Source organism: Ranitomeya imitator, chromosome 7, assembly GCF_032444005.1.
Source record: "Ranitomeya imitator isolate aRanImi1 chromosome 7, aRanImi1.pri, whole genome shotgun sequence".
Classification (NCBI taxonomy): domain Eukaryota; kingdom Metazoa; phylum Chordata; class Amphibia; order Anura; family Dendrobatidae; genus Ranitomeya; species Ranitomeya imitator.
Genome location: NC_091288.1, coordinates 179722543 through 180003334, shown reverse-complemented (window position 1 = coordinate 180003334; position 280792 = coordinate 179722543). Strand labels below are relative to the sequence as shown.

Genomic DNA, 280792 nt, shown 5'->3' with positions numbered 1-280792 from the left:
ACTAGTTTCACATTTGCGTTTAAAAACGCAGCGTTTAAAACGCAAATGCAGGTGGTGAAAAAAACGCATGTAAACGCGTGCAAACGCTGCGTTTTTTAGACGCATGCGTTTTTGCATGTGGTAAAAAAAAACGCGGCGTTTTGACGCGTTTACATGTGTTTTTTCCTGCGTTTGCATTTTTGAAATGCAAGATGAGAAGTGTGTGACAGCTGCCAATCATCAAAATCAACTAGAAAACCCACTATAAAAAGAAATAGCTAGGGTTAGGGTAAGGGTTAGGATCCCTAGGGTTAGGGTTAGGGTTAGGGGTAGGGTTAGGGTTAGGGTACCTTTATCACCTTTATGGTGGGGGGTGGCTTATCAGTGTGTTTTCTTGTTTTTTTTCAATGAAAACGCATGCGTTTTTAACGCAACCAAACGCATGTGCTTAAAAACGCATGCGTTTACATAGACAGCAATACGTTATTTTTGCGGCAAAAAAAACGCCTCTAGACATTACTACATGTTGCATTTCCGCAACAAAACGCAAGCATAGAAAAGACGCATGCGTCATCAAACGCGGCAAAACGCATGCAAAAAAAGCATGCGTTTTTAATGTTAAGTATAGGAAAAAAAACGCATGCGTTTTTAATGTTAAGCATAGGAAAAAAAACGCATGCGTTTTTAATGTTAAGCATAGGGAAAAAACGCATGCTTTTTTAATGTTAAGTATAGGAAAAAAAACACATGTGTTTTTTTGCGCTAAAACGCAGCGGCAAAAAACGCAAATGTGAAACCAGCCTAATCTATTTTATCAGACATTTTGGCTTTTCGGTAGCATACATGTACAGTTAGTTTAAGGCTGTTTTTAATTACTGGTGGATACAAATTATCCTCTAAATGTGTAAACCTTCGACCCAGGATAAAGTAGGTTAAGAGTCAAAGTCAAAAGAAAAGTCGCCTTGTCGTGGCAGGTGGGCATACACGATTTAGCAAATTTGTGTGCTGCTGAGTATCTTAATTCTATACATATATTCCATATGGCAGCCAAGGAGTTTACATTTCAGATATTCAATGTTTGCACATACAAAGTGCTGCTGTATTCTTTGACATGTATATAATGCAATCACAGCAGCCTGTGCCCCAGCTCACACTTGCTTCATTCCGTTAGATGACGGTGCTGGTTACTTTTTGTTCCTTGCTAGTCTATGTGTATGTCACCAATATAAAAGTAATGGATAACCCCTTTAATTAGTACATTTCCCAATGTTAGAAAAGATTGGGAGACAAATGTATCAAATATCACATTAGGGTAGAATTTTTGCGCATATTGCGACTTTTTCATGTTAAAAATGGCTGCAATTAATGCAGTTATGTTCCACGCAATTTTTAAGACTGGTCTAGATTATACTGCATGTCTTTTATCAACTTTTATATAGAAATGCGATCAGAAATATGTCCTACTTTATTCCAAGAGGTTAAGAAATCACATTTTTCTCACCATTTTTAAGTTTTGACTGTTCCTATTATATTTAACATTTGATCTTCTGAAATCTGACATTAGATCATTTAATATCAAACACTGGATCCCAATATTTGACATTGATTCTTCTGATATTTGCTTTTAGAACCCATAAGATTTTCCACCAAGGACATCTGTAAGGAGTTTGTATGTTCTCCCCGTGGTTGAATGGGTTTCCTCTCTGGGTTCTCCAGTTTCCTCCCACATTCCAAAGACATACTGATAGGGAAATTTACATTGTGAGCCCCAATGGGGACAGAGCCGATAATGTCTGTAAAGAGCTGTGGAACTAATGGCTCTATATAAGTGAGTAAAATAAATATTTCACATTACTTCCCCTAATATTTGATAATGAAAATGAAAGTAGAAAAGAGAAATGCTGCTGTGAATAAGTAGCATTAATGTTTATTTTGTACTGTATAACTTGCATATAAATAAATATATATCTACTATATAATTGTCTATCGGTCACTTCCATCTGTCTGTCTGTCTGTCTGTCACGGATATTCATTGGTCGCGGCCTCTATCTGTCATGGAAATCCCGCGTCACTGATTTGTCTCGCCAGCTGCCTGTCATGGCTGCCGCAACCAATCGGCGACGGGCACAGTCCGATTAGTCCCTCCCTACTCCCCTGCAGTCAGTGCCCGGCGCCAGTTCCATACTCCCCTCCAGTCACCGCTCACACAGGGTTAATGCCGGCGGTAGCGGACCGCGTTATGCCGCGGGTTACGCACTTCGTTAACGCTGCTATTAACCCTGTGTGTCCCCAACTTTTTACTATTGATGCTGCCTATGCAGCATCAATAGTAACAAGATGTCATGTTAAAAATAATTAAAAAAAAAAAAAAAACCTGCTATTCTCACCCTCAGTCGTCCACCGATGCGCGCGCGGCTGCCGCCATCTTCTGTTCCGCGAGATAAATTGCGAAATTACCCAGAAAACTTAGCGGTCTCTCGAGACCGGTAAGTCATCTGGGTAATTTCGCAATGCATCCTGGGAACGGAAGATGGCGGCAGCCGCGCGCACATTGCCAGAGCTTCGCTGGATTCCGGCGGGTGAGTACATAACTATTTTTTATTTTAATTATTTTATTTTAACAGGGATATGGTGCCCACATTGCTGTATACTACGTGGGCTGTGTTATATACTATGTGGGCTGTATTATGTACTGCGTGGGCTGTGCTATATACTACGTAGGCTGTGCTATATATTACGCGGCCAGTGTTATATACTGCATGCCCTGTGTTATATACTATGTCGCCTGTGTTATATACTGCGTGGCTGCTATATACTGCCTGGGCTGTGTTATATAGTACGTGGGCTGTGTTATATACTGTGTGGCCACTGTTATATATTGCGTGGCCTGTATTAACGCATCGGGCATTCTACAGTATGTATGTATGTATGTATGTATGTATATAGCAGCCACATAGTATTTTTCTGCTATATACTACGTGGCCTGTGCTATATACTATGTGGCTGCTATATACATACATACATATTCTAGAATACCCAATGCGTTAGAATCGGGCCACCATCCAGTATAATATATATATATATATATATATATATATATATACACACACACACACACATACACACATATACATATACACTAGCTGAAGAGCCCGGTGTTGCCCGGGCATAGTAACTAACTGTGGTTAGTTATAACAAATTATTATGATTATCGTCCATCCCATAGTCCCGTGCCCATATACCCATCATAAATATCCTCCATCCAATAGTCCCGTGCCCGTATACCCATCACACATCCTCCATCCCATAGTCCCCTGCTCATATACCCATCATAAATATCCTCCATCCCATAGTCATGTGTCCATATACCCATCACACATCCTCCATCCCATAGTTCCGTGCCCATATACCCATTATGACATAATCTTCGCCATGGCAACCTTGATATCATCAATGATACACTCATATTATATGGAGAAAAAAGTTTTGATGTTATTCATATTCTCTGAAAAAAGGCGAAGAAGGCAAAAATTCTGCCGGGGTATGTAAACTTTTCAGCACAACTGTGTATATATATATATATGTATATATATATATATATATATATATATATATATATATATATATATATATATACACATATATATATATATACACACACATACATATATACACACAGTTGTGCTGAAAAGTGTACATACCCCGGCAGAAATTTTGCCTTCTTCGCCTTTTTTCAGAGAATATGAATGATAACACCACAACGTTTTCTCCACCCATGGTTAGTATTTGGTTGAAGCCATTTATTGTAAAACTACTGTTCCCTCAGTCTGAACTCTCTTCAGGGACCCCCACATCATGAAACTTGGCTTGCTTATCAGACCATAGACCTGCGTCTGCCGCAGGCTTGACCCAATGTGACTTCCTGACAGGAAATTGTCTCTGTCCCGTCACATTATCCCCTCCCACTCTGGGCTAGTCCCAATCATTAACCCCAACTCTCCTTACTGTCTGTCAAACTACAATGGCGTCACTAATAACACATGTTACAATACACATTACGACAACACATGTCTTCAAGGGGGGACGTGGGCAACGCATCCATCTTCTTACTCACTCAGCAGCTCAAAAAAATGCAGGAAAAACAAAACATGCGTATGCATGAGATTTTAGTAATCTCATTCACTTCGCTGGTACTGTAAAACTCAGCAATTTGTGGCAGAAAAATTCAACAACAAATGATGGTATAACTCCACACGTGAAAATACCTGAAAATGGAGATTGACACTCTGTTTCATATCTTCTGTCATGATTATGACTGTGGAGACCATCAAGTCTGAACAATGTTCTGCGTGATAGATCAGAACGAGACCAATTCAAAGGACCAAAAAGAGGACAAAATTATTCTCCAAGTGTTCAAGCTGGGCCACCGAGCCACAGCCCAAGCAGATAGATTGTGGTCTTGGTGGTGGCAACGTCTTATCACTACCAGTAACAGCACTGTGCCATCTGTATTGTGATGTATTCCATTCTGTGCAGAGCTCAGCTATGGGCATCTCCATGCCAAGGTGGCTCAACGTAGTCTACGCTTTCAGGATACAACTGATGAATGGCTTTCTAAACGCTGCACATAATAACCTGATAACTCACTGATAGATCTAAAAAAGTTCTTCATCCTGGAATAACTTATCTTAAATAAACAAGTATTTCCTACCACTGTGTAAGTTTTTTATTTTAAGTTCTTGTGATGTTTCAGTTCATGATTTAAAGGGAATCTGTAATGTTTGGACCTAATCATCATGATGTAGGGATGAAGACCCTGATTACAACGAGGTATCACTTATTGGTCTGCTAGCTGTAGTTTTGATAAAAATCACAGTTTTTTTCTGCGGTAGATCTACCAGGTTTCTGAATGCTGAGCGCCGGTTCCAGACCCGTGCAGATGGAACTGAGAAGATAAGTAGTATGGAAGAAAGATTATATATCGTATGGACTCTGCCATGGCTGTAGGAGACCAGAGACTCATAGTAGCACTTCAAGAGTATGAGTTGAGCGAATATGTTTGGAATCGGTCACCGAATCTGAATTCGATATATTTGTGCCATATTGGTACCTTAAATTGTGCCGAATTTATGTTTAACGATCTATTCCGAATGTATTCGTTCATTTCTACTCCCATTGACTCCAATGACGTTCGGCGAATATTGAAAAAAAAACAATATTCGCCGCCGAACGTAATCGGAACCAAATTTTGGAAAATTCACTCAACTCTTTTCAAGACCAAACCACTGCCCTACCTCCCGGCTTTCTGTTTGGGCAAATATCAGACAGTGACCTTGTCGCACCAAGAGTCGTAACTGCTCTCTGATGATGCAAAGAATCTACTTTGCCTCTGCAGGATCGGGGAGCACTGAAGTTATCCAGACCGCTGAGCAGAGCAGCTTCAGAGAATCACTGGATCTATAGCAAAGAGCTTGCAAAGCGCCGCTCTTTACCTAGGAAACTGACCACTTCTAATAGATAGCCGCCGTGACCAGTAACCTATGAACACTACATCATAGCATTAAAGATCCCCCTCTTCTTGAGTTGCCTATTTTTATAAGCAGTTTGCAATTTTATGCATTTATGATGATGAGAAAACCCTTTACGCTACCTGTGGACAGATTCATGAAGGCACGTTGGCACGTAACACTATTGCCCCAATTCATCAACACGTGGTAGAGTTTACTGACTCATTTAGAGGTGTGGCATGGCGTACGTCTCTATGTGCGCCTCACCACAAATCTTTCTCGGAGACAGTGTTCCGTGTTCCGGAGGTTTGCAAGTTACTGAGTGAACTGGCTTCTCTTTCTTACTTACTCCTTTAATCATCAATATCTAGTGTTCTTATAGTTGCAGAAAAACATCCATACCACTCATATAAGTGCCCTAGACAAATGTCTGCACTGCCTACTCATCCGATCAACTCTGTATTCTTGTAGTAATACACCAGTAAACTAAAAAATGAAATACTCATTACTGATTTTAAATTTAGTCTTTCTTAAAGGGGTAGGACATTTATGATTTAGGACTTATCCATAGCAGTTAATGAGTGGAGATGTTTCCTCTATTTACTTCTATGGGGATAAGTTGCATAAGATTAATAGGCGGTGATTTCCATAAAAATGAAAGAAAAGAGGGGCACATCCACACCCACCTCTCTTTTTATTGTGCTGACAATCCCACCAGAGAGAGATTTACTACCATAAATGTCTAAGATGGAAATGTCCCTTAAAACGGAAGTAGGAACATCGGGTGTCAAGAAATCTTGGAGCATGTCATGAGTTCTTCAGGTTTAAGAATAAGAAGTGGAGAAAATACAACTTTTCCTTCTTTAGAGTTGAGTTGATAGGTTTTGGCCTTGGATGACTGTTCATTTTTATAACCACGCACAGTGTAGGACAAATTAAGTGCAACACAAAGGGATAAGAGAAGGGGAACCAAACACTTGAGAAGGGGGGAGTGGAGACCTCTAGACAGATCTAACATCATCTTGTCTGTCCTACCATCCCTATATAGGTTCCACACCTATCACCGAGCAGGATACCTAATCCTTGTGTGACCCTGGCGATAAGCCCTGCATCGAGAAGGACAGGATGAGCGCTAGTCAATCCCACTAACACAAAAGACAGCAAGGATAAATGAAACAAGGGAGACACTTAGCTTGAGTAAGGGAAAAGAAAGCGGTCACTAGGGAGCGCTGTGAGGGTCACAGTTAGAATTGAAAGCAAAAGGTCCACCGCAGCTCCAGCCGTTAACCTTCTAGGAGGATACAAAATGCAGTAAATAATAATAACGGTCCTAGGAGCGCTGGATATGAGACCAAAAACAAGTATTTTAGTGTTGAACCACAACGCGTTTCAACGGTTAAACCGTCTTCATCAGGTGGAAGTTCCACCTGATGAAGACGGTTTAACCGTTGAAACGCGTTGTGGTTCAGCACTAAAATACTTGTTTTTGGTCTCATTTCCAGCGCTCCTAGGACCGTTATTACTATTTACTGCACTTAGCTTGAGTAGACTCAGAGAGAAACGCCAACGCCCTCCAAACTCCAAGAGGACACTAGCAGACTGCTACAGCTCCAAGCCTCAGAGAAGTGCAAATAAGAAATAACTACCCAGGTCCAGGTGTGGCCATTAGCACCGGGGCAGGTGGCCATTAGTCTGCAAAGCAAACAACTAAGACCTTCTGCAGACAGATGCAGTACAACGGTCTGCACCCCTGACACATCTGTGACACCATCATGGAGAGCAGATGAGTTTTTATGTTATGTTGAATATAGTTTGACATCAACTTACATAGTAGCAGTCAAAGTAAGAGGCTCTCAGCCCTATTCAAAGCTTTGGCTTAGTCATGAGGATGAAAAATCTCCACCACCTTCTGTAATTGCCGTGGTGTATGAAAGGATTGATGGAGGAGAATACATGGGAATATTTTTGACGGTTTGAGTTGAATTGCAAAATAATTGTGACTAGAACGCCTTCACATTAGGTTTTGATGTCTAAGCACAAGGAGAGGTTGAGGAAACGCATGCGAACCAAGTCATCATTATACGGGAGAGTCTTCATTTCTTGGAAAGCTATCTTCTCTAGAGAGCTGTGATTCATTGGAGGATGGAGAATTAGCGCCAGTGGAAATTTATATAGTTATCCGAACTATGAGCCCTGGAAAATGTCTCCACTATTACAGTATGTTGTAACTTATTATTGGGTTAAGCACATTGTGCCGGGATAGGAGGTCTATTAGATGGAAGTACTAAAACAAGTCATGTGTATATTATTGGAGGTTAATTGTTGAATTCAAAGTTATTTACTGGGCTTCAAGAGTTTTGGAGCATAAACTTCCTTTTATGAGGTCACGTACCAGGAATGCAGCATTTATATAGGAGCATACGGAGCTGAGTTACAAAATCGGTCACTTGTAAGTAATGCAAACTGGTCTTAATTCTAGGTAGTAGCACATAACTGGCTTGTTCATGGCTCTAAACACCTTTTCCACACAAAAAATTTAATTTTGCAACTATGAAAACACTACAATTTCCATGTGGTTTTTTTTTTGGCTCGCTTGGTGAGGTGGATCCTCCAAACCCAAGATCCAGGTGTGCACATGGGCCACGGGTGTCGGTACAGCAGGCAGGTGAGAAACGCTTGAAAAAAGTAATAAAAGGACTAGATACCATAGACAGGGAAGCTGGTAGCAGAGGTACTGAAGGTTGCAGGCAGACAGGACTCAAGAACATTAAAAGTCTTAATACCCAGACACAGGTGTATGCCTTGGTGGACCTTATGTACTATAGGCCCATGCAGACGATCACATGGGAGCACACCAGGCCACCTGCAAAGCCCAATGTGGAGCACAGAGTTGAGCGGATCAGGGTGAGGTGAGCAAAACCCGGATCTAGGACAGGTGTACATTAGTTGTCTAGAGGAAGTCAATTGCAATTCCTGTGAAATACTGTTGAAAATACAGATTATGGGATTATGCCATAAAATCAATACAGTAATGACTTTTAGTCCTGTATCAATAGGTAGAAAACTGTAGGCGCTTGTCCAATTACTGATCAATATGTCTAGTGCTCGTGTTTTGTGTAGACTCATGTTCTCCAACCAACGACCAATTATAAGTATTTAACAAGACATAATTTGAATCATACAGTATAAGCCTCAATGGAAAATATCTACCAGCACACATTACTAACCATATGCTGGTAATAATAATACTCGTGTCTTCTTACATAGCAGTGTCATGGCTTGATTTGGGGATTCGATCCGTTAACCTGTTGCTCCATGGTCTTCTCCTCTGTCTGCTGAGCTTACCTTTTCTTCCCTGTTCAAATACTGATGGTTATAATTGTCTTTGCTTCCCCTTCTTGGTTTGCTCCTCTCCAGGCGTTTTCGATTTTCTCGTTTTGGTTTGCCGTATCACATTCTGGATTGGGTTTTATATATTAACCCTTTACTGCACTTCCTTGCTGGCTATACCTCTGGGTGTATTTGGGTTTAGGAGTTCCAGCCCTTCAACTAAGGTTTACGATGCAGTTTAATTCCTGCAGTGAGTCAGTTAGTTTTACTTCCTAGTTCCTCTTCCTTTCACCTTTTTAGGTTTTCTGGGAGGTTATAAAATATTCTGTTTACTTTTGGCTATCCTTAGCTTTCTCTCTCTATTATATGAGAGTGTTTTAATTTTCTCACCCTGGGTTTTCGTAGCTTCTTGAGCATTTTCCTTTCCTCTTATTGGCAGTGTGTTACGGCCTCCCCTCTGGTTCCGCAGGAGGTATGAGAAATCCTTCAATGGTCTTTTAGAGAGCCAAGTCCGAGGTGGTGTATTTTAGTTGTGGGGCTAGGGTCTTTCTTGTCTGTACAGGGACCAGTTGGGTGTGGATGTGGTGCTAGTGCAGTGCCCCAGAGATATGGTTGTTGCAGTATGACACTCTGCCACTAAGGGGAGTGATGGTACGTCTGATGGCACTGAAGGAATTCTCCTGACCAGGTATCACCAGAACACATTACACTTCACACTCCAGCCACTAGGGGGAGAAAAAGGCTTTATTAATTGGGCCACTCCTCACGCTGGTAAAACTAGGGGCTGGGGAGGAAGTTAGTCAGAAGCTGACTGGGTTGGATTCAGGCAACATCCCGTGGCAGGGGGTGTTGCAGGGAGAAGGCACAGGGGGGTCCCTGTCAAGCGTGGGAACCTGGCAGGTGCCTAGGGAACCGCGCCTGCACTACCTTACGGCGGTATCCTAAGAAAGAGATAAGAAAGGAAGGATATTGTGGAACAGTGTAAACGAGATCAAGCAAAAAGGAGTACCAGTAGGAATCGTGCCGTGAGACCGAGGCAACATCCTACTGAGGCGCGTAGCTGGTGGCCGGAACACCGCGGGAGTAACTGACTTCAGGCCTTACTTCAAACTCCGCAGGACAGTTAATTATAGGTTGACTGTCTACCTTAAATTTCCTAAGAAGACATAGGGAGCAACAGTGGGAGAGGGGCGTCTCTAGGGTCCCGGAAGACCTCCCGGCCTTCCCGTCATACGGGTGCGTCCTAGCCAAAACATACTGGGGGACGAGAAACTAGTAACATCTGGAACTAAAGAGAGATAGAGCTGTAGAGAACGAACGAACGAACGAGAACAGCAGTTGTGAGGACTATTCCGAATGCTCAGCAGGATAGGACTACAACACACAGGCGCAAGTGGTGGGCAACGATTTCCATCTGCGAGGGAAACTCTGGAAGTGCCCATCAGACCGGCCTGACTCTGATAGCCCTGTTAATCGTGCTCTGGATTGAGGATCCTGAAGTCTTCAGTAAAGAGGTAAAGAGACTGTAACCTTGTGTCCTCGTTATTGCCTGCACCTCACACCATCACCACCTATACGACTGGGAAGCCCTGGGGACATACTTCACCTGTGGGAAGGTATACCATCCAGCTGCCATTCCATCACCCCAGCGGACCCCACAGCAGCGTCGGTCACCCTGACCGAACACCACAGGTGGCGTCACGAACCCCTGACAAACTGTACCACCTTTATTGGACGCCCCTTAGCAGGGTCGCGGACCGGGTCTAGCCACCGTGACAGCCTCAGAACCGAACCAGAGAGGCCCGGTACCGAAACGCGTGGCCCTGTGTCTGGGGGCGATCCACTTCCCTGTAGTAGGTGTTCCCTTTTCTCCTTATCCATGAGTGAGTGTGTGTTACGGTCATAACACAGAGAAGGTTTTGGGTCGTTTTATACTCAAAGTGTGAATGCTACCTTGGCACTCTCTCTGGCTATGCCTCGAAGCTCTGCCTCACCATAGAATCCCTAAGATTACCAAATTTACTTGCATTACAATACAACATCCACAAAGGCAAAACTGTAGACATATACTAAACCATGAGCAGTTTACACTGAAATATTTATGTCCCAATGTTTGGAAATTCATTAATTTCTTTTTCAAAGTTTACATGATCTATTATAAATTTTTGTTTAATTCAGTGTGATTTCTCCACCATAGTTCATCACTCTCAAGCTACATAAGATTTCGGACGTGTGGTATAGACCCCAATATTCTGCTGTGGTTGTTAATAGAGGACATCTGCAATTGGTCCTGCCCAGTGTATGAGCAACTATGGCCATATACCACATTGCAGTTGTAAATCCACATTCTTCTTAGGTGGTGCTCAAATTTAGCAGATACATATATAGGTAATCCAATAAAAGGGGATAAAGAGGCACTCACCACTGATAGTTTTGAACATTCCCACGGTTCTTCATGAGGCACATAGAAGCGCAGAATGGCGCAAAGTAACTGTCACCGTTCCCTATCACCTGCTGCTGTTTATTCGTTTGATGCAACAGGAAAAAAAAATAACTTATTGAGACTTGGATGGGTGAGTGCCACTGCCTCTATCCTTTTTAATGGATATCATAATGTGGTTTCTCCTTATCACTTGATAAAGATCCTAATCAAGGTGTAGCATTCCCGCTCACTAGTTACAAGGTCATTGCTGCTTTAGGAAATTGGAATTCTGAGTTTATTGCGAACCTCAAGTAAGTATTACTACTTTGCTGTATTTCTTTGAGTAATAATATAGGCAGATGTACCTCTGATTTATCACAACGAGCTTACGCAACACACTGCCCCTGTGCATCTTCACGACTTTGTTTCCATAGATACCCTTGTAAATGACAAAGTCGTCATATTGATTTATTCTCAGTTCTCTTTTCTTTACTAATAAGGATACTCTTAGCTCTTTGGACAGCAGCTGTCTTAAATGAACTTAAAACAACAAAGAGCTTAAAATCTCTGAAAAATAAGATTGCACAAGGAGATATTAGCATTTGAAAGAAGATTCTGCTTTTCGGCAGGTCACAGTAAACGTAACACTTCTCAAACTTCTCATCGTTATAACGTATTTAGATTGAAAAATTATCATGAATGAGAATACTTAAGATGGCTTGTTTCAAGATAATATTTTGGTAATATTTTCCAATCATCCAATGAACGACAAAACACTCATTCGTCAGGTAAAATGATAGTTTGTGAAGCACAAAAGATTACAGCTCTCGGCAGCACTTCATCCTGTGTAAACAGGGCTTGAGCTGTTGAGAACAAGGCAAGCCTATGTACACTGACCTATCTGTTACATCGTTGACCACGATCTGCCTCTGTAAATCATTTAGTGCCACTGGTCAGTCTGTGTAAATGGACCTTTAGAGGAGACTTTCAGATACTATAGGGAACTACAACAGATATAAAAGACAGCTGTACCAGTCAGTATAGAGTAGTATAGAACAGTTCATGTGCATGGATGGTTCTAATTAATTTCTATACAGTCAAGACCATCACCATATTATAGAAGATATAGCAGAGCTCGTAAAGCTTCACCCACCCACACCAGTTTTTTGTGTACATTGTCTATTGAAAGTGAGCTGCTAATCAGTGCTGGGGGCGTGTCTAGACTAAAAGGCACAGGGCAGCTAGTCCTGTAGTAATAATCTCCTGCTGATAAAACACTCATTGAATTGAAACAACAGCATAAAGACTAATTAGTGACACAACCCTGTAATCAGGGTACTAGCCCTTACCTCATGCTGCCCTTAGACTACATGGTAAAAACCTGCCGGCAGATACAATTTAAAGCACTGTTACAAGGTTTCATTATGTGTGGACCACTTTTTTCAGCACTATATGGTGGTTTTTTTTTCACTATGTAGCACTACTAACCATTAGCTGTACAGTATATCATATTTGTAGCATATTTTTGGAGGTAGTAGCCAATGGTATTGCTATTTAGGCAATTGTGACGGTATGGCCCTGTTGTTGGACATCATAATGTACAGTGTGGGAATTCCTACACTGTATTACAGTACACATCATCCTAATAAGGTCTATTGAATGGAGCATGCTACTGTTTTTTTCTTGCAGAATCATCTGGAATTCATGGCCATCTACCTGCCTTGTTCCATAGGTACTTCACTTGTGGCAAGGAGACAATTGGTCACCCTTAGGCTCAAGGTTACTGTTAAATTTGTAGTGCTGGCATCCCTGCACACTTCCTCCCTCACCACCATGGCCCCCGTCCTGCACTTCCTGCTGCTGCCCAGGGTCTGCGTATGGCTCGCAGATCCCTGGGCTCCATGCTTAGGATGCGCAAGCACGTGCTCCCTCCTTCTTAAAGGGACAACGCCCGATCCTAAAGTGTTTATAGCCAATGCCTGGGAGACACTTACTATTTAAGTCACCTCCTCCTGATGGGAGGTGTCTGAGCATTGTGTTTAGTAAGTTAGTCTGCATGCTTGCTAGTTCTCAGGTCACCTGTCTGTGTGTACCCGCTAGTACCTGCTCATTCCTGCTTGTGCATTCCAGCGTACCTTGCCTGTACCTGCCATGCCAGTCTGTATACCAGCCATACCTACCCGTACCTGCCGTTTCAGTCTGTATACCAGCCGTACTTGCCTACACCTGTCTGGTCTTCCAGTCTTCCTCCCGTACATGCCAAGTACATCCATTCTTGGCTGCTCCATCTTCCTGCCCCTATGGGGGTCAGCTGTCGTGTGTCCGAGGTCTGCTCTGGAGCAGCACCTGGCGTCCATCCAGCCAAGTCTAATCTTACCATCAGGGGCTCTAGCGAAGAGTCAGGTGCTTGCTTAGTCACGTCCCTCCAGGTTCTTCTCAGGCCACAACACAGTGGTTCCACTACCACGGAGGTTACATAATTCTGCACTCTATGTTACATCTTTGTTATGTCCCCGGTATTATACAATCTCCTTATTCTTTCAGCAGTCTGCTACCAAAGTGGAAGGGAAATGCCAAGATATTGTGGTCAATTGGTATCTAATTGTAATTGCTGCTGACGTGCAGCAGCTAGAGTGAATATGGCCATATTCATATTGGTATGCCTATGGAAAAACACAGTTCATAGACAGAAAACTGGGTGTGACGCTTGGAAGTTAAACATTACTCTGGTTTGTTACCATGGAATTATCTGGAGACATCTGGAGGTTGCCTCATTTTGCAGCAGTAGGAATTTCAAGGTCAATGAGAAGAGACATCACCCATCCCTTAGCGAAAACAAGAAATGGCCAATATGACTGCTCATGGGAATTGTACCCTTCTCTTACAGTCAACCTCCAGATGTTCTTTTGACTTTCCTTGGACATTTCGCAGGAAGGAATGTCATTCCGTAATTCTAGGAGGTATCAGGTTGATATCTGTCTTTATTATGGAGTTAGTAATGTACAACAAAATGGCATTTAATCATGTAAACCCCCCAGAACAAGTAAATCAAAGTAAAGGTTCAGTGACCCACAGGTGAAGTGAGACCACCAGAGGCAAAGTTATAGGACTCCAGTCACACCCGGACAATGGTGCCTTAGGAGATCCACAAGGTTCCTCTGTTGACCAAGACTCCGGTTATATAGATAGGACATGGTAGATGTCAGCCATGTTACAGATTTTGCATCAGGTCAAGGGGGGATTCAAGAGTAACCATTTTTGATTTTTACATCAACCAGTAGTACACATTAAAATAAGAAACTGTGTAATATATCTTATCAGATCAGACAAATTTGCTTGTTTCTTCTCCTGGACTGATATCTCATTCTTAGAGCTCGTGCAGATGACCGTATAAATCGGACGAATGCTGTCCATGGTTTTGATGGATAACACTCGTGCTCACATTATTTTATGGGGCTGTGAATATGACCGATTCTTTCATCGATCCAAGTGGTCTGAGAAAAAAAAATTTCTCTATACACGATTTGACTCTGAGAATCGTTTTGCACTCGCCCATTTGTGATCATGACTCGAGTCCATGAAGAAAATTGGTCTGCAGGATGACATCCAGTTGTGGTCCGGTTTTCATGGACTGACATAATAGAGAAGCAGGAGAAACTTTTTTTTCCCTCTCGCCACCTCTGAGAAAATCCAACCATACTTTGATCAAACTCTGATCAGAGTGTGATTAGCATAATAGGAGATGACAGTTGGGGCTCACAAAGTTCTATAGAGAACTGTGTTGTGATTAGGCAATTCAGTACCACAATGGACATAGAGGTCAGAGCACATACAGTGATCTGACAATAACCCAAAAACATAGAACTAGCTCTGAGACGTGGGAACTCTGTTGACCGCAATCCCTGATCCTCTCCAACAACACTAGAGGCAGCCGTGGATTGCGCCTAACGCTCCCTATGCAACTCGGCACAGCCTGAGAAACTAGCTAGCCTGAAGGTAGAAAATAAGCCTACCTTGCCTCAGAGAAATACCCCAAAGGAAAAGGCAGCCCCCCACATATAATGACTGTGAGTTAAGATGAAAAGACAAACGTAGAGATGAAATAGATTTAGCAAAGTGAGGCCAGACTTTCTGAACAGAGCGAGGATAGGAAAGGTAACTTTGCGGTCAACACAAAACCCTAAAAAACCACGCAAAGGGGCAAAAAGACAATCCGTACCGAACTAACGGCACGGAGGTACACCCTCTGCGTCCCAGAGCTTCCAGCAAACAAATAGATAAACTGGACAGAAAAAAACAGCAAACAAAATAGCAAAGGAAAACTTAGCTATGCAGAGCAGCAGGCCACAGGAACGATCCAGGAGGAAACAAGTCCAACACTAGAACATTGACAGGAAGCCAGGATCAAAGCACTAGGTGGAGTTAAGTAGAGCAGCACCTAACGACCTCACCACATCACCTGAGGGAGGAAACTCAGAAGCCGCAGTACCACTTTCCTCCACCAACGGAAGCTCACAGAGAGAATCAGCCGAAGTACCACTTGTGACCACAGGAGGGAGCTCTGCCACAGAATTCACAACAGTACCTCCCCCTTGAGGAGGGGTCACCGAACCCTCACCAGAGCCCCCAGGCCGACCAGGATGAGCCACATGAAAGGCACGAACAAGATCGGGAGCATGGACATCAGAGGCAAAGACCGAGGAATTATCTTCCTGAGCATAACCCTTCCACTTAACCAGATACTGGAGTTTCCGTCTTGAAACACGAGAATCCAAAATCTTCTCCACAATATACTCCAACTCCCCCTCCACCAAAACTGGGGCAGGAGGGTCAACAGATGGAACCATAGGTGCCACGTATCTCCGCAAGAATGACCTATGGAATACGTTATGTATGGAAAAAGAATCTGGAAGGGTCAGACGAAAAGACACAGGATTAAGAACCTCAAAAATCCTATACGGACCAATGAAACGAGGTTTAAACTTAGGAGAGGAAACCTTCATAGGAATATGACGAGAAGATAACCAAACCAGATCCCCAACACGAAGTCGGGGACCCACACAGCGTCTGCGATTAGCGAAACGTTGAGCCTTCTCCTGGGACAAGGTCAAATTGTCCACTACATGAGTCCAAATCTGCTGCAACCTGTCCACCACAGTATCCACACCAGGACAGTCCGAAGACTCAACCTGTCCTGAAGAGAAACGAGGATGTAACCCAGAGTTGCATAAAAATGGTGAAACCAAGGTAGCAGAGCTGGCCCGATTATTAAGGGCGAACTCAGCCAAAGGCAAAAAGGACACCCAATCATCCTGATCAGCAGAAACAAAGCATCTCAGATATGTTTCCAAGGTCTGATTGGTTCGTTCGGTCTGGCCATTAGTCTGAGGATGGAAAGCCGAGGAAAAAGACAAGTCAATGCCCATCCTACCACAAAAGGCTCGCCAAAACCTCGAAACAAACTGGGAACCTCTGTCAGAAACAATATTCTCTGGAATGCCATGCAAACGAACCACATGCTGGAAGAACAATGGCACCAAATCAGAGGAGGAAGGCAATTTAGACAAGGGTACCAAATGGACCATCTTAGAAAAGCGATCACAGACCACCCAAATGACTGACATCTTTGGAGAAACGGGAAGGTCTGAAATAAAATCCATAGAGATATGTGTCCAAGGCCTCTTCGGGACCGGCAAGGGCAAAAGCAACCCACTGGCACGAGAACAGCAGGGCTTAGCCCGAGCACAAATCCCACAGGACTGCACAAAAGTACGCACATCCCGCGACAGAGATGGCCACCAAAAGGATCTAGCCACTAACTCTCTGGTACCAAAGATTCCAGGATGACCAGCCAACACCGAACAATGAACCTCAGAGATAACTTTATTCGTCCACCTATCAGGGACAAACAGTTTCTCCGCTGGACAACGATCAGGTTTATTAGCCTGAAATTTTTGCAGCACCCGCCGCAAATCAGGGGAGATGGCAGACACAATTACTCCTTCCTTGAGGATACCTGCCGGCTCAGATAAACCCGGAGAGTCGGGCACAAAACTCCTAGACAGAGCATCCGCCTTCATATTTTTAGAGCCCGGAAGGTACGAAATCACAAAGTCAAAACGGGCAAAAAACAGCGACCAACGAGCCTGTCTAGGATTCAACCGCTTGGCAGACTCGAGATAAGTCAAGTTCTTATGATCAGTCAATACCACCACGCGATGCTTAGCTCCTTCAAGCCAATGACGCCACTCCTCGAATGCCCACTTCATGGCCAGCAACTCTCGGTTGCCCACATCATAATTTCGCTCAGCAGGCGAAAACTTCCTGGAAAAGAAGGCGCATGGTTTCATCACTGAGCAATCAGAACCTCTCTGCGACAAAACAGCCCCTGCTCCAATCTCAGAAGCATCAACCTCGACCTGGAACGGAAGCGAAACATCTGGTTGACACAACACAGGGGCAGAAGAAAAACGACGCTTCAATTCTTGAAAAGCTTCCACAGCAGCAGAAGACCAATTGACCACATCAGCACCCTTCTTGGTCAAATCGGTCAATGGTTTAGCAATACTAGAAAAATTGCAGATGAAGCGACGATAAAAATTAGCAAAGCCCAGGAACTTTTGCAGACTTTTCAGAGATGTCGGCTGAGTCCAATCATGGATGGCTTGGACCTTAACAGGATCCATCTCGATAGTAGAAGGGGAAAAGATGAACCCCAAAAATGAAACCTTCTGCACACCAAAGAGACACTTTGATCCCTTCACAAACAAAGAATTAGCACGCAGGACCTGAAAAACCGTTCTGACCTGCTTCCCATGAGACTCCCAATCATCCGAGAAGATCAAAATGTCATCCAAGTACACAATCAGGAATTTATCCAGGTACTCTCGGAAGATGTCTGCCTGTGTGGCCTATTTAAAAAAAAAAAAAAAAAGGTTCCTCGCATCATGTTCTCATACACTTTATGCAGTATTAGCCCTCTGTGTCTGTACTGCTACATACTTAGGCAGATAACTGGTTCATGCAGCTTTACATGAACACCTGAGCCTTACACTATGGCTGGTCCGAATAACTAAAGCAATTGTTATCATCCACCTCTCGTGTCTCCCCTTTTCCTCATAGTTTGTAAGCTTGCGAGCAGGGCCCTCACTCCTCCTGGTATCTGTATTGAACTATATTTCTGTTATGCTGTAATGTCTATTGTCTGTACAATTCCCGTCTATAATTTGTAAAGCGCTGCGGAATATGTTGGCGCTATATAAATAAAAATTATTATTATTATTATTATTATTATTATTAAGATGTCATGCATAAAGGACTGAAACACTGATGGAGCATTGGCAAGTCCGAATGGCATTACTAGATACTCAAAATGACCCTCGGGCATATTAAATGCAGTTTTCCATTCATCGCCTCGCTTAATTCGCACAAGATTATACGCACCACGAAGATCTATCTTGGTGAACCAACTAGCCCCCTTAATCCGAGCAAACAAATCAGATAACAATGGCAAGGGGTACTGAAATTTAACCGTGATCTTATTTAGAAGGCGGTAATCTATACAAGGTCTCAGCGAACCATCCTTCTTGGCTACAAAAAAGAACCCTGCTCCTAATGGTGACGATGACGGGCGAATATGCCCCTTCTCCAGGGACTCCTTCACATAACTGCGCATAGCGGCGTGCTCAGGCACAGATAAATTAAACAGTCGGCCTTTTGGGAATTTACTACCAGGAATCAAATCGATAGCACAATCACAATCCCTCTGCGGAGGCAGGGTATCGGACTTGGGCTCATCAAATACATCCCGGTAATCAGACAAGAACTCTGGAACCTCAGAAGGGGTGGATGACGAAATTGACAGAAATGGAACATCACCATGTACCCCCTGACAAACCCAGCTGGACACTGACATGGATTTCCAGTCTAATACTGGATTATGGACTTGTAGCCATGGCAACCCCAACACGACCACATCATGCAGATTATGCAACACCAGAAAGCGAATAACCTCCTGATGTGCAGGAGCCATGCACATGGTCAGCTGGGTCCAGTACTGAGGCTTATTCTTGGCCAAAGGCGTAGCATCAATTCCTCTCAATGGAATAGGACACTGCAAGGGCTCCAAGAAAAACCCACAACGCTTAGCATACTCTAAGTCCATCAAATTCAAGGCAGCGCATGAATCCACAAATGCCATGACAGAATACGATGACAAAGAGCAGATCAAGGTAACGGACAGAAGAAATTTTGACTGTACCGTACCAATGGTGGCAGACCTAGCGAACCGCTTAGTGCGCTTAGGACAATCAGAGATAGCATGAGTGGAATCACCACAGTAGAAACACAGCCCATTCAGACGTCTGTGTTCTTGCCGTTCAACTCTGGTCAAAGTCCTATCGCACTGCATAGGCTCAGGTGATACCGCCAAATGGTGCACAGATTTACGCTCACGCAAGCGTCGACCGATCTGAATGGCCAAAGACATAGACTCATTCAGACCAGCAGGCATAGGAAATCCCACCATGACATCCTTAAGGGCTTCAGAGAGACCCTTTCTGAAAATTGCTGCGAGCGCACCTTCATTCCATTGCGTGAGTACGGACCACATTCTAAATTTCTGACAATTTACCTCTATCTCATCCTGACCCTGACAAAGAGCCAGCAAATTTTTTTCTGCCTGATCCACTGAATTAGGTTCATCGTACAGCAATCCAAGCGCCAGGAAAAACGCATCGATATTACTTAATACAGGATCTCCTGACGCAAGAGAAAATGCCCAGTCCTTGTTGAACTGGGTCACCAGAGGAGCGAGGTTTCAAAGCCAGAAATAGTTTACAATTATTTTTGAAACTCAGAAATTTAGTTCTATCTCCAAAAAACAAATCTGGAATAGGAATTCTCGGTTCTAACATAGAATTCTGAACCACAAAGTCTTGAATATTTTGTACTCTTGCCGTGAGCTGATCCACACATGAAGACAGACCTTTAATGTCCATTGCTACACCTGTGTCCTGAACCACCCAAATGTCTAGGGGAAAAAAAAGGCAAAACACAGTGCAGAGAAAAAAAAATGGTCTCAGAACTTCTTTTTTCCCTCTATTGAGAATCATTAGTACTTTGGGCTTCCTGTACTGTTGTGATTAGGCAATTCAGTACCACAATGGACATAGAGGTCAGAGCACATACAGTGATCTGACAATAACCCAAAAACATAGAACTAGCTCTGAGACGTGGGAACTCTGTTGACCGCAATCCCTGTTCCTCTCCAACACCACTAGAGGCAGCCGTGGATTGCGCCTAACGCTCCCTATGCAACTCGGCACAGCCTGAGAAACTAGCTAGCCTGAAGATTGAAAATAAGCCTACCTTGCCTCAGAGAAATACCCCAAAGGAAAAGGCAGCCCCCCACATATAATGACTGTGAGTTAAGATGAAAAGACAAACGTAGAGATGAAATAGATTTAGCAAAGTGAGGCCAGACTTTCTGAACAGAGCGAGGATAGGAAAGGTAACTTTGCGGTCAACACAAAACCCTAAAAAACCACGCAAAGGGGCAAAAAGACCCTCTGTACCGAACTAACGGCACGGAGGTACACCCTCTGCGTCCCAGAGCTTCCAGCAAACAAATAGATAAACTGGACAGAAAAAAACAGCAAACAAAATAGCAAAGGAAAACTTAGCTATGCAGAGCAGCAGGCCACAGGAACGATCCAGGAGGAAACAAGTCCAACAGTAGAACATTGACAGGAAGCCAGGATCAAAGCACTAGGTGGAGTTAAGTAGAGCAGCACCTAACGACCTCACCACATCACCTGAGGGAGGAAACTCAGAAGCCGCAGTACCACTTTCCTCCACCAACGGAAGCTCACAGAGAGAATCAGCCGAAGTACCACTTGTGACCACAGGAGGGAGCTCTGCCACAGAATTCACAACAGAACTGTAACTGTAATTTCAGGAGACCTTGCAGCAGAATGTCTGTGTTGGCCTCTGGCTCCTACCTCCACTAGTCGCCATCGGTAGAAATTAGTCTTCACTGTGTAAGGTGGCATGGGGTGGTAGCTATGGGTGAGGTACTAGTTTTTCACGCCCCAGCATGCTACCTGAAGATGGGGGTCCTAGCTGGGTGTCTGGCCTTTCTTCAGGGGGATGCTATGCCCTTGCAGGCCGCATGATGCTGTTGACTTAGGGTAGCAAGGACCAATTGTTGAGGAGGTCAATGAAAGAAACCACCAGTCAATAGTAAACCATTTTTTACTGAACAGTGATTTGGCAGAAATTATGTACAATAGATAGCGGGTGCATAACTTCACGAATGTTTCTTTTAGAACATGGAACATCTTCACACATTTTCTGCTTTTCTTCTCTAGGGTCACTTGTTTCTGCCTCAACCGGCATCTCTACCTTCACTACCACCCATTGCAGCACTTTGGGAGTCTCTCCTGTCCCCAATAACGGTACCACCATCCAGTCAGTTAGAGACCAATACTTCAACATCCTACTTTCCCTTAGGTGAATTAGTTTGCCACTATGACTGATACTTAACTTCTTTGCTCACTGATGCCTTGGATCTACCGCTTGGGGCACTCTTTGTCTCACGTTCCCTGTTCTGTCCTGGCCTGTTTCCTCTCTGTCTGGCTAACTTGGGGCCGTACTGCTAGGCGACCTTGCCCAGGACCCGTCTCTTAAATCTACCCTTCTATCGCTTTTCCTTTCTGAGCTCAGGATCACGCTATTCACTGCCTTGGTCTCTACTCACTTTGAGGACACCCAACTCATGTGGCTCTGCTGAGTATTCAGACCAAAGGTCTATTCTAGCTGTAAGATATGCCCTGTCTGATTCCCTACCAGGAAGTCCTCTCTGAACTTGCTACATAGCCCTTCCCTCTCTGGGTTAGTCCCAACTTTTAGCTTTATCTATACCTACTCACTACCTGTTTCTGGGCAGAACACAACTCTATCAATAACAGTGTAAAACGTTATAATGCATCGCACCACAGCACATATCAAAAAGATGAACGTGGGCACAACTTTCATCTTCTTACAGCTGAATACAAATGTTATAGATTTTATCCATCGATTCAAAGTAAAAGATCAATCCAGGAAGGAGCATGAAGCATTATTTTTTAAAAAAAAAATAAGATATACCGTAGTTACTTATTTTCATAAGCACTATTGATTTATTAAATAAAAATTAAACCCGACGGTTACTCTTTCAGGATAGAAATGTGTTTCAAGAGGTTGCCTACTACTAGGATAATGCCTTCTAAATTACTATATTTCTTCATGTAAAATAAAAAAACAGCCTGCACTCCCCTCTGGTGTTGGGGCTGTTCCACTGATATCAGCTCCGAGTCTTCCAGGGCCCGTGCAACATTTTTGTGTCAGGTGAACCCTTCAGCCAATCAGCAGTCATTAACTGTCATTTTCACTCTCACCTCCTTCGGACGGATCCAATACCTGGAAGATGTGAGAGTTGCTGTTTACTTGCTTTTTCTATCTGCTATCATTTTCCTGCTGTGATAGCTTTTATCTTGCATAGTGTACAGCTTGTTTGGAGCTCGGCCACCTGAGCCTGTCTGAGTGTGCACAGTAATTACATTCCGGGCTCACAAGTTAATATTTGAGATACCATCCACCTCTCTACAGCTCAATGATTTCTATACAGCAGTTTGTTGCTCATCTCTTCATTCCTCTCATCTCCTGACTTAGCTGCTGTTATAAATCCTGCAAAATTACCAGCCTTCAGAATTTTCCAGAGAACTTCACCTAATCACTGCTCTCACTTTCCCAGTTATTTGCCTGTTCAAAGACTCTTGTTATCTCTATATGCAAACTTCAGAACAAACAATGTCAGATCATTAATGTGTCACAGAAGTATAAGCCAAGCAGAAGGAAGAAGCAACTGAACCAGAACAGTTATTCAAGAAAGAGTGACCTGCCCTCTTCCTTCCTCCCAGCAACAAGTAAGTGGAAGAAACTGAAGAGCTGTGTGCCTCTCAAGACACAACATGAGAATATCCTTTTAATATAATGCGTAGATGATAGGTTCTCCAGAGCAGGGGTGTCAAACTGCATTCCTCGAGGGCTGCAAACAGGTCATGTTTTCAGGATTTCCTTGTACTGCACAGGTGATAATTTAATCACCAACTCATTATTTGTGTAGGTGATTAAATTATCACCTGTGCAGTACAAGGAAATCCTGAAAACATGACCTGTTTGCAGCCCTCGAAGAATGCAGTTTGACACTCCTGCTCCAGAGGATCTACTTTTAGCCACACTTAAAGGGAATTTATCACAGGTTTTCGCTAGGATGTGTGCTGTAGTTACTATACTTACTAGGATGTGTGCTGTAGTTTCAATACTATCAGCAGCAGATTATCACTGCAGGACTAAATGCCCATGTGCCTCCTGGTCCTGCCACACCTCTAGCACTGATTAGCAGCTTACTGTCAATAAACAATGTACATAGAAAGCTGCTAATCAGTGGTGTGGGCTGGGTTAGCTTTTGAGCTATGCTAAATCTACAGCAGAGAAAACTGATTGTATCACACAACTACTGCATCCAGTAAAGTAAGTGATATATTGCTGCAATCATGGTCGTTTAACCTACATTATGCTGTTCTCAGCTGAGATAGGGAAACCCTAGTGACAGATTCCCTTTAACTCCATTTAATTGATGGTGCTCTCAAAATTTATTATCTCCGTATTGGTTTTCTAAACTTTTTAAATTATTTTTTACTATTTACATATTTCCAAATTTACTATGTAACCTGGTGCTAGTCCATTGTAGTTATAGATCATATACAGAGTATGGACTTTTCGCAGAACAGCTTTTTACAGTAACTTATCTTAGAATTGTGGACATGAATTAATTAACTCTTTATGTAAATGTCCAATGTCTTATTCCGCATATGGTTAAACAGCCGTGGTGACTAGGAATACATTTTCTTTGAATGTTGTTCATTATAGATTGTGATTAATGCATTTCTCTTGGGTTTATTCTCTGCTACTCTTTTAGTACAGTTAGTCACACTTTGAGAGCTATTCAACATATTCCATCATTGTGAGTGGATTCTTCCGGGTTACAAATTGTTGTGAGTTTCATGTAAACATCGTTTTTTTGGCACAGATCTTTATAGCTTCATTTCTGGCATTAGATTATATTTTTCATCGGAAAAGAACTTTCAAGAAGAATTTTATGGATTTCAAAACTGGAGGATTGCTGCATATATTATACTAGATGGTGGCCCGATTCTAACGCATCGGATATTCTAGAATATGCATATTTAATTTTTCAGAAAAGCATGCACGGTTTACAAGTCTCCTCACTCTGACATGCCAGGCTTGGCATGTCACTCTCCACAAGGAGAAACGTTATACCTTAGACCTCAAAAACTTAAAAGTTAATGTGCGGGACCCGGTCAGAGGCCTGGGATGATGGAGTACAGAGATGTAAAAGTCTTGCGCGTCAAACCGCGGCGGGATTTGGCACCGAGGATGTGCAGACGTGGGCCAGAGACGACACTGAAAACACTGTGACAAGCCTCACCAGAAAGTGTGTGCCAGCAGAGTTCTGGCCGCCATCAGACAAGACCTAGATGATGCCTGTTGAAATCCAAAGACCCGACTATGCCGGTCAAGACTCGAAGACCCTATCTGCAGCGGTCAAGGCCCAGAGCTCAAACTGCACCTTGTCAAGATCAGAATCTTCGCCCTATGGCTGTTAAGATCCAGAGCCCAGATGAAGCCTGTCGAGAGCCAGCTTCCAACCCTCTCTTACCCAGGCCTAGGAGACACCCACTGTCGGTCAAGCATGGAAGATTCGCAAGGAGACATCAACCAGAGGAGGATGCCTGGGGTTACAAAAGGACAACACAAATGAGCTGGGCAGTCACTTCCAGTCATAACATACGGTACAGGGTTCGACCTGGGTTAGGACTACAGGTGGGGGCCGGTTGATAGACAGGAAGCCCAACGTTCCTTCATAGACTTTGTCAGAAGGACTTGTGGCCTAGTGGGAAAATCTGGTTACCCTTGCTAGGGCCATTTTCTCATGAAGAGCTATCATAGTAGCTCCCAGGAAAGGGCATACCACCCTTGTAGGATGGACAAAAGTATAGTTCTTGAGAAACTTTTCCATTATTCTAATTGTATTCTCAAATTCATTGTACGTTTATTGTCATATAGTTTACTGCTGTATACACTGTTCCATATTATCTGTTCCCTAACCACTGTGAATTCCCGCTATGTCGGAAAGAAAAAAAATTGTTCCTTGACTGTTCACACCTCATGCCTCCTGTGCATTGCATTCAGTCTCAGATTGACCCAATTAACGGAGAACCCTCAACCATCTCTTACAGGTAGACACCAAGTTTATCAGCTCATTCCCTACACACCAGTTAGTCAAATGAAGAACCTAAGAACTCTGATATATGAATATATGGCTCTACACAATCCCAACATCTAGATCTTGGAGTCTAGGCTAAGATATTAAACAAGCTCCAGACGGTGGAATAGATTCAATTTGTAACAATCTATGAGTTTTTATTCCTCTATGTTCCCCCCCGAACCACCAATAATCCATACTTGTCACTTGTTTTCCAACGACCTTCACTTTTTGTCTCATAGTTTTTAATTTGTACACAAAAAAGAAGAGCATGTGATGACTTATTGGCATCTGGTTGGGATGTAACAAGCTATCGCTTTCAGATCCTAATGCCTAAGGGGTCCAATAGCCTCTCTGTTTCACATGAATACATAAATATGATGTGGGGGCCTTTTTATAAATTTTATATTTGGACATAGACATTTCGAGTAATGCCTCTGCTTATGGAAGCATAAGGATCCCAATTGTTTAAAAAAAAAATCAAACACAATGCGTATAAAGCATAGGCAATATTATCACTATTATCATATATTATCTCTGTAAGCCTATATTGTACATTTAGTCATTATAAGATGGATTATCTAGCATTTTCTCTCTTGATTAATAATGTCCTAAGAAGCATTCCAAGAACTGAGCTGGATTCCAAGAGTTGGGCCTTACCATCAGGACAACATATGATCCTGGTTACTATGCTATAGATCATGAATGATAGATCATGTGACTGTGGAGAAATTAAGGAGGGTTATTTTGAAGGAATCTTTAATCATCATTATTTCTAACCCTAATTTTTTATTCATTAACCATTAGAATACATTGGCTGAATTAGTGAGTTGGTTTCCCTGAGTCAAACAAAATAATTGGCATATTGATTTGACCACTACGTTCTTTACACCAAAAAGCATGTTTTTGACACTGGGGAATATATATACCATGAGGCAAGTGAATTGACAAAAATATGTTTAATTTCAATACAGGATTAAAACTTATTTTTAAAACTTTTTAATGGCATCCTAGGATCTAAATCAATTAACTACAAAGAGCACCTCTTGGTCTGGAGGATATAGCTCATCCATGTATTACACTGCTTTCAGTGTAATGCTTTATTTCCCCTGAGGAGGCAGTGTAGGGAAATGAAACACCTTTTGTCATGTTCTAATGCAGCTTACATCTGATCGCCAGAGGTCCCATCAACCGGATATCAGTGATCAGCATTTTTTTAAGGGATCCCTTCAAACAAAAACAAAAATTAAAGACCTTCAAAATGTTCTTCATTATACAGTATGTTTGAGAGTTTAAGAGATATAAATTATCTTTTTCTGTAGTCCATATGAGAAAAATCTAAGACTGTTCTGTAGCTCAACGTGTTCTGACAGTGGCTACCAAATTTTCTGTACCTCCCTATGCCTTTAAGTTTATGTAAAGGCAAATGGAGCTATGGTAAATTAATAGCTGGTGGTAACTGCGGCCAAAACATAATTTTTGGGACCAGTCTTTTTGGCACAAGACTGATGACATTTTACAAGGCATATACAGTACACCCAAAGTTTCATAACTTTTAATTAAACTTCTACTAAAGGTACCTTCACACTGAGCGACGCTGCAGCGATCCAGACAACGATCCGGATCGCTGCAGTGTCGCTGTTTGGTCGCTGGAGAGCTGTCACACAGTCAGCTCTCCAGCGACCAACGATGCCGGTAACCAGGGTAAACATCGGGTTACTAAGCGCAGGGCCGCGCTTAGTAACCCGATGTTTACCCTGGTTACCAGCGTAAAAGTAAAAAAAAAAACACTTCATACTTACCTTCTGCTGTCTGTCCCTCGGCACTCTGCTTCTCCGCCCTGTGTAAGCACAGCGGCCGGAAAGCAGAGCGGTGACGTCACCACTCTGCTTTCCGGCCGCTGTGCTTACACAGGGCAGAGAAGCAGAGCGCCGAGGGACAGACAGCGGAAGGTAAGTATGAAGTGTTTGTTTGTTTTTTTTTACATTTACGCTGGTAACCAGGGTAAACATCGGGTTACTAAGCGCGGCCCTGCGCTTAGTAACCCGATGTTTACCCTGGTTACCACTGAAGACATCGCTGAATCGGCGTCACACACGCCGATTCAGCGATTTCTACAGGAGGTCCAGCGACGAAAGAAAGTGCTGGCCTTCTAGCTCCGACCAACGACATCACAGCAGGATCCTGATCGCTGCTGTGTGTCAAACTGAACGATATCGGTAGCCAGGACACTGCAACGTCACGGATCGCTAGCGATATCGTTCAGTGTGAAGGTACCTTAAATTTATTTAGCCCAAATTAGATTTATCAATGTCGAATTATTTCGAAAACTTTTCAAGATGGGTGGTGACCATGGCGCCCATTATGAAGTCGGCCATTTTGGATCCAACTTTATTTTTTCCAATGGAAAGAGGGTCATATGAGACCTCAGTCTTATTGAGAATTTCACAAGAAAAACAATGGTGTGCTTGGTTTTCACATAACTTTATTCTTTCATGAGTTATTTACAGGTTTATGACCACTTATAAAATGTGTTCAAAGTGCTGCCCATTGTGTTGGATTGTCAATGCAACCCTCTTCTTCCACTCTTGACACACTGATAGCAACACCGCAGAAGAAATGCCAGCACAGGCTTCCAGTATCCATTGTTTCAAATAGTGCACGTCGTATCTTCACAGCTCGTATCTTCACAGCATAGACAATTGCCTTCAGATGACCCCAAAGATAAAAGTCTAAGGGAGTCAGATCGGGATACCTTGGTGGCCATTCAACTGGCCCATGATGACCATCATGATGATGTGTTGCCCTCTTTATGCACTGAAGATGGGATGTTCGCTGAGTTTTTCCAGGAGGATGGTGCACCACCACACTATGGGTGTCAAGTCCGAGCATTTCTACATAAACAGTTTCTTGAAAAGTGTTTCTTCTGCAGTGTTGCTATCAGCGTTTCAAGAGTGGGAGAAGAGGGTTGCATTGACAATCCAACACAATGGGCAGCACTATGAACACATTTTATAAGTGGTCATAAACTTGTAAATAACTCATGAAAGAATAAAGCTACATTAAAACCAAGCACACCATTGTTTTTCTTGTGAAATTCTCAATAAGTTTGATGTGTCACATGACCCTCTTCCCATTTGAAAAAATAAAATTAGATCCAAAATGGCTGACTTCAAAATGGCCACCATGGTCACCACCCATCTTGAAAAGTTTTCCCCCTGGCATAAACTAATGTGCCACAAACAGGAAGATGATATCACCAACCATTCCCATTTTATTTAGGTGAATCCATATAAATGGCCCACCCTGTACTTTTTCTGCTAACTAAAAAAAAATATATATACAATTGTGCTAAAGAATTTACATAACCCGGCAAAATTTTTGCTATTCTTGGCCTTTAAGAGAATATGAATGATAACAAAGCTTTTTCTCCACTCATGGTTAGTGGTTGGGTGAAGCCATTTATTGTCAAACTACTGTGTTTTCTCTTTTTAAATCATAATGACAACCCAAAACATCCAAATGACCCTGATCAAAAGTTCACATACCCCATTTCTTAATACCATGTATTGCCCCCTCTAACATGAATGACAGCTTGAAGTCTTTTGTGGTAGTTGTGGATGAGGTTCTTTATTTTCTCAGATTGTAAAGCTGCCCATTCTTCTTGGCAAAAAAACCTCCATTTCCTGTAAATTCCTGGGCTGTCTAACATGAACTGTGTGCTTGAGATCTCACCGGAGTGGCTCAATGATATTGAGGTCGGGAGACTGAGACGTCTACTCCAGAACCTGTTGTGAATTCTGTTCTTGGGCTCCCTCTTGTGGTTTCAAGTGGTATGGCTGCTCCTTGGAGTTAGCTGTATTCAGCTGCCTCCACTTTTCGTCTCCTCTCTCGCCTATTTAAGCCTGGCTGTTCCTACAGCTAGTGCCACTTGTAAATGGTTCCTGGTTGGATTCACATCTCTTTGGAGTTCCCCGTTATCCTGACAAGTTCAGCAAAGTTAAGTTTTTGCTTACTTTTTCTGCCCATAGTTTGTGGACTTATCCATTCTGTGCTTTCTTTGTTTGTCCAGCATTATCAGTTTGAATTATTTTCTGTCTTGCTGGAAGCTCTGGGAAGCAGAGTGACCCTCCACACCTTTAGTCAGGTGTGGAGATTTTTTGTTTACTCTGCGTGGATTTTTGTAGTGTTTTATACTGACCGCACAGTGTTCCATCCTGTCCTATCTATCAAGCTAGACTGGCCTCCTGTGCTCATCCTGGTTTCATTCTGTGTATGTCTTTTTCCTCTCCACTCACAGTCATTATTTGTGGGGGGCTAATCTATCCTTTGGGGATTTTCTCTGAGGCAAGATAGTTTTCCTGCTTCTGTCTTCAGGGGTAGTTAGCTCTTAGGCTGTGACGAGATGCCTAGGGAGAGTTAGGAGCATTCCACGACTGCTTCTAGTGTTGTGTTGAGCTTAGGGTCTGCGGTCAGTACAGTTACCACTTCCCTCAGAGCTCGTTCCATGTTGCTACTAGACCACCGCATCATAACAAGAACCTCCACTTTGTTTTGCTGTATCCAAAGACAGGTCGACTTGGCCTTGTGTTTTGGATCATTGTCATGTTGAAACGTCCAAGTACATCCCATGCGCAGCACTTCATTGTTCCCTCTACCGACAAGCTGTTTGTAGATGGAAATTTAATTCTCCAGCAGGACTTGGCACCCGTCCACACTGCCAAAAGTACCAATACCTGGTTTACAAACAACAGTATCACTGTGCTTGATTGGCCAGCAAACTTGCCTTACCTTATCCCCATAGAGAATCTATGGGTTATTGTCAAGAGAAAGATGAGACACCAGACCCAACAATGCAGATGAGCTGAAGGCTGCTATCAAAGCAACCTGGGCTTCCATAACACCTCAGCAGTGCCACAGGCTTATTGCTTCCATGCCATACCGTACTGATGCAACAAAAAACATGGTGCTATAGTCGAAAAAGTAATAATTCAACAAATTTATTAAATAATGAGGCTGCACTGGACATCACATCATGCAGACATTTACAGGGTTAAGCTGGCTTGATATATTTGGGTCACTGACTTCCATAGTTTAACCTATGCCTTATTGCTTCACTACACATATGGCTATATTAAGGGTATGAGCACCAATTATTTTGATACTGGCATATATGCAATGGATTATTCTGGTTAGAATAGGTCATGTTAATGTTATAACATTGGGCTATGGTTGTTACACTTAATCTGCACTAGAGCACCTAATACGTATTTAAATATGCTGTACAGCTTCCCCTGACCCTGTTTACAATATGTGGTATGATTATGTCCTCTACACCTGAGCCTTTGCTGTTTATGTGACGAATATTGTCCACACTTTTCTTTGTGATGTATTTTATGCCTCATTATTTAATACATTTGTTGAATTATTACTTTTTGGACTATAGCTCCATGTTTTTTGTAGGATCGAGTACACAGGGAGCGTCCAATTATATTTTGTTCTGGTCTTTTAGTTTGGTATTGGGCCAGTCTATATGGATTCATAGCATGTTTCAGTGGATTTTGATTCCACGCCACATTGATGCAAAAGGAGCCCCAACCAAGTATTGAGTGCATTTACTGAACATACATTTCAGTAGGCCAATATTTCGGATTTTAAAAACATTTTTCAAGCTGGTGTTATAAAGTATTCTAATTTACTGAGATAATGACTCTTGTTTTTTCATTGGCTGTAAGCCATAATCATCAACATTAACAGAAATAAACACTTGAAATGGATCACTCTGTGTTAGGACTGGCGGAACGCACCCAGAAAGATGATATAGATGCGTTCGCAGTCCGAGGTCCACCGTGCAGGTGAAAACCCGCTGCTAGTAAATTGCAGACTATATGGCGGTACACTAAAGTAAACACATGTGGGTTCAACCTCACCCAGCGTGAAGGAAGCAATCCTGTTGCGTCACAGGACCGCACCTAAAGCGCGAGCAAGCAGTCAGCGTACTTAACCCCAACTGGGATTGAAGTCCGATTAGACCCTTGCTGGCACTACACCGCAACTGGGTGTGTAAGGAAACTAATAAGAAATATATAAATGCACAGGAGTGCGAGCAATGCCGCACTGACGGACGCCACCAACCACACAGGCTTGTGTATGGAAAGCGCTAGGCAAGCGCACGGCGCCGTACAGGCGAACACAGCAAGAGGACGCTGTAATGTGTGTATCGTGCAGATGGTTAGTCGGGCGCTAGATAGCTACCAACATCCGCGAGCAGACAACAACTCTAGGGAGGGATATTTAGGAGCTTTCATCCATCGACATACATCCATCTACACACACACATATATAATTATGAGACAATACTAGCGCATGGCCGTGCGGTCATGCGCAGTTTATATAGTTGCAGCACAGGAAGTGGCTACAGAACTTTTGCCCTTCCAAGACCTGCCAAGAGGACCAATAGGATGTGCCGCAGAGCCTGAGCACCTGACCCTCGATCTCCAACGGGAGATCTTGCCCTGGGCATGCTCAGTATGTGCAGACAAGGACTTCGTCCCAGAGAAGTCCGCTTGCTGCTGACCAGTACTGGCTTTAATGGCAGAAGCTGGAGAAGCAGCAGTAACTCTTAGAACAGAGTGAGATTAAGCAAGACGCTGGGACCGACGTCCTTGCTGAGCAGACTCCACTGCGGCTGGAACAGAATGGGAGACCGCAGTGGAGATGGCTCGAGATTCCCCCTGTGCAGAAATGGGAACTCGACCTCTAACACTCTGTTTGTAATATATGTGTTTCACTGTTTGTATCGAAGAACTGAAATAAATCAACTTTTTGATGATATTCTAATTTTGTGAGAAGCACCTGTAAAATATTTCACGTTTTGACTTATGAGTAGTGTTGAGCATTCCGATACCGCAAGTATTGGGTATCAGCCGATACTTGCGGTATCGGAATTCCGATACCGAGATCCGATACTTTTGTGGTATCGGGTATTGGTATCGGATCCATAGGGAGGTGTAAAATAAAGAATTAAAATAAAAAATATTGATATATTCACATCTCCGGCGGCCCCTGGACATCACGCTGGTAACCGGCTGGCTTCTTTGTTTAAAATGAGCGCGTTTAGGACCTGCGAATGACGTCGCGGCTTCTGATTGGTCGCGTGCCGCTCATGTGACCGCCACACGACCAATCAGAAGCCGCGACGTCATTCTCATTCACTAAACTCCTAATTCTAGGAATTTAGGACCTGCGAATGACGTCGCGGCTTCTGATTGGTCGCGTGGCGGTCACATGGGCGGCACGCGACCAATCAGAAGCCGCGACGTCATTCACAGGTCCTAAACGCGCTCATTTTAAACAAAGAAGCCGGCCGGTTACCAGCGTGATGTCCAGGGGCCGCCGGAGAGGTGAATATATCAATATTTTTTATTTTAATTCTTTATTTTACACCTCACTATGGATCCCAGGGCCTGAAGGAGAGTTTCCTCTCCTTCAGACCCTGGGAACCATCAGGATACATTCCGATACTTGATGTCCCATTGACTTGTATTGGTATCGGATATCGGTATCGGCGATATCCGATATTTTTCGGGTATCGGTCGATACTATCCGATACTTTCAAGTATCGGACGGTATCGCTCAACACTACTTATGAGTTCAGAGCAGCTCCTGCTGTTTTTATGTACCTCAGTTCCTATGTTTTCATGCATCGTTGAACCACTTGGACTTGTTTTCGAAGGTATGACTTTTTAGCCGCAATTATACCATGAAGACCATTTGGGGCCAGACTTCTCCAAACAGTAGATGGGTGTAGCTTAGTACCACTGGTTGCTGCCAGTTCTTAACTGATAATACTGCTAGACATCTTACAATTGTTAAGGGAAGTTCAAGTATGATGTGTCTTTCATCTGCTGCACTAGGATTCCTTGGCAGACAACTGCTTTTCTGGTCCTCACTGTAGCCAATTTCTTGGTGCTTCTTCAAAAGAACATCTTAAAATCCCCATCTGCGTTGAAATTGTTGCCTAGAAGAGACCTTTCTTATGCAATATAACTATCTTTTGTCTTGTTGTTGTGCTCATTCTTAAGTATAGGACAAATGCAACGAAGCGATCTTCTACAATCCCACCTTTGTAGCAGAGTTTGGATGTTCCTCACCCAGTTTGAAGCCTCCTACACTGTTTCTGCTTCTGTTAATAACCATTTCTGTTTCAGTAAATGACTTTTGGACTGAGATAGGTAGATAGATAGACAGATCAACATCTCTTCTCTCACCTTTCCTTGCCCTGGATCCAGGAAGCAATTTATCTGGGCTATAAAGGCATGACATTATGCTCATGGTATCTTCCTGGGGGATATTAAATCACTGTCTCTACTGTTGCTATGGAAAATATTTGGTCTATTTACAAGTATTTTCTCCAATGAATTCTTGGTGCCAAAAAGGAGTTTGATTGTGAAATAATATGGAACGGTTGTCTGAAATCCTAAACAATGTAACTGCTCCTGCACTTATAGCTGAACATTTAGTAAATGGAGATTGAGACTGTATCCAAACTAACATCTTAAATAGATTAAGCTCTACTCTTGGATAACATCTTGAGTTAGAGTTGATATGTATCGTGTGAAGATGATGAGGTGTGATCCAATAGTGACAAGGCAGTCTCACTACGTGACCTCCAGACCACTCTTTGGGTCATCTTTACACACCACTCATACCGATGGCTTAGGCCGGCGTCACACACAGCGTAAAACAATACGGTCCGTATATTACGGCCGTAATACGCTGAAAAGTCCCCAAAAAAATGGTCCGTTGCTCCTCCGTAGGCAGGCTGTGTCAGCGTTTTTTGCGCATGGCATCCTCCGTATGTAATCCGTATGGCATCCGTACTGCGTGGTTTTCTCGCAGGCTTGCAAAACCAACATACCGCTATAGAAGTGATCCATGTGTCCCAAAAAGAAAAGAATATATATATATATATATATATATAGTCAGTAGACACATATATGTATATATATTAATACTTATTCCAGCGCTATACAGCTTGAAAGCCGGTAATTCAATTACCGGCTTTTTCTTTCTCCTTCATAAAACCCGACATGATTTGAGACATGGTTTACATACAGTAAACCATGTCTTCTCTCCATTTTTTTTGCAGATTCCACACTACTAATGTCAGTAGTGTGTATCTGCAAAATTTGGCCGTTCTAGCTCTTAAAATAAAGGGTTAACTGGCGGAAAAAATTGGCGTGGGCTCCCGCGCAATTTTCTCCGCCAGAGTAGTAAAGCCAGTGACTGAGGGCAGATATTAATAGCCTGGAGAGGGTCCACGGTTATTGGCCCCCCCCTGGCTAAAAATATCTGCCCCCAGCCACCCCAGAACAGGCACATCTGGAAGATGCGCCTATTCTGGCACTTGGCCACTCTCTTCCCATTCCCGTGTAGCGGTGGGATATGGGGTAATGAAGGGTTAATGCCACCTTGCTATTGTAAGGTGACATTAAGCCTAATTAATAATGGAGAGGCGTCAATTATGACACCTATCCATTATTAATCCAATTGTAGTGAAGGGTTAAATAAAACACAAACACATTCTTTAAAATTATTTTAATGAAATAAAAACAATGGTTGTTGTAGTATTTTATTCAACGCCCAATCCAGTCACTGAAGACCCTCGTTCTGTGAGTAAAGAAACATAATAAACCAACAATATACTTACCCTCCGCAGATCTGTAACGTCCAACGATGTAAATCCTTCTGAAGGGGTTAAAACATTTTGCAGCAAGGAGCTGTGCTAATGCAGGCTGCTCCTCGCTGCAAAACCCCAGGGAATGAGGCTAAAAATAGATCAATGATCTATATTTAGCATCATTTGCGGTGAGGCGCCCTCTGCTGGCTGTTCATAGATCGTGGGAAATTACCTAGAAAGCTCCCTGGCTCCCTGGCTTTCTAGGTAATTTCCCACGATCTATGAACAGCCAGCAGAGGGCGCCTCACCGCAAATGATGCTAAATATAGATCATTGATCTATTTTTAGCCTCATTCCCTGGGGTTTTGCAGCGAGGAGCAGCCTGCATTAGCACAGCTCCTTGCTGCAAAATGTTTTAACCCCTTCAGAAGGATTTACATCGTTGGACGTTACAGATCTGCGGAGGGTAAGTATATTGTTGGTTTATTATGTTTCTTTACTCACAGAACGAGGGTCTTCAGTGACTGGATTGGGCGTTGAATAAAATACTACAACAACCATTGTTTTTATTTCATTAAAATAATTTTAAAGAATGTGTTTGTGTTTTATTTAACCCTTCACTACAATTGGATTAATAATGGATAGGTGTCATAATTGACGCCTCTCCATTATTAATTAGGCTTAATGTCACCTTACAATAGCAAGGTGGCATTAACCCTTCATTACCCCATATCCCACCGCTACACGGGAATGGGAAGAGAGTGGCCAAGTGCCAGAATAGGCGCATCTTCCAGATGTGCCTGTTCTGGGGTGGCTGGGGGCAGATATTTTTAGCCAGGGGGGGGCCAATAACCGTGGACCCTCTCCAGGCTATTAATATCTGCCCTCAGTCACTGGCTTTACTACTCTGGCGGAGAAAATTGCGCGGGAGCCCACGCCAATTTTTTCCGCCAGTTAACCCTTTATTTTAAGAGCTAGAACGGCCAAATTTTGCAGATACACACTACTGACATTAGTAGTGTGGAATCTGCAAAAAAAAATGGAGAGAAGACATGGTTTACTGTATGTAAACCATGTCTCAAATCATGTCGGGTTTTATGAAGGAGAAGGAAAAAGCCGGTAATTGAATTACCGGCTTTCAAGCTGTATAGCGCTGGAATAAATATTAATATATATACATATATGTGTCTCACTGACATATATATATATATATATATATATATATATATATATATACCTATTCTATGTGTACACATTTATTATATCTATTGGACTGTAAGCTGTCAGTGTGATTTTACTGTACACCGCACTGAATTACCGGCTTTTCTCTCTAACAGCGCTGCGTATTTCTCGCAAGTCACACTGCTTGTCCGTGTGTAATCCGTATTTTTCACGCTTCCATAGACTTTCATTGGCGTATTTCTTGCGCAGTACGGTGACAAACGCAGCATGCTGCGATTTTGTACGGCCGTAGAAAGCCGTATAATACTGATCAGTAAAATACGGCAAATAGGAGCAGGGGCATAGAGAATAATTGTGCCGTATTTTTTGCGAGTTTTACGGACGTAGATTCTGCGCTCTTACGTCCGTAAAACTCGCATGTGTGACGGCGGCCTTATAGCTAGGCAGCCTTTCTCTTAAGCTACGCTCACACAGCGGTATTTTGGTTTGTCCCAAATTGGGGGTTCTGTCCCGCCTCGTCGGGGCTTTCGTTCCGGCTTCTGATACTCACCTCTCTCCGACATCTCCATCACTCCATAGCTCCTCCTTCTCAGGGGCGGAGCCACGTCTTTCTGCTCTGTGCATAAATTAAATTATAATACTCGCCCCTCTCCCCAGGACACAACCTCACATCTCTATGTTCACAGGCTACACCTCTGTCTATGAGCCACAGCCCTCAATGATGTAGATAGGAGAATTCGGTAATCTTGAGCCCAGAAGCCGATTATACATAGATATACTGCATATTGCATATAACAATGTATTTCTTTGTTCCATGTATACTAGAGGTGAAGAAAAAGTCAACTTTTTTGTTCCTATAAAACTACTAAAAATAATAAGTAATTACAAAAATTTAATTTTTGTCTCTGAGTCTCCCCAGAATTTAAACCCTCAACATTACAGGCAGGAGCTAAAGCAACTGAGCCACAGATTCCAGCCAAGGAATAAAGAGAATTTTGTGTACTTTATCTGTATTGCAATCTTTAATTCCACAAGCAGATTTTACTGATAAAAACACACTGCTGTGTAAAATGTATGCATTTTTATTTTAGAGACTTTTGCATCCTATAAAATGACTAAAAATAATGAAAAACATTTTTTAATGCGTTTTTCTAAATACTAAACATTACAAACCAGCAAATAGCAGACACATTTGGTGTCCCTGTAATCGTAACAACCTGCAAAACACATCGATGAGATTATTTACAGGGATCGGTAAAAAGCATGATTGATATTTTGCTCTATTAAACCCATAAAAAAAAGAAATGTAATAAAAAGGTAACACTAAGGTCGTGTTCACATGTAGAGTAATTGCTGCGATCTTGCTAATGATTTTTTCTGCAGGTGTCCTCACACAACGCAATAACAATCTTCTCTGATTATTTAGTGTTTTCTGCGTTTCTTTTATGCATTTTCCTCCTTAATTTAGACCTTTGTTTTTGATGCAGATGTGCAGCAAACTTAACAATTTTTTAGTAGTACAGGAAAGCTTTGATTCTGCGCTTAAAAACGTAATAGCGTCTTTTACTTTATGTTTTTTTTTTTTTTTCAGAAATCGCTTATAGAAAAAAAAAAATGCACCAAAAGCCACACAGTTCAGTACCATCTTCAGATGCATAGAGGGCAGAGGTTTAATGGAATAACATCCACTTTGCATAGAAATTTACACCATCTTCACATGTAGCGTAAATGCTGTGTATTTTCTGCTGCTTTTTTTGCACAGAAATTCTGCAGTGTTTACCTGTCCAAGCAAAGTGGATGTGACTTCATGAAAATTGAGCCCTCCGTGCATTTTTTTTTTAATGGTGCTTTTCTTTTTATCTCCTATGTGGAGCCTAAAAAAAACTGCAGGTAAAAAAACTGCAGTTACTTTTTTTAAGTGCAAAAATAAAAGCTTTTCTGTACTATAAAAACCACATTAAAAACACAGCTTCACATCTGCACCAAAAACGCATCAAATAAGGGAGGAAATGACCTTAAAAAATGCAGCAATAATCAGAGAAGATTGTCATTGGGTAGTTTGGTGCAGAGCCTGCAGAAAAAAAACAAAAACAGTATTTTTGCAACGTGTGAATATGGCCTCAGACACAAAAAAAGCCGGAAGTCATATAGTGAAGCTACATAAAGATGAGAAAGTTATGGCGTCTACAACGCTCAATGAATGAACAAAAAAAATATATCCATACAGTAAGTCCCAATTAGAGATGGATGTGAGGCACAGATGACATCGCGCAGGCCTTGGCTAATCAAAAGCCGCTCTGAGGATGCCGGTAGGTAAGAGATTCACGGCCTCCCATCAAGCTGCCTTGTAGCACTGACCTGCACACCGCACCAGAGACCTGTTAAAGGGAACCTGTCATCCCCAAAATCGATGGTGAGCTAAGCCAACCGGCATCAGGGGCTTATCTAAACCATTCTGGAATGCTGTAGATAAGCCCCCGATGTATCCTGAAAGATGAGAAAAAGGTTAGATTATACTCACCTGGGTGGGCGGTCCGGTCCGATCCAATGGGCGTCGCGATCCGGTCCGGGGCCTCCCATCTTCATAGGATGACGTCCTCTTGTCTTCATGCTGCAGCTCCGGCACAGGCATACTTTGTCCTGTTGAGGGCAGAGCAAAGTACTGCAGTGTGCAGGCATCGGGCCTCTGACCTTTCCCGGCGCCAGCACACTGCAGTACTTTGCTCTGCCATCAACAGGGCAGACAGTACGCCTGCGCCGGAGCCGCAGCGTGAAGACAAGAGGATGTCATCGTAAGAAGATGTGAGGCACTGGACTGGATTGCGACACCCATCGGACCAGACCGCAGCGGGACCGCCCCTGGGTGAGTATAATCTAACCTCTTTCTTATTTTTCAGGATACATCGGGGGCTTATCTACAGCATTCCAGAATGCTGTAGATAAGCCCCTGATGCCAGTGGGCTTAGCTCACCTTCGATTTTGGGGGTGACAGGTTCCCTTTAATCGATCTGCTCGTCTCAAGTTCCAACTATCCTGGATTGTCAATAATAACATTTCTCCATGTTGTTATTGTTTAGCATCATTGTATAGATATTGTCCATGATGGTGGTAATTCTTACACAGTCGATACATAGATATCTAAGATTCAGTCAAGTACCTGAAAATCCTAGGAGAGAACTTCATGCCTTCTCTGAGGAAGCTGAAGCTTGGATGCCATTGGACATTCCATCAGGAGATTGGTCCCAAGGATTAAGCAAAGTCCACCAAGGCTTGGTTTCATATGAAGTCTTGGAAGCGTCTGGAGAGGCCATCAAAGTTGCTTGACTTAACTGGCTTTGAGATGTTCCACCAACAATGATGATTTTTTATGCTCCATAAAAGATAGACTTGCTCTTTGATGAGCTGATTGCCGCCATATTTACATGGGCTAATGATAGGGAACACAAATTACTACTAAATCTTGTTCGGCCAATTACTGTCTCATGTAAAAGGGCTTCTAGTCTTTCATGAATCCATGCTGATACTGTGTTAGTAGGGCTGTAATTCTTCATCAACACTGTCATAGTTGACAAGACAAAAAAGGTTAAGTGAGAACATTCTTATCTCCACATATCGGAAGGTGGTGCAGATGATCTAAGAAAGACTATAGAGGTTTTGAGCCATTGTCCAACCATCTGCTTTTAACGCTCATCACTTTATGTCACTGCTAAAAATATGTCTAATAAGAGTCATCTGAATCAGCAGAGCTGACCAAATCCTCAGTAACCAGTACAGATAGAAATAATCATCAAATCCATGTCTATCCCTTTGCTGAGGAAATGATATTTTGTGACGCACATAACTTCTCCATTTTACCATGGTATTTTTCAAAGAATTATTTCTTCTTATTAAAATATTCCTATGGTCTAATGTTATGTAATTAAGGAGAATATTGCCACTTTTGATATCCTATCCTATTATTGGAAACATAGTATAGCATGAGACTATATATCATAACAGTGGGACCTTTTATGGGGATTCTGTAACTGGATATGCTAGTTCAAGAGTACTACATAACTCATCACATGGGCAATAAACCTATAGATTATTTGTCATCTCAAATAAGATGTTCACGGACAGACTTTGTACATCACGTGGCTCCTAAATAGGTTTCTTGCTCTTGGGCCCAGGGTTGCATTCACAGAGTAGTGAGTCACCCGGTACCGGGTCCAGTACTTAAGGGGATGTGTCACATCGTCAACCCAGTCGGTGGCCCTGGGTGCCCATGTAGAGGGGATATTGATTACAGTTTGTGACGCCACCTGTGGTATTCGGTCAGTAGGGACTGACGCTGCTTAAAGGGGTCCTCTGGGGTGATGTTAAGGCAGTTGAGATGGTATAACTTCCACAGGTGAAGTATGTCCCCAGGGCTCCCGGTGTATAGATGAGGATGGTAAGTGGTGCAATGAAGAGCAAAGACACAGGTTTGCAGTCTTTTACCTGGTTTACTGAAGACTTCAAGCAGCCATAGTCCAGGGCACCAGATCACAGGTACAGGCAGGGTCCGGCTGGCATGGAAGCGAATTCAGAGTCCCCTTTAACAGGTGTAGTTAAAATTCTTCCTCATAGTGTGGCGGTGTTGTGGTCCCTTACTGCCTATGGCTTCTGATAAGGTCCTCACCGTTCTTCTCTCTGTCCTCCATAAAGGTGGGACACAAACCCATATGACAGGTGACTAAAGCCTTTTTACAGGGTCTCTATCATGACCCGGGCTCTATGTGTCACTGTGTCTCCTGGGTAAAGGGCAGACAGGTGATATATAATCCAGCCGTCCTGCCGGTCTCTGCTGTAAGTCTTAGAGTCCCTCAACCTCGGTCTTCCGGCAATCTCCGCTCTCCAGGGAGATAGCTCACTTGTAGCTGTCCTCCCCAGATATCTCTCTCCTGTGCTTCGCTCTCCTGCATGCTCACTAAATAACATTCTTCCTTTCGTATTCTTTCTCCAGGAGCTGTGGCAACTCTGGCTACACGGCTCCTCCAGTCCTTCTGACATTCAATATCTGACTGCTCTCTTCTCTGTCCTCTGACAGACTGCTTGACTTACTTTCTCTCCAGACCAGAATGTATTTATAGGGGAGTTCACCCTAAACTAGGTTTAGAGCTCTCCCTTCAGGCCTGTAGTGTGAACATGTTGTGTATATGCATATACATATTAGTCCTTAACAATGACCTATATAGCTAGAGGTCACACTCCGTACATAACGTTTGAAACACAGATCCAATTAAGGAACAGGGAGCGTAAATATAAAATCATTAAAGTTTATTTAAGCATATAAAAATCACAACATACAAAACAAGTGTATTCTGGATGCCTCAAGCCAACTAGAAGACCAGCCTAGGATGACACACTATATATACAATGGACCTAAAGTATTTAGCAGTCTTCCTCTGGAAAGGAAAAACCGGACAGCCAAATATATTATGGATTTAATCCTATACATAAATAAATGCTAGTCCTATACACCTAATTCCACAATTGCAGGAAGTGCACCTAATTGGACTTCTTCATAAAGTGCAAACATATATTAATATTAATGCCCATATGTGCATACTTGCATAAATACCTGGACAGTGTGTCAGCCTGGCTGTGCCTCACCCCACATGGTAGTTACCTGATAAAAGATATCCTTCTTCGCTTCCAAGCATGACATCACTCCCCCCATGAGGAAAGCAATGCCACTGACGACCAGGACCCTGGGGCATCACAGTAGCTTCTAGCCGGGCTTGTTGCATAAGATGAAGGAAAACCACATACAAGCCATCTCAGACCAGGAGGAACAACGACAATGATACAATCGAAAGAAAAACCATAGTCAAGGGATAGTTGGGTTCAAGACCAGGAGGTAAGGCAGTAACGCAAGGCAGAGAGAGCAATCTGGCAGTCAAAGAGTCAAGTCCAGAAACACATCTCTGAATTACAGAGCAAAATAAAGAGGACAAAACTGGGTCAATGACAGAGGTCAATCCATTATAGTCGCTATAATATAGGTATAGAAATAACATACGAAAAAAAGAAAATGAAAAATCATGGGGTTACACTTATTGGCAGGGTGGTGTACATGCTGCCCAGCGGAGGAGTGGAGCGCACACTCTTTTCAGGGGCAGTAAGAGCATTGTTTGCTAGGCCAGGATAGGAGTCACTGCCAGAAAAAGAATGGCAGCTATTAGAAGCACTGAAGAACAGAGCATAAATAAGAGACGGGTGTTATTAGGATTTCGCAATAAGCACTTAAGGGGTTTCCAATGAAAAAAGTTCATTTTAATCAATAGATCTTGGAATAACAATAATTTCCACAATCAGATGTTGAAAAGAAATGTTCCTGTGCTGAGATAATCTTATAAATGTGCCCCTGCTGTGTACTGTGTATTTGCTGTGTCTCACCATGCAGGAACATGGTCTGATCATACCACAGCTCGTGGGCAAGGAGGAGAAAAAAAGTATACGGATATTACAGCAGGGGATCACAAATTATACTTTCTCTGAGGTAAAACATTGTTTAAAAACAGGCAGCGAAATGTTTTACCTCACAGAAAGAATCAGCTGTGATCCCCTGCTGTCCTCTCTGTATATTCTCTTTTGCGTAAGCGTCCTCTCCAGGCACCGATGAATCCTGCCAGCCTGCACTGTGCACCCTGTAAGATTTCCAAAGCGACTGCAGACTTAAGCCCCACATTGAGAAGAGATCCTAAATACAGATTCGGCACTGACCACATTTCTTCCTTGACATTTTTTTTAACTTCACATTTCAGCTTAATAAAATAAATTTGAAAACCTGACTCACACTGATCAATAGTGGGCTATATTTGGCATCACGTCTATAATACTAGACCTCAGGATAACACCAGGATTCACCAGCAGTGAATGACGACACAAGTCCCATGGGTTTCTAATGACTCATCTCTTTTGAAGTAGATAAAAGTTAAAACCAATATATATAGCAATGTGGCGCTTGTAAAGCACGAGTGCAGTCTGCAAACTAATTATCAGAAGCAAAAAGAATATTTCTTTGGAACTTTTGAGAATACACATGGAAATAAATGTCCTTTTATGACTTTAAAGAGCAGAAGTAGCTGAAGAAAAAAAATCTGCGTGCTATAAAGAAAATCCTCGACCTTTTATCAAAAAAATGTTTACAGTCAAGATATGGTGGATTAATTTCTCAAACTTGCAGTTATATTTCCTTTGCATAGACATAGCCTTAATGGGAATGTGTCATCAGAAAATGACTGATTGTTTAAATCAAGGTTTATGATATTTGTATTTTTTTTTATATTTTTTGCAGTGGTGATGCTAGTGCCCCATGCTGGCCAGTGAACTAGCCAGGGCAGTGCTAGGTGACAGTGAAGGATGATGTTCCTGACGGCGGTGGAGGGAAGAACCCACTTAGGACATTAGGGGAGTGCAGGGACAGACTTAGGCTTGAGTTCAGGTGGTGACCATCCCTCATTTCCTATCGGTGGAGCCTTCTTCTCCCCTATACCATCCCGTTGTGTGTGTCGTGCCATCCATTGACCGACCCTGTCGGGTTGTTATATATTCCGTGACAAACACTTCTGCATACAATTGATAACCCTGCAATCACCATTATAATAGGTGATCATCACAGCTCTCCTCCTCTCCCTGCCTACACATCGACTTTTACACAAATTAAACCATGAGCAGTAAATATTTCTAAAAGAATCGATAGGGTCAAAGACAGTCAAGGGCAGTTTATGTCCATGTGCCTGCTGAGTAAAGCAGGTATGCATCTAATATTAGGCCTAGCGGCCAATATAGATATAGATGGATAGATAGATAGATAGATAGATAGATAGAGATAAAAAAAAGGAAAACAGCACAAAAATTAAAGAAAAACGGGCTTTAATGCCTGAACGGCGTGGCAACGTTTCGGATATGGTATCCTTTCTCAAGCTTGAGAAAGGATACCATATCCGAAACGTTGCCACGCCGTTCAGGCATTAAAGCCCGTTTTTCTTTAATTTTTGTGCGGTTTCCTATTTTTATCTCTATTATTGGAAGCCATTTGAACATTGGTTGGGAAAGCGCTGCACGACAACTGCGGTAATACGTGATGCTGTTCCAATTAATTTTATAATAACACATTCTAAAAGAGGACCTTTCACCCAATTTTTCATGTTGAACTGGACATATGATATAATAGTGGCAGCAGAGCAAAATAAAATGTTATTGTTATTTTTACCTTTCTTCACTCCGTTATGAAGATATTAGCGATCAAAGTATTTGGGAACTGATGAGTTAACATTTACTAAAGGTACCGTCACATTTAGCGACGCTGCACCGATCTAGACAACGATGCCGATCGCTGCAGCTTGGCTGTGTGGTCGCTGGAGAGCTGTCACACAGACAGCTCTCCAGCGACCAACTATGCCGAAGTCCCCGGTAACCAGGGTAAACATCGAGTTACTGAGCGCAGGGCCGCGCTTAGTAACCCGATGTTTACCCTGGTTACCAGTGTAAATGTAAAAAAAAAAGTACATACTTACATTCCGGTGTCTGTCGCGTCCCCCGGCGTTCTGCTTCCCTGCACTGACTGAGCGCCGGCCGTAAAGCAGAGCGGTGACGTCACCGCTGTGCTCTGCTTTACGGCCAGCCGGCGCTGACAGTGCAGGGAAGCAGAACGCCGAGGGACGCGACAGACACCGGAATGTAAGTATGTACTGGTTTTTTTTTTACATTTACACTGGTAACCAGGGTAAACATCGGGTTACTAAGCGCGGCCCTGTGCTTAGTAACCCGATGTTTACCCTGGTTACCAGTGAAGACATGTGTCTGACGCCGATTCAGCGATGTCTGCGGGAGATCCAGCGACGAAATAAAGTTCTGGCCTTTCTGCTCCGACCAACGATGTCACAGCAGGATCCAGATCGCTGCTGCATGTCAAACACAACGATAACGCTATCCAGGACGCTGCAACGTCACGGATCGCTAGCGATATCGTTGTTAAATTGTTCAGTGTGAAGGTACCTTAAGTCCAAGCAGGTGTTATCAGATAGTAACTGTTATACACACGTAGTAGTAAACATGGGGGCACAGGAAGGGGGGTTAAAGGATCTACCTATGAAAAACTGCACAGGGTATCCAGTAACGAAGGTTCTAGTGGCTCCAGCGCCACCTGGAGAAACCCTGAAGGCAAAACTAGAGAAAACAACTCAGACCAGGCTTCCTGAAAGGCCGCCAAGTGTATCACACACCCCCTAAGGAATCAAGGGAGAGTTCAGCATAAGAAAGAAACCCCCTCTGTACACTCACCTGACTGTCCCAGATACTCAGAAGTAGGACTAGCACTTCAAGCAGAATCCACTAAAGACCATCACCAGCAGAGAAGACCAGAAAGGGGTAGGCTTAAATAGTAGCACCTGCAGTGTGATAGGGCAGGCAAGATAACAAATGAAAAACACCTGCTATCTAAAAGGAATGGACAAAAGGAAAAGGCAATCAGCACCTATACAGTAACAGAAACTGCTGTGGCTCAGCAGACAGAGATGCCGACAGAAGAGCAAAGGACCTCCGGATCGAATCCTGAGACATGACTGTAACTCATACAATGAGAAGAAGTAAATGGTCCCAGGGAAAATTTTCTGATAACACCCACTTAAAGTTAACTCAATACACTAATCACAGTCTGGCAGCATTACATGAGCATTTTATAGTAATAGTGTTAGGTGTCAAGTTCCAACCGCTGCACAAGGGGAATCTCAAACCATGTCCACTGCAGTCTCCCAATCTCCAGCCACAGTGGAACCTGCTCAGCAGAGACGTCGATCCCAGCATCTGGCTCAAGCTGACACTGTGCTCTTGGGTACTGCTACCTTTCCAGGCTCTGCCTTTGTAGCCAGCACTGTTCAGCAGCAAGCAGGCATTTCAGTGACTAAGTCCTGCTTTTTCCCACACTGAGCATGCCCATGGGACGACCTCCCATTGGAGGTCGGGGGTCACATGCTCAGGTCCTGTTGCAGCTCCTATTGGACCATCAGGAAGGTCCCGGAGCGCTACTGCTATAAAAGGTTCGCATGGCCGCTCAGCCATGCGCTAGTGTAAACTTATGTGTGTGTGGATGAATGCCTGTCGATGGATGAAAGCTCCAAATCATTCCCATCCCTAGTGTTTTTGCCTGCTCGCGAATGGTAGAGCTACCTAGCGCCCAACAGTGCTATCCCACGAGTGGCGCCGTGCGCAGATAGTGCGCTTTCCTGGCCCTAGTTAGGGTGGTTAGTGGCGTCAGCCAGAGCGGCGCTGCACGCACTCCTATGCAGTAAATATTTACTTAAGTTGTTTCTATGGCACCGCAGTAGCGGTGTTGAGCTCAAGAGATCTAGAAGGACTCTTACCCTGAGTCTTGGGGCAGAGTTCTATGTCGCCTTACTTGCGCTCTCTGTGCGGTATCGCGGCCCTGTGACACAACAGGGTTCACTTCCTTCATACCGGGTAACGCTAACCCGTGTGTGTACTCTCATTATACCGCCATATAGTCCGTCCTTACCAAGCAGCAGGTGTCTTAGCTGCACGGTGGACCCCGGACTGCGAACGCACCTTATATCATCTCTAATTATTATTTGGTGCGATCCACCAGTCCTAACAAATAGTATGGCTATATAACATGGCAGTATTAACCTAGAACTGTACAGTATATTGTGTGATAGCTTGACTCACACTTCTTGCAGAGGTACACACAGGAACGCTTCTTGTGGTAAATCACCTGCTGGTTTATTAGAGCACAGCATAAACCACAGCAGGGTTAAACCAAGTAAACATGGCCTTTCTGGCCTATTGGCAAAACGATAAAGTCCAAAATAGGAACACTCAAAAGTCCTCAGCTCCTCCTGGAGCCACATCTGGAGACTTTCCTCTCCAAACACACAATGCAGAGAGAAAAAACAGTCGCTGAACATTTAACTTCCCAGCCACACCCTTGAGGTGGAGCTATCTCTCACCTACTCACCAAAAAAACCCATTCCCTTATAATGGCTGGTTAACCCCTTCAACACATTGCATGCTGGTGAGAAACTTATAGGTTTCAGATCACGGAAGAAAGCAGTCTTCGTGACACATATCTCCCCTCACATACAGTGCCAGTGACCATATCACAATGGATATAATATAAGTTCAATTTTACGATATTAAATAAATCTTGTGGCATCATTGTGTAGGTCAGTGTTCCCCAAGTCTAGTCCTCAAGAGCCACCAACAGGTCATGCTTTCAGGATTTCCTTAGTATTGCACAGGTCATTGAATGCTTGCCTGTCCAGGTGATGCAATTATCACCTGTGCAATACTAAGGAAATCCTGAAAACATGACCTGTTGGTGGCTCTTGAGGACCGGACTTGGGGAACACTGGTGTAGGTACTAAGTTATCTCGTAGGTGTATAAGTTATAACGTATCAAGATGCTAACTTGTCAAGTTATGAATACTCGCTAAGTCTTATTTCGCTAAAGGAGTAATTGTTTATACAGATCTTTGCAGGAATGGGATGTATCTAAGCATCGAAACAGTGGTAAGTAGAAGATCAGGTTCTAACTTCTGAAAGAAATTTAACAAACTTCTGAAAGAAGAAGATATCCAGACCGATGTCTTTGCTCCCCTTGACTCTCTCTTGCATGGTCCCCAATGCAGACAAAGCGCAGATGGCAGGTTTATGCTTTCTTTCTTTGTTTTTTTTTAGGCATGATGTAAAGTATTGCATCAGTTCTGGAATGAACATATCAGGTGGCAATCTGCTTCCACTCACACAATTTTATGTAATGTCCGCAGAATATCTCAGTGTGGAGCATAAGGGAATTACTTCTGAAATTGCAGCTGTGAGAAGTTAAACAAACATATTGTCAGGGATCCGAAAGAGAAAAAAAAAATTAGACTAGGGTCGAAGAATTCTTGCCAAACTTCAAAGTTCATTATATAATAACATGATCTCATTAGATCGTCAAGTGGTCTTCTGCTAGAGGTCATCTATCACCCGTAAAAAGCAAGGAAGCTTAGTAATGTGATTGTCTACAGTCGTCAGCTGCATGACGGAGACTTATTACTTTATCCCAGCTATATCATGCCAATCTTCTTGTCTCTAGTGTGCCCTTTGCCAACTGTATTCACAGTAAACAAACCCATCTGCTCATCATGCCCTCCAGCTTATCCATAACGTATGGTAGATGTTAGCCCAGTGTCGCCGGAGCTTCATTTTGTACCAGCTTGAAGCAGCTGCTCGTAAACTTCTGACTTTTTTGGCAGTAGACCGCACAAACACTTCGAAGACATATTGACCATTCTGGTCGTTTACGGCAATTTCTTGAGTATTGAAGATCTCAGTTGGTTAATTAAGAAAATACTAAACCTGAATCATTCTCATTCTCCATTCATATATCGCCTCCAGGTTCCATTGCACTTTACATAGCATAAAGCGGAGGTGGGAAAAATAAAGAAAAGATACTCTTGTCTCCATTTATTTTATGATTTATAAGTCTAGACTCAGTAGAAGTTAACAGAAAGGAATTGCCTGCTTTTGGCAATCTATTTTTTTTTTTTTAAAGAGAGTCATTACGGGATAAGTAGATACTTGATACAATGGGTGTTGCATCATGAATGTCGGCATTAAAACAATAGCCAAAACTAATCATCCAACTTACGTTTGATTACCAGATCAAAAATACCAAATGACAAAAGATGCAATGGTGTTGTGATTCTTACACTTAAATCTTCAACAGGCTCACAACACAAATCCTTGGTGTTTTATTGGGCATCGGTCAGTAGGATCAACCCTCCTAAGCCATCTGTATGAGCATACAGATCACAGAAAGTTGAATAAGATGATACCTTGATATCCGTGATCCGATGCCTTATTCTAGAGAAACTCCCCTATTCTGCTGGTTTTCTTTAATGCACAGAAAAAAATAAACAATTATACTCACTTCCTATGAGCTCCTATGGTCCACTTCTGACGCCGGCAGCTGAATTCAGGGTGCAAGGGACAGGAGCGTATGACGTCACTGCCTGAAGCAATTCATTCCACTTTCTCTTGTCCTACAATCTGTGGCTAGTATATGGTGGCACTTACTTGCAACTCCCTGTTAATGCATTAACTGTGGAAATCTTCCATTTGTCTATTTCCTTGCATATTTTCTCATAAACAGTTTAGAGGATGATGTTCAGGTCTACCGCACTAACCATTAGACCCGACAACAGATTAGGGAATCAAGACAATCGTCTTCAGCTGTTTCCGGCACCATTCTATTTTGGGGACATGCCGAAAATGTCTGATCCCTTGATTAAGTCATACCACAATAATGGGATGCTATATTAAAAAAGTATCATATTTTTATTTATTGAAAGGGGTTTTCTTAGTGTGACCCCTTCAACTTCAACAAGACTGTAGGTCTATATCTCTTTGTGTTTTTATGGCTTATGAGACAACATTTCTGTCCTGTAATGAAATACTTTCCATTACGAACTTACGAACATCATTTTTGTTGGAAACTTCTCTGAAGCCTCCAGAAGCGGGGTGAAATTCTAAAATTTTTGAAAAGTCAAGTACTGTCATAGTGTAAGAGGGTGAACTGTAGTCCCACTGAGAGGGCACTAGGACCCTGTGGTTTTTGCCTATTGCAGAAGAGAACAGACCGTGCAAAACTCCCAGAGACAATGTGTGCTGCTGGGTGGGGTCTAGTGTCTCGGGTGTAAAGTGAAACTTGGAAGTGAGAGCTGAGAGAGAAAAAGGCGGGAAGCAAAGGCAGAAGCTGCTGTGATATCTTAAAGAGAGACTGTGTGGATTTACTGCAAGTGTTTTTGGAGGAAAAGAAGCTTTTGAGAGACTTTTTGTTGCTAACGTTCCCCTGGAGAAGAATTAACCTTTTGTTTAACTCTGTGAGAGACTTGTGTGGCTAACGTTTCCTGGAGAGGAGTTAACCCTTTATTTAACAAAAGACTGAGACTTTACTAAGAACCCAGTACGTATTTGGAAGTCTGTGGATTCCCTGTGCATTGAGTGGAGAACCAAGTCTGGACAGACGGCTGATACAGAGACGGACGGATTGTCGTGGAAGCATTCCTAGGAGCTACAGAAGCAGAGACTACATCGTGAGACCACTAACTAAGTCCCCGGCGTTTGGGCTCGGCATCGGCCGACAAGACAAGACAAGAGGAGTTTGCTGTAACTTATTGGCGCTGAAAATATGAACTGGCTGCAGCCTGTGCGGATTCCTGCCTGAGAGGAAATCTATCTCAGGATACGGTACCATAGTTATAGATACCCGGGTATCTCTGCTCAGAGTGTTAAATTGTTACTTTAGAGGTGTATCTTATATTAGAGTTGTGTAAGTTATACTCAATGTGCCATTCCAGGGGCTTCCTTAATAACACTACATTCAATTTACACTTGTTCCTGTTTTTAGTTGCCTGTTAGGTAAATTTCGTACTAGTCTGTTGTAGTACACAGTTCTCAGGAGACCTTTGAGTGGCACAGTGATTTCAGCTGCTGCTGAATTGGTGTATCTTTGGGGTGCATCTGTCTTAATATTCTCCATATTACCTTGATTATTTTGCCTTTGAGTAAATACCGTTGGAGATTTCTGCCTTGGTCTTGGTTTGTGACTCACTGGATCTTATTCGGACCTCTGGTCATTACATTTTTGGCGTAGTCGGCAGGATCCAGTGTTTGTCATGGACGAGGGCGAGGGTGGAAATGACCCCGCTGTGTCCGCATCCTCCTCAGGGGTTGGGGTTCCCTTGGCAGCCGCTGCGACTCCGGGAGGGTATGTGCCTGTAGGGGCTTTACTTCAGCACATGCCGAAATACGATGGGCGCAATATGGCGTTGCAAGATTGGGCTGAGAGAATCCGGAGTATTCTGCGCATGTGTAATTTGACCCCCGCGTTACGCGCTGAGCTGGCATTAAATGCACTGGAGGGTGATATTAGGCGTATGGTGATGGTGCGCCCAGAATCAGAGAGGGATACATTAGAAAAGATTTTGGAACTGTTAGAGGGGAGTTTGGGGGGCCGAGCGCGTGTGGCTCAGCTTCGGTCCCTATTCTTTAATCGTCCCCAGAGAGAGTGTGAGTCCCTGATGCAGTACTCTAATATTTTGCAAGAGATGTTGAATGAGATGCAGCGACTAGACCCGGGGGCCATGGGGGCATTCCGGGAGGTAGACCGCTTGCTCCGGGACCAATTCATCACCGGTGTAGCCAATAGACTTCTCCGGGACAAACTGTTGGAAATGGCCCGGGTTGCACCAGAGTTATCTTTCTGGCAGATTTACCGAGCTGCAGTGGAAAGGGAAGAGAAATCGGCCTATGTTCCCGAGGGGTCAGTGAACAGTGCCCAGCTGGAGGAAGGTGGTTCATCAGGGTCGGGGGGAGAGGGGCTGGTAAGCGTGGTACAAGCTCTGCGTGCTGAGGTGAAGGAGTTGAAGCTGAAATTGTCTCAACTGACAGTTGATCCCGCCTCTATCCCCTCGCGGGAACCTCCTGCCTCACCCCCTGGAACGGTGACCCCGCAAATGGCCAGGTCGTCCTATCAGAATGAGTCAAGCCCTCGACCACGAGGAACAATCACCTGCTGGAAGTGTGGCCGCCAGGGACACATCTCGCGTTACTGCTGGGCGCTTACAGCCCCAGAAACCCCGTCGCCGGCTTTAAACTTCCGGCCGCTGCCATGAGAGGGCAAGCAGCAGCGGCCCCACCCACACAAAGCCCTCGACGGAATGAACAAGATTTGTTTGCATGTAGTCCAGTGATAGAAGCAGAGTTTGAAGGGCGGAAGATGAGGTGCTTGGTTGACACGGGATCCGAATGTACTATAATGCCTCTAGAAGTATATGAGAGATACTTCAGTCGACTAGTGATTCCAGAGGATGGCCGAGTGATACGACTGACCGCCGCAAATAATGGTCAATTGTCAGTAAAAGGGATCGTGTGGATGCAACTAAAAATGTTTGGTCAAGAGCTGGGGCAGAAAGGGGTAGTACTGGTGGATCACCCCCCTAGAAGAGGGATGGAAGTGACGCTCGGAATGAACGTGCTGCGAGATTTGAATCACCAGATGTATGCCAGTGAAGGACCCCGATACTGGGCCCGTGCGACAAGACACCGACCCACACAGAGAATTCTACACCGTCTAGTGCTGAGTTGCGACTTGCTGAAAAGTGCGGTCCCAGGTGGCCGGGTGGGCCGGGTCCGAGTGACTTCGAGGGCCCCGATCCTGCTGGGACCCAGACAAGAGGAACTCTTAATGCTGCCTGTGGGAGCTGCACAGAGATTGAATGGGCTTAAAGTGCTACTTGAGCCCGCCCGAGAGGGTTCCTCATTTGCCAAGGTACATGTGGCCCGTTCTTTGGCGATTGTGAAGAATGGACGAGTACCGGTCCGATGCATCAATGTTTTAGATGAAGCTGTTGCAATTCCCGCTGGGACCATACTGGCTGAACTGTTCGTACCGGCAGAGAAGGTGCCGGAAAATGCAGGGTTCGAATTGCGACCAGACCAACAGTCATCCTGGACATTCGCGGTCGAGGTAGGCCGGACTGAACCTCCTACGGAGGAATGGAATGTTCATGTGATCATGGAGCAGATGGGAGTGGATCGGGAGAAGCTGACCCCCGTGCAGTTGGAGCAGTTGGAGAGAGTTTTGTGGGAACATCAAGAGACCTTTTCCCGACATGGAGAGGACTTCGGGTGTACCCAGACGATTGAGCATGAGATTCCAACGGGGGATACTCCACCCATTAGAGAAAGATATCGCCAAATTCCTCCGGCGCTCTATCAAGAGGTGAAGAGCATGGTGGCCAGTATGCTGGACAACCAAGTGATCCGAGAGAGCCGGAGTCCCTGGGCGGCCCCTGTAGTCTTGGTCCGCAAGAAGGATGGGACACTCCGATTTTGTGTGGACTATCGGAAATTGAATGCCCACACCGTACGGGACGCCTATCCTTTACCCCGTATTGAAGAATCCCTGTCGGCCCTGGGTCGGGCCAAGTATTTCTCAACGTTGGATTTGGCAAGCGGGTACTGGCAGGTCCCAATGGCTGAAAAAGATCGGGCCAAGACGGCGTTTGTATTGCCAATGGGGCTCTTTGAGTTCAACCGGATGGCCTTTGGCCTCGCTACCGCCCCGGGAACCTTCCAACGCCTGATGGAACATTGCTTGGGTGATCTAAATTTTGAATCAGTCCTGATATATTTGGACGACATTGTGGTGTTCGGAACCTCATTTGAAGATCATCTGGAGAAGCTGCGTCAAGTTCTCCGGCGGCTCAAGAGCTACGGCCTGAAAATAAAGCCAAAAAAATGTCAGCTGTTACGAAACCAGATTGAATATTTGGGGCATCTGGTGACCCCGGACGGGGTACTACCTTTAGCCAGTAAGATTAAGGCGGTACAAGAGTGGCCACCTCCTTGTGACCTGCGAGAAGTGCGGGCCTTCCTGGGCCTAGCAGGATACTATCGGCGGTTTGTGCCTAAATTCTCACAAGTGGTGAGACCCTTGAATGAACTTTTGAGAGGGACAGCGCTGGGTCCTCGAAATCGCCCCATTCCATGGGGGCCCCTACAGAAAAAGGCATTTGATGGAGTGAAAACCGCCCTAACGAGTGCCCCATTGCTGGCCTACGCCCGGTTTGACACCCCTTTTTTGTTGTATACCGATGGTAGTCTTCATGGGTTGGGGGCAGTACTAGCACAGGTGCAGGACGGCCGAGAACGAGTGATTTCTTATGGCAGCAGATCTTTAAGAGACTCCGAGCGAAATCCGGCTAACTACAGCTCATTCCGTCTGGAATTGCTGGCCCTGGTGTGGGCAATGACAGAACGCTTCGCCGAGTATCTAACAGGAGCTGAGGTGCTAGTCATGACAGATAACAACCCGCTAGCTCACTTAGAGAATGCAAAACTGGGGGCGTTGGAGCAGCGGTGGGTCGCCAGACTGGCCAAGTTCAATTACCGCATTAAATTTCGCTCTGGTCGAGAGAACGGCAATGCAGATGCATTGTCAAGAGTGCCCCTTGGGTCATCCGGGGAAGATGTTGATGAACAACTTGAGGATACTGAAACTCCAGCTTTGGGGCAAATACCTATCTTCCAAAGTGTGGTACACTCAAGTGGGGTGGCCACCGGGATGCCCTGTGTCCTGGGTAAAACACCCTCAGATTGGACAAGAGTCCAGGATGAGTGTCCGTACGTTGCACTTGTGCGCCGTTGGGTACAAAACAAGGCCTGGCCCAGTGCAGAGGACAAGGCTCAGTTGTCCATGGAAGGAATGAAACTCCTTCGACAATGGGATAAATTGTGTGTGGAACAAGGTCTTTTGTATCGTAAGGTGTACCTGCCATCGGAGCTGCAGCATCGGTACCAACTGATAATTCCTGTGGGGATGGGGCCGGTGGTCGCTCGTGAGGCGCATGAGAAGGGGGCCCATTTTGGAAGTGAAAAGACACTTCAGTGGTTGCAGCGAGTCCTCTACTGCCCTGAGTTGGGAGGGATGGTGGCCGACGCGTGTCGGCAGTGCCGAATTTGTGGGCTCAACAAAAGCCCTGAGCAGCGGGCTCCCACACAGTCTATTAAGACTTCAGCTCCACTGGAACTACTCATGATTGACTACGTGTTGATAGGGTACTCTACATCAGGGTACTCCTACTGCCTGGTGATGACAGATCACTTTACCAAGTATGCTGTAGCGGTACCGACAAGAGATCAGACGGCCAAGTCGGCGGCTGAGGCAGTGTGCCGACATTTCTTCCAAGTGTTCGGGTGTCCGCAGAGAATACATTCAGATCAAGGGGCCTGCTTTCAGGGAACGCTGATGAAAGAGTTGCACCAGCTCTATGGTATCGAGCAGTCGAGAACAACGCCTTACCACCCTCAGGGTAACGGGGCGTGTGAGCGTTTTAATCGGACCCTGTTGCAAATGTTGAGGTCCTTAGAGAGTCAGCAACAGACATGCTGGCCTGAGTATCTCCCCGAATTGATGTGGGCTTACAATAACAGGGTGCACAGTACTACTGGTTACTCACCACACATGTTGATGTTTGGTAGACCTGGCCGAGACATTGAGGATTTGAGCATGCCAGATCCCTCCTCCGCCCCCCTTCGGACTGCATCCGAGTGGGTACGAGAGCATCGGCGGCGGTTGAGGGTGGTGCATCAGGTGGTGGGTGACCGCCTTCGCCAGGTGGTCCATAAGGACACGCGACCTGTACAAACAGAGCTGTTCTCTCCGGGAGACAGAGTGTTGGTGAGGACAAAACGACGGTCAGGAAAGCTGAGTGACCGATGGGAGGCGATACCGTATCTGATAAAAAAACAGGTGAACCCTGAGATTCCAGTGTACGAGGTCGAACCGGTGGGGACAGGGGGGCCAACCCGTAATTTGCATCGTAACATGTTACAGCGGTGCTGGTTTGAAGATTCGGCGCCTACCCCCCTTGAGCCAGAGGCCATGTTTCAAGGGGCGGAAGCTCTGAATGATCTTGAGTTTGATGGTGTGCTTACTCCTGCGCCTGCTTATTTGCCCCCTGTGACCGATCTGGCCTCGGGTGATGAGAATGTTGGGGATATGGAGGATGTTGTTGAGGAGAGTGCATCAGGTCAACTGCTTGGTCCTGACGCTGTATCACAGGACATCGAGCCGCAGGAGGAGACAACTCCACTTACGCCCACTGACACGACCATGGAAGAGACTCTAGCTCCCTCTAAGGTCGCACCTGTTGATGTAGGACTCAGGAGAACTACACGATCTACGGCAGGAATACCGCCTCAGCGATATGCTCAAGATGAATTTGAGTGGGAAGGTATGTCGAGGACGCCAACCTCTAGTGGGGTGGCATGTAAGAGGGTGAACTGTAGTCCCACTGAGAGGGCACTAGGACCCTGTGGTTTTTGCCTATTGCAGAAGAGAACAGACCGTGCAAAACTCCCAGAGACAATGTGTGCTGCTGGGTGGGGTCTAGTGTCTCGGGTGTAAAGTGAAACTTGGAAGTGAGAGCTGAGAGAGAAAAAGGCGGGAAGCAAAGGCAGAAGCTGCTGTGATATCTTAAAGAGAGACTGTGTGGATTTACTGCAAGTGTTTTTGGAGGAAAAGAAGCTTTTGAGAGACTTTTTGTTGCTAACGTTCCCCTGGAGAAGAATTAACCTTTTGTTTAACTCTGTGAGAGACTTGTGTGGCTAACGTTTCCTGGAGAGGAGTTAACCCTTTATTTAACAAAAGACTGAGACTTTACTAAGAACCCAGTACGTATTTGGAAGTCTGTGGATTCCCTGTGCATTGAGTGGAGAACCAAGTCTGGACAGACGGCTGATACAGAGACGGACGGATTGTCGTGGAAGCATTCCTAGGAGCTACAGAAGCAGAGACTACATCGTGAGACCACTAACTAAGTCCCCGGCGTTTGGGCTCGGCATCGGCCGACAAGACAAGACAAGAGGAGTTTGCTGTAACTTATTGGCGCTGAAAATATGAACTGGCTGCAGCCTGTGCGGATTCCTGCCTGAGAGGAAATCTATCTCAGGATACGGTACCATAGTTATAGATACCCGGGTATCTCTGCTCAGAGTGTTAAATTGTTACTTTAGAGGTGTATCTTATATTAGAGTTGTGTAAGTTATACTCAATGTGCCATTCCAGGGGCTTCCTTAATAACACTACATTCAATTTACACTTGTTCCTGTTTTTAGTTGCCTGTTAGGTAAATTTCGTACTAGTCTGTTGTAGTACACAGTTCTCAGGAGACCTTTGAGTGGCACAGTGATTTCAGCTGCTGCTGAATTGGTGTATCTTTGGGGTGCATCTGTCTTAATATTCTCCATATTACCTTGATTATTTTGCCTTTGAGTAAATACCGTTGGAGATTTCTGCCTTGGTCTTGGTTTGTGACTCACTGGATCTTATTCGGACCTCTGGTCATTACAATAGTGATGAACAAAGCAAATTATCTAATGCAAGTCAAGCTTTTCAACTATTAACTTTCAAGAGGTTTCTAGGATTAATTGCATTTAGCTGAAACCTACAGATGGAGAAAGGCAAGTTCTTAGTCATGGACTCAGGGTGATGTTCATACCTCTCCATAATCCAAAATGAGGCAATGGAATTTATTCACGTCAGTTACCAATTCCCCCGCTACTGAATCATCAGCATGTGTGTTAGGACATGATAAAGAGCAGATACATGTTGCTGGTTTTGTATTAATGACAGAGCACGTCCATTCTCTGTCCCTTAAGACAAGCGAGTAATGAAGGACTCTCAGCCGAGATGAAATATAAAGTGTGGGGAGAAGGCTGTGGACCTGTAATCTTCCTATTTTCCACACCTGACCTGATCTGATGCATCTTCTCCAGGATGCCTACAAGTTACACTTAAGCTACTGTGTCATTTTTCTCTAACAATGCTTTGCCGATAGCAGCTGAATGGGCCAGCTGCATCTATTCTTCCACACAATGACATTTCTTCTTCGCTCTTTTTTTCACTTTGAAATGTCAACACCAAAAATACAGTATCAATGATGCTCCTGCCGTGTCCTCTTTTTCCAGTTCATTAACCCCTTCAAAGTTTACGCTTGAACCAGTTTTCCTGGATCTTTACTTTTTGATGTTAATACCTTTTAAATACCCTTAGTTAAAGGAGTTGTTCGGCCTTGGGTTACGAACCTCTATGTGACTGCAGACTTGTGAATCCTCGCACTGCACGCCGTGAGGATTCTCCAGTGCCGGGAGTGGGCGGTCAAGTGGCCGCACGTGTGCGCTATACAAGCTTCCACCCATATTCCGACTAAACCGTCTACGGGTTCACTCAATACACATACAGTACATTGAGCGATGTCGAGCCCATCTAGTCGGCACGTGACCTCATGTATGCAAATCATATACTTGTGGTCACATGCCTGCCGCTCCGGGTGCGGGCAACAGAGGATCCTCACAGCGCGCACAGACTGACTTCAGACTTGTAGATTAAGGCTGGACAACCCCTTAATAAGAAAGTTAATGTACTTGATCAGTGATCGGCTGGTCTTTGATACTCTGACTGAAGCAGAGTTAAGCATGATGAACCTCCTGGGTCTTTGGATCAATGGGTGTCCCAGTTATTCCCTATCCTATGGAAAAGGGAAAAAGTCCAAACCTGAGATTACCCCTTCAAGGGACTGTTCAGTTTGGACAATACCTACTTAATACAAGTTGCAGCTTCTTTTTCGTACAAATAAATGTAGAAAAATGTATTATTAATTTATATGAAAAATAACAGATGTGTGTGTTTCATTGGTGGAGTTGATTTGGCTAATCTTAAAAATGTGTCAGGTTTATTATTGGCATGCACCAATCTTTAGGTGTACATCTAAAATAAACCAGCTAAGGACAGGTGCAGAGGATCGTATTATCCAACAAAAGATTGGATCGTACTCAGATCCATGTTATGCTAGGAGGACGCGCACATGTCCAATGTTTTCCTCAGAGTCTGTCCAAGGAAAAACTCGCAGCATGGCCAAGTTGGGTCCGATTCGGATTGCACTCAGCCATGCAAATCAATGAGTCCATGGACATGTCTCCACCGGACATGTCTCCCATTGAGCATGTTTGGGATGCTCTGGTTCAGCCTATACAACAGCGTGTTCAAATTCCTGCCAATATCCAGCAACTTCACACAGCCATTGAAGAAGAGTGACCAATATTGGAGAGAAAAAGGCCTTTTGTGTCCATTGGAAAAGTCTCGTATCTATGAGTTCAGCTCATTTAAAATGGGAGCAGAAAAAAAAAATCATTGCCTTTATATTTCTGTTCAGTGTATTTTAATAACTGCTGATGTATAAAAACGGATGCCAAACAGACTGCATATGGTTCACAATACAGATGAAAAATGAACAGTTTTTTCAGTATGAAAATAGGATGGGTTTTTTTAGATGCTAATGTCAGCTCAGCCAAGTGCTAGTGCAGATAACAGTGTTTTCGGTCCAAGTGTGATCCAGCAAAAAATCGGATCACACTCAAACCAATGTTATTCTATGGGGTTGTGCACATGTCCGACTTTTTTGTTGGACTAAGTCTGTCTAAGGAAACATATTGCAGCATGCACGATTTTCATCCATAAATCAGAACGCACTTGCCTATTCAAGTCAATGAGTCCGTGAAAAAAAAATTGAACTGCATTTCGATGAAGTGCCGTCCGATTTCTATGCACTGACAGAATGGTGAATATGGAGACTTTTTTACCATCTTTTCCGAGAGAATCGGATCACACTATGATCACACTCTGATCAAATTCTGACCAAAGTGTGATTAGCATAATCAGACCGATGTTCTCAGATGAATATATACACAGTCGTGTGACTCTAACCTAACAGTGTTCCCCTACTCCAGGGTCACTTTACTTATGTCCCTCTGCCCTGACATATGTAGTGGACCCAAGTCATATGCCCAACAGAGTTAATGGCATTCTAAATGCACATGGCTGAACTGGCCGCAATATACTCTACTCTTCTCTAGTTACCACTGCATATGTGGCTGTCATCATCATATTCAACAGCCTGATCTTCCCCATCCTCTCCCCTCCGGTAGGCGCTGTTCATAAAGAAGTCATGCTCTTTACGAGAGTAAAGAGTGTACCCCTACCTGTTTGGTTTCTATGGCCAATTACGATACTCCAATTTGCATTACTCTGTATATATATAAATAAATATATATATATATATATATATACACATATTTATATATATATATACGGATAGTGCCTATTAAATTAGTAAACAGCCTTGTCAAATGACATTTATCAAATCAGCAGAATCTCATTGCATGCTTTATTTCCTAGCTTCATAAGCTTTCTCCTGAGTCACCAGACTAATGCATTCTTAATAGGAAAGTCTCAGAGAGCGTGGCAATCGCATTTGTCACTTATATTCAAGCAGTTACAATATGTCTGTTCTGATGATGTTCTTCAGCTTTATAATTCGTCACATCTTTTGCAGCAAGAAACAAAGCTAAAGATAATTGTTCCATATTAAGTAATAATAGCACCAAGAGGAAACATATCTGTCCATTCTAATACAAGACTGGGGTATAGAGGAATGGACTGTAATTTTCTCCATTAGAAAATTTTGCCTTGGATAACAGGGCGACAGTGGGTATTACGACCACTGGCTTAACAACCGTAGACTGTGCTTACTCAGATTCTTAGGGTCCTTATCACCAAAGGGCATCCAAGACCTTGTTTCCTCAAACCCTTTCCAGCCAAAGCAACTAGAAATCAATGTTCAAAAAACTTAAGGTTATGTTCATCTGTGGTCATTTTTTAGTTGCCCGTCAAGCCCTTGCCACATCTCCAGATGGCCTTCGTTCACGATGACATCCCTGGGTCTCACACACTGGGCTGGGTCTTCCAACTTTGATGAAGACTTGGGAAGGTTCTCCACAAATGCTCGAAAGGTCTTGGCGTCACGATGCCGGATTGTGCACCGTGACCTGCGGAGAACTGCCTCGTTGACCATGAAAGCAGGAAGTCCCAGCTCAGTGTGAAAGGCGATCTAAGGGGGTGTCGAGGACTGGACGGGTGACGGTGAGGAGCAAAGGGGCTGGAGAGACGAGTGATAAGGTGAGTATAAGGTTTTTTTTTTTCAAATTATTTACAATTATTATGTTCTAGAGTTTGGAAAAACCACAAAGAAGAACAAGTTACATTAAATTTGTAGAGAATAGCTTCATTGCAGATCAAGCTTCCCCAGGAAATAACGTGAGAACAGGTGGATTCAAATTTTGTCTTATCCGCTCATCACTAGTTAATATGGTTATTATAATTAAAGGGAACCTGCCACCATGAAAATGTAGTTTAATCTGCAGGCAGCATGTGATAAAGTAGGGGGAGCTGAGCAGATTGTTATAAAATTTTATGAGATGTTGTATAATTTTATGAGAAAAGATTCAGTACCTGTGTTTTCGTCATGTAAACCTCGGCTCTTTCTGGGATTTTCAGCAAATGGGCGGTCCTATCAGTGACTGACAGCTTTCCTTGTACTATTGTACTTATAGAGATAGCTTTCAGTCACTGATAGGACCGCCCACTGGACCAAAAATTCCAGAAAGACCAGAGATTTAAATGACTAAAACACAGGTGGTACTGAATATTTTATCATAAAACAATATATGAATCTACTCAACACTCCCAGCTCTATAAATTTTTTTATAAAATATATATACTTGTATCTATTATAATTACCCTATTGGTGTCTCTTTTCTCCTTGTATATTTTATGTCTAACATGGTGCCTGCAGATTAGACTTCATTTTCATGGTGACAGGTTCCTTTTAAGCAGGAAAACCCCTCTAGGAGTACAACCTACAGATACATTTTGGCCACCAAAGTATAAATTACTTTTATATGTCTACTGTAGTTCCCTACTGAATAAGATTGATTTGTTACAGGTCTGTTAAAAATTCCAGTCTAGCAAACTCCTTCATTCCATATACTGACAGCTCAATTTACAAATTTACACAGTTATGGTCCCAGGTATGAAGAATTCCTGTTCCCTGAATCTTCCTGGTATTTGGATTCCTACAAACCCTAACAAGAAAAGCATCTGAGATCACAATTCTCAATAGGACGACTTTTTACCAATATGTTTAACTGGAGCCAGATGAGGGGAGTCTAGGATGGTGTCTGTCATGCACCCATTCAGGTGGTGGTAAAAAAATATTCTCTGACGTAGTTCACACCATCACTGCGGGGAGCTATTTACCAGCCCTTATGGAGATGAATTGTAAATACATTTTGGGTCTGTCTGATGTATTTATCCCGGTCACTCGCCTTAAAGCTACCATACTCAGTAACACAGCACATTTTTGTATTTCTGAAATACATTTTCGGTCTATAAGATTAACTGTATGACAACAAAAAGAAACAGGAGCTCCTTTATTAAATCTTGTACTACCTTTAGCCAGAAGCTGGGTGTATTTCCACTTTAATATAGGGCATATAGAGCCAAGACGCAAGCCTACCAAACAACATCCACTACTGCAGCTACTAACAGATTACAATGCCTTCCAACTTACTCTTTGAAATTATAAATTAATTTGATATTTCGGAAATTACATATAATGTTCCACTTCTGTTCTATTAGAGGAGTTGTCCTGGCAAATAACAATGATGAACTGTCCTAAGGATAGATCAATCGTCAATAGCAAATCAGTGGGGGACCAACGACCGGCACCGGCTATTATTGGCTTTGGTAAATATTGAACATTGTGTAGAGGCCGCTTCAGAGAACTGCAGATCAGTGCCTATTCGTTTAAAGAAGAGCTGATCTGCAGCACTCAACAGTGACTGCTACACATTATATAGTGCTGTTTACATGCGGCTGCTACATGAGCTAAAAACAGTTAATTGCAACCGGACCCCGCTGATCTGACTTTGATGACCTATGCTGAAGTAGGTCATCAGTATTATAAGCCTTGGCACCCCCTATTCAGTGTGCCTCTAGTGATGATGAAAAATTCGATTCATTTTTCAAAATAACTTGCCTGAGTGATCTTGACATACAAGCGTGGACCAAATGTAGCTCGCTCTGTCTACTTCAGTAGAATGCAATGTGGGTGCAAAGTACTCAAAATAAAATCCTAGGAAAACCAACTCAGGTGCAGACGGACACTGCCCAGGAGGTGCGCTAGCTGCTCAGCAGAAGGGTGAGAGCCCCATATAAAAGAATCAGATGAGAAAAAATAGAGTGTAAGGTTGCAGGCCAGTATTTGTGCATCTAGTGTCCTGCATGTGGTAAGACAGGGTGAGCTTGCACAGCAGTGTTGCAAAGAAAGGCAACTGTGGAGCATTCCTGTAAGCAGCTAAGGAGATCCACTAAGTAGAGCTACCTACCTGTAAAAAGGGAAGAGCTGCATGAGCACACAGCTTGGGGAGTGGGAAAGAGAGGGCAGCCTGAATGGGGAGCTGCAAGAGAGCACAGCTTGGGGAGTGGGAAAGAGAGGGCAGCCTGAATCGGGAGCTGCAAGAGAGCACAGCTTGGGGAGTGGGAAAGAGGGTGCGGCCTGAATGGGGAGCTGCAAGAGAGCACAGCTTGGGGAATGGAAAAGAGGGTGCAGCCCGAACGGGGAGCTGCAAGAGAGCACAGCTAGGGGAGTGGGAAAGAGGGTGCGGCCCGAATGGGGAGCTGTAAGAGAGCACAGCTTGGACAGTGGGAAAGAGGTTGTGGCCTGAATGGGGGAGCTGCAAGAGAGCACAGCTTGGGGAGTGGGAAAGAGGGTGCGGCCTGAACGGGGGAGCTGCAAGAGAGCACAGCTTGGGGAGTGGGAAAGAGGGTGCAGCCTGAATGGGGGAGCTGCAAAAGAGCACAGCTTGGGGAGTGGGAAAGAGGGTGCAGCCTGAACGGGGGAGCTGCAAGAGAGCACAGCTTGGGGAGTGGGAAAGAGGGTGTGGCTCAAATGGGGAGCTGCAAGAGAGCACAGCTTGGGGAGTAGGAAAGAGGGTGCAGCCTGAATGGGGAGCTGCAAGAGAGCACAGCTTGGGGAGTGGGAAAGAGGGTGCAGCCCAAATGGGGAGCTGCAAGAGAGCACAGCTTGGGGAGTGGGAAAGAGGGTGCGGCCCGAATGGGGAGCTGCAAGAGAGCACAGCTTGGGGAATGGAAAAGAGGGTGCAGCCCGAACGGGGAGCTGCAAGAGAGCACAGCTTGGACAGTGGGAAAGAGGTTGTGGCCTGAATAGGGAGCTGCAAGAGAGCACAGCTTGGGGAGTGGGAAAGAGGGTGCGGCCTGAACGGGGGAGCTGCAAGAGAGCACAGCTTGGGGAGTGGGAAAGAGGGTGCAGCCTGAACAGGGGAGCTGCAAAAGAGCTCAGCTTGGGGAATGGGAAAGAGGTTGCGGCCTGAACAGGGGAGCTGCAAAAGAGCACAGCTTGGGGAGTGGGAAAGAGGGTGCAGCCCGAATGGGGAGCTGCAAGAGAGCACAGCTTGGGGAGTAGGAAAGAGGGTGCAGCCTGAATGGGGAGCTGCAAGAGAGCACAGCTTGGGGAGTGGGAAAGAGGGTGCAGCCCAAATGGGGAGCTGCAAGAGAGCACAGCTTGGGGAGTGGGAAAGAGGGTGCAGCCTGAATGAGGGAGCTGCAAGAGAGCACAGCTTGGGGAATGGGAAAAAGTGTGCCGCAAGAACTGGGGGACTGAAAGAGACCCGCTTCACCTGCGCCTTTTTTTGATTAGGTCACACATGTTTGGCTCATGGTATTGTATCTGTATGGCTACACATGGGGCTCCTTGTAATTTCACTTGCATTTAGCCTTATTTGGTGATGCAAGTCAGGATCATTGCTTCTGTGTATTGCCGGGTAAGGGACATACCTTTATTAGGGGCAGTTTATATGGCTGCATCAGTGGCAGCACGTACTGTTTAAACTGTGCTATGCTATACTCTGGTAAGATTGTTCTTTATTCTGTTATCTTTAATAGAAATTTATGGGCTTGCTTTATTGTATTGTTTGTGCATATACGGTGGAGTCCATATAGGTATCTCCCTATTGGGTATTGGCCTACGTTCTTCGGCGCAGGTGTAAGTCTTATTATGGGCTGTGTTCATAAGGGACAAGTATGTTGCCTTTTTAATTGTTTTTAATTGTGTGTTTTCTTTATTACTTGTTTCATGTGTACTGTAGTATATTAATAAAATTGTGTTTATTTTTGCTGAATCCATGGTGTGGTGATCCCCATTTGTATGACCTTCACTTTTTTCTCTTGTGGTTTTTGGTTATGCATATGCTGTAGGTCAGGGTGATCCCACTTTGCAGACCGTGGTGCCCCTCTCAACATATACGTTCAGAGATTTTTTTTACTATTGATGCCACATAGGCAGCATCAATAGTAAAAAGTTGGGGACACACAGGGTTAATAGCAGCGGTTACGGAGTGCGTTACCCGTGGCATTACGCGGTCCGTTACCGCCGGCATTAACCCTGTGTGAGCGGTGACTGGAGGGGAGCATGCGAGCGCTGGCCACTGACTGCGGGGAGTAAGGAGTGGCCATTTTCTTCCGGACTTTGCTCGTCGCTGATTGGTCGTGGCTGTTTTGGAACGACCAATCAGCGACTTGGATTTCCACCACAGACAGAGGCCGCGACCAATGAATATCCGTGACAGACAGACAGAAGGACAGACAGACAGAAAGATGGAAGTGACCCTTAGACAATTATATAGTAGATTACTAAGTCAAGGCTGTGAGGTCCCTATGAAAAGAATTATACAAATGTACAAGTGCCACCATTACCGGCCTACACAATAGATGGAAATGTTCACTTGCTGATTGCTACATTCATTTTAGTGTTACCTTTTTTACCATCTTAGAAGCGTTACCCAGGAGTCTGCAAATCTTTTCTATTAACTTAAATAAGTTCATCATCAGATGCGGAGTCAGTAATGATTGAGATAAAGTTTAATTAATGTGGAGCATCCAAGTAATTTCCCTCCGAGAAAGGTTTCTGAGGAATTCTAAATGAATATTTGTGCGGTAAACACCTGCACGAGGATCCATCTACGCGGATTACCTGCATCGCTTTTTAATTAGATGCCGGCGGCGGCACCTGTGTAGTCTTAATGTTCAGTTTTGTTATTCATCTGGGGGGTGGAGAGGAATATTCATCTGGGGGGGGAGGGAAACATTTATTTGCTCATTGAAATGCTTTCGACTGAAATTCACATAGTTCAGATGTATTTCTCACTCCAAACAATGACATAATAACAAGTTACTTGGTCCCCGCATGCATTAGGCAGAATTTTAGCTCTAGACTTTGCTTTGGTTAACCATTTAATGGCCTATATCTGTTTTTCTTACATCATTTGTTGTTCTCTTGGTATAGATTACAAAAAACGACAATCTTGGGGGGGGGGAGGGAAATCAAGAAAAATAATCAAAGATAGGACAGTAGACACACCCAACAATTACATGTTGTTGGTGCCCCCTGGTGGCTGCTTAAGGACTAGAATTAATGTCTACCCATAGTATTGTGATTATTTTTTGAGGATAAAGAAAATGTGAGAGTTCCAAATATCATTTGCTATAACAACAAGTAGTGTAACGGTAAGAAATTTACTCCGCCTGCAACATTTTCAGATAGTATTAGCGGTGTTCAAGCCTTCATACTTTAAAAAGGGTAATGTTAGCCAAATTGTTGCAGACGGTGGATTCAATTTCTTAACATTTTATTTGTGGTCGACTGTTACCATCTCCTTTGTTCGGACTTTCAGATGTTGTTTGGACTTGTACAGACCATATCCTTCCACTGGCATCAGTTATCTGAGGAGTGCTGCATCAATCCTTTATTGATAATAAGGCTAAGTTTGCACTTCCGATCTGACTATTCATTTGTGACAATGTCCAAAATGGAACCGACAAACCATTGATTATTATGGCGTTCATCAGGGTTCCTTTATGTGCCCGTTTTTAGAATAATAGAAAAAGTTCTGAATTCTGTTCTTTCTTGTCCATTCTAAAAAGGGACACGTAACGGAATCCAAACACACCCCATAATAATGAAAGGGTCTTTAGATTCCATTTTGGTCATTAATCTTGTTTCTTAAAATCTAACAGACAGATGGAATATCTGAACATAAGTGTGAAAGTAGCCTAACAGCAGGGATGCCAACTTGATTTTTTTTTCCTGGTCAACTTATCAAAAAAAATCACAGACAGCAAACATTTTTTATGGACATAAAACTAAGCACCCTATATTATTTATTTTAATTTTATTTCCATAGGATATTTGATTATTATGTTTTTATCTTGGGTTTTGTCTGTACAGTACCCATTGTGAACATGTGCTTACACGCTGCTCGCACACCAACTCATCCCAGTTCATCCTATTAGGTTTTTTTGTTTCATTTTTTTGCCCTCTGTGCATATAAAGGTGCAGCCTGCCTTTTCTTTGAGCTGGACATTACATTCATGTGGTTCCTCGTGGCTGTGTGTCTACTAGCCGGGTTTCAGTCCTTCTCAGCCCTTATCCACATGCACGTCACTAGACAAATGGTAAGGTTTTAATATTAGAGGTTAGGACCATCCTGAATAGGGTCACCTTGACGTGGTGGGATGGCTTTCACATGTATGATCAAAATTATGTTAACTAAGCACTAGCGATAAGCGAGTATACTCGTTGATCGGGTTTTCCTGAGCACGCTCGGGTGGTCTCCGAGTATTTGTTAGTGCTCGGAGATTTAGTTTTCCTCGCCTCAGCTGTATGATTTACAGCTACTAGCCAGCCTGAGTACATGTGGGGATTCCCTAACAAACAGGCATTCCTCACATGAATTCAGCCTGTCTAGCAGCCATAAATAGCGCAGCTGAGGCTACAAAAACAAAATCTCCGAGCACTAACAAATACTCGGAGACCACCCGAACGTGCTCGGGAAAACCCGAGCAACGAGTACACTCGTTCATCACTACCAAGCGCCCTATATTATTTTCATACACTATTGCTGTTTATTATTTATTTACTGCAGGATATTTCACTGAGTCTGTATGCTGATGGGTTGGCAGGGTTGCCCGCTACTAGTGTGAGAAGCCTGTAGCTGTACATCGTGATGGGGCGTTAGCTTCTGTTGCTGCTGTGGAAATCAGTGGGATGTACACTGTGACATAGCGCTAGCGTCTATTGCTACTATGGAGACCAGTGGGCTGTATTGGATGATGTAGTGACAGCAGGTCCCGCCCCACTACGATCTGATTGGTTTAGGGGTGGTTAAATACTCTATGATGCCTCACTACGGACAAACCCCCAGGAGGAAGCTGTCGCGAAACGCGTGTCGGGGTCTGGCAAGGATTAGGGTGTACCTCCGTGCCGTTAGTTCGGTACGGAGGGTCTTTTTGCCCCCTTTGCGTGGTTTTTGTAGGGTTTTGTGTTGACCGCAAAGTTACCTTTCCTATCCTCGCTCTGTTCAGAAAGTCGGGCCTCACTTTGCTAAATCTATTTCATCTCTACGTTTGTCTTTTCATCTTAACTCACAGTCATTATATGTGGGGGCTGCCTTTTCCTTTGGGGTATTTCTTTGAGGCAAGGTAGGCTTATTTTCTATCTTCAGGCTAGATAGTTTCTCAGGCTGTGCCGAGTTGCATAGGGAGCGTTAGGCGCAATCCACGGCTGCCTCTAGTGTGGTTGGAGAGGATTAGGGATTGCGGTCAGCAGAGTTCCCACGTCTCAGAGCTCGTTCTATGTTTTTGGGTTATTGTCAGATCACTGTATGTGCTCTGACCTCTATGTCCATTGTGGTACTGAATTACCTTATCATAACAGTACTGGAGGCCAAAAGTACTAATGATTCTCAATAGAGGGAAAAAAGAAGTTCTGAGACCATTTTTTTTTCTCTGCACTGTGTTTTGCCTTTTTTTTCCCCTAGACATTTGGGTGGTTCAGGACACAGGTGTAGCGATGGACATTAAAGGTCTGTCTTCATGTGTGGATCAGCTCACGGCAAGAGTACAAAATATTCAAGACTTTGTGGTTCAGAATTCTATGTTAGAACCGAGAATTCCTATTCCTGATTTGTTTTTTGGAGATAGAACTAAATTTCTGAGTTTCAAAAATAATTGTAAACTATTTCTGGCTTTGAAACCTCGCTCCTCTGGTGACCCAGTTCAACAAGTTAGGATCATTATTTCTTTTTTGCGTGGCGACCCTCAGGACTGGGCATTTTCTCTTGCGTCAGGAGATCCTGCATTAAGTAATATTGATGCGTTTTTCCTGGCTCTCGGATTGCTGTACGATGAACCTAATTCAGTGGATCAGGCAGAGAAAAATTTGCTGGCTCTGTGTCAGGGTCAGGATGAGATAGAGGTATATTGTCAGAAATTTAGAAAGTGGTCCGTACTCACTCAATGGAATGAAGGTGCGCTCGCAGCTATTTTCAGAAAGGGTCTCTCTGAAGCCCTTAAGGATGTCATGGTGGGATTTCCTATGCCTGCTGGTCTGAATGAGTCTATGTCGTTGGCCATTCAGATCAGTCGACGCTTGCGTGAGCGTAAATCTGTGCACCATTTGGCAGTATTACCTGAGCTTAAACCTGAGCCTATGCAGTGCGATAGGACTTTGACCAGAGTTGAACGGCAAGAACACAGACGTCTGAATGGGCTGTGTTTCTACTGTGGTGATTCCACTCATGCTATCTCTGATTGTCCTAAGCGCAATAAGCGGTTCGCTAGGTCTGCCACCATTGGTACGGTACAGTCAAAATTTCTTCTGTCCGTTACCTTGATCTGCTCTTTGTCATCGTATTCTGTCATGGCATTTGTGGATTCAGGGGCTGCCCTGAATTTGATGGACTTGGAGTATGCTAGACGTTGTGGGTTTTTCTTGGAGCCCTTGCAGTGTCCTATTCCATTGAGAGGAATTGATGCTACGCCTTTGGCCAAGAATAAGCCTCAGTACTGGACCCAGCTGACCATGTGCATGGCTCCTGCACATCAGGAGGTTATTCGCTTTCTGGTGTTGCATAATCTGCATGATGTGGTCGTGTTGGGGTTGCCATGGCTACAAGTCCATAATCCAGTATTAGATTGGAAATCCATGTCTGTGTCCAGCTGGGGTTGTCAGGGGGTACATGGTGATGTCCCATTTCTGACTATTTCGTCATCCACCCCTTCTGAGGTTCCAGAGTTCTTGTCTGATTACCAGGATGTATTTGATGAGCCCAAGTCCGATACCCTACCTCCGCATAGGGATTGTGATTGTGCTATCGATTTGATTCCTGGTAGTAAATTCCCAAAAGGTCGACTGTTTAATTTATCTGTGCCTGAGCACGCCGCTATGCGGAGTTATGTGAAGGAGTCCTTGGAGAAGGGGCATATTCGCCCGTCATCGTCGCCATTAGGAGCAGGGTTCTTTTTTGTAGCCAAGAAGGATGGTTCGCTGAGACCTTGTATAGATTACCGCCTTCTAAATAAGATCACGGTTAAATTTCAGTACCCCTTGCCGTTGTTATCTGATTTGTTTGCTCGGATTAAGGGGGCTAGTTGGTTCACCAAGATAGATCTTCGTGGTGCGTATAATCTTGTGCGTATTAAGCGAGGCGATGAATGGAAAACTGCATTTAATACGCCTGAGGGCCATTTTGAGTATCTTGTAATGCCATTCGGACTTGCCAATGCTCCATCAGTGTTTCAGTCCTTTATGCATGACATCTTCCGAGAGTACCTGGATAAATTCCTGATTGTGTACTTGGATGACATTTTGATCTTCTCGGGTGATTGGGAGTCTCATGTGAAGCAGGTCAGAACGGTGTTTCAGGTCCTGCGTGCTAATTCTTTGTTTGTGAAGGGATCAAAGTGTCTCTTTGGTGTTCAGAAGGTTTCATTTTTGGGGTTCATCTTTTCCCCTTCTACTATCGAGATGGACCCTGTTAAGGTCCAAGCCATCCATGATTGGACTCAGCCGACATCTCTGAAAAGTCTGCAAAAGTTCCTGGGCTTTGCTAATTTTTATCGTCACTTCATCTGCAATTTTTCTAGTATTGATAAACCATTGACCGATTTGACCAAGAAGGGTGCTGATGTGGTCAATTGGTCTTCTGCTGCTGTGGAAGCTTTTCAAGAGTTGAAGCGTCGTTTTTCTTCTGCCCCTGTGTTGTGTCAACCAGATGTTTCGCTTCCATTCCAGGTCGAGGTTGATGCTTCTGAGATTGGAGCAGGGGCTGTTTTGTCGCAGAGAAGTTCTGATTGCTCGGTGATGAAACCATGCGCCTTCTTTTCCAGGAAGTTTTCACCTGCTGAGCGAAATTATGATGTGGACAATCGAGAGTTGCTGGCCATGAAGTGGGCATTCGAGGAGTGGCGTCATTGGCTTGAAGGAGCTAAGCATCGCGTGGTGGTCTTGACTGATCATAAGAACTTGACTTATCTCGAGTCTGCCAAGCGGTTGAATCCTAGACAGGCTCTTTGGTCGCTGTTTTTTGCCCGTTTTGACTTTGTGATTTCGTACCTTCCGGGCTCTAAAAATGTGAAGGCGGATGCTCTGTCTAGGAGTTTTGTGCCCAACTCTCCGGGTTTATCTGAGCCGGCGGGTATCCTCAAAGAGGGAGTAATTGTGTCTGCCATCTCCCCTGATTTGCGGAGGGTGCTGCAAAAATTTCAGGCTAATAAACCTGATCGTTGCCCAGCGGAGAAACTGTTTGTCCCTGATAGGTGGACGAATAAAGTTATCTCTGAGGTTCATTGTTCGGTGTTGGCTGGTCATCCTGGAATCTTTGGTACCAGAGAGTTAGTGGCTAGATCCTTTTGGTGGCCATCTCTGTCGCGGGATGTGCGTACTTTTGTGCAGTCCTGTGGGATTTGTGCTCGGGCTAAGCCCTGCTGTTCTCGTGCCAGTGGGTTGCTTTTGCCCTTGCCAGTCCCGAAGAGGCCTTGGACACATATCTCTATGGATTTTATTTCAGATCTTCCCGTCTCTCAAAAGATGTCAGTCATTTGGGTGGTCTGTGATCGCTTCTCTAAGATGGTCCATTTGGTACCCTTGTCTAAATTACCTTCCTCCTCTGATTTGGTGCCATTGTTCTTCCAGCATGTGGTTCATTTACATGGCATTCCAGAGAATATCGTTTCTGACAGAGGTTCCAGTTTGTTTCGAGGTTTTGGCGAGCCTTTTGTGGTAGGATGGGCATTGACTTGTCTTTTTCCTCGGCTTTCCATCCTCAGACTAATGGCCAGACCGAACGAACCAATCAGACCTTGGAAACATATCTGAGATGCTTTGTTTCTGCTGATCAGGATGACTGGGTGTCCTTTTTGCCTTTGGCTGAGTTCGCCCTTAATAATCGGGCCAGCTCGGCTACCTTGGTTTCGCCGTTTTTCTGCAACTCTGGGTTCCATCGTTTCTCTTCAGGGCAGGTTGAGTCTTCGGACTGTCCTGGTGTGGATAGTGTGGTGGACAGGTTGCAGCAGATTTGGACTCATGTAGTGGACAATTTGACCTTGTCCCAGGAGAAGGCTCAACGTTTCGCTAATCGCAGACGCTGTGTGGGTCCCCGACTTCGTGTTGGGGATTTGGTTTGGTTATCTTCTCGTCATATTCCTATGAAGGTTTCCTCTCCTAAGTTTAAACCTCGTTTCATTGGTCCGTATAGGATTTCTGAGGTTCTTAATCCTGTGTCTTTTCGTCTGACCCTTCCAGATTCTTTTTCCATACATAACGTATTCCATAGGTCATTGTTGCGGAGATACATGGCACCTATGGTTCCATCTGTTGATCCTCCTGCCCCGGTTTTGGTGGAGGGGGAGTTGGAGTATATTGTGGAGAAGATTTTGGATTCTCGTGTTTCAAGACGGAAACTCCAGTATCTGGTTAAGTGGAAGGGTTATGCTCAGGAAGATAATTCCTGGGTCTTTGCCTCTGATGTCCATGCTCCCGATCTTGTTCGTGCCTTTCATATGGCTCATCCTGGTCGTCCTGGGGGCTCTGGTGAGGGTTCGGTGACCCCTCCTCAAGGGGGGGGGGGTACTGTTGTGAATTCTGTGGCAGAGCTCCCTCCTGTGGTCACAAGTGGTACTTCGGCTGATTCTCTCTGTGAGCTTCCGTTGGTGGAGGAAAGTGGTACTGCGGCTTCTGAGTTTCCTTCCTCAGGTGATGTGGTGAAGTCGTTAGGTGCTGCTCTATTTAACTCCACCTAGTGCTTTGATCCTGGCCTCCAGTCAATGTTCTAGTATTGGACCTGTTTCCTCCTGGATCGTTCCTGTGGCCTGCTGCTCTGCATAGCTAAGTTCCGCTTTGCTATTTTGTTTGCTGTTTTTTTCTGTCCAGCTTGTCTATTTGTTTTTTCCTGCTTGCTGGAAGCTCTGGTACGCAGAGGGTGTACCTCCGTGCCGTTAGTTCGGTACGGAGGGTCTTTTTGCCCCCTTTGCGTGGTTTTTGTAGGGTTTTGTGTTGACCGCAAAGTTACCTTTCCTATCCTCGCTCTGTTCAGAAAGTCGGGCCTCACTTTGCTAAATCTATTTCATCTCTACGTTTGTCTTTTCATCTTAATTCACAGTCATTATATGTGGGGGCTGCCTTTTCCTTTGGGGTATTTCTCTGAGGCAAGGTAGGCTTATTTTCTATCTTCAGGCTAGATAGTTTCTCAGGCTGTGCCGAGTTGCATAGGGAGCGTTAGGCGCAATCCACGGCTGCCTCTAGTGTGGTTGGAGAGGATTAGGGATTGCGGTCAGCAGAGTTCCCACGTCTCAGAGCTCGTTCTATGTTTTTGGGTTATTGTCAGGTCACTGTATGTGCTCTGACCTCTATGTCCATTGTGGTACTGAATTACCTTATCATAACACGATCCATGTTATCAGCAACATTGGAGTGCACGAGTCTTGCTGAGTTGATACATTTGTTAATGAAATCTGCATATTTTCGTGCGGGTTTGAGCTGCACAGATACAGTTGTGGTCTTATGATTCACTTTGTGAGGGCATTTGTGTTAGAATGACTTTCAATGTACCGGATCTGCATATTGTGATGCATACAGTGCGCATCATCTAGTGAGCATTTTATTGTCCTTCAGATCAAGTGCATAAGACTGTCTATATCAAAATATCAGCATTTTTCAGATTAAGATGCAGCTTTTTTGCACATTTTATGGATTACTCTTGTGGTACCAGTATGTTTTTGATAACAATTAATAAATATAAAGACTAAAAATTAAATATTGTGCAAACAATCTAAGATAGTTGATCTGATATAAGAATTGAGATATCTTCTCAGCATGCTCTATTTGTAAACACTAACAACTAAAATGTTTTGCAACTTTTCTATTTGGAGTGTTAGTTAGCGCTTACCTGCTACTATTGTGATTTTTTTGCGCTCACCTGCCATTATTGTGATTTTTTGCGGTTCAGGGGCACTATTTTAAATTATATGTGTAATGTTTGTATTAATAAAGTTATAACTTTTTAAACAAAAATGAAACAACACTTCTTTGATCCAGCGCGGTTTAATAATTGCATAGTTGGTCAGTATGTTTATATGTTAGGATATTTGCTTAGTATCTTTTTATTCAAATGCAAATGAAGCATTAAGTGGCGTAATAGAGCATTTTGTTTCCTCAGGCTGCCGTCACACTAGCAGTATTTGGTCAGTATTTGACATCAGTATCTGTAAGCCAAAACCAGGAGTGGAACAATTAGCGGAAAAGTATAATAGAAACATATGCACCACTTCTGTATTTATCACCCACTCCTGGTTTTGGCTTACAAATACTGATGTAAAATACTGACCAAATACTGCTAGTGTGACGGCAGCCTGAGGTTGTTTCCCCACCAAGCACTAGCCTCTTTGACTTGATTGATAGCTCACTGTCTGTGTACCATCAGGCGCTGGGCATTGATAATCATGTTGGCATATGCAACAGATTGGGACTTATTATAAGTGAAAGGAGGACTTTATACTAACCAGACAGCAGATGGCGATAGTATGTCAAGTAATATACTTGCTGTAATGTGGGGAGGGAAGCTCTCAGTGGTTGGTTGTTTTCTTACTTTCGGTTTTGCTTTTCTTCATGAATGTGTTGTCTTCAGTGCACGGACTGTGTGACACTGAATTGTATCTCATGTTTATCCAGTATGAAGTAAATACTGTTTACTCAAGATATCTTGCTGATTGAAGCTTTCCTAAGTACAGCGGTGACTGCAAGAAGACGCACTCTGCAACAGGTTATGGGCCCAGGCACCCCAGATAACCCCAGATAACCCCAGGCACTCCAGGCACCCCAGACACTACAGGTCTGCACTACAAGCTCAGGCAGAAGGATCCTGGTTTATAGCCCAGATAACGGAGCACACAGATAAGCTCTGTAAACAGAAGGAACTAAATCCAGATACAGAGTGACAGAGGAATTCAGCATCCCAGGAGCTGGATATAATTGCAGAGAATTCACAGGACATACAGGAGAATATCTTCAGTACAACTCTCTAAACAAGTAAGACTATATAAAGATGATGAGTAGCACAGAACTGAAATTTACAGTAGCTAAACTGAATAGTGAAAATTATCAGTTATGGAAATTCAAAGTAGAGATGTTGTTATCTAAGGATGATCTATGGGAAGTAATTGTTACAGCAAGACCAGATCAAGATAATCAGACATGGGATAAGAAGGATATACAAGCGAGAGCCACCATTAGCTTATTAGTGGATGATGCTCAATTAATACATATAAGAAATGAAGAAACAGCTAAGGGAATGTGAGAAGCATTAAGAAAACTGTATGAAAGACCTAGCTTGAATCACAAGTTATTTTTATTAAGAAAGCTGTACAGTATGAGATTGAGTGCAAATGACGATATGCAGAAGCACATATTCTCAATGATGGAAGTGATATCACAGCTAAGATCTATTGGTGAAGATATTAAAGAAAGTCATGTAGCAGCTATATTGTTGTGCAGTTTACCAGATTCGTATACAGCCTTGATAAATGCCCTTGAGACGAGACCAGAAACTGACATTACATTAGATTTTGTGAAAACAAGACTAATAGATGAATATCAGAGAAGAAAAGAACAAAGAAATGATTCTTCTACTGAAAAGGACAGTGAAAACGCTCTTAAAGCTACAGAATTCCAAAAACCCTATAATAAAGAGACAAGAGAATGCTTCAGATGTAAGAAAAAAGGTCATTTAAAGAAAGACTGTACCATATGGAAAGCAGAACAACAAAAATTACAACATAATAAGCATACAGAGAAAGTAAAAAACACAATTTCCGATTCATGTGAGAATAATTGGAATGGCACATTTAAAGTAACAGACAAGAAATCATCACTTGGTTGGTTTATTGATTCAGGAGCAACGAGTCATATGACAAGTGACAAGAATTTCTTTACTGATCTTGATTTAGATAAAAAAGAAGCCATTTATCTCGCAGATGGAAGCAAAATAACCGCAGAAGGTATCGGACAAGGTATGCTAAATTGTTCAAACAAGTTCGGGCAAGATTCAAAGATACTTGTACAAGATGTGTTGTATGTTCCAAAATTGGAAGGCGGATTATTATCTGTGAAACGTTTAACAGCAAAAGGACTTAGGGTACCGTCACACTATACGATTTACCTACGATCACGACCAGCGATATGACCTGGCCGTGATCGTAGGTAAATCGTAGTGTGGTCGCTGGGGAGCTGTCACACAGACAGCTCTCCAGCGACCAACGATGCCGAGGTCCCTGGGTAACCAGGGTAAACATCGGGTAACTAAGCGCAGGACCGCGCTTAGTTACCCGATGTTTACCCTGGTTACAAGCGTTAAACTAAAAAAAAACAAACAGCACATACTTACATTCTGGTGTCCGTCAGGTCCCTTGCAGTCTGGTTCCCGCACTCAGCTCAGTGACTGCCGGCCGTAAAGTGAAAGTGAAAGCACAGCCGCTGTGCTCTGCTTTCACTTTACGGCCGGTAGTCACAGTGCGGGAAGCAGAGACTGCAAGGGACCTGACGGACACCAGATGTAAGTATGTGCTGTTTGTTTTTTTTTAGTTTAACGCTTGTAACCAGGGTAAACATCGGGTAACTAAGCGCGGCCCTGCGCTTAGTTACCCGATGTTTACCCTGGTTACAAGCGAACGCATCGCTGGATCGCATCGCTAGATCGCTAGATCGGTGTCACACACACCGATCTAGCGATGACAGCGGGAGATCCAGCGATGAAAGAAAGTTCTAAACGATCTGCTACGACGTACGATTCTCAGCAGGATCCCTGATCGCTGCTGCGTGTCAGACACAGCGATATCGTAACGATATCGCTGGAACGTCACGAATCGTACCGTCGTAGCGATCGAAATGTTATAGTGTGACGGTAGTCTTACAGTGAAATTCAAAGACAATGAGTGTGCAATTATTGCAAGAAACAAGGTGATAACCAAAGTCAAGGCAGATGAACAATTATATAATTTTGACACACCAAAGGAACAGATGAAGGTATGTACACATGATCACAAAAACTGTATTCACATGTGGCATAGACGTCTAGGACATAGACACCCTGACAGTATAAGAGAACTACAGAGAAAAGAATTGACAAAAGATTTAAAGATATCAGATTGCTCAATTACCATAAGATGTGATTGTTGTATAAAATCCAAAGCCACAAGGATATCTATTCCAAAAGAAAGTGAGATGAAAAGCGAAAGACCACTTGATTTGGTGCATACTGACGTATGTGGACCCATGAAAGTGACTACATCAGGAGGCAATAGATACATGTTGACTTTTATAGACGATTACTCAAGATACACAGTCACATACTTAATTAAAAACAAAAGTGAAGTTTTTGATAAACTTGTAGACTATGTAACAAGATCAAGTAACAAATTTCAAAGGAAGCCAATTGTCATCAGAAGTGATAATGGAGGTGAATTTACAGGCCACAGAATAGAAGACTACTTAAGACAAAATGGGATAGAACACCAAAAAACGGTTCCATACACACCTGAACAAAATGGAGTAGCAGAAAGGAAAAACAGAACTCTAACAGAGATGATAAGATGTATGCTGACTGATTCCAAACTACCAGAGAAATATTGGGGTGAGGCAGCAATGACAGCTACTTATCTACAGAACCGACTTTTTTCCAGAAAACTGACGAAAACTCCATATGAACTGTGGCAAGGTATGAAACCAAGTGTCAATCATTTGAAAGTTTTTGGATGTAAAGTTTTCATATTCATTCCAACAGAAAAACGTTCCAAACTTCAAAACAGATCCATGGAAGGAATATTTGTTGGATATAGTGAAAATTGCAAAGGATACAGAATCCTAGATCCCAAAACAGACAGAGTTACGGTGAGTAACAGTGTGACATTCATTGAAAATTTGAATGAAGACATTATGATTTCAGTTGAAACAAAAAATGAGAAAACCAATAATGACACAACTGAAGAAATATCTGATGAGAAAGAAGTAGAAGTTAATGAAGAACAAAATACTGAAAGTGAAGAATCACAACTACAAACAGACACAGAACCAAGACGTTCAATGAGAGAGAACAAAGGAAAACCACCAAAACGTCTCTCATACAAGACAAGCACAAGAAAAATCTATGAGCCTACTTCTTGGGAAGAAATATCTAAACTTCCAGTGGAAGAAGCTAATAAATGGATAGAAGCAACAGAAACAGAAATTAAATCCATGCAAGATTCAAATACATGGACACTAACAGATTTACCAGAAGGAAGAAAAACCATAGGATGTAAATGGATTTTAAAAGTTAAATACCAAACAGATGGCACAGCTGAAAGATACCGAGCAAGACTCGTAGCTAAAGGGTATTCTCAAAAATATGGAGAAGACTATGATGAAACATTTGCTCCAGTTGTCAAACACACTACAATAAGAACTTTACTTACAGTTGCAGCAATGAAACAGATGCAACTGAGACATCTGGATGTAAAGACAGCTTTTCTGAATGGAGATTTAACAGAAGACATTTATATGGAACAACCTCCAGGATTCAAAGATGAAAGAAATCCAAACAAAGTTTGTAAACTACAGAAAAGCATATATGGTTTAAAGCAAGCAGCTAAAGCGTGGAATGACAAAATCACGGAAGTACTTACAAATGAAAAATTTCAAAGAAGCAAAGCTGATCCATGCTTATACACAAAAAGGCTGATTAATAGATGGATTTATATACTCATATATGTAGACGATATTTTGATTTGTTTTGAACAAGAAAGGGATAATGAAAACATTCTAAAAATCCTGAAGCAACATTTCGAAATCAAAGACTTGGGAAATGTAAAACAATACCTAGGAATACAAGTAGATAGAGAAGAAGATGGAAGTTTCCTACTGAATCAAAATCACATGATTCAAGACATAACAGAAAAATTTGGATTAAAGGATGCAAAAACAGTAAAGTCTCCAATGGAAACTAATTATCTCAAAGAGATGAACAGTGAACAAAATATGCTACCAAATAATGAAGAATATAGGAAATAGGAATACTACTGTATCTAGCAACCGTTACAAGACCAGACATCGCAGCAGCAGTAGGAATCCTGAGTAGAAAGGTATCAAAACCAAATAAAGCTGATTGGAATGCCGTGAAGAGAGTAATACGTTATTTGAAAGGAACTAGCAATGTTAAGCTGAAATTACCCACAAGCGATGATTGCATTTTAACAGGATATGTTGATGCAGATTGGGCTGGAGATCCAACTGACAGAAGATCTACCAGTGGACATATTTTTTTCCTCTCAGGTGGACCAATAAGTTGGACAAGTAAGAAACAGTCAATTGTGACACTATCTTCAACAGAAGCAGAATATGTTGCAGCAGCACATGCGAGTCAAGAAGTACTGTGGTTAAGACAATTGTTGACAGAATTAGGACAACCACAGTTGGCACCAACAAAACTAAAAGAGGACAATCAAGGATGTCTTGTTCTTGCTCAGATGGAAAGAGTCTATCCAAGAACCAAGCATATTGATGTGAAATATCATTTCTTGAGAGATCATCAGGAACAAGGAGTCTTGAAGTTAGAGTACTGTCCTACTGAAGAAATGACAGAAGACATTTTCACGAAGGCGTTGAATGCTGATAAACATCAGAGACTAATAAAAAAGTTGGGTTTGATTGAATAAGTCCTTACTGTTGAGAAAGGGTGTTGGCATATGCAACAGATTGGGACTTATTATAAGTGAAAGGAGGACTTTATACTAACCAGACAGCAGATGGCGATAGTGTGTAAAGTAATATACTCGCTGTAATGTGGGGAGGGAAGCTCTCAGTGGTTGGTTGTTTTCTTACTTTCGGTTTTGCTTTTCTTCATGAATGTGTTGTCTTCAGTGCACGGACTGTGTGACACTGAATTGTATCTCATGTTTATCCAGTATGAAGTAAATACTGTTTACTCAAGATATCTTGCTGATTGAAGCTTTCCTAAGTACAGCGATGACTGCAAGAAGACGCACTCTGCAACAAATCAACCTGAAGAGGATGGTGCTAGGCAGGGAAACAACCCAGGGAGGAGGGACTTGTTAAGTGCTCTGTTACAGCTGGAGCACTTCAAACCTCATTTGCATGTTAGTTAACGCCCTAATTTCTCAAAATGCAGCTACAGATAGAAGATATAAAGGTGTCGATGGATATACATTTCAAAAACCTACATGCCCATATATGCGGTTTGGGAGAATAGGGTGATTTGATTAACAGACACCCTTTAATAATTTAAAGTGATTTATGCCTACAGCTCAGAATACTGACTTGAAAATGCTAGCTGCTCTCACTGCAGAAGTGAAAGTGTTAGTGTATATGAGTGATTTTCCACATGCACTCGTCCGGAGACAGTGCTAGTTTAATGACCCATAGCTCCTACACCCATCTGTGATAGTTTTGTGTGAAGGACTTTTAATATTTGCTCTGAAAGGTCGATTTCACACAGTCAGCATTCATGGTCCAAATATGGACCTCGATATCTGCCAGTCTCCCGACCGGAACTCAACAGCCTTATATATGTTTCTGAAGCTTTTGAGTTTAGGTCTGGAGATCTGCAATCTAAACATCCCAATCTAAGTACAGACGCAATGCCTTTACTTGTGTAACACCCTAGGTGACCGGTTGTTAAAGTGATATTGCCTTCCTTTCGAGGAGGGTAATATCATGCTTGGAGGCACCCACACACAACACATTCCAAATCCGAGCCAGAAGGGGGAGCTCAGGACCCGGATTCAGGGGAGCTTCCCCTGCTTGATGTGTTCTGGTCTGAAAGAGGAGTTAGCCAGTTGGTGAGAGACAGTGGACAGAGGAGGAAGTATGGAACTGAGCGCAGTCAGGGGAGCGGTGCAGCCAGGATTTGAGCTGCAGCTCCAGGAAGGAAGGAGAACCCGAGAGGTTGAATGTGGTGGAGCTATTGAGGGAAGGAGCAGAGGAGAGAACTGTGACCGGGCAACCCGAGGTTGTGTCGCTCTCCAGGACGCAAGAGAGAACCGGAGGGCTAAGAATTGTATGTGATTTGCCCACACCACACCTGAAGACGCAGCAGCACCTGAAGGGCCTGGGTCATGATAGAGACCTTGTAAAATGGCTCAAGCTGCCCGCCATACAGGTACCTGTCCCAAGACAGGGGAAAAGAGGGGTACCTTGCCAGCAAGCTTCGGCAGCAGGGACCTCGCACACCAGCGTTAGTAGGAAAGGCTCATGAATCTCAACTGGAAAATGGATTCATCCATTGCCTCCAGGCAGGCCCACCGTGACAACTGTACCTGGTACCCTGGACTGAGGCTGACTGCTACCATCAGTAAACCAGGTAAAGACTGCAAACCTGTGTCCTGGTTATTTCTATACCATCCACCACACCATCTGTGCCATACACCTTGGGAGCCCTGGGGACTCCGCTTCACCTGTGGGAAGCGTCACCATCTTGCTGCATAACATCACCCCAGAGGACCCCTTTAAGCAGCGTCGGTCCCTACTGAACAAAAACCAGAGGTGACGTCAAGAATAGATTTTATTACCAAATTCCCTTTAACGACCTTTCCCCTTTAATTGGGCGCCCAGGGCCACGGACCGGGTCGCAGCCACCGTGACATTCCCTTGAAGTGTGACCGGACCCGGTACCGAGTACCCCATGGCCCTGGCGGGTGACTCACTTGGACCATGAAACTGACATTACAGTCTGAGAACAGACCACAATTGTCAGACGTGTGAATCTGGGGTAACAGAACACAACCATTGTCCCTCATATTCAGCTTCATCAGGTTGAGGGTAGATTAACGAGTAGTCTCATGAGGACAGACCCTTTTTAATTAAAATCATTCCAAATGGGTACAGTTTCTCTAATCTCAAATGATCAGCTGTGATCACCAGGGAAGATGTATTTCACCTGGCCCACCCATTCTATCACTATTGACAGCGGTATTTCAGGAGTCAACCAGTTGGGACATGGTAGCTACAGTATGTGAATGCTGACACCTGGCAAAGATATCATGAGCACAGAACATGTTAAATCATTTACATTAAAGCCCACAGGGGCAGGAAAGGGTAACATGGCTTCTTTCTAAAAATTTTGAGGACATTAAGCCCCATCATGAATCCTGCCTCCTCCTCTTTGGAATACCCCACCCATCTAGGAAACAGCCTTGGACCACCTCCGAACACTCGTTTTTGGATCTTTGCATGTAGCTACAGGTTAAGAGTGGTACTATAGCTTAGATCAATTCACTTTCAGGCTACGTTCCCACCATGAGCTTTTTGTGAGTTTTTTTCACTGCGTATTTTTGCTGCGTCAAAAACAAAGCCTCTTACAGTTCAAGCAAAGTGGATAGGATTTATAGAAATCTCATGACCACTGTGCTTCTTTTTACTCAGCGTAAAATGACCTTAGGTGCGTGTTTCAAATTGCCAACAGGTCGATGTCTCTTGCCGGTACGTTGAGTTTTATGTGCAGATTTTTCCCCCACAGACATACATATGATTTTAATATGTTTCTGCAGCAGAAATGCATAAAAAATGTATGTAATCGGCACATGACTGTATGAGTAAAGTTTTGTCAAAGGCAATTCCCAGGAAGTATAAAAAACAAACCAGCTTTGTTTAAGACATGACACACCAAAAAGAGACAAAAACACAGCCTCAAAAACACGATAAAAACGCATGTAAAAAAAAAAAATCGAGCTAAAAAACCCAATGAAAAAAATGTGAACCAATTTACATAGCATGTGCAGAAAATTTACCTCACCAAAAAATTTACCTCAACCCAAACTAGTACCCAAAGAAAGGTGTTTCTAGAAGAAAGCAGCCATGTTTTTCAAATTGTAGACCAAGCCTTTAATTAACATCTTTCTTCCTTTTTCTCAATAGATGATTATAATGAGCATTATCTTTCAGTCACAAATCTGTAGCATCGTGAGCCGAGCGGGATATTCTCACAGACAAATGTTGCTGGGGAAACACCAGGAAATGAATGTCAGGTTCCTTCCACATAAAGAGGCATGTGATAAGGATATTCGTTAACTAGCAAAGCTAATGAATATCAGTGTCATGTAACGAGCCGTAATGATGGAGGCGCACAATCCGGACTGTTACACACACAGAGCACTGCCATGCCTGAGCAAATAGAAAGACGGCCTATACAAACACAAAACAGACAAATGAGAGGCAGCAGAGTTTCCATAGCTACTACGGTCTGAAATGATGGCCGATAACATTAATAAATGTCTCGAGTCACTGTCTGAAAAGAGAGTGTGAGGCTGCGATGCAAAGCTCCAGACAAATAAACTGAAATTCTACTACTAGATGCCACAGTACGGAATTCATGGTAGGGATGAACATGCATAGCACCATTATGCTCCACCCGTAGGTGCACACAATGTCTTGCTCAGGTTGATTCCTCATGGAATCCACTTGCAAAACCACCGCCAAAAAAAATGAACATAGTTCACAGCAATGTCAAAACGTCATTGTGCTGTTCCATGTTATGTCACTTACATTAACCACTGCAGGGTTCGGGAATCTTGAAGCGGTTAAAAGAAGTAACCTGTTCATTCATCGGGCAGCTTCGCTTGGAAGTCGACTGCTCCATACACTTAAAAGTAGAGAGCAAAGATGATGGCAGAAATAAGGATGAGAAGAAGCAGACAAAAACTGCCAAGAGTGTGCAAAGCAGTCATCACAGCAAAAGGTGGCTACTTTGAAGAACCTAGAATATAAGACATATTTTCAGTTGTTTTGCACTTTTTTGTTAAGTATATAACTCCACATGTGTTAATTCATAGTTTTGATGCCTTCAGTGTGAATTTACAATTTTCATAGTCATGAAAATACAGAAAAATCTTTAAATGAGAAGGTGTGCCCAAACTTTTGGTCTGGACTGTATATCAACTTACACCAAGCTCAATTTTTGTTTTTTTCTTTGTATTTTTGCATTCTGCGCAAGCTGGGGTGTGGCCTCCCTCTCCTGAGCTGGAAATTTCATTTAAAAGCTTCCCCAGACTGGTGTCCATAGATTCGGACCCGGTCCTTTTGTCTGCCCTTATTCACACACTGAGGTCAAATCTGACACATGGTAAGGATTTAATATTAGACAGTGTAGGACAATCAGAGTCACCTTGTCAATGGTGGGATAGCTTTTATGCTATTTTTGATTAAAAAAAACCCACAGTATTACTAAGATCTATGTGTTAATTAAATGCACTTTTGCTTTTTACTTTAGTTACAGCAGGGTTTTTGCTCATTTTTTATTTCTTGTAGGTTTTATGTGCTTTATGGCCAATGTGAACATGCGTTTATGTGCTGCATGTATACCAACTTAAACCAAGCTCAATTTTTGTATTTTTTTCTGCTTCTATTGTTTGCCTGATGTCCTGCATACTCGCCTTTTTCTTGCTGATCCATGTGTCATCCATTAAGACTCACTCTGCTGTGATATTGACTGTGCTGCTCGCCCAGAACTACAGCTTAGGCTACGTTCACATTTGCGGCTTTGGACGCAGCGTCGTGGACGCAACGCACGACGCACGAAAGACGCAAGTAGAACGCATGCATTTTTGACGCATGCGTTCAACCCTTTTTTAATATATAGGGTCTTTTCAGTGTCTCTATTTTTAAAGTAAAGAACGCATGCGTCCTACAATGCACAACAACGCAAGTACTTGCGTCTTCTGCGTTGCCAATACACTTCAATGGAGGTTTTGAAGTTTCGACGACGCAAATACAACGCAAGTGCGATGCAAGCGTTTTTAAAAATTTTGGACGCAGAAAAAATGCAACATGTTGCGTTTGCAACGCACTGCCAGGTGCGTCGAAAGGATGCATGCGTCGCAAGACGCACCGAAACGCATGAAAACGAACGCACATGCGTCCCCAGTGTTAAAGATAGGGAAGCATGACGCGTGCGTTGTTTTGCGGCGACGCCGCTGCGTCCAAAGCCGCAAATGTGAACGTAGCCTAAGAAAAAACACTTCAACAGCTGAACCCATAACATAACTATTTCCTCTAACCATAACTAGCTCCCACTTACAACATTACCAGCATTTTGTAAGGAAATGGATACATCAACCCCCCCAAAAAAAATGTGTTCGAGTGTAAAACCTTCTGAAAAGCAACATTAATCAGATCTACAATCTGGGATTCTTGCTGTTTGTGAGGTGACGATGATCAATGGTGATTTTTTTTCAATTGAAGGAGCAAGGACAAATTTGAGATTCAGACACACGCTCCATAACTTGCTTGTGTTATGAAGAATAAGTGGATGGCTCTTGAATCTAGAATCTGTTTTAAAAATGGGGCGATGTCATGGTGCATGAATTTAATATCTCAACAAATCCTGAAGCTATCTTAACCCTTTAGAGGAAAACATCTAAAAAAAATGGTGGGTTCTTCAAAGAGATGACAATTTTCACATTTTTCTAATGAGTTGGGAAAATTCTTAAACCTGTCACCAGAAAAAGACGCTATTAACCTACAGCTATGGGGTTAATCTGCAGTTTGATAGCGTTATTATGCTGCCTGGCACCTGCATGTACCACTGCGGGGAGAAAATAAACTTTATTCTCCTCGGCATCGTTCCCATTTCAGTAACAGGGGTGGTGCCATTGCTGATTCAGTCACCGCTCTGAGAATATAGAGCAGCGCTGCAACCGTGCCCCAGCACTGCAATACAGTTACTTTTCTTCCTGCAGCGTTAGGCAACGGCTGGCATAATGGCGCTATTAAGCTGCAGATTAATGCCATATCTTAATAATAATAATCCACAAAATGAAGAAAAATGAAGTGGCACTCACCCGATATTGCTGTGTGGAAAATGTCCTTTATTCAGAGTATACACTCACAGACATCTGGTGGAGAGGCGGCTTGGTAGGAAGGAAGGTGCAAGGGGAGGCAAGAGGACGAAGGCCGTTTCGCGCCTGCGCGCTTCAACGAGTCCAGTTATATAGTCAGCCACAATGTTAAAAATAATGTATAACAAGCAGTATAACAGTATAGTAAATATATAGTCCCGAAATAGGTAATTAGCCTCAATGATGTGGTGCATGGAATAGGATGTTGGCCGGTTCAGAATTAAGGGCAAATAACCCGAAATGTGTTTACAGATAGAGCAGTGTTCCCCAACTCCGGTCCTCAAGACCCACCAACAGGTCACAATGTCAGGATTTCCTTAGTATTGCACAGGTGACAATTGCATCACCTGCACAGGCAATAATTCCATCACCTGTGAAATACTAAGGAAATCCTGAAAACATGACCTGTTGGTGGCTCTTGAGGACCGGAGTTGGGGAACACTGAGATAGAGGATCCAGTTTGGCTTTTATCCTAAGTCATGTGGCAAGGCTCGTTAAGGGATCAATATTGACTTTTAGGATTGCTACTTCCAATAGGTGGCGCTAGAGTTCTTCTTCCTCTCTGAAGAGACAATTTGCATATTTACAGAGGCCACAATAACTAGAAAACCCCAGAGCCATTACTTATTATCGGATTGCATGACAATTATTAATGTGATTTGCCCTGATGAAGAGGTATGTATACCTCGACGTGTGTTGACAAATAAAACCACATCCGTACCGCATCTGTGTAATGCTGCGGCAGTGCAGTATAGCGCAAGCTCCACCAGGGGATGCTGGTGAGGGAATAAAGGTTGCACAAACAGCGTAACATCACTGAGCAGCAGCACAAGCGCCACCTGGTGGCGAAAGAGTGGTCAGACGGGCTGAGTCAGAAACAGTCAGGACAAGAAGTACCAGAGGTCACAGCAATACACATGGTCAAATACAAGCCAGAAGTCAGAGCCAGATGGGAGCAGAGATAACAGAGACGAAAGACAGTCAATCAGGTCATTAGACAAGCCGGATTGTCGGGGTCGTCACGACAATACCCTTCATCCACCAGTCATTCCAAATCAGATTAGGAGCATGTTGGTACCGGATAAGAATGAGTCAGACACAATGCTGGTTCAAACTCATAGCATGCTCGTGTGTCCACACGTAGTGGGAACGTCACAGCAACAACTGACTTTATTTCCTAAAACACAATATTACATGATCTATTGGGGGAAGGTGTGCAGAGGGCGGGGTTAGGCGGGGGTTAAGCAATGTATCTAGTATTCAGTCCTTCTGGTTGGCTCTGACGTCATCTGATGAATCTTCCTTTGTCCACATCTTGTCCACATCGCTTTAAGTATCATTTCCAGAGAAATGATACTTGTCCTTCTGGAATGTGAAACTTGTTTCTTCAGCCTGAAAGTGGGGCAAAGGTGAATACTGGCAGCCATCTTAAATACAGTTAAATTTGCATTAACAAGCGAAGGGGAAAAACTTATTGTTTCACAGCATAAGAATATATAAAAGTACAAAAGTGTATAAAGACGTATATTTTTACCTTGACAATCCCCCCTAAACACTAAGTTTTTCCCTAAAAAGAAAGATCCTTCGAGACTGTCCATGTGATGGGGAAAGGGGAGGTGGATTTCTTCATCCAGACACCTCAGAAGCTCTCCCCTTGTGAGAGGCCTCCAGGCAGCTGAACCCTTCACTAGCTTCACATGGAGTTCTCCCGCTGTCCCTAAACTAAATCTCTTTGCATCATCTGAGAGTAAGGGGTTTTGTCTAACATCTTAAGGGGGCGTACTTAGAGATTTCCCCTGGATCAGTACCATCGTACTCTGGTGAGTCTACTTCTTGGTTGAGGAAGGTGCCAGTCGGAGTTGCCTCACTGATAACCTTTTTTATACAGGGGAATAACACAACAGAGGATTATCGATCCAACTACAAGAAGGGCAATCAGTACCAGACAAGCTTGTTGGAGGAATCCTTTGAGCCCACCCAACCAACCGGAAAAGAAAGATGTGTCTACTCCAGCATTTTAATTCTGCTGCTAACCCATTTATCTTTTTAAGGGCTATCATGGTCTTTCCATTTACCCCAGAGTTCTGAGGGATATAGGTACAACATTCCTCTCCCACCATCCCACAGACTCCTCCTTTCTCTGCTAAAATCATATCGAGGGCTAGTCGGTTTTGGAGGGTCATTCTAGTGTTAGGGCCCAATTCCTCAACTATACCTTGGAAAGCATCACAGATAAAATTGACAAACCTTTGTTCACTGTAATATATGTAATTGATCCCATCAACATTTTTATTAATCTGCACCTGTGGGATTAAAGAAACAAAGCTAGCACAGATCTGGTTCTGGGCTTTAAATTGGTCAGGCACCCCCCTTGGCACTCCAATGCCATCGACATATACCAATGGATCTTCTTCATAACTCATGTGGAGCTGATCGAGACTTCTCTTCTTTCTGGTATATTCATCAGGTGTCTCCGGATCCCAAGGTAAAATCTTGAACTGCACAGCTAGTTTAACAAGGGTGCATTGACCTGTACAGGCATTAGGCAACCTAGGATGGAGCTTACCATCTCCACATAACCAATAAATGTCGTACAGTATGATTAGCTAGCAAATCAGTATCTAGAGAACTGTTCCCTTTGCAGAAACCTGTCTCGAAGACCCCTACTGGTGTACCTGTAGTGTCATGGGAATTATAGCAGGTATAATTATCAGCTAACACAGTTATCCCTCCTGGGACCTTTAGTTTAGGTGCTTCATGAATTAGTGGGACATAATCTCAGCAATTAGTGGGCTTTAGACCCTTCAACAGATTCATAACACAGGCAGTAGTATTGTCATCAGGAAAAAACAATGCATGTGTGTATAGATGTGTATTCGCTGCAGCACAAGCAATACATCCTACAGAGATATTCTGGACTCGTACATTGTATCTTACCCATTCTAACCATAAATTTGTCCTTGGGGCTGTTTGTGTTTCTATGGAGAAGACTTCTTTGCCAACTAAGACCTGGAATGGGGATTACTTCGTTAACTATATTTTGCAAACGTTCACCTGGGCCTGTTTTAGCTGTACTGGTAACGGGGGCCTTGGTTGGTCTGAAGCTAATATCCTGGAGCTGTATATGGCCTAAATTCCCATAGTATCCACTATTAAACACATTATGAAAATATCTTCCCAGCACAATTGTTATCTCTGGTAACACATATATAATACTGGATAATTCCCTCTACCACCCGCTGAGTCTCGGGGCACTTGACTACATCGCAGAAATCAAATCTCCAGATATTTACCGGGGCCGTTAGGTTTTACCCAGAGAATAGTGACACCGGAATTCTTATTTACAATAGGGACCGAGGAGGTAGGGGCGAGGATGGCCCCCAGCCTCTGGACCAAAAACAACAGCAACATTTTCCTTCGATCATCACTATGAGTAAGCGCTGGTCCGGTCTCTTTTACAGTATGAAGCGTGGATTCAGGTGCTCTTTCCTTCAAGTTTTACTGACATAGCTTTTCACGACCATAAGACCACCAGGCTTCAAATTGTGACAAATATCGGTTTCTGTTGAATCTGGAAGGGAAAAAGAAACTAAAACATGGGTGTTAGCAACATTTTTACTAAGCTTAATAACATATTGAACAGCACAGTCAGTTTCTTCTGACAACTACTAAGACTGAAAATTTGCAACTGAGAACCTAGCACCAAACAATATCTCATATGGGGACAGGCCATGTTTTGCAATAGGGGTAGTACGAATGTGTAAGAGCCCTGGCCATGGAGCCATAGTCTCCTGCATCACTTTGGTCAATTGTCCCTTCAGTGTACCGTTCAGCCTCTTAACTTTCCCACTGGATTGTGGAGAGTATGGAGGGCTACAGTGGATCCAAGCATTGTCAGAACCTCCTGATACACATGAGAAGAAAAGGCCGGGCCTTGGCCACTTTCAGCAACTTCTGGAACACCATATCTGCATATAACTTCCATCACCAGTTTCTTTGCTGTGGTCTTTGCAGTCACGTTGGTAACGGGAAATGCTTCTGGCCAACTGGAGAACATGTCGACAACCACCAGACAATATTCATACCTTCCAGACTTCGGCAACGTGATGTGGTCCACCTGGAGCCTTTGGAAAGGATAGTCGGGCTTAGCAAGATACTTTGGGGGTACACGTTGAAGTTGACCGGGATTGCAGATCTGACAGATACCTCAATGTGTGGGCCCATGCGCCCACGTGGCAATAGCAGGGTACATCCGCTTAGGGAGACACACAAGTTGGTCCTTTTTCCAGCGACCATGTCCATACGTGCTCCATCAGCTTTCCACTGCTTCACTTCTTCCTTTGGAGACATTCTCTGCATCGTCATTAAGCGGTCTTGCGGGGTCCGGCAGAAAACCTCAGTCTGGCATAGATCATCAGGTTCCTGTAGAGTCAATGTTTCTTGTAACTGTTTACGCTGAGGGCGTGTGGTCACCATAGCTGGCATGGTCAGTTCAACGGGTAGAAGAGCAGCGGCTTTTGCTTGCATATCCGCAGAGGCGTTACCAACAGTCTGTTTACTGTTCCTAGGACCGTGCTCCTTAACTTTGATAATGGCCACTTGAGTAGGTAATTCGATTGAGTCCATGAGGGTTTTAACAGCTTCAACATTCTTCACTGAGTCCCGGCAGTAGTAACAAATCCTCGATTGGCCCATGGGGCTCCGAAATCATGAGCAATACCAAATGCATACTGTGAGTCCGTGTATATCAGCTCGCCTGTCTTTGGCTTGTGCTGACAGGGAGGGAGGGAGTGCAGCTCCGTGCACTACAGTGTCTTCCGTAGTAACAGCGTATCCTGTGTGGAGTCTGCCAAAATCATCACCATATCTTGAACAGTCTTTCAGGGCCTTGTAGAGAGGTAACATTATGCGGGATGCGTCCGGTATCCACTAACAACAATAAGTACATAATCCAAGGAAACGCTGGAGTTCAGTCTCATCTTTTGGGAATGGAAGGGAGCTGACGGCTATTTCTCTTCTTTCTTCTGTGAGGTGTCTGGCACCCTGAAGGAGACAGTGACCCAAAAATATCACTTGACCAAGGCAGAACCGAAGTTTCAAGGCCGAAACCCGACAGTTCAGATCTGCCAGATACTTGTGAAAACTAACAGTGGCAACAATGGCTTCCTGCTCTGTCTGTGCACACAACAAAAAAAAAAAAAATTACCCACATACTGAAGTAACGTGACATAGGCATATTCTAACTGACAGGGTTAGAGACACTATCCCCCCTATTTTTTTTTTTTTTTTTATAACACATCTCATTATGGTCATCTACATAGGAGTTATATAACGTAAGGACCATCTGACCATCATCTTGGCTCACCAACTCTCTAGGTCTGCTCAGGTGCACTTATACGTCCATCATATTATCTTTGTCTGTAAAATGGGAAAGGTTTGTTCTCAGGGTCAGCCAATTATTTTAGCGTAGCTAGCTAGTCAGAGGGCTTCCAGGGATAATACTCCTGTATCTGTCTTACACTACCTGGTGTGGTTGGTTCTCTGGTGGTGGGGGTGACTAGATGACCGGTTGGGGGTGACACGACATGCTGGTCTACAGCTCCTTCCCAAAAGGATTACTGTCAGCCTACTCCCAAAATTAATGTCCCCACAATCCTGTGTCAGCTTTTTATTTCACTACATGTGATCTTATCTGGACAGGAATCAGTGTAATTCACTTAGATTGGGTTGCAGCACAGATTATACAAGTATTTCTCCAGTCTGGGTTTGTCTGACCGCAATATTTACAAATCCATCTGTCCTGTCTTGGTCTGAGAATTAACATGGCGAGAGAGATTTCCAGACACAGGGTTAAAATGAATATTGGAGCGTAAGACTGGATTTGTGTAAGGGAGGGGGAGCTGGAGCTGAAGTCTTCTGCTTCTTGGGCCACTGATAAGGAAGCGAGCTGCGAGTTGTGTCCTTGAAGCTGCGAGGGGAGGGGGACTAGAGAGCGAGTGAGGATCGCTGCAGCTGCTGATACAGACTGGGTTAAACTCTTCTGGACTCAGCGCGTACTGAACCAAGGACAGAATATACACAACTCCATATTCTTCAGCGCAGCTAGCCCCCCTTTCTCTGGCCCGCAGCACAAAGAGGAAAAATCACAAACAATTCACGCACGGGTTCACCCCTCCCATTGGGTGTCTCGGAAAACCACACAGAGTGACGAAATACAGCAGTTCTCAGACTCAATTAATTTCTACAAAACCTTCACACAATTCCTATGCCAGAACACCTCAGAAAAACTAATAATTGAGGTATTTTATAACCAAACATGGGCTCTGCATCTTCTGAGCCTCCCTCTCCATCAACCTCTTTCCATCCCTCGTTCTTTAAGCCTCGCGCAACTCGCAGATGAGCTTGCACTTGTTCTAACAATCCTTTATCTTTCAACATGCCCTTTTTGTTCTCTATGAGATTGTACCATGTAGACGGCTGCAATCTCCCTGATGAGAGCAGTCCTACATGCTTGTACAATCTCTCAACATTCTTGACTGCCTTCTTCCCCTCCCGTGACTCTACTATTGTCTTGACTTCCACAGCATCCTCATCTAACCTGTGGGGCACGGACTTCTTCTGCCATAAGAGACGCAACATGACTCACAGAATACTACGCCCTTCTGCAGTAGGCCGCTGACAGCGACAGCAACACTTGTGTCCTTAGCACGGAGCCTCACGTTCGACGTGCTATGAATAAAGAGCCTCGCGCTCAATATTTTTCCCTAACCTGAACACCAGTGATTACAGTCTGCCCTGTCACGATATTCTAAACATTGGGAGGCGGTCTCCTAGTGAGACCCCTCCACTGTGTTTCTGGTGGTCCCCCTCTTGGGACGTCTTAATTACCGATGTATGTGCAAGTGTGTGCAAGTGTTTCTGGTGGTCCCCCTCTTGGGACGTCTTAATTACCGATATGTGCAAGTGTGTGCAAGTGTTTCTGGTGGTCCCCCTCTTGGGACGTCTTAATTACCAATGTATGTGCGTGCAATATCACAGAGGCCACGTCTCCTATCCCTTCTCAAAGCCCGCCCCAATCCACAAACTTCTCAATCTTTCACTCTATCACTACTAGGCAACAGTCACGGGTAGGGTGGTTGAATGGAGTACAATGACCGGTGGAGGAGGTGTGGTGTACACGAGGACGTGCAGAGTGCGACGTCTCTCAGTTGCTGGTTCGAAGCGTGGCACGGGATCGCGCTCGGTCTCACCACTCGACCGGTCACTCCCCGGACCCAAGGAGACCACAGACTAACCAATAACGGCTGAAACACTAGCAAGTGTGACACATACATAGTATGCATTCTCCACTTACCATGCTTAGAGGGTGATCAGTCCTCGAGATCAGCCACTACGGGTGTCGCCCACGGACGTCCAGGCATGGGTCCAGGGGGTCTCGGATCGCGGGCCACGCCCCACGTTGGTTGCGCCAAATTGTCGGGGTCGTCACGACAATACCCTTCATCCACCAGTCATTCCAAATCAGATTAGGAGCATGTTGGTACCGGATAAGAATGAGTCAGACACAATGCTGGTTCAAACTCATAGCATGCTCGTGTGTCCACACGTAGTGGGAACGTCACAGCAACAACTGACTTTATTTCCTAAAACACAATATTACATGATCTATTGGGGGAAGGTGTGCAGAGGGCAGGGTTAGGCGGGGGTTAAGCAATGTATCTAGTATTCAGTCCTTCTGGTTGGCTCTGACGTCATCTGATGAATCTTCCTTTGTCCACATCTTGTCCACATCGCTTTAAGTATCATTTCCAGAGAAATGATACTTGTCCTTCTGGAATGTGAAACTTGTTTCTTCAGCCTGAAAGTGGGGCAAAGGTGAATACTGGCAGCCATCTTAAATACAGTTAAATTTGCATTAGCAAGCGAAGGGGAAAAACTTATTGTTTCACAGCATAAGAATATATAAAAGTACAAAAGTGTATAAAGACGTATATTTTTACCTTGACAGGATCACATATCAAGAGATCCAAAAACGGGGAGGGAACACTAAGACAAGCTGGGAGGCAGGAATGGGGAGTCACGGGAACAGAGTAAACGGGCAGAGGACAAGACACGGTATCAAGGGGTCAGCTGCTCTGGTCTGCGAGCATGAACTATCACTGACATTGGTCTGCAGGCCACAGCAGACTGAAATAGCCACACCGAACCCAAAACAAGGCAGAGAAGGTTAACCCCCGCAGGACCAGACCGGGGAGAGAATAACATGAACCAAACCCCGACCTGGATCATGACAATCTGGTTTCCTATCGCATACTGGACCCTCGGCAGCACGGGTTTTATATCCAACTTCATTTCCAAGTGTGCTTACTGTCTGTTTGGTGGATCTGCAGCAGCCGTCTTTGTTAGAAGGTAACAAAGGGGTTGTGACTTTCACAACCGCCCAGGTGAGCGAATCCCGTCACTTTTTGTGGTTTTCTAAAAACTGATACATCCTCTATAAAGATAATGTAAGGCTACTTTCACACTAGCATCGTTTGGCCTCCGTCGCAATGCGTCGTTTTGGAGAAAAAACGCATCCTGCAAAGTTGCCCGCAGGATGCGTTTTTTCTCCATAGACTTTCATTAGCGACGCATTGCGACGTATGGCCACACGTCGCATCCATCGTGCGACGGATGCGTCGTGTTTTTGCAGTCCGTCGGGACAAAAAAACGTTCCATGCAACGTTATTTTGTCCGTCGGTTCAGCTTTTTCCGACCGCGCATGCGCGGCCGGAACTCCGCCCCCTCCTCCCCGGACCTTACAATGGGGCAGCGGATGCGTTGAAAAACAGCATCCGCTGCCCCCGTTGTGATTTTATTTCACAGTATGCATCGGTACGTCGCCCCGACGCACTGCGATGGGCCCGTACCGACGCTAGTGTGAAAGTAGCCTAAGACAGAGAAAGGGGGAGGGAGAGAAAATGTACATTAGAAATGTCACTGGTCAATACAAGTCTACGTCAGCCAGATACAGCGTTAAGTTTTCCTTCGCCGTGGTCAAAGTTATAGTTTGCTGGACTAACACTGTCTAAAATTAAACTGGCCATGGCAGAGTATCTTGTTAATGTCTTCCTTGCCCCCCACAACAGTAGGCACATCATCCCTTCAGTTTAATTGGCATCAGCCCAGACCTGTTGAATTTGCAACAGGTTCAGTTATCTGCCTTCCTGTATAAAACCAGATCACGATCGCCCCCAACAAATGAGGTAAAAAGGGAGGGTTTCCTTTACGCTTCATCAAGAGTTGTTTTTTTTTTCTTTGCAATTTTAATAGTTTCATTAATCATATTGAAATCTCTGTGCAAATAATTCTAAACCCATTCATATCAATACAATGACTCACCCGGTAACAACTGAAATACATTGCATTCATTTATAAATTGTGTCCCGAATAGATGTGACCCAGCCTCCACCACTTCCATATGCCTATGCAATGAATCAGATGAGTACAGGAGGTGAAAGAAAGGAGAAATGTTAACCCTTCCACGGAAATGTATATGAATATGTTCACATTTTTTTCTTAAAAAGAGCAAATTTTGGAGAAAATAAAAAAGTATGTAGTCCTCTAGATCTAAATCACTAGCTACCATGAAAAGGTGATAAACGGGATGGCCATTTTACCCTATAGCTATTTTATATGTTTGTGCTGATTCCGATTGTTTATTTCTTTTTTTAATATTATTTATTATGCTTATTTACATAACGGCATTAATTTCACAGCACTTTACAGACTCCATAATCACGGTCCTCACTGGGTCTCACACAATACATATCAGTATGTGTAAGGTGGCTATACATGGGGAATAATAGTCACTTTTCAGTTCCAGGGTATAATGTTGCTTTAATTCCTCCCAAACCATAGAAAGTATAATTAACCCCTCCACTATTTCAGATAATTAGGAAAACAGGCATTATCCCGATCCACGTCACTGCCTCAGGTCACCAGTGAAGTATACATTAACCCATCCACTACCCTAGACCAGGAAAGTTGTTGTTAACATATCTAATTCCGTAGGCCACCAGGTAGACAAACTTTGACCTTACATAGTTACATAGTTATTAAGGTTGAAGGAAGACTATATGTCCATCTAGTTCAACCCATAGCCTAACCTAACATGTTGATCCAGAGGAAGGCAAAAAAACCCCATGTGCAAAGAGTAAGCTCCACATTGGGGAAAAAAATTCCTTCCCGACTCCACATACGGCAATCAGACTAGTTCCCTGGATCAACGCCCTATCAAGGAATCTAGTGTATATACCCTGTAACATTATACTTTTCCAGAAAGGTATCCAGTCCCCTCTTAAATTTAAGTAATGAATCACTCATTACAACATCATACGGCAGAGAGTTCCATAGTCTCACTGCTCTTACAGTAAAGAATCCGCGTCTGTTATTATGCTTAAACCTTTTTTCCTCCAACCGCAGAGGATGCCCCCTTGTCCCTGTTTCAGGTCTATGATTAAAAAGATCATCAGAAAGGTCTTTGTACTGTCCCCTCATATATTTATACATTAAAATAAGATCACCCCTTAGTCTTCGTTTTTCCAAACTAAATAGCCCCAAGTGTAATAACCTATCTTGGTATTGCAGACCCCCCAGTCCTCTAATAACCTTGGTCGCTCTTCTCTGCACCCGCTCCAGTTCAGCTATGTCTTTCTTAAACACCGGAGACCAGAACTGTGCACAGTATTCTAAGTGTGGTCGAACTAGTGACTTGTATAGAGGTAAAATTATGTTCTCCTCATGAGCATCTATGCCTCTTTTAATGCATCCCATTATTTTATTTGCCTTTGTAGCAGCTGCCTGACACTGGCCACTGAATTTAAGTTTGTCATCCACCCATACACCCAGGTCTTTTTCATTGACGGTTTCGCCCAGAGTTTTAGAATTAAGCACATAATTATACATCTTATTACTTCTACCCAAGTGCATGACCTTACATTTATCCCCATTAAAGCTCATTTGCCATTTATCAGCCCAAGCTTCTAGTTTACATAAATCATCCTGTAATATAAAATTGTCCTCCTCTGTATTGATTACCCTGCAGAGTTTAGTGTCATCTGCAAATATTGAAATTCTACTCTGAATGCCCCCTACAAGGTCATTAATAAATATGTTAAAAAGAAGAGGGCCCAATACTGACCCCTGTGGTACCCCACTGCTAACCGCTACCCAGTCCGAGTGTGCTCCATTAATAACCACCCTTTGTTTCCTATCCCTGAGCCAGCTCTCAACCCACTTGCACATATTTTCCCCTATCCCCATTATTCTCATTTTATGTATCAACCTTTTGTGTGGCACCGTATCAAAAGCTTTTGAAAAGTCCATATACACTACATCCACTGGGTTCCCTTGGTCCAATCTGGAACTTACCTCTTCATAGAAACTGATCAAATTAGTCTGACATGAACGGTCCCTAGTAAACCCGTGCTGATACTGGGTCATGAGGTTATTCCTCTTCAGATACTCCAGTATAGCATCCCTTAGAATGCCCTCCAGTATTTTACCCACAGTAGAGGTTAAGCTTACTGGCCTATAATTTCCGAGTTCAGTTTTTGTCCCCTTTTTGAATATTGGCACCACATTTGCTATACGCCAGTCCTGTGGCACAGACCCTGTTATTATGGAGTCTTTAAAGATTAAAAATAATGGTCTATCAATGACTGTACTTAATTCCTGCAGTACTCGAGGGTGTATCCCATCCGGGCCCGGAGATTTGTCAATTTTAGTGATTTTTAGACGCCGCCGCACTTCCTGCTGGGTTAAGCAGGTGACATTTAATTGGGAATTTTTATCACTAGACATTTTGTCTGCCATGGGATTTTCTTGTGTAAATACTGATGAAAAAAAGTCATTTAGCATATTGGCTTTTTCCTCATCCTCATCCACCATCTCACCCAGACTATTTTTAAGGGGGCCAACACTATCATTTTTTAGTTTCTTACTATTTATGTAGTTAAAGAATATTTTAGGATTATTTTTACTCTCTCTGGCAATGAGTCTCTCTGTCTCAATCTTTGCTGCCTTGATTTGCTTTTTACAGAATTTATTTAATTTTCTGTATTTATTTAATGCCTCCTCACTACCTACTTTCTTTAATTCTCTAAATGCTTTCTTTTTGTCACTTATTGCGCCCCTTACAGCTCTATTTAGCCATATTGGTTTCCTCCTATTTCTAGTATGTTTATTCCCATACGGTATATACTGTGCACAGGTCCTATCCAGGATGCTAATAAACGTCTCCCATTTTCTTTGTGTATTTTTGTGTCTCAGGATATCGTCCCAGTTAATTGCACCAAGATCCTCTCTCATCCGTTGGAAATTTGCCCTCCTGAAGTTTAGTGTCCTTGTAACCCCTCTACTACACATCTTTTTAAAGGATACTTGAAAACTTATTATTTTGTGATCGCTATTTCCCAAGTGACCCCCAACCCTTATATTTGATATGCGGTCTGGCCTGTTGGTTAATATTAGGTCTAGCAGTGCCCCCCTTCTTGTTGGGTCCTGAACCAGTTGTGAAAGGTAATTGTCTCTCATAATTGTCAAAAACTGATTACCTTTGCGGGAACTGCAGGTTTCTATTCCCCAATCTATTTCAGGGTAGTTGAAGTCCCCCATAATAATGACTTCTCCTTGAGTCGCAGCTTCATCTATTTGCTTTACGAGGATATTCTCCATTGCTTCCATTATTTTTGGAGATTTATAACAAACCCCTATCAGTAATTTATTATTTTTTCCCCCTCCCCTTATCTCCACCCACAGGGATTCTACATTTTCATTAAATTCACCTATATTATCGCGCAGGATGGGTTTTAAGGATGATTTTACATATAGACACACCCCTCCCCCTCGCTTATCTGTACGGTCATTTCTGAACAGGCTGTAGCCCTGCAAGTTAACAGCCCAGTCATGGCTCTCATCCAGCCACGTTTCAGATATCCCCACCATGTCATAATTATGCTCCAACAACATTAGTTCTAATTCGTCCATTTTGTTGGCGAGGCTTCTGGCATTAGTATACATGCACTTTATGTTCCTCTCTGTACTTCTATTTCTTAAATTATTAACTGTTCTGACCCCAACCCCCATGCCACCGCCACCCCCAACTTCCTTATTTGTGCCCAGGTCTCTGTCTGCACTATCTTCCCCTCCTATAAAATGAATACCCTCCCCCCCAATTCCTAGTTTAAACACTCCTCCAACCTTCTAGCCATTCTCTTCCCCAGCACAGCTGCACCCTCCCCATTGAGGTGCAGCCCGTCCCTAGCGTAGAGCCTGTAGCCAACTGAGAAGTCGGCCCAGTTCTGCAGGAACCCAAACCCCTCTTTCCTACACCAATTCTTGAGCCACTTATTAACCTCCCTAATCTCCCGTTGCCTCTCTGGCGTGGCACGTGGTACCGGCAGTATTTCGGAAAATACCACGTTGGAGGTCCTTGCTTTCAGCTTGCAGCCTAATTCCCTGAAATCATCTTTAAGGACCTTCCACCTACCTCTAACTTTGTCATTAGTGCCAATGTGCACCATGACCGCTGGGTCCTCACCAGCCCCTCCCAATAATCTGTCCACCCGATCAGCGATGTGTCGGACTCGAGCGCCAGGTAGGCAGCACACCGTTCGACGATCCCTGTCTTTGTGACAGATTGCCCTATCTGTTCCCCTAATAATTGAGTCCCCCACTACCAGCACCTGTCTGGCCTGCCCTGCTCTCCTATTTTCCTCCTTACTGGAGCAGTCACTCCTCCGGCTTTCAGAGGACATGCCTGGCTGCAGCAGTGCTACCCCTGTACTGGCACCCCCCTCATCTGCCAACTTAGCAAACTTATTGGGGTGTTCCAGATCAGGACTAGCCTCCCTGGCACTCTTCCCTCTACCCCGCTTCCTAACTGTCACCCAGCTTGCTACTTCATTGTTCTGCAGCTCCATCCCACCATCACCCCCCTCATCTGTCCCATTGAGCGTCTGCTCCGTGAGCAGAAGACTCCTCTCCATATTGTCTATGGATCTCAGTGTTGCCAGCTGCACATTTAGAGTCAGAATCTGGGTTTCCAAATGCACAACGTGCTCACATCTCGCACAGCAGTATGCACCCTCGATCGGCTGCTCAAGGACTGCATACATGTGGCAAGATGTGCACTGGATGGCATTAACAATCGTGGAGCACATTTCCTAATGGGGATTGCACCAGACAGAACAGTTCAATTAAAAAAAAAAAAAAAAAATAAATACAAAGTATTAATAAGAAACAGACAGCAATTCAGTAATTCCTCCCTTGGAAACTCCCTGACTCCAAAGTCACTGAATCACAAGTCACACTTACCGCCGTCCACACTTACGCTCAGGACACACTCAGCTCGCTCACACTCGCTCTGCTGAAGATTTATAGATTTTTTTTTTTTTCTAGTTCCCCTCAACAGCAATCAACCTTGCTGTTCAAATGCACTTCCAAAAAGGACTTGAGCCCCAAACAGCTGCCCCTTATAAACCCTTAACTATGAGCCCCCACCCTAAGTTAACCCTTATGAATATACCTACCCCCAATTCAGCAACTCACACCAATTCACACAGGTATTTGTTAAAGGCTTTCCAAATACCTCTTCACTGAATCACAAGTCACACTTACCGCCGTCCACACTTACGCTCAGGACACACTCAGCTCGCTCACACTCGCTCTGCTGAAGATTTATAGATTTTTTTTTTTTTTCTAGTTCCCCTCAACAGCAATCAACCTTGCTGTTCAAATGCACTTCCAAAAAGGACTTGAGCCCCAAACAGCTGCCCCTTATAAACCCTTAACTATGAGCCCCCACCCTAAGTTAACCCTTATGAATATACCTACCCCCAATTCAGCAACTCACACCAATTCACACAGGTATTTGTTAAAGGCTTTCCAAATACCTCTTCACTGAATCACAAGTCACACTTACCGCCGTCCACACTTACGCTCAGGACACACTCAGCTCGCTCACACTCGCTCTGCTGAAGATTTATAGATTTTTTTTTTTTTTCTAGTTCCCCTCAACAGCAATCAACCTTGCTGTTCAAATGCACTTCCAAAAAGGACTTGAGCCCCAAACAGCTGCCCCTTATAAACCCTTAACTATGAGCCCCCACCCTAAGTTAACCCTTATGAATATACCTACCCCCAATTCAGCAACTCACACCAATTCACACAGGTATTTGTTAAAGGCTTTCCAAATACCTCTTCACTGAATCACAAGTCACACTTACCGCCGTCCACACTTACGCTCAGGACACACTCAGCTCGCTCACACTCGCTCTGCTGAAGATTTATAGATTTTTTTTTTTTTCTAGTTCCCCTCAACAGCAATCAACCTTGCTGTTCAAATGCACTTCCAAAAAGGACTTGAGCCCCAAACAGCTGCCCCTTATAAACCCTTAACTATGAGCCCCCACCCTAAGTTAACCCTTATGAATATACCTACCCCCAATTCAGCAACTCACACCAATTCACACAGGTATTTGTTAAAGGCTTTCCAAATACCTCTTCACTGAATCACAAGTCACACTTACCGCCGTCCACACTTACGCTCAGGACACACTCAGCTCGCTCACACTCGCTCTGCTGAAGATTTATAGATTTTTTTTTTTTTTTTTCTAGTTCCCCTCAACAGCAATCAACCTTGCTGTTCAAATGCACTTCCAAAAAGTGCTTCTACTACCTTCTACTACCATAGACTACCAGGGACTGGGCATCATAATTATGCTTAAATATATAGCGCCATCATATTCCACAGCCATTTACAGATATTATCGTTGTGCCCACAATCTAAATTCCCTATCAGTTTGGCTTTGGCGTGTAGGATGAAACCATAGAACCTGGAGGAAACCCACAAAAACATGGGGAGAACATACAAAATCCTTGCAGATGTTGTCCTTGGTGGGATTTGTACCCAAAACCCCAGTAGTGCAAATTAACAGCGCCAACCACTGAGCCACCGCGCTGCCCAAAAATAATAAGTAACTCTTCCATACCACCAGAAAAAAACAGAATTAACAAATCCAACAACTTAGACACCAAGGAAACATCATGCATTCTAATTAGCCACACCACTATGGAAGCAAATCATACTCTTTCACTACTCTAGACCTCCAGGGAAAAAATGCAACAACCAATGCACCTCCATGAAACACCAGTGAAGTTTGCATCCTCTTCACTACCATAGAAAGAAGAAAGCAGTAACACCTTAGACCAGACCTGGGCAAAGTGTGGCCCACAAGCCACTTCTGGTCATATGGCTATTCCTGTCTGGCCTGTGGGCCGAGTCACCCAAAAGACTAAAACAGTTGCCCATGGGCCGCACCATGCCCTCCACGCCTGCCGTCCATCAGCTACCACTTGCTGACATTGCTCTCCCCATCATTGGGATGCTGACAGCAGTGAATACCTTGGTGGAAGACAGCGCCGTCAGCTCCATCTTCCACCAATTAGCGTGTGCGCCATTTCATTGCTTCAGCTGTGCGCTGAGGAGAGTCAGTGCATCGGAGAGAGCAGAGGCAGAACAACGGGGGAATGGGAGCAAAGTGAGTATTTGTTGTTAGTTTTTATTTCATGTGTATGGGATATTTGTATGTATATAGGAGGCTATGTGGGGGCTCATGCTTTCATATAGGGGGCAGTTTGGCTCATGTTGCATGTAAGAAGCTTTTTGGGGTCTCATGCTGTATATAGGGGGCTTATGCTGTATGTAAGAGGCTAAATGGGGCTCACGCTGTAAATAGTGAGGCTATGTGGGGGCTCACGCTGTATATAGGGAGGCAAAGGGGGCTCACTCTGTACATATGAGGCTATTTGGGGGCTTATACTGTATATAGGAGGCTATATGGGGCTCATGCTGTATATAGGAGGCTATGTGCGTCTCTTACTGTATATAGGAGGCTATGTGGGGGCACATACTGTGTATAAGAGGCTATGTGGGGGTGCTTACGGGATATAGGAGGCTCATATGGTATATGGGGGTGACGATGTAGAAGGGAAGACCGGGCTGCGAGAGCTGCCGAGGCGCTGGGTCCGGAACTGCTGAGGCCGAACCTCCTGTTCCTGGGGGGAACGAGATTGCAGCTGAAGCGAACCAGTAACCAGGGTGAAGGGGGCGTGGCCAGTCAGTGTGAGGTAAAATGGGTTGCGTGGCAACGGAAGCGGTCTTCCCGCCAGAACTCTGATGAGGTACAGACCGCAAAGGAAGGGAGGAGAGCGACAGGCCGCGGCGTGAAGAGAAAGGGCTGTATAGTGAAGGACTCACTGAAACCGGCGGGAGCACAGTGGAGCGTGCGTGCGACCGACAGAGCATCGCAGCTCTGACATCCAGAGAGGCAAACGTCGCGCAGAGCATTGCAGCCCAGCCCTTCAGGTGACGGTGGATGCTCAAAGAGACACACGCCGAGAGGCATCCTACAGAGAGCTCTATTCTTTTACTCCGCAGACATAAGGACTAGGGGCTCAGCGTGCAAAACCGGAGACCGCCCGCTGCCGCCAGAAGTAGGACTGTGTGCTGGGCGAGGACACCAGCAGGCATCACACCGACAGCCGCCAGCATCCTGCTGCCCATGGGACCTTCAGCGTGTGACAGGCTGCGGAGCCACGATAAGTGAACTGTTAACCAGAGACTTGAGTTTAGTTTTGTACCCTTTTACCCCGCTATCCCCCTGCGCGGAGTTCCCTACTGTTGATTAATTAAATATAGTTAACCCCTGCTCTGCAGCATCTGTGTTACTGCATCCCAGTGCCTGCTTATTACAACAGCACACAGTGCTTACTTCTGTTCAATATTAAGTAACAACTAATATTAATATAAAATAACTATAATTAACATGTCAATATTAATATCGAACAGAATTCATTTCAGCCTGTAAAGGTTGAAAAGATTCTGATCACCCCCATATGAAGACTTGTGAGTGTGCATTTTATGTGATTTTCGTGTTATATGTTTTATCCTCTTGAAAGTTGCAGTTTTACTGTAACAGGGATAGACAGGGTTAACTATAGAGCCAGCCAAGGGTTTGGGGAAAAGTTAAAAGGGGTTTTCAAACTAGTTGATTTTATTCAATAGATCTTGGAATAATAATAATTTCCACAATTGGATGTGTTTAAATAAAATGTTCCTGTGCTGAGATAATCTTATAAATGTGCCCCTGCTGTGTACTGTGTAATGGCTGTGTCTGACCGTACAGGAACATGGACTGATCATACCACAGCTCCTGGGCAGGGGAGGAAGCAAAAGAGTATACAGACATTACAGCGGGGGATCACAGCTGACTCTTTTTGCGAGATAAAGCATTTCACTGCCTGTTTCTAAAAAACATTTTACCTCATAGAAAGAATCAGCTGTGATCCCCTGCTGTAATGTCTGTATAGTTCTTCCCTTTCTCCCTTGCCCAGGAGCTGTGGTATGATCAGACCATGTTCCTGTACGGTCAGGCACAGCCATTACACAGTACACAGCAGGGGCACATGTATAAGATTATCTCAGCACAGGAACATTTTTTTTTTTAAAAACCCAATTGTGGAAATTATTATTATTCCAAGATTTATTAATTAAAATGAACTTTGCTCTTGGGACAGGCCCTGTAAGTAGGTAATGGGAGTTAGTTCCTGATTTTTCGGGAGTTTGAGTTCAGCTAGAGGAAAAGGAGGACTACTCTCAGCATTGGAGCCGATATGGGTGTGTGTAAAAGGAAGAGCAGATTCAAGAGAAAGGTAATAAGATTCTGCAGTATCCAGCAACGGAGATTGCAATTTTCTCATCTCAGCAGGCAAGATGAGCACTTGAGAATTGAGACTTTTAGGGACATTTTTAGCCAGACCTGGAGAACAGCGTTAAAGAAGACGGGGGTCAGCCAGACTGAGGAACATTAATTAGTAAGGTGGTTGCAGATGGAAGCTCCCTTAGGCCAGTCTCACACATCCAGATAATTCCGGTACCGGAAAAATCGGTACCGGAATTATCCATGTCCGTGTGCCGGTGCGTTTCTGTGGCACATCAGTGTGGCACACGTGCGCCGCCCGTGTGCCCACTGGGTACCACACGCACCGTGCCGGAGACAGCGCTAAAGTTTAGCTCTGTCCCCTGCATTTGGTGCTGAAGCCCCATTCATATCTTCCCTGCAGCAGCGTTTGCTGTAGAGAAGATATGAATAATTGTGTGTAAAATCAAGATCCAGGTGCCCACCCCCCTCCCACCCCCTGTGCGCAATCCCCCTTTCCCACCCCCTGTGCGCACCCCCCCCTCCCGCTGTGATGAATATACTCACCCAGCTCCCTCGCTGGCTGGCGCTGCTTCCTGTCCTGGCCGCACCTTCTACTGTATGAGCAGTCACGTGGGGCCGCCGATTACAGTCATGAATGTGCGGCTCCACCTCCCATAGGGGTGGAGCCAAATATTCATTACTGTAAATGAGCGGCACCACCTGACCGCTCATACAGTAGAAGGTGCGGCCAGGACGCTGCGAGGGAGGGAGCCGGGTGAGTATTTTAATCACAGCGGGGGAGAGGCGGGGGGCGCACAGGGGGTGGGGACCTGGATCTTGATTTTACACACAATTATTCATATCTTCTCTACAGCAAACGCTGCTGCAGGGAAGATATGAATCACGGCTTCAGCACCAGTGGGGGGGACAGCGCTTAATGTAGCGCTGTCTCCTGCACGGCACACGGACTGCACACGGACAACGTCCGTGTGCGGTACGTGTTTTACACGGACCCATTGACTTTAATGGGTCCGTGTAATCCTTGCGCTCCCACGAACACTGACATGTCTCTGTGTTTGGCACACAGAGACACGGTCCGCAAAAAATCAATGACATCTGCACAGATGCATTGCTTTTAATGTGTCTACGTGTGTCAGTGGCTCCGGTACGTGAGGAAACTGTCACCTCACGTACCGGAGCCACTGACGTGTGAAACCGGCCTTACATTGCTCATAGGAAGTGCAGCTAGAGTATAGTGGGCACAGAGAAACACATATCGATCGGGGTGGCCCTGTAGTGGAGGTCCTCAACCTGTAAAAAGTTTAAAAAAAAATGATTTAATAAATATTTAAAAAATATATGGAAGTTCAAATCACTCCCCCTTTGCCCCATTCAAAATAAAACAATACAAAAAAAATAAAATAAAAAGTACACATAAGAAACGCCCAATCTACCAAAATATAAACTAAATTGATAGGCAAACGGTGCAATGAGAAAAAAATCTAAACGCCAGAATTGCATTTTTGTGGTTGTTTCAACATTTCAATAAAATGCAGTAACAGGCTATTAAAACATCATATCTACCCCAACATGGTATTAACAAAAACATCAGCTTGGCACAGAAAAAAATAAGCCCTTGCCCAGCCCCAGATCCCAAAAATTGAAGAAGTTACGGGGTTATGGCGCCATTTTTTTTTTATAAACTTTGGATTTTTCTTTCACCACTTAAATAAAAAAAGAACCTAGACATGTTTGGTACCTGCTAACTCCTAATGACCTGAAGAATCATAATAGCAGGTCAAGTTTAGCATTTAGTGAACATGGTAAAAAAAACAATTGTGGAATTGCACTTTTTATTTTGCAATTTCACAGCACTTGGATTTTTTTTCTCGTTTTCCAGTACACTATATGGTAAAAATAAATGATGTCATTAAAAAGTACAACTTGTCCCGCGGCCATTTTGACAGAAAAATAAAGGTATATCTCTGGCAAGAAGGGGAGCAGAAAACAAAAACGCCCCCCAAAAAACGGAAAATCACATGAAGGGGTTATTTTGGAAAAGATAAAAAAAACTAAAAAAATAATTACTCTGCAAATAATAAAATGTTTAGTATATGAAGTACAAATAATTTTTTGCAATCGTGTTTTTGCATGGATCTCTCACCGTAGGACGATATTGTTCGTGATTCCAGCACAATACTATTGCTATGGGTCGGGTCTGCGCTCGCACACTCATCCTTGCAGTACACACTATATCCATGTTCCCATTGATGATGGATTTAATATTGTTTGACAGGTATCTATATTTAGCGGTGGCTCAAAAGTGATTCTCCTCCGGGGCTCAGTTGCTTAGCAGCCATCTCTTGGCTGGAATGATTAGTCTGGTAGCAGGTGGCTATTAGTGTTTTCCTGCACAGATTACCTTATGGTCTGTAACAAGCAAGTGTAAGTGTGTTTCGCCTTGTTAGACTATTGTTTGATGTCGGAGCACAACAGCATTACCTTCTCAATCCAGCTGGGAAGTTCTGCAGTGCAATATAAACTGGATAATATCTCCGACATTTATTTTCAACTTGGAAATGCTTTGCAAATACATAAAAGGTTTTCCATCTTTAGGGATAATTTTTATTTTTTAACTTAAATGCATGTATTTGGTCCAAAAATTATTTTTGCAATTGGGTTTCATTAAACATTTTGCATTGTTTGGCTTTTATACGCTCTTTGTTTTATGGCACATTCAACTTTGAATTGGTCTGTGGTCATAAATCAGCCAAAAGGTGCTCAGAAAAAGAGTTAGTACCTCCTTGGCAAACCTCCATAGCGGGCTGACTAACAGATTATCAGTTATCTCATTCTGCAGTCAGTAATACTGTGACGTTAGAAGGCAAACGATATAAAAATTTTAATGAAACCCAATTATATGCTTTTAAGTGAGAAAATCAAGGCCTCTGGAGTGAAGTTGTTCGAAGTGAATTGAATTTGTCTAGAATTTTGGAAACAATTTGTATTCTCCTTAATCCAAATTTGCAGCAATTTGCTTCATGTAAAGGTTCAAGGAAAAGGGTTAAAAAATAACATTAATAATATTCTCTTGGCCATTTACCTGTCCCACCACTTCTGCCCGCCTGTTCTTTCCTCCTGTCATGCGATATCTGCTTTGGTCTTCCCCCTCTGGTCTGGGGCTTCTAGTACAGAGTAAAGGTACCGTCACACTAAGCGACGCAGCAGCGATACCGACAACGATGTCGATCGCTGCAGCGTCGCTGTTTGGTCGCTGGAGAGCTGTCACACAGACAGCTCTCCAGCGACCAACGATGCCGAAGTCCCCGGGTAACCAGGGTAAACATCGGGTTACTAAGCGCAAACATCATATATATATACAGCACCCCAGGGTCCTGGTCGTAGCAGTAATGTCATTTTTCCACCAGGGGGAGTGATGTTACGTCTGCTGGCAATAAAGGAGATCACCTTACCAGGTATCACAAACCACACAACACACTTCACACTCCAGTCCACCAGGGGGAGCTATGCTCCTATCTAGTAGGGCACTCCTCACAATTAGGTAAAACTGGTGGCTTGGATAGGAAGTTAGGCAGAAGCTGACTGGGCATCGACCTAGAGAGAAGCGGACTGGGCTTCACCCAGGCAGCACCTGTCAGGCAGACAATGGAAAGTAGGAACATCAAACAACTGCAGACAGAGAGGTCCCTGACGGGTGGGATCCTGTCAGAGGCGTAAATAGAGGGTTACGGAGCTGTGCCTGCCCCGACGTGTGGCTGCATCCTAAGAAATGACACGAAGAGAATTGCGTTGCTGAGAGTGAGAAACAAAGTCATAGCACAAGGAGAGGAATCCAGAGGGAGTTCTGCCCCGCAATAGGCTGCCTCCCTCTGAGGGGCAGAAGCCGGTAGCCAGAACACCGAGGAAGTAAGGAACTTTATGCTTTACTTCAGAGACTGGCAGGACAGTTAATTCCACGTTAACTGCCCGACCATACACGCAGGAGGCACGGTGGCAACTTGTGGGGGCTGGGGCGTCACTAGGGTCCCTGTAAAAATCCTCAGGCCATCAGTCATACGGGTTTGTCCTACCCATGCCATCTGGGGGACAGAGAGAGAGAAAGAGACAGAACATCTAGAACACCGACATCAGTTGTGAAGACCTCACCGAGAAGCTCAGCAGGGAGGTACTACAACACTCAGGCGCTAGAGGAAGGCTACTGATTTCCACCTGGATAAGGGGACTCTGGATTTGCCTTCAGACCGGCCGGACTCTGCCTGCCCTGTGATCTGGTACTCTGGACTGTGGACGCTGAAGCCTTCAGTAAAGGTAAAGAAACTGCAACCTTGTGTCCTCGTTATTCACTGCGCCTTACAGCATCCATCATTCACCATCTACATACTGGGAAGCCCTGGGGACATACTTCACCTGTGGGAAGGTATACCATCCAGCTGCCATAACATCACACCAGCGGACCCCTAAGTAGCGTCGGTCACCCTGACCGAATACCACAGGTGGCGTCACGAACACTATCCCTTTAAAGACCTTTCCCTCATTTTCAACGGACGTCCCCTAGGGCCATGGACCGGGTCAGCCACCGTGACATCCCCATTGAGAACAGAAGGGCCCGAATCCGAGTACCCCACTGCCCTACTGGGGGGGCGATCCAACTATATACTAGATGGTGGCCCGATTCTAACGCATCCGGTATTCTAGAATATGTATGAACGTATGTATGTATGTATATAGCAGCCACATAGTATATAATAATAATAATCTTTATTTTTATATAGCGCTAACATATTCCGCAGCGCTTTACAGTTTTGCACACATCATCAGTATGTATATAGCACAGGCCACGTAGTATATAGGAGCCATGTAGTATATAGCAGACAAATACGATGTGGCTGCTACATACAAACATACATACATATTGTAGAATATCCGATGTGTTAATACAGGCCACGCAATATATAACACAGCCCAAACAGTATATAGCAGCCACGCAGTATATAACACAGGTGACGTAGTATATAACACAGGCCACGCAGTATATAACACTGGCCATGTAATATATAGCACAGCACACGCTATATATAACACTGGCCAGGTAGTATATAGCAGCCACGCGGTATATTACACAGCCCACGTAGTATATAGCAGTGTGCGCACCATATCCCTGTTAAAAAAAAATAATTAATATAAAAAAGTTACATACTCACCTGCCGGGATCCAATCCAGCGAAGCTGTGGCACAGGCGATGAGCGCGCAGCTGCCGCCATCTTCCGTTCCCAGGATGCATTGCGAAATTACCCAAATGACTTAGCGGTCTCGCGAGACCGCTAAGTCTTCTGGGTAATTTCGCAATGCATCTCTGGGAACGGAAGATGGCGGAGGCCGTGCGCGGCTCGGCGGACTACTGAGGGTGAGTATAGCAGGTTTTTTGTTTTTTTATTATTTTTAGGGTATGTGCACACGCTGCGGATTTTGCTGCGGATCCGCAGCGTTTCCGCAGCTGCGGATCCGCAGCGGTTTCCCATGAGTTTACAGTACCATGTTAACCTATGGGAAAGGAAATCCGCAGTGCACATGCTGCGGAAAAAAATGTGCGGAAACGCAGCGGTTTACATTCCGCAGCATGTCAATTCTTTGTGCGGACACCACTGCGGTTTTACACCTGCTCCAATAGAAAACTGCAGGTGTAAAGCCGCAGCCGAATCCACAGTAGAAACCACGATAAATCCGCACGAAAAACCGCAGCGGTTTTGCACTGCGGTTTTTCCAAATCCGCTGCGGAAAAATCCACAGTCCTCCAGAATACGTGTGCACATACCCTGTACATTACATCATTTTACTCTTGTAAAAAGTTGGGGACACACAGGGTTAATAGCAGTGGTTACGGAGTGCGTTACCTGCGGCATAACGCGGTCCGTTACCGCTGGCATTAACATGCATGCGGGCGCCGGGCACTGACTGCAGGGGAGTGGGGAGGGACTAATCGGACTGTGCCCATCGCTGATTGGTCGCGGAAGCCATGACAGGCAGCTGGCGAGACCAATCAGCGATGCGGGATTTCCGTTACGGAAGTTGCAGACAGAAAGACGGAAGTACCCCTTAGATCAGGGGCGTCAAACTGCATTCTTCGAGGGCTGCAAACAGGTCATGTTTTCAGGATTTCCTTGTACTGCACAGGTGATAATTTAATCACCAACTCATTATTTGTCTAGGTGATTAAATTATCACCTGTGCAGTACAAGGAAATCCTGAAAACATGACCTGTTTGCAGCCCTCGAGGAATGCAGTTTGACACCCCTGCCTTAGATAATTATATATATAGCTATATAGATATATATTATTTAAATTATTTTCTGAAAAAATAGCATGGGATCCCATAAAATTTTATTAACCAGCAGAGGGAAAGCAGACAGCTGGGGGCAGATATTTATAGCCAGGTTAGGGAGTAATACACATGGAGTTTCCCAGGCTATTAATATCAGATCACAGCTGTATACTTAGCCTTTACTGGTTATTAAAATGGGGACCCCCCAAAAAAAATCCCCCTATAAGTAATAACCAGCAAAGGCTAGGCAGACAGCTGTGAGCTGATATTAATAGCATAGGATGGGGTCATGGATATTGGCCCCCTCCCAGAATAAAAACATCAGCTCTCAGACTGCCCCAGAAATGATGCATCCATAAGATTTGGTGCTTAACCATACTCTTCCCACTTGCCCTAGTGCGTTGCCAAGTGGGGTGATAGTTGGCGGGGTTGATATCACCTTTGTATTGTCAGGTGACATCAAGCACCAATGTTAGTAATGGAGATGTGTCTTTAAGATGCCCCCATTACTAACCCCATAGTCAAATAAAAAAAAATAACAACACCCAGAATAAAGTCTTGTATTTGAAATAATGACATAGACTCCTTTATTGAATCTAAATTTACCAAAAACACTTATACTAACCTAAATGCCCAATCCACTGAAGCCAATGTCCACTGTAAAAGAATTAAAATAATAAACAACCATATTTCTTACTCGTCCGATGAGAAAATAATCCAACTGTCCCGTGACGCATCTAGCTCTGCTACATCTAGATGGCAGGATGAATTGTTCAATGATGCGATTATACAGCTTCCCATCCAGCAGAGAAAAGTTCTATCGGCTCTCGCGCTGACGTAATTGAGGTGAAAGGAGTTCATTGGCTCTGAGATCCTGAGTGCTAGAACTAGTCTAGAGTGACCCAGGTGGGCATTCGTCATGTTCTGTGGATCTCGGACATGTACACGATGCACTGCTAGGGCGTATAGTATCCCCATAACTCCTTATGGAATCATATTTCTAGAATGTTCTTTGGCAGCTGCAGCATGACTCTTTATAGCAAGCAGCCTTTGTCCTGCTTTGAGCTGACTCAAGGTGCGAGAGCTGTCACTCACAGCCTTTGGAGCTTGGACTTCCTTCTGAACTAGCTGCACATTGAAGAGGGCCTAGGTGTCCTGTTACAGCTGCACACTGAAGGAGGATTTATAATCCCATTCCTCAAAGGAAACAAATTATTGACATGAAGTTATATCTCCATATTATTCACATACATTTATTTATTTATTTTTTTATTTCATGCATTGTGCCCCTCATCAGTTCTTAAAGTCTTCTGTGGGGCATTTGAACACTTTAATACATAATTTTTATTGCTTATTGCCCCTGTAACTCGGGTTGCTATGTTAGCTACGGTTCTAAGGAAAATTCAACCTCCTGGCTGCATAGCACAGCGGAATAGGTCTCCTAGGACACAGCAGCTCCTGTTCCCTTCCTATACCCACCTATCACATGATCACTGGGTCCAGAGGAGGAAGCACTGTCAGTGCTTCCTAATCTATACACACTGCACTTATTTTGTGTTGTGTGAACATTGATAGAAAAAGGCAGAAATGGTAATAAACCTTATTTGCCTTCTCTGTGGTGAGTCTGGCTGTGTCTGACAGCTGGACTTGTTGTGTTAGGCAATTCAGTAACACAATGTACATAGCGATCAGAGCACATACAGTAATCTGACAATAACCCAAAATAATAGAACGAGCTCTGAGACATGGAAACTCTGTAGACCGCAATTCCTGATCCTCTCCAAACACAACTAGAGGCAGCTGTGGATTGCGCCTAACGCTCCCTATGCAACTCGGCACAGCCTGAGAAACTAACTAGCCTGAAGATAGAAAAATAAGCCTACCTTGCCTCAGAGAAATACCCCAAAGGAAAAGGCAGCCCCCCACATATAATGACTGTGAGTAAGATGAAAAGACAAACGTAGGGATGAAATAGATTCAGCAAAGTGAGGCCCGATATTCTAGACAGAACGAGGATAGGAAAGATAACTTTGCGGTCTACACAAAACCCTAAAGAAAACCACGCAAAGGGGGCAAAAAGACCCTCCGTACCGAACTAACGGCACGGAGGTACACCCTTTGCGTCCCAGAGCTTCCAGCAAAACAAATAGACAAGCTGGACAGAAAAAATAGCAACAAATAGCAAAGAAGCACTTAGCTATGCAGAGCAGCAGGCCACAGGAATGATCCAGAGAAACACAAGTCCAACACTGGAAAATTGACAGGAAGCATGGATCAAAGCATCAGGTGGAGTTAAGTAGAGAAGCAGCTAACGACCTCACCAGATCACCTGAGGGAGGAAACTCAGAAGCTGCAGTACCACTTTCCTCCACAAACGGAAGCTCCCAGAGAGAATCAGCCGAAGTGCCACTTGTGACCACAGGAGTGAACTCTGCCACAGAATTCACAACAGTACCCCCCCCCCTTGAGGAGGGGTCACCGAACCCTCACCAGAGCCCCCAGGCCGACCAGGATGAGCCACATGAAAGGCACGAACAAGATCGGGAGCATGGACATCAGAGGCAAAAACCCAGGAATTATCTTCCTGAGCATAACCCTTCCATTTAACCAGATACTGGAGTTTCCGTCTTGAAACACGAGAATCCAAAATCTTCTCCACAATATACTCCAATTCCCCCTCCACCAAAACCGGGGCAGGAGGCTCAACAGATGGGACCATAGGTGCCACGTATCTCCGCAACAATGACCTATGGAATACGTTATGTATGGAAAAAGAATCTGGAAGGGTCAGACGAAAAGACACAGGATTAAGAACCTCAGAAATCCTATACGGACCAATAAAACAAGGTTTAAACTTAGGAGAGGAAACCTTCATAGGAATATGACGAGAAGATAACCAAACCAGATCCCCAACACGAAGTCGGGGACCCACACGGCGTCTGCGATTAGCGAAAAGTTGAGCCTTCTCCTGGGACAAGGTCAAATTGTCCACTACCTGAGTCCAAATCTGCTGCAACCTGTCCACCACAGTATCCACACCAGGACAGTCTGAAGACTCAACCTGTCCTGAAGAGAAACAAGGATGGAACCCAGAATTGCAGAAAAACGGCGAAACCAAGGTAGCCGAGCTGGCCCGATTATTAAGGGCGAACTCAGCCAAAGGCAAAAAGGACACCCAGTCATCCTAATCAGCAGAAACAAAGCATCTCAGATATGTTTCAAAGGTCTGATTGGTTTGTTCGGTCTGGCCATTAGTCTGAGGATGGAAAGCCGAGGAAAAAGACAAGTCAATGCCCATCCTACCACAAAAGGCTCGCCAAAACCTCAAAACAAACTGGGAACCTCTGTCAGAAACAATATTCTCTGGAATGCCATGCAAACGAACCACATGCTGGAAGAACAAAGGCACCAAATCAGAGGAGGAAGGCAATTTAGACAAGGGTACCAGATGGACCATCTTAGAAAAGCGATCACAGACCACCCAAATGACTGACATCTTTTGAGAAACGGGAAGGTCAGAAATAAAATCCATAGAGATATGTGTCCAAGGCCTCTTCGGGACCGGCAAGGGCAAAAGCAACCCACTGGCACGAGAACAGCAGGGCTTAGCCCGAGCACAAATCCCACAGGACTGCACAAAAGTACGCACATCCCGCGACAGAGAGGGCCACCAAAAGGATCTAGTCACTAACTCTCTGGTACCAAAGATTCCAGGATGACCAGCCAACACCGAACAATGAAGTTCAGAGATAACTCTATTCGTCCACCTATCAGGGACAAACAGTTTCTCCGCTGGTCAATGATCAGGTTTATTAGCCTGAAATTTTTGCAGCACCCGCCGCAAATCAGGGGGGATGGCAGACACAATTACTCCTTCCTTGAGGATACCCGCCGGCTCAGATAAACCCGGAGAGTCGGGCACAAAACTCCTAGACAGAGCATCCGCCTTCACATTTTTAGAGCCCGGAAGGTACGAAATCACAAAGTCAAAACGGGCAAAAAACAACGACCAACGAGCTTGTCTAGGATTCAAGCGCTTGGCAGACTCGAGATAAGTCAAGTTCTTATGATCAGTCAATACCACCACGCGATGCTTAGCTCCTTCAAGCCAATGACGCCACTCCTCGAATGCCCACTTCATGGCCAGCAACTCTCGGTTGCCCACATCATAATTTCGCTCAGCAGGCGAAAACTTCCTGGAAAAGAAAGCGCATGGTTTCATCACTGAGCAACCAGAACCTCTCTGTGACAAAACAGCCCCTGCTCCAATCTCAGAAGCATCAACCTCGACCTGGAATGGAAGAGAAACATCTGGTTGACACAACACAGGGGCAGAAGAAAAATGACGCTTCAACTCTTGAAAAGCTTCCACAGCAGCAGAAGACCAATTGACCAAATCAGCACCCTTCTTGGTCAAATCGGTCAATGGTTTGGCAACACTAGAAAAATTGCAGATGAAGCAACGATAAAAATTAGCAAAGCCCAGGAACTTTTGCAGACTTTTCAGAGATGTCGGCTGAGTCCAATCATGGATGGCTTGGACCTTAACCGGATCCATCTCGATAGTAGAAGGGGAAAAGATGAACCCCAAAAATGAAACCTTCTGCACACCAAAGAGACACTTTGATCCCTTCACAAACAAAGAATTAGCACGCAGGACCTGAAAAACCGTTCTGACCTGCTTCACATGAGACTCCCAATCATCCGAGAAGATCAAAATGTCATCCAAGTACACAATCAGGAATTTATCCAGGTACTCACGGAAGATGTCCTGCATAAAGGATTGAAACACTGATGGAGCATTGGCAAGTCCGAACAGCATCACTAGATACTCAAAATGACCCTCGGGCGTATTAAATGCAGTTTTCCATTCATCGCCTTGCCTGATTCTCACCAGATTATACGCACCACGAAGATCTATCTTAGTGAACCAACTAGCCCCCTTAATCCGAGCAAACAAATCAGATAAATTTCAGTACCCCTTGCCATTGTTAACAGTGATCTTATTAAGAAGGCGGTAATCTATACACGGTCTCAGCGAACCATCCTTCTTGGCTACAAAAAAGAACCCTGCTCCTAATGGCGACGATGACGGGCGAATATGCCCCTTCTCCAGGGATTCCTTCACATAACTGCGCATAGCGGTGTGCTCAGGCACGGATAAACAGTCGACCTTTTGGGAATTTACTACCAGGAATCAAATTGATAGCACAATCACAATCCCTATGCGGAGGCAGGGCATCGGACTTGGGCTCATCAAATACATCCCGGTAATCAGACAAGAACTCTGGAACCTCAGAAGGGGTGGATGACGAAATTGACAGAAATGGAACATCACCATGTACCCCCTGACAACCCCAGCTGGACACCAACATGGAATTCCAATCCAATACTGGATTATGGGCTTGTAGCCATGGCAACCCCAACACGACCACATCATGCAGATTATGCAACACCAGAAAGCGAATAACCTCCTGATGTGCAGGAGCCATGCACATGGTCAGCTGGGTCCAGTATTGAGGCTTATTCTTGGCCAAAGGTGTAGCATCAATTCCTCTCAATGGAATAGGACACTGCAAGACCTCCAATAAAAACCCACAACGTTTAGCATAATCCAAGTCCATCAAATTCAGGGCAGCGCCTGAATCCACAAACGCCATGACAGAATACGACGACAAGGAGCATATCAAGGTAACGGACAGAAGAAATTTTGACTGTACAGTACCAATGGCGGCAGACCTAGCGAACCGCTTAGTGCGCTTAGGACAATCAGAGATAGCATGAGTGGAATCACTACAGTAGAAACACAGCCCATTCAGACGTCTGTGTTCTTGCCGTTCAACTCTGGTCATAGTCCTATCGCACTGCACAGGCTCAGGTTTAATCTCAGGTAATACCGCCAAATGGTACACAGATTTACGCTCACGCAAGCGTCGACCGATCTGAATGGCCAAAGACATAGACTCACTCAAACCAGCGGGCATAGGAAATCCCACCATGACATCCTTAATGGCTTCAGAGAGACCCTTTCTGAAAATGGCTGCAAGCGCAGATTCATTCCATTGAGTGAGCACGGACCATTTTCTAAATTTCTGGCAATATAGCTCTATCTCATCCTGAGCCTGACAAAGAGCCAGCAAATTTTTTTCTGCCTGATCTACTGAATTAGGCTCATCGTACAGCAATCCAAGCGCCAGGAAAAACGCATCGATATCACTCAATGCAGGATCTCCTGACGCAAGAGAAAATGCCCAGTCCTGAGGGTCGCCACGCAAAAAAGAAATGACGATCCTAACCTGTTGCGCTGGGTCACCAGAGGAGCGAGGTTTCAAAGCCAGAAACAGTTTACAATTATTCTTGAAACTCAGAAATTTAGTTCTATCTCCAAAAAACAAATCTGGAATAGGAATTCTCGGTTCTAACAAAGAATTCTGAACCACAACATTTTTAATATCTTGAACTCTTGCCGTGAGCTGATCTACACATGAAGACAGACCTTTAATGTCCATTGTAACACCTGTGTCCTGAACCACCCAAATGTCTAGGGTAAAAAAAAAGGCAAATCACAGTGCAAAGGAAAAAAAATTGTCTCAGAACTTCTCTTTTCCCTCTATTGAGAATCATTAGTACTTTTGGCTTCCTATACTGTTGTGTTAGGCAATTCAGTAACACAATGTACATAGCGATCAGAGCACATACAGTAATCTGACAATAACCCAAAATAATAGAACGAGCTCTGAGACATGGAAACTCTGTAGACCGCAATTCCTGATCCTCTCCAAACACAACTAGAGGCAGCTGTGGATTGCGCCTAACGCTCCCTATGCAACTCGGCACAGCCTGAGAAACTAACTAGCCTGAAGATAGAAAAATAAGCCTACCTTGCCTCAGAGAAATACCCCAAAGGAAAAGGCAGTCCCCCACATATAATGACTGTGCGTAAGATGAAAAGACAAACGTAGGGATGAAATAGATTCAGCAAAGTGAGGCCCGATATTCTAGACAGAACGAGGATAGGAAAGATAACTTTGCGGTCTACACAAAACCCTAAAGAAAACCACGCAAAGGGGGCAAAAAGACCCTCCGTACCGAACTAACGGCACGGAGGTACACCCTTTGCGTCCCAGAGCTTCCAGCAAAACAAATAGACAAGCTGGACAGAAAAAATAGCAACAAATAGCAAAGAAGCACTTAGCTATGCAGAGCAGCAGGCCACAGGAATGATCCAGAGAAACACAAGTCCAACACTGGAACATTGACAGGAAGCATGGATCAAAGCATCAGGTGGAGTTAAGTAGAGAAGCAGCTAACGACCTCACCAGATCACCTGAGGGAGGAAACTCAGAAGCTGCAGTACCACTTTCCTCCACAAACGGAAGCTCCCAGAGAGAATCAGCCGAAGTACCACTTGTGACCACAGGAGTGAACTCTGCCACAGAATTCACAACATGGACCCCTGACTCCACAACGGCACGTTGTAAGTAATTTCCTCTTCATTTACGTTTTAAACCATCAGTGCAGAGTAAAGTGTGGACCTCTCTATGGACAGTCCGTAACTGGTTAATAAATGACAATGTACTGCTGAGCATGACAGAGTTTCTGAGAATAATAGAGGAAATGTACTATGTAGAATGTGCCAGAAAAGCTTTTGAATAGTAACTTGGAACCGTGGCTTGGATAAGAGGAGATATTAAAATGCCGTAAATGATTAAAATGTAATATTTTGTATGTCAATTTGTTGGAATGTATAAGAAACAATAGGAACATAAGAAAAATAATTAATGAATGGTGCCAAGCAGAGATAAGCAAATCGATTTGATGTAAATCTAAATCATGTTGAATTTTTAGGAATTTACTGAACCAGGAGAATTTTATAAATTTGCAATTCGCTTATATCTTATGGAAGATTGCATCGACCAGAGAAGGATCACATGTGATTGTGCAAGCAGTTAAGTGTTCCTCCTAATGCCTTATCACATGGTATAGCACAGCCAATCAGGAGGGACTATAATCTACTATATAAAGCTGAATGTGTGTGTGTGTGTGTGTGTGTGTGTGTATGTGTGTATGTCCGGGATTGGCATCTGCACCGTCGCAGCTACAGCCACAAAATTTTGCACAGTCACACGTCTGGACCCCGAGAGCGTCATAGGCTACGTTGTGAGGTGAAATTTTAACCCCGCGCGTTCCAATTCACCAAACAATTTTGCCCCTATCTACATAATGGGGAAAAAGTGAAAGGAAAAGTGTTGGAAGCGTCGCAGCTACAGCTACAAAATTTTGCACAGTCACACGTCTGGACCCCGAGAGCGTCATAGGCTATATTGTGAGGTGAAATTTTAACCCCGCGCTTTCCAATTCACCAAACAATTTTGCCCCTATCTACATAAAGGGAAAAAATGAAAGGAAAAGTGTAGGAGGCAAATTGACAGCGGCCAGATGTGAACAAGGGGGACTTAAAGAATGAGAGCGATGGCGCCAAAGAGTATATACCGTACAGTTGCTAAGGTGGGGCCTCGACATGGGATACTCACCACACATGGGGATATGGACACACACAAAATGCGCCACACACTACCACGTGCTTGAACACATATTACCCTCAGCACACATTTCACCACAAATACACCAACCTCGCCACATAAAAGTCAAAACACAAAAGTCGCCACTCAAAACTCGCCACGCGCAGAACTCGCCACATGCAAAAACTAGGCTCTTGCAAAACTCGCCACACGTGCAAAATTCTCCTCATGAAAAACTCGCCACACGCAAAACTTGCACACGCGGAAAAATTGCCACATGCACAAAAGTTGCAACACATGCAAAAGTTGCCTCACACAAAACTTGCACATACTCAAAAGGCACCACACATAATACTCGCAATGCGCAAAACTCGCCATGCGCAAAACTTGCTGCACACAACTTGCTACACTAACCTGTCACATGTAACTCGACATACAAAAAGTTGCTACACGCATGTTGCTACACAAAACTCATCTCACAAAAGTCGCTACATGCATGTCGCCACACGAAACTCAACACACACAACTTGACAAACGAAACTCGCCCTAAAACACACACAAGTCTGGTATTATCCTTCAAAAATAAAAATCTGATTAATAAGCAGACAAACTACAACAATTGCACCATATAGGAAATACGGCAGCTGTCAGTCACATGACCTGTCTATTATGTGTATGTGTGAGCTAATATATACTGCCAGGGGGAGGGCTTCCTGTTGGCTGGGGATTTATCAGGCTGCCAATTTAGCTTACAAATACTGAGGTAAAAATACTGAGCAAATAACGTGTGAACGAGGTCTAATACAGGAGGAGATGACACACAGGTATATACTATATACAGGGGAGATGACACACATATATATACTATATAGAGGAGAGATGACACACAGGTATATACTATATAGAGGAGATGACATACAGGTACATATATATACAGGAGGAGATGACATACAGGTATATACTATATACAGGAGGAGATGACACACAGGTATATACTATATATAGGGGAGATGACATGCAGGTATATACTATATGCAGGAGGAGATGACACTCAGATATATACTATATACAGGGGAGATGACACACAGGTATATACTATATACAGGAGGAGATGACATACAGGTATATACTATATATAGAAGGAGATGACATTCAGGTATATGCTATATATAGAAGATGACATGCAGGTATATACTATATGCAGGAGGAGATGACACACAGATATATACTATATACAGGAGAGATGACACACAGGTATATACTATATAGAGGAGGAGATGACATATAGGTACATATATATACAGGAGGAGATGACATACAGGTATATACTATATACAGGAGGAGATGACATACAGGTATATGCTATATATAGAAGATGACATGCAGGTATATACTATATGCAGGAGGAGATGACACTCAGATATATACTATATACAGGGGAGATGACACACAGGTATATACTATATACAGGAGGAGATGACATACAGGTATATACTATATATAGAAGGAGATGACATTCAGGTATATACTATATACAGGAGATGACATACAGATGTATACTATATATAAGGGAGATGACAAACATGTATATACTGAGGTGATGAGGTGAAAATGAGAGGTGTGAGGTGAAAATGAAAAGGTGTGAGTGCAAAATGAGAGAAGTGAGGAAAAATAGTGGAGTGATCAGAAAATGACAGATGTGAGGTTGAAATGTCAAGTGTTAGGGGGGAATGAGAGGAGTGAGGGAGAAAATGAGAGGTGTGAGGGAGAAAATGAGAGATGTGAGGGGGAAAATGAAAGATGTGATTGGGAAAATGAGAGGCGTGATGGGAAAATAAGAGAAGTGAGGTGCTATAACTAATCACAGATATTTACTATGCCCAGGCAATGCCGGGCTCTTCAGCTAGTAGCCTGTATAAAAGCAGAGGCAAGGAATGCAGCATCCGATTTGTGACGCATCTGGATAGTGCGAGGAGGTCACAGCTAACAGCTTAGCCATAGAGATTAGGAGAGAAAGTCATAAAAGACTGAACAAACCTGACCAATCATGTGTGGAAAAAAGAGCGAAACTTAGTGTGTGAGGAAAAGACAATAGTGTCATGCCCATTTTTCAGGGCAATTGGAGGCTTTGGAGTATTTTCGATTCACAGCAAGTTGTTTCGTCACATAGCAATTCTCCTGGGAAAAGTAGGGAAATTTCAATTTCAGAAGATTCTCTAATTTCTAGTTCCAAACACAATATGTGGAGTTTGCCAAGCATTTTTCAAAACTGTAACAAAATCCCTGATGTCTGCTGTAGTAAAATTTTAGGCCATAATGGCAAATGTGAAAAAAAAAAATGTTGCTGTTTTTATCAATCCAGATATAGCTGAAAGCAAAAATAAGTAAATTGTCTTATTTCCAGAAAATCAATAGGAATTTTTATGCGTAATTGAAATTTAATAATTATAACAAAAAACTTTGTGGAATTAACAAAGAGATTGAAACAATTTCTAATGAAACATTGCCACCTTGTGGAAGCAAATGGAAATGCTTCATATACAACCATTATCAGGGAAATGCAATGTAGCCATGTAGTAATGGACAATTACAATCATATACAGTGGGTACGGAAAGAATTCAGACCCCTTTAAATTTTTCACTCTTTGTTTCATTACAGACATTTGGAAGAGTTCATTTTTTTCTCATTAATGTACACTCTGCACCTCATCTTGCCTGAAAAAAACAGAAATGTAGTAATTTTTGCAAATTTAAAAAAAACAACCCTGAAATATCACATGGTCATAAGTATTGAGACCCTTTGCTCAGTATTGAGTAGAAGCACCTTTTGAGTTAGTACAGCCATGAGTCTTTTTGGGAATGATGCAACAAGTTTTTCACACCTGGATTTCGGAATCTTCTGCCATTCTTTCTTGCAGATCCTCTCCAGTTCCATCAGGTTGGATGGTGAACGTTGGTGGACAGCCATTTTCAGGTCTCTCCAGAGATGCTCAGTTGGGTTTAGGTCAGGGCTCTGGCTGGGCCAGTCAAGAATGGTCACAGAGTTGTTCTGAAGCCACTTCTTTGTTATTTTAGCTGTGTGCTTAGAGTCATTGTCTTGTTGGAAGGTGAACATTCGGCCAACTCTGAGGTCCAGAGCACTCTGGAAGAGGTTTTCATCCAGGATATCTCTGTACTTGGCCACATTCATGTTTCCTTCAATGCCAACCAGTCGTCCAGTCTCTGCAGCCGAAAAACACCCCCATAGCACGATGCTGCCACCACCATGTTTCACTATAGGGATTGTATTGGGCAGATGATGAGCAGTGCCTGGCTTTCTCCACACATACCACTTAGAATTCTCAACAAAAGGTCTATCTTCATCTTATCAGACCAGAGAATCTTATTTCTTATATTCTGGGAGTCCTTCATGTGTTTTTTAGCAAACTCTATGCGGACTTTCATATGTCTTGCACTGAGGAGAGGCTTCAGTTGGGCCACTCTGCCATAAAGGCCCGACTGCTGCAGTGATAATTGACTTTGTGGAACTTTCTCCCATCTCCCTACTGCATCTCTGGAGCTCAGCCACAGTGATCTTGGGGTTCTTCTTTACCTCTCTCACCAAGACTCTTCTCCCATGATTGCTCAGTTTTGCTGGACAGCCAGGTCTAGGAAGACTTCTGGTGGTCCCAAACTCCTTCCATTTAAGGATTATGGAGGCCACTGTGCTCTTAGGAACCTTGAGTACTGCAGAAATTCTGTTGTTACCATGGCCAGATCTGTGCCTTGTCACAATTCTGTCTCTGAGCTCCTTGGCCAGTTCCTTTGACCACATGATTCTCATTTGGTCTGACATGCACTGTGAGCTGTGAGGTCTTATATAGACAGGTGTGTGCCTTTCCAAATCAAGTCCTATCAGTTTAATTAAACACAGTTGGATTCCAATGAAAAAGTAGAACCATCTCAAGGAGGATGACAAGGAAATGGACATCATGTGACTTAAATATGAGTGTCTGAGCAAAGGATCTGAATACTTATGACCATGTGATATTTCAGTGTTTCTTTTTTATTAAATTTGCAAAAAATTCTACATTTCTGTTTATTTTCAGTCAAGATGGGGTGCAGAGTGTACATTAATGAGAAAAAAATGAACTTTTTTGAATTTACCACATGGCTGCCATGAAACAAAGAGTGAAAAATGTAAAGGGGTCTGAATACTTTCCGTACCAGTTTTGTGGTAAAGTAATTTCCCTGATCAATTTCTCTCATGCATATACGCTTTATATGGAGCGCCCCCAGACACAGGGCCACAAGTCACTCGGTACCGGTCCCTTCTCCTTCTGTTCTGCGGTTTTCACGGTGGCTGGACCCGGTCGTGACCCTGCTAAGGGGCGTCCAATGAAAATGGTAGTACAGTCTGTCAGTAGTTCGTGACGCCACCTGTGGTGTTCGGTCAGGGCGACCGACGCTGCTGTGGGGTCCGTTGGGGTGATGGAATGGCAGCTGGATGGTATACCTTCCCACAGGTGAAGTATGTCCCCAGGGCTTCCCAGTAAGGTGGATGGTGATGGTGTGAGGTGCAGGCAATAACGAGGACACAGGGTTGCAGTCTCTTTACCTTTTACTGAAGGCTTCAGTACACTCAGTCCAGAGCACGTTCAACCGGGCTATCAGAGACCGGCCGGTCCGATGGGCACATCCGGAGTTTCCCTCGCAGATGGAAATCGTTGCCTACCAATAGCACCTGTGTGTTGTAGTCCTACCCTGCTGAGCATTCGGAATAGTCTTCACAACTGCTGTTCTCTTTCGTTCGTTCTCTACAGCTCTCTCTCTTTCTCGTTCTTTGGTTCCAGATGTTGCTAGTTTCTAACGTCCCCCAGATAAAGTATGGCTAGGACGCCACCCGTTTGATGGGAAGGCTTGGAGGTCTTCCGGGACCCTAGAGACGCCCCTCTCCCAATGTTGCCCCCTATGTCTTCGTAGGTGTACAAGGTAGACAGCCAACCTATAATCAACTGTCCAGCGGAATTTGAAGTAAGGCCTGAAGTCAGTTACTCCTACGGTGATCCGGCCACCGACTACGCGCCTCAGTAAGATGTTGCCTTCCTCTCTCGGCACGACTCTTACTGGCTCTCCTTTGTGCTGATCTCATTTACACTGTTCCACAATATTCTTCCCCTCTTGTCTCTTCCTTAGGATACCACCGTAAGGTGTGCAGGCGCGGTTCCGTTACGTTCTGTTCTGTCGCTAGGCACCTGCCAGGTTCCCACGCCTGACAGGGACCCCCCTGTGTCTTCTCCCCGCAACACCCCCTGCCACGGGATGTTGCCTGGTTCCAACCCAGTCAGCTTCTGACTAACTTCCTCCCTAGCCCCTAGTTTTACCAGTGTGAGGAGTGGCCCAATAAATAAAGCCTTTTGCTCCCCCTAGTGGCCGGAGTATGAAGTGTAATGTGTTCTGGTGATACCTGGTCAGGAGAACTCTTTAGTGCCATCAGACGTACCGCTACTCGCCTTGGGGCAATACTGCAACGACCAGGTCTCTGGGGCGCTGCATATATATCTACCCCTCGGCTCTGGTCTGCTACAGTGTTTTCCTTCTGCGCTTTTTCCCATCAAAAGAGGTACTCACCAAGGGTGTCCCCTATCTCAGCTACTATTCCTCCTCGCAATTGAGGCACTACTTATACATCTCCACCTCAACGCAAACATTCAAGGCATAGAAATCGTGTAGATTCCCCCCAAACTTTTATGTTTTGTAGTGCAGCGGTAGCACCCTCTGCAGTGATGAGGCAGTGACCCAGCAACATTCAAAGCAAAACGTGTTTTAATGTCCAACTCACAGCAATACACAGCACACGATATCCTCCAGATCGCAGCCGGGAAACATATCCTCCAGAATGCAGCCAATAAACACGCCAGCCCACCTCCGAGACCGGTTGCTGTGGGCGACTGCACTGCCATGTACACCGTGGGTGCCAGGCCTTTCAGCTCCGCTTGCCTGTGTTGCCTCACACAGGTGGAGCTCTGCAGAGCCTTCTGCACTGCATACTTGCAAAACTAGACTGACACTGACACACCCAACCCTCTGCTTCAGGGGGATTTTTACAGCAACCTGTGGCTTTCAGCCACATGGAAAACCTGGCCAGGAAGGAAACAGACTACCCCACTACCATCCTGTAGCTCGTTTAAAAAATAAAAGCCCAGCAGGTTTTCTTAACTTTGCCCTGGACAAATAGCTTGTCCAAGGCTGATACTCACTTTTCCATCACAGCTATGCCTGTGACTGCAATGCACTCCCATGGCCTCAATACGCCTCCGTACGCATCCTGGGGGGAACACACAGGGACCCTCACATGTGACACCGGCCACTGCCTCACAGTTTGCAGACGATATTTTTTTTTCCTAATTGCCCCAAAGACCTCCCTGCCTGCACTGCTCTAATCCCAACAGAATTTTGAACAAATCTCTGGCCTACAGATTAACCACACAAAATCGTATGCTATGAATGTCACTACGGATTCACAACTAAAACAAGACATCGCCTTTCAGTGGGCCAATAACCACTTAGACTACCTAAGCGTGAAATTAACAGCTAATATAGAAGTCCTCTATTCAGCTAATTACACTGAAATTCTTCGCAAACTATGCGCGCTACTCCAAACATGGGGGAAGCTGCAACTCTCTTGTTTGGGCCGTATACATGCACTAAACATGACTCTACTCCCCCTTCCCAAACTTCTACTTTTCAGCCTCATCTCTTCTGCAGCCTAACCCTGGTCATGCTGAATGACTTTCCTTCCAGCCATATGTAAACTAACAATATGCTACGCATATGTTCATTATAGATATTTTCTGTTCCACTTATTAACATACTTATTATACTGAACATCAAAATGAACATACAGCTCTGGCAAAAATTAAGAGACCACTGCAAAATCTTCAGTTTGTCAGATTTTTCTCTTTATAGGAATATTTTTGAGTAAAATGTAAATTGTTAATTTATTCTATAAACTTCTGACAACAGGTCTCCGAAGTTCCAAGCAATACATTTTGTATTTTTATTCTGAAAATGAGAAATGGTCAAAATGTAAAATAACCCCTGTGCTTTCAGACCTCAAATAATGCAAAGAAAACAAGTTCATAATCATTTAGAAACAACAATACTAATGTTTTAACTAAGGAAGAGTTCAGAAATCAATATTTTGTGGAATAACCATGATTTTTAGTTACAGCTTTCATGCGTCTTGGCATGCTTTCCACCAGTCTTTCACACTGCAGTTCTTCTTTGTTTGATGGCTTGTGAATGTCCATCATCCTCTTCATTACATTCCAGAGGTTTTCAATGGGGTTCAGGTCTGGAGATTGGGCTGCCCATGACAGGGTTTTGGTGTGGTGGTCTCTTAATTTTTGCCAGAGCTGTTTAATACATTACTACACACAATATATTAAAAACCTTGAAGAAAAGTAAGACATGATTCTATTTTCACACTTTATGAATCTTCATCCCACACAAATAGACCTTGAAATACTTGACACTCAATCATTGCAAACAAATGTATAGATCACAGACCTTTCACAAAATGTCACCCATTGTATTTTCAAAGACAAAAACATAAACAATCCAACACTTCGCTTTATCATCAAATTCTGTATTCCCGATATAACACATTCGTTTCCGTCAGCAAAATCATTAGTCACATTCCAGCACTGTTCGACAGGCACAGCAAATTAATAGTGATGAGCGAACGTGCTGGGATAAGGTGTTATCCGAGCATGCTTGTGTGCTAACCGAGTGTCTTCGGCGTGTTTGAAAAATATGTTTGCGGCCCTACGCCTGCATGTCCCGCGGCTGTTCGACAGTTGCCACACATGCACGGATTGCCTAACAAACAGGAATCCCTGCATGTGTTGCAGACGTCAAACAGCTGAGAGATATGCAGATGCGGGGACTCAAAGATATTTTTCGAGCACGCCACAGACACTCAGTTAGCACCCGAGCATGCCTGGATAACGCCTTATCTGTGCACGTTTGCTCATCACTACACACTTTTTGCTGAACTGCCCAATATTCGTATACATCACCTATTTTTATTCTTGTTATTCCCGCTTTCTGTCACTTCATACAGGGGATGACATACAATGACTTGGTCTCAGACACACTAATTATTGTGAAGTTCTTGAAAAGAAATGTGTTGGCATTAGTGATGAGCGAACGTGCTCGGATAACGTCTTTTCCGAGCATGCTCTGGTGTTATCCAAGCGTCTGGGAGTGCTCGTATATTATGTTTGAGTCCCTGTGGCTGTTAGACAGCCTGAACATTTGGGGATTGCCTGTTTGTTAGGCAATCCCCATATGTGAAGAGGCTAACAGGTGCAAATCATGCAGCTGTGGGGACTAGAACATAATATACGAGCACTACAAGACGCTTGGATAACACCAGAGGGTGCTTGGATAAGACGTTATCTGAGCACTTTCGCTCATCACTAGTTGGCACCTAACTTAGGACAGGTGGGACAATGTGTGCAACATATGCCTTAAGAAACAAAGGTCTTACTTGGTTTTTCCCCTTGCCCTTCGTCTTTCCCTGTCGTAGTTTTTTCACATCATATTTTGCTTCGCTATAACACAAATTCTTGACATCCATTATTACAATTCCTTCCTCCTCAGGCTTCAATGCTCCTAAAAGCCTTTATCAACCTTGTTCTCTCTCATGTTCCAGTTCCAACTTCTCCACTGAGCTGCTACCTAAGTCCATTTTTCTCAATTTACTTTTCATGTTCTTGCTTCAACGTCCACCACCGTATAGAATTGGGAAACCAGTTGGCAGCAATTCTGCTCTTTTGGACAAGTTACCCATCAACTTGAGAGCCCACAAGCCTTCAGTAGTCCTTACTCTATCCTTGGAAGTAATAGGGCTCTCATTTGTTGTTGTCTTGCTCTCCCGATTCCTCATTACTCACAGTACTACTGTAAAGAGGTGCGAGAATGCAGCAGCACAGAGAACGCAGACTCAGTGGTACAGTAAAATAAGTTTTTAGATATTAACTATATAAAAGTTTAGCAGGAAAAGGTGCAAAATCAATAGGATGACAATTTGTAAATTGGTGACAATGAGAAACAATGCAACAGTTCTTGCTGTCTCGCTTGACCTAATGGGTACCGTCTGTCCTTCACTCTGTCCCTGCTACCATCACCACTGCCCCGTAAAATAATAAACTTGGCGCTTCTGCTCTTAGAAGGACAACACCGATCGGTTAGTCATCTACTAGTTATCCCTAACTTTCTCTAACACAGATAACCACTCTCAGAATTCACAATCTCTGAACTTTGACATTATTTACTGAACAATAATACAAAGGATAGATAATTTAGTGACAAAAAATGTGTAATTGGTGGAGAAAGGTTCAACTACAGTAGGTCTTTTTTCATATAACTGTAACTGTGGTACACCAACGCATTAACTGTCAGAGTCCAGGCTGAATCCGTAAGGGCGTTCTCATGGCCTCTTTACCTTCCAATAGTGGTTCCCACTTCAGGAGCCACACTACACACTCCAGCTAGGCTGCAAGTCTTGCACTCTAGGCTGCAGATAGTTCCTTCTGTTACAGACCTATTCCCGTTGTCCTCAATTATTAAGAGACAGTTCATGTCCCTTTCTTCTCACTCGATCGAGATTCCGTCCCTTTAACCAAGCTTCCCGCTCACACTCAAATGACAGCTGTGATGGGAAATAAAAAGTTCACCTCCGGTCACTGGCGTCGGCTGTTGGGACTACTACTCCCATCAGCCTACGCCTGTTGCCGCTAATAACAGTGAGATTAGGCAGCTGCTGATGAGAGTGTAAACCTATAAAAGTGTCACCGTGGCCCAGCAGGACTCACCCCTTAGGCCTAAAACATAACACCAAAAAAAAAAAAAAAAAAGGATCTAGAGATGAAAATTATCCCAAAAGAATCATCAGACCATGCTATGAGATGACATATGCCGTATATACTCGAGTATAAGACGAGATTTTCAGCCCATTTTTTGGGCTGAAAGTGCCCCTCTCGGCTTATACTCGAGTCGTTGTCCCAAAGGGTCGGCGGGCGAGGGGGAGCGGCAGCTTTCACATACTCACCTGCTCCTGGCGCGGTCCCTGCATCCGATGGTCTCCAGGTGCCGGCAGCTTTTCTTGTGTTCAGCGGTCACGTGGTACCGCTCATTAAAGTAATGAATATGGATGCATATTCATTACTTTAATGTGCAGTACGTGACCGCTGAACACAGGAAGAGCTGCCGACTCCCAGAGACCATCTGACAGTGAGAAGCTGCCAGGGACCGCGCCGGGAGCAGGTGAGTATAACGGCAGAGGGTAAGCATTGCGCGATATTCACCTGACCCTGTTCCACCGCCGGGCACCGCTCCGTCTTCCGCATCCTCTGCCTGTGACTGTTCAGGTCAGAGGGCGCGGTGATGTAGTTATTGCGCGCCACCCTCTGACTGAACAGTCAGAGAGCCGGAAGACAGAGCAGCGCGCAGTGGTGGAACGGGGAAGGTGTACTCCACGTGCTGCGGCGGACTTGGCAGCTATGGGTAAGAAAAACTAATCTGCACACAATACTCTATGTGGATACCATGGGATGATATTGGTAATATAATACACCATTACATGTCACTCTGACTGTATTAGTATACTCATGGTTATCCTTGATACGGATATGAGGGTATAGCTTGTACTTGAAGCACGTGCACTTTATCAGTTTCTGATCTTGTCTTATCCTGCTGTCCTGTCTGTCTGCATGTGGTTGCTGCACTTGAGTCCTCTATTCAAAGGAGCTTATGTCCTGATATTATTGTGTTGTATTTTTTCAGTGCCATATTTGTAAAGTCTCAATAAATTATTTGGATTTTACTCTTTGGTGGATTGTTTTCACTCCAATTTTCTCCTTGTTAAAAATACTGCTGGGAGTGGTTCCATTGCTAATGCCTGTGGTGGCTGGGTTATTTAGGCCTGCGGACACCGGTATATACATCAATACTGTCTTAAAGGTTTTGTTTTCTTGCACTGGAGATGCCTGATGGAAGTGGCAGCAATGCCAGTGCTGAGGAGCCTATGGACTTTACTTTGCAAATGGCTTGCAAGAGCTGGGAAGAAGTGATCCCAATCTGCGCATGCAGCTTAGTTTACAGTACCGAGGGGCTGCTGCTGCATAACGCCTGGAGGTGAGAGCTTTCAAGATTCAGATGGCTCAAATTGAGAGGGGTATCAGTCCTCTGCTAACCCCCTCCCAGGACATAAATCCGAGGAGACCACGTCTGGAAAACTTCCCTGTGATGGAGAAGGATACGGACTTAGACACTTTCCTTCGGGGGTTTGAAAAAACCTGCAGGCAATACCATCTACCCCGTGAGCAGTGGGCGCAGTATCTAACCCCAGGGTTGAGAGGCAAAGCCCTGGAAGTTTTGCTGGTCTCCGACCAGAGCTAGATGGGAACTATGAGGCCATAAAAGAGGCCCTGATCAGAAGATACAACTTAACACCAGAAGTGTATCGGAGAAAGTTCCGGAACCTACAACATAGATCAACTGACAGCTATGCAGATCTTGTGAGCACCTTGAGGACCACGTTCCACAAATGGACCAGGGGACTTTCTGTTAACAGTTTTGAGGACTTAATGGATCTTGTGGTCAAGGATCAATTCCTTCACATGTGCCCCATGGAAGTACGACAATTTCTGTGTGATCGGGAGCCACAAACTGCAGATCAGGTTGCAAAGATTGCGGACTGCTATGTGGCTAACAGGATGCCTGAGGTGCGGAAGCCATCGGGATTCAGCTGGAGGGGAGGTAAGCCAAACGACGACCCTTCTCCCTCTGCCATCCGATCACCAGTGCTGTCCAAACCCACCTCCTATTGGGTCCCGGGGAATAGACATTCTCTAGGCGATGCACACCGGTGCTTCTCCTGCAACAGAGTGGGACATGTTAGCGCTGTCTGCCCTGATAGGGAGAAACGCCCAACCACAACCGCAAAGCCATCTGTGTCCCCACCATCTGTCCTCTTGGTGGCCGGTTCTGATGTGAGGGCTAATGAGAACTGTCAATCTATCACTGTTGGCAATGAAGTCACCATTGGTCTCAGGGACACTGGGGCAGAGGCGAGCCTGGTGTGTCTAGCCATGATAACCCCTGCCGATATCATACCAGAAAAGACTATGTCTATAACCGGGATTGGAGTGGTCAGCCCTGCCGTGCCCATGGCCCGTGTGTACCTGGACTGGGGAGCAGGGAAGGGACTGAGGGAAGTGGGAGTATGAGAGGCTATCCCCACCAATGTGTTGTTAGGCACGGACCTGGGGAGGATGGTGTCCCACTATATTTCTCCCCTGCAAGTAAATGATACAGAGAAGGTGGAAGCAAGTGACCAGCCTGAGGTCCCATGCGAGGAGGGAAAATGTTCCAATGCACAGGACTGTATATATGTGGCAGCTGTGACCCGGAGTTAGGCTCTGGCTCAGAATCAGGCCCAGAGATTAGAAGAGGAGTCTCAGACAGAACTGCCAGAACAGGAGGCCCATACTGTGGTCCTGGAGCCTCCATACATGGCAGACCCACCAAGGTCCCTGGTAACAGACACTGAAGACTCAGATTCAGACCAGGGCCTGGCAGTCACACTAGGCCAGGGCCTGCAGACTGACAGTCAGAGCTTCCAGGAGGCTCTGCGGACAGATGTCAGTCTGGAGGAGCTCAGAGGTCTTGCAGGCCGACCCCCTGCTGCTTCTGACAAAGAGAGAATATACTGGGACCAGGGCAGACTGTATAAAGAGACTATCCCCATGGATACTACAGAACATTGGGACTGTGAAAGGCGGCTAGTCGTTCCTTATCCATATAGGGAACAATTATTGAGAATTACTCATGAAATTCCTCTGGCCGGACACCTTGGAATACAAAACTAAAGTTTAACTTCTATTGGCCCAAGATGGGGACAGATATTGCCAATTACTGCCAATCATGTGTAGTTTGTCAGACAGTTGGAAAGTCCAGGAATATAAAGAAAGCTCCATTGATACCCCTGCCTGTGATCGATGAACCTTTTCAGTGAGTGGCTGTGGATATCATAGGGCCACTTGCAATCCCTAGCAGCTCTGGCAAAAAGTACATCCTCACAGTGGTGGACTGTGCTACACGATACCCGGAAGCTGTGGCACAGTCCTCCATCCGAGCAGACAAAGTGGCGGATGCTTTACTGACTGTATTCTCTTGTGTGGGTTTCACCAAGGAGATGTTGACCAATCAGGGAACCCAGTTCATGTCAAGTCTGATGGAAAGCCTCTGCGAGAAAATACAAGTTCAGCATTTTGTGGCCAGCGCCTATCAACCCCAAACCAACGGACTCTGCAAGCGTTTTAATGGAACATTAAAACAAATGCTGAAAATGCTGGTGAAGACTGAAGTGAGAGACTGGTTGTGGTAACTCCCCCATCTGTTTGCCTACAGAGAGGTACCCCAGGCATCTACAGGATTCTCCCCCTTTGAACTGGTTTATGGGAGGATGGTCAGGGGGCCACTTGATTTGATTAAGGACTGTTGGCAGGATGACCCCAAAACCATGGGAGTCTCAGTGGTTGAATATGTACTGCGGCTCAGAGAGAGAATGCAAAATCTGAGCAACTTGGCCCATGAGAATGTGACCCAGGCCCAAATCAACCAGAAGGTCTGGTACGACCGTAATGGCAGACTGAGGGCACACGAGGAGGGGCAGAAGGTTTGGGTGTTGGTCCCTATGTTACAGAATAAATTACAGGCCGCATGGGAGGGACCATATACTGTGCACAAGCGGCTAAATTATGTTAATTATGTGGTGACCCTAGATGAGCATGCAAAGCGTCAGAAAGTATTTCATGTGAATATGCTGAAGGCTCATCATGACAGGGAGACCTGACTACATGTGAGGTCTACACCATGCCGAGGATAGACGACCTGTTAGAGCAGCTAGCTAAGGCATCTTACCTCATCATCACCACCTCACCATCATGGACCTAAGTAGGGGATATTGGCAGATACCCCTGACCAGAGAAGCTCAGGAGAGATCTGCCTTTATAATGCCATTCGGGCTGTTTGAGTTTCTGGTGATGCCATTTGGTATGAAGAATGCCCCTGCCACCTTCCAGAGGTTGGTCAATCACTTATTGGAAGGATGTGATCGTTTTGCCATCGCTTATCTCGATAACATAGCCATTTTTAGTCATTCTTGGGAGGAACACGTCTTACATCTTTCTCAGGTGTTGCAAAGGCATAAAACTGCAGGTCTTACTGTTAAGCCAGGGAAGTGTCAGGTAGCCAAGTGGGAAGTACAATACCTAGGACACCGGGTGGGGGGAGAACTGCTAAAATCTGAGCCAAGGAAGGTAGAAGCCATTACAGCCTGGTACACCCCACGAACCAAGAAGCAGGTACTGTCCTTCCTGGGTACGGCTGGCTACTATAGGAGGTTTGTACCAAACTGCAGTGCTCTGGCCAAACCGTTAACTGATTTGACCAGGAGGAAACTTCCCAAAATTGTCTCCTGGAGTCCTCAGTGTGAGGAATCATTTTCTGCCCTAAAGTCGGCATTGGTTAGTTCACCCGTCTTTTAGGCCCCAGATGTCACTTGCAGGTTTGTAGTGCAGACAGATGCCAGCACCTATGGGCTAGGTCTCATACACATCCTGTAAAAATTATGACGGAGGGCAGGGCTGGCGTCACCACCTGACGCACCCGGGCAAGTACCGGGGCCCTGGACCAATGGGAGAGTCCACTCGCTATCAGCAGGGCCATAACTACCACAGTCGCCTGGCGATTGGGGGGCCTGCCGACGGCAGCAAATACTTCAGATGGCTGTGTGTCCTCATCATCCATTGGTGCCAAGTTCTCAATCTGCGCATGTGCCGCCTTCGGTGGCCATTTTCCCAGAGTCCACCGCATTGGAAAGCATGAAAAGTGGGCTTTAAGAAAATGTTGATGGAGCCCCAGCACAGCCGAACACCCCTTTCTACCAGCCGGGGACCCACAGCATCACTAAACTCCTGCCGCCGCCAGAAGCATCCTGCAGCAGCATCCCTGGGACCTTACTCCACCATAGCCGGTAAGCTACATTTGGATTATAAGATGCAACCCCCTTTGGGGACAAAAAAACTGCATTTTATAATCTGGAAAATACGGTAAATTTGGTATCGTCATCCTAGTATTGGCTGAATAAAGATGACATGACAGTTATATCTATTGGTAAGCTGCATTAACTCCTTCACGACCTTGGATGTATCCATATGTCCAGGTCGCTAGGTACTTACCGACCTTGGACGTATGGATACATCCAGGCGATTTTGCGCCCACAGGGGCTGTGCACCTGCCGCCAGGTACCAGTGGTGATTGGCACCGCTCCCAACACTTTAACCCCCTAAATGCTGTGATCGCAGAATTTAGCAAGCAGGCAGAGGAAAGAAAGCCCCTCTGCCCTTGGATCGGCGCCCCCACGCCATGGTCACCTGATGTCAACATTCGAATCACCAGGCACTAGCAAGATAGTTAGATCATGCTTAGTGCATGATCTAACTAACTTGTGTCTGCAGGGCTGACAGGCTATAAAGCATTGCAATACGCCTGTTGTTGCCAAAAAAAAGCCCTTTTTTCGTGTGTGATAGCAGCCAAACATAAAAACTGATATAAATCTGGTATCACTGTAATAGCACCGACCTGAAGAATAAAGTCATCTAATCACTCATACTGCACGAAGAACTGCATAAAAAATAAATAAAACCAATTCACCTGCTGTTGATTGTTCTTTCTGCCTCACAAAGATTGCAGTTATCACAGTTATCCTGCACTCTGTGCTGAGCGCTTGCACCGTGATTTCCATGTAAACTGTGAAGTATGTGATTCAGACGGAACACCTGTCGGAAGATTCCCTATAGTGAGTGTAGTGCAGTGGGGTTGATGAAGTGCGACAGATAGGCAGTGACCACAGGAAAGTTCAAAACAAAGTGTCTTTAATGTCCAATGTAACTCACAACTGGAAAACAGCCGGGGGCGTCAAGACAGTCCGTATCCGAGACTGTTACCGTGGGCGACTGCGCCGTCATGTCACGCTGAGGAGTGCCAGGCATTTTAGCTTTGCTTCACACAAGCCAAATCTTGCAGAACCCCCTGCTCTACAGTTTGCAAACCAAGACTGACACACCCAACCCTTTGCTGCAGGGTTTTTAAATGGAATCTGTGGCCTATGGGCCAGTTATAAAACAGGGCCTGGAGGGAGCGAACTGCCCCACTACCATCCTGTAGTTTGCTTCAAAAATAAAAGCCCATGCTGGGTTTTCTTAAATCTGCCTTGGGCAAATAGCTTGTCCAAGATCACGCTTACTTTTATTCTGCATTGCAACCACAGCTATATCTGTGACTGCAATGCACTTCAGCAGCCTTAATATGCTTCTATGCAAATCCTGGGGGATACATAGCAACCCTCGTATATAATACATGTCACTGCCTCACATGAGACAGAGAGAGTCACTGTGGACTCCGTAGGACCTGTGATCCGGTGCTGTCTTTTTAGGCGTGCATAAAAGTGCTGTCGGCCACAGTTTTGTGCACTTCTGAAAAGAAGGGCAGCGAAACAAAGGCCAGACGGAGTCCAGAGTAAGGCTACGTTCACATTAGCGTTTCCCGACGCAGCGCCGGGAAACGCAGCGGCGACGCACGCGTCATGCGCCCCTATGTTTAACATGGGGGACGCATGCGTTTTTCGCGTTGCGTTTTCCGACATGTGCGTCGTTTTTAACGCTAGCGTCGGACGCAAGAAAATGCAACAAGTTGCATTTTTCTTGCGTCCGATTTTCGTCAAAAAACGACGCACGCGTCGCAAAACGCAGCGTTTTTGCGTGCGTCGTGCGTTGCGTCGCCGACGCAGCGGCGCGCAACGCTAATGTGAACGTAGCCTAACTCTGCTGCCTCATTATAGTGAATGGATCCCTCTGTGTGTTTCATCTGAATCAGGTCACTCAGAGATTTAAATGGAATCCCCAAAGCAAGAGCTCAGGGTAGAGCGCCGGATAAATGTGATCCCAAACATTATGTAAAATGTTCCCAATAAAACCTTCAACTCAATCCACAAAAAAAGCAAGCCTCCACTTAGGTCCGTCAGATGTCAATGGAAATATAGGGAGCTGTCCAGGCTCGGACTGGCCCACCGGGGAACCGGAGGATCCTCCGGTGGGCCCTGGCACTGACACCTGCTGGCAGGGCCCACCCCCGCTCCAGGGCCCCACCCCCTGCTCCAGGCCTCCCCCCCCCCCGCTGCCCGCCTTGAATACTCACCCTGCTCCAGCGATGGTCTCGGCGTCTGCACTGCAGCTCGTCCTGAACGAGCGGTCACGTGACACCGCTCATTAAGATCATGAATATGCGCATATTCATGATCTTAATGAACGGTGTCACATGACCGCTCAAGCAGGAAGAAGGTGCTGCGCCGGCGCCGCAGCCTGGAGTCGGGACAGAGCGCGAGGGATGTCGGCACGGTTGTGCAGTGAGACAGGTGAGTATGAGGGACGGGGCCGGGGGGACGGGGGGTGAAGGAGGACATAAGTCGGCGCGCCGAGGGGGTGCAGAGAGATAAGCCGCCATGCAGGGGGGAATATATGAGCCATACAGGGGGGGAATATATGAGCCATACAGGGGGGAATATATGAGCCATACAGGGGGGGAATATATGAGCCATACAGGGGGGGAATATATGAGCCATACAGGGGGGGAATATATGAGCCATACAGGGGGGGAATATATGAGCCATACAGGGGGGGAATATATGAGCCATACAGGGGGGAATATATGAGCCATACAGGGGGGAATATATGAGCCATACAGGGGGGAATATATGAGCCATACAGGGGGGAATATATGAGCCATACAGGGGGGAATATATGAGCCATACAGGGGGGAATATATGAGCCATACAGGGGGGAATATGAGCCATGCATATGGGGGGGGGGGATATGAGCCATGCATAGGGAAAGGGGTCATTATATAGTATTGAGCATCATGTGTGGCCGTTATACAGTATGGAGCATCATGTGTGGCCGTTATACAGTATGGAGCATCATTTGTGGCCATTATACAGTATTGAGCATTATGTGGGATCATTATACAGTATGGAGAACTGTGTGGCCGTTATACACTATGGAGCACTATGTGTGGGTGGCCATTATACAGTATGGAGCACTGTCTGGCCATTATACACTATGGAGCATCATGTGTGGCCATTATACACTATGGAGCATCATGTGTGGCCATTATACAGTATGAAGAACTGTGTGTGGCCATTATACAGTATGGAGCATCATGTGTGGCCATTATACAGTATGGAGCACTGTCTGGCCATTATACAGTATGAAGCAATGTGTGGCCATTATACACTATGGAGCATCATGTGTGGCCATTATACAGTATGGAGCATCATGTGTGGCCATTATACAGTATGGAGCACTGTCTGGCCATTATACAGTATGGAGCAATGTGTGGCCATTATACAGTATGGAGCAATGTGTGGCCATTATACACTATGGAGCATCATGTGTGGCCATTATACACTATGGAGCATCATGTGTGGCCATTATACACTATGGAGCATCATGTGTGGCCATTATACAGTATGGAGCACTGTCTGGCCATTATACAGTATGGAGCAATGTGTGGCCATTATACAGTATGGAGCAATGTGTGGCCATTATACACTATGGAGCATCATGTGTGGCCATTATACAGTATGGAGCATCATGTGTGGTGGCCGTTATACAGTATTGAGCATCATGTGTGGCCATTATACAGTATGGAGCATCATGTCTGGTGGACATTATACAGTATTGAGCATCATGTGTGGCCATTATACAGTATGGAGCACTGTGTGGCCATATTTTTGTTTGCTTATAATTATCGTATATAAAACAGTGTGATCAGCAGTGCTAAATGGCTGTGGTTGGGACGTGGATATGGGTGTGACTAGTTGTGAAATGGGTCTGGTCAGAGGCGTGGCCTAAAATTTGCCGCGGCGCACTACGCGCGCCGCAAACTTTATACCTCCTTCCCTTCTTCAAAAGTTGGGAGGTATGGCACCACATTTGCCAGATCATGGCAAGTGCCGCAAATCCCATAGGGAATGAATGAGGCCGAACGCAGTGTTGCCGTAAGTGATCTGTTATGCAGCAGATGCAGAAAAACTGCCCGATCTGCTGCAAAAGGCGACTTTCACATCAGCGATTCTTGCCAAAGTCACTGCCGATAGTGTCATACTCACCAATGGGGGAGGCAGCACTAAAAGTGCCTAGGGCAGCAGACACACTAAATACGGCCCTGGGGGGCTACATTATATTCTGTGGGGGGACTGCATTATACTCAAGGTACTACATTATATTATGGGGGGCTACATCATACTATATGAGGGGTTACAGTATACTCTATGGGGGGCTGTATTATATTCTGTGGTGGGGCTGCATTATTCTCTCAGGGGACTACATAATATTATGGGGGCTACATCATACTATATGAGGGGGCTACAGAATACTCTATGGGGGGGGCTGCATTATATTCTGTGGTGGAACTGCATTCTCTCGGGACTACATTATATTCTGTGGTGGGTGGCATTATACTATATGGGGGGGGGCTGCATTATACCCTATGGGGTGCTACATTATATTCTATGGTGGGGACTGCGTCATACCTGAGAGGGTTGCATTATATTTTGTGGGGTGCTGCATTATATTCTATGAGGGGGGACTGCATTATATTTTATGAGGGGGCTACATTATATTCTGTGAGGGGGCTACCACAACCCTTGCTACATAATTAAGACGTGAACTACCTTATATTATACCCTAATATTAGCGCTTTTTACCGCACAATTGGTGGTCTTGTATCTATTTCTATGTAGCTACATAGTGGGCCCCAAGAATGATTTTCTCTGGTGGGCCCAAGGTGCTCCAGTCCGACGCTGGGGCTGTCACATTACTGATAGTACAAAGGCTCTGGAAAAGCAAAATGGTTCATCGTAGCCCAAAAGAAAACCAGCAAATTCTGTGCTTCAAAATCCAAATGCCCCTCTCACTTCTGAGCCCCACAGTGGTGTCAATATGATCACTGCACCCCTAGATGAATTCATTGAGAGGTGTAGTTTGTAAACAGGGCTCCCTTATGAGGGGTTCTTATGTTCTGGCACCATAGGGGCTCTGCCAATGTGATATCGCACCTTCAAACCAGTCCAGCAATATCTGAACTCCAATATGGTGCTTCTTCCCTTCTGAGCTGCTCACTGTGCCACAAAAGTAGTGTTCCATTTCCCACCTCATATAAGATATTGGCGTATTCAGAAGAAATTGCACAACAAATTTTCAGGTCCGTTTTCTCCTGCTATCCTTGTAAAAATGAAAAAAATGGGGCCAAAACCACATTTTTGGGTGAAAAATAATTTTGTTCATTTCCACAGATCATTGTTGTAAAACTCTGTGAAGCACCTGTGGGTTCAAGGTGCTCACGGCACATCTAGATAGATTCCTTGAGGGGTCTAGTTTCCAAAACGGGGTCACTTGTGGGGATTTTCCACTGTTTAGGCACATCAGGGGCTGTGACACGACAGCGGCAGACCATTCCATCAAAGTTTGAATTCCAAAACGTCACCCTTTACTTTCCTGAGCCCTGTTGTGCGCCCAAACAGTAGTTTACCCCCACATATGGGGTATCTGCATTCTCAAGAGAGATTGCTCAATAAATTATTGGGTTACATTTTCTCCTGTTATCGTGTGAAAATAAAATGTTTGGGGCTAAAATAACATTTTTGTTGGAAAAATTTGATTTTTTAATTTTCATGGCTCCATATTATAAACTTCTGGAAAGCCGCAGGGTGGTTCAAGGTGCTCACCACACATCTAGATGCATTCTTTGAGGGATATACGGTAGTTACATAAATGGTGTCACTTTCTGGGGGTTTCCACTGTTTAGGCACATTAGGGGCTCTCAAAACATGACATGACACCTGCAGATCATTCCATCAAAATCTGCATTTCAAAACATCACTTCTTCCTTTCTGAGCCCTGTCGTGCATCCAAACAGTAGTTTTTCATAACATATGGGGTATCTGTGTACTCAGGAGAAATTGCACAACAAAATTTGAGGTCCGTTTTATCCTATTACTTTCTGAAAATAAAAAATTTGGGACTGAAAGAACATTTTTGTGGGAAAAACTTGATTTTTTTTAATTTTCACGGCTCAATGTTATAAACTTCTGAGACACTTCTGGGGGTTCAAGGTGCTCACCTCACATCTAAATAAGTTCCCTGAGGGGGTCTAGTTTCCAACATGGTGTCACTTGTGGGGTGTTTTCACTTTTTATGCACATCAGCAGCACTCCAAACACGACATGGTGCTCGCTAATTATTCCAGCAAATTTTGCGTTCAAAAAGTCAAACGGTGGTCCTTACTTTCTGAGCCCTGCCGTGCTCCCAAACAGTATTTTTTTCTCTACATATGGTGTATTAGCGTACTTAGGAGAAATTGCACAACAAATTGTACCCTGCATTTTTTTCTGTTACCCTTGTGAAAATGCAAAATTTGGGGCTAAAAACATTTTTGTGGGAAAAATTGGATTTTTTTAAATTTTCTCATCTCAGTGTTTTAAACTTTTGTGAAGCACCTGGGGGGATCAAGGTGCTTCCCCACATCTAGATAAGTTCCCTGAGTGATATAGCTTCCATGCAATGCGCCCAAACAGTAGTTTTCCCCCACATATGGTCAGGAGAAAATTGCTCAACAAATTTGGGGGTCCATTTTTCCTGTTACCTTTGTGAAAATAAAAAAACTAGGGCCTAAAGTAAAAATTTGGTGAAAAAAGCTAAATGTTAATTTTTTCCTTCAGAATCAGTGGAATTCGTTGAAGCGTTCCAGAGTGTTTACCTCATAAAGTGACACGGGTCGGTATTGTAAAATTTGCCCTGGTCAGGAAGGAGAATAAACAGCCTTAAAAGGGATTAAATCACCACTTTAGTGTTTCTTTAATTCAGTGCTGGAGTGGTGCTACTAATCTAAGTTCCCTGATCCAATATTACATTTACTAGCCACCATCTTCAGCTCTTCTCAGCGCGGCTCCACTCCCGCGGCGCCATGTTGTGACTGCAACTTATGACTAACCGTAAGGCAGAGCTCACGGTCACAAGCTCTCGGGGTATAATGTGTGCAAAACTGTAAAGCGCTGCGGAATATGTTAGCGCTATATAAAAATAAATATTATTATATATTATTATAAGCCATGTAAAAAAAAAGATCAAAAAGACAGCGCTGTGAGGCGCTGTCTTTTTGATATGGAATACGCTCTGGGATGGACTCCCTGGTTTTGACGTTGCCCTTTTTGTCCTTAAGGGGTATGGCTTTAGTGTGGGGTGCGGTTTAACTGTTTTTGCTTGGACAAAGCTCTCGGGGTAAGTCTATGAGAGCTTCTTTGTGGTCTCATTCTGGCTTTCATAACTTACATTGAGTTATGACTTTCGGCTCACCCAGCAAAAAAGGTCACACACTGTTGCAGACCGATGGGGGCAGCGCAAGATGGCAGCTGGCGAGTACAACACTCGGGTTAGGGATTTTAACTTATTACTTGGTAAAACCTACAGTATGTCTACACCAGAAACTACAGCTTCCTTTTCCTGGTCATCTCTCTCTCTGCCCTGGCCCTGCTCATTCTCAACTCAGATCTCCCAGCTCTAGTTTCCTGGGATCTAGTTACTCGGTTCTTCACTCCAGTCTGGTTACTTGGTTCCTGAACCTAGCCACACTGCTGCCTGAGGCGAACTTCAAAACGGCGCTCCCCCAACACATATACAGTACAGCCCCCCTATAGGGCTCCCATCTCATATACAGTCCCCCCATACATTACATGAGTGATAACTATGGTACATTCTACAATAGGTCATAAATCAGACAGTATAGTCCTCTATACAGTATTCTGGGCACCACAGTGCTCCATACAGAATAATGAGCCCCATATATTGCTCCAAACAGTATAATGGCCACACATGATGCTGCATACTGTATAATGGCCACACATGATGCTCCATACTGTATAATGGCCACACATGATGCTCCATACTGTATAATAGCCGCATCCATACTGTACAACGGCCACACATGATGCTCCATACTGTATAATGGCCCCACATGATGCTCCATACTGTATAATGGCCCCACATGATGCGCCATACTGTATAATGGCCCCACATGATGCGCCATACTGTATATTGCCCGTACATGATGCTCCATACTGTATAATGGCCCCACAAGATGCTTCATACTGTATAATGGCCCCACATGATGCGCCGTACTGTATAATGGCCCCACATGATGCTCCATGCTGTATATTGGCCACACATAGTGCTCCATACTGTATATTGCCCGTACATGATGCTCCATACTGTATAATGGCCCCACAAGATGCTCCATACTGTATAATGGCCCCACATGATGCTCCATACTGTATAATGACCACACATGATGCTCAATACTGTATAATGGCCGCACATGATGCTCCATACTGTATAATGGCCACACATGATGCTCCATACTGTATAATGACCGCATATGATGCTCCATACTGTATAATGACCACACATGATGCTCCACACTGTATAATGGCCACACACAGTGCTCAATACTGTATAATGGCCGCACATGATACTGCGTACCGTATAATGGCCACACATAGTTAATCCTACACATGCGGCTGCGCTCCGTACACCTTGCACACACGCTCTGATCCGTACACACGCGGCTCCGCTCCATACACCTCATACACACCCGGCTCTGCTCCGTACACCTCATTCACATGCAGCTCCGCTCCGTACACCTAATGCACACCCAGCTCCGCTCCATACACCTAATACACACGCGGCTCTCCTCCGTACACCTCACACACACGGCTCTGCTCCATACACCTCATACACACGCGGCCCCGCTCCGTACACCTCATCCACACGCGGCTCTGCTCCATACACCTCATCCACATGCAGCTCCGCTCCATACACCTAATACACACCCGGCTCCAGGGCCGGCTCCAGGTTTTCGAGGGCCCCGGGCGAAAGAGTCTCAGTGGGCCCCCCCCCCCCTTTAACACATACCCCGATTTATGATGCACAGATACGGCAGAGAAATGTATAGTACAATGCCAGATTTCACTTCTTACATGAGTGACAGCTATTGTAGATTCTGCAGTGTATATATACAGGAGGAAAGGTGCTGTGCGTTGTATATATACAGGAGAGGTGCTGTGCAGTGTATATATACAGGAGGAAAGGTGCTGTGCAGTGTATATATACAGGAGAGGTGCTTTTCTGTTTTGAGTTTTTCTATGAAACAAAGACTTTTCTACATAAACGTTTGGTTTTACGGCCCCAACCGACCTGTGCTACAAAGTAACAGGCGGCTCGGGCATTAATGAGGGACCTGATACTGAATCCTTTCCACAAACCCTAATGACCCAATTAGTGCCCTGTCATTAGAAGCTCATTAAACGCCTCCCTGTCCCGAGCAGTCATGTACAGTATGGGGGGATCCTGCAGCCCACCCCCTGACTGCTCCATACCATACACTGCCCTCTGTCGCGCTCACTATTATCCTGTGCATTTCTCTGTCATCGTTACCCCATGTTACACTTGTCACCCCCCACTACAGAGTAGCAGGGCAGCCAATGTCACCCCCTCCCGGACCCTAGTGGCAGCAGGAAATGTCTGCTCCTCTATTGGGTTGGAACCTGATTTAATCAAGGAATAATGTGGATTTGTTGCCGGTGGCTGCAGGGGAAGGGTTAAGTGATGCCATGTCCTTGGTGGGAGCAGTGGCAGCTGCTGGGACCTGGACAGAGACAACCAATGTTGCTGTGACTGCACAGTGTGATGTGGAGGAGAGAAGCTGAGACTCCGGAGCAGAAATCACCCACATGCCAGCACTGGGCAGAGTCCCTCCAGTCACCAGCCTGAGGCCACGGGGCCCCAACCTACAGCCCACAGCTCAGATTTATCCATGGCAGCAGCTCCCCTTCCTCCTGGCATCTGGTTAACCCCATTTATGCGGGTCGGATGGTTATCTTTAAGGTTCAGCAATAACCATACAGATGGGAAGGGGTTAAGCTTCTTCCTACCCCACTGGTGCAGGTTTGGTGCAGCATGCATGTATTCTGGGTGAGCTGGGCGGCTACAGGCTGCACACCACCAGCTGCTCCTCCAGACATCACCCACATTTTTAGGCAGTGGAGAAAGACAGCAGCAGACTGAGCCACAACTGCAACCACTGCTGGATACCTTTGCACTCACTCAGTCACTAGTAGGACGGAGCTCCTCGGAATCTGCCTGATAAACTTCAGCACTGTCTGCAGCCACCCAGGGGGGAGAGCAGAGAACGTGCTCTCTCCGCCCACAATGTCACACTGGCTGCCTTCTGTTAACCCCTATGTGTGCCTGCCTGGCTGCACTGACTGAGTGAGAAGATGCTTGTGTCAGAGCTGGCACATAGGGGTTAAGAGAACGCAGCCAGCAGCGACTTTGTGGGGGGAGAGAGCATGTTATCTCCTGCTCTGCTCTCCCAGCTGTATCTATGACAGCATGAGTGGGCCCCCCCCTCTCCCCAGGGCCCCGGCATTTGCCCGCTGTGCCGGGTGCTGACGCCGGCCCTGCCCGGCTCTGCTATGTACACCTCACACACGGCTCCGCTCCGTACACCTCATACACACGCGGCTCCCCTCCATACACCTCATCCACATGCGGCTCTGCTCCGTACACCTCATACACACGTGGCTCCGCTCCGTACACCTCGTACACACGTGGCTCCGCTCCGTACACCTAATCCACACGAGGCTCTGCTCCGTACACCTCATCCACATGCAGCTCCGCTCCATACACCTAATACACACCCGACTCTGCTATGTACACCTCACACACGGCTCCGCTCCGTACACCTCATACACACATGGCTCTGCTCCGTACACCTCATACACACGGCTCTGCTCCGTACACCTCATACACACACAGCTCTGCTCCGTACACCTCATACACACAAGGCTCTGCTCTGTACACCTCATACACACACGGCTCCGCTCCGTACACCTCATATACACGGCTCCACTCCGTACACCTCATACACACACAGCTCCGCTCACATCATACACACACGGCTCCGCTCCGTACACCTCGTACACATTCAGCTCCGCTCAGTACACCTCGTACACACGGCTCTGCTACATCCACACTGTAAACCCCTCCTGACCCAACACATAAGGTAGCTTACCATGGCAACCAGCACAGCAGAGTCCTGCAATCCATGGAGGTCCCGATCATGTGACCCCTGACTCCACCCCTCCTGTGACCTCATCACAGGTCCTGTGCGCACAGAGCAGCCAATAGGTTGTGGGTTGTGAGCAGGGGCGCGCGCACCGCACTAGTGACACTCAGCAAATGTCAGGGATTATGAAGAGTCGGCACCACGTGTTCTGACCGCCGCTCTGCCGCCCCCTGTCTTTCAGTGAGGACTGCCGCCTGAAGCAAAGGACTCAACTTGCCTCATGATAGCGGCGCCCCTGCTCGGAGACCACCCGAGCGTGCTTGGGAAAACCCGAGCAAGGAGTATACTCGCTCATCACTAGTTACTAGGTTCCTTACTCGGGCCTGGTCACTCGGTTCCTTACTCCAGGAACTCCGGTCTGGTCACTCGGTTCCTTACTTGTAATGGCGGCTGTAAGCACACCGCACATCCGACCTGCCACAGGTCCAAACGCCGACTTCTACCCTTTGCCGCCCCTCTGGGCCTTAGACTAGTGATGTGTCGTTCGTGAACGATCCGACACAAAGAGCCGGCTCCCGGCTGTGAACGAAAGGAGTCGGCTCTGCAGCGTGAGTGAGCCGAGTCTTTTTTTTTTTTTTCTTTCTTGGCTGCTGGTGCCTGCAGCCTATCAGATTCAGGGTACTGAAGTGACTGTGACTCATGTGGGAGGAGCAGTGAGGAGAGAGGGAGCTGTGGACTGTTAACCCTTAAGTGCCCCCAGACTGCAAGGATTAGTGTTCCACCATCCTTTAGTTGTTGGAGTCAGGATTTGAGCTACCTTAGTCCCAAATAAAGATATACTTTACTGGCCTCATCCATGGCATTATATAATGTGTGTGTGTGTGTATATATATATATATATATATATATATATATCTCGACTCAGCATACTGGCCTCATGCATGGCATATACATATATATATGTATAGGCCAGGGGCGGACACAGACTGCAGAGGGCCCCTGTGCAAGAAATCTTCCTGGGCCCCCCCATACCGCAACATATAATGCTCCATACAATTCATTATTGAATATCGCCCCATAGATGCTCCATATAAAGCTGTGCCGCCACATATAATGCTCCGTACAATTCATTATTGAATATCGCCCCATAGATGCTCCATATAAAGCTGTGCCGCCACATATAATGCTCCGTACAATTCATTATGGCCCCATAGGTGCTCCATATAACGCTGTGCCACATAGAAATGCTGCTGCTGCAATAAAAAAAAAATGACATGCTCACCTCTCGTCTCTGCCCGCTGGTCCTCAGCGTCATGTCTCTCCGCACTGACTGTTCAGGCAGAGGGCGGCGCGCACACTGTACGTCATCGAGCCCTCTGACCTGCACAGTCACAGCAAGAGGACCGGCGCCCGGTGTGTGGAACGTGGACAGGTAAATATGATACTCACCTGCTCCCGACTCCTTCTCCCGGACTGTGGACAGATGGTCTCCGCAGACTCCGGGCACGGCAGCCTCTTCACCAGCGGTCACTGGGTACCGCGGCGCTCATTACAGGATCCACACAGTGTATCACAACAATGCCATGTATGTCCGTCGCCGTCGGGGACCCCCTCCCGCTCTGGGCCCCGGTGCGGTGACAATGCCGTGTATGTCCGTCGCCGTCGGGGCCCCCCTCCCACTCTGGGCCCCGGTGCGGTGACAATGCCGTGTATGTCCGTCGCCGTCGGGGCCCCCCTCCCGCTCTGGGCCCCGGTGCGGTGACAATGCCGTGTATGTCCGTCGCCGTCGGGGCCCCCCTCCCGCTCTGGGCCCCGGTGCGGTGACAATGCCGTGTATGTCCGTCGCCGTCGGGGCCCCCCTCCCGCTCTGGGCCCCGGTGCGGTGACAATGCCGTGTATGTCCGTCGCCGTCGGGGCCCCCCTCCCGCTCTGGGCCCCGGTGCGGTGACAATGCCGTGTATGTCCGTCGCCGTCGGGGCCCCCCTCCCGCTCTGGGCCCCGGTGCGGTGACAATGCCGTGTATGTCCGTCGCCGTCGGGGCCCCCCTCCCGCTCTGGGCCCCGATGCGGTGACAATGCCGTGTATGTCCGTCGCCGTTGGGGCCCCCCTCCCGCTCTGGGCCCCGATGCGGTGACAATGCCGTGTATGTCCGTCACCGTCGGGGCCCCCCTCCCACTCTGGGCCCCGATGCGGTGACAATGCCGTGTATGTCCGTCGCCGTCGGGGACCCCCTCCCACTCTGGGCCCCGATGTGGTGACAATGCCGTGTATGTCCGTCGCCGTCGGGGCCCCCCTCCCACTCTGGGCCCCGATGCGGTGACAATGCCGTGTATGTCCGTCGCCGTCGGGGACCCCCTCCCACTCTGGGCCCCGGTGCGGTGACAATGCCGTGTATGTCCGTCGCCGTCGGGGACCCCCTCCCACTCTGGGCCCCGGTGCGGTGACAATGCCGTGTATGTCCGTCGCCGTCGGGGACCCCCTCCCACTCTGGGCCCCGGTGCGGTGACAATGCCGTGTATGTCCGTCGCCGTCGGGGACCCCCTCCCACTCTGGGCCCCGGTGCGGTGACAATGCCGTGTATGTCCGTCGCCGTCGGGGCCCCCCTCCCGCTCTGGACCCCGGTGCGGTTGCACCGGTTGAACCGGTGGTATGTCCGCCCCTGGTATAGGCGGAGGGACTCAGCAGATTGTTTGGTAGCATAGTATTAGTCAGGACTGAGGAGGATTCAGGACAGGAACATACAGGGAGGAGGATGGACGATGTCGGTTGTTGCTGCTGAGTGTAATATAAAGTGATTTTAGGCATAACCTGTGATGAGATCTAGCACAGCTCCAATCATTATATAGCGTTACGCTGGTTTCACAATTGCATATTTCACATTGCGTGTGACAATGGCTGCACACAGATCCGTTTTCATCTCCATTGACTTTCAATGGTGACAGATGGGACTTGCGTGTGCATCCAGTTGTCACCAGTTTCCCACAGATCCATGTGTCTCCATATTTTATCAGACGCAGAAAAATGCAACTTGTTGCAGCTTTGTGTCATCTGAAAAACACACAGGCACAGGAACCCGCACGGACAGTGGCTACACGTCTGGAATTACCATGGAGCACGGATCCGTTATGCGGGACTGAGCATGCTCGGAAGCAAGGGATGTGTTGTATGGGGAAGTGATGGCCCTGTATGGGAACAGTATGCAGACATAATGGAGACTATGCATGCTGTGCCCTATGTTATAGTGTGCTAATGGTAATAACATGGATTGGGGGCCTGTATATAACATGGGGGCACCTGGTTAGGGACTGCACGGGTGGCTCTGCGTTCACACTAGCGCTTTGGTACGGTGCGTTGTGATGTGGAGCAATCCTGATCCAGATTGCATCTCTATACTTAACATAGAGACGCATGGACCTGCGTCTGCATCAGGATCAAGATGCATCAGGATTTGTCATCTGCTCCCAAAACGCAGCTTGTTGCGAATTTTGGGTGTTAAAAAATCTGCAGACATCCTGGTACCTGGCAGCGCATCCAAAAAACATCTGATTGTCAATGTAGATGCCCCCGAATCAGGATGCTGCGTCCAATCTGCATGCAAATTTCATGCTGCGCAGGCTCCGAGCCTAATTTTTATTTTCTTTCACTTTCACCAGTGCTTGTAACATGCCTTATATTCTCATACAGCGCCAATACATCACAGCACTTACTAAATCAGAAAGGACAGGTACAAAAAAATGCCACATATTAGAAAGTAATACATAAGACTACAACCAGGGGCCTGTTCACAAGAGCAAACAATCTGAGGAAATAGCAATACTAAAAAACAGTCTGTACTGCTTCACTAGATACTTCTACAGGTGTATAATGAGGCTGTCACTCTACAGGCAAAGACCGAGAGCGAGGACGGTTGAAAACGGGTTTTTATTTTGAAAAAGAGCCGGTTCGCGAGCCGAAAGAGCCGGATCACCAAAAAGAGCCGGACTGCCCATCACTACCTTAGACTGCTAACGGCTATCACCTGACCTGGTGTCTCCTCTAATCTCTTCCCTCAGGGAACATGCACTTCACTCTTCAGTTCCAGCTGTTATAATTATCTCTCCTTTCTCTTTTCCTATCATCTTTGACCGGCAGATGACTGTTCTCACCTGCAGACACCTGGTTCTGCAATGAATGACGCTATATAAGTGAGTAAAATAAATAAACTGTGTGAATCTTCTCACTTGTCCATCCCCTTACAGCAGTGACATGGAAATAGGATTGAAATAGGTGACAGTCAGTACTAGGATCACACGTGGGAACACACCGATCGTCATGATGTTCCTTTGTCCACACCCCATGTGCAGCGCTGCACGGACACATTCCCAGATGGCTATGCACAATCTATCCGCCAGGTGTCGCTGTAGTGTGACGCCAACCGATGCATTGAGCCCCCCCTAGCGGTCAGCTGTGTCGGCCCGAGCGCTGAGAAAAAGCAAGGCAGGAGGATAAGGGGCGGGGTTATCTTATAATAGCCAATCACAGAGACAGCGCCCGAGAAGGAAACGGATCCGTTCCCGATAGCCAATGACAGAGCGTGAATCAAGGAACTGTAGGAATTGGGGGCGGGGCGTCCGCCAACAGCCCCGGAGCGAGCAGTTCACACAGCGATCCGGAGCCGCCTCCTCAGGAAGCAGGAACCGAAACTACTACACCCGCCTGGGCCTCCTGTGTTCCCCGCTCCCTGCAGCCTCGTCCTCCGCTGCTGGCCATGCCGGCGAGGGGAAGGTAATGAGCCGCAGAGCCCCGGGGACTCGGCTGAACAGCAGCAAGCAGTACCAGCGGAGCTGGAATGACTGGCAACCCAGGTCAGTGGGCGGCCGAGGCCTAGTTCTGCCCCGGGCGGAGGGGGGACTGCACATGACCGACCGGGTACGGGGAGGCGGAAATGTGTGCGGCAGGTGACAGGGCGGACACGGGGGGCTGCTGTGAGGCCTACACGGCCCGGGGAGAGCCTGGTGGTGCCCGGGGGCTGGAGAGAGAGGGAGCCGGCCTGGGGGGCAGGAGAGAGGGAGCCGGCCTGGGGGGCAGGAGAGAGGGAGAGCCGGCCTGGAGGCAGGAGAGAGAGGGAGCCGGCCTGGAGGCAGGAGAGAGGGAGAGCCGGCCTGGAGGCAGGAGAGAGGGAGAGCCGGCCTGGGGGGCAGGAGAGAGGGAGAGCCGGCCTGGAGGCAGGAGAGAGAGGGAGCCGGCCTGGAGGCAGGAGAGAGGGAGAGCCGGCCTGGAGGCAGGAGAGAGGGAGAGCCGGCCTGGAGGCAGGAGAGAGAGGGAGCCGGCCTGGAGGCAGGAGAGAGGGAGCCGGCCTGGAGGCAGGAGAGAGAGGGAGCCGGCCTGGGGGGCAGGAGAGAGGGAGAGCCGGCCTGGAGGCAGGAGAGAGGAAGCCGGCCTGGAGGCAGGAGAGAGGGAGCCGGCCTGGGGGGCAGGAGAGAGGGAGAGCCGGCCTGGAGGCAGGAGAGAGGGAGAGCCGGCCTGGAGGGCAGGAGAGAGAGGGAGCCGGCCTGGGGGGCAGGAGAGAGGGAGAGCCGGCCTGGAGGCAGGAGAGAGGGAGCCGGCCTGGGGGGCAGGAGAGAGGGAGAGCCGGCCTGGAGGCAGGAGAGAGGGAGAGCCGGCCTGGAGGCAGGAGAGAGAGGGAGCCGGCCTGGAGGCAGGAGAGAGGGAGCCGGCCTGGAGGCAGGAGAGAGAGGGAGCCGGCCTGGAGGGCAGGAGAGAGGGAGAGCCGGCCTGGGGGCAGGAGAGAGGGAGCCGGCCTGGAGGGCAGGAGAGAGGGAGCCGGCCTGGAGGGCAGGAGAGAGGGAGCCGGCCTGGAGGGCAGGAGAGAGGGAGCCGGCCTGGAGGCAGGAGAGAGGGAGCCGGCCTGGAGGCAGGAGAGAGGGAGAGCCGGCCTGGAGGCAGGAGAGAGGGAGAGCCGGCCTGGAGGCAGGAGAGAGAGGGAGCCGGCCTGGAGGCAGGAGAGAGGAAGCCGGCCTGGAGGCAGGAGAGAGAGGAAGCCGGCCTGGAGGCAGGAGAGAGGAAGCCGGCCTGGAGGGCAGGAGAGAGGGAGAGCCGGCCTGGAGGGCAGGAGAGAGAGGGAGCCGGCCTGGGGGGCAGGAGAGAGGGAGAGCCGGCCTGGAGGCAGGAGAGAGGGAGAGCCGGCCTGGAGGCAGGAGAGAGGGAGAGCCGGCCTGGAGGCAGGAGAGAGAGGGAGCCGGCCTGGAGGCAGGAGAGAGGAAGCCGGCCTGGAGGCAGGAGAGAGAGGGAGCCGGCCTGGAGGGCAGGAGAGAGAGGGAGCCGGCCTGGAGGCAGGAGAGAGGGAGCCGGCCTGGAGGCAGGAGAGAGGGAGCCGGCCTGGAGGCAGGAGAGAGGGAGCCGGCCTGGGGGGCAGGAGAGAGGGAGCCGGCCTGGGGGGCAGGAGAGAGGGAGCCGGCCTGGAGGCAGGAGAGAGGGAGAGCCGGCCTGGAGGCAGGAGAGAGGGAGAGCCGGCCTGGAGGCAGGAGAGAGAGGGAGCCGGCCTGGGGGGCAGGAGAGAGGGAGCCGGCCTGGAGGGCAGGAGAGAGAGGGAGCCGGCCTGGAGGGCAGGAGAGAGAGGGAGGGCCGGCCGGGGGGGGCAGGAGAGAGAGGGAGGGCCGGCCGGGGGGGGCAGGAGAGAGAGGGAGGGCCGGCCGGGGGGGGCAGGAGAGAGAGGGAGGGCCGGCCGGGGGGGGGCAGGAGAGAGAGGGAGGGCCGGCCGGGGGGGGCAGGAGAGAGAGGGAGGGCCGGCCGGGGGGGGGCAGGAGAGAGAGGGAGGGCCGGCCGGGGGGGGCAGGAGAGAGAGGGAGGGCCGGCCGGGGGGGGCAGGAGAGAGAGGGAGGGCCGGCCGGGGGGGGCAGGAGAGAGAGGGAGGGCCGGCCTGGGGGGGCAGGAGAGAGAGGGAGGGCCGGCCTGGTGCCCCGGGGGAGGGGGGTACAGGAGAGAGAGGGAGGGCCTGGTATTCAGGGCAGTGTAGAGAGCCCACCTTACAGGTCACTACTACCAGTGTGTGCCATTCTGCTACTGCCACTACTCAACATTTAAAGGGAACCTGTCACCAGATTTGGCCTATACGAGTTACAGCCACCACCTTCCAGGGCTTATATATAGCATTCTATAATTCAGTGCAACTGCCCCCGACCTGGAAGAACTGAAAAATAACTTTTATGATACTCACTCACCCGCAGGGTGGTCCGCTCCGATGGGTGTCGCTCTTCTTGGTCCGGCGCCTCCCATCTTCTTATGATCCCCGTCCTCCTGCTTGCTTCATGTGGATGACGTGTCTCTGCGTCATCCACACCGGCTCCCCGGAATCACGCTCCTGCGCAGGAGTGCTTATCTGCCCTGTTCAGGGCAGAGTTAAAGGGAACTTGTCACCCCCTTCCCAGGAGTTAGTAACTAAGAGTCATCTTGTGCAGCACTAATGCTGCATTCTGACAAGGTGGCTCTTTTAGTTATTGTTCGTGGCACTGCAGAAATAATCGCTTTTGAAATTTGTCCCTCATGCCTTCAAATCGTCCGGGGGGGCAGGTCTTTCCCCCCTAATCCAGACGCACCACATCCGTCACCCTGCGAACCGGGCGCCGCCTCCTCGGCGTTATTCAATTCTCCAGGCGCCTGCGCTGTCACATTCTGTCTTGGCCATGCGCAGTTCGTGCTGCCCGACCACTGACATCACTTGATGTCTTGCTTACTGCGCCTGCGCGCACATGCGGCCCGAGATCCCACCCCACAGTCTCTTATGATTTATTCACACTGCGGGGTGGGATCACGGGCCGTGCCTGCCAGCAGGCCTGTGGAGTCGGTATAAAATGGACTGATTCCTTAAATATATATATATATATATATATATATATATATATATATATATACACACACACACACACATTGGGTACAGTAGTACAATGCAGGATGTGCTGTACATATTTTCATAATTTGGGAAAGTTGTGAAATGTCCTATAAAGGTCTGTTCTCGATCTAAGGATCTTTGCTTTTATGGGAGATGAATCTGTGCTGCACTTATGTCCATGCTCAGTAGTGACCAGTGCTGTAGAGATGGAGGTTTGGTTCGCAGACTGCACAGCCCTGGCTGCCACTATAATACATGTGAATAATGGTGTTTGCTGCCACAATACTACAGGGTTACTACTGGTGTGTGCCCGCTGTGTGCTGCCACTGTACTACAGAGTCATTACTGGTGTGTGCCCGCTGTGTGCTGCCACTGTACTACAGAGTCATTACTGGTGTGTGCCCCCTGTGCTGCCACTATACTACAGGGTCATTACTGGTGTGTGCCCGCTGTGTGCTGCCACTATACGTCAGTCATTACTGGTGTGTGCTGCCACTGTACTGCAGTCATTACTGGTGTGTGCTGCCACTATACTGCAGTCATTACTGGTGTGTGCTGCCACTATACTGCAGTCATTACTGGTGTGTGCTGCCACTATACTGCAGTCATTACTGGTGTGTGCTGCCACTATACTGCAGTCATTACTGGTGTGTGCTGCCACTATACTGCAGTCATTACTGGTGTGTGCTGCCACTATACTGCAGTCATTACTGGTGTGTGCTGCCACTATACGTCAGTCATTACTGGTGTGTGCTGCCACTGTACTGCAGTCATTACTGGTGTGTGCTGCCACTGTACTGCAGTCATTACTGGTGTGTGCTGCCACTGTACTGCAGTCATTACTGGTGTGTGCTGCCACTGTACTGCAGTCATTACTGGTGTGTGCTGCCACTGTACTGCAGTCATTACTGGTGTGTGCTGCCACTGTACTGCAGTCATTACTGGTGTGTGCTGCCACTGTACTGCAGTCATTACTGGTGTGTGCTGCCACTGTACTGCAGTCATTACTGGTGTGTGCTGCCACTGTACTGCAGTCATTACTGGTGTGTGCTGCCACTGTACTGCAGTCATTACTGGTGTGTGCTGCCACCGTGTGCTCCACTGCATCACATCATGGTGGCCAGTCCTCTCCTCAGTCTGCCTGTCCAGCTTATGGAGGGGGTGACTGGATATCCTGGTGGCAGTAGCTGTCACTGGCAGGCATTTTCAGTTGCTGCTTTGATGTCAGTCACCTGTATCATTTCCTGTTTTGTTGCATGTCAGTGATTCTCCTCATAAAGGATCCTGAGATCAGATGTCCATGAAGTGGGCGACCCCTGCTCCCGGTCCCCTGTGTTTTCAGACTTGGTGGTAACCAGTAGTCAGGCAGCTTGGGTTGTCTGATCCAATTCTTTATTTAAAAAAAAAAAATATATATATATATATATATGTATTGCAGCAGTCCGATAGGCTAGTATGTATTTTTAATTTCACTTGCTTTAGCCCCAGGTAACTGGTTTACCTGTTACCACTCCCAATACCCCCCACTGCTCCGGTTGTGTCCACTGGTACAAGAATTGATCACGTCTGGTCGGTTCACTCTCATGACAGTTTTGGCCGCTGATGGACAGGTCTTCATCACTTCTGTTTCCGTCAGAGACAACCAGAGCCTGATATTGGAGTTGTACGAAACATTTTCTTTCTAACGATCCCTGCCCTTTGGCAAGTTTTGCAATACTGGCAGAAAACCCATTCTACCCTCTTAGAAAAAGTCCTGGAAAATCCCTAGAATCACTGCGCTGTGCTTTTAATAATAATAATAATAATCTTTATTTTTGTATAGCGCTAACATATTCCACAGCGCTTTACAGTTTTGCACACATCATCATCACTGTCACCAATGGGGCTCACAATCTAAATTCCCTATCAGTTTGCCTTTGGAATGTGGGAGGAAACCGGAGAACCCGGAGGAAACCCACGCAAACACGGGGAGAACATACAAACTCCTTGCAGATGTTGTCCAAGGTGGGATTAGAACCCAGGACTCCAGCGCTGCAAGACTTTTAGTTACACTCTACAATGTAGGCACAATCTCTCAGAAATGAGTGGAGGTGATTTTTTTTTTTTTTTTTTCTGAAGACAATCCCTGTCCATTTACCCCACTAAGACTTGTGGGTGTGATATAGGAGTCCTATAAGTCTCAAATTGGCCAACGTGGCCTTCTCTGAGTTCCACTGGTGGGCAGTCATGTATCTTGTCATTCTACAGTTTTTTTTTTTTTTCCCTTGCTAAAGAGCGATGCCAAAGACCTAGTAAATCTGGTGTTCCAGCTCTGCTGCTCCAGTGGTGTCTGCTAGTCTTATAGACCTGTCTCGCAGTGAAAACTTAGCGACGTTGCCATGTGGCAGCCCTAGCCAGTCACTATCCTCAGGAGGTCACGTTTGTATGGTCGTCACTATCAGGGCTGTGGAGCCGGTAAGCTAAACCTCCAAGTCCGACTCCTCAATTTCCATGACACCGACTCGGACTCCACCAAAATGGACTCCGATTCTACAGCCCTGCCAGGACTGAGGAGTCTGTAAGCCAAACCTCCGACTCCTCAATTTCCATGGCTCCAACTGCACCAAAATGGGCTACGACTCCGACTCCACAGCCCTGGTCAAAATATGTGAACTCTAGAATTCATCATCAACCTTAAAGGAGTTGTCCACGTCTAAGACAACCTGTTCTCATTCCCCATGTTTCTCCCCATTAACATTAAAAATACTCTCGTGCCCTTCCGGCATTATTCCAGTGGTGTCGGTAGTCACTTTCTTGGGGCTCCCGTGAGTTTGTTACGACACGTGAGCCCTGTGCCCAGTCATCGATGGTTTCACTGGCCTCGCCTTTAGACGTATACATTAACAGGAAGCTGCCCTCCACAGCCATTACTTCCTGTTAATAATGTATGCGTCCGAAGGCGGGGCCAGTGACACCAGCACTGATTGGGCCGCATGCGTGTGCCTTGGGAACATGACTGCCAACACTCTGTAGCGACGTTGACAAGGGAGGCGAGTACAGGGGTTTTCATTTCATCGGGGCCAAACACATTGAGAAGGGGTGGTTCTAGTAGTGGACAACCCCTTCAATCCAAGCCTATTTTCACCTTCATGATCCCACTGATTCTGAGATTGTTGTTTTTTTTTTTTGTTTTTTTTTTCGTATATATTGTGGTAAAAATTCTTTGATGTGACTTGCATTTATTTGGGGTAAAAGAGAAATTTGGCACAAATTTTGAAAATTTAGCAATTTTCAAACTTTTCATTTTTATGCCCTTAAATCCGAGAGTTACATCACATAAAATAGGTTATAAAAACATTTCCCACGTGTCTACTCTACATCAGCAAAAATTTTTTAACACCGTAAACTTTTGTTTTGTTAGGAAGTTATAAGGGTTAAAAGTACATTTTTGCAATAAAATTTACAAACCATGTTTTTTTTTTTTTGTTTTTTTTTTGGGACCACATCACATTTCAAGCTACTTTGAGGGGCCTGTATGACAGAAAATGCACCAAATTTACACCATTCTACAAACTGCACCCCTCAAGGTGCTCAAAACCACATTCAAGAAGTTAGTTAAACCTACAGGGGCTTCATAGGAATTTTTGGAACATGGAAGGAAAAAATGAACATTTAACTTTGTGTCAAAATTTTTTAACTTTAGATCCAAACTTTGTTTTTCTTGTTACAGGGGTAATAGCAAAAATGGTCCCCAAAATGTGTTGTGCAGTTTCTCCTGAGCATGCTGATATGTGGTGAAAAACTACTGTTTAGGCGCACGGGAGGGCTCGGAAGGGAAGTAGCGCCATTTGACTTTTTGAATGTAAAATTTGATTGCTTAGTTAGCATGTTGCATTTGGAGAGCCCCTGATGTGCCTAAACAGTGGAACTTCCCTCCCCCACAAGTGACACCATGTTGGAAAATGGACCCCCCCAGGGAACTTATCTAGACGCTTGGTGAGCATCTTGAACCACCAGGTGTTTCACAGAAATTTATAACGGTGAGCCCTGAAAATAAAAGAATTGTATTTTCCCCGCAAAAAAATATTTGTACTCCCAAATTTTGCATTTTCACAAGGATAACATGAGAAGTTGAACAATATGTTGTGCAGTATGCCGATACCCCATATGTGGGGGGAAACTACTGTTTAGGGGCATGGCTCAGAAAAGGAGTGGTGTTTTAGAAAGCAGACTTTGATGGATTTGTGTGCCGGTGTCATGTCTTGTCGAGATCCCCTGATGTCCCTACACAGTGGAAAACCCCATAGATTTTGCAAGGGCCATTTTGCTTTTTCAGAGCCTTTGTGCTGCCAGTAGCGTGGAAGCACCCTATATTTCTGTTAACAGATGACAGACCTTTTATTGGGAACATTTTACATAACATTTATGATCACGTTTATCCAGCGCTCTACGCTGATTACTTACTTCGGCATTTCCATCTAAATCTCCCAAGTGACCTGATTCAGATGAAACCCCCAAGTGATCCATTCACTATGAAGCAGCAGAGTTACTCTCAACTCTGTCTGGCCTCTGTTCAGCGTTGTCCTTCTTTTCACAAGTGCACAAAACTGTTTCAGACTGCGCTTTTATGCAATCCTAAAAAGGTGGACACTGCCAGATCATAGTCCAGACATCATCCACAGTGCCTCCATCTGCCTCATAGGGAATCTTCAGGCTGCATCACGAATTATAGAGATTTATACAGAGACCCGGTGTCAGCGCTCAGTGCAGAGCGCAGGATAAATGTTAGCAGAGACGCTAATATTAATATCGATATTGATGTGTGGACTGTGGGCCTCTGGTTTTCAGCTCCACAGCTGTCTCAGTCCGCAGGCCGGGCAGAGACAGCCAGAGAGCAGGATATGGCCCGCGGGCCGTATTTTGCCCAGGTCTGGTCAAATGTGATTTTAGCCCATTCGTCCACTCAAACATTCTTCAAATCCTAAATGTCCCGTTTGCTCCTTCTATGATCTCTGAGCTTTAGTTCCTTCCATAAATGTTCTATTGAACTCAGACCAGGTGATTGGCGCGGTCATTCTAGCAGCTTTATTTTCTCTCTGAAACCAATTGAATGTTTCCTTGGCCGTGTGTTTGGGATCACGGTCTTGCTGAAGTGTTCACCCTTGTTTCATCTTCATCAACCTGGTAGATGGCGGCAGATTGTTTTCCTTCCTTCAATTATATGAAATTTGCCATATGCTGAAAAACAGCCCCACATGATGTTCCCACCTCCAAACTTCAATGTTGTTGTGGTGATTTTGGGGTGATATGTAGTGCCTTTTGGCCTCCAAATATCCTGTGTATTATGGCATCTAAAGAGTCCGGTTTTTGTCTCGTCTGACCAGACTATATTCTCCCAGAATTTTAAAGACTGGCCCAAACGTTTTTGAGCAAACTTTAAAGGCTATTCAGCATGTTTTTTTTTGTTTGTTTGTTTGTTCAGCAATGGAGGCTTGCGTGTTGGGCTTGCCTTGCATACATGCCATGGAGGTTGATTGCATTACTTCTAGTTTTCTTTTGAAACAATTGTACCTGCTGATTCTAGGTCTTTCTGTAGCTCTTCACTGTTGGTCCTTGGCTCTGATTCTGATTCTCCCTTTCTGATTCTTTTGACGACTGTCTTAAGTCTTGCAGGAATCACCTGGTCATGGCAAGTTTATGGTGAAATGATGCTTTTTCCACATCCTGATTTATGGCCCCAACAATTTTTCTGTAGTCAATGCCATCAGTATGTTTTGCAACAATAAGGTTGCTATGGTCTTGACATCTCACTGGTTTTACCTATATACCCAAGTATAAGCCTCCACCCCCCCCCCCCCATTTTGCCACAAAAAACTGGGAAAACTTAATGACTCGCGTATAAGCCTAGGGTGGAAAATGCAGCAGCTACCGGTAAATTTCAAAAATAAAAATAGGTACCGATAAAAGTAAAATTAATTGAGACATCAGAAGGTTAAGTGTTTTTGAATATCCATATTGAATCAGGAGCCCCATATAATGCTCCATACAGTTCACGATGGGCCCCATAAGATGCTCATATTAAAATATGCTCCATATAATGCTGCACAAAGGTTAATAATGGCCCCGTAAGATGCTCCATAGAATATGCCCCATACAGTACTGCATAAAGGTTAATAAGGGGCCCCATAAAATGCTCCATAGACACATTTGCCCCATACAGTACTGCATAAAGGTTAATAAGGGCCCCATGAGATGCTCCATAGAGATATTTGCCCCATATGCTGTTGCTGCAATTAAAAAACAAAACAAAAAACGACATACTTGCCTCGTCGCTCAGGCCCCCGGCACTTGCAATATTCACCGGTCCTGGTTTCGGTGCCGCTGTGTCTTCTGCGTCCTGTGCACTGCCGCTCAGGCAGAGGGCGCGCACTAAGCGCGTCATTGCACCCTCTGACCTGAGCGTCACTGCAGAGGACGCGGAAGATGGAGCGGCGCCCGGAACGAGGAAAGGTGAATATTGCACTGCGCTCCCCCTCCCCATTATACCCTCCTGCTCCTGATGAGGTCCCTGCATCTCCGGGTGCTGCAGCTTCTTCCAGCGTTGAGCGGTTACCGTTACCGCTCATTACAGTAATGAATATGCGGCTCCACCCCTATAGGAGTGGAGTCGGGTCCATATTCATTACTGTAATAAGCGGTACCACGTGACAGCTCACTACAGGAAGAAGCTGTCAGCGACCGGAGATGCAGGGACCTCGTCAGGAGCAGGAGAGTATGTCACAGCCGCCCCTCCCCCACCGACCCCCCCTGGGACAATATTTCGAGTATAAGCCGAGAGGGGCACTTTCAGCCTAAAAAAAAATGGGCTTATACTCGAGTATATACGGTGCTTAAAGATTTCAGCTGGTGTCAGGACTTTTCATGGCTTTTTCCACCTCTTTCTTCATGTGTTCAATACTTTTTTCTTCATGTGTTCAATACTTTTTTCTTCATTTGTTCAATACTTTTTCCGTTTGTCACCTCTCATTATTACACATGGCTTAACACTAGAAGTCCCAGAAATTTTGAGCTCCAAAGGTTCCAAAGGTAGAAATGTTAAATGACCCCTCTCTGGGACTTCTAGTGTTAAAGGGAAGCTGTCGCCAGATTTGGCCGATAAGAGATACGGCCATCACCTTTCAGGGCTGAAATACAGCATTCTGTATTGCTGTATATAAGCTTCCAACCTGACCTGTAAGAGAAGACCTGTCCGAGTCTCCGCCAGAGAAATTTCACCTATACAATGTATTGGATGCGGTGAACACATGCGGATTCACCTGCGTTCAGAGGACGGCATCTCTTTGGATGCAGCGGACATGCTCTGCGTCCAAAGTGCTGCCACTTTCGGATCGTGTGCACATACCCTGAGGTTCTTGCCGCCATCTCTTCTTATTGAAACTACGCTTCTTTTTTTTTTTTTTTTTCTTTTGTCTTGCGAACTCCTGCATGTTCTGGGGACCTTCCAGTGCTGACTGGCTTTTGTTTGCTTTTGGCCAGATACGTGGACTACCCCTGCAACTACTGCACGTTCTGTTTGCACACTTTGACTCATACTGTGTCTTTAATACTTGAAGCGTCACTTATGCCTTTATGTATTGCCTTTCAGTAAGTGTAGTATCTGGTCAATGTGCACATTTTTAAATGCAGATAATTTTTTTTTATGCAATAGTTTTTGTCTGCTCTGTATACAGCCAGTGCACTGTACACTTACCATTTAGGGAAGAACGTGGAATGATTCTTTTTTTTTTTTTCTTTTAATTGTTCCTTTCTTGCCTCCTATAGAGAAGCATAGTGTTTGTAGTAATGCTGCGATTCTACCATGGCTTAAAGGGAGTCTGTCAGTAACATTACACGAAAAGATAATGGTAATTGAGCATTCTTAAAGAGAACCTGTCACCAGGTTTGGCCAATGCGAGTATAAGCCCCCGATCCAACCTGGGAGGCGACCACGAACTTTATTTTAAACACAAAAAAAACCCTGATTTTTCATTCCTTCTCTCCAGCGAACGCTGCTGGGGAGAAGGAATGAATGCCGGCTTCAGCACCAAAGGCAAGGGACAGCGCTTAATTCTAGCGCTGTCTCCTGCACGGTCCGTGTGGTCCTCAGTCGGCACAAGGATGGCACACGGACAGCATCTGTGTGCGGTACGTGTTTACACGGACCCATTGACTTTAATGAGTCCTTGTGATACGTGCGCTCCCACGAACACTGACATGTCTGCGTGTTTTGCAAACAGACACACGGTCCGTAAAAACACGCTGACATGTGCAGAGACACGTTGATTTTAATGTGTCTACGTGAGTCAGTGTCTCAGTTTCCTCACGTACGGATCACCACACGTACCGGAGCCACTGATGTGTGAAACAGGCCTAAGCCGATAAGTAAACACAGTCACACACAAACACATAGTCACCAGCCTATGTAGGAGCGTTAACAGAATGAACGTACATAGGCTGTGACCAGACAGCAACTGTTAATTTTAAAATGAAAAAATATTGGGTGGGCTCCGAGTAATTTTAATAGCCAGCAGAGGGAAAGCTGAGGGCTGATGTTAATATTCTGGGAAGGAGCCAATAGCCGTAAAGGTTGCCAGGCTATTAATATCAGCTCACAGTTGTTTGCTTAGTTTACAGGGGGACCCCAGAAAAAAATTGACATAGGGTCCCCCTTTAATATCTAACCAGCAAAGGCTAGTCGGACAGCTGCGAGCTGATATTAATAGCCTAGGAAGGGGCCGTAAATATATTCCCCTCCCAGACTACCAACATCAGCCCTCAGCCACCCCAGAAAATGTGCATCTATAAGATGCGCCAAATCTGGCACTTAGCCTCGCTCTTCCCACTTGCCCTGTAGCAGTGGCAAGTGGGGTTCATATTTGTGGGGTTGATGTCGTCTTTGTATTTTCAGGTGACTTCAAGCCTCCAGGTTAGTAATGGAGAGGCGTCTATAAGACACCTATCCATTACTAATCCTACAGTAATATGGTATAAAAACACACACCCAGAATAAAGTCCTTTATTTGAAATAGTGACAGACTCCTTTTAATAATCTTACTTAATTAAACCATACTCATCGAACGCCTAATCCACCGACGCCAACGTCTCCTGCATCAAAAATAAAATAATAAACCACAATATTTCTCACCTGTCTGCAGGGAAGATAATCCATAATGTTCCACAACGATCCTGATCACTTTGAGAGCAGTCACACCAGACAGCCGGCGATACATTGACAGGAGGTAGTCGCTTCTGCAGTTTATCACTGAGCAGCCGTGAGAGAGTGCAGCGGGGTTCATCAGCTGATCAACTCTGGTGCTCTCCTTTACGGCGTCACTGCTGCGTGGGAAAGTTCTGCTGCGGGGGGCTCCCTCTGCCTGCCTTCTAAATTTAGTAGGTTAATCTGCCCTGAGCGGTGCGGGCACTGCTTCTGGCCGTGTCAGCTGTCAAATCAGCTGAACACCCGGCCCCTGCACACAGCCACCTGCGATTGCCTTGGCATATATATACTAAATAGTACTTGCAAACCATGGTGTGTGTGTGTATGTATGTGTGTGTGTGTATGTGTATATATATATATATATATATATGTGTGTGTGTGTATATATATATATATATATATATATATATATATATATATATATATATATATATATATATATATATATTAATCAAATGTCAGGAATGGGTTAAAGTCAGTTAGCAAAGTTAGCACATACGTTACGTCCTGATCTTCTGTTTCAGGGCTTTAGACATAAGCCAAGGAAGACTTTTTTTTTTTTTTTAAGGATTGTACAGCCATTCATTCTATCATGGATTTTCAAAGCAATGACACCTGCCTCATCAGGTTTAAGAGATTTACATAATTAATGCATTTTGTAGTGTGAAGTCTGGTGCCAAATCTGCTTTTAAGAACAGAATAATTAGTGGTTTGGATGGCAGCCTCTTTTACTAAGTGGCAAATTCTCTAATTTATTGCAGCTGCTCAGCAGCCATTTGTGAATATTGAGTACGGTAGTTTAGCAATGAACACATGAGACATGTGCACACGTTCAGGATTTGCAGCAGGTAAAACGCTGGTTGAAAGATCTGCAGTAAAAAAACGCATTGCGGTAAACGCAGCATGTTAATTAATTGTGTGGTTTTTTTTTTTTTTTTCGGATTTCCCACTATAAAATGCATTGGGAAATGTCCGGGAAAAAAAAACGCATCAAAGACGCGCAAAAAAACGCATGCAGATTGCTTGCAGAAAATTTCAGGTTTTTCTCAGGAATTTTCTGCAAGAAATCCTGAACGTGTGCACATAGCGCTGGCGGTTTTTTTTTTTTAATACGTCGCAATGCGTCGTTTAGGGGAAAAAACGCATCCTGCAAAGTTGTTTGCAGGATGTGTTTTTGCTCCATGGAGTAACATTACCGACGCATTGCGACGTATTGACACACGTCGCAACCGTCGTGCAACGGTTGCGCCGTGTTGTGGCGGACCGCTGGGAGCAAAAAAAACGTTAAATTTAACATTTTTTGCTGCCGACAGACCACTTTTTCCGACCGCGCATGCACGGCCGAAACTCCGCCCCCATCTCCCGCACCTCACAATGGGGCAGCGGATGCGCTGGAGAAATGCATCCACTGCACCCGTTGTACGGTGCATCAAACGCTAGCGTCGGAATCTCGGCCCGACGCATTGCGACGGGCCGAATCCGACGCTAGTGCGAAAGTAGCCTTAGACCCCAAAACGAGACACATTTCTATGACTATACTATAAAAAATGTCCCTTTTGTGTCAGCAAGTAGAGAGTTTTGGTAGCCTGACAAATACATCATTGCGGCCTTTAAATCACCCGGTGTGCAAAATTGTCAAAAAGTATCTGGAGGCGAAGTATATCTGCTGCATATTCACTCGTGCCATCCTCTCCCATCTTCTGGCTTTTCTTTAGTTGTTAATGATCTCCGCTTCATCTAGAATAGGAAGTGGGGGAGCGACGTCTCTTATGTTCCCCTCTTCTGCATGCCTGTTATTCCTGGCCTGTCTCTTACATTGCTCCCAGCCGCACAGGAAGGGTTGGGTCAGTACATGGATTCGTTAGGCGAGCACTAATTAACATTACTATGGGTTGTAGAAATAGAAAGGTTCTGCTCACACTTGTTTCCCTTTAATCAGTTGATGGACCGAGCAGTACTAGAAATAATGCCGCTATAAAATATCCAGCAAAACCAATTCCCGACTGATCCGTGTCTGGTTTTTCCTCTCTGTAGATCTGATAGTGCTTCATCTGACCACGACGGTTTAAAATACTCCACATCCAGAGATCGGGGCACGTCTGCCTCCTATGGATCACACACTGCGAACTCAGCTGGGCGACAGAAGCATGACGAAGGCAGGGTTCACACTGAGGGGCACAATGAAGAGGAAGGTAAGGGCGCCGGTGATGGCGGCACTGATCCCATCTCATGGGTTTACTGGTAAAGGCTCTCTGGGGGCTATGCAGTGGAGTTGGTATCAAAGGCTCTTGTAAAACTCTGTATGCCAAGCTCTCTACATTGTTTTTAATGGTGTGGTACTGTTATTCATCCATAGGACTGACTACGAATGACCATGGCATATGTCGTGGGACCGCAGCATTCAGCTGAATGGTAGTTTATTGAAAAGAAGAAATGATACAGTACTGTGATATATTGGAGCGGGGTTTTTAATGGATTTATATTATTTTCTGTTATATAGATCAATTTAAAAAAAGTAAATGGAGTAACCCTTTTTAAAGGGGTTTTCCAGTTTTGGAAACCCTCCTGCTACCTTCCCTCTTTTCTCTATTGCCCTTCCCGGGTCCCGGTGCAAAGTCTTTGTCGCGGCTTCCCGTGCCTGTTATTGGCTGCAGTGCTGATGTCATGTCATCAGCACTGCAGCCAATCCGTGAGCTCAGCAGCTCACCTTGTGTGGCGCCGCTGAATCCGTTATTTGCTCCAGCGCTGCCGATGTGCTGCAGACAACAAGACACTGAGAGGAGCGGAGGAGACTCGACACTGGACTCGAGGGAGAGTAGAGCACTTCTAGTTTAAAGGATTTCCTGAACTAGTAAAGCGTTTTTAAAGGGGTTTTCCAGGACTTTATATCTTTATTATGTATTTATTTTTACTACAGATATCAGAACTGACAGGCAGGTAGTTGCTAAGTATCTGATTTTTGTGCCCAGCACCCATCTAGGCTTCTGCTCCCGTCTGCTCTGTTGATGGGGTGTGACTACCTATGTCATGCTGATGACAGTCGGCACCCTGCTGCCTAACTGCGGGGAGACAGCAGCCAATCTGCATAATGTCAGCAGTCGTCTCCCGTCAGCAGTGCGGACCGGAAGAGGAGGAGCTGAATCGCCGGCAGGAGCGGTCTGTTCGCTACTACCTGCCGGTTAGTTTTTAGGCCCATAGTGTGTACTATGTGGTTTTTAGCTTTGGACAATTCCTACTTTTTGGGTAGGTTTTTTGATAAGTTGCTCACACTGTCACCCTATTGAGATCAGCTGCAATTTGTGAGGAAATTGGAAAGTAAGGGTTTGTTCACGTTTCATTTTTGCAGCGTGTTTTGTGTTTGTTTTTTTTCTCTCTATTAACAAAACCTAGAATATACAGTACAGGCGTGTTATCAGCATTTTTTTTCTTGCTTTTTTCACCCATTCATTTGAATAGGTGACAAGCACTGCAAAAACGCTGAGAGTTGATTTGGCAAAAACTCAGGCTCGAAAAAAAAACCGCAGCGTGTGAAATAAGATTTCCGAGATCTGATTGATAATGCTGGTTCTGTATGACGCTGTGTATTATACACCAAATATGTTGCAAAAACACCACGTGTGAACAGTATCCAGTGTCCAGTATCCCTGCAGCACCAACACAGGAAAGGTGTTATACAATCCCATAGCTCAGTAAGACCAAGAGACCCTCTGTGTGACTCTTCTCTGGCTGAGATAAGGATCTAGGGCAGAGGACCCCTCTATTAGCCCAGAATTCCCTAACTAGATGCGTGAGAATCCATGCAAACCAGAAAGCCCCTGTAAAGGGAACTGGTCATGTCCTCAAACGCTTTTAACCTACAGATATGGCGCTAATCTGCGGGTTAATGTTATAAATCTGCGTGGTCGTCGCCTGGAAGCACGGCTGCCACTGCTTTCTGTGTAAGGTGGTGTAAACATTGATTGAAAGTAAATAGTTTTTGTTTTTTTCTTACCTCCTTTAGATGGCTTCAGCGTCAACGGAGGATCTGGAGAAAATGCTTTTGGTCGGAAGTCGTTGGGGCAAGAGCTGAGGGTTAACAATGTGAGCCCTGATTTCACTGTTCAGCATGGAAACCGTGCTTTAGCCACAAAAGATATGAGGAAAACCCAGGGTACGTAACCCCTTGTACATCGGATACATGTTCAAGACTATGGTCCTTTCATGGGATATTCGTTCTTGTACCTTCTTCACTCATCTGTTGCTGGTTCTGTACCTTTTATGAATAACCAATACATAGAAGACTTGATATCTTTTGTTCTTTTCTAATGAGGTATCCAGTAATGGCGGCCATTGTAGCTCTGTGGAGATTGCCCCCTTATTATTCATTGATTCATTGTCCCCGATTACCACCATTGTCTGTCACCTTCAGATTATGTCCATATTCTTGGATGTTGATGCTAGTGTGCTGAGCAGGTACATGGCGACTGTCGAGATACGGCTGCACAACTCGACAGGTACCGTACTTGTTACAGGTGGGCCTTCCCTACGACTGCCAAGTTATGGCACAAGCCAAGTTGGAAGTAACACGTGCCACTGAACTTTTTGCAGTTCTACACTTTGCAGGTCGGCTTGTTATCGGGCCTACACATCTTAGTTCAGTGTGTTTTATACGACTAGAGCACAATGCTGGAAATCATAAATTAACAAGAGGAAAAACAAAGTTCGTTCGGCTTTTATTTCATATTCTTGCAATTTTCTGATTGTTCCAAATGTCGTCATCTGCAGAGATATTTGTATGTTTCTACTGTGAATAGAAGCTCCGTCCATGGACTTGGCTCAGTGGAGAACAGACCTTGGACTAAAGTGTGCCTATCATTTCAATAAGACTTCTCAGACACTTCTTCATTGAGTGACACAAGAACCATGGGTTATCCTGCTTCCCGGAGACTGACACTAAGAAGACATCTTAGAAAAAAGTAGTCTCCTCCCCAAGAACCTACAACTGGCCAGTCTACACCCAGTTTAGCTTAAGCCCCCTTCACACGTCTGTATAAAAGCAGTACCAGAAAAAAAAACGTTCTGGTGTAATCTGTGCGCCATCCATGTTTTCCCGGTATAGATAAAGTAAGAATGAAATTACGAAGCTATTCATATAAAACATAGACCGCACACAGATACCATCCATGTGCCGTATGTGTTTTTTCACGGACCCATAGGCTTGTATTGGCCCTTGTCATCTATGCTGCCGGAAAAGCGGACGTGTCTCCATGTGGGACATGAGAAGATCACCATAACGGGTACGTGTGGAATCCTTTAAAAAAACGAATGCCACACGTACCGAAGACATGTACATGTGAAGGAGGCCAGAGTGTCACGTTGGAGGCAGATACAGGTCTTAAATTTGACTATGATGTTTTCATGCAGGGCAACTGCTTCTACGTGGGCGAGCCCACCAAGCTAACACCCTCAGTATTGTATATCGCAAAGGCAGCTCTGACCATTGTTTCTTAGCAGGTCAGCAAAACAAGCAAAGCTTCCCGTAGGGCTGATCACTCGGGTTAGTTTTCCCACCACAGTGACGTCTTTAGGACATCCCATGGTTCCTTTGTCCTCCAATGACACATCGGAGAGATCGTCATGTTTGGTACTCGCCATAAAGAAATCTTTACCGTAGCCTTCATTGGGGGACACGGCACCCTCCATTGTTTGAGGAGGGTCTCTATTTTGCAAATACTGGGTGTTGACTGGCCAGGTGTAGGCTGTTGAGGAGGAGATTACTTTTTTTGTAAGTTGTATTCCTAGTTCCTAGTGGTTGCATATAATCCATGCTTCCTGGGTCGCCCAATAAAGGCTATGGGAAATTTTTTTACCCGGAGTACCAAAAAGCCTCATTTAAGTCATATTGAGACGTTGCAAATTTTGATCAGTTGAGGAAAAAATGTTGAGACCTCAACTGATGAGTCAACAAGAACAGAAGTGCTGAGCTGAGAGCTGTAGTACCCCTTTGTTGCCATTCCGCTACTCTCTACAGTAATATATAGATTCGTAAAGTCCATAAACTTGCTATAATTCTGTGGAGGAGAAACCGACTGAAGTGAAGGGACGCAGCTTCTACTCATTCATTGGAGCGATTGGTGAGGTCCCAGAGATCCATCCATCAATTTCTCCTTCGCCTCATTGGGGGACACAGGACTGTGGGTGTATGCTTCTGCCACCAGGAGGCTGACACTAAGTAAACTTGAAAAAAAGTTAGCTCCTCCTCCATCGTATACACCCTGACACCGGCTACCAGAGACTCCAGTTTATGCTTAGTGTCTCAAGGAGGCACATCTCTGGGTCCTGGATCGTTGGACCCGATTTTTTTCAACATCTTTGGATTGAAGGGGCGACGGACCTTTTTGAGGGTCCGATCTCCCCAAACCATCAACGGGCAAGTTCGTGCGATGTTTCTCCACGTATCCTTCCCCGCTACGTGGGATTCTTCACCGGACTAGCCCTGACCACCCTGAGGTAGCTAGACTCCAGGCTGTACAGGTGCCCATAAGATGTCCGTGTGTTCCCCCCTGATTTCTACACCCCTGCGGTGTTAGCTGGGGTGGTGGACGGTCCCTCTCCTTATCCTGGGGATAATGGAGATAGGGTTCCTGCACCGTCATTGGTTCTACCCCTCGATAGTGCGGTATGACAAGGGGGGCTCCTGGCATTACCTGCGCTTCAGGAGTGCGGTGCCTTTTTTCAGCGCTGCTGAGGCCGGCGTCTTGGTGTGGCGGCGATGTGGCATGGTCCGGCGCTGCGGCGTTGGGACAGCAGCGCTGCGGCGTGATCCGGCGCTGCAGCGTTAGGACTGCTGCGCTGCAGCGTGATCCGGCGCTGCGGCGTTGGGTCGGCGGCGCTGCAGCGTTGTCCGGCGCTGTGGCGTTATGTCGGCGATGCTGTGGCGCAGCTACGCTGCAGCGTGGTCCGGCGGCGCGCGGCGTTAGGAGCGGCGCTGCGGGTATGATCAGCGCCGCTGTCCCCCCAGAGGCTTCGGCCCTGCCTGGCCGCTTCGGGCGTGGAGCAGCTTCCTGGAGCCGGGACTTCCGGCCATCGGACCGCGCTGTGAGGCTCCGCCCTCTCCGGCGCGTCACTTCCGGTTCCGGCTCTCCTCGCTCTAAGGGGGGAAAAATTGAGGCCCCGGCTTCGGGCCTGCTCCAGGCCGCAGCATCGTTTGGCGGTCCCTCCCCCCTAAGGCCTGCTGTGCATATAAGACAGCGCTTTTGGGCTCCGCATCGTGCTTTCAGGATCCATCACGGTACTCGTGGGGACACAGGACTGGGGTAAGTGCTTCTCCCTCCATCTGGCTGAAGCATTCCTTTTTTCCCAGTCTCTGGCCCTGGGTATAGCATTACAGATCGTTATGTCTAGAAGGGTTAAGACTCACACGGTTCTTTTTACCAGTTGTGTATCTTGTAGTGCCCTTTTTCCGCACGCCCAAAGTAATCGCCTCTGCGAGGCCTGTGACTCTGAACGCGTCCAGGAGCCCCCCCCCCCCCCCCCTGCCAGTTCTCCAGTAGTCTCTCCGGCTCCGGTCCCTCAAGCAGATGCTGGGGTAGCTCCACCGGAATGGGTCACGTCCTTGTCACAATCCATGGCGTCCCTTACTGAAGCGATCAAATCTCTGCAGACCCCGGCGGTCGGGACCGGTAATCAACCTGTCTCAGAGAGGGCCTCGGGGTCTCAGGAGTCTTCGGCCTGCAGGGGCCGCGCTCTCACTCGACAGACGCATGGAAAGCGGAATCGCAAAGCGTCGCCCAGGCACTCGGGTGCTTCCGCATCCTGGAGTTCCGCATCCCGCTCTCCTTCCCCTGCAGAAAGCGGGGAAGTTGAGACTGACTACGAGTCGGAAGGGTCTCTTAATTTTGATAAACCTGGGTTTCAGGAGTCAGTAGACAGCCTAATTGAAGCTGTCAATCAGTCTTTGGGGATAGAAGACGAGCTCACCTCTTCCTCTGATCATAAGGCGGGCCCATAGGGTCTTTTCCTCTCACCCTGAGTTCGAGGACCTGATTCGACGCAATCGGGAGCACCCGGACAAACGTTTTTCAGGGCAAAGAGCTCTGAAGGCTAGGTATCCTTTTGCTTCGGAACTTTGTAGTGATTGGGCAGAAAATCCTTCTGTAGATCCTCCAGTGTCCCGTTTAGCCTCTAACACGTTGCTATCTCTCCCTAATGGCTCATCGATTAAGGATCCTACGGATCGTCTTATAGAGAGTTTGGCTCGTTCCGTCTTTGAGGCCTCAAGCTCAGCACTTTTTCCTTCCTTTGCAGCAACTTGGGTTGCCAGGGCTATGATATCTTGGTCAGATTCGTTATCTAAGGCTCTCCAAGAAGGTAATGTGTCAGCGGAATTGGCTGAAATGTCGTCTCAAGTAGCTATGGCTGGTAGCGATCTGATTAACTCATCTCTGGATGCGGCAGATTGTGCTTCTTCGGCTGCGTCTAATGCTATTGCCATCAGAAGGGCCCTTTGGTTAAGGTCCTGGCGGGCTGATTCTACCTCTAAAAAATCTTACATCCCTGCCGTTTCAGGGTAGTCGTTTGTTCGGAGAAAAGCTGGATCAGCTCATTTCCGACTCCACAGGAGGGAAAAGCAAGTTTCTTCCTCAGCAGAAGGCTAGACAGCCTTTTCGGCGCCAATTTCAGGCCCGTTTTAGAACCTTTCGCTATGTCAGATGGGCCCCAGCATCAGGCTCTCCTGCGCAGGGTCGGCCCAATCAGGACCGAGGCGGTCGGATCTCTTATACGGCCAGCCAAGGGGGAAGAATGCGTCCCCAGTCTTCTAGATCCAGAGGATCTAGGACTCAAAGATTTTCGGCCAAGTGACTGGAGGCCTCCTCCGGGTGTCTCCAAAAAAAGTAGGCGGACATCTACTTTTATTTCGCCAGGTCTGGCTTCAGGTAATTCACGACCAGTGGGTGGCAGAGCTCGTATCTTCAGGTTACAAGATAGAGCTGGTCCGTCTTCCTCCTTCCCGGTTCTTCCCAGGTGCAAATCTCTCCGTCAAAGCTTGTTCAATTCCATAGAGTCTCTCCGTATCAGCGGTGTAATTTCTCCTGTTCCAAAGGAAGAAAGGTTTCAGGGCTTTTATTCCAATCTTTTTGTAGTGCCCAAAAAGGACGGAGCAGTGAGGCCTATCCTAGATCTCAAACTCTTAAACAGGTTTGTCCGCGTTCGACACTTTCGGATGGAGTCTCTGCGGTCGGTCATCGCCTCTCTGGAAAAGGGAGAATTTTTGGCCTCAGTAGACATTCAGGATGCTTATCTTCATATTCCCATCTTTCCGCCTCATCAAAGATTTCTCCGGTTTGCCGTAAACAATCTACACTTCCAGTTCACGGCATTACCTTTCGGACTGGCCTCCGCTCCCAGGGTGTTCACAAAAGTCATGTCGACTGTAGTGTCCATTCTGCACTCCCGAGGTATAGTCGTCTTGCCATACCTAGACGATCTGCTGATCAAGGGACCGACATTTCAGTCTTGCAGGGAAAATGTCGGCATCACTCTGGACACCTTTTCCCGTCTAGGTTGGTTGGTAAATTTAAGGAAGTCATTCCTACAGCCGTCTCGGAAAATCTCTTTTTTAGGCATGATTTTCGACACCTCTCAAGCCCTATCAATCCTTCCCCAGGACAAGGTCCTAGCCCTTCGGCGGGAAGTGAGGAATCTTCTACAACCATACCCTCATACGATTCAGTCCGGGATGAGGGTGTTAGGAAAGATGGTTGCAACCATAGAGGCAGTTCCGTTTGCACAGCTTCATCTTCGACCCCCTCCAACGAGCAATCCTGTCAGTGTGGAACAGAAATCCTCTCTCTCTCAACCGCAGATTTCGGTTGTCTTTCCAGATCAAGCAGGCTCTCTCTTGGTGGCTAAACAGCCCATCTCTACTCAGGGGGGAAGCCCTTTCCTCCAACCAATTGGCTAGTGGTCACAACAGATGCCAGTCTCCTGGGTTGGGGAGCAGTGTTCTTCCATCACACAGCTCAGGGACGCTGGTCTCCTCGGGAATCAGATCTCCCCATCAATATCTTAGAGATTCGAGCAGTTCGGCTAGCCTTGTTACGTTTTCACCATCTTCTGGCGGGTCGCCCTGTCCGAATTCAATCGGACAACGCCACAGCGGTAGCTTACATAAATCACCAGGGGGGCACCCGCAGCAAGGCAGCCATGCAGGAGGTAAAACAGATTCTACTCTGGGCGGAGAGAAATCACTCTGTGATCTCAGCGGTCCACATTCCGGGCGAAGAAATCTGGGCGGCAGATTTCCTAAGCCGTCAGGGTCTAGCCTCCGGGGAATGGTCTCTCCATCCCGAGGTTTTTTTGCAGATATGCCATCTTTGGGGAACTCCAGACGTGGATCTAATGGCGTCCAAGGTGAATGCCAAGGTGCCCAGTTTTGTCTCTCGGTACCGAGATCCCCAGGCTATTGCCGTGGATGCGCTGGTACTGTCTTGGAACCAATTTCATCTCTCTTATCTGTTCCCTCCTCTGGCACTGCTCCCGAGGGTAATCAAGAAGATCAAATCGGAGAGAGTGCCGGCCATCCTGATCGCTCCGGATTGGCCACGACGGACCTGATATGCAGACCTGGTACAACTTCTCGCTGGGGTTCCATGGCGGCTCCCCGATCGGCCGGAACTTCTATCTCAAGGGCCGATCTACCACCAGAACTCAGGGGTCCTACGTTTGACGGCCTGGCCGTTGAATCTTGGGTTTTAACTCAGGCAGGGTTTTCTTAAAAAGTAGCTGATACCATGATCAGTGCACGTAAGCCCATCTCGGCCAGGATTTACTATCACACTTGGAAGGTTTTCCTTTCCTGGTGTAGAGTGCGCGGGCTGCCTCCTCTGCGTTTTTCCATTCCTAACATTCTAGCCTTCCTTAAAGCCGGCCTTGATTGTGGGCTTGCTCCAAGTACCCTTAAAAGGCAGATTTCGGCTTTATCTGTCCTTTTTCAGCGCAAGATTGCTACTAATCGTCAGGTCAGGATTTTTTTCCAGGGAGTCGCTCATAAGGTCCCTCCTTATAAGACTCCTTTGGAAGCTTGGGACCTTAATCTGGTCTTAAGGGCTTTACAGAACGCTCCTTTTGAGCCCCTGCAAGATGTTTCTTTGATGTTTCTTTCCTGGAAAGTTGTATTTTTAGTGGCTATAACATCCATTAGACGGGTATCGGAGCTGGCAGCTCTTTCTTGTCGTCCCCCTTTTCTGCAATTTCATCAGGACAAGGTAGTTCTCAGACCGGCACCGTCCTTTTTGCCAAAGGTTGTTTCATCTTTTCACATCAATGAAGATATTGTTCTGCCCTCTTTTTGTCTGGCACCTACGCACCGTGTAGAAAAAGCTCTCCATACGTTGGATCTGGTGAGGGCTCTGAGGAGGTATATTTCCCGTACGGCTCCTTTTCGCCAGACAGATTCTCTATTTGTCCTTCCGCAGGGTCGCAGGAGGGGATGCGCTGCTTCAAAATCTACCCTGGCCAGGTGGATAAGGGCGACCATTCAGGAGGCTTATCGCACCATGGGCATGACGGTTCCGGCCGGAATCAAGGCTCATTCAACGAGCGGTGGGGGCTTCCTGGGCCGTTCGGCACCAGGCCTCAGCAGAACAGGTTTGCAAAGCTGCGACCTGGTCTAGTCTGCATACGTTTGTCAAACATTATAATGTCCACTCCCAGACCTCTGCAGATGCAAGTCTGGGTAGAAGGATTCTTCAAGCGGCAGTGGCGCATTTATAGACAACCATCATCTGGATGTCTTTGACTGGTGAGTTATTTTTCCCACCCAGGGACTGCTTTAGGACATCCCACAGTCCTGTGTCCCCCAATGAGGCGAAGGAGAAATAGGGATTTTTGTTACTCACCGTAAAATCCTTTTCTCCGAGACGCTCATTGGGGGACACAGCTCCCTCCCTGGTAGCCTTATGGCTGCTTTGGTTATATCTGATTACATTAGTCAGTAGGATCTTTTCTAGACATAAAGTTTCTGTATTTATACTGTTACATTATTTTTTTGTGTTTTGTTCTCCTACTGCTTTTTGCACCAAATTGGAGTCTCTGGTAGCCGGTGTCAGGGTGTATACGATGGAGGAGGAGCTAACATTTTTTCAAGTTTACTTAGTGTCAGCCTCCTGGCGGCAGAAGCATACACCCACAGTCCTGTGTCCCCCAATGAGCGTCTCGGAGAAAAGGATTTTACGGTGAGTAACACAAAAATCCCTATATTTCCAACACGTCCAAAATTTGTTTTAATTCTAGGCACCCTGGAAAGCGAACTGTATGTTTAACCCTGATGACATATGGTTTGTTTCTTACTATTTTATCTTACTTTATCAATTCTTTATTTTGCTAGATCGATCGCTGTCCTATTCTGATGAGTCTCGGCTGTCGAATCTTCTACGCAGGATCACCCGCGAAGACGACAGGGACCGAAGACTGGCTACTGTTAAGCAGCTGAAAGAATTTATTCAGCAGCCGGAAAACAAAATGGTGAGAATGCCGTTCTTTCTATGTTACACTGTATGATGCCACAGTCAGGAAGCTATTGTAAACATACAAGGAGATTGTAGGCGATCGCCGAGCGTCCACACTATTTATTGATGCAGTTGTGCAAATTTTTTATTAAGCTTTTATTCTGGCTCAGTTTGTTTGACTTTTATGTCGTATTGCAAAAGTCTAAGTGCAAAAATAAAGCAAATTGAGTGGCATTCTTCTTCCCACCAAAAACAAAAGTGGCGTATTGGCAGCTGCTTCTGTTTTTAAGAGATTGTAAAAAGTTTTGTTCTTCCCACCTTATTTCACATGAAGGTGATTACTAACTTTTTAGTTTGGAAAACTTAGAGGACCTTTCCCCAGTTTGAGCCTGTTAAACTGGACACATCATGGAATAATGGCTGCAAACCTGAATGAAATGTTTAATTTGTCACCTGTGGCGGAAATATTGGTTTGTAAAGTTGAGGTGATCATAAAGTCAAAGACCCCATGGGGGCTTATCTATGGGGTGCTTACTTTTTTTTTTTCCTTTTTCCTGCTTATGATTGGTTAGTATCACGCAGGAAACAAAAGTAACAGCACATCTCTAATCTCCTTTGTGAGCTGACTGCTGGCATTTACTGTCTAGTGCAGTGTTGTTTTTCATTACAAACACCTGTTGCAGCTTTCATGTCTAGTGTGGGGGAAGGGAAGTGAAGCAGAGCGGTCTGTCTTTACAGCTGCCCTGAAACGATACCTGCAAGGGAACTATCATCTCTACTCTACTCCCACCCCCCACACTGACTGCTGTGAGAAGAGTTGTTTGTAATGACACACAGCTCTGCTATACTTTTCACAGTAAATTCCTGCAGTGATTGAAGCACGGCTGAGTCATTACATCTCTCACAGGAGAGAGCTGGGTCTGAACTCTGGGGGAGTGATATTTGGCTATCTTTATTATCTTTTGATGGGCTGTTATCAGCACCTCTAGGAGCCAGATGTAAACTGTGAAAGGTGTTGGAAGAGCACAAGTAAAATCATTCTTGCAAAAACGGAATCTCCGCTCCATTTCAATGGAATAGGAACTGATGTGCAGCAGCCACCACACAGTGACCAGAGCCAGCTCCGTTCGCTGCTTATATCCGGCCACCAGAGGTGACAACAAGAAGCTCAGAGAAACTCCTTAATTTGCGGCTTCTATTACACATAAACTGTCTCTGGACTATATTGATTGTCTCCTGTGCATAGGTGTAAATGATTTTTTAATGCATCAGTCAGGAAATGCAATGTCTGGTATTACACAGTCATTAAGCCATTAACCGCTAATTTCTCTGTATTCCTGGGCAGGTGCTGGTTAAACAACTTGACAACATCCTGACCGCTATAAACGATGTGTTAAATGAAAGGTTCGTATTGGGCTGCATGTATGTAAGGGTTACGTGGAAGGCCTTCTATGTGACTAAAGTTACCAATGATGGATCAATATTCTAATGGAATGATCAGTTCACACGTAGATGCCGCATGTGCTGCCGAGATCACGCTATTTACATGTGTACGTGACAGAACCACTCAGGCCGTATTCACACGTACAGCATTCAGTGCAGAATTCATCCCTCAAGTCTGCAGCACTTTACACCACCATTAAAGTGAATGTGGATTTCACAACCCCATTTACGTGGAGCAGATAAAAAGAGAGCATGCTGCAGAAGTCACATTTGCCACTTTCTTTCCTGTGTCTACATTCTGAGTGTTCAGTACACAACCATACATTTAATAATTTTATCTATGGTACTTTAGGGACATAGAATTGGTGAGCTGTCCTTACATAGTGTCACATACCTGCTCTCGGCACGCGACTTGGGGTTGCGCCTGCAAGGGTTAATCTATCTCCTCACTCAGTCCAGCATTCAACCTCTGTCCTATGCTGTAATGGGAGCATAAATCACACACCGACCCAGGCCACACACCCGCTCATACACGCTGCCACCACTCACCGAACACACGGGCGATGAGTCCCGGAAATATTACTACTACCGTGTTTCCCCGAAAGTAAGACCCTGTCTTACATTAATTTTAACCCAAAAAGTCCCACCCTGTCTTACTTTCGGGGGAGGTCTTACATTAGCCGGAAAAAAAAATGACAATTTCTTTTTAACCAATAAATTAACATTTATTAACATACCATAACAGTGCCGTATCCCACTGCACACAGCCCCATACCCCATAACAGTGCCGTATCCCACTGCACACAGCCCCATACCCGATAACAGTGCCGTATCCCACTGCACACAGCCCCATACCCCATAACAGTGCCGTATCCCACTGCACACAGCCCCATACCCTATACAGTACATGTTTCCCTACTTGGTTTTTAAATGCTGGACGTTTTCCTCTGCGGTGCGGCTGTGGGTGCGGAAGGCCTGTGCTGCAGGGAACGCTGTGCCAATCAGCAGGGAAACAGCGGTGACGTGGGGCTGGGGCGGCCAATTACAGCCCGAGCTGCTGGGCCAATCAGCACTCGAGCTGATTGGCCAATCAGCGCTCGAGCCGGGGGCCGGCGGTGACGTGGGGAGCAGGGGCGGCCAATGAGCTGTTGAGCTGGGTGGATTGCGGGGTTAACACGGCGAGTTAACCCCATGAGCGCTGGACCCGCCCAGCTGCACCTGAGGACACCTCTGGAGCCTGGGGACCCAATGGGGGACAGCGGCGGCCCAAAGGTAAGGGCCTTACATTTCACAGCGGCCCCCCCAACCCTGCCTTACATTCGGGGGAGGCCTTACATTGGAGGACCCCCCCGAAACCCCCACCCTGTCTTACTTTCGGGGGGGTCCTACTTTCAGGGAAACACGGTACTACTACTGTCTGCCACTCCTAAGGCTCACACAGTTTAAGGCTATAGATTCTTTAGAACATACAAGGTTCAACTTGTTTAAAGTTTTATGCTTTAATACAAAAAGGTACAGTGCTTACAATAAGAAAAAAGGTATAAAAATATGGTAATAAAAGACATACAACTACACAAAACAGTTATAAAAATTACCAGGAGAACACTTACAGAAATAGCTAACTTTGTAGTCTGCTTTCTGCTCCCTGAGGGGAATGAATATGGACTGGAACACATCAGCTCGGTTGCCCATCAATCTGAACATGATTCTATGCATACAGGCCTAATTTATAGTCACCCTGGAGATCAGATTTGTAGAACAGCCTCTCAGGTTGATATTATAATTACTTGTTTTTCACTGGGCCATGGCCACTCCACCAATGAATATATTCTTTTCTCTGAAATTCTTTGTGTAAAGTTTCCCACAAATAGTGTCAGGCTGTAATTGACATCTCTCTTCAAAAGAGCTAGAAGGTGTGAAATGTTTCCCTTTCCTGGTTCCCAGCAAGACCCCCTGGCGAGATTGGAGACAGTAGACTGCTTGCTCAGGATAACATATGCTGTGAGACCTGCAGTCTCAGGACAGATATTAAATTATTGCTAGTCACACATATACCTATACATATTTCACTACACACATAAATACCTATACATATTTCACCACACATAGGATTGAACATACACAACCACTAGTGTGGGCGGCACGGTGCTGGTGGTCCCTCTCAGTTGGTCTTGTGTTGTGTTTTTTCCCTCCACTTAAACTTAAAGAATGTGAACATGGAAAATGAGAAAATGGATTTGTTTCACCTGATCCAGGTTCCCTGGACAGGAGCCACCTCTTGCTTGACTGCACTGGGGTTTCCTGTAATCATTAGTCTGCTGGGGGGAAAGTAATTGTTTCGCGCACACACATCATGCCAGGGTGGTTTATGAAAAGAGGAGCCATGGACCTCCGGACTTCTGTCTAGTGGCCATTCGGGCTTGTGTAGTAAAAGACATTGATGTTGACGGTTTCCACTTTTTGTTTCTCCAGTAGTAAACTTCTCCAGGAGCTGCGGCAGGAGGGGGCGCAGTGCTTGGGCTTGCTCTGTGCCGCCCTGAGCTATGAGGCGGAGAAGATCTTTAAGTGGATTTTTAGCAAATTTAGCTCTTCTTCCAAGGATGAAGTCAAACTGCTTTTCCTGTGTGCCACCTACAAAGCTCTCGAAACCGTAGGAGAAAAGAAAGCCTTTTCCTCTGTGATGCAGGTGAGAATAGAGCCAAAGCATTATTGTTGTGGCTGAAGTTATGGATTCTCGATCCTGAAAACGAGTGAGCTGCAGCACTGGTGTATCCAGACTGGTGATGAGCAAACATGCTGGGATAAGGTGTTTTCTGAGTATGCTAACCAAGTGACTTTGGTGTGCTCGAAATGTATTTTAAGAGTCTCCGCGGCTGTTCGACAGCCGCAACACATGCAGTGCTTGGCTACAAAACAAGCAATCCCTGCATGTGTTGCAGCTGTCGAACAGCCGCAGGGACTCTTAACATGTTTTTTGAGCATGCCAAAGTCACTCTGTAAGCACACGAGCATGCTCAGATAACACCTTATCTCAGCACGTTCGCACATCACTAGTCCAGGCGCTTTGGCTGCAGAGCAGCGCTCCTGTCACGTGGTTCTACATTAAACTGCAGATGGCCCTATTCTCCTCACTGGGGGTGCAATGTGGCAGCACCCTTTCATTAGTGGAGCTTTTGGATGTTGCTTGCCCACTAATCATAAGCTAGGAACGCCCTTTTACATTTATGACAAAACGTGAACGTGAGTTGAGAGCACCACCGTGATCTGATAAGACTAATGGCCGCTACGTTCTTGTGATTGATATTCGGCCTTATTTCTCCTACGCCTCATTGGGGGACACAGACTGTGGGTGTATGCTGCTGCTGCCACTAGGAGGCTGATGAAGCGATGGCCGGGGGACCACCACAGTGCAGGAAGACTACTGTACACAAGATGAGGTGCAAGCAACAAAGGGTAGATTTATTGGAAGGCAAAGAATGAAGGGAATGAGTAAGATGCAAACAGGGGTATACAATGGCAAAAGACAATTTACAAGAGTAATAAACTTTATCTTTTCCGTAAAATAGCACGGTGCTCCAACTATTAGACTCAAAATATCTCTAAAAAGCAAATGTAAACAATAAACGAGTGATGACTCTACGTATAACCTCCCTGGCCTTTACGAAGCAGGTCACACGGCTCCCGTGTACTGACTATTGAAGCCTACACTAGGTCTTAACAGGTGCACCAAACAGGAACAAACTCACGGTGATGTTGGAGAATCAGGTCCTGACCCAGGGGGGCCCCCAGCAGTCCAATACGGTGGTGCGCACGGCTTTCTGTCAGCTCTGAAACGTGGTCTTCTCCTTCCTTCGGGATCCTAGGGATGCTTCTGGAAACTGTAAATCCCTTTCTCTGTATCTTCGTGGCTCTCTTGCAGCTATATCAGGACAGTTTTTCTCTTTCAGCTATCAGCACAAAAAGTCCTCTCTGTAGCAGCCTCAGCTCACACACGCTGCTCCAGCTCCACACCTGCACTCTGCACCGACTAGTTCATTACAAAGATTATCGCAGGGGAGAAGCAGAACATTCCATCACGTCACACAAGGGGGTGCAGCCTCTTAAAGTGACAGCGTGTTCCTTACTATCTATAACAACACCACCCTCTTACACTGACACTAAGTGATACACAGAAAGTTATCTCCTCCCCTTCAGTATACACTGGCTCTCAGCTCCTCCTCTGCGGTATACACTTTCCTGCTGGCTCTCAGCTCCTCCCCTGCAGTATACACCCTCCTGCTGGCTCTCGGCTCCTCCCATGCAGTATACACCCTCCTGCTGGCTCTCAGCTCCTCCCCTGCAGTATACACCCTCCTGCTGGCTCTCAGCTCCTCCCCTGCAGTATACACCCTCCTGCTGGCTCTCGGCTCCTCCCATGCAGTATACACCCTCCTGCTGGCTCTCAGCTCCTCCCCTGCAGTATACACCCTCCTGCTGGCTCTCGGCTCCTCCCATGCAGTATACACCCTCCTGCTGGCTCTCAGCTCCTCCCCTGCAGTATACACCCTCCTGCTGGCTCTCGGCTCCTCCCCTGCGGTATACACCCTCCTGCTGGCTTTCGGCTCCTCCCCTGCAGTATACACCCTCCTGCTGGCTCTCGGCTCCTCCCCTGCAGTATACACCCTCCTGCTGGCTCTCGGCTCCTCCCCTGCAGTATACACCCTCCTGCTGGCTCTCGGCTCCTCCCATGCAGTATACACCCTCCTGCTGGCTCTCGGCTCCTCCCATGCAGTATACACCCTCCTGCTGGCTCTCGGCTCCTCCCCTGCAGTATACACCCTCCTGCTGGCTCTTGGCTCCTCCCCTGCAGTATACACCCTCCTGCTGGCTCTCGGCTCCTCCCATGCAGTATACACCCTCCTGCTGGCTCTCAGCTCCTCCCCTGCAGTATACACCCTCCTGCTGGCTCTCGGCTCCTCCCCTGCGGTATACACCCTCCTGCTGGCTTTCGGCTCCTCCCCTGCAGTATACACCCTCCTGCTGGCTCTCGGCTCCTCCCCTGCAGTATACACCCTCCTGCTGGCTCTCGGCTCCTCCCATGCAATATACACCCTCCTGCTGGCTCTCAGCTCCTCCCCTGCAGTATACACCCTCCTGCTGGCTCTTAGTTAACCAGTTTTTGCTTAGTGTCTGTAGGAGGCACTTGGGTCTGGTTCAGACCCCAACGTTTTTATTTTATTTTTACTTTTCTGTAAATTTATATTTTTTAATTAACGGAGTGAAGAGGGCGACGGATCCTTTCAAGGCTCCGATCTCCCCTGAATCAACAGGCGAGCACGGCGAGTATACCTCCCCGTACCCTCTCCTGCGATGTGGGAAGCCATGCCTGAGCTCACTTCAGGGGCGACGGTTCCTTCACTGTCCCGATCTCCCCACACCAGCAACAGGCGACCACATGGAGTGTCACCTCCATGTATCCTCTTCTGGAGCCAGGCCTAATGCCGGACATTCTGCTCTGTTCCATAACAGAGGGTCCACTATGGCGTCCGTGCAGCCCCCACTGCATCACCACTGATTTAAAGCGGATGATGGAAGGAGGCAGGAAGACCCTCTCCACCCCACTGACTATGGGGATGGTGGATTGAGGGGGAGTCCCACGACCAGCCACACTGCAACAGGTCTGCACCAGCTCTGCTACTTCACCTCAAACTGTGAGTATGACTGCGGATGGCATCATCTGGTCGCAGAGACGGGGTCCTGGTCCTTGGGGGAGCGGAGTCACTGCGTCCAGCGGCGTTTTACTCCGCTTTATTCGTCTATCTGTTTGCGCCACCGGCTCTCGTTTCTGGCAGGCTTCACAACTTTAGTCCCCGGCTTCTAGCCGGCCTAAGCCATGTTTTTCATGGCTCCGCCCGCCATGGCCGGCACCAATTCCTTTCCTGATTTTTTTTTTTTTTCTCTTCCCCCCCCCCCCCCCAGCCCCCCCAGGACAAGGCTGTCATCGAATCATCTACAGTCTCCGTTTTTTGTTGTTGTTTTTTTTCCCCCCAAGGTGGTTTTTTCTCTTTCCACCTTAACAAGGACTTTGTCCTTCTCTGTCCAGCTCTGGTACATCTGGTAGAATGAACCCTTCACACCCTGGACATAGTAATGGCTTTCCGAAGGTGCATCTAGAAGACGGCGCCCTTCAGTAGGTTGGACGCCTTATCTGTGCTTCCTGAGGGTCTCAGGCACCGTTTAGCCATTTCAGGGCTACCATACCAAATGGTCTCACTTGGCTTTTCAGATGTCCTACTGCGTCAGAGACAAGCCTATCCCAGTGCGGATTACGGCGCACTCTACTCGGTCGGTAGACTTTTTTTTTTTGTGCCTTTCGGCATCAGGGGTCAGCACAACAGGTCTGCAAGGCTGTAACTTGATTATCAGACTTCTGCACAAACGGCCCATCGCATATGTATTCTGCAAGCGGCGGTAGCGCAACTTTAGTCAGTTGTTACATGAGGTTAGATCTGTAATGTGATTCCCCACCCAGGGACTTCTTTGGGACGTCCCATGGTCTGTGTCCCCCAATGAGGCATAGGAGAAATAGGGATTTTTGTGTACTCACTGTAAAACCCTTTTCTCCGAGCCAATCATTGGGGGACACAGCACCCACCCTGTTAATCTTTTGGCTTGCGCTTGGTTTTTCTTTAATTTGATAGGAAGTTTTTGATCTCCTCCTGCTTTTGCACCAAACTGGTTCTCTGGGAGCCAGCTGGAAGGTGTATACCGCAGTGGAGGAGCTAACTTTTTTGTTTCAACTTAGTGTCCTCCTAGTGGCAGCAGCATAACACCCATGGTCTGTGTCCCCCAATGATTGGCTCGGAGAAAAGGATTTTACGGTGAGTACACAAAAATCCCAAATTTTTTGTGTATATTAATGTTTATTGTTGCCTTTTGTATTTTAGTTGGTAATGACCAGCTTGCAGTCAATCTTGGAGAACCTAGATACACCAGAACTGCTGTGTAAATGTGTGAAATGCATTTTGCTCGTGTCCCGCTGCTACCCGCATATCTTCAGCACAAACTTCAGGGTGAGCTTTCCTACGTATAGGTATTAGAATAATGGAGACATTATCTTGTAGTTTCCTGATGCATTTATTTAGTTGTCATTTTATATAATCATCTGATTGGACTCAACCTCTTTGCTTCCACTTCTAGGACACTGTTGACATTTTGGTTGGATGGCACATTGACCTTACACAGAAACCTTCGCTCACGCAGCAAGTGTCAGGTAATGATATTTCCCGGACAGACGCTCACCAAGGCCGGTTGTACGTCCTCCGGATTCGGACCTCGATGTTCAGACTGGCTGTAAGGTCTCCTGACCCGAACTCCTCAGCCTCCTATATGACTGAGGCTGTTGGATATGGGTCACAATACCATGCGACCAGTCCGTGTACGTGCCATGGTTATGGCTTGGGTATCTTTCCATATATTCACTTGGATAAAAAATGCAGCATTTCTCTATCGCCTTTCATTGGGGGACACAGGAACCATGGGTGTATGCTGCTGCCACTAGGAGGCTGACACTATGCAAATAAAAAAGTTAGCTCCTCCTCTGCAGTGTACACCCTACCGACAGGAAGTAGGATATTCAGTTTAGCTTAGTGTCAGTAGGAGGTGGACACGGGTCTTTCATTAGACCCTTATCTACCTCAATGTGCGTCGTTTCTTTTCAGGTTTTTCCGGAGGGATACAGGGTGAGCAGTCACACCTGTAGTCCCACAGTGCGGACTATGAGTACGGCGTGTACTGCCACCCCGTATCCTCATAGATCCCTCACCAGGACCAAGATCCTAGCACACAAGCGTGCTTAGAAGTCCGGTCCTGGCTCCGTCCCCCACCCACTCGCCCACCAGAGCCTGTCGGTTGCGGAGACGAGGACGTCCATCAGCTCCCTGGACGTCTCATTCCTCTTCAGGTTAGTAACGACGTGGGATATTTAAGGTGAGTATTTTCCCCATTCCCATCCCACCCCATACAGATTTTCTAAGGGGGGGATCCCACTGGTCGTTGCCCGTTTGCACGGGCAGCGGCACGCAGTTGCAGGGGCCGTTTTATCCGCGCGCACGGGCCGAGATCCCTTTACCGCACGGCGGCCGTGTTTTTCTGTCTGCCGCGCCGCTTCCATAGCTGCGGCCGTTCTGCCTCCTGTTCTGGCCCCTGCGACCGTACGATTCCGGCCGCCCTTAGCGCCATCTGTGCCAGCGCGGCGGCTCCCCTGCCATCTGTGCCAGCGCGGCGGCGTTTGCAGGCCGCCGCGCCGCTTCTGGCCCCCTGCGACCGTACGATTCCGGCCGCCCTTAGCGCCATCTGTGCCAGCGCGGCGGCTCCCCTGCCATCTGTGCCAGCGCGGCGGCGTTTGCAGGCCGCCGCGCCGCTTCTGGCCCCCTGCGACCGTACGATTCCGGCCGCCCTTAGCGCCATCTGTGCCAGCGTGGCGGCATTTGCAGGCCGCCTCGCCGCTTCGGGCCCCTGCAGCCACGCTTCTCCGGCCGCTCTCTGCGGCCGCGATGCCTTTGTCCCAGGCTGCCCCGCCGCTTCATACCCGCGGCGCCGCGGTCTTGCACAGGTGGACGCCGGCCTCTAATTTAGGCCCCGGCTTCCCCCGGGGCCTACTTCCGGCCGCGACTCCGCCACTTCCTCCTTACATCAGGCGGGCTTTTCTCCCGCCCGACTGGTTCAAGTCGGTGAGCTCCGCCCACCAGCGCCATCCTGGCGGTTAGCCCCGCCCACTTTCTCCTGCGCCCCTGAAGTGGTTTTTCGGCACCAGGACCGCTTTGCGCTGGCTCCTCAAAGCGCATAGCCTGGCGTCCTCATCCCTTGCGGCACAGCATTGCAGCCGGTCCTGGACAGAAGCGTGTCCCAGAAGTCTGCTCTGTCTGCCTGCACCCCTGCGTTAAGGACCATCCACATCATGAGGTGCAGCTTTCCATCCATCACCTGTCGTGAGTACTAACCTTCTGGCTTCTTCATCGCCATGTCTAATCTTAAGGGAAATCGCTTTTGTTCTCCCTCTTCTGCCTTAGTCTAACACTTTGCGTGTTCGCCTTATGCCCACCGCAGCGTCTGCCGTGAGTAGCTCTGCACCGCAGACGGATACTCTTCCCTTCTGAATTTTTCCATCCACATTATGCTCACCGCCCAGGACCCCCCTCCCCCCCCGCCACTCTATCAGTAGCGGATCTCACACGGGTGTCCCAGACCCTTGTGTCCGTGCTAGATCGGTTGCCCCTGCAGACTTCCGTAGTAGCCAGCGGGTCGCAAGAAGCTCCGTCCGAGACTTCTAATACAGGCCGCGAAAGATCCAGACAGGAACGCTGGTCTGAGTTCTCTTCTCGGTCCACTTCGCCCCACGGTCCTTCTCTGTGGTCGACTTCCCCCTGGCCTTTCCCCCGGAGTCAGGCGACGTTTTCTCTGATGCGCCTTCGGAGGATAATTTGGGGCCGGGTTCGAACCAAATCGCTAACATGAGGGATATGGTTCAAAGCCTCATTGGAGCGACCAATCAGACCTGTGGCATCAAAGATTCCTCTACGAAACCCGCAGATCAGGCGGTTTCGTTTAGACGGTCTAAACTACCTCCCAAGGTATTGGCTCCTCATCCTGAATTCGAGGAGCTTCTGGCCAGAGAAAGAGCGAATTCGACCAGACGTTCTCAATGAGACAAGCGTCTTGGAGTCTCATAATCTCTTTCCTCCGGATCTCATTGCCAACCGGATTGAGAGGCGTTAGAGAACGACCTCTCCCCCTGTGGATCCGTCGGCTGCTAGACTTGCCACCAACACAGTCCTTATGCTGTCCGGTGGGGCGGCTCTGAAAGATTCCATCGATTGGATCATGGAATCCTTCGTGAAGTCGGCTTTCGAAACTTGCCGCATCATCCCAATGCCCGACTTTGGCTTCCACTTGGGTTTCAAAGTCTGTATCTGAGGGGCTAAACAACTCCGTTGGGGCATTCAAGCTGGAGCTCCATCAGGCCGGCTGGCGGAACTTGCCACCCAGATTACTCACGCAGGGGAATAATTGGTTCCCTGGACGTCGCGTCTTCTGCCGCACAGGCGCCCAGTGAGGTTGTTGCCAGCCGTCGCACTGTTTGGCTCAAGAGTCATCAAAGAAGTCCCTTATGAGCCTGTCTTTTCAGGGTTCACGTCCTTTCGGTTCCAAGCTGGACCAAATTATTAAGGACGCCACTGGCGGCACCAGTCCCCTTCTCCAGACCTCGCCCACTTTCCCTTAGGCGGCTACTTCGGTCTTTTCGACCTTTTTCGTAGTTTCGCGGCATCAGATTCCTCTTCGCAACAGCAGAGGCCACAGGCACGTTAAGAGAAGAAGGTATTCTTCGTCTCACTCTTTCCTGGCGTGCCCGCTACTCCTAAGGCGGATTATCCAGGTCCAGGACTGGAAGTTCCACCTAGGCATGACCCACGACTAGACCCCAGCCCGTTTCTCAGGCTGGGCAACCATCTCCTGTTCCTCAGGGACGTCTGGGTCTCCTCAGTAGAGGGCCAGGGCACTTGTTCCCTCTAGAGACAAAATCTTCATTTCACGGTCCTGGGATCGTTTTCTTCAAATCCCAACCTCCAGGAGACCCCGCTCTAGTCCCGGGTTTCTTTACTGCCATTGTTTCCCTCCTTAAATCCGGGGTAATCGTTCCCGTCCCAGAACTGGAACGGTTCAACGGTTCACAGGCTTCTCTTCGAATCCTTTTGTACTGACAGAGGACGACAAGGTTCGTCCCAGTCCGGATCTCAATCTGCTGAACAGGAAGTTTCGTCGGAGACACTTCAGGATGATATTCCCTCGTTCAGTAATCGCTTCCATGGAGGCTCAGGAATTTCGGTTTCAGGCTCCCGAAAGTCTATCCATCCTTCCCAACATTCTAGCCGTTGCGGGTGGCTCGTCAACAGGAAGAAGTTCCATCTTGTTCAGCACCTCGTATCTCCGGGCATGTTCTCCGATACTTGTCGGACCAGAGTCTTCCTTCCCGAAGACAGGATATCCCTCCTTTGTCAGGAAGTTCGCTTGCTCCAGGGTTTTCGGCTCCCCTCCTTTCCGACGGGCCTTGAAGGCCCTAAGGAGGTTGGTTGCAACATCGGAAGCAATTTTCCCTTCGCCCGTTTCATTCAAGACTTCTTCGGCAGGCTATTCTATCACAGGGGACAGGTCTGTCTTTTCTCTGCATCGTCCGATCCGGCTTTCTCCCGGGTCAAACTGTTCCTCGACTGGTGGCCGAGGTCACTTCTCTTATCCCAGAGTAGATCCTTCACAGCCTTCCTTCCAGTTCCCTGGCAGGTGGTGACGACGGACGCCAGGCCGCTCGGCGGAGGCGCGGGGCTTTGTTTCCTGTTCTTTCAGGGTTGTTGGTCGGCGCAGGAGTCCTCTTGGCCGATCAATGTCCTCGAGTTCCGGATCATCTTTCTGTCTTTCCTTCACTGGGTAAGGATTCTCAGCAGCCTGCCAATTCGAATCCAGACAGACAATGACACAGCAATGGCATATGTCTACCACCAGGGGTGGACTCGGCGTTCCCTGGCCTCGGCCGAGATTCCAGGATCCTCCTTTGGACAGAGGCAACGGTCCTGGTGAGCTCCGCAGTGCATGTCCCCGGCATGGACTTTTAGGCCGCCGACTTCCTCGGCCGCGAGGGCCGGGTTCTTCAGGAGGTTTCCTATCGGATTGCCCTTCAATGGGGGACTCCAGAGGTGGACCTCATGGCGTCCTGATTGAACAGGAAGGCCCCTCGGGTCGGCCCAGGGTCCCGTGATCCTCTCACAGTGGTGTTGTCACTCTGGCCATTCCTTGGTCGCAGTTCGTGCTCCCCTATCGGTTCCCACGCCTTCCCTTGCTTTTCCAAGCTGTCGAAAAAGATCAAGGCGGGATGGGTGCCGGTCATTCTGATCGTTCTGGATTGGCACAGGAGGTCTTGGTCTGCAGACATCGTCAATCTTCTCGCGGACACCCCTGGTGCCTTCCAAACAGACCCGATATGCTGTCTCAGGGTCCGATCTGCCACCCGAATTATCGGTCGCTCAGTTTAACGGTGTGGCTGTGGACTCCACAGCTCTAAGAGCGTCCGGCCTTTCGGCCCAGATGAGCCACTCTATAATTCAGGCTGGGAAGCCTTCGTCTTCTTGCAGGATTTACTATCCTACCTGGAGGGCATACTTCCGTTGATGCGAGTCCAACCGCTTTTCTCCTATGTCCTTTTTCCCTGCCTTCCATTTGGTTTTCCCTCAGGCAGGACTGGATTCGGGCTTCGCTCTCAGTTCCTTAAAGGGCCAGGTTTCTGCGCTCTTCCCTTTTAAGAAGGCGTTATCTTCTCAGCCACAGGTTACGACCTTCCTTCAAGGAGTAGCCCACACTGTCCCTCCGTACAGGGCCTCTGTGGATTCATGGGATTTAAAGGTTGTGTTGGTTGTTCTTAGGGGTCCCCCCTTTGAGCCTCTCGGGGAGTTTTCCCTGTCAGTTCTATCTCGGAAGGTGGCCTCAGGTGCATCTCTTCGATCCGCCGTGTTTTCGAGGTGGCGGCCATTTCTTGCCGACCTCCTTTCTTGATTCTCCACCAGGACAGGGTGGTCCCAGGCCTCCGCCTTCTTTCCTTCCTTCCTTCTTTTCTTGGGGTGGTTTTCATCTTTCCACCTCAACGAGGACATCGTTCTACCTTTCCTTTGTCCAGCTCCGACTCATCCTCTGGAGTGATCGTTGAACAGGCTGGGCCTCGTCAGGGCAGTGAGGATCTCCCTGGCTAGCACAGCCGCTTTCCGAAAGATGGATTCTCTTTTCGCCATCCCTGATGGCGTGCGTAGAGGCCTGCCGGTTTCCAAGGCGACTATTGCTCACTCTATCAGAACGGCAACTTTCGAAGCTTACCGGGTCAAGAACAGAGTGCCTCCTCCTGAGATAAGGCTCACTCTACCCGGGCAGTCGGCGCTTCCAGTGCGGTACGTCACGGGGCTTTTGCCGACGGCTTTGCAAAGCGGCAACCTGGTCTTCCATCCACACGTTTCGCCGAACTACGGCGGACTCCAGCCTGGGCAAAGGATCCTGCAGGCAGCAGTGGTGAGTCCTCGGACCTGATGGAAGTCTGTTTTTCCCACCCCAGGGACTGCTTTGGGACGTCCCATGGTTCCTGTGTCCCCCAATGAAAGGCGATAGAGAAAACAGGATTTTTGGTTGCTTACCGTAAAATCTGTTTCTCGGAGCCTTCATTGGGGGACACAGCACCCTCCCAAGTTAACAGCTCTGTTTACTGTATACGTTTGAGTTCTTTGAACACTCTGAGTGTTTGAAACTGTTAATCTATGGAGCGCCGTGGAATTTGTTGGCGCTATATAAAGTTTATTATTATTATATTATTCTTTCTCTTTTACATGTTGCTTCTCCTACTGCTTTCTCACTAACTGAATATCCTACTTCCTGTCGGTAGGGTGTACACTGCAGAGGAGGAGCTAACTTTTTTATTTGCATAGTGTCAGCCTCCTAGTGGCAGCAGCATACACCCATGGTTCCTGTGTCCCCCAATGAAGGCTCCGAGAAACAGATTTTACGGTAAGCAACCAAAAATCCTGTTTTTCTTTCAATGTGTTACATGTGCCTGATGATCCTCAGACCTGGCAGCACATAATACTGTAATTTGTCATATAATTATGTCTACATTTACTATTGTTTCATTTTTTTTCTGTTATTTCTTGAATTTTCTTAAGCACCTAAAAGGTCGTCTTTTTTTTTTTTTTTTGCTTCTGCTTGCAGGATGGCTACAAAGCCTGGAGCCGTTCTGGGTTGCTGACCTTGCATTTTCCACTACTTTGTTGGGGCAATTTTTGGAAGACATGGAAGCCTATGCCGATGTAAGCAGCTTGATACTGTTTGGTTTAATGGGATATAATGTGGGTTGTATTGCAAATGCAGGTAGCTTTATGTGCCTTATTGGCTTTCTTCCTATACAGTAAGCAGTACTTTATGTTGTCCCTGCAGTTTGTAATGACCGTGACACTTAGATCAAATGTGTAGCTGGTTCAGCCATGACTGGGGACTCCATTGTCTTATACTGGTCTCATTGAAGATTTGTTTACTTTGACAAATATTCAGCTGCGGCGTTCTTGCTGCCAAAATCCTCATTTAATGATTGTTGCGTTATTTTTTTTTCCCCCTTTTCAGGATCTTGGTAACATTGCCTCTGGTGAATCTGTTGATGAAGACATTCCTCCTCCATCAGTTTCCTTGCCTAAGCTCGCTGCTCTTCTCAGAGTATTCAGTACGGTGGTACGAAGTATTGGAGAGCGATTCAGCCCAATCAGAGGACCCCCTATAACGGAAGCTTACGTAACAGATGTAAGGGAAAAAAAGGTTTGACCTACAAATAAGAAAAACATCTAAAGTTCATGGAGTGGGCACCTCATGAGGGTATTCCACACTTGGCATGAACTTATATTGTTAGAGGGGGCCCCCTTGTAAAAGCAGCTATTTGCTGGGAGCCAGACATTTGGCAATCGGATGATTGCTGTCACCACTATGGGAAGGGTGGATCCGGTGAGACAGCTTCTTTAAATGAACTTCTATGGAGCAGCTTTAAACCCGTCCCGACATCCCCCGTATGTGTTTTTGGGCTCAGAAGCTGAGCCTGCACCATATCCAGCCGATGCCGGCTGTGTTTTATGCTTATACAGCTGTGTTCTGCAATACACTTGTATTGCAGTAAATAGAACAAGCAGTTAGATGTTGGTAGGGTCAAGTCTGATCTTAGAAGAAAAGTCAGCAGTCACTCTACGCCACGGTGTGTACACTGCCATGATGCCCCGTGCATTTGAGTGGTCACATGCAAACTAGACTCTCAAGTGTTTTTCTCAATTCTCCTATAGAGAAAAGCCAGGTGAGTTTAGTCGGCTTGTAACCGCAAGTAAACAAATCGCATACATGTGGTTTCATAAATGCCCCTCTGTACAGGGAATACAGGGGAATAGTGACAATGTGCATGTCGCCCACTGTCACGATTCAGCTGTCAGCATATAGTGACTAGACTTCTGAGACCGGACAAGTCATTTAATGAGTTTCTCGTTGTCATTTATGTGAATTTGGTATCTCGGTAATGTGATTTTCTTATGGCCATTACGTTTCCCTCCTTAGATCTTGTATCGAGTGATGAGATGCGTTACTGCAGCCAACCAGGTTTTCTCTTCAGAGACCGTATTGACAGCAGCCAATGAATGTGTTGGTGTTCTACTCGGCAGCCTGGACCCCAACATGGCAATACACTGTGAAATGGTGATCGCATACGGGTTAGATCAGCTGGAGAACTGCCAGACGTCTGGTACTGATTACATTATCTCTGTCCTCAATTTACTAACCCTGGTAAGTGCACTGCATCACGCTTCTCATTAATATTTTGGAAATTGTGAAAAATTCGTGTAGGCTGATTTGCACTTTTAGTGGCATGGCCAAAAAACACTTATTTTTATTTTTTTGATATTTTAAATTGAAACTTGCATCACACCCTCTTATTTGTTTCATGGGAAGTTGGTTAATTTTTTTTCTCCAAGCTTCTAAAAATTACTGTATCTTCTTGGTTAATGTACCCATAGCTTAAAAATGGTCATTTAAAAAAAGAAAAAATGTATATTCTCTTGCCTAGTTGTAGATAGCACGGTTGTTTTTCTTGGGGTCAGTAAGAACTACTGTGAACAGAATTGCCAATGTAAAGGACTACAGATTTAACACTTCAGACAGTGCATGTCCTCCCGCGGGGGTCACCCTTCCGTGATCTTGTTGCATACACAGTGGATCCTCCTCAGGATGGAAAAAGATGTGGGGGGCATCCTTGCCATCTTACAACAAAAATAGTATAAAGTAAAAATGATAAATGCAGCAGGCCTGATGCAGGTCGTGTCTTCCCAATGTGTAGTAGGTGTAATAATAGCAAATACATACCAAAGCTCGCAAAATCAACATACAGCCCTGGCACACCAGCCTGACCAAAGGACTGAGACGAGCTTCCAGGGCTGCTGAGCGGAGATAGAATAGATCCCACTCCAACGAGCACTTCATCGTCCCTCACTACTTTCAAGACCACACTCGCCACAGCTAAACAAACCTACTTCTCGTCTCTCATATCCTCCCTGTCTCACAACCCTAAACAGTTATTCAACACCTTCAATTCTCTACTCCGTCCCCCAGCACCTCCTCCCTCCCCACTCATCTCAGCTGAAGAATTTGCCTCATTTTTCAAGCAGAAGATTGATAACATCAGAGAAAGTTTTGGTCGACAACCCCCAGAGCCCTTCCTCCCGACTTCCCAGCCCTCCACCTCCAAAACCAACTTCTCCACCATTACAGAAGATCAACTCTCCACTCTACTCTCAAGATCGCATCTCACCACCTGTGCACTTGACCCGCTCCCATCCCACCTCATCCCAAACCTCACCAGTCTTCATCCCAACCCTAACCCATCTCCTCAACCTATCACTAACAACTGGTGTTTTCCCCTCAAGCTTTAAACATGCCTCCATCACACCTATCCTCAAAAAGCCCTCTCTTGAAGCATCCTCTGTATCTAGCTATCGCCCTATATCACTTCTCCCCTATGCCTCAAAACTACTGGAACAACACGTCCATCTTGAACTGTCCTCCCATCTATCTTCTCGCTCCCTCTTTGACCGCTTACAATCTGGCTTCCGGTCACACCACTCCACTGAAACTGCCCTAACTAAGGTCACCAATGACCTATTAACCGCCAGGAGCAAGCGACACTACTCTGTCCTCCTCCTCCTTGACCTGTCGGCTGCCTTTGACACAGTGGACCATTCCGTATTACTACAGACCCTCTACATCTCTGGACCAGATATCACCACCCTACTAACCAGAATCCCTCAATGTCTTTCCGCTATTTCATCCTCCTTCTCCACTAGATTTCTAAAACTTAACATGGACAAAACAGAAGTCATCATCTTTTCCCCATCTCACGCGACCCCCCCCCCCCAACGAACCTTCCATTACAGTAAACGGCTGCCCACTCTCCCCAGTCCCACAAGCTCGCTGTCTCGGGGTAATCCTTGACACTGATCTCTCCTTCAAACCACATATCCAAGCCTTTTCCTCTTCCTGCCGCCTTCAACTCAAAAATATTTCACGGATCCGTACATTCCAAAACCAAGAATCTGCAAAAACCCTAGTCCATGCCCTCATCATCTCCTACCTTGAGTACTGCAACCTCCTGCTCTGTGGCCTCCCCTCTAACACTCTTGCACCCCTCCAATCTATTCTAAACTCTGCTGCCCGACTAATCCACCTGTCCCCCCGCTATTTCCCGGCCTCTCCCCTCTGTCAATCCCTTCACTGGCTCCCCATTGCCCAGACACTCCAGTTTTAAACCCTAACCATGACGTACAAAGCCATCCACAACCTGTCTCCTCCATACATCTGTGACCTCATCTCCCGGTACTTACCTACACGCAACCTCCGATCCTCACAAGATCTCCTTCTCAACTCCCCTCTTATCTCCTCTTCCCACAATCGCATACAAGATTTCTCTCGCGCATCACCCCTACTCTGGAACCCTCTACCACAACACATCAGACTCTCATCTACCATCGAAACCTTCATAAAGAACCTGAAGACCCACCTCTTCCGACAAGCCTACAACCTGCAGTAACCACCGATCGACCAAAGCACTGCACAACCAGCTCTATCCTCGCCTACTGTATCCTCACCCATTGTATCCTCACAATCCCTTGTAGATTGTGAGCCCTCGCGGGCAGGGTCCTCTCTCCTCATGTACCAGTTGTGACCTGTATTGTTCAAGATTATTGTACTTGTTTTATTATGTATACCCCTCCTTACATGTAAAGCGCCATGGAATAAATGGCGCAATAATAATTAATAATTATAATATCTCCAATGAGAAAAGTAGTATAGTTGTTCTGATTGGCTACGTTGCTTACCCCATGTGCAGTAGTTTAGGTATCCATGGTTACGACCACTCTGTCACTATAGTGACAGGTGCTAGTGGTCGTAACTAAGGATACCTAAACTAATGCAATGCCCTGCACATGGGGTAAGAGACAACAGTTACCGGGAGAACTATACTACATTTCTAATTGGAAATGGGTGTAATAATATTAGCAAATGCTACATATTGGAATAGGATCTTGGAGGTGGGAATATCCCTTTAAAGTAGCACTGTATTGCTCCGCTGCCTTTACAGACCACACTTTGCTTTGGCTTCCCAGCATGGGATACCTGCTCCCTCTTTTGTGTCCTATCCCTTGTAGTTACTGTGCCTTCACGATGGTCAAAATGTAAATTTACGGTAATTAGGTTCTGAAAAGTAATCCTGGAATTACACAGGACCTTCTGCTGTATAGAGGGATATGTCTTTTATTTTTCAATTATCGTAGTGGCTACTAATCACTGACCATGTAAGCATATGTGGAATTTCGCAGACTCGAAAGTTGATATTCTATAATTGCAAAATTATAAATCTCAGAATTGTAAAAAAGACACCTTTCCTTTTAAAATAAATAAATTCAAAAAGGTAACATACTTTTCTACAATTTCAGTATTTTATTCTTTCAGATTGTGGAACAGATTAATACGAAATTACCTTCTTCGTTTGTGGAGAAACTCTTCGTACCCACCTCAAAGCTGCTTGCACTAAGATTCCACAAGGAGAAGGAAGTAAGCACTTGTCTGGTTTTGGGTCTACATTGGGTGTAAAAGTCTAGACTTTCAGATTTAATTAAAGAGGCGGAACAAAAATGCAAGTTCTTCTCACAAAATTAGAAGATCATCAAAAAGTTAATTTATTTCAGTTCTTCAATACTAAAAGTGAAACTCATATTATATAGAGTCATTACAAACAGTGATCTATTTCATTACTAACAGAGTGATCTATTTAAAAAAATTAACTTTTTGTTGATATTCTATTTTTGTGAGAAGCACATGTATCTGAAACTTTTAGGAATTGCTACCATTGTTTTTACAGAGCCTCTTCATTTCAGGGGCTCAAAAGTTATTGGACAAATTAGCTTTTTTAAGGTTTCTCTTAAGCATGTGCAATGCTAATCGATGGGCCTGACATCTGGTGATTGACTCGGCCATGGCAGAATATTCTTTGCTTTCGTAGGATGTTTTGGGTCATTGCCCATCTGTACTGTGAAGCACAGTCCTATCAGCCTTGCTGTATTAGGTTGAATCTAAGCAGAAAGTATCGCCCTGTTCACTCCAGAATTCACCTGGCTGCTTTTGTCTTCAGTCACATCAATAAACACTAGTGATCCGGTGTCATTGGGACCTATGTTTGCCCACGCCATCACACTGCTTCCACCATGCTTTACAGAGGATGGGGTTTATTTGGATCATGAACTGTTTGAAGACTTTTCCATACTTTCTTCCTCCCATCATTCTGGTACTGGTTGACCTTGGTTTCATCTGTCCAAAGAATGATTTTGCAGTACTGGGATGGCTTCTTTAGATATTTTTTTTTCTCCTACGCCTCATTGGGGGACACAGGACCATGGGTGTTATGCTGCTGCCACTAGGAGGACACTAAGTAATACAGAAAGAATACCTCCTCCCCTGCAGTATACACCCTCCTGCTGGCTCTCGGCTCCTCCCCTGCCGTATACACCCTCCTGCTGACTCTCAGCCCCTCCCCTGCAGTATACACCCTCCTACTGGCTCTCAGCCCCTCCCCTGCAGTATACACCCTCCTGCTGGCTCTTGGCTCCTCTCCTGCAGTATACACCCTCCTGCTGGCTCTCAGCTCCTCCCCTGCAGTATACACCCTCCTGCTGGCTCTTGGCTCCTCCCCTGCAGTATACACCCTCCTGCTGGCTCTCGTCTCCTCCCCTGCAGTATACACCCTCCTGCTGGCTCTCAGCCCCTCCCCTGCAGTATACACCCTCCTGCTGGCTCTCGGCTCCTCTCCTGCAGTATACACCCTCCTGCTGGCTCTCGGCTCCTCCCCTGCAGTATACACCCTCCTGCTGGCTCTTGGCTCCTCCCCTGCAGTATACACCCTCCTGCTGGCTCTCGTCTCCTCCCCTGCAGTATACACCCTCCTGCTGGCTCTCAGCCCCTCCCCTGCAGTATACACCCTCCTGCTGGCTCTCGGCTCCTCTCCTGCAGTATACACCCTCCTGCTGGCTCTCGGCTCCTCCCCTGCAGTATACACCCTCCTGCTGGCTCTCGGCTCCTCCCCTGCAGTATACACCCTCCTGCTGGCTCTCGGCTCCTCTCCTGCAGTATACACCCTCCTGCTGGCTCTCGGCTCCTCCCCTGCAGTATACACCCTCCTGCTGGCTCTCGGCTCCTCCCCTGCAGTATACACCCTCCTGCTGGCTCCAAGTGAACCAGTTCTTGCTTAATGTCTCTAGGAGGCACTTGGGTCTGTTTCAGACCCCACCGTTTTTATTTTAATTTTTTACTTTTTTATTCTATTTTTTTTCCCCTTAACAGAGCGAATGGGGGCGACGGACCATTTCTAGGTTCCGATCTCCCCCGAATCATCAACAGGCAAGTACGCGGAGCGTCCCTCCCGTATCCTTTCCTGCAAAGTTGGATGCCAGTCCTGAGCTCACCTTACAGGCGAAGGTTCCTTCGCGTTCCGATCTCCCCCCTCCATAGCAGGCGACCACATGGAGTAGCCCTCCATCTACCTCTCCTGGAGCCAGGTGCATAACCGGACATGTTATGTATGGCGTCCGTGCAGCCCCCCCACTGCATCACCACTGATATAGCGGATGACGCAAGGCGGCTGAAGCTCTCCACCCCCTCCCTGACTATGGTGACGGTGGATTGAGCACCGGCCCACCGCATCTACCGTGAGTACACTGCGGGGGCTGAGGCGCTGGGGGGTCCTGGTCCCCGAGGTATGGAAGGTCCGCACCTTAAAGCCCGGATCCGTGGGTGGTCTGCAGTGCGGCAATTCAATGATGGAGTGTGGCTTAAGAATGGCGCTAATAGCAGTCGCGGCGCTGGTGCAGGCCGCAACCGCAGGTTTAAAATTTAGCCCCTGGCTTTTCCCCTTCATACAGGCTGGTGTTTTGGCCACGCCCACCGGCAGTTAGTCGCCCACTCTTTCTGGCGCTTCTTGTTCCCTGAAGCTCTCACTTCCTTGTCTCGGCGGCCATCTTGGTACACCCACAGGGCTGATGCTGCAGCGCTGCTCCAGCCTTTTTGAATCACAGCCTTCAGGACTAGCGTTTTCTGGGCAAACACTGCGGACCTCCCCTGGGGACTCAAAACACAGGACCTGGGTAAGCTGCAGAAACATGGCTTAACCCATCCCATGTTAGTAAGCGCTCTCCTCAAGGCTATACTATGCCTCAATCAAAGCCTCACAAAAAGTCTGGGAAAACCTACACTACGTTTTTTGCAGCATGTACCTCTCGTAAGGTGTCATTACCCCGGGGTCACAATAGTGCATTATGCGCAGCTTGTGAACCGGTGACTGCTCAGGAACCACCTGTTATTGATACCGAACCCAGTGAGCCTAGTCCCCCTGAGTGGGCTATCTCCCTTACTCGGTCTATGGCTTTCCTGGCAGAACCGTTGGAATTGTTCCGAGACCCTTTCTCTAACAGGGCACTATTTCGGACGACGCTTCCGATGATCAGAACCCCTTGTACTCCAGGGGTCGTACCTTGCCAAGGAGCTCTCGCTCTTCCAGGAACAGGACTCATGCCATATCCTTAGACCATCACCGGGATTTGGGTTCTGAGAGCTCCATTTCTCGCTCCCCTTCTATTGGGGCTAGAGAACCTGTTTCAGAGGATGATTGATACGTCCCTAGATCAGGAATTTCATCACGATCAGGAGACTCTCGACTCTGAGTCAGTGAATAAGGCTTTGAAGCTTGAGGAGGAACCTTTATCTAAAACGGATCATGCTGTGTCCTTTAAGAGGACCAAGCGAGCTCAGAGTTCGCCACTCATCCCGAATTTAAGGAAATCGTTGAATCTCACAAGATCCATCCAGATAAACGATTCACAGGGCAGAAGCTCATGGAGTCAATATATTCTTTTGCCCAAGAAAAGATTGGTCGCAGTCTCCCCCGATCACGCCTGGCTACTAAATCTGTTTTATCATCCTTGGAGGGCGCCTCTTTTAAAAACCCAACCGATCGTTAGATCGAGACTATGGCGCGTTCAGCCTTTGAAGCCTCACTACGTGGGTGGCTAAGGATATGACCCACTGGGCTGAGGTCTTGTCTTCAGCGGTGCTGGATACCAATTGTCCCCCCGAGATGACAGACCTCGTTACTCAGATAGCCAGAGCTGGAGATTTCGTAGTAACCACGTCCCTGGATGCCGCTAACTGTGCTTCTCAAGCAGCAGCAATCACCATCCGGAGGTCCTTGTGGCTCAAGGACTGGCGTGCGGATTCTGTTTCCAAAAAGTCATTGACTTAACTACCAAATCAGAGTTGTCGCCTTTTTTTGGCAAAAAGCTCGACCAATTGATTCCAGACGCCACCGGTGAGAAGAGTAATTATCTTCCACAACCACAGGCTCGGTCCCGATTTTTTTTTTTTTTTTTTTTTTTTTTTTTTTTAATTTTTTTCCCCCGTTATAACTGAAACTGGTCCTCTACTCCCACATCTTCCGGTTCTGGCCGGACACAACGTGGAGACAGGGATTCCCAGGCCTCTTATAAACCTTCCCTTTGATGCAGAGGCAGGCCTAAGCAGTCTGGTTTCAGAGGCTCCAGAACGGGCAGATCCTGGCGGGTCGTCCCATCAGGATTCAGTCCGACAATGCCACTGCAGTGGCATACATCAACCGACAAAGTGGAACCCCGCAGTATGGCAGCCTTGAACGAGGTAGCCTACATTCTCCGTTGGACCGAAGAAAACCGCTCAATGATCTCTGTGGTTCACATCCGGGAGTGGACAATTGGGAGGCAGTTTTCCACAGTCATCAAGGCCTCGACTCCGGGGAGTGATCTCTCCATCCGGAGATCTTCCACCAGATCTGCTGTCGTTGGGGCTCCCCGGACGTGGATCTGATGGCCTCACGGCTAAATTCCAAGGTTCCCGACTTCATAGCTCGGTCCCACGATCCAGCAGCAATCGGGGCAGATACACTTGTACTCCCGAGGCATCATTTTCGGCTTCCTTACGTATTTTCCCCGCTCCCTTTTCTGCCGAGAGTCATCAATAAGATCAGAGCGGTGGGAGTACCGGTAATCCTTATTGCGCCAGATTGGCCGCGCCGGGCGTGGTATGCCGAATTAGTTCAACTAGTCGCCGATGTTCCCTGGCGATTACCGAATCGCGCAGACCTTTACACAGGGCCCCATTTACCACCAGAACTCCGAGGCCCTGCGTTTGACGGCATGGCCATTTGAGTCCTGGGTTCTAACCCAGGCAGGTTTCTCTGGAAGTCATATCCACCATGATCAGCGCTAGAAAGCCTACGTCTATGCGCATTTATCATCACACTTGGAAAACCTTCTTTTCCTGGTGCAACGACTGGGGACGTTCTCATTTTGAATTCTCCATTCCTTCCATCCTCAAATTTTTACAAACGGGTTTGGACTTGTGTCTCACCCTTAGTCCTCTCAAGGGGCAGATTTCAGCCCTGTCTGTTCTGTTCCAACGTAGGATTGCTAACAGATTACAAGTGAAGACGTTCATTCAGGGAGTCCCCCATAGGGCGCCACCCTATAAGATGCCGTTGGAACCATGAGACCTTAATCTGGTCCTCGGAGTCTTGCAAGAAGCTCCTTTCGAACCTCTACAGGAGGTTTCCCCGTCTTTTCTTTCAAGGAAGCTTGCCTTCTGGTTGCGGTCACGTCCATTAGACGAGTCTCAGAGCGGCGGCTCTATCTTGTCAAGTTCCTCTTCAGGATAGGGTGGTTTTGAGAACATCCCCGTCCTTTTTGTCAAAAGTTGTCTCATCTTTTCATCTCAATCAGGAGATTGTTTTACAGTCTCTCTGCTCGGCACCAGTACATCGCATCGAGAAGACATTCCACACACTGGATTTAGTGAGAGCTCTCAAGAGATACGTCTCGCGGACGGCATCCTTCTGCAGGTTGGATGCCCTGTTTGTGCTCCCGGAAGGGCCAAGGAAGGGGTTTCCCGCTTCCAAAGCGACAATAGCAATATGGATTCGGTCAGCTATTCGGGAATCCTACCGAGTCAGAGGTCATTTTGTCCCAGCAGGGATTAAGGATCATTCCACTCGGTCAGTGGGTGCGTCTTGGGCCATCCGGCACCAAGCTTCGGCGGCACCAAGCTTCGGCAGCACAAGTTTGCAGAGCTGCGACCTGGTCCAGTCTGCATACGTTTACAAAACATTGCCATATTCATTCTCAGGCCTCGGCAGATGCGACCATCGGCAGACGAATTTTGCAGGCGGCTGTGCTGCATCTGTAACCTGTGGGTAGAAGGAGCAATTACAGTTGATTGTTCCCCACCCAGGGACTGCTTTAGGACGTCCCATGGTCCTGTGTCCCCCAATGAGGCGTAGGAGAAATAGGGATTTTTGTGTACTCACCGTAAAATCCTTTTCTCAAAGCCAATCATTGGGGACACAGCACCCACCCTGTTAGCCTAACGGCTTTGGTTTTCTGTGTTGCCTTGGTTTTGACATAGTTCATCCTGGTTAAATGTTAAGCTCCTACTGCTTTGTTACCGATCTGGTTCACTTGGAGCCAGCAGGAGGGTGTATACTGCAAGGAAGGAGCTATATTCTTTCTGTATTACTTAGTGTCCTCCTAGTGGCAGCAGCATAACGCCCATGGTCCTGTGTCCCCCAATGATTTGCTTGGAGAAAAGGATTACCCTCAAATTAAAGCTGAGAATCTGCACTTTAAGCCCATATTGATGCTAAAGCTGTATGTTGAATATGTTTTGGTAAACAGTTAAAATACCGAAACTGGTCACTGTCCAAATATTTCTGGACGTAACTCTGTACATGTACAGTGGGGAAAATATGTATTTGATACACTTCCGATTTTGCAAGTTTTCCCACCTAAAAAGAATGGAGAGGTCTGAAATTTTTATCGTACTTGCACTTCACCTGTGAGACCCCCAATCTTTTTAAAAAAATCCATTTATTGTATGAAATAAGTATAAGCATTAAATGAAATTCTTAATACTTTTTTTCCCCACTGTATGAGTGTGTATATATATTATTCCCATTTGATTCCAATTTATATTGTTGCCATTTGCTTAGAGTCTAGCAATAGATGTCATGTTTTTCAAAAATGTAGCTTTGATTAAATTGATAGGATATATTATATATATATATTTTTTTTAGGTAATTGGTGCAGCCAATTCCCTGTACCAAGCAGTATTGACCCTGAAGAACATTCCAGTTTTGGAGACGGCATATAAACTGATATTAGGAGAAATTGCGTGCGCTTTAAACAGTCTTTTGGGCTTTCTGCAACTAGCTGAAGCCTGTGCCGAAATACAGCATGAAAGCTTTAAGAACCATACGTACGGAGTGGACAGTGCGAAGTTTGTTGCTGTATTTGACTTGAATGTTCTTACGACAATTGGAAATGCAAAAAACTCACTGATTGGGGTAAGCTATCATGCCTATTGTATACAGTATTGTAGAAATGTGCTATATATGACTAGTTCCATTAGTGCTCTCTCTGATTGGCTATGCATGTCATCATTTTCATAGTCCTATTTTAGTATTTTGGTCGTATGTATGTATGTATGTGGCTCAGAGTCTAGAATTTCTGGCATGGATTTGCAGGGTGAACCTCTAGGGGTCTGTATGAAGATTAGTCATATTGTATGGAGCCGACCTGCTTGTGGTTTATCTGCTGCAGTTTTCACGCCCAAACTGCTTTAGAGGCTGTTCACACCACATTTTGCAGTGTGTTCCTACTGTGTCCATCCAGCAGTTAGAGAGGTCGTCCACTACTTTATCATTGATGTCATGCATGTCTGATCGGTCAGGGTCCGTCACCCGGCACCTCCTCTGCTGTCCGTATCGGAATCCTGAACTGCTCAATTGCGGAGCTGCTCCTGTCTTCTAATAGTGGCTGCAGCAGGGGGTACTGCACCGCCGCCACTTATCATTGTGAGTAAGGGACGGATGTGCAGAACCCTGCCGCGGTCACTATCAGAAGACTGAGCAGCTCTGCAACTGAGACGATCAGGCAGCCGACTGGCGGGGTGCCGGGGGTCGGACCACAACCGATCAGATATTGATGACCTATCTTCAGGAAAGGTCATCAATGATAAAGTGGTGGACAAATGACACAGGGTGGTCTAGTTGGGAGAGAAGGGTAACATGTGGGCAGAAGCTTAGTAATGTAGGCTGAACTTTGGCCGTATGTTTAATTTCCTTATTGATTCCACTTTTTTGTGTTCTTCCAGATGTGGGCTCTGTCTCCCACTGTGTTCGCATTACTGAGTAAGACGCTGACGGTCGTACATAAAGAAATAGCTGTCCATTATCCAGAAGTGCAGTACTCTGTGCTCTGCACGCTGTATTCTCACTGCACCAGGTATGGCCATGTCTGCACATATTTGCTCTACTGTTGATATTATTGTTTGTTCTTGCCTTTACCAGCGCTTTCCCTTTGCAGGCATGAGCATTTTATTTCCAGCAGTCTCAGTTCGTCATCTCCTTCATTGTTCGATGGAGCAGTGATCAGCACAGTAACCACTGCCACCAAGAAGCATTTCTCTGTTATTCTGAATTTGCTGGGCATGCTGCTGAAGAAAGACGATATTTACCAAGATTCCCGGTAACTTCATTTACCATCAGTTTTATTGTTCATTCTGACCCCATTATTACGGAGATTCCCTCTTTGCTCACATACGACCCATCTTTATTCTTATACGTGGCGAGTGTGGGCTATAATGCCGCACAGTCGATGGCAAGAGTGCCGCTGTGTCTTCAAACCGTTGTGTGAAACTGTTGTGTAGTTGCGTCTTTTTCTAAACTTTCTTCTCATTCATAAATTTTTTTTGTCATTTATTCTACTTTTTATGTATCTTTTTTTTTTTCTTTCCCGTCTTAGAAAATTGTTGATGAATTGGGCTGCGGAAGTGGCAGTGCTCATGAAGAAATCCGACACATATGCACCATTATTCTCACTGCCGTCTTTTCACAATTTCTGCAAAGGGCTACTGGCAAATAGTAAGGCGAGACTGTCTCTCTACTCCTTCAAACTTTATTTTTTTTTATATTCTATATTGAACGTTTTTACATTTTTCCAGCACTTTCTGAAGATGGGAACATCACCTTACAAGCTTGTAACAGTCTCCATGTTTTGTCATCATCACTACCAGAAGACTTACTACAGAGGTATGCTCCTGAAGACTGTTGGGGCCTTTCGTTGTCCAGATCTTTGGGGATTTTTGGCATTGATCAGCAAATTGTCATATCCTAGTGTTAGATAATTTTTTTAAAGTGTTTTCGGTCAGCTGTACGGATGACTTGTGATGGGGAAGTATTGAAACTTACTGAGTTTTTAGGAAACTTCCATGTGTTTTGTTGACTTGTTCTCAATGCTAGCAGGTGCTCTGTTCTAGTAGTAGCCCTATATCAGGGAGTTTATATCCATTCTTTGAATTATGGGGACAATAATTACATTTCTTGTTTAAAGCATTGGGGGGAGGGGTACACAGGACCATGGGTATATTCTCTTCCACTAGGAGGCTTGACGCTAGGTGTCAACATTAGAAATAAGTGTTGGTTCCACCTGTTGTCCGAAGAAGGAAGACATGTCCTGTATTAGGTCTTCTGCATTTTTTTTTGTCTTGGATGACATGGATGAACTCCACCTTTTTTCCTTCACTTCAGGGAAGACACAACGTTCACTCCACAGTAGTGTGCCTCCCTGCAAATGCCACATCTATGACGGCCATACAAGACTTTATGTAGCTAGTGTGGGACACCATCCATGTCAAAGATAAGCCTGGCAAGGAAGTGGTTTCCTTCTGCTGGCAAATCGCCTTTCCCAGCTACAGAATTGGGCAAACTTCTTGCCAAAGAATGAAAACATCTGACCAGACAGCCTATCTCTAGGAGGTGTTACTTTTCCCCTTTGCGGAAGAATTTGTTATGGTCCACACTTTCGTCATTGGATTACATTCGCACTTGTAGGTGTAGAGCCATTACCTTGCCTCTTTCTGCTGTGGAGTCCCTCTTTGACCCGCTGGGCAAAAAGATAGTCTCCCTCTCAAAATCTGCCTTTCCGTCACCAATTTACACTTTACATTCCTCTGTTCGCATCATCTTGGGTTTGCAAGACCTAGACATCTTCACTAAGGTTTATCTTCTTCATGATGAACCACTCTTCTTGATTGCTGCACTCTTCACAAAAGTAATTTAGAGATTTCACTTAAGTCAGCAAAACTTACGACGTGCCCTGAAGTCAATTGTTTGTATTTTCAACGCTACACTTGGCTTAAACCCTGATTTGCAAAATAGTCATCCAAAAAGTCCTATACTGGTCTCCCTTTTGCAGTGAACAAGCTCTTTGGAAAATAGATATGATCATCAAGGATGCCATCAGGGGCAAGGGTGCTTTGCTTTCCCAGAACCCTAGCCGCTCTCGGACATCTAGGCAATCTCAGAGGTTTTGCTCTTTTTAAGACTCCTCTTTCTGTGGAGGTGACAAAAGCTTCTCCCGACCCTCTAACTGCAGGTAACCCCCTCAGCATGTGACTGGGGGGTTGCGCCTCCAAGGGTTAATCTACCTCCTTTCACACAGTCCAGCATTCAGCCTCTGCCCTATACTGCAATGGGAGCATATCTCACACCCAACACAGACCATGCACCCCGCTCATACACGCTGCCACCACTCACCGAACACACGGGCGATGAGTCCCGGAAATACTACTACTACTGTCTGCCAATCAGCAGGGTAGCACACGTAAGGCTATGGATTCTTTAGAGCAGTGGTCCCCAACTCCAGGCCTCGAGGGCCGCCAACAGTGCAGGTTTTCAGGATTTCCATAGTATTGCACAGGGGTTGGAATCATCACCTGTGCAGATGATCACATTACCACCAATGCAATACTAAAGAAATCCTGAAAACCTGCACTGTTGGCGGCCTTCGAGGCCTGGAGTTGGGGACCCCTGCTTTAGAGTATACAAGGTTCAAACTTATTAAAGTTTTAAGCTTTAGTAGAAAAGGTACAGTGCTTACAATAAAAGATATAAAATGTTTCATACAAATATGCATAACATTTACAAAATAAAGGGAGAAACTTACAGAAATATCTAAACTTTGCAGTCCGGCATTCTACTCCGAGGGGGGATGATTATGGAATGGCTCACATCAGCTTCCCAGGCTGCCCTCACATGTGAACAGCTTTCTATGTGTAAAGGAATTAAATTTATAAAGTCAACCTGGAGGTCAAATTTCTAGACCAGCCTCTCAGGTTAATATTCTAATCCTTGGTTTGTAATTGGATCCTGGCTATTTTACCAATTAATACATTATTTTTCTTTGAACACTCTTTGTGTAATCTTTCTTTCTCAGAGTAGATATACAGTGCTAATCTGCAATTTGGTGTCTTCTCATCAAAGGCACCAGGAGGTGTGAAGTGTTTCCAATTCTGTGTGTTCTCAGGACATACCCCCTGGGGTGAGACTAGGAAGACTGTCTTTTTCTCAGGATAACATAGGTCATGACCTTAAGGTACCGTCACACTAAGCGACGCTGCAGCGATACCGACAACGATGTCGATCGCTGCAGCGTCGCTGTTTGGTCGCTGGAGAGCTGTCACACAGACAGCTCTCCAGCGACCAACGATGCCAAAGTCCCCGGGTAACAAGGGTAAACATTGGGTTACTAAGCGCAGGGCCGCGCTTAGTAATCCGATGTTTACCCTGGTTACCAGCGTAAACGTTAAAAAAACAAACACTACATACTTACATTCCGTGTCTGTCCTCCGGCGCTCTGCTTTCCTCTCCACTGTCAGCGCCGGTCAGCCGGAAAGCAGAGCGGTGACGTCACCGCTGTGCTTTCCGGCTGGCCTGCGCTGACACAGGATGCAGGAGGAGTGCAGAGAAGCACAGCGCCGGTGACACACAGCTGAAGGAAAATATGTAATGTTTGTTTTTTAACGTTTACGCTGGCAACCAGGGTAAACATCGGGTTACTAAGTGCGGCCCTGCGCTTAGTAACCCGATGTTTACCCTGGTTACCAGTGAAGACATCGCTGGATCGGTGTCACACACGCCGATCCAGCGATGTCAGCGGGAAGTCCAGCGAGGAAATAAAGTTCTGGACTTTCCTCAGCGACCAACGATCTCCCAGCAGGGGCCTGATCGTTGGTCGCTGTCACACATAACGATTTCCTTAACGATATCGTTGCTACGTCACAAAAAGCAACGATATCGTTAATGATATCGTTATGTGTGACGGTAACTTTAGTGAAGAGCTGCAGCCTAGGACAGATGCTAAGTTACTGCTGGTCATACATCCATACATATACATATTTACCTACACCCTCATTCAAGCAAAAGCCTTCTTTCCCCCAAATCCGTGAAGCCATCCACTTTCAGATGCTCCACCGCATGAAGATCTTCTCGAGTGAGGGGTCGTCCTTCAGAGAGTTAAGAATTGTTCATGTGAACAACGCCTTGGTCAATGAAGTTTTATCTATGGTTTAAAAATGTAGTTCACCTCTGGCTCCAAACGGGTTTTTCACAGTTTGTTTCATTTTGTCCAGTGCGACAGCTTAACCTCACAAGTCTACCTTTTGATGTGACCTCCAGCTCCAAGGAGTCATTGTTCCTATTCTAAGAATGCTCCTCAAACCTACTCACAGTCCCTAATAATGATGGCTTGGCCAGACTCATTGTGGAATTGAAAAAACGCAACTAATTTGTGCGAGTCTGTAGATTTTGCATGGAATCCTTATGATCTGAATTTGCATCATTGGAACCAGAAGAATTCTTCTATTGGGTATACTTACGCGACATCTGTCTATTTGAGTTTTCAGAGACCATCTTTAATGTTTGCTTTCTAGCAGATCCATCTTTTCTCTCCAATGGCAGATGGTGCCAACTGATGCCAGTCTCTCGGGCTGCGGAGCAGTGTTCAACCATCAAACCACCCAGGGTTTTGGTCTCTAGAAGAATCCCGTGGCACATGCGTAGATTAAAATCTCGGCTCAGTCACAACTTTGAGATGTCCTTGAGCCGAGATCTCAATTGGCGCATGCAGCTATGGTGTGCTGGCAGATTCTCTTTAGGTTATCATTGTTGTTGCTGAGGCATCCTCAACATAGACATTTTGGCCTCGTGTTTCAATCACAAGTTCACAACTTAAGTCGCCATATGCCAAGAGATTATGCAGTGGATGCTCTGATAACTCTTTGGACAGCATTCTTCTTCCTTAGGCGGTTCAAGTTGGAGCGTGTCCACATGATCCCGTTGGAGTGTGTTCACTTAATCCTAATCGCTGTGGACTGGCCTCTCCAACCTTATACAGGTGGGGCTCCATAGCCTCCACCTTCCTGACTGGAGCAAGACTTGTGGTCGGCACACACAGATGTCTGGCCCACTTTGCGTCCTGCCTTATTCATTAATTCATCTCCCTCTTGCATTCTACTTCACTTCTTCATCAAGACCAGCTTGAAATACACCGTTCTTGATGAAATGGAGCAATTGGGTAAACTTTGTTCTGGCTGAACTCTAGGAGTTTCCCATTATCCCTCTTCGCAGCATCTCCCCAAAGTTCCTTAGGAGTCAGTTCTTTTTCCATGCAGGTATTTATTCCCTAGACTCTGGTCATATTGTTTCCTGATTGTTCCTTGTTGCTGAATTTGTTTTATTTTTGGGGGTTGATCTTCTGCTTTTGGCACTAAACTATCCAAAGAAATGCTTTAGGCCACTTGGCGGAGCAAGCACATTTTTTGTATATAAAATCCGTCCTCCTAGCTGTATGGCTTATACTCTCGGTCCTGTGTTTCCTAATCTGTTTAACGAGAAAGGGATTTTACGGTAGGTACAAAAATATAGTTTTTGCAAAGTTACCAGTTCTTCCTGTCTGTATGAGTTTTTTTTTTTTTTTTTTTATTGATTTTCCTTTTCTCTTTTATTTATTTTTTTTTCTTTAATTGTCTCGCTAGGAATCTGAAGTAATGTAATTTCATATTCCTTTGATATAGGTGTGTTGATGTGTGTCGTGTGCAACTTGTATCAAGTGGACCACGAGTTAGACAGGCATTCGGAAAGCTTTTGAAGTCTATTTCTTTGGATATCGTATTAAGGTATGTTCTACCATTGTGTGTAATAGCTTAATAAAAGAGCCCGAAAATGCTTTTTACATCTTTTATTTGCTTACTTCTCTTTTCTTCCTGGCTATATAATACAGGCTTCAGCAAAATTATAGCTGGTTCGTTACACAAAATTCCTACATCTTGCTGAATTCCCAGAAGGTTTAAAGGGATTGTTCCCTACTTTATATTTTATCCTTTATGGGCCCGGGTGTTGTAAGAAATAATTGTACTCGTCTACAGCAGGGGTCCCCAACTCCAGTCCTCAAGGCCCACCAACAGGTCATGTTTTCAGGATTTCCTTTGCATTGCACAGGTGATGCAATTATTACCTGGGCAAGACTAAGGAAATCCTGAAAACATGACATGTTGGTGGGCCTTGAGGACTGGAGTTGGGGACCCCTGGTCTACAGCATTTGGTAATGAGTCCTCCAGCGTTTTTCTGCCATCAACAGCCGGGCTCTTCATTCCACCTGAGATTGAGTGTTCGGGTGCCATGTGAAGGCTGCCAAGGTCACGTGATGCTCCCTACTGGATGCTGATGCCAGGAGGGGCTGGCAGGGACACAATACCAAGTGTGGGGCATTGGCACCGGTCTGGTAGATCTGTAGGGGTTTTTAATTTCTTTAAGGGGTTGTCTGGTCAAAACCGATAAGTCTGCATCACTGTGTGTGACTGAAGACTTATGAATCCCCCCAGCGCATGCACTGTACGCTGCGGGGATTTGCCGGTTTCATACCCGTTATCGGAGGGTATGTATGTGTTATAGATACCCGTGGCCTCGCTCCATACACTTGTAGGCCAAGTGTATGGAGAGCAAGGCTGCACCCACTGGCCTCACCACCCTGTCCTATAACGCATACATACCCTCCGGTCCCGGGTCTGAAGCGGCAAATCCCCCATATTGCACAGTATGTGATTAATAAGTCTGCAGTCACACAGAGTAGCTGCAGACTTGTCAGTTTTGACCAGACAACTACTTTAAGCCAGGCTGGTCCTATTAAGGTTTACTTGTAAAGTATTGGATAAGCCCTTTAAATATATCAATACTAAATCGTTTGGCTAAGGCTGTGTTCACACTTCCATTAGTATTTATAATGACAAGAATTCCACAGTCTTGCACCATTCCTGCCATTAAATGTCGGACCCTCTTCTGCTTGACAACTGATATTAATTACTTTTGCATTTTGTTTTGTCTTACAAGTAATACAAGTTACACCGAAACGCAGGAAATCTCCTCTGCAGTACGAAACCACATGAGCAAATCTCCCAGCAACACTTTCCATCCGCAGGATTTTTCCGATGTCATCAGCTTCATACTGTATGGGAATTTTCACAGATCAGGGTAAGGCCATGCGACTAGGTCTAGCACTAGGCTAAGCTCCAGTTCACAGATCAGGGTAAGGCCATGCGGCTAGGTCTAGCACTTGGCTAAGCTCCAGTTCACAGATCAGGGTAAGGCCATGCGGCTAGGTCTAGCACTAGGCTAAGCTCCAGTTCACAGATCAGGGTAAGGCCATGCGGCTAGGTCTAGCACTAGGCTAAGCTCCAGTTCACAGATCAGGGTAAGGCCATGCGGCTAGGTCTAGCACTAGGCTAAGCTCCAGTTCACAGATCAGGGTAAGGCCATGCGGCTAGGTCTAGCACTAGGCTAAGCTCCAGTTCACAGATCAGGGTAAGGTCATGCGGCTAGTTCTAGCACTAGGCTAAGCTCCAGTTCACAGATCAGGGTAAGGCCATGCGGCTAGGTCTAGCACTAGGCTAAGCTCCAGTTCACAGATCAGGGTAAGGCCATGCGGCTAGGTCTAGCACTAGGCTAAGCTCCAGTTCACAGATCAGGGTAAGGCCATGCGGCTAGGTCTAGCACTAGGCTAAGCTCCAGTTCACAGATCAGGGTAAGGCCATGCGGCTAGGTCTAGCACTAGGCTATGCTCCAGTTCACAGATCAGGGTAAGGCCATGCGGCTAGGTCTAGCACTAGGCTAAGCTCCAGTTCACAGATCAGGGTAAGGCCATGCGGCTAGGTCTAGCACTAGGCTAAGCTCCAGTTCACAGATCAGGGTAAGGCCATGCGGCTAGGTCTAGCACTAGGCTAAGCTCCAGTTCACAGATCAGGGTAAGGCCATGTGGCTAGGTCTAGCACTAGGCTAAGCTCCAGTTCACAGATCAGGGTAAGGCCATGCGGCTAGGTCTAGCACTAGGCTAAGCTCCAGTTCACAGATCAGGGTAAGGCAATGCGGCTAGGTCTAGCACTAGGCTAAGCTCCAGTTCACAGATCAGGGTAAGGCCATGCGGCTAGGTCTAGCACTAGGCTAAGCTCCAGTTCACAGATCAGGGTAAGGCCATGCGGCTAGGTCTAGCACTAGGCTAAGCTCCAGTTCACTGATCAGGGTAAGGCCATGCGGCTAGGTCTAGCACTAGGCTAAGCTCCAGTTCACAGATCAGGGTAAGGCCATGCGGCTAGGTCTAGCACTAGGCTAAGCTCCAGTTCACTCGCTCACTTCCTATGGACGCTTTTGTCAATGATAAAATATAAGTCGTCTTTCTGTCAGATAGTGCCAGATTTGCTTTCACAGTGGAATGTCAAGGGGAAGTGATGAATTAATGTACAGTACTGTGCAAAAGGTTTAGGCCGGTGTGGAAAGATTGCTTTAAAAAAAGACAAGTTAATAGCTTTCTTTATAATTCTCAGTCCTAAATCACATTATTTGGTGCGAGTGCTGTTTCAATTTAAAGTGGCATCAACGCATCAGTTCTTCTAGGGACACATACACACCGTTTTTGAGGGAACGCGGCAGGAAGGTTGTAATAAACATCTTGGTGAACTAACCACAGATCTTCTGTGGATGTCGGCTTTTTGCAAATCCTTTTGTAATCCCAGACTCTGAGATCAGTGTTCTTTGGGGTCGTATCCTCACTTCCAGGACTTTGTTGTTCTTTACGCTGAGGATTGTTCTTAATGATACTGGCTGCATGTTTGGGATATTTGTCGTGCTGCATAATAAATTTGTAGCTAATCAGACGGTATTGCGTGATGGCTAGGTATCTGCCTGTATTTGTCAGCATTGAGGACACCGTTAATCCTGACCTAATCCCCAATTCCATTTGCCGAAATATAGCCCCAGATTTCCCAGGACCCTCCACCATGTCTTACTGCTGTATGCAAACCCTCATTATTGTACCGTCCTCCAGCAAATAAACTTTCTTCTTTTACAGCTAATTAGCTCACATTTTGACTCCTCAGTCCTGAGCACCGGCTGCCATTTTCTGCACTCCAGTTCTTATATTTTTGTGCATAATTGGGTCTCTTGGCCTTGCTCACTTGTCAGAGATACTCCTTTGACCAGACATCTCCAAACAGATGTGTGGAACTGGGTCCCACAGGTTGCTGCCACTTATGAGCTGATGGCACTGCTGGGCATCTACCGATTTTTGAAGGGAAGTAAGCATGCTGTATCTTTCATCTGCTGCACTAAGTTTACTTGGTCGACCACTGTGCCTTCGGTCTTAAACGGTGCCCATTTCTTGGTGCCCTCAATTTTGACAAATAGAAACAGATTCTAACTCCCTTTTTACCTATCATGGTGAGTTTATGGCTGCTTTTATTCTTCCTAGTAAGGATAACTGGCTGGAGAGGTTGTTCTACAGCTGCCAGAGACTGGATAAGAGAGAAGCGTCACTCATTCCTCGCAACCTGCTAAAGACGGAGGCCCTCCTGTGGCAATGGGTTGTATGGGAAGCGGCTCAATTCACTGTCCTGTCAAAGTTGCGGACGCCGCTAGGAAGAGCTCAAGATACGTTCCAGACTATCGAAGGTATGTGGTGGTCGTGACTGGAAGAAGAGCTGTGTGCGCATGCGAGATGCATGTTTGCGTAATTCTCTGGTTTTATCTTGAGTCATTTATGTATCACAAGCTTGTCATTCTTGCTTTTACATTGAAACGGACTCGCCTTTTGTTTTTAAGGCATTATCCGAAGCCTAGCCGCTCACACTCTTAATCCAGATCAGGATGCGAGTCAGTGGACGACTGCCGACAATGACGAAGGACATGGCAATAATCAGTTGCGCCTAGTGCTTCTCTTACAGTATTTGGAGAATTTGGACAAGTTGATGTACAATGCCTATGAAGGATGTGCCAATGCCTTAACCTCTCCACCCAAGGTATGTAAGAATGTGTGCTTTACTAAGCCTTGCAACGTCCGATGCTGCAAGGACTTGTTAAATTTTGCAACAATTTTTTTTCCCTCCTTTAAAGGTTATCAGAACATTCTTCTATACGAACCGACAAACGTGCCAAGACTGGCTCACCCGAATCCGAATCGCCATCATGAGAGTGGGCTTGTTAGCCGGCCAACCTGCCGTAACGGTCAGGCATGGGTTTGACCTGCTGTGTGAGATGAAGAATAACAGTACCCCCCAGGTAAAAAAAAAAAAATCTGCATAGTCATACGATGCAGATTGAGATACAGTATGCTCAATGCTAACTGCGTGATAATATTTGTAAAGGGATCAGAATTTGAGCTGACTGTGATGATGGTGGTGGAAGCCCTTTGCGAACTTCAGTGCCCAGAAGCCATACAGGGACTTGCTGTGTGGTCGTCCGCTGTTGCTGGAAAAAGTCTTTCCTGGATTAATTCTGTGGCTCTACAAGCAGACGGAAGGTACGGTAACCTGTCAGAGGTGATCGGGTAATCGAGTAAAAATCAGCGGTACGACTGGATCCCACCTTTTCATTGTGGGAGCATATTTGGCTCAATGCACTTGTGGCATTTGATCTTCTTCCTTGTTGTCACTAGTCATTTGCCTGCTTGTACTTGATCTCTCCATACGCTAGCATCCTGGTTATATGGAGCAGATCAATCTATACAAGCAGAGACACAATGTTCAGGTCTTACGCTGTCAGGCGTTTGTGTGACCGCATTATACATGCACTTTCCTGGGATGTTTGGGAGAAGTTGCTCTTCCATTATGTTTAGATGCCATTATTTATTCTCAAGCAAAATAGTGCTGCCTTGCGTGAAAAGCACTTGGTGCATTACCTGCCAAAATGGGTCTCACTTACAGTGGGTGATGTTCTCGATGGTGTGTTATATGCTGCAATTTATAATCTTCTGCTTTGTATCATGAATTTATGGCCAGTTTTGTTCCCGGTAGGTTTGAGAAAGCAGCCGTGGAATATCAGGAACACTTATGTGCGATGACCGGGGTCGACTGCAGCACTTCAGGATTTGACAAAACGGTTCTGAAGTTGGCGAATTCCACCAGCACATCTGCAAGCCCCAAACATGCGAACGGTACGTGTATGTATTGGATCTAGCGCATTACCATCTGTAGGCTGCTTGTGGTTTATCGGTTGCTTACAGTCGGGTAACTTTGTTTCATTTTATTTTATTTTTTTCATTATTCTTGGCCTTGTTTTTTGGTTATTGCAGTAAAATTGATGAACACTGGTTCTATCTATTTGTGACTTGCAGGAGACACCCGTAAGACTGTCCTAACGAAACCTAGCGATCCTTTGCCTGAAGTGGTCAACTATTTGGGAAATAAGGCCTGCGAGTGCTACATTTCAATCGCTGACTGGCCTGCAGTCCAGGAGTGGCAGAACAGCATGCACGACTTGAAGAAAGGAGCATTGGGAAGCTGTATTAACATGAAGACGGACTTCAATTATATTAAGTGAGTCCTCTGGTGTATCTGCCTCTTATTATTACATTGTGGTTCACCTCCAAAATGCCTTTTAAACTAACTATACATTGTAGGGGCCAAGTCCGCCAAAGCAAAAATCATACTTGCACTATACCTGTTACTGGTACGGTGCTTTAGAAAGCAACTTGATTCTTGCGCAAGTGAGGGGCCTTCATTGCACCCTTGGCGTGGCCAAGGACTGTGCATCCTTACGCTGCCTCATTCTGCATTACTCTGTCGCCTCATTGGGGGACACAGGACCATGGGTGTTATGCTGCTGTCACTAGGAGGCGACACTAAGCATAATCTGAAAAAGATTAACTGTGGCTCCTCCTCTGCAGTATACACCCCTGGATGGCATCAACCTTCTCCAGTTTTTTGCTTAGTGTCGCATAGGAGGCACACCTAAGATTTTTTTTTTTTTTACTCCGTTTTTTTCCTATGGATTACAGATGAAGAAAAGAGGGTCTCCTGTGAGACTCCCGGCATGGCTCCTTCCTCGGCCCCCTATGCCCGGTTGAAGTAGAGATGGATATTTCCCCATGTTGCTCCTTCCCCAGTGCCTCGGGTGCTGGTTCGAAGTCGAGACGACCCCCTGCCCCCCCCCCCTCCTTCCCCAATTCTTTTTGGTTTCTGGGTTGAGGTCGAGGCGAGGATAAAGGCCCCTGAAGGTGTGACAACAGCACCCTCCCTAATCCCCCTTTGGGGGCATTAGGTTGAGACGCCTCAGGTAGGAAGGAGCGACATGGTGAAATATCCATCTCTACTTCAACCGGGCACCCCGTAATAGGGGGCCGAGGAAGGAGCCATGCCGGGAGTCTCACAGGAGACCCTCTTTTCTTCATCTGTAATCCGTAGGAAGAAAACGGAGTAAAAAAAAATCTTAGGTGTGCCTCCTATGCGACACGAAGCAAAAAACTGGAGAAGGCTGACGCTGTCCAGGGGTGTATACTGCAGAGGAGGAGCCACAGTTAATCTTTTTCAGATTATGCATAGTGTCGCCTCCTAGTGGACAGCAGCATAACACCCATGGTCCTGTGTCCCCCAATTAGAGGCTAAGAGAAAGAGATTTTACGGTGAGTACACAAAAATCTCCTTTTTTCGGACTTTTCCTTGCGTCTGATGTCTTGCTTTCTAGATTGAATGCTGCCCCATGTGCGCATGTGTTTTGACACTGCCTGTGCCAGCGGGCATGCACATAGTGGTTAGGCATGTTCTGCTTCCAGGTGTAACACAGCAGTGAGGATCCAGGTAGGAGAACGCACCTTGCCACTGTGTGCAATGAGCTATGTGCACACGACGGCGGCGGCACAGTCCGTGCGCATGCACACGCAATGCAGCATTTGCTTTAGGAACTGAGCACTGTCCATCAGAAACAAGTGCTCATGATGCAAAATGAGGGGGCATAGCAGTGCACCGAGCTCTTGGCATCATCAAGGGTGCACTGAAACCCCCTCATTTGCTTAGGCATAAAATTATTTTCCCAATCTCTGTACCAATTGTACATTGCTAGTATGATTTCTGTAGGGGCTAAGTCCCCCTATAGCACTGCATAGTTAGTTTAAAAGGCATTTTGGGAGTGACCGACTTAAATTGTTATACACCGTGATCTGATAATAGACGGCCTACTTAACAATCACAAATAGAATTCTCTATAGAAAGTTTGTGGTTTATCTCCTCAATAAATGCAGCACTGCCACTCTGTCGCCAATATACTCTCGTTCCATGTTAAGTATGATTTTGCTTCTTGAGTCGATTTCTAGCCTTCCAGTTTATTATGGAACTTTTTCTCAACAGGTCCCTAAGCAGCTTTGAGTATGGAGAGTTTCTGGAATGCGCAGAACAGTTGGAATTATTGCCCGGGGAGAACCTGAACCTTGTGAATGGCGGCTTTAAGGAAAAAATAGGTACAATTCTTAAATCTCTGCAGATAATTTAGTTCCTAACTAAATGACTTGCCTAGTACATTTACAAAAGTGTTACTGATTTGTTGCAACGCGTTTCGGGCCAGTGGTAGGCCATGTCTAATGGACAATGTGTCGTTGGAAAATGGGGACCATGGGTATATAAGCTGTGACTTGGTGGGGTACACTTAAGAAAATCTTTACTTCTTCTACCAGGATATATATTTCTGTAGTGTGTTGCTCCTTACAAGGTTACTGGCCACCTTAGAAGTAGACCGTCTCCTATTCGAGGAGCACAAGGTTGAAGGAGCTCGCTGTCCGTGGGAAGCAAAGGAGCTGTGCGCTGCGGAACACAAGAGAACCCCTTTAGATCAATAGGTTGTCCATGTATTGAGGAGCAATTTTTTACGTGAGTAATGACATTTGGACTTTACATCTTAATTGCTTCTAGACATGAAGAAGCTGCTTCCCAACATGCTAAGTCCTGATCCCAGAGAGCTTCAGAAGTGCATCGAAGTCCAGCTGCTCCGGAGCTCGGTGTGTTTGAGTTTGGCCCTAAGTGAAGCAGACCAGGAGCAGAAGTGGCAATCCATCTCTGAGTAAGCAAAGCGGGGGCTTCCTTTCCCTCTTCATCTGTGATATATATATATATATATCCCAAGAGCTTTACATTGTATTAAGTACTTTCTCAACCTTAGAATTCTTGATGCACACGGAAAAATGTTTTACTCTAAATTACAGAAATCTGAGCAAACACTTGAAGCAAACAGCCCGTATAGCTATGGGACCGCTAAGGCTTTCCACACTGACTATATCCCAGTCACTGCCAGCTTTAGGAACATTACAGCTGTACTGTGCGTCCTCTCTGGAGAGCACCGTGTCCAGCAAACTCTCAACTGAGGTAAGGTGTGCTATTACTGAAGTGCTAATGTCATTGTGTTCAAAACCCTGCATGTGTCTATCAGCCGCAGGGACTTAAGCATATTGTTTGAGCACGCAGAAGTTGCTCGTTTAGCATATGAGCATGCCTAGATAACACCTTATCCCAGCACATTTGCTAATCAATAGTAATGCCCCAAAAGGGAAAGGGACCACCAAAGAGCAATTCTAGTATTGCAGGTTCTGTAAGGATTAGAAATCACTCTATGGATCTCCAATTAGTTTTCTGAAGGTATGACCATTCGAATATTTTATCTCTTGAGTTCCCCCTTAAGGCTACGTTCACATTAGCGTTGCGCGCCGGTGCGTCGGCGACGCAACGGCGACGCAACGCGCGACGCATCAAAAACGCTGCGTTTTGCGACGCGTGCGTCGTTTTTTGACGAAAATCGGACGCACGAAAAATGCAACTTGTTGCATTTTCGTGCGTCCGACGCTAGCGTCGAAAACGACGCACATGTCGAAAAACGCTAACAAAAAACGCACGCGTCCCCTATGTTAAACATAGGGGCGCGTCGCCGCTGCGTCGCCCACGCAACAGCGACGCACATTAGCGTAACGCTAATGTGAACGTAGCCTAAGTCATGCCTGTACTTCTAAATTTGCTTCCTATTGTAGGTATACAGAATTGTCTGACGTCTGTGCTAAAGGTACCTTCACACTGAACGATATCGCTAGCGATCCGTGACGTTGCAGCGTCCTGGCTAGCGATATCGTTGAGTTTGACACGCAGCAGCGATCAGGATCCTGCTGTGCCATCGTTGGTCGGAGCAGAAAGTCCAGAACTTTATTTCGTCGCTGGATCTCCCGCAGACATCGCTGAATCGGCGTGTGTGACGCCGATTCAGCGATGTCTTCACTGGTAACCAGGGTAAACATCGGGTTACTAAGCGCAGGGCCACGCTTAGTAACCCGATGTTTACCCTGGTTACCAGCGTAACCGTAAAAAAAAAAAAAAACACTACATACTTACATTCTGGTGTCTGTCCCCCGGCGCTGTGCTTCTCTGCACTGACTGTGAGCGCCATCCGGAAAGCACAGCGGTGACGTCACCGCTGTGCTCTGCTTTCCGGCCGGCCGGCGTTCACAGTGCAGAGAAGCACAGCGCCGGGGGACAGACACTGGAATGTAAGTATGTAGTGTTTTTTTTTTTTTTTTTTTTTTACGTTTACGCTGGTAACCAGGGTAAACATCGGGTTACTAAGCGCGGCCCTGCGCTTAGTAACCCGATGTTTACCCTGGTTACCAGGGGACTTCGCATAGTTAGTCGCTGGAGAGCTGTCTGTGTGACAGGTCTCCAGCGACCACACAGCGACGCTGCAGCGATCGGGATCGTTGTCTAGATCGCTGCAGCGTCGCTAAATGTGACGGTACCTTAAGTCATTAGTTCATTTACAAATCTTTTGATCTCCATTGTGTTGTTGCCGGTCACTAACTCCACTGCTGTGTCTCCAGGACTGTCTGATACCGCTATACAGTGAAGCTTTGAGGTCATGTAAGCAGCACGACGTCAGACCGTGGATACACGCGCTGAGATACACCACCTTCCAGAATCGGCTGGCAGACAAGTTCAAAGGTAGTTGTCGCTGCAGGTCGCATTCTGCCATGACTTTTTAGCTAGATGGTTGATTTCTATACTAATGAAGAAGCACTTTGCCTAAATTTCTGCCGCTGCTGTAAAACTGTCCACGTGACCAGTGGAGGTTCGACCGCTGGGACACCTCTGAATCCTGAGAATGGGGCTCTGAATTCTCTGGTCGGAATGGGATGGTGACTGCACTTGTACCTCTGATTCATTTATGATCTATGAGACCGCCAGAGATCGGAGAGTACAGCGCTCACCTTTCTCCGACAGTCCCATCATGGGGCAATGCAGTATGTTATCACCTATGCTGCTGGGAATAACTCCTAGGATCTGTGGTCAGACATGTACAGTCCAGTATAAACGTATGGTTATAATAAAATCTTTCTAAGATTATTTTAATGGATATGGGCTGATCAGGATTGTCCTGTTACATCGTATATTTTGTATTGTTGTTTTGAGAGTTGGCTGCATGTAAATAATTAGGGGCACTTTTTTAAAGGGAACCTGTCACCCCCAAAATCGATGGTGAGGTGAACTCACCGTCATCAGGGGCTTATCTACAGCATTCTGTAATGCTGTAGATAAGCCGCCGATGTAACCTGAAAGAGGAGAAAAAGAGGTTAGATTATACTCACCCAGGGGCGGTCCTGCTCCGATGGGTGTCTCAGGTCCGGAACAGCGCCTCCCATCTTCCCATCTTCATTCCATGACGTCCTCTTCTGGTCTTCACGCCGCGGCTGGGGCGCAGGCTTACTGTCTGTCCTGTTGAGGGCAGAGCAAAGTATTGCAGTGCGCAGGCGCCGGAAAGGTCAGAGAGGCCCGATACCTGCGCACTGCAGTACTTTACAAAATACTGATCAAACAAAAAACCAATGTGTGTTCATGAGATTTCTGAAATCTCATAGGCTTTGCTGGTATTATAAGAAGCAGCTGAAAATTAGCATTAAAAAAACGCAGCAAAAAGTGTGAACTTACCCTAATAATTGCAAATTTTATATCATAAACTTGCAATTAAAGGGGTTGGCCTTTGAACAACATGTGTCACCTGTGCATTTATCGACAGAAGTGGGGACTTGAGTTTCTCAAATTCAACTTGCCCGCAAGACCGCGGCCAGGTGAAGTTGAATGAAAGGTCGATCATGCATTCACGCCCTGTCACTTCATTGCCTATGGAAGTGAGGGAACGATCCACGGTCACGTCCATTCACTACTGTCAGAGACGTTGAATGGTGGCCTTTTTCTGTATTTATTAAAAAGGTCAATGAAGCCAAATCAAGCAGACTTGGATTTGGATCCCGTAGAGCCCCGGTCACCCCAGAATGTGTCACTTTATTGTTGCAGATTGCAGTGTACATGGGTAATTGCATATAGTTTACTCCGTATGCCCCTTAGTTTCTCAGACTTCCTTGTCTTGTGTTACTTTACAGATCAGATGTCCGTCAAGAGTCATCTGATGGAATTGGGTTTAACTGCTGCTAAATGTTCGAGAAAGCGGGGCAATGTTACACTTGCCGCAAGGTTAATTGCCCAGTGCTGCAGTATCCAGCTCGGGCAGGTGACCAATGCCCAGGATCTAGTTGCTAATTTTAAAAAGCTCTCGCTTCACGGACAGATGGATGAAAAGTGGGGACCGGAGCTTGACATTGAAAAGGCTAAACTCCTGTACGCTGCAGGTCAGTATGACATTGACCATGTGCGGCATGAATGGGGCTGTGTACGGACTACAGAGAGGGATTATATTGTGCTAATCAATAATAATAATAATAATATAATAATAATTTTTATTTATATAGCGCCAACATATTCCGCAGCGCTTTACAAATTATAGAGGGGACTTGTACATACAATAGACATTACAGCATAACAGAAATACAGTTCAAAACAGATACCAAGAGGAGTGAGGGCCCTGCTCGTAAGCTTACAAACTATGAGGAAAAGGGGAGACACGAGAGGTGGATGGTAACAATTGCTATAGTTATTCGGACCAGCCATAGTGTAAGGCTTGGGTGTTCATGTAAAGCTGCATGAACCAGTTAATTAATTTTTTTTTTTTTTTTTTTTTTTTTTTAATATAGGCCACACAGGGATCGTTAGGTTAATGCATTGAGGCGGTAGGCCAGTCTGAACAAATGAGTTTTTAGGGCACGCTTAAAACTGTGGGGATTGGGGATTAATCGTATTATCCTAGGTAGTGCATTCCAAAGAATCGGCGCAGCACGTGTAAAGTCTTGGAGACGGGAGTGGGAGGTTCTGATTATTGAGGATGCTAACCTGAGGTCATCAGCGGAGCGGAGGGCACGGGTAGGGTGGTAGACTGAGACCAGAGAGGAGATGTAGGGTGGTGCTGAGCCATGGAGTGCTTTGTGGATGAGGGTAGTAGTTTTGTACTGGATTCTTGAGTGGATGGGTAACCAGTGTAATGACTGGCACAAGGTAGAGGCATCGGTGTAACGGTTGGTGAGGAATATGATCCTGGCAGCAGCATTCAGGACAGATTGGAGCGGGGAGAGTTTGGTAAGAGGGAGGCCGATTAGTAGAGAGTTACAATAGTCCAGACGAGAATGAATAAGTGAAACAGTAAGAGTTTTTGCAGAGTCGAAAGTAAGAAAAGGGCGAATTCTAGAAATGTTTTTGAGATGCAGGTAAGAAGAGCGAGCCAGTGATCGGATGTGGGGGGTGAATGAAAGGTCAGAATCAAGGATGACCCCAAGGCAGCGGGCATGTTGCTTTGGAGTAATGGTGGAACCGCAAACGGAGATGGCAATGTCAGGCAAAGGTAGGTTAGTAGAGGGAGAAAACACGAGGAGTTCAGTTTTTGACAGGTTTAGTTTCAGATAGAGGGAGGACATGATGCTAGAGACAGCGGTAAGACAATCACTGGTGTTTTCTAATAAGGCAGGCGTGAGATCAGGAGAAGAAGTGTATAGTTGGGTGTCGTCAGCATAGAGATGGTACTGGAAGCCAAATCTACTGATTGTTTGTCCAATAGGGGCAGTATACAAAGAGAAGAGGAGGGGGCCTAGGACTGATCCTTGAGGAACCCCAACAGTAAGGGGAAGGTGAGAGGAGGAGGAACCAGAATAATATTGCATGTGACTTGGTTGGCAGGTCAGTCTACTCATGCCATGGAGATGCTGAGCTCCTGTGCCATCTCCTTCTGTACATCTGCAAAGGCTGAATATGCCGTAGCAAAGTCTATCCTGACGCTGGCCAAATGGATCCAAGCAGATTGGAAAGAAATATCCGGACAGATGAAGCAAGTGTACAGATCACGTCAGCAAGCAAACGTTACCAATCTCTCTGCTCTGGGCAAAAATGTGCTCGCGCTCATTGATCTGCCTCCAGTCAACGCCGTGGATGAAGAGTATCCACGTATTGAGAGTGAATCCACAGGTAAGCTAGGTCTGACCTTTCTTCTGTGATCGATGTATTCGTAGCTGTGATCGATGTATTCTTAGCTGGACTTCTGTCTGAATAACTTGCCTTTCATTGTCTTTTTCGTAACAGTGAACATTGGCGTTGGCGAACCGGATTTCGTACTCGGCCAGCTGTATCATTTGTCTTCAGTGCAAGCTCCCGAAGTGGCCAAGTCTTGGGCAGCATTGGCTAGTTGGGCATACAGATGGGGAAGAAAGGTGGTGGACAATGCTAGGTAGGAAAATTGGTCTGTTTTCTAAATATTGAAGAGCACTGTACTGACAAGTGTGTTTAGTAAACTTGCATTCTTCGTTACAAATTGTGTAGCCTATTTTTTAAATTTTTTTACAATTCTTGGGTGTTCTGATATTGTCTCATTCCTCCTTGAAATGAATGTATAAACTGATGACTTGGTGGTATTTCATTAGTCAATGGGGAGTATCCCTATGCAGTCTAATTCTGTGAGCACTAATTGGACAGTGTTGGTATTTAATAAAACATGTTTCATGAGAGGTTATTTAATTCTTTGAGTCTCTCTAGTTTCTAATGATGTAAAAAGAAATGAAGGTGCAGTCAGACGGCCCTATAAATAGTGCAGAGCTCGGACTGGCTGGCAGCTCTCCTGACATGAGCGTCACAGCTGCATGAGTTCGTGTCAGGAGAGCCACCAGCCAGTCCGAGCATTGTGTTCCTATTTATAGGGCCATCTGACTTTGCCCTTAGGGTATGTGCACACGTAGATGGAACCTCTGCAGATTTTTCCGGACCTGTTTTGCTAAATCCGCAGGTAAACCGCACTGCGGAATTACCGTGGATTTACCGCGTTTTCTTTGTGCATTTTGTTCGGAGTTCGGATTTCACATGCGGTTATGCACCTTCGGATTCCTATTATGGAGCAGGTGTAAACCGCACAAAGAATTGACATGCTGCGGAATAAACAACGCTATGCTTCCGCGTGTTTTTTTCCGCAGCATGGGCACAGCGGATTTTGTTTTCCATATGTTCCATAGGTTGTACTGTAAACGCATGGAAAGCTGCTGCGAATCTGCAGCAAAATCTGCAGCGTGTGCACATACCCTCAGAGTAAACTATAACTGGCATTATTGAATGCATGCATCACTTGTATGTAACCTGTTCATCTCTTGTGTATTTAGTCAAGGTGAAGGTGTAAAACTGCTTCAGCGAGAGAAATTAGAGGTGCAAAGCCTTTTACCAGATAATGTATCCGAAGAAGATAAAGAAAAGATTTACGGGATTTTAGGGCAAGCTATGTGCCGTCCTGCTGGGATCCAGGTATGTGCAGGCATTGCTATAGAACACAGCACAATGTAAGGGGACACGTGCTTCAGGCCTCTGGTGAAAACTGTGCTTTGTAGGGGGGTATGAGTGTTATCGAGCCTAAACATATTCAATTAAAATCATCTGGGCTTGCTGATTCTGGCTAGACAAAAATTATTATTTATTACAGCGCCATTTATTCCATGCGCTTTACATGTGGAAAGGATATACAGGTCCTTCTCAAAAAATTAGCATATAGTGTTAAATTTCATTATTTACCATAATGTAATGATTACAATTAAACTTTCATATATTATAGATTCATTATCCACCAACTGAAATTTGTCAGGTCTTTTATTGTTTTAATACTGATGATTTTGGCATACAACTCCTGATAACCCAAAAAACCTGTCTCAATAAATTAGCATATTTCACCCATCCAATCAAATAAAAGTGTTTTTTAATAACAAACAAAAAAAACAACAAATAATAATGTTCAGTTATGCACTCAATACTTGGTCGGGAATCCTTTGGCAGAAATGACTGCTTCAATGCGGCGTGGCATGGAGGCAATCAGCCTGTGACACTGCTGAGATGTTATGGAGGCCCAGGATGCTTCAATAGCGGCCTTAAGCTCATCCAGAGTGTTGGGTCTTGCGTCTCTCAACTTTCTCTTCACAATATCCCACAGATTCTCTATGGGGTTCAGGTCAGGAGAGTTGGCAGGCCAATTGAGCACAGTAATACCATGGTCAGTAAACCATTTACCAGTGGTTTTGGCACTGTGAGCAGGTGCCAGGTCGTGCTGAAAAATGAAATCTTCATCTCCATAAAGCATTTCAGCCGATGGAAGCATGAAGTGCTCCAAAATCTCCTGATAGCTAGCTGCATTGACCCTGCCCTTGATGAAACACAGTGGACCCACACCATCACTGACTGTGGGTACTTGACACTGGACTTCAGGCATTTTGGCATTTCCTTCTCCCCAGTCTTCCTCCAGACTCTGGCACCTTGATTTCCGAATGACATGCAAAATTTGCTTTCATCAGAAAAAAGTACTTGGGACCACTTAGCAACAGTCCAGTGCTGCTTCTCTGTAGCCCAGGTCAGGCGCCTCTGCCGCTGTTTATGGTTCAAAAGTGGCTTTACCTGGGGAATGCGGCACCTGTAGCCCATTTCCTGCACACGCCTGTGCACGGTGGCTCTGGATGTTTCCACACCAGACTCAGTCCACTGCTTCCTCAGGTTCCCCAAGGTCTGGAATCGGTCCTTCTCCACAATCTTCCTCAGGGTCCGGTCTCCTCTTCTCGTTGTACAGCGTTTTCTGCCACATTGTTTCCTTCCAACAGACTTACCATTGAGGTGCCTTGATACAGCACTCTGGGAACAGCCTATTTGTTGAGAAATTTCTTTCTGGGTCTTACCCTCTTGCTTGAGGGTGTCAATGATGGCCTTCTTGACATCTGTCAGGTCGCTAGTCTTAAGGTACCGTCACATTAGACAATATCGCTAGCGATCCGTGACGTTGCAGCGTCCTGGCTAGCGATATCGTCCAGTGTGACAGGCAGCAGCGATCAGGCCCCTGCTGTGCTGTCGCTGGTCGGGGAAGAAAGTCCAGAACTTTATTTCGTCGCTGGACTCCCCGTAGACATCGCTGAATCGGCGTGTGTGACACCGATTCAGCGAAGTCTTTGCTGGTAACCAGGGTAAACATCGGGTAACTAAGCGCAGGGCCGCGCTTAGTAACCCGATGTTTACCCTGGTTACCATCCTAAAAAGTAAAAAAACAAACACTACATACTTACCTACAGCCGTCTGTCCTCCAGCGCTGTGCTCTGCTCTCCTCCTGCTCTGGCTGTGAGCGTCGGTCAGCCGGAAAGCAGAGCGGTGACGTCACCGCTCTGCTTTCTGGCTGCCCGGCGCTCACAGCCAGACCAGAGAAGCAGAGCGCCGAGGACAGACAGCGGTAGGTAAGTATGTAGCGTTTGTTTTTTTACTTTTTAGGATGGTAACCAGGGTAAACATCGGGTTACTAAGCGCGGCCCTGCGCTTAGTTACCCGATGTTTACCCTGGTTACCGGGGACCTCGGGATCGTTGGTCGCTGGAGAGCGGTCTGTGTGACAGCTCTCCAGCGACCAAACAGCGACGCTGCAGCGATCCGGATCGTTGTCGGTATCGCTGCAGCGTCGCTATGTGTGACGGTACCTTTACCCATGATGGGGGTTTTGAGTAATGAACCAGGCAGGGAGTTTATAAAAGCCTCAGGTATCTTTTGCATGTGTTTAGAGTTAATTAGTTGATTCAGAAGATTAGGGTAATAGGTCGTTTAGAGAACCTTTTCTTGATATGCTAATTTATTGAGACAGGTTTTTTGGGTTATCAGGAGTTGTATGCCAAAATCATCAGTATTAAAACAATAAAAGACCTGACAAATTTCAGTTGGTGGATAATGAATCTATAATATATGAAAGTTTAATTGTAATCATTACATTATGGTAAATAATGAAATTTAACACTATATGCTAATTTTTTTAGAAGGACCTGTACATAATAAAAAAAGGTACAATAATCTTGGAAAAACGAGTCACCATCTTGTACAGGAGGAGTGAGGACCCTGCCCGCGAGGGCTCACAATCTACAAGGGATGGGTGAGGATACAGTAGGTGAGGGTAGAGCTGGTCATGCAGTGGTTTTGTCGATCAGTGGTTACTGCAGGTCGTAGGCTTCTCAGAAGATGTAGATCTTCAGGATTCTTTTGAAGGTTTCCACGGTAAGCGAGAGTCTGATATGTTGGAGTAGAGAGCACCAGAGATTGGGGGGGATGCATGGGAGAAATCTTGTATGCGATTGTGGGAAGAGGAGATAAGAGGGGAGTAGAGAAGGAGATCTTGTGAGGATCGGAGGTTGCGTGCAGGAAAGTACCGGGAGACTAGGTCACAGATGTATGGAGGAGACAGGTTGTGGATGGCTTTGTATGTCATGGTTAGGGTTTTGTACTGGAGTCTCTGGGTAATGGGGAGCCAGTGAAGGGATTGACAGAGGGGAGATGCCGGGGAATAGCGGGGGGACAGGTGGATTAGCCGGGCAGCAGAGTTTAGACTAGATTGGAGGAGTGTGAGTGTTTAAAAGGGAGGCCACAGAACAGGAGGTTGCAGTAGTCTAGGCGGGAAATGAGGACCTTGCACTAGTTTTTGCAGGCTCTTGATTAAGGAATGTGCAGATCCGGGAAATATTTTTGATTTGCAGTCAGCAGGAAGTGGAGAGGGCTTGGGTATGTGGTTTGAAGAAGAGATCAGAGTCGAGGATTACTCTGGTGTAAGCAGATATGCTTGATTGCAAACAGTAGCACAATGTGTTTATGTGCCGGTGTCTGGCTGTGCTCCTCTCCTCTTTAGTCTTCAGTATGGTGTCAGCCTCTTGTCAGGTAAGACAGATTTGAGCTGGTTATTTTTTTACAAGTTTAATGGAGAGTTCAGGAGGTGGGGGATAAGTGTCATAAATGGAGAAGTTTCTCTGATAACATATATTCCAAAGGTTCTTCTATCGACTAATAATATTGATTTATGCAAAGTGCAGATTCCACATAATAACCTCTGACCTCGGGTGCTCTCTGTGGGGCGCACCTAATGAATTGCTGAACATGTGTAAATATAACACCCATTAAGATTGTAAAGTGCCATTTTACTTATAGGGATTTGTGTGCATTTTTGTGTTTTAGGATGAGGATATGTCCCTTCAGATCACAGAGAATGAGGGCAATGATGAAAATGATACAGTTGACGTCATCTGGAGACAACTCCTGGCCACTTGCCCTTGGCTCGCAGACCTAGATGAGACCGCTTCAGAGGGGCTAATCAAGCTTTGGCGTAAAGTAGTGGACCGGATATTCAGCTTATATAAATTGTCTTGCAGCGCTTACTTCACCTTTCTAAAGCTTAATGCTGGACGGGTGAGTAAAAAGAAAAGTTTGATAAATCTGTGCCTGATGCTTTACACTTAACGTGCCTGTCGACAGGCTGCGGGGGTATCCCATCGGACGTCCAAACACCAGCAGAAGGGGAATTAAATTTATTGCCACTGCCAATGTTTCCACTTATTGTATTTCATGTTTATCTATACATTGAAATCTAGTTAAGTGTCATCTGTGCTTCCGTAAGAACTCAATTTTATAGTGGTGGTCTCCAGTTTTCCTAGAAATGAGTGAATACATTTACAAATGGGCATGAGAATACCCCTAGGTCAGTAGGATGTGCCGCTACATAGTATAAAAGCACCACTCAATTTTTTATTTTTTTTTTCTATCGCTGGAGTTGTGCCACTAGTGCACCTAGTCTTATACTTGCCATATTCACCGCTCCGTCTTCACCGCTCTGGTCGGTCTTTTGGTTGTGACCTACTGGATCTCTCCAGCATTTGCTGGACGATCTGGCAGTTACATTTCAATATAAGTCTATGAGAACCAGAACAGGGCCCTAATAGACTTGCGTTAAGAGTTTGTAACAGTGACCTCTGACTTCCGGCCAGTCAGGAGCCGCAGTCACAAGATGGCAGACCAGGTCAGATTAGCACCAGGAAGAGCTGATGACTGTGACTGGTAAGTGTATTACTAGGGTTAATGGAATCACTCCTGCATTTTAGTTTTGCTTGTTTTTTTTTTTTAACACTGCTGAACCATTGCTTACAGACCTTGTATTTAAGGAGTCTCCTCATTGCCATAAGGAAGGGTAACCCCATTTCTCAGTTTGGTCATAAAAATTCAGTAATTACAGATGAACAATACACAACGGAGATCCAGAAATTAAATATATTCTAGTAAACAATTAAAGAGGTTGTCTGGCCTTCTACATGTCTGCAGAATTGTGAATCCCAACAACGTGCACACTGCGTACTGTTAGGAGTCTCTGGTGTCGGGAGCAGGACATCATGTGACCGCCACATTCCGACTAGACTGTCCGGCCTCTCTTGATACACTTGCATTGAGCGAGACCACGCACAACTAGTCAGTATGTGACCGCATGTATGTAAATCACATACTTGTGGTCACTCACCCTCTGCTCCCAGCATCAGAGAATCTTCACAGTGTTCATTGTTGTGAGCGTTCACATAGTGACTGCCGACTTATAGCCTTAGGGTACCGTCACACTATACGATTTACCTACGATCACGACCAGCGATATGACCTGGCCGTGATCGTAGGTAAATCGTAGTGTGGTCGCTGGGGAGCTGTCACACAGACAGCTCTCCAGCGACCAAGGATGCCGAGGTCCCTGGGTAACCAGGGTAAACATCGGGTAACTAAGCGCAGGACCGCGCTTAGTTACCCGATGTTTACCCTGGTTACAAGCGTTAAACTAAAAAAAAAAAAACAGCACATACTTACATTCTGGTGTCCGTCAGGTCCCTTGCAGTCTGCTTCCCGCACTCAGTGACTGCCGGCCGTGAAGTGAAAGTGAAAGTACAGCCGCTGTGCTCTGCTTTCACTTTACGGCCGGCAGTCACAGTGCGGGAAGCAGACGGCAAGGGACCTGACGGACACCAGAATGTAAGTATGTGCTGTTTGTTTTTTTTTAGTTTAACGCTTGTAACCAGGGTAAACATCGGGTAACTAAGCGCGGTCCTGCGCTTAGTTACCCGATGTTTACCCTGGTTACAAGCGAACGCATCGCTGGATCGCATCCCTAGATCGCTAGATCGGTGTCACACACACCGATCTAGCGATGACAGCGGGAGATCCAGCGATGAAAGAAAGTTCCATACGATCTGCTACGACGTACGATTCTCAGCAGGATCCCTGATCGCTGCTGCGTGTCAGACACAGCGATATCGTAACGATATCGCTGGAACGTCACGAATCGTACCGTCGTAGCGATCAAAATGGTATAGTGTGACGGTACCCTAAGAGCGGACAACCTCTTTAATCAGACTTGTTAATAAGTTGGTCTTGTCCTCTTTTAGATTACAAATTTTGTTCTTGTTTTTCTATAAATTTTGCAAATTCTCATTTAAAGTTTCAACAATACTTGTTTTCATTTAACCCAATATTTGTGGAGTTTAGATTTTTTTTAATGTAATTACTAATGGGTAATTCTAAGATTCCTGTTCTGTTGTATAGGTTTCACTAGATGAAGATGATCCACGATTGCACTTAAACATCACGTCTAAGCAGAGCACAGACGACGTCATTGTCATGGCCACACTCCGACTGCTCAGACTATTGGTGAAACACGCTGGAGAACTCCGACAGTATCTGGAGCAAGGACTGGAGACGACACCGACGGCACCCTGGAGAGGTGCTGATCTACTTGTCTAATTTGCTGTGAAAACTAATAATTTACTTTAAAGGCTTAAAGCCCCCATGCACCCCAGGCTAAAGTCATCCACACCTGCCGTCATCACAGGGCATTGGAGTACAGTATATGCGTAATCCCAATACTCCTAAGTATTGGGAATGGAGTACAGTTTAATGTGCCTCCCAGTTCTCCCCCTGTGAGATGATGTCAGGGGTGAGAAGGCTCTCGCCATTCAGTGGGGGATGTAAGCCACTGCCAAAGGAGTCTGGCAGCGGCTCTCCCATAAAGAACACAGGAGCACTAAGCCGAGCCAGGTGTGCCTGTATGTGGGGAGTCCAGAGAGATGGCTGATGGATGACATCTATCTGTTTATGGGGCCATTACACATACACTTAGTTATTGTTTATGCTATGTACACTGCTTGCATTTTCTCATTTGCAAAAAAACTAACAAAAAAAAAACCTGTAAAATTCTATTGGATGCCTTGTTCTCTTGTCAGGCTTTCGTGGTATATTAATGCCTGTCTCTCTTTTCGTAGGTATAATTCCTCAACTTTTTTCCCGTCTCAATCACCCTGAAGTATACGTTCGACAGAGTATCTGCAATTTACTGTGCCGAGTCGCCCACGACTCTCCGCACCTCATTCTCTACCCAGCAATAGTGGGAAGCATCTCGCTCAGTAACGAGTCTCAGTCTTCTGGTGAGTACCTACTAATACTGGATCTGAGACGTGTACTGGTATTTTAAAGCAGTGGTCTCCCAAACTACGGCTCTCCAGCTGCTGCAAAACATCTCCTAGCAGGATGTTCTGAGAGCTAGAAGTGTTGAAAAATTAATTTAGCACTATGAAAGCCATAAATCTAAAAAAATTAAAAAAAGTACATTGAAGTTAGACAAATCAGTTATGAATGGGAATGAAAAAGTGTCACCTATCACATAGGAAACGTCTGTCTGGAATAGTGGTTGATAAATGATAGACCACCAAGTATAGGTTTGTGTAGACTCAGGTTAACCTTGTATTGTTTCTGCATGCAGGAACTAAGCTTTCGTCAGCCATTCCCACCTTACTCAGTAACATGCAGGATGATGAGCTGATGGGGGCTGAATGTGACGATGGAAGTCTTCCAGCTTCGCAAGAAAGCAACCGCGATGAGATTAAGAATGGTCTTAATGAAGACCAAACCATGATGCAAGATTGTTACAGTAAAATTGTGGATAAGTTGTCTTCAGCCAGCCCTACCATGGTCCTGCAGGTTTGTATAATCATTCTAGTGCCTTCCATTATAAGGTGAAAATTGTCCATTTTTCAGTTCAGATTTTTTTGGGTTATTTTGTTTTATCCAGGTTCAGATGTTGGTAGCTGAACTTCGGAGAGTCACCGTGCTTTGGGATGAGCTGTGGTTGGGGGTCTTGCTGCAGCAGCACATGTATGTCCTGCGACGTATTCAACAACTGGAGGACGAAGTGAAGAGAGTCCAAAACAACAACACGCTTCGCAAGTAAGAGATGTGGAGATGTGTAGACATGCTGGTACTGCAGGATTCATGTAAACAGCACTTGGTATATTGGAGGAACAGACATGCACCCTCGTGTTGCATCTTGGCTGCATGGCACGCTAAGTATCTGACTCCTTGAGTCTGATATATCTGATTATATTCATGTCTCAGAAGGAAAAAAAAACCCATTGCATATTTAATATGCCAAAAGTGGGGATACTAAGTAGTATCAACCCACATTCACCATATTTTATTGACTCCGTAATGTAACTATATAAATAGGAGAAAAACTGGAGTAACCAATAAATAAGTAAGAAAGTACAAAATTTATTTAAAAAAAAAATCAAAGAAAAACACATATAATAAAATTGTCAATCAGGACAAGGACACGGAAGTACATACAGTAGTGAGGTGCACATGGGAGTTCAGAGGTAATACATCTATCTGATTTACATTTGAATGCTTGTCCATGTGCTAGGTAAGTAGAGCCAAAAATAAGGCACAATAAATAAAGCCCAAGTATTTTATAACAATGCGGGGATCCACAGCAGCAGCGGGAGCTCTATAGCAAGGTTTAAAGCCAAAAGTAAGGCAAAAAAAAAAGGTCAGGGTAAGTCAACATAGATCAAGCCCAGCTGGAGATCCGCAGAGTAAAGGGACTGTATCATAAATTAAGGGCAAAACTTACCAGGCCCAGTGCACAACACTACTGAGATGGTAATGAGCCCCAAATGATACTTTCCTAGCACATGGACAAGCATTCAAATGTAAATCAGATAGATGTACTACTTCTGAACTCCCATGTGCACCTCACTACTGTATGTACTTCCGTGTCCTTGTCCTGATTGACAATTTTATTATATGTGTTTTTCTTTGATTATTTTTTAAATAAATTTTGTACTTTCTTATTTATTTATATTCATGTCTGTAGCTGTATTGTGGTTCACAGCATTTATTTGGATTTATGAGCATTCTTCAAGGATACCCATTCAGAGCTGTTCTTCCTTCAGATATTTGTAACTTTGTTTTTTTATGTTCTAGAGAGGAAAAGATTGCGATCATGCGGGAAAAGCACACGGCTCTGATGAAGCCCATCGTTTTTGCACTGGAGCATGTCTGTAGTATCACGTCGGCACCTGCTGAAACGCCCCATGAAAAGTGGTTCCAGGACAACTATGGAGAGGGCATTGAAAATGCTTTGGAAAAACTGAGAAATCCATCCAATCCGGCTAATCCTGGTAATAGCTGGATGCCATTCAAACAGGTAGGTAGAAATTCCGTTTTGTTCTCATTTTCTTTATTTTTTTTTAGCTTGTAATGTGTTCAATGATCATTTAGAAACCCTGCACTGTAATAAATGTATCACTTGGACATGGGGCGATAATGCAGCTGCGTAGCCTTTACCTGGTTGCATTATTTAAACCCAATTCTGACGCTTTTAAACTGGTGTCATACGATTTCCGAGATGACTCTATGGTTGACTTATTAAACTTGCAGTAAAATCCCTTTCTTGTTGACTACATTGGATGACACAGCAGCAAGTGTATAGCCTGCTAGGAGGCTGACCGTAGGTAAAAAGTGTAGGCTCCACACAGTTGTCCATACCCTCTCTTCAGACACTAGGCAGCTCAGTTTAGTGCATAAAGCCTCAGGAGAACTTCCCCAGGGTTTTCAGGACCTTTATGGGGTTTCTCCTTGTTGGCATCCGTTTCTTTTGGCATAAAAAGCCTTGAGCCCTCTGGTCTTGCAGCGTTTTCTCCTAGCAAGGACTTGGACCGTTGTGTGCTGTCTACAGAGCTTCTTGCGCTCTGGAGCATGTTCCTTGCCCTTCGTCACACACATCCCATTGTGAATCGCTTCATTTCCCTTGTTCTGGAGCTCATACAAGTGTGAACATTTCCAGGTTGTCCATGGACTACTGGTGGTCCCAATAGGAGGACACTTAGTGTTCTGTTGTTATCTAGAGACCTTTGCAGCAAGTAGGGATTGTCGAAAGCAGAAAGCCCCTTTAAAGGGAACCTGTCACCCCGAAAATCGCGGGTGAGGTAATCCCACCGGCATCAGGGGCTTATCTACAGCATTCTGTAATGCTGTAGATAAGCCCCCGATGTTACCTGAAAAAGGAGAAAAAGACATATTATACTCACCCAAGGGCGGTCCCGCTGCTGGGCAGGTCGGATGGGCGTCTCCGGTCCGCTGCGGCGCCTCCTATCTTCTTTCCATGACGTCCTCTTCTGATCTTCAGCTCCGGCGCAGGCGTACTTTGCTCTGCCCTGTTGAGGGCAGACAAAGTACTGCAGTGCGCAGGCGCCGGGCCTCTGACCTTTCCGGCGCCTGGGCACTGCAGTACTATCCTCTGCCCTCAAGAGGGCAGAGCAAAGTGCGCCGGAGCCGTGGCTGAAGATCAGAAGAGGACGTCATGGAAAGAAGATAGGAGGCGCCGCAGCGGACCAGAGACGCCCATCCGACCTGACCAGCAGCGGGACCGCCCCTGGGTGAGTATAATATAATGTCTTTTTCAGGTAACATCGGGGGCTTATCTACAGCATTACAGAATGCTGTAGATGAGCCCCTGATGCCGGTGGGATTACCTCACCCGCGATTTTCGGGGTGACGGGTTCCCTTTAAGCTCCTACCCAACAAGTGTGTAAACACATTTTCTGCCATTTAATGTATGCCCTATGGAGGCACCACAGGCAGTGTGCTGCATTGCTTTTTTTCCATCCATTCTGTGCCCCATTTGTTGTGTGAAAAGTGACTTTTTGAGAGCATACCGAATACTTTCCTCCAATTGCTTAGCACATCAGTCCCATATAAATTGTAAATCATTTAATGTATTGAATTAATATCTTGAGGGTCTGGTGAAGAATTGATTAGTAGTCGGGGATATTATGACATAATGCAGAGATGTTCTGCGTCGGTCTTCACAATTTGTAACCCTATAATGGTGTTTCTCCTTCGCCTCATTGGGGGACACAGGACCATGGGTTATGCTGCTGTCACTAGGAGGCTGACACTAAGCTGAGACAAAAAAAGGTTAGCTCCTCCCCTGCAGTATACACCCTCGTACTGGCTTCCAGACACCCCGTTCAAGCTTAGTGTCCGTAGGAGGCACACTGATTTTTAATCTCACGGATTTTTTCTTTTTAATCTATTCCGGACGAAGGGGGCGACTGATTCTTTCAAGGTCCGATCTCCCCCGAACCAACAACAGGCGAGCACGGGAGTTTCACCTCACCGTATCCTCTCCTGCGACGTGGGAGCCACTGCCTGAGCTGACCTTTTTTGGGCGACGGTTTTTTTCCCTAAAAGGGCGCCGATCTCCCCATGTTGTACAGAGGAGCACTGGTGTTTTACCTCCAGTATCCTCCTCTGCAGCCAGGCCTTTTTATTGCCGGACATCTGCCCTGTCCACCAGGTTCTACCCTCGGCTGTACAGTGGCCCTATCCCTGTGGCGTCCGTGCAGACCACACTGCATCACCAATGTTCTGTGTGACTCAGGTGGTGGACGGTCCCTCTCCACCCCCCTGTCTGGGGCTGGTGGATGGAGGCTTCCCAACCCCTGCACCGTCCCAGCCATCCTAAGGCTCCTCTCACCTCCTCGGGGTAAGTGTCTCGTGGGGGATGGGGGGGGGGGGTCGCCGGCGGTCCGGAGGGCTCCTCCTAAGCATGGCACATTGGTGGGCTGTAGCGCAGTATCGGGCTGTAGCGTCGGCACTTTGCGGCCGCGCGCCGAGCCGAGGCCGCAAATTTAGTCCCCGGCTTCGGCCTAGCCGCTGGTCGCCGCAGATAGGCTCCGCCCACCCCTGCGCGTCATCGGCGGCGCCGCCCCCCGGTCCCTGGCGCTTCTCGCAGCCGCCGAGATCTCTCTCCTGATCTCGGCGGCCATCTTGGTCCTCACTGCACGCCGCAGCTCCAGCTCTGCCGCATCTCGGTGTCACAGCGCCCACGTGCAGCCAGTTTCCTATCTCAGGCTTCACAGTTCGGCTTCCCAGGACAGCGGGACACAGGACCGGGGTAAGGAGACATCGTCAGCTTCTCCTCTGCAGCGTCGCCCTCTGCTTCCCAGGCACGGTCATAGATTATAGTCCCTGTGGTTTTTCTTGCATTAGAATCATGTCGCAGTCAAGGTCCAAAAAATCCTCTAAGGTGCATACGACCTTTTTTTCTGCGTGTACCACCTGCCAGGCCCCACTTCCTAGGCCTCAAAGTTCTCCCCTCTGCTCTGCCTGCGATGCTCCATGTGCCCAGGAGCCCTCCACCGCCTCCGACTCTGGCGTACCTAGTCTCCCCCCCCCCCCGTGGGTCGCTTCACTCTCGCAGTCCGTGGATTTTTTAGCCAACGCCATCAAATCCATTCAAAATCCTCCCGGGGAACGGGGTAATCCGTTACAGGCGTTAAGAGATCCCTCCATAGCAGGGGAATCGTCGGCCAGCAGGGGCCGCTCTCCACTTAAAGAGGCACGGTCATCCAGAAAACGGATCCGCACTACCTCTCCTGAGCGCTCTCCTCGCCGCTCAGACTCTGGCAGCTCCACCTCTCGCTCACCCTCTTTGGGGGCTCACAGCGTTCACGACTCTGAACATGAGTCCGAGGTATCATTAGACCCGGAGGCTCCGGAGTTCAGAGCTACGGTTGACTCCCTCATTGTAGCAGTCAATCACGCACTTAAGGTGGATGATAACGCTAATTCAGCTCCGGAACACGCGGTCTCTTTTACCAGATCCAAACGTTCCCACAAATCTTTTGCCTCTCATCCAGCCTTTCTGGATATAGTCAGGCGTCACAGGGAGCGTCCAGATAAGCGTTTCACGGGTAAGAAGGACCTGGTATCGAAGTATCCCTTCTCAGCGGATCTCGTGAAAGACTGGACGGATCCCCCTTTAGTAGATCCGCCGGTCTCACGCCTAGCTTCTAAAACGCTTCTTTCAGTTCCGGAGGGCGCTTCAATTAAGAGTCCCACTGAACGCCAGATAGACTCTTTAGCTCGTTCAGTGTATGAAGCCTCTGGCTCTTCCCTGTCCCCCTCCTTCGCCGCGGCTTGGGTGACCAAGGCTATGGTTTCCTGGGCGGACGCTCTAGCGAAATCCATTCAGGAACAGGACCTCCCGTCTGAGATGGCGGTCCTGGCTAAGCAGTTAGCCATGGCTAGCGATTATGTAATGTACGCATCTCTCGACGCAGCGAATTGCGCAGCATCGGCGGCTTCTAACGCCATCGCTATTAGAAGGGCTCTTTGGCTCAGAGAGTGGCGCGCAGACTCCTCTTCTAAAAAATCCCTGATCGCTCTCCCTTTTCAAAGCGGGCGCCTTTTCGGCAAAGCTTGACCAGCTTATTTCCGATGCCACGGGGGGAAAGAGCAAGTTCCTTCCCCAACAGAGGCCCAAGGCGGCTTTCCAGCGCCAGCCTTACTTTCGCTTTCGGCCCTTTCGTACCAGCCCAGCCTGGTCCAATCCTTCCGGTCTTCCCAGATCAGACCGTTCCGCTCGCACAGACAGAGACGCTCGTCCCTCCTTCAGGCCGAACCCTTCCTGGCGCGGGAAACCGAGGCAGCCCAGAACCCGAGGTTCCAGACCTCCCAGATTCCCGTCTCAATGACTCGGGAACGGTGCCAGTCGATACCATCAGAGTAGGCGGACGCCTACTCCTTTTTCAGCAAGCCTGGCTCTCCGTCGTGCACGACGAATGGGTCAGGGATCTGGTATCGTCTGGCTACAAGATAGAGTTCTCCTCTCCTCCTCCAACTCGGTTTTTCCCCTCTCGTCTTCCCAGTTCGGCAGCTCAGTCTCGCGCCCTTCTCTCCGCCATTCACATCCTCCGCCAGAGCGGGGTCATTGTCCCGGTCCCGGAACACGAGAGGTTCAAAGGTTTCTACTCAAACCTCTTCGTCGTGCCAAAGAAGGACGGAAAAGTGCGGCCCATTTTGGATCTGAAGCTCCTGAACAAGTGCGTAAGAGTCCGGCACTTCAGGATGGAATCGCTCAGATCGGTCATCTCTTCGATGGAAAGAGGGGAATTTCTGGCCTCGATAGACATCAAGGATGCCTATCTTCACATCCCGATTTTCCCGTCTCATCAGAGGTTCCTCCGCTTTGCCATTCTGGAGGATCACTTCCAGTTCACGGCCTTACCCTTCGGTCTCGCCACGGCGCCCAGGGTATTTACCAAGGTCATGGCGGCTGTCATGGCCATCCTTCATTCTCGAGGAGTCGTCGTGTTACCTTACTTAGACGATCTCCTCATAAAGGGCCCGTCTTTTCAAGCCTGCGAGTCAAGCGTCCACATTACCCTGGATTCTCTTTCGCGCCTAGGTTGGTTGATCAACTTGGACAAGTCCTCTCCCGTTCCTGCCCGTCGGATCTCTTTTCTGGGAATGATCCTGGACACTTCGAGGGGGCTGGTCTTGCTTCCTCGGTCCAAGTTCCAAGCACTTCAGCAAGGAGCCCGAACGCTCTGTCATCCTCGCCCGCGAACCATTCGGTTCGCCATGAAGATCCTGGGAAAGATGGTTGCAGCAAACGAAGCAGTTCCTTTTGCTCAACTCCATCTCCGTCCCTTGCAACAGGCTTTGCTGGACAACTGGGACAGGAGTATCTCATCTCTCGACCGCCCTTGTCCCCTGTCCCCGCGGGTCAGACAGTCTCTCGTATGGTGGACCCTGGGCCCATCTCTTCTCCAGGGGAAGTCCTTCCTCCCGATCCGCTGGTTAGTGGTAACTACCGACGCCAGTCTTCTTGGCTGGGGGGCGGTGTTCCTCCACCACTCTGCCCAGGGCCGCCGGACAGTTCGGGAATCCAAACTCCCCATCAACATCCTGGAGATTCGTGCTATCAGACTTGCACTGAGTCGCTTTCACACCCTGCTCGCGGGTCACCCAGTACGAGTCCAATTGGACAACGTCACGGCGGTGGCTTACATCAACCACCAGGGGGGTACCCGCAGCAGGGCGGCGATGCAGAAAGTCTCCCTCATCCTTCGTTGGGCCGAAACCAACCATTCCATCATCTCTGCGGTGCACATTCCGGGAGTCGAGAACTGGGCGGCGGACTTCCTGAGCCGCCAGGGCCTTGCCTCGGGGGAGTGGGAACTCCACCCAGAGGTTTTTCACCAGATCTGTCTTCGCTGGGGGACCCCGGACGTGGATCTGATGGCGTCCAGATTGAACGCCAAAGTCCACAACTTCATTGCTCGATCTCGGGATCCCCAGGCCATAGGAGTGGACGCGCTGATTTCTCCGTGGCATCATTTTCAGCTCCCATACGTGTTCCCTCCCCTTCCCTTACTGCCGAAGGTGATCCGAAAGATCAAGTCGGAGGGAGTTCCAGTCATCTTGGTCGCCCCAGACTGGCCTCGTCGCGCTTGGTACGCGGAGCTCGTTCAGCTCGTAGCCGACGTTCCCTTGCGGTTGCCAGACCGCCCAGACCTGCTTCGCCAAGGACCGATCTACCATCAGAGCTCAGGGGCCCTACGTTTAACGGCGTGGCTGTTGAAACCTGGATTCTAACTCGTGCCGGTTTCTCTCAGCAGGTCATCCCCACCATGTTAAGTGCTCGCAAGGCGTCTTCCGCCTCCATCTACCACCGCGTCTGGAAAACCTTCTTCTCATGGTGCAGGCTCCGGGGTCACCCTCCTCTCGTTTTCTCTATCCCTTGCATCTTGAATTTCCTTCAGTCTGGTCTGGACTCCGATTTGGCCCTGAGTTCCCTCAAAGGTCAGATCTCAGCGTTATCCGTGCTTTTCCAGCGTAGGATCGCCACCAACCTTCAGGTCAGGACTTTCATCCAGGGAGTCTCCCATGTGGTTCCTCCCTACAGGATGCCGCTAGAGACCTGGGATCTCAACTTGGTCCTGGGGGTTCTTCAGGAACCTCCGTTCGAACCCCTTCAAGACGTTCCGCTCTCTGTCCTCTCTTGGAAGGTTGCCTTCCTGGTAGCGGTGACGTCCATGAGAAGGGTTTCAGAGCTCGCCGCTTTATCCTGCCGGGCTCCTTTCCTTGCCTTTCATCAGGACAAGGTAGTCCTACGTCCTTCTCCAGCGTTTCTTCCGAAGGTGGTCTCATCTTTCCACCTCAATGAGGACATCATTCTTCCCTCCTTTTGCCCGCAGCCCAAACATAGGGTCGAGAAGGCTCTCCATACTCTGGACGTGGTAAGGGCCCTCAGGAGGTACATTTCCAGAACGGCTCACTTCAGAAAATCGGACGCCCTTTTCGTGCTCCCGGAGGGTCACAGAAAGGGTTTGGCTGCGTCTAAATCCACGATAGCCAGATGGATCCGATCTGCTATCCAGGAATCCTATCGGGTCAGGGGCAGTCCTATCCCGGCGGGGATTAGAGCTCACTCCACTCGGTCGATGGGTGCTTCCTGGGCCATCCGGCACCAGGCAACAGCGGAGCAGGTTTGCAAGGCCGCAACGTGGTCCAGCCTGCATACTTTCACAAAGCATTACAATGTTCACATTCACTCCTCTGCAGACGCGGCCCTTGGCAGGCGTATTCTGCAGGCGGCCGTTGCGCATTTGTAGTCAGATGGTACACGGAGTTATTTGGTTGTATTGTTTCCCTCCCAGGGACTGCTTTGGGACGTCCCATGGTCCTGTGTCCCCCAATGAGGCGAAGGAGAAATAGGGATTTTTGTGTGTACTCACCGTAAAATCCTTTTCTCCGAGCCACTCATTGGGGGACACAGCACCCACCCTGGTAGCCTTTCGGCTCGTGATCTTGTTTTTTGATCTTGACTGTTTGTTTGACATGTTATATTCTATTGTTACTTGTTATATTGTTACTATCCTACTGCTTTTGCACTGAACTGGGTGTCTGGAAGCCAGTACGAGGGTGTATACTGCAGGGGAGGAGCTAACCTTTTTTTGTCTCAGCTTAGTGTCAGCCTCCTAGTGACAGCAGCATAACCCATGGTCCTGTGTCCCCCAATGAGTGGCTCGGAGAAAAGGATTTTACGGTGAGTACACACAAAAATCCCTATATTGTAAGAAAAGCCAGTGTTTGCTTGTGTTACTTTTCTAGATCATGCTGAGCTTGCAGCAAAGAGCACAGAAACGGGCGAGCTACTTATTACGGCTGGAGGAAATCAGCCCTTGTTTATCTTCCATGACCAACACGGAGATCGCTCTGCCAGGAGAAGTGTCTGATCGGGATACTATCACTATTCATAGTGTGGGCAACACCATCACCATACTGCCTACTAAAACCAAGCCTAAGAAGTTTATATTCCTGGGCTCTGATGGGAAAAATTACCCTTATCTTTTTAAAGGTTAGTCTTTACTGTAGCCTATTTATTCTGTCTTCATATCATTACTTGGCCTGCAGATCTGACCTCTTACTGTATCTTGTTTCAGGTTTGGAAGATTTGCATCTTGATGAAAGGATTATGCAGTTTCTGTCCATTGTGAACACCATGTTTGCCACCATTAATGGGCAAGAGTCTCCTCACTTCCGCGCCCGTCATTATTCTGTCACTCCCCTTGGCACCCGGTCAGGCCTTATTCAGTGGGTAGATGGAGCCACTCCACTATTTGGTCTTTATAAAAGATGGCAGCAGAGGGAGGCTGCATTACAAGCACAAAAGGTATGAATTGACTTTTTCATACTATTCATAATTTGCCACAAGTTTAGAAGGTGATTAACAAAAAATTGCAACTTGGTTATTACTGCTTTGTTAGAGGGGATTTTCCACCAGAAGAATAGGTACATTGCCAAGCAATCTCTGATTTTTAGCGTAACGAACATTGCAACACCTTTTAAAAGGGACGTTTCACCAGTTAAAGTATGTTAAACTGGGCCACATTATGGAATAGTGTCTGCAGAGCTGAGTAAAGCACAGTTTTTATTAATTTCTCCTTTGCGGAGATGTTTGTTTAGAGATTTGTCTCTGAGGGTGTATACTTCTTCCCCTGCATGAGGTTCACCAATCATAAGCGTGAGGTGTCAAGCAGGGGAGAAAAGACCACGCCTTCCTCTCCTCACTGATCTCTGCAGTTACTGTGAAGATACACAACAGAGCTGGGTTATGTATCATTAGGGACACTTCCAGATCTCCTCTTACAGTGTGGTCAGATCCCACCCTCCCCCACACTGACTGCCTTGAGATGAGATCTGGATGTGTGAGGTTAGCTACACTGTGACACTACCATCCACCAACACTATTAATTTTAAAACTGCAACACCAGGTATACTTAGGCTGTCAAGGCATAGTCTGTCTGATCTGACATTAGGTACATGCTAGCTGTCAAAATTATTGAACAACTATCCTGTGAAGGACCTATTCTCCTTATCGGAATCTGTGCACAATACTCAGTGTTGCTTTGTTTCCTCGTTGTTAAGGCTCAGTATACAGTTAAATCTCTCTACTCCTGAGATTAGAGTGGCAGGAGTTGTCCATTTAAAACATATATATCAAACTCTGGCCCATGGGAGAACTTTCACCCCCAGAGTGAGTATATTTGGCCTGGGATGCCGATACAGTTGAAAGCAATGATGGAGGAGGGAGTGTAAGCACCCTCTGCGTCTGACTTCTCAGCACAGTGGGCGTGATGACGTCATCACAATGCGCCCGCTGTGAAGAGCTTCATAACGCTCGCTGCCGAAACTGGAGCAGCTGGGGAACCGAGAGAGATGAGCTTTGTTTTGTTTTTTTTAATGTGGTGTCCATTATTCTATATGTTACAATATTTAGGGCCTATTGTACTGTATGGAAGACTATTTGGGTGCAATTATTCTGTATATGGGGCCCACTATACTGTATGGAAGGCACCGTTACTCTGTATGGAGCAGTATGTGAGGAAATTATACTGTATGGAGGACTATGTGGGGCACATTATACTGTATGGAGGACAATGGAGGTCCCTTATATTGTATGGAGCACTATCTGGGGTCCCATTATACTGTATGGAGCACTATGTGGGCACATAATATTGTATGCAGGGCCAAATATACTATATGCAGGACTATTTGGGGTCCAATATACTGTATGGAGGACTATGTGAGATACATTATAATGTGTGGAGGGCTGTGTGGGGATTACAGTTGGATAATCATACTGTGATGAAGTCACCATTCTTTGTCTGGAGGGGGATCATCAGGACTGTGCATGTGGAGGGTACTGTGGTGGTATCTTACTGTTTTTGGGGGGCACTTTTGGTGGTTTTATACTTTACATGTTTTCTTTATCCTTTGTTATTACATTTTTAAATTTGGCCATATGCTTTTTACTGCTCTTACATCATTGTATTTTATAAGGAAAAATGTCCTCAATTGTAGACTTTCTTTCAATAGATATCAAGATTGGCTTGCGACTTTGTCCCAAGATTTTAATTTTGGCCCTCTGTGTATTTGATTTTGACATCCCTGCCTTAAAGGGAATCTGTCAGCAGGTTTTTTTCTATGTAATCTGAACACAGCAGGAGATAGGGGTTAAAATATATATTTCAGTGATGCCTCTTATCAAGCTCTGTCTGTTGTTTACTTGCATGGAGTTTTAACATCAGTTTTAGCTCATCTTTACTGGACACAGCAGTGTGTAAGCCCAAGTCCGACTCCGCCCCTTCTGTGATATGGAGCTCACTGTCTACAGCTATGTATACTGAGAGCCAGGTGTGGGTGGGGTTTGCTTTCTCAGCTCTGCTGCATTGATAAATCTAAAAACTCTGTGATAATGGCTGGATCCAGTAAACTAAGTGACACATCCCTGGTTTAAGGGTATATTTGCCTACATTATGCTACTCTCAGATGAGGTAGTAAAGACCTGCTGACAGATTCCTTTTAAAGGGAACCTGTCACCCCCCTCAGGCGTTTGTAACTAAAAGAGCCACCTTGTGCAGCACTAATGCTGCATTCTGACAAGGTGGCTTTTAGTTGTGCTCCCTGCACACGCTGAAATAAATGCTTATAAAATGTGCCCCCTCATACTGTGAAATGGTCCCGGGGGCGGGTCTTTCCCCCCTAATCAGACGCAGCACAGCCATCACGCCGGACCTGTGCGCATCGGGCGCCGCTTCCTGTTTCTACATTAGCGTCCTTGGCACCTGCGCTGTAAGTTCGAAGAGAAGGGCAGCGCAACTGCGCATGCCCAGAAAAAATACTTACAGCGCAGGTGCCAGAGACGCTAATGAAGCAAGAGGAGGCGGCGTGGGGTGCGCACAGGGCTGGAGTGACGGCTGTGCTGCGTCTGATTAGGGGGGAAAGACCCGCCCCCGGGACGATTTCACGGTATGAGGGGGCACATTTTCTAAGCGTTTATTTCTGCGTGTGCAGGGAGCATAACTAAAAGAGCCACCTTGTCAGAATTCAGCATTAGTGCTGCACAAGGTGGCTCTTTCAGTTACAAATGCCTTGGGGGGTGACTGGTTCCCTTTAAGGAGTCCACTGCTTTGACAACCATTTCTTAAATACTATATTCCTCAGTATAAAATGAAAATAACAGATACTGGCGCCATTCCAGCATTGATTGGCTTCAGTGCTCACATGGCATAGCAGTGTCACAGGAGACCCAGCACCGACATCGATGGAACAATTCTGGTGCGGGAGCTGAGTGTTATTTTTATTTTACAATGGGGATTATAGTATTTAACCCTGCTGTTCTGTTCGGTCTGGGGAGACCTATTTTGAACTTTGGTATTTTTTGGGGTGTTCAAGATGCGGTTCTGAAACTTGTGGTTGATTGACTTAAATGAGGATGGGTCGGTCGGCCACGGGTTTCAGAGCCGCATCTTGAATATTTTAAAGAATATTGAAGTTCAAAGTCGGTCATTTTTGACCAACAGAACAGCAGGGTTAAGAAGGGGTTGTCCCAAGTAGTGAACAACCCCAGCAGCCAGGCAGCTTTGGAACGCTATTGACCCCATATTTACATGTTAATAGCTTTTGGGGACATGACAGGTTCCCTTTAAGCAGCTTGGTTAATGGTTTGTGACATTTTGTGTAGATTAAACATTTTCGCCTACTAGGCCCAAGATTCCTACCAAACTCCCCAGAACCCGGCTATGGTTCCTCGTCCCAGCGAGCTCTATTACAGTAAGATCAGCCCCGCACTGAAAGCTGTAGGATTGAGCCTGGATGTGTCCCGTCGAGACTGGCCTATTAACGTGATGAAGACTGTACTAGAGGAATTAATGGAGTCCACACCTCCCAACCTACTAGCCAAAGAGCTGTGGTGCTCCTGCGCCACTCCTGATGAATGGTGGAGAGTGACACAGGTAAGAAGACCGCACCTGAATTTATGATGAATTCCATAATCTGTTACATTGGGGGATAAATATGAAATGGCAAAAACTTCTATAAAACCTGTGTAAGCGTCCAATGATCAGGTTAGGCTTTTTTCCACCAGTGGCATTCTCATTAAGAAAATGTATTTCATGGGTCACTAGAGTATTTCCAATAGGTAACACTAGAGTTCTAGACCTCTTTCTTGCTGAACAGGTAATTTGCATATTTAATTTCCCAGAGCAGCATTGCAAGGCTATACACCTCCTGTGAAGAAAACCCCGTTCCTCCCACATCACCAATCCGTGACGTCACTACACAGGCACAGCTCTCCGGCGCCCCCTTTGTCTCTCAGGTCAATAAGGGAACTGCACCTAGAGCAAATGACCGCCGGTGAGATTGCCCTGTTACCCACGCTGGGTATTCTAAGATTTGCAATCAGAGTAAAAGGAACAGCCCAAAATTAATTTGATTTAATTTCCTTAAGGGCGCACTAGGTAATTACAAGGAAGATACAGTCAAACTATATCAAGAGTTACAGTCAGAGTAAAATACAACAATAGTAATACAAGGTATAAAGTTGGAGGTCAATTTACCAGGTTGAAGGTCGCTTGTGGAAGCCGGGGGCTCTGCGTTCCACAGGTATAAGACTTAGTTGCCGGGCAGCCCCCAGAAAGCGTGTGCTTGCTCCCCTCTGGCTGGCATATGCCCTCTTCCTTAGTTCCTTAGTTAGTCATCTTCCTCTGTTCTAGCCCACTCTCCAAGGGTCCAGGCTCTTAACCGTGCTGTGTCCCTCCCCCCTGTACCTGGGTGGGCTAAGAATCTCCACCCCCAGCTTCCCTGCAAGATCTGTATCCAATATCTAATAAATGGGATAACGTCCCTCAGGATGATCGGATCAGCACACGGGCGGTACCAGTGCACGAGGTTTGTTCTGCCGGTCGCCCAGGGACCAAACCCAGACCCATTCGGTTTCTGTGGGAGGCTGATCTCCATATCTCAGGTACCAGAACTCCCACGGACCCGGGAGTTGCACCGTCAGATGCGTAATTTCTTTAGGACGAGGGGGATATTTTTTATGAGCCTGTACCTCGGACGATGCGTCCATAATTCATGATTCCAAGTTGGAGACGATTCGACTGGAAGGTCACAATAGACATGTATCCTGTGGCCACTTGACATGCGTGCTTTAATTGGGGCCCCAGGCAACTCCCTGTCCCCTGCTGGTGTGGCTTCCTCATTGAGCTTTGAAGTACCTTCTGCCTGCTACACTGAGCTTAATTCCATTACCATGCTAAAAGGAACTTTATTCATGAGAAAAGGTGGGGGCCAGGAGCGCTCATCTCTGCAGACCTTATTGACCAGGAGACAAAATGGAGTCACGTCAATCTCTGTTAGTATGCCCGTATCCAAAGATGGCAGCTGCTCCCTCATCACACCTCTTCACATGGGCAAGCCAAGCTTGGCTTGTGATTTACCATAAGGAGAAACTTTACTCCTTGGATCCTGGTCAGAAGCCTCTCACCCAGCCAAACCACACTTTGCACTGATGAGAGGCAGCAGCCAGAAACTACACACTGTTTGCAAATTGAGATTCTGGTTTGGCTTTTATTACTAGTCATGTGGCAAGGCTCATTGGTTGATACTGACTTTTAGGATTGCTACTTCTAATAGATGGCGCTAGAGTTCCAGTCCGCCTTCTTGCTGAGGAGGCAATTTGCATCACTAGAATATTGAAATGTTAGAAACCATTATGTAAAGGAACAGCACTCCGCTGCTTCCAATCGTCAGGCCAATACGCAATTGACCAACGATTGATGGACGAGGTGATGGCTGCTTTCACTACTATGCTGTTTATTGGGGAAACTCGGTCATCGTATAGTAAATGCCCTACCGATTCCAATATCACTGCTAACTCCCCAATAACCCAACAAAACTACTAGCTGCCACCACCAATCATTTAGACCAGGGGTCCCCAACTCCAGTCCTCAAGGCCCACCAACATGTCATGTATTCAGGATTTCCTTAGTCTTGCCCAGGTAATAATTGCATCACCTGTGCAATGCAAAGGAAATCCTAAAAACATGACCTGTTGGTGGGCCTTGAGGACTGGAGTTGGGGACCCCTGATTTAGACAGCCCGATAGCATACGGCTTAAAGGATGCGGTATATAGAGCAAGAGGAACAAAGCTTACAGTTTATGTATTTATTTTAGCTGAAAAGTTGACAGTGTTTATACAAATATATAAAATATTTTAGAAAGGGGCCAAAACAATACAGCATTTAAAATTACATAACACAAAATGCAGTAACAAAAGAAAATTACAAAACGTGGGTCACTGAAATGGCTCAGATTTGTGGAGGGAAGGACTCCAGTGAAACATGGATCAATCCTACAAAGCGAGTGTATCTTCCTGGCATCATAATTGGCATTGGCTTTTTATTAACAGAAGTTGCACCCACATACCTCTCCTCTGGTGACTCCTAACAGGGCTGGACTTCAGATAACTATCTATCGCCCCTGAATGTCCCAGATGTGAGAGATTGCCGTCATCTTTCCTCCTATCGCCATTTTATCTGTTCATAGATAGACATGCCATAGGTATTGACTTGAACCCTGGCCGTCGGCCAGTGGCGCTTTGCATTTGCTATTTCATCTCGTTTTCAAAAATGACTTTCCTGTTTCCTAAAACCTCATTTCATAATTTCTATGAGATAGACAAAGGATTTGCTTTTTATTTTTAGCTGGGGTTATCTCAACCAGTCATAAATCTGCTCTTCTTCTCTTGTGCACTCATGATAAGATTGTCTCACATCTGCTAGCCATTAGGAGTCTCCTTAATTACCTGTTCCCAAAGGAGGGCATAAGCTGCATAGGGGTCATGTAAAGGTAAGTTGTTAGATTGCAAGCTCTTTCTCACTTATGGAGCTGTCTTTATGGGTTTTTTTTTCTTTTAGTCCTACGCCAGATCCACTGCTGTCATGTCAATGGTTGGTTACATCATAGGTCTTGGAGACCGGCATCTGGACAATGTGCTGATTGATATGACCAGCGGAGAGGTGGTGCACATTGACTACAATGTTTGCTTTGAGAAAGGTGAGCAGTGTATTTCTTGTATAGGTTGTATTAATAATTTAACACGGCTTACAATGTTTGCTACATTTTCTTCTGTAGGCAAAAGTCTCCGTGTTCCTGAGAAAGTCCCTTTTCGCATGACCCAGAACATTCAGAGTGCGCTGGGTGTAACGGGAGTTGAGGGAGTCTTCAGACTGTCGTGTGAACAGGTAACAAATCTACTCAAGGGTATATGCACACAGCATATTTTAGGCACCGGGGTACCTATTATGTTTTGCCTTAGGAAGACTCTTCAAGACAAACAGATGTATCATTCTGGCATCTTTCTTTTTTTTCTTATTTTTGGGGACATTTTTGATATAACCTGGAGAGACTTCTAATAGGAAGCCGCCTTTTAAGTGCTTCACAACTTTTGAAGCCACAATTGTTTAAAAGCTAAAAAAGATTGAACATCCAAGGCAAGTCGTTTTGACGTTACAACATGTTCAATTTTTTTTTTAGCGTTTTTGAGATTTGGCTGTGCAGGCTCATGTGATGTAATACTTTAATAAATAAATAAAAAATAGCTGACAGACACACAAATAAAGGCAGTGTATCATTAAAAATGGCTTATTGTTCTAATCTGATGTGCATTGTCATGGATAACAGCCAGGGGGTCACGCAGATTCCATCGCTGCTGCAAGTTTGTCACTGATGATAGCTACATTTGCGCACACCCACCTTTGAGTACCTTTGCGCACACCTAGCTAGCTCTCGAGTACCTTTGCGCACACCTAGTTTGCTCTCGAGTACCTTTGCGCACACCTAGTTTGCTCTCGAGTACCTTTGCGCACACCTAGTTTGCTCTCGAGTACCTTTGCGCACACCTAGCTAGCTCTCGAGTACCTTTGCGCACACCTAGCTAGCTCTCGAGTACCTTTGCGCACACCTAGCTAGCTCTCGAGTACCTTTGCGCACACCTAGTTAGCTTCGAGTACCTTTGCGCACACCTAGCTAGCTCTCGAGTACCTTTGCGCACACTCATTAGATGCTGCAATACAAAATATAAGGTTAGTCTGATCACTGGTGATAATGTATATGTGGATTTCCTGAAACAGGTAGTAGTATGAGCATAGAATAATCTTAGCAGCCAGTGTAAAAAAAAAAAAAAAAAAACTGACCAAAAAATAAATTGAACATAAAAACCTGATTCAAACAGTAGCATTTTATTTCCTATACTATTTCTCACAATCTGCTGTGCTTGACCACAGGTCCTTCACATAATGAGGAGAGGCAGGGAGACCTTGCTGACTTTATTGGAGGCTTTTGTGTACGACCCTCTTGTGGACTGGACAGCCGGTGGAGAAGCTGGATTTGCTGGTGCGGTCTATGGAGGAGGTGGTCAGCAGGCAGAAAGCAAACAAAGCAAACGAGAGATGGAGCGAGAGATCACACAGAGCCTGTTTTCTTCCAGGGTAGCAGAAATTAAGGTAGTGACCTGCTCTCATATATTTTGAGGGGATATAATGAAATTGGCTCCCCTGATCTACAAGATAGTGTATGATTGACCTTTTCTTTTTTTAAGGTGAACTGGTTTAAAAACAAAGATGAGATGCTGAGTGTCCTTCCTAAACTAGACAGCAGTTTGGAGGAATATCTAAACTTGCATGAAGAATTGTCAGAAGTGGAGAAGTTGCAGGCCAGACTCGTGGAAGAGATCGCATTCTTAGAAGGCGCCGAAGCATCAGATCACCCTGCTCATACTCTGCAGCATAGGTTGGTTATTTTTGTCACTTTAAATCTTAAAATCCTGAAACAAATGCTTAAATAGATCTTCCCAAGATTGTACGTTGTGCTCTATCCCATGAAGAGGGGAGAATTTATTGACCGCAGAGTCTGACCACTGGGAACCCAGCAATTCTAAGAGCGGCGGGGTTAAGGCTCTACAACCTGGGAACCAAAGCTTTACCGAGCCCTGTCTTGAATGGAGCAGAGATGACCATACTCGATCACCACTCAATCCCTTGTCTAGGGAACCGCCGACGTGCTCGGAATGTTTTGTCAGTCCCATAGACCACTGAATGGAGCAGAGGTCGAGCATGATCACTTCCCCTCCATTCTGGGGATTGGTAATAATCAGCGATCATTAAGTTATTCCCTACCCTTTGGAATAACTTACGTGTTTTGTTCTTGGATTGTCTATTCTTGGGAGAAATCTGCAGTCGCTCAGTGACTGCAGACTATTGAATCGCAGCAGTGTATGGTGCAAACGTTGCCACGATTCCCCAGTGCATCCTTGAGGAGGTGACGACTATACTTTACTGGTGTGTCTCAATTCATTTATGCTCATGTATCTAAGTCAGCACATGACAGCAAGTGTGTAAATCGCATCTGCAGTGCTGGGGAAGCATGACAGCATGTGCATGCGAGTAGTCTCGATTTGTTAGTCTCTAGACACACAGTGGCTCCATTCTTTTGTCCCAAGCCCGGACTTTACTTTTTCAGCACTGATTTGTTCATGGCTGACTATTGTTTCTTAAGGTATTCTGAACACACCCAACTACAGACCCAGCAGAGAGCCGTCCAGGAATCTATCCAAGTGAAGCTGAACGAATTTGAGCAATGGATAACTCAGTATCAAGCCGCCTTCAGCAATTTAGAGGCAACGAAACTGGCAGGCTTGCTGCAGGAAATAAGCAGCCAAATGGACTTGGGTATGTAACAAAATGAATTAACGTCTGCTGCAAATATATATTAATGCACTTAATTTTTATTCTGAAATGTGCAGAAATAGCGCATTCTCTAGCGTTATATAAAATAATCGATTTGGGTGCAGGAAGGTTCGCTACTATTTTATTCTAAATGACCGCATTGCTGGGGGTCCGGGCCGCTCACATCCGAGCACTGGATTTTCTCCCGAGACTCCTGTATCCAGTGCTGTACAGTAACATCGGCTCAGTACTGACTGCTGTACGGTATTTAGAGCCTAGGAGATAGGGCAGGTTGCGCGGCCTTCAGTGCATTATTAGGAGCAATATACATATATTCTGTATCTAGTCTCTATATACGTATTGTGTTTCCTCAGGTCCTCCCAGCTACGTACCCGCTACAGCCTTCTTGCAGAATGCCGGCCAGGCTCACCTGATCACACAGTGCGAGCAGTATGAGGCAGAGATGGGCACACTGATGCAGCAGCGCCGCTCCGTGCTGCGGGGCTGCCTGGAGCACCTGCACAACTACGCCACTGTCGCACTTTTGTACCCCAAATCTGTGTTTCAGAGACACAGAATGGAGCAGTGGAAGACCTGGATGGAAGAACTGATCTGTAGCATGACAATGGAGCACTGTCAAGAAATCTACACAAAGTAAGTCTAGCGGTCAGAATCTATTGTGTCGATTCCGGGCTGCTTTATTCTACCGTTCTCGGACTCGCATAGAACTGCTCAGTACTGTGGGATAAGTATGTACTAATGACAATACGAACGTTTACCCCTTGGAAATGTGGCCTTATATCGTTTTTTGTTTGTTTTTTGTGTTCCCAACTCCAATTCCAAGAGCTTGAACTTGCCTATTTTTCCAGCAATATAACCGTATGAAGGCTGTGTTTTGCTGGAGTTGTACTCTTAAGCGTTGCCATTTATTTTGCCATTTAATGTAGTGAAATGAGTGGGGAAACAAATTGCCATTGGGGAGGAATTAAGGGAGAGAAAAAACTGCAATTGTGCTTGACCTGATAACCTTACTGACCTGAAAGCAAAATTACATTGATGCCAAATTTATGTAGAGGTTATATTTTAGTGCTACTAGTTCAAATAAATAAAAGTATTAAAAGATGGCTTTTGTATTTTCAGTCGATTAAAATTGACAAAGGCTTAGTATTTGCCAGGTGACTTGTAGTTTTTATTAGTGCCATTTTGGGGTCCACACGACTTTCTCCTCTTTCAGTCAGATTTTTATTGTAAACGACTCCCCTTCGGAGCCTTCTCATCAGGGAGTGTCATTCAGATGTTCTAGGCGAGCTCCATAAGGAATTTGATGGGGTCCTTTCAAGAGAAAGGGAAAATCCAACCAGACTCTTCCAGAGTGGGAAGCAACTCAGGATTTTGCATCAGTTTCCTTCAGAGCTTACGGAAAATTGGTCCGTTTCACCGACAGTAGACTCCCAAGTCTCCAGACTGTCTAACAATACTGTCCTTTCCCTTACAGAAGGGGCATTGCTTCAGGACCCAATGACAAACTCATGGAGTCATTTGCAAAATCAGCCTTTGAAGCTGTAGGTTCTTCCTTATGTCCTGCCTTTGCCACCACATGGGTGCCAGTCTATTTCTGCATGGACTAAGCAACTCCGGAAGGACATCTTTGCAGGAGCCACACCTGACAAGTTAGCCGACTTGGTGAACCAGATCTCACAAGCGGGGAATATATGTAGTGGCTGCCTTCTGGTCAGCTCAAGCATCCAGTAATATAGTGGCCATCCGCAGAACCATATGGCTAAAGGCATGGCAGATGTATTTATTCTCCAAAAAGTCCCTGACCAGTCTGCCTTTTCAGGGATCACAACTGTTCGATTCCAAGCTGCACCACATCATAACGGAGGCCACCGGTGGAAAGAGTTCTCTCCTCCCTCATGCTAAATCTCAGCCCCCCCTCCCCCCAAGTGTCAATTTTGCCTGTTTCTCATCTATGGAGGATTCCTCTCTTCAGGAGAGACTGCAGGAAAAGAGGAGACCTTGGTTCAAGCAGACTCCTTTCTGGCTCTGCGCAAGGCAGGCCTTCTAGGAGCAGACCAGGCAAATTCTCCGCCTGACATTTCTCCCAGGGAGTCCTTCGGGGTGGGCGGTCTGTTCTTCAGTGACTCTTGGATCACCCCAGTCAAGGATGTCTGGGTCAGAGAGGTGGTACTGTTAGGATAAAAGACAAAGTTTACTTCCCAGCCCAGAGACCGTTTTTTCAGACATCTCCTCGCTGCTCCAAACAGGTGTCATCGTTCCTGTACCACCTCAGGAACGTTCTACATATTTCTATTCAAGCGATTTTGTAGTTCCAAAGGAGGACTGGACAGTTCGACCCATACTGGATATGAAGCTACTGAACAAAAAGGGTCTCTTTGTAATTTCAGAATGGAATCCTTTCGCTCAGTCATAGTCTCCATGGAATCTCGAGTTCCTGTGTTCAGTGGATATTCAAGACTCTTATCTCCATGTTCTGATTTGTACAGTTCATCAGAGATTCCTACATATTCCTGTATGGCAGGCACTTTTAATTTGTCGCCCCACATTTCGGCCTGGCAACAACACCTAGGGTCTTTACAAAGATTATGACCACAGTGATTGTCATTCTCCGGACCAGGGGGCTGGTAGTCTTGGCTTACCTCAATGATATCCTTGTCAAGGCCACTTCCTTCTCTCTAGCCCAGGAAAACCTATCCATCACTCTCCACACTCTCGGTTGGATAGTCAACAGGCCAAAATCTTGTTGATTTATGTGGGCATGTTGTTCAACACCTTTCAGGCGAGGGTCTTTCTCCCAGAGGGAAAGAGAGCAGCTCTCCACCGGGGTGTTTGCTCTCTTCAGGTCACTCGGCCCTAGCGGTTTTGGGCAGGATCGTGGTAGCTGCTGAGGCGATTCCCTTTGTTCAGTTCCACGCCAGGCCCCTTCAACAGACTATCCTATCCCAATGGAATGGGTCCGTCCTCTCCCTGGATCGTCCAGTCCGGATTTCATCCTGAATTAAGACATCCCTAAACTGGTTGCGGTCCTCCTCCCTCATTTGCCCGGGTCGGTCCTTTCTCCCCATCCACTTGCAGGTGATCACAACAAATGCCAGTCTCCTTGGCTTGGGAGCTGTTTTTCTGCAACCTCACAGTTCCTGGTCACCGTAGGATTATTCGCTGCCAATCAACATTCTCAAGATCAGAGCCATTCTTCTGTCCCTCCTCCACTGGCAGGACGTTCTCAGAGGCCTACAAGTTCGCGTCCAGACAGACAATGCAATGGCAGTGGCCTACGTTAAACACCAGGGAGGAACTCTTGTGTCCTCTGGCCATGGACGAAGTCTCCAAGATTCTTCTCTGAGCAGCGAAAAAGGATCCGGCAATATCAGCAGTGCACATCCCCAGCGTATGCAGAGGTCGTCAATCTACTTGCAGACACTCCTTGGCGACTCCCGGACAGACCAGATCTCCTTTCTCAGGGTCCCTACTTCCACCAGAATTCTCAGTCACTCATTTCGACGGTGTGGCTGTTGAAACCGTGGTTCTAAGAGTGACCAGTTTCTCAGGCCGTGTTATTCAGACCCTGATGCAAGCTTGGAATGCTACGTGGAAAGCTTTTTTCCGTTGGGGCGAGTCTGAGGCAGCGCCTGTGGCCTACTCCCTTCTTTCCATTCTGGCCTTCCCTCAAGCAGGATTGGATGCTGGACTGCTCTCAGCTCGCTGAAGTTCAAAGTTTCTTGTTGTCTATTCTCTGCCAAAAGAACTTGGGTTCTGACCTGAAAGCGAGAAACTTTCTTCAGGGAGTGGCTTATGCGGCTCCCCCTTATCTGCCAGTGGATTCCTGGGACCTTAAACTGGTTCTGAAAGCTCTCAGGTGTCCACCTTTTGAACTGCTCCGAGAAGTCTCTATCCTTCCTATCATGGAAGGTGGTTTTTCTCGTGGTCATTACTTCCATCAGCCGAGTGTCAGAGCTGGCAACGCTTTCTTGTCTCTCTCCCTTCCTTTTTCTACATCAAGGTAAGGATTTGCGGCCAGTTCTCTTTCCTTCCCAAGGTAGATTCCACCTTTAATCTCAATGAAGACATCGTTCTTCCTTCCTTCTGTTTTTCTCCAGTGCATTCCCTGGAGGGCTCTCTGAACAGATTGGACCTGGTCAGGGTGATTTGCATGTACCTTTCCAGAACCACTCTCTTCCATATGACTGATTCTCTTTGTTGTTCTCGTAAAGGCCTTCTGGCATCAAAGGCCACGATTTATCGCTGGATCCGGGCGGCTATCTTGGAGGTGTACTGGGTTAAGAATAGTCTCCCCCCTGGGATTAAAACCCACTCTACCCAAGTAGTGGGTGCCTCCTGGGCCGTTGGACATTGGGCATCTGCCTTACAACTTTCCAAGGTGGCGACATGGTCTTCTATTCACAGTTCTCTGATCCGATGGCGTTTGTACTGTTTTCTCTCCTTGGGGACTGCTTTGGGACGTCCCATGGTTTCCTGTGTCCCCCAAGCGATAACGAAAACAGGATTTTTGGTTACTCACCGTAAAATCTGTTTCTTAGAGCCTTCATTGAGGGACACGGCACCCACCCATGTTTTACAACTTTGTTTCTTTGTATTGTTACTTCCATTGTTAGTTTGGGTTTGTGGTATACTCTTCCTTTTCATATTCCTTCAGCTTTCTCACTAACTGATTGACTTAGTACTAGCTGGTGAGGTGTACACTGCTGGGGAGGAGCTAATTTTTTGTGTGCATAGTGTCAACCTGCTAGTGGCAGCAGCACACACCCCATGGTTTCCTGTGTCCTCCAATGAAGGCTCCGAGAACTAGATTTTACGGTGTGTAACCAAAAATCCTGGTTTTACCCCATTGAAAATAAAAGTAAAAAAAAAAAAACACATTTTGGTATCACTGCTTTCAGAAATGTCCGATCTAAAAAAAAAAAAAATAATCCGATTTGGTAAATGGCGTAACGAAAAAAAAAAATCAAAACTCCTAAATTACATTTTTTGACTTCCGCAACACTGCAGTGAGAGGCAATCAAAACATAGTGTCTACCCCCAAATGGTATCAGTAAAAATTTCAGCTCAGGGCGCAAAAGAATGTCATTCCCCAGCATCAGACCCCGAAAAATGAAAACGCTACGGGTCATGGGAAGATTTCACTATTTGTATTATGGGAAAGCGAGGGTGATTAAAACATATCCAAAAATGTTGCGTTTTTTGGAGACTCGAATCTGCGATCGACAGTAACATTTAAGTGTTAACCTGCTGAGATCGGAGCTAGCTCTGATCGCAGCAGTTACTCAACACCAGGCACCACTCTGTACAGCGAGCTCGGCTCCTAACCTCGCTCCATATAATATGCACGCCCATCCGGCTGTCATTAGGGAGTTATTCCTTTTGCTCAGATTATTTCCTGTGATTTCCTGTAGTTAATGACTAGTCATAGTAAGATTACTTTTCCTTTGGCAGGTATGAGCTACAATATGCACCGCAGCCCTCTCAAGCTCAGTTCATTTCTGCCAGCGAGCTGGCCCTGCAGCGCCATTATGCAGACACCAATAATCGCCTTCTGAGGCAGGTGGAGCGGCTTAAACAAGAGGCCGTGTCTGTGCCAGTGTGTGAAGACCAGTTGAAAGAAATTGAGCGCTGCATCAAAGTTTTCCTGCATGAAAATGGTGACGAGGGCTCGCTGAGTCTGGCCAGTGTCGTCATCTCTGCTCTTTGCACTTTAACAAGGTAAACCCTATGGTAGCCGCTTGCTGTGATACTCTTCACTGATGTAGACGCACTTCTATATTGTTTGGTATTGTTTTTCAGGCGCAATCTCATGATGGAAGGCGCTGCCTCCAGCGCAGGGGAGCAGCTGGTGGATCTAACCTCACGGGATGGAGCCTGGTTTTTAGAAGAGCTCTGCAGCATGAGCGGCAATGTCACGTGCCTCGTACAGTTACTCAAACAGTGCAAACTTCTCCCACAAGATCTGGACGTACCGAACCCTCTGGAAGCCTCTGAAGCTGTGCACCTAGCCAATGCAGTATACATCTCCCTCCAGGTAAAGAGACCACATTTGTGGCTGAAAATTCTTCTTGAAGGATTCCATATCTTTCTTTGAAATAAAAGTAAAAATTTCCAGATGATCACACAATCTGAGCTGCAGGGTAGAGTTTTATAGACTTAAAGACCAAGTTCACCAGTACTCATTTGTAGTTTAGGGATTCCCAGAAATAGCATTTCCTTAATGTCATCGATTTGTAGAATTGCACTGCGTAAAAGGAATCTGGCAACCCCTGGATGCTTTTAAGCTATTACTATGGGCATAGAGGTAAGAGAATGGTTATAATAGTCTTACCTGTAAGCCTCATAGCTATGGTCTAGTTCTGGAGAAATGGCATTTTAATATTTTGTGTAAATCATTTCTTTCAGGCTCCGGGGTGTGTGGAGCCGGGAATAAATTTCTGCCTCTTGACTTCATTATCTCCCTGCACGTCACACAACCCTGTGACGTGTAGTTGTGGCGGGGTATTTTATGCCCAGAATGAAATGTAGAGCATAAAATTGATTAAAATAAAATAAAATAATCACCAAACACAATGCTCCAAAACCGTCTCATTAGCAGACGTGGAGAAACATTGATATAGTCACCCAGCCAGAACTAAAGTCCTTCTCTCCTTCCCAAGGATTCCCTCCTACCATCTCCTCCTTAGGGATGCCTTCCCCCTCTCCTCTCTCCTTGTGTCCCACTTGGGTCCTTTATACCCCACCTGCGACTTCAGCTGTACATCTTCCCCACCATCCTGGAGACACAATGTCTTGCCTTGTGGACAAAACTGTATTCCTCAATCTGTTCTTTCCCTACAATATACTCTGGATAACGACATCCTGATTATTGTTCCTTCTCACACGGTATATAAATGACAGCGAGACATGTGGCCCCGGTGGTATGACTCCTAATTGTTCTGATACAATGGGGGGTTTCTCATACACTCGGGAGCCTTTGTACTTCAAGATGCTGTAAACGTTGATGCGTTGCTTCCCTCCCAATTACCACCTCTTAAGACCTTTTTTAGAAGTTGACCAAAGGCCTAATTTTTATCTACAGAATGGAAAACGATATATACCAATATTTCGATATATCTTCACATTTTAGAGTACGCCAGAGTTCTAACTCCAAAATATGATGCATTTTAAGTCGTAAATCCGCCTAATTGTTTTTTTTTTTTTTTTTTTAACTTAGAATTTTTTCCCCTTTTTTTTTAAGGAACTGAACTCAAACTTCTGTCAGATCATTTTCCCCGAAGCTCTGAGATGCTTAATGAAAGGTGAACAGACTTTAGAGGTCATGCTGCAAGAATTGGACAACCTGATCGAACAAACCACAGAGGGGACTCCGCTGCAGGCGCTGGTCGATTCATTACAGACCTATCTGAGGAACGCCGCCATGTGTCTGGACGATGAGGCAAATGCTCAGTATATTGATATCGCCAGGTATATAGTGATCTATTTCGTATTGATGGGTTGTAATGTGCAGTGGGTAGGTGATGGAGGAGTCTTTAACCCCTTCATGACCCAGCCTATTTTGACCTTAATGACCTGGCCGTTTTTTGCAATTCTGACCAGTGTCCCTTTATGAGGTAATAACTCAGGAACGCTTCAACGGATCCTAGCGGTTCTGAGATTGTTTTTTCGTGACATATTGGGCTTCATGTTAGTGGTAAATTTAGGTCAATAAATTCTGCGTTTATTTGTGATAAAAACGGAAATTTGGCGAAAATTTTGAAAATTTCGCAATTTTCACATTTTGAATTTTTATTCTGTTAAACCAGAGAGTTATGTGACACAAAATAGTTAATAAATAACATTTCCCACATGTCTACTTTACACCAGCACAATTTTGGAAACAAAATTTTTTTTTGCTAGGAAGTTATAAGAGTTAAAATTTGACCAGCGATTTCTCATTTTTACAACGAAATTTACAAAACCATTTTTTTTAGGGACCACCTCACATTTGAAGTCAGTTTGAGGGGTCTATATGGCTGAAAATACCCAAAAGTGACACCATTCTAAAAAATGCACCCCTCAAGGTGCTCAAAACCACATTCAAGAAGTTTTTTAACCCTTCAGGTGCTTCACAGCAGCAGAAGCAACATGGAAGGAAAAAATGAACATTTAACTTTTTAGTCACAAAAATTATCTTTTAGCAACATTTTTTTTATTTTCCCAATGGTACAAGGAGAAACTGAACCACGAAAGTTGTTGTCCAATTTGTCCTGAGTACGCTGATACCTCATATGTGGGGGTAAACCACTGTTTGGGCGCACGGCAGGGCTTGGAAGGGAAGGAGCGCCATTTGACTTTTTGAATGAAAAATTGGCTCCACTCTTTAGCGGACACCATGTCACGTTTGGAGAGCCCCCGTGTGCCTAAACATTGGAGCTCCCCCACAAATGACCCCATTTTGGAAACTAGACCCCCCAAGGAACTTATCTAGATGCATATTGAGCACTTTAAACCCTCAGGTGCTTCACAAATTGATCTGTAAAAATGAAAAAGTACTTTTTTTTTCACAAAAAAATTCTTTTCGCCTCAGTTTTTCATTTTGACATGGGCAATAGGATAAAATGAATCCTAAAATTTGTTGGGCAATTTCTCCCGAGTACGCCGATACCTCAGATGTGGGGGTAAACCACTGTTTGGGCACACGGCAGGGCTCGGAAGGGAAGGCGCGCCATTTGACTTTTTGAATGGAAAATTAGCTCCAATTGTTAGCGGACACCATGTCGCGTTTAGAGAGCCCCTGTGTGCCTATGCATTGGAGCTCCCCCACAAGTGACCCCATTTTGGAAACTAGACCCCCCAAGGAACTTATCTAGATGCATATTGAGCACTTTAAACCCCCAGGTGCTTCACAGAAGTTTATAATGCAGAGCCGTGAAAATAAAAAATAATTTTTCTTTCCTCAAAAATGATTTTTAGCCTGGAATTTCCTATTTTGCCAAGGGTAATAGGAGAAATTGGACCGCAAATGTTGTTGTCCAGTTTGTCCTGAGTACGCTGATACCCCATATGTGGGGGTAAACCACTGTTTGGGCGCACGGCAGGGCTCGGAAGGGAAGGCACGCCAATTGGCTTTTTAAATGGAAAATTAGCTCCAATCATTAGCGGACACCATGTCACGTTTGGAGAGCCCCTGTGTGCCTAAACATTGGAGATCCCCCACATATGACCCCATTTTGGAAACTAGACCCCCAAAGGAACTAATCTAGATGTGTGGTGAGGACTTTGAACTTCCAAGTGCTTCACAGAAGTTTATAACGCAGAGCCATGAAAATAAAATAAAAATTTTATTTTCTCTAAAATGATTTTTTAGCCTGCAATTTATTATTTTCCCAAGGGTAACAGGAGAAATTTGACCCCAAAAGTTGTTGTACAGTTTCTCCTGAGTACGTTGATACCCCATATGTGGGGTAAACCACAGTTTGGGCACATGTCGGGGCTCGGAAGTCAAGTAGTGACATTTTGAAATGCAGACTTTGATGGAATGCTCTGCGGGCGTTACGTTGCGTTTGCAGAGCCCCTGATGTGGCTAAACAGTAGAAACCCCCCACAAGTGACCCCATTTTAGAAACTAGACCCCGAAAGGAACTTATCTAGATGTGAGGTGAGCACTTTGAACCCCCAAACACAGAAGTTTATAACACAGAGCAGTGAAAATAATAAATACGTTTTCTTTCCTCAAAAATAATTTTTTAGCCCAGAATTTTTTATTTTCCCAAGGGTTACAGGAGAAATTGGACCCCAAAAGTTGTTGTCCAGTTTCTCCTGAGTACGCTGATACCCCATATGTGGGGGTAAACCACTGTTTGGGCACACGTCGGGGCTCAGAAGGGAAGTAGTGACTTTTGAAATGCAGACTTTGATGGAATGGTCTGCGGGCGTCACGTTGCGTTTGCAGAGCCCCTGGTGTGCCTAAACAGTAGAAACCCCCCACAAGTGACCCCATTTTGGAAACTAGACCCCCCCAAGGAACTTATCTAGATATGTGGTGAGCACCTTGAACCCCCAAGTGCTTCACAGACGTTTACAACGCAGAGCCGTGAAAATAAAAAATAATTTTTCTTTCCTCAAAAATGATGTTTTAGCAAGCAATTTTTTATTTTCTCAAGGGTAACAGGAGAAATTGGACCCCAGTAATTGTTGCCCAGTTTGTCCTGAGTACGCTGATACCCCATATGTGGGGGTAAACCACTGTTTGGGCACACGTCGGGGCTCGGAAGGGAAGGAGCACCATTTGACTTTTTGAATAAAAGATTGGCTGGAATCAATGGTGGCGCCATGTTGCGTTTGGAGACCCCCTGATGTGCCTAAACAGTGGAAACCCCTCAATTCTAACGCCAACACACCCCTAACCCTTATCCCAACTGTAGCCGTAACCCTAACCACAACCCTAACCGCAACACACCCCTAACCACAACCCTAACCCCAACACACCCCTAACCCTAACCACAACCCTAATTCCAACCCTAACCCTAAGGCTATGTACCCACGTTGCGGATTCGTGTGAGATTTTTCCGCACCATTTTTGAAAAATCCGCGGGTAAAAGGCACTGCGTTTTACCTGCGGATTTCACCTGCGGATTCCTATTGAGGAATAGGTGTAAAACGCTGCGGAATCCGCACAAAGAATTGACATGCTGCGGAAAATACAACGCAGCGTTTCCGTGCGGTATTTTCCGCACCATGGGCACAGCGGATTTGGTTTTCCATAGGTTTACATGGTACTGTAAACCTGATGGAACACTGCTGCGGATCCGCAGCGGCCAATCCGCTGCGGATCCGCAGCCAAATCCGCACCGTGTGCACATAGCCTAATTCTAAAGGTATGTGCACACGCTTCGGAAAACGCTGCGGATCCGCAGCAGTTTCCCATGAGTTTACATTTCAATGTAAACCTATGGGAAACAAAAATCGCTGTACACATGCTGCGGAAAACCTGCACGGAAACGCAGCGGTTTACATTCCGCAGCATGTCACTTCTTTCTGCGGATTCCACAGCGGTTTTACAACTGCTCCAATAGAAAATCGCAGTTGTAAAACCGCAGTGAAATGCGCAGAAAAACCGCGGTAAATCTGCCATAAATCCGCAGCGGTTTAGCACTGCGGATTTATCAAATCCGCTGCGGAAAAATCCGCAGAGGACCAGAATACGTGTGCACATACCGAAACCCTAACCCTACCCCTACCCCTAACCCTACCCCTAACCCTAGTTCTAACTCCAACCTTAGTGAAAAAAAAAAAAAATTCTTTATTTTATTATTGTCCCTATCTATGGGGGACAAATGGGGGGGGGTCATTTACTGTTTTTTTATTTTGACCACTGTGATAGATTATATCACAGTGATCAAAATTCACATTGGAACGAATCTGCCGGCCGGCAGATTCGGCGGGCGCACTGCGCATGCGCCCGCCATTTTGGAACATGGGGGCGCCCGGGGAAGAAGACGGACGGACCCCGCCAGGATCGGTAAGTATAAGGGGGGGAGATCAGGGCACAGGGGGGGGAGATCAGGGCACGGGGGGGCGTCGGAGCACGGGGGGGGAGGGATCGGAGCATGGGGGAGAGTGATCGGTGTGCGGGCGGGTGGATCGGTGTGCAGGGGGGGTGGATCGGTGTGCAGGGGGGGTGGATCGGAGCACGGGGGGGGATCGGAGTGCGGGGGGGTTTGATTGGAGCACGGGGGGGTGTGATTGGAGCACGGGGGAGCGGACAGGAGGACGGGGGAGCGGAGCACAGGACGGAGGGGAGCGGGCCACAGATCGGGGGGCTGGGTGGGCGATCGGTGGGGTGGGGTGGGGGCACATTAGTATTTCCAGCCATGGCCGATGATATTGCAGCATCGGCCATGGCTGGATTGTAATATTTCACCATTCTTTTAGGTGAAATATTACAAATCGCTCTGATTGGCAGTTTCACTTTCAACAGCCAATCAGAGCGATCGTAGCCACGAGGGGGTGAAGCCACCCCCCCTGGGCTAAACTACAACTCCCCCTGTCCCTGCAGATCGGGTGAAATGGGAGTTAACCCTTTCACCCGATCTGCAGGGACGCGATCTTTCTGTGACACAGCATATGCGTCACAGGTCGGATTGGCACCGACTTTCATGACGCATACGCTGTGTCACAGGTCGGGAAGGGGTTAATTTAGTGCATTCATAAAATAGAGACCTAAAATAAAAAAATCATAGTACATGTTGATACATTAAAATTTGACTAGTCGACAATAGCCTCTGTCTCCCCTTCTCACGCGTTTTAGTCTTCCTCTCCCTGCCTGCACGCACTCTGTAAATGGACAGAAACCAGTTTAAATGTGACAATGGTTGGGAAAGAGGGCGATACTTTACTGGTGAATTCCTTGGTTTTTGTAGGTTGCTTCATTCTCAGTATGGAGACCTAATTCAGCCCAGGAATGGAACAATTGACGAAACTCCAAAAATGTCAGCGGGTCAGATGCTTCTGGTGGCATTTGATGGCATGTTTGCTCAAGTTGAAACTGCATTTGGATTATTACTCGACAAGGTAGGAATGTTGATCTACCGATGAATGGAATTTTTTTTTAATTCAATTTTTTTTAAATTATTATTATTTGTGTGATTTTTCTTTTTTCCATATATAGTTAAAGCAAATGGAAATTCCTCCTGCCTGGAGAAAAGTTGACATCATCCGCGAAGCACGCAGTACTCAAGTCAACTTTTTTGAGGATGAAGAGCTTCGCCGGGTTCTAGACGAAATATTCTTTCTGAAGAGACTGCAAACCATCAGGGAATTCTTCAAACTTTGTGGTGTTTTCTCTCAAACCTTGTCTGGTGAGGACATTTGTTTCTCCACTACATCGTAGTCTTTTACTGCATCTTAGTAAAATACGTGGATGGGGCCAGAAGGAACGCCGCCAAAATGTAGTGAGGTCTAGTAAAAGAGCGCAGCTATTCAAGTATACCGAGAGGCTTTTGCACAATTATCCTCTTTGTACATCATGCCAGCGGAAGGGCATCTGGTCCAGATAACATATCGTACATTACAGCACATGTGCCTTTTAGTTTTTACTTTTTTTCCCCCCTTTGTCTCTCTTTAGGGAAGTGCTCAGCAGATGACCAAGGCCCTGGAAATGGACCCGTCCAGCTAGTGAATGTTAAAAGCATGTATAGAAACTCTTCTTTGAGTGAGGAGCAGATGGCCAAACCCATCAAGTCATTTACGGCTGACTTTGTGAGGCAGCTCCTAATCGGCCTTCCTACACAGGCCCTGGGCCTGACCCTGTGCAGCTACATCAGTGCCCTGGGCGTTGATATTATTGCCCAAGTAGAGGCCAAGGACTTTGGGGCTGAAAGCAAGGTGTCTGTCGATGATCTTTGTAAGAAGGCCGTGGAGCACAACATCCAGATCTCCCGATTCTCACAACTTGTGATGAACAGAGCTACAGTCTTGGCCAGTTCTTATGACACCGCTTGGAAGAAGCAAGACTTGGTCCGCCGCCTGGAAACGAACATTGCTTCCTGCAAAACCAGCATGCAACGTTTACAGCTACACATTGCAATGTTTCAGGTGATAATTCATAGACTGTCTTATTGTGACACTTCCTATTTGTTAATTCTCTGATTTTATGTATAAGTACCATCTCCAGCTGCTCAGACCAGCTAAGGATATGTTCACATGCAGCAGTAACTGTATCTGAATGGAGCTTACAGAAATTCATGTGCTGGCTGTCATTGACACAGAAGGAACCGAACTATGCATCTATTATCTTTTATTTCAGTGGCAACACGAAGATCTCCTGATCAGTCGTCCGCAGACGCCATCGGTTACTTCTCCTCCGCGCTCTGCGATCTTAACCAGCATGAAGAAGAAACTTCACACACTTGGACAAATTGACTCTTCCATTGCTGCAGCCCAGGTAAATATTTTTGTAATTTTATTATGATCACTCTGGTCCCAATCTTAGGGACCCCACGATCCGAAGAGTAAATTGGCCTTTCTCTTGATTTAGCCCTGCAGCCGGCCCCCATTAATTTGACATAAGTGCCAATGGTGCTGCTTTTTAGAAGAAATGGTACGACCCAACATGTATGGTGGTGGTAGTGGTTTTTTTTTTGTTTGTTTGTTTTTTAATCTTTACAACCGATGACGTATATTTACTTCATCTGTTGTGTCCCGCACTCCGGCGCTGAGCCCACACTTTCCTCACACATTACGGCTGAAGACCCCCATGCCGGTCATCATGATCCCCCTGTGAACGCCGGTTCGGTCAGTCGATCGTGGCTACAAGTCTTCTAAGGGGACTATTAAATACCGTTAAAAAAAAAAAAGTTGTAAAAAATATTAACAAAATACATTAGTCTCCTCCCCTTTTGCCCCATTAAAAAAAAAAAAAGATATATTTAGTATTGCCGCTTTCAGAAATCTCTGATCAGTCAAAATGTAAAATAGATTAATCTGAACGGTAACGGTGTAAAAAAAAAAAAAAAATCAACGCCAGAATTGTTTGTTTTTGGTCGCCTGAACATTGCAATAAGAGGCGATCAAAACATCGTTTTTACCCCAAAATTGTATCTGTAAAAAAGGTCAGCTCAGGGAAAAAAAGGAAAATCGCTAAATGTGGACTGTGACTAAAAAGTGCAATCCTGGTTGTTGGGTTTTTTTTTTTTTAACCGATTTGGGTTAATTTTATGTACATCGGACCATCCAGGACCAACCAGGTTTCCATGTTTGTCTGCGACTATAGAGTATTTGGTGTTAGTCGCTCGCAATGATTTGTTCTCTCACTCGCTGTTTAGGAGAAGCTGGCAGCGTTGGAAGCCAGCATTGAACAACGTTTAAAATGGGCCGGAGGGGCAAATCCCGCTTTGGCTCCAGTCCTGCAAGATTTTGAGGCAACTATAACAGACCGAAGAAATTTTATGCTAAAGGAAAGCCAGAGAACAAGCCAGGTATATATCGTTGTTCCTTTAAAAAAAAAAAGATGAGCACGCGGTTACAGGGAATAGCTGATCTTTCCCCTTCTCTTGTGCCGTTTTCCAGGTAACGTTCCTGTGCAGCACCATCATACACTTTGAGAGCCTGCGTACTCGGACCGCAGAGACCCTGAGCGTGGACACTGGCTTGTTTGAGCTGATAAAGCGCTGCCAGCAGATGTGCTCGTTCGCATCGCAGTTCAACAGCACAGTTTCCGAGCTCGAACTGCGGCTTTTAAAACGCTTGGTGGTAGGTACCGGATTTCATTTTTTTAGGGTTTTTTTTCCCCCGTAAATATTAAGCAATAATTAAACCTTTTCACTTAGACATCTAGAGACTTGCTGATCTTCTTCTTATTCTTTACAGGGAGGCTCCAACGAGAGCGCCATCGGAAGCCCGGAGTGGCTGGTTTCTGCCCACAAGCAGCTGAGCCACGAAATGGCAAATCAGAGAAGTCTGCAGAGCGAGAAAGAGCAGCAGGTCGAAACAGTGTGTGAAACCATCCAGAATCTGGTGGATTGCATCAAGACTGTGCTCACCGGTCACAACAGGCAGTTAGGAGATGTTAAACACCTATTAAAAGCCATGGCAAAGGTAAAATAGCGTATGCTAAGCCTGCGGATCAGGCGACTGTGACTGTAATCTGTTAATGCGTTTTCCTTATTGGTAAATGCAACTGCAAAAATTTGACTTCTAGGATGAAGAAGCAGCCATGGCCGACGGTGAAGATGTGCCCTATGAGAACAGCGTGAGACAGTTTTTGTGCGAGTACAAGTCCTGGCAGGATAACATCCAGACCGTCCTGTTCACGATCGTGCAGGCTCTGGGCCAGGTACGCACCCAGGAACATATAGAAATGCTGCAGGACATCACCCCCACACTAAAGGAGCTTAAGACGCAAAGCAAGGGGTAAGAGTCGCACCTTTATGAAAATTGAGACTTCTCGTTTGCCATAGGGAAGACACCGGCATCTTGGGTATAGGCCGCTGATTCTATGTAAGGATAGTGTTCACTCCGTCGACCATACCCTTCCTATAGGCACCAACCTAAACTAGTTTTAGACCTTTAAGGACATTTTTGCTTTTTTCGTTGTTTTCCTTGCCACCTTTCAGGGGCCATAACTTTTTTTTTTTTTTTCCCTTGTCAACAGTCATGTGAGGGCTTGTTTTCAGCAGGATGAGTTTGAGTTTTGAATGGCACCATTCATTTTACCATATAATGTACTGAATTCCAAGAGTGAAAAAATGGTGGGGGAAAAACATTAAAGAATAATTCCGCCATTCTTTTTTGGGTTTCGCTTGACCAGGAAACTTCATTGTCCACGTCAGTCCGATTTACCAAATATGCATCACATTTTTTTTTTTCCCTATTTAAGTGATGGGGAAAAAAAATTAAACTATTATAAAATAAAAAAAAAAATAAACCCCCAGCTGTCATATTAATTCATCGGTCCCTCGCAATCACTCAATGTTAGAGATTGACAGTGACATTTAAATGGTTAACACAGAATTCTGGCCGCGGCTTTTAGAGATACATGGCTGCTATATAATATCTGGTAACTGACACATGTGGAGCGAGCCTCACTCCTGAGCCCCCCTAAAAGGGAATCTGACAGCAGTGTTTTGCTATGTAATCTGAAGGCAGCAGGGGTTAAAACACAAATTTCAGCCATACCTCTCCCATCAAGCTCCATCCTGTTTACTTGCCATGGTTGTTGAGCTTATCACTGCTGGGACATGAGTCTCCTGGTCCTACTCCGCCCTCTTCTGTGATAAGCAGCTCACTGTCTACAGCTTTGTACACAGCCTGGTGTGGGCGGGGTTAGCTTTCTCAGCTCTGCTTCATTGCTAGATCTAAAAACGGCTGCACCCAGTAAACTAAGAGATACATCGCTGGATTCAGGGTGTCCTTGCCTACATTATGCTGCTCTCAGATGAGGGAGCAAAGAGCTGGTGACAGATTCCCTTTAACTACAACATCCTTTTACGGAAAGCGATTCCTGTCTGTGTAATGTCTGTAGGAGGCAGACACTTCTGTTCTGCAGAAGTTTGTTTATATTTTTCACATTCTTCCACCATATGCAAATTGGGGACAACACGATCTCCCTGTTATTGCCCTTTCTTAGAAGGGCACACTGCATCAGCTCCACTGCAACCACTGACCCCAGAGAGTGTTGTACTAAAGGAAGACCCTGTGCGGACCTCAACCGGGTGCTGAAGGGAAGAATATCAAAGGAAGCCCTCCTCCTCCTCTTTCTCCCACTCTATGTATTGTATTCTTCTGGTAACCCCAGAGATTGTCTACAGCTAGACCCCTTGCTGGGCTAGTATCCCTCCTTCTGGCATGGAGAAGTCATTTCATGCCACTCCTGGCTCTTCAATCAGTGCTTCACTCCGGTGCCCTCTCTCCCTCTCCTATATGGCCTCCAACCTCTCTTGAAGTCCGGTCCTCTCCGGAGCGGTCCTTGCTCTTACCTTTTCCCATCAGTGATTGACCACAGCAGGGCTAGCTCTTGGTGGCTGCCTCCTGCAGGTGTCCTCCCTGGTGGTGTCCTCCCTGGTAGTGCCCTAAACCTCCCATCAGTATTCCTGTATTAGAGAATTTAGTCCCCACTTTACCTGCATTTTTAAAGGAATTTACCTGCTTAGTGCAAGGCCTATCACTCTCCACAAGGGTAAACGTTTCCCCTTTGCCCCCAATCAGAGGTCCATCATACAGCCAAAACAGATTTCTTGCTTTGCACTAACGAAACATATAATATGCAAATTGAGTTTCTGGTTTAGCTGTCCTGAGCCATATTGCAAGGCTCTTTAATGGTTCATCGCCATTTCCAATAGGCACTAGCGTTCTAGTGCTCTTCCTCTCTGAGGAGGAATTTTCATATTTAATTTCCCAGAGGAGCATTGTAAGGCCTATAAGTCTCCTTACACTGGCATCATTGTAAAATTGTAAGGCCTGTAAGTCTCCGTAAACTGGCATCATTGTAAAATTGTAAGGCCTAGAAGTCTCCGTACACTGGCATCATTGTAAAATTGTAAGGCCTATAAGTCTCCGTACACTGGCATCATTGTAAAATTGTAAGGCCTATAAGTCTCCTTACACTAGCATAATTATAAAATTGTAAGGCCTATAAGTCTCCGTACACTGGCATCATTGTAAAATTGTAAGGCCTATAAGTCTCCGTACACTGGCATGTCACTCTCCACAAGGAGAGACGTTATCCCTTATATCTCATGCAGTGAGCACACAATTATCAAGCAGAGAAATGAAAAAGTATTTCTTGTTTGGCCCAGTTTTGGTCTGGTTCATTTGCGCATGGGCCGTGACTTAAAATTTAGCGGTGTCTGTAAGAGGAGTATGGTTGATATACGTAAACTCGTGTGCTAAACGTCAGCCTCCAAATAGCTGCTGCGCCTACCCCAGATGCCTGTGTTCCCCAATGAACTCTGTTTTGTATTAACACTGACGTACCCTACACTTTTTCCACCCCAGCATCTATGACAACCTGGTGGGGTTTGCATCGCCTTTGGTAACGGATTCATCAAATGAATGTACCAGCCCGATCTCCACAGCAACGTATTTGCCCAGCTTCGCTGCAGGTGATTTCATCAACTGCTTTCAGTAGTTTCTTTTTATTTTATTTAAAGGTGTATTCCCATGTCCAAGATCATATCCCTATATGTTATAAGAATAATATTAGAAAATACCTTCAATTAGAAATGTAGTATAGTTCTTCTGATTCGCCCATGTGCAGAGCATTTCAGTAACTTCGGTATCCATGGTTATGACCACTCGTATAGTGAGTTAGCTCCTTTTGATTGTAACCATGGATACCCAAGCTACTGCAGTGCCCTGCACATGGGATAAGTGACATAGTGAATCAGAAGAACTATACTAAATTTTAAATTGGAGTTATTTGCAAATTTTATTATATATTAGGATCTTGGAGATGGGAATACCTCTTAATTAACATTGGATTAAGTTAATATAATGCATATGGCTTTGCTACGTTTAGCTTTATAAGAAAAGGGAAAGGCACAGTCGTACATTTATTTTGTTTGCTATGGAGCAGTGTGTAAGTTTCTATTTCCTAATCTTTTTTTTTAATTTTTTTTTATTCCAAACCTATTTGAATTTCACAGCCGTGCGTAGCAACAATCTGCAGAAGACCCAGCCGGAGGGCATGTCTCAGAACGCCAAAAAGCCAATTCAGAAAAACTTGGCCCCATCTGCAGATACCCCGCCCAGCACCGTTCCCGGGCCTGTCAAGTGTGCGGTTTCAAGTCCTAAAAAGGCAGTGCGGGATCCCAAAACTGGGAAAGGTACATACATGCCCTGGGCTCCCATACTAACAAGGCTGCCTTCTAAGCTCAATGTTTAAAGAGTTGCTTTATTATTTTTAGGAGATTTTTCTTTTCTGTAAGCCAGATACATCCATAAAATAAGAATATCTACAATATCGCATGTTAATATAAATTACAAAAAAATAAAAGTGCAAATCCTTCTGACTGTAGGCTCCCCCTTTCTTGTTTTGTTCATTTTTAGCTGTGCAAGAGCGAAATTCTTATGCAGTCAGCGTCTGGAAACGTGTGAAAGCCAAGCTGGAGGGGAGAGATGTGGATCCTAACAGGAGGATGTCTGTTGCAGAGCAGGTACTTTTAAGAAAAAAAATATTATGGGAATATTTTAACCCCATATTAATAAAGTAGTATTTTTTTTGTGTGTGTGCTTTAGTTTGTTTTCCTGCCCTCCAAAACTTTTTTTTTCTATCAATATAGCCATGTGGGGGCTTAATTTTTGCATATTTGTAGTTTTGAATGATACCATTCACGTTACCATATAAGGTACTGCAAAACCAGAATAAAATTCTGACTGCAGTGAAATGGTGAAAAACTCGAATATGTCGTTTTCGGGGTTTGTGTTAATTTTCTTCTGTCGTGTTGAACTGTACGATAGAAATCACCTGGCAGCGTGATTCTCCACGTCGGTACATTTATGGTGATACCAAACCTATGTAATTATATAGGTGTTGGCTGTATAACACAGCCAGCACCCACAATGTATGGGCCACGCTCCGCTTCTGTGTCCACTCCATACACCCGCACCTGATTTATACAAATGGTAAACTCTAACCTTTGATTTTATGTGTCTGCAGTCCTAACAGCCAATGTGGTAAGCAGATACTGGTCTAAGGATAAATGGGTGTCCAGCAGTGCGGGGCTGTGCGGCGTGTCCCAGCAGTGCGGGGCTGTGCGGCGTGTCCCAGCAGTGCGGGGCTGTGCGGCGTGTCCCAGCAGTGCGGGGCTGAGCGGCGTGTCCCAGCAGTGCGGGGCTGTGCGGCGTGTCCCAGCAGTGCGGGGCTGAGCGGCGTGTCCCAGCAGTGCGGGGCTGAGCGGCGTGTCCCAGCAGTGCGGGGCTGCGCGGCGTGTCCCAGCAGTGCGGGGCTGCGCGGCGTGTCCCAGCAGTGCGGGGCTGCGCGGCGTGTCCCAGCAGTGCGGGGCTGCGCGGCGTGTCCCAGCAGTGCGGGGCTGCGCGGCGTGTCCCAGCAGTGCGGGGCTGCGCGGCGTGTCCCAGCAGTGCGGGGCTGCGCGGCGTGTCCCAGCAGTACAACAGTCTCCTGTTTAGGTGTACATTTACATAGATACATGTTTTGTAGTAGATTATATCAGAATCTTCATGGTTTTTTTTTTTTTGTTTTTTGAAAGGTTTACCAATTTATATTTTCACTTAATTTTAGGTGGACTTTGTGATTAAGGAGGCAACAAACCTAGATAACCTGGCGCAGCTGTATGAAGGTTGGACAGCTTGGGTGTGAGAGAGAAGACTGCAAACACGCCTGGTTCAGCTCAGTCCGAAATCCACCAGAATCAATCAAGTCTCAGGCATCCACAGCCGCGCCAAGGCCGGTGGCGATGTATACTGGGGGCTTAATCTAGGAAATCCTGGTGCAGTGGGAAAAGGAATCCCACAGGAACGCTGCACCCAGAGAAATGTTAAACATCAATGGTCAGCAGTCCCCAGGGCACAGAGTATAACGCTCACCGTCTGGTTAACGTGATTGTCTTTCTGCTATGGAAGATCTGACAAATATGTCTGACAAACGGCTGCAGAAAGAAATTGGGTCTCCTCCAGACAAGCATGGTGATCTCGAACTCTCTTCCATGTGACCCTGTCAACAATTGAGGAAATGCTAAACCCTGTTCGTAAAGGGGGGAAAACTGGGGCCATCAAGGATTTGCCGTGAAGAAGATGCTGTCCGTTTTCTTGGGTTACTCTTGTTGCTTTGGCAACATTGCTGGTTGCGTTTGACCAGTTTAGCACAGAAGAGGCTAGGAGATGAAGCATGGCCTTTAATAATGATACAAAAAAAAAAAAAAAACCTAGCTGAAAAGAAGCAGCCAAAGAACAGAATTGTGAAGTTTGGTGGACTTCTACCAAGAAGAAAAAACCTTGTTCTCCATTCTTTTCTTCCCTTAAATTCTCGTAGTTTAGGATGACTTGTTTATTTTCAACTCTTGTACTTCTCACACAGTAGTCAGCTTTACAGTATGTATGTTTGCTAGTTGGGATATCCAGAAAAGAAAAGAAAAACTTGGATCTTTGGAAATAACTCATATAGGTGATTCCCTATGGGTATGACTAGTGTTACCCTCGTCCAGTTTCCTGACGGGGATCGGCACTGTGCATTTTGGAACCACGGCTGGTTCTTCCATCGTAAACATGTTCCTGTTCTCTACTATTTTCCCAGCCATTTTCCTCTTTAGTTTTTTTTTTTTTTCCCCCTTTTAGGTTTCTTGTGCACTATTGCTGACGGTCATACAATAAAGTGTTGTTCTGGTGGAGGTAGATTGCCGTGGTGGTTAATTCACAATTTTAATAAAAAGATTTTTTTTTTTTCTTTTGATGATTTGACATTTCTTGGTACAATCTCCCTGTCTGTCCTGGAGTGATGCTCATTCAGTTATAAGGCTCCATCTTGAACACCTACTTTTTTTTTTTTTTTTTTTCTTTATATGGAAAAGCAAAGACGCAGGTTTTTCTAAACTGAACGACATTCATTTAAGTATTATGAAAAATTCAGGTTTACAATATTTTTTTTCACCTCTTGGAAAGTTTTGTAGGCGAAAGCAATTTTTTTTTCCAGACCAGTCCAAACACACATGAACCTTCATTTAGCTAGTTATGTCATAGTTTGTGCAGAGTTATTGTAAATCTTGAGAAATCATTTTAATAATTAACTTTCTAGATATTTGTTTTTTTGGTTATTTCCATTTAGCTTCATAAACCTGATTCCCCCCCACGTACACGTCTGTGATTTGTCGCCTTGGTACAATGTGAGAACCGAATGATCTGCAATCTGATGAACCTAGACATATGAGCACATATTCTGCCTTTTTTTTTTTTTTTTAAGAGAAAAATCTTATTCCAACCAGCAGCTGCCATGATACCAGTTCACCACGTTACCAGCAATATTTTACAATTTGAGCAGGTCATGTGCTTTACCATATATCCTTCTCTGCCAGGAAGAACTACAGCACATGGTGACAAGATACGTTTTCCGCCCGCTCTGTCGAGATCCATTTTGAGAATCTGTTTAGTTTATTTTTTTTTTTTTGCTTCCTCTCTCCGAATCTAAAGTATTAACAGAAGTCAAGTATAAAAAAAAAAAAGTTAGTTTGCGGTCATTATACCGGCCAGTCTGTAGGAATGGCAGCCTTTTTTTATTCCGATTGGCCAGGTAAAAGTATATCAATGCTGAGATATGCATGCCTTTACTGTGTACCAGCAGACATTACTATGAAGGTGATGGTAATGGTAAACTTTGTGTGCGAGACTTCTATGTGAACGTACAACTTTTTTTGTTTTTTTTGGGCCACTTTTTACTATTAACAGGAATCCATGTAAGATGTAGATAAAGCAAGGAAAGACTGCATTACATTTAATTTAATGAGAAATGTTAACATTTAATACACATCACGGACACCTGTAATATTACATTTCTGCTTTAAGATACAAAGGTCTATGAAGAATCAAAAATCTTAATTGTTTAAATAAAATAGCATACTTCCTATTAAACTGTATTTGTTTTTTGATAAGTTGAATGGCGTTCAGTCCTGAAATTAAAAAAAAAAAATGTATTTACTTAAATGGACTACAATGGTTTGGTGTCTACGAATTCTCAATGGTCTCATAGTTTCTCTATTGTCAACTGTGAACTAGGCAAAAAAACTGATATTCCTCTATCTTATGTGATTCTTGTTGAACAAGGTATGGTCGTCTTAGGTGGAATGTGTTATCAGAAAATTACCTATTGTTTTATTCAGGTTTTCTTAGTCGCTTCATTGGGGAAAACCAAAGACCATGAGTGTACGCTGCTGCCGCCAGATGGCTGACACCGTGAAAAAAGTCAGCTCCTTCCCAGCAAGCTACACCCGCCTTTTGACAACCAAGCTATTCAGTTTAGCTTAGGGTCACTACAAGGCAGACACTGGTGTGGAGCAGGTAAAGTTTTCCAGTACTTCTCTCCTGACAGATCCACTAGGAAGTAGCCCTTCTTATCCTTGATAGGGCCAGGAACACACGAAAGGTTAAGCACCTCTCACCACCCACCAGTGCTTTTCCTGTCCCTAGCGGGGAAAGATGTGTGAGAGGTATGCTCTGTGCATGAAGACTATCTGACGAACTCGTGATGATTGGAGGGGTTCATACTTTTGCTTCCTCCTTTCGCAGGGTCTGTGGCCGATACCTCTCTGGCTAGTGGTCCTGCAGCCTTCCCAGTCAAGCCATAAGCTTCTGGTGCAGCTCTTCCCTCTGTGGAGGGCTCTCAACTTCCTGCTGCCGATGAAGTGCCCGGTGTGCAGCCCAGGATTACATACGTTTCTGGGTCTTGTGTCTGGCATGCGTTCCAGGGTGGAGTGCACATCTGGGAGGCAGGCGCCAAAATCTGCTGGCATTCGTTCCTGCGCGGACCACAATCGAAAACGGATCACTATTGGGTGGAGACTACTCTAATTGGATATGGGCAGCAAATATATGAAATAAATAATATCACACTTTCACACAAAATAAATGAAAATCACACTTTCCCCTGTACCCAAAATCCGCTGCCTCTGAGTAACCCTCGACTCTGCCCTGTCCTTCAAACCGCACATCCAAGCTCTCGCCACCTCCTGTCGCCTCCAGCTCAAAAATATTTCCAGAATCCGTCCTTTCCTCAACCCACACTCTACCAAAATGCTTGTGCATGCCCTAATCATCTCCCGCCTCGACTACTGCAACATACTCCTCTGTGGCCTACCTTCTAACACTCTCGCACCCCTCCAGTCCATCCTTAACTCTGCTGCCTGACTAATCTGTCTCCTCGCTACACTCCTGCTTCACCTTTTTGCAAATCTCCACTGGCTCCGAATTTCTCAGCGTATCCAGTTTAAATTACTAACACTGACCTACAAAGCCATCCATAACCTGTCTCCTCCGTATATTTCCACACTAATCTCTCAATATCTTCCCTCACGTAATCTCTGGTCCTCCCAGGACCACCTCCTCTCCTCCATGCTTATTCGCTCCTCACTCAATCGCCTCCAAGACTTCTCCCGAATATCACCCATCCTCTGGAATTGGTGCCCCAACACATCCGGTTATCCATTACTTTTTGATCCTTCAAAAGAAACCTGAAAACCCACCTCTTCAAGGAAGCTTACAGCCTGTAAAGACCACATGGCCAGCTCAATACCATTGGAGCTACTGCAACCCTCGACCTACTGTCTCCTTCCCCATAATCCTGTAGCATGTAAGACCGCAAGGGCAGGGTCCTCGCCCCTCTGTATCAGTCTGTCATTGTTAGTTTTGTTTACTGTTAAATGATATTTGTATTTTGATGTAACCCCTTCTCATGTACAGCACCATGGAATTAATGGTGCTATATAAATAAATAATAATAAAAGATAGGTCAAACTGGTTCTGACGAGTCAAATGACGTAAGCCAGGTGAGATCCACCGATTTCTTTTGAATCCTGTGGGTGACCTTACAATGGAGGTGCAAAATCCTGGCCATTGTAACAAACCTGCAGAGCTATCTCTTCGTCAAGTGGGTGAAGTCAAGGGGCAGAGGTCACCTTTCATAATTCCTCAGATTCCTATATTGTATTTCATAAGACGAGATAATAATAAATAAAAAAAACCTACCTAAGCTACGAAGAGGGTTAAGAGATGTGCCACATGTAACATTAAATTGCTAGAACGATACAGCTATGTTCAGAGTGTATTTCCAAGATGGCTAAGGATGAACTATCCTCCTTAATGGCTGATACGAGGACAGTGATTCCCTAAAGTTTAAAAAACTGTATCTGGTTTTGTCTCGCCTCTATTTCCCCAGTCTACTCCTCGTTATAAGAGACCTAGATGGGACATTGATTCAAGCTTGGAAGAAGGGGAGTTGTATTACTATCCATGAACTAGAGGAGGGCGAAAGTGTTTCCCCTTTATTACTTGAGAATAAAATATATTTCTCATTGTAGAATACAGATACGCTTTTGTGGGGTAGGCAGTAAGAAGCACTATGAAAATTGAGGAGACTGATGAATACCCGTCAAGCCAAGATTAGATGCTTCGGAGCCTGAGAACCTGGAGGAATTGTGTTTAACCAGTTAATAAACACATCAGAGCAATGACTGGAGGATTGGAAGGATGCAAAAAGGGCTGGTTATCCCAAGAGATTTCAAAGCTCTCTAACCCGATGATGTCAACATATCGGAAGAAATCCAAAAAAATGATATTCCGGTGGCCAGATTAGCAAAGGAAACCTCAATCCCGTTCAAACATACCTTGAGTCTCAAAGATCCTAAGGATAGATATTCAGACAGCTTACTTAAAAAGCCTGGGAAACCTCTTCTGCCATTATCAAAGCCAACATAGCTGCCACTTGGGTAGTTAGATTAATGTGCTTATGGATAGATGAATTAGCCACTTGAGGAAGAAAACTCCGAGAGAATATATTGAAATCTCTGCCCTTACCGAAAATGGCAGCTGACTTTATGGTAGATGTTTTGGCAGAGTCCATCAATTTCTCTGCAAGGAATGTTGTACTTTCTAATGTAGCAAGTCATGCTATATAACTTAAATAAAGTCCTATATTTGAAAAAAAAAATTCTTACGCCTCATTGGGGACATAGGACCATGGGTGTATGCTGCTGCCACTAGGAGGCTGACACTTTGCACAAAAAAAGTTAGCTCCTCCTCTGCAGTGTACACCCCACTTACTGGCATTATGAACCTCAGTTTAGCTTAGTGTCAGTAGGAGGTGGACACGGGTCTTTCATTAGATCCTTATCTACCTCAATGTGCGTCGTTTTCTTACAGGTATTCCGGAGGGATACAGGGTGAACAGTCACACCTGTTATCTCACAATGCAGACTATGAGTACGGTGTGTACTGCCACCCCGTATCCTCATAGATCCCTCTGCAGGACCAAGATCCTAGCACACAAGCGTGCTCAGAAGTCCGGTCCTGCATCCGTCCCCCACCCACTCGCCCACCAGAACCTGTCGGTTGCGGAGACTAGGACTTCCATCAGCTCCCTGGACGTCTCATTTCTCTTCAGGTTAGTAACGGGCAGTGAGGATCTACCTGGCTAGAACGGCCGTTTTCCGGAAGACGGATTCTCTTTTCGTCATTCCTGATGGCACGCGTAGAGGCCTGCCGGCTTCCAAAGCGACTCGCTCGCTGGATCAGAACGGCAATTTTGGAGGCTTACCAGGTCAAGAACAGAGTGCCCCCTCCTGGGATAAAGGCTCACTCTACCCGGGCAGTTGGCGCCTCCTGGGCGGTGCACCACAGGGCTTCCGCCTTACAGCTTTGCAAAGCGGCAACCTGGTCTTCCATCCACACGTTTGCCAAATTTTACAAGGTCCATACCTACGCTTCGGCGGATGCCAGCCTAGGCAGAAGGATCTTGCAGGCGGCAGTGGTGAGTCCTCTGACCTGATGGAAGTCTGTTTTTCTCACCCCAGGGACTGCTTTGGGACGTCCCATGGTTCCTGTGTCCCCCAATGAGAGGCAATAGAGAAAACAGGATTTTTGGTTGCTTAGCGTAAAATCTGTTTCTCGGAGCCTTCATTGGGGGACACAGCACCCTCCCATGTTATTCAGTTCCTGTTGTTCTGTGTTCTATGACTGTTTCTCATGTTTACAGTTCTTATGTTTGTGGTTTGTTTCAACCTTATTGTCTTATTGTTTGTCTCCTACTGGTTTCTCACTAACTGAGGTTCATAATGCCAGTCGGTGGGGTGTACACTGCAGAGGAGGAGCTAATTTTTTTTGTGCATAGTGTCAGCCTCCTAGTGGCAGCAGCATACACCCATGGTTCCTGTGTCCCCCAATGAAGGCTCCGAGAAACAGATTTTACGGTAAGCAACCAAAAATCCTGTTTTCTCCATCGCCACATTGGGGGACACAGGACCGTGGTGTATGCTGCTGCCACTAGGAGGCTGACACTAAGTAAATACAAAAAGGGTTAGCTCCTCCTCTGCAGTATACACGGCCCACTGGTTCCGGATAATACCAGTTCTTGCTTAGTGTCCGTAGGAGGCACACTGCATCTGTTTTTCTCCAGACGTTCTTTTAATTTTATTTTCAACTTTGCGCAAGAGGATGATGGGGCGACGGACCCTTTTAAGGGGGCCTATCTCGCCCAAAACATCAGCAGGCGAGCACAGCGAGTTTGCTCCCCGTACCCTCTCCTGCGACGTGGGATGTTCGGCCGAGAACTAGCCCTGTGAAATCCTAGGGGAGCGAACCCTTAGGATACACAGAGGCCACCTTCCAATAGGCACAGTCCGGCCGCCCTCCCTCTGCACCACCACTGAAGTACAGCGGTGCTGCATGGAGCTCCTCAGTCCCTCTCCACCTCATCAAGAGGGTGGCAGATCGAGGGTTACTGCACCTCCCCCCATACCTCGCCTGAACAGGAACATCAGCGGTGAGTCTGGCAGGGGTGTGGGGGCTCCCGAGCGCACCGTGGGCTCGGCCGCATCTTGCGGCCGGGCACCGCTAATTTGCTCCCTGGCTTCCGCCCCAGCTAGGCCGCATCTACGCCCACAGCGTGCGTCACGCATGAGGCCCCGCCCACCGGTATAGCGCTTCTGGCACACTGCGAGAAGCGCTCCACATACTCGGAGGCCATCTTGGATAGAGGAGCTTCTGGACGCCAGGCTGCACCTCTCCTCCCGGTTATAGCGCTGCGACAGGACACAGGATCTGGGTAGGTGCGCTGCACCCTAACACAGGCCCTCCTCCTGCACATAGTGCTCCACTTTTTTTAGCTGCACAAGTGCCCCACATCAGCCCTGCACGGAGGTTAGCAGCACAACATGTCTGCCTAAACCCTCCAAAAAATCTGCAAAAACACATACGGTGTTCTTCACTTGCACCTCCTGTCAGGCTGCGCTACAAAGCGGGCATACTGCCCTGCTCGGTAATGCTTGGAACCCTAAATGCACTCAGGAGCCCCCCGCCGCAAACGAGCCCGTGGTGACCAGTCCCCCTGAAGTGGGCTATGTCACTTTCGCAATCTATGGCTTCTTTGACTAAAGCTATCGAGTCCCTCCAGGATCCATCCAGGAGCAGGACCACTAATCCGCCTATTCAGGAAGCTTCCCCTACGGCTGCGGAATCTTCAGCCTGCAGGGGCCACTCTCATTCTAAGCACAAGCGACCTTCTAGGAAGTGCGTCCGTAGCTTGTCCCCCAGGCTCTTTGGTGCCTCGGCATCTGGTAGCTCCGCTTCCCGCTCTCGCTCCCCAGGCACCTCTTCTGACCAGGACTCTGAACCGGAGTCTGATGGGCCTCTTGATCTGGATTCGCCATGTTATCAGAGCACTATAGATAGTCTCATTGAGGCCGTCAACCAGTCCCTTCAGGTTGATGAACCGGCGACCTCCAGTATGGATAATTCTGTGTCCTTCAAAAGGACCAAACGTACTCACAGGGTGTTTTCCAATCACCCGGAGTTCCAGGACATAGTCCAGCGACATAGGGAGCGTCTGGACAAATGTTTTGCAGGCCAGAGATCTCTGGAGTCCAAATATCATTTTTCTCCCGATCTCCGCAATCCCCTCCTGTGGATCCTCCTGTTTCACGTTTGTCCTCTAGAACTCCTATCTGTGCCGGATGGATCTTCTATCAAAGATCCCACAGATCGCCTAGTGGACAGTCTCGCCCGCTCAGCTTTTGAGGCTTCAGGCTCGGCACTCTTTCCCTCCTTAGCTGCTACCTGGGTAGCCAAAGCCGTGACTGTTTGGGCAGACTCTCTGCATAAGGCCTTACAGAACAGTGATCTTCCTTCTGACATAACGGAGCTGGCAAATCAAATTTCCTTGGCTGGCCATTACTTAGTAAGCGCTTCCCTGGACGCTGCGAATTGCTCTGCACTTACGGCTTCAAATGCTGTGGTGATTAGGAGAGCACAATGCTTGAGGAACTGGCGAGCGGACTCCGCATCTAAAAAGTCCCTCACGTCCCTTCCATATCTCAGTGGCCAATTATTTGGTGAAAAACTGGACAAGCTGATTTCAGACGCTACAGGGGGAAAAAAGTACTTCCTGTCCCCAGCAGAGATTTAGACAACCGTTCCGTCAACAGCCGCAGGCTCGTCTTCGGTCCTTTCGTGGAAATTACGCATGGCATTCCTCGGCCAGTTCCCCTGGTTCGGTACGCTGGGCCAGCAGAGACAAAAGCCCACAGGCCTCGTATAGGCCCAATCATTCC

The 280792-nt window shown here is 46.0% G+C and overlaps 1 protein-coding gene across 1 annotated transcript; it reads left to right on the top strand.

Moving 5' to 3' along the window:
• Positions 1 to 150839: 150839 nt before the first annotated feature.
• SMG1 (SMG1 nonsense mediated mRNA decay associated PI3K related kinase) lies at positions 150840 to 272393 on the top strand. Its single transcript, XM_069734120.1, has 63 exons — positions 150840 to 151024; positions 165317 to 165474; positions 167283 to 167432; positions 175650 to 175786; positions 177116 to 177174; positions 179686 to 179899; positions 184140 to 184265; positions 184393 to 184465; positions 190987 to 191084; positions 191395 to 191568; positions 192361 to 192585; positions 195805 to 195906; positions 202499 to 202768; positions 203578 to 203708; positions 203790 to 203951; positions 204228 to 204346; positions 204427 to 204514; positions 209338 to 209439; positions 210650 to 210790; positions 213060 to 213259; positions 213410 to 213606; positions 213701 to 213865; positions 213952 to 214106; positions 214600 to 214739; positions 214920 to 215121; positions 216928 to 217037; positions 217486 to 217633; positions 217776 to 217935; positions 219429 to 219549; positions 220986 to 221231; positions 222667 to 222951; positions 223066 to 223210; positions 224130 to 224268; positions 227973 to 228203; positions 230367 to 230544; positions 231083 to 231244; positions 231580 to 231797; positions 231889 to 232043; positions 233082 to 233304; positions 241065 to 241311; positions 241397 to 241626; positions 245003 to 245251; positions 248217 to 248355; positions 248434 to 248543; positions 249585 to 249803; positions 249899 to 250089; positions 250855 to 251027; positions 251399 to 251678; positions 256497 to 256763; positions 256845 to 257079; positions 258286 to 258512; positions 263450 to 263600; positions 263698 to 263887; positions 264154 to 264623; positions 264835 to 264972; positions 265853 to 266005; positions 266097 to 266279; positions 266397 to 266624; positions 266728 to 266939; positions 269523 to 269629; positions 270173 to 270352; positions 270576 to 270682; positions 271768 to 272393. The coding sequence occupies exons 1-63, from the start codon at positions 150948 to 150950 to the stop codon at positions 271843 to 271845; spliced, it is 10950 nt and encodes a 3649-aa protein (XP_069590221.1). The 5' UTR covers positions 150840 to 150947; the 3' UTR covers positions 271846 to 272393.
• The last annotated feature ends 8399 nt before the right edge of the window (positions 272394 to 280792 follow it).

What these genes read in the sequence shown, in the direction of transcription:
- SMG1 (XM_069734120.1), top strand. Translation starts at nt 150,948, where the DNA reads ATGAGCCGCAGAGCCCCGGGGACTCGGCTGAACAGCAGCAAGCAGTAC. An exon ending in CCTTTTCCTCTGTGATGCAG is followed by an intron (nt 179,900 to 184,139) that starts GTGAGAATAGAG and finishes TTTGTATTTTAG; the next exon opens with TTGGTAATGACCAGCTTGCA. An exon ending in CAATGTTTGCTTTGAGAAAG is followed by an intron (nt 248,356 to 248,433) that starts GTGAGCAGTGTA and finishes TTTCTTCTGTAG; the next exon opens with GCAAAAGTCTCCGTGTTCCT.